The sequence below is a fragment of the Engystomops pustulosus genome, chromosome 7 (assembly GCF_040894005.1).
Source record: "Engystomops pustulosus chromosome 7, aEngPut4.maternal, whole genome shotgun sequence".
Taxonomy (NCBI): domain Eukaryota; kingdom Metazoa; phylum Chordata; class Amphibia; order Anura; family Leptodactylidae; genus Engystomops; species Engystomops pustulosus.
Window position 1 is genome coordinate 90,164,107 of NC_092417.1, and position 288,358 is coordinate 90,452,464.

The 288,358-nt window shown below is 43.4% G+C and overlaps 1 long non-coding RNA gene across 1 annotated transcript; it reads right to left on the reverse strand.

The window, feature by feature from the left end:
- Positions 1 to 100,665: 100,665 nt before the first annotated feature.
- On the reverse strand, positions 100,666 to 220,437 carry LOC140068887 (uncharacterized). The gene is made up of 3 exons (XR_011848614.1): positions 220,354 to 220,437; positions 220,175 to 220,222; positions 100,666 to 101,092 (listed from the first exon to the last, which is right to left on the reverse strand). It is a non-coding gene; the product is annotated as an uncharacterized lncRNA (long non-coding RNA).
- Positions 220,438 to 288,358: the final 67,921 nt, after the last annotated feature.

Below are 288,358 nucleotides of genomic sequence, written 5' to 3' on the forward strand. Positions count from 1 at the left end.
GCGCATCTGTTTACATTCCCCTCACCCGCCATATCCTAAACTTATAAGAACGCTACTACACTTGATCTTATACAAAAGGTTCTTAGAAGTGCTGTTTGGGGAGTAGCCTAGAGACAGGGGCTTGGATTGGCGAAAGCTCGCCTGGCTGCAGAGCGCCAGCTCCATCCCAAGATCCAACTAACATAGTTGCAGCACCTTTAATCTACTACTAGTTCACTGCCTCCATAATAATAATAATAATAATAATCTTTATTTATATAGCGTCATCATATTCTGTAGCGCTTTACAAATCATAGGAAACAAATACAAATGTAATGTAACAGAGCACAACATTTGTATGGAACAACAGGAGTGAGGTCCCTGCTCGCCAGAGCTTACGGTTTATGAAGATGATGGGGTAACACGAGGTAAAAGAATATTTAATGGTCAAGCCATTCTTCTTAGGGAATAGAAAAAAATATAATAAATGGAATTGCTGTCGCTTGAACCACTCAGCCGTCATCTTATATACCAGGTCCAGGGTGAATGGGACTGCAGAGAAGTCTGGTGCCTGTTGGTTGCTGGATAACAGATGGGAGGACGACACAGGACGGGTTAGTAGAAGAGTTAAAACTTCATGCAGTTAATGAGTGTTATAGGCTTGCCTAAAGAAATGTGTTTTAAGAGCACGTTTGAAACTTTGGAGGTTAGGTATTAGTCTGATAGTCCGGGGCAGAGCATTCCATAGAATTGGTGCAGCTCTAGAGAAGTCTTGGAGACGCGAGTGGGAGGTCCGCACTAGGGTAGAGGTTAATCTAAGATCACTGGCGGATCTAAGAGCACGGGTTGGGCGATAGACTGAGATAAGAGAGGAGAGGTAGGGGGGTGCAGCATTATACAGAGCTTTATGGATGAGGGTTATTATTATTTTAAACTGTATTCGAAAGGAGACTGGCAGCCAGTGCAGCGACTGGCATGAACTGTAAGCATACATGGTCCCCTTATCAAACGAGCTGTGTCAGGCAGAATTTTGGGTTGTTTTCATGGCTTCCATGTTAACTTTGTCGCCACCCTGCTGTGTAATCCACAAAATATACTGGCAAACTTTTATCATGTACCGATATTATTTGAGTGCTTCTTGCTCACCTCCTTTGGTTCCTCTCTGACACCCATTGGTTTGAAGCCTGAGTCCAATTAGGGTATGTCGCCATGCCACTCTCTAGCCTGCTGCCGCTGCCTCTGCATGCCGTCCCCTATAGTGTCAGGGTCAATTATTGGATGTTTTAGATGCTATCTAGCTTCATTCTGTCACTCTGTCATGGCCATGCTGTTGCCCATAATTTTGGCATAATGGTGCGATTAGGCAGCCTCAGAGGCATCCATGCATGCTGCCCCTGCTGTTTCCTGTCCATTTCCGTGGTGTTTCCATCCTTTTCTGAGGTTCCCAGGTGTTTGGCCAAGCTTCCCTGTGCAGAGCCTTGGTCCCCTTGAAAAATGCTCGAGTCTCCCATTGACTTCAATGGGGTTCGTTATTCGAGACGAGCACTCGAGCATCGGGAAAAGTTCGTCTCGAATAACGAGTACCCGAGCATTTTAGTGTTCGCTCATCTCTAATCATCAATAAATAAAAACATCGAAAAATCTGTTACTTACTGTAAAATACATGCACTGGAAATTACCTTCTTAAAGTAAAAAAAAATAATGCTATTCCTATATATCTTTTTACAGTAAAACTTTCTCAATATACTTTAATATTTTTTACGTGAGAAGTACAGTAGTGCATGTAAATTCAATTGTACCACTCATATGATGGACAGGCAGGTGTACAAGCCGTTATTATCACACAACTGGATCTGTGATTATAACAGTTCATGCACCTGGGTGACCATTGCATCACTATCGACAGATTTCTATGCAATGGAAGTAAACATAGAAGCTTTCTATAGAAGGACAACAAGCACATATCTAGAAACCCGTGAGGAATTGATACAGAAAGTATATAGGAAAATTGGATAACTTTACCATACACTAACCATATGAATTATTTGATGAAAGTGGACAACCCCTTTAACTAGCTATGATCTGACGGATACCACAATTGCTTCCCTGTCAGTATGGATGTCAGGGAAGCTGTCTAATCACCAGCATATCTTATAAGAGACTTGACTGCCCACTGCCTAGTGCAGTGGTGGCGAACCTATGGCACACGTGCCAGAGAGGGCACGCAGAGCCCTCTCTGTGGGCACGTGCACCGATGCCTGTACCACTGCCGGAGGCTCACTGGAACTGACCCTGCTCAGCCGATCTTCGTGCTGTGAAGGTGTCAGGTCTCTGGGGAGTTTCCTGTGTGCCAGCGCTGCTGTCTGCTCACAGCTAACACATGCCTCAGCATGCAGCAGCATGGAGCCGGCCACAGAGGTCAGAGGTTGCATGTGGGCGGAGTCACAGACACTGGACACTCACACAGAGTCTCCTGCATCAGTCCCTGCTCTCCTACCGGCTGTCATCAGGAAGAACTGAGGATAAGCTACAGATGCAGCACAGGAGTCCAGGCTGTGAGATGGCTGCTGGGTGATAGCTGCTGGGTGAGCTCTCAGTTCTGCTCATTCCACTTGCATTTAGCCTCCTTTGTCACCCAATCCCACAAACAGCCCTGATGCTTATTCACTCACTGTACATAGGACTGCAGGATCCCAATCCCTATCAGACAGCCCTGTGTATGGAACAGCACTATTGTACTTACACAGGACTGTCTCCTTTACATGGAGTGAAAAGCAGCAGTCCTATGTAAGTTTCATACATAGGACTGCTGCCTCATCCTCCCTCAGGCAGTCATGTAAAAGGTTTTACCCTGTACTTTTTGTGTCACATTGAGGGAAATACAGAAGTCCTAAGTAAACTATGGGACAATAGGCTGCAGCTGTCCTGTGTAAAATACAGCACTGCTGTACAAAATCCAATTTGAGTAACAGACTGCTGCATCTTATTGCTCCATAAGTTACATAGGACTTCTGTAGCTAGACAGTTTTCATTCATTTCATAGGACTGCTGCCTCTTCCTTCATGTAAAACAGTGATGTATAAGGTAGCAGTCCTATGCAAGAAAAGAAAGCAGGCAGAGTGCAGCAGTCCTGTGTAACATATGTGGTCTGGTATCCCAGCAGTTCTGTGTAAACTTAACACTGGACTGTTAAACCCAGTAGCTCCCTATGTATGTAGTGATCTATTTTTTTTTATTACTTACTAACCTAGGACTGCTGCAGATTTTCTAGTTATCTTTGTTGGCATTATTGGTCAGTTTGCATTTTAAAACACAATTCAATTTATAAGCACTAGAGAGGAGTTACTACTGATCAGGAACTGGCCCTGAGTGCGAATTGCCTTATTGGCTTTTTGCGATAAGTAGGTACATTTTGCGTTTCAGTTTGGGCACTCAGTCTCTAAAAGGTTCACCATCACTGGCCTAGTGCCTACAGTAAGTCTTCTTTGGAGCTGAGAATCATTTTCTATATTTCAGTATTTTGGATTCTATGACCTTTTGCCTTTTTTTCTAACTATCCATTTTTCTGTACTGCATTGGATATTTTGGTTTTTACCCATATCTGTTCTTTGTTTGTTTTGTCCTGTTTGTGTCTCACTTTGGACCAGCAAGGGAATGTAGAACTAATTTCCCATTCTATTGCAAATCATAGGATGTGAAATTAGGTAGGGACAGCTGGGGAGTCTAGTTTTAGGGCTTACTCTAGATATCTGCTGGTAAGCCTCAGGTAGTTAACCCTTCAACCAATGCTACAGTCTCTTTCAACTTGATAAAGGAGTCACAGTTGACTCTGAAACATGTTGTGTTCCTGTGATACCTAATAAAATGTTTTACTGTAATGGGGATTCCTACAATGAACATCTATATGTCATGTATGGACATGGTGTTAGTGCAGGGTCAGGGTCATAGGGACTTATAGGGATATATAGTATATTGAAGCTGGTTCCCTAAAAAATCTCTGACAGGGTTAATTTCCTTTATCAAGGGATGGATGGAAACCTCCTCCAGAGTGCTCTGGACTTCAGAGTGGTCCGAAGGTTCACCTTTTAATGAGACAATGACCATAAGCACACAGCTACAATAACAAAGCAGTGGCTTCAGAATGATTATGTGACCATTCTTGACTGACACAGACAGAGCCCTGACCTAAACTTATCTCTGGAGAGACTTGGAAATGGCTGTTTACCAACAAACCTGTGGGAACTGGACAGGATCTGCAAGAAAGAATGGCAGATGACCCCCAATTCCAGGTGTGAAAAGCTTGTTGCATCATTCTCAAGAAGACTCATGGCTGTACTATGCTGGCTCAAACACTGCTTCTACTCAATACTGAGCAAAGTGTCTGAATACTTATGGCCATGTGATAATTCAGTTTTTCTTGTTTAATAAATTAGCAAAAATATCAAAATTTTTGTTATTTTTTTCTCTGTCAAGATGAGGTGCAGAGTGTACATTAATGAGTTTAAAAAAAAATTCTGATTTTACCAATTGGCTGCAAGGAAACAAAGAGTTAAAATTTAAAGGGGCATGAATAGTTGCCATAACTACCCTATATCTTTATAATTTAGTTGCCATCTTTCAGGTATGTGGACCTGAGCTAAACATAGCAGAAAATGTCACCTACCAGATTTGCCCATTAAAAAAAAATTATCTGTTTATAAACGGATTAAAACAAACACTTTGAATTGAAGTTGTATAGTCTTATAATTTCATATGACAAGGCTTGTTCAATAATAATACTAAACATACTAATTCTTCTGTAATTGTGGAATTTCTAGCATCCGCTAAAGAGGATTATAACTGTTTACCATTGAAGGCATCTGTTCATCAGAACTGTATAACACTAAGCCAAGTGACCTTCACTATCTATTACTAGGAAATATTTTCTGACATGTGTAAGGATTATATTTTATTCCATTCATATGTATCTTTACGTGACCTTGTACAGTACAAAATTATTGTATTCATCACATAGAAAAACATTGAAACAGTTTAGCATTGTTCCATTGTGCAATGTGATACTGTTACTTATGTTTCTATTTTTGAATTCATTGTTTAATTTGTGTTAATGGATGTTTGTACCTAAATGCAATAGTGTTTAAATTTACATAGTTCCACATATTTGTGCTTATATTTTTATATGCACAATGGGCCACATTTATTATGCAGAATTCTGGAATAGACTGCTCCTAAAGACATGTGCAAAGTAATTGCACATGTATTTATGAAGTGTTTGTGGTAGTAATATTTTACGGCTGCACTATGAATGCAGCAACACTATCTCCCACACAGAAAAGGGTGTTCTGGTGCGTAGTCGCAGTGGCAGCCACATTTATGTTGGAAAGTTTGACAGACATGTGGCGCACAGTTCATACACTACAAGAGCATACAATTATGAAGACTGGGCTCCAGGCTTTATGAATGTCTCACTTACTGCACGTTGCCTTACTTTTAGTTAATGTGGGCCAATGTATATTTTTTGAAAGGTCTCATGCACATGACCATGTACATAACCATATAACCAAACTGTGGCTAACTCATGGCTCCATTGCTTTCTTTTTTTTTTAATTAAAACTTTTTATTGAACATAGCAGCTTTAACAAACATTTCCCCCCATTCCCCACTCCCACCCACAAGAAGACAACCCCCCCCCCCCTCCCGAACAGTCCGGACAAGTTGTATAGTATACAGTCACCTTTCAAGATATGTTAAAGAGCAAAGTACAGCTTATACAGTATTTCCTAAAATATTTGTAATGTTGTAAGGAATGTTGTAAGTGTAAGTGTAATGCATTTTTCCAATCTAATGACATTGTTTATTTTTTAATAAACACCTCTATGTTTTGAGCTTCAGGACAGAGCCAGTACATAGCTATAAGTTACCTGGCTTGGTAGAGCATCCTGCTAACCCCTAACAATGTACCATCTGATATTTTGTCACTTTCTATGTTACCCAAAACACAAACAATGGGAGTGGCCGACAGAGCCATTCCAAACACTCTTGAGATGAGGTGTAACACATCTTTCCAAAATTGCCCTAATTTCTGGCACTCCCACATCATGTGCATTAAGTGTGCCCCATCTCTTACACACCTATGACAGCAATCAACCCTGCGGAGGCCCACCCTGAGTAACCATTGCTGTGCGCAATGTACCCTATGTAATAGGTAAAGTTGTGATAATCGGTGGGCTTCACATAGTGTTAGTGAAGGAACCCTCTCCAGTATTTCTGACCACTGTTCTTCGGAGATTGGGCCTATGTCCTCCTCCCACTTATTGTGGATGGTAAGGGGGTTTTGTTTGTAAATTCCAGCAGTATGTTGTAAATTCCAGAGATGTACCCCTTAGTACAATCTGTGACGGATATATCCGCCATAATCTCATGTTGATTGATACCCTCTATGTTGTACTTCCTCTCCAGTATTTCTGACCACTGTTCTTCGGAGATTGGGCCTATGTCCTCCTTCCACTTATTGTGGATGGTAAGGGGGTTTTGTTTGTAGATTCCAGCAGTATGTTGTAAATTCCAGAGATGTACCCCTTAGTACCATCTGTGACGGATACATCCGCCATAATCTCATGTTGATTGATACCCTCTATGTTGTACTTCAAGGGCATGGCTAAGCTGTAAGTATTGATATAAGAGATCATGTGGAAGATTGAACTCGTTACGGAGTTGTTCAAATGTTTTAACCACCCCTTCTTCGTACAATTGGGTTAAGGTATGGACTCCTTTAGTCTCCCACCTACTGAAGCCCTCTAGTCGCATTATTTCTCTTAGGCTTGGATTCCGCCACAGTGGAGCGAAAGGAGTTTGACCCTCTATGTGCAGAATTCATTTTATCTTCTGTCAGATTTTGCTTATCAATGTCATTGTATGTATATGATCGGATGGCCTACCCTGTGTTCCAAGCTGAAGAATTAACAATGGGCACCTCCCCCTTCCCAGATATCTTAGCAGCTTTTCAGAGGTGCCATGACCTACAGTTTGACCCCAACCTTTGAGATGCTCGAGTTGTGCAGCTAGGAAATATAGCCAGGGGTTGGGAACTGCCAATCCCCCCTGATATTTAGCCATGCTATTTTCTTACACCAAATTAGAGATCTAAATAGTTTCTGCATTTTGGTGAACAACATGTACAGGTAACCACACGGGTGGAATTTTAGTAAATCTTGCGCTTCTATCCAGTCCCTATGAGTTGCTTCCGACCCAATGTTTACATACTCCCTCTCTGTTTCCTGTACCCTCTTCTTTAGGGCTTGCAAATACTCTTTTTGTTTAATTTTATGCATAATGATTTGCCTGTAAAAGCAATCTCTTTTATGCGACTTAAGCACTTCCCACAATACCAAGCGGGAAGTTGTCCCTTGATTGATTCGAAGGAACTCCTCTATTTCCCCTGGCAAAATACCTGAAGGACACAAAATTTGGTTCCAGAAGGGATCGAGTTTCCACCTGTGTTGCCCCCCCCCCCATTCCCGTATCTGCAGCCAATCTAAGCACAACCAACACAGGGCAGTGGCCAGACATACTTCTCGGGGCATACTCAATGTCCTCCGTCATCGCTATCATCTTATCATTTCCTATTATAAGGTCAATCCGTTATAGTGAATTATGTGAACTCGAAAAACAGGAGTACTTCCCGTTAACTGTGTCACCATAGGTCCTCCATGTCTACCTCCCTCAGAATTTTGCCAATATCATGTCAGAGCTGTTTGGGGAAATTCTGCCACAGTGATGTTTGTCGTAGTAGGGTTTTAAGTAATTATTAATATCACCAATGATTAAAGTGGCAAGCTCAGGGGACTCTGCCGCCAGTACCCTGTTTAGGATCGCTGATGAATTGGGCGGTTGGATATAGATTACTATGAGGAGAATCTCTTTATGTTATGATTTGTATGTAAGAGCTACAAACCACCCTTTTGAGTCAACGGTACTACTTATACCCTGAAAGGGTATTGACTTGGGTATGAGAATACTTACTCCCCTTGCTTGTGAGGAGAATGTTGAGTGGTAGTTGGTACCACTGACCAATATTTGTTACAGTAGAATCGGTAAAGTGTGTCTCAGAGAGACACAGCACCGCTAGCTGATATTGCTTAATAGCTGTGAGCACGGTGTATCTTTTGGCAGAGTCCCCCAGCCCCCTTGTATTCCATGCTATTGTTCTCCCTTTAACTGCCATTGTAGTCCCATAATTTCCTAGCCATATAAGTGTACAATTTAACCTTATGCATGTGTCCTGACAAAACAAATACAACCAACTTTACATACAAACATGAAACATTATGCTGTTGGCACAACCTGGGGAAAAAATAGTAACTGCAGCCGTCAAGTCGCATACTATTCTCACCTCTATCAGATTCTATTTTGGAGGAGAATGCGCCCTGTCACGAGGTTGGAGCCCCCCTCTGGACCACTGCAACATGAATATCACTTTGGCGAAGGCGTCCAGGGATTTATCAGTCTCGCCTAGGACTACCCAGCCAGTTGGTAGCTTCCTCAGGTTAACTGAAAAAAATGAGTGTCTTGCAAAGCAATCCCCCACAATCTGGCTGGGTAAAACAGAAAACAGAAAATTGCAATTCCAATTGTCGAAGGCGCCTCTTGACCCATTGGAATGTCACCCTTCGTTTTTGCAACTCTGCAGAAAAGTCGGGGAAGATGGATATACGACTGCCATTAATTTGTAGATTCTCTTTCTCTCTTGCTTTACTTAGGATAATATCCCGATCTTTGTCAAGTGTAATATGCAGATGAAAATTGGGCAAGACGGATTGCCTGGTGGCAGTGATTTTGATGGGACGCACTTGACCCCATCACCATTACAGAGGTCACAGGGATCCAAGGTCATAAGTGTGTCTTATTGTCCATAGATTATTTTAGATGTTAGGTATATTAGCTATAATATACCTAATAGGTATATTAGGTATATTATATTAGATATTTATTTTAGGTATTAGGTAATTTTGAAAAAGGTGTCCTCTTCCAGAAAATGATCTGCATATAAAGTTGATCATATTGTTAAAGGGAACCTTATAAACCACTACCAGTATGTTGTCAAGCAGCTTAACACCTTCCAGATCATGTTTCTTTCATGACCCAGTGTGGTGGCATCATCCAGAAAATCAACTTTGAAGTGAGATGTAAACTGGTTGTAGAAAGTCAAGGAGACGGAGATTCTAACACTGAAGTCAAGCTCTCTCTTCTTCAGAAAGCCCCCTTTACTGTAATTCATGGTCCTGCATCCAGAGTCATCACTAACCAGATCTCCTGAATTCCAATGCATAATGTCAATCATAGAGGAGGAGGCGATCAGAGCTCCCCACCTTGACGTTAATGTTAAACTCTCCTTGACTTTATACAACCAATTTACATCTCACTTCAAAGTTGATTTTCTAGCTAATGCCATCACACTGAACCATGAAATATAAAAACTAGAAGGTATAATGCAGTTTGACAGTATACTGGTAGTGGTTTATTAGGCCAATAACTGATGACAGGTTCCCTTTAAATTATTATTAAATAATTACCCTTTTTTATAAACTAGTTTATTTGCTAGTTTATTTAATCTTATTTCCCTTATTTTATTTTCCCTTTAATTTGCCATTTGGAGTTTGAAGACAATCTTCTACACTATAGATAGGAATGGAAAAATGATATCAAGTCTTAAATTAACAATTTAGAACTTTCCAACTGAAAAACATTAAAACTAAATCTAAAATAATCAATAGTTTTTGAAAGAAGCATTCAGCATAATATAATATTATAAGAAAAATTAATTAGGGAATAAGAAAGACCCACATATTTTATACTTACAAGTGTAGAATCATGAGTTTAATTTTCAAACAAGTGGCATAAAGCTGGACACCGATCTGGCCAGTGCCGGGTAAAATCTAATTACATTTAGAAGAGAGAGTGGGAAAAAATCTTACTTTTGTCACAAAATTACACAAATCAACTGTAAATGAAACATAATTTAAAATGCATGTAGTGTACTCTGGAGAAAAGCATCCAACATAAATTGTAGATGTGAATAGATGAATATGGCATTGACTTTCCATTTATTCACAGAAAAATAAAACATGGGTAATTTTAAGGAGAACCGTTCAAGGGCGAGCAATATGGTGAATTCTCATATTTGATCTTTGAAAACTTTTGGATTTAAAGAGGAAACTGTTAAGTTAGAATAAGATTAAACCATTGGGGCTTATTTAGTAAGGGTCCGCAGATCACATTTCCGTAGGATTGTTCATCTTGGGACAGGTATTTAGAAGGGAATTGTGTCGCATGCGATCGTATTTTCGCGCAGCGTGCTGGCTTTCTTGTGACAGAAATCAGGGCAGAGAGCAAAATTTAAGATTCAAATTTTGCACTTACATACACCCGGGAACAGATGCGGGATATTGGGTGCACAATAATAGTGAATCACAGCACAGTGCATTGTCGTCGAGCAATGCACTTTCGGAATCTCTTCCGGACCGGTAAGTAAATATGCCCCATTGTTTCCCTGAAAAAGCACCATCTTTGTGCATGGTTGTGTTTGGTATTGCATCTTAATCTCATCCAAGTAAATACCAGACAGAGGTCAGACTGAGGCCACATTGACCCTTCCGACTAGTACTAACTACAGAATCCAAAGTGATTAGTTCACGACCATTGGGATGCAATTCACAGGATTACTTCAGGAAATAGTCGAAAAAACATATACCTGTCCATGTCACTTTACAGAAAGTCCTATAAAACAAAGAAAGCCATTTCTTTTTTCTCTATGATGATTTTCTGTATTTGCCCTGCCTCCTTGTTCTTATTATCCAGTCTCACTGCTCTAGGACATGCTGTGTGTGGAACATTGAGAGAGAGCTCTGTTACATCATTGGGCACTTCATGTTATGTGACTAGGGTAATGTCATCTAATGCCCTTTACCCAGTTACATTTGCAGCATTTACCCCATGTATACACTCACCGGCCACTTTATTAGGTACACCTATCCAACTGCTCGTTAACACTTAATTTCTAATCAGCCAATCACATGGCGGCAACTCAGTGCATTTAGGCATGTAGACATGGTCAAGACAATCTCCTGCAGTTCAAACCGAGCATCAGTATGGGGAAGAAAGGTGATTTGAGTGCCTTTGAACGTGGCATGGTTGTTGGTGACAGAAGGGCTGGTCTGAGTATTTCAGAAACTGCTGATCTACTGGGATTTTCACGCACAACCATCTCTAGGGTTTACAGAGAATGGTCCGAAAAAGAAAAAACATCCAGTGAGCGGCAGTTCTGTGGACGGAAATACCTTGTTGATGCCAGAGGTCAGAGGAGAATGGGCAGACTGGTTCGAGCTGATAGAAAGGCAACAGTGACTCAAATCGCCACCCGTTACAACCAAAGTAGGCAGAAGAGCATCTCTGAACGTACAGTACGTCGAACTTTGAAGCAGATGGGCTACAGCAGCAGAAGACCATACCGGGTGACACTCCTTTCAGCTAAGAACAGGAAACTGAGGCTATAATTTGCACAAGCTCATCAAAATTGCACAGTAGAAGACTGGAAAAATGTTGCCTGGTCTGATGAGTCTCGATTTCTGCTGCGACATTCAGATGGTAGGGTCAGAATTTGGCGTCAACAACATGAAAGCATGGATCCATCCTGCATTGTATCAATGGTTCAGGCTGGTGGTGGTGGTGTCATGGTGTGGGGAATATTTTCTTGGCACTCTTTGGGCCCCTTGGTACCAATTGAGCATCGTTGCAACGCCACAGCCTACCTGAGTATTGTTGCTGACCATGTCCATCCCTTTATGACTACAATGTACCCAACATCTGATGGCTACTTTCAGCAGGATAATGCGCCATGTCTAAAGCTGGAATCATCTCAGACTGGTTTCTTGAACATGACAATGAGTTCACTGTACTCAAATGGCCTCCACAGTCACCAGATCTCAATCCAATAGAGCATCTTTAGGATGTGGTGGAACGGGAGATTGGCATCATGGATGTGCAGCCGACAAATCTGCGGCAACTGTGTGATGCCATCATGTCAATATGGACCAAAATCTCTGAGGAATGCTTCCAGCACCTTGTTGAATCTATGCCACGAAGAATTGAGGCAGTTCTGAAGGCAAAAGGGGGTCCAACCCGTTACTAGCATGGTGTACCTAATAAAGTGGCCGGTGAGTGTATATCTGGTCACATGAAAACACAGCATGGCTCCATGGAGGCTTGGAATGGAGTAGAAGTTCATGAAGGCTGCTGTGATTTCATATATACAGTACATGAGGTAGACATTGCAAATGTAAATTAGATGACATTACCTTAGATGATATAACCCTGGTTACATCACATTAAATGCTGAATGCTGAGAAGAGGTATGGGATATGAGGAGGTATAAATGGGAGGCACCAGTCACGCAGGACATGCCCCTCTCATGTTAGGTAGTATAAAATAAAGTAGATTTTTTGGGATGTAAGGGGAAACAATTTTTAGCTAAAAGAAGGGTTTCATTTAGTTAATAGGGCTCTATGGGAGCCTATCAATAGTTGTCTGTGTGAAAATGTGGTGATGGGTTCTCTTTAACTGCACTTTAGTCAACCAGTCAATACAATTTGTTATGCCCCATAAATAGCCATCAGTAACACACCCTACATAGTGTTGAGACAACCAATTCCAATTGCCAGAGGAAGTATAGTGCATGGGGCAGATCCATTGTTCCCATATGCAAATGTAGAATGTCTTCCCTTAGTGAACTGAACATTCAATACCTAGTCCACTTTATCTCTATTATGAAATATTACTATTAACATATCTCATACCAAAAAAGTATGGCTGATACCAGGATATATAGAGGATGGAATGAATAGTTTTTAATGGTAGGACTGTCGCTGCAAGCCAATGGAACTCACTGTTGCGAGGCCCCTTGATGCAGAGCCCTAACAGTCAATATTTATCACTGTAAATACAGTCTGTGTGGGCCTACACTGTTCCTTCGGACACAGCTGATCTAGGCAGGTCTCGCAACACAGTTGTGTGGCACCAAAGAAGTTGGTAGATGTGTAGATCAGTGGGCATGCCAAGATAAGGGCAGGCAGAGCTTGTGGGTATTGGTCAGGGTGCACAAGGTAGTCTATTTAGGAAGAAGGCAAGCACAAGTAAAAAAATTAAAAAATATAATTTCACATTCCCTGTTTACAGTTCAGGTCTGAGACATAGTTAAGGGTAAACATCTATAGTTGTTTGTTTAGCTGTGACTTGGTATCCTATAAAACAACCCTGAGGCTGGATTTTTATGCCAGAGGGTTCATGTCTGTGGTTCATTCACTAATACATTCTAGTCTGGTTTGTCCTTTTGCCTTTTGCCTGCAATAATTTCTTCTGTTTCTGTATTTTTTACCTTGCTTTGGACTAACTTCCTTATGAATCTGTATTACTCCACTTGTCAATGTCATCTCAGTTTATCTCTACCATGTTCTTAATCTTTCTTTCTCTGTGTACCTTTTGATGGACTGGTTGTGACAGATTCTTAACATGTAGGAGAATTGGGAATGTACAAATATCTTAAATAACCCAAGGTGTTTGGTGATTGGTACACTCAAAGTTACATGAATGTGAATATATAATCAATGGCTTTTAAAAAAAAGGGTACTCAGTGTGCATGGCCTATAATCCTAAAAGTGCTAGGACCTGGGTATGGCTTCCAGTGAAGTGGAAAGAGCCATCTGGAAGAGGTATATTCCAAGCAGCTAAAGAGACCCAAAAACAGACAACTTGCTATCAATGACCACAAACCCTTCAGATGCTGAGGTCAAATGAGGCCATGGAATTTGAGAGGATACTTTCAGTTTTGTTGGAACAGAAATTAAATGAGTAACATGAGTAACATCAGGGAACTCTTCCTTTTTCCACACATTTAGGAGCCTTCTGAAGATTTCCAGACATACAGTTTGTTTACTACAACTGTGGCAGGGATCAATGTTAATACTATATTTTCTAATTTTACCAAAATTATTATTCCTAGCTTCTTAGTGCCTTGTACAAAACAGGTCATGAGAAAGTAAAATTTGTCACATAAAAAGAAAGCTACAATGTAACTCAACAAATAAAAACTAATATAGTTTCTAGATTTTTAAAGTAAAAAAAAATCATGAATATTTGGGCAAAAATGGTGATCTACAAAATCTTTGTGGATGTTATTATATATATATATATATATATATATATATATATATATATATATATATATATATATATAATTATCTATTTCATTTAACTCATCATACAAACATTGGGGATAATCCAGGCTCCTTTTGTAAATAATACTTGGGTAATAGGATGTATGTACTTATCTATTGTATTTCTATTCCATTAAGATTTAAAAAGACACAATCTTGTATTGCTACTTGCTTTGCTTTTCTTTGAATAAACATACATTATATAGCATTGTTGCCTTTAGCTCTAAGACCATGGGATTCATTCTGATCAGGTCACCATCTGCTTGAAGTTCATATGTTCTCTTATTTATGTGGGGGATTCCTTCAGGCTGAGAACATACTGACAGGTTAATTGACTTCCTGTGACAGTGATCCTAGTAGTTGTATAAAGAGGTATTGGAGCCTGTTTGTATATTGGTGTAATATCTATCTGTGAAATGCTTACAAGAGGTGGGTGCAACCACAGCCTGTCCAGCAACTGCACAACCACAACTAGGCTTGGTGCTAGCTGTCACACTGGGTAAGTGGTAGAGAACTCACCCTGCAATATCCTGCAGTCTAATGCGCTGCCTACAGCAGATAAAACTGCCCTGACAAGGGTGAACCCACTACCAGGAACTAAACGATCCCTGAGAGACCCTACAAGGTGACGGGGAGGACTTACTTTGTCTAGCTGGTGGAGTGGACAGGTAACAGAAATTCAGATATAGATCAGCTTTCACACTAGTACTCGGAAAGCCAACACAAGTCTGAGACAGGGATCAGCGGGGTCACACTGGGAGATTGTCAGACTCAGTGGTGGTGGACCCACTGAGCCACTGCGAGTGATGACGTAAGCTTTCACCTGGGAGTGGAGTATAAGTGGCATTCAGTACTAACCAGAACAACCGCAAAGCATGTTGGACTTGCTGCAGTGGGATACCACCAGATCGCTCAACAAGTGTGACTTTGCCTGGGGTTGTGGCCAAGGAGAGGTACAGAATTGGCAGGCAGAAGGACAGGGCAGGTGGCGCAGGATCAGAGTCGGGACATAGCAGAAGGTCAAGACAGGCGGCAGAGAATCGGGGTCAGGAACTGACACAGGTATCACAGTATACAGCTTTCTCTTAGGCTATGAGATACAAAGATCCAGCAGGGGGCACAGGAGGAGGCAGGCTATTTCTCAGGGCCTTTAAATTTCACAGAGTTGGTGCGTGCATACCCTAGGAGACGGGAAAGCACATGCTGGACCACAGAAGCCGATGCTGGAGCGAGGAGAGGTGAGAGAGCCTGCGGCCATCCTGGTGAGGAACACAGGGGTACAACGGTATGCCTGTGACCCAAGTGCACCTGCAACAGAGATACAGGAAACTGACAGACAAGAGGCGTCAGATGAAACTTGGTCAAAACCAAGATGGCTTCAAAGGTCAAATAACACAGAGTAGCAAACAAAATAGCAATAGCACTAGATAGTAATGAAGACTGAATAACTAGAAATGTCTAAAAGGAGTAGGCAGGTGTACAAGACAGTTCCTGAACTGCAGAGGGCAGGGTGTGGCTCAAAAATCACCTATTCTGCAAATTACGAATAGAGGGTTGTTTTGACATGGATATTACAGCAACAGTGCACAGATATATTTTTTCCCATATACTATATCATCATTATGTCTTTAACAATTTAGCTTTAAAATTCAAAAGCTCAGGAATTGACAACCAATATAATAGAATATAGGAAAAGGCTTCAGATTTACAGTTGACCCTATTACATACTATACTGTTTCCTGTGCTGTTGTTTAGAATACACTAATTACATGTATTTTAAAATACTAAACTTGTTTTTTATATTATTATGGTGTATATTAACCCCTACGGGACTCATTTTTTCAAATCTGCCCTGTGTCACTATAAGTGGTTATAGCTTTGGAACGCTATGAGATATCCAGGGGATTTTGAGATTGTTTTCTTGTGATACATTATACTTCAAATTAGTTTAAAAATTTGGATGAAATCTTTTGCGTTTAATTATGAAAGAAAACAAAATTTGGCAAAAATTTGGAAACATTCTTTATTTTCAACGTTTCTCTACTTTTGATGCAGATAGTCATGGCACCCAAATAAATTCATAACTTACATTTCCCAAATGTCTGTTTTATGTTGGCATGGTTTTTTAAGATTCCACATATTTTACTAGAATGTTATTAGGCTCAGTATTTGGGGGCCATTTTTCACATTTTTTGTAAAATCGCCAAAACCCGTACTTAGATGGACCTGCTCAACTTCTAATTAACACTGAGAGGCCTAATTAATAGGGAGACTCATAAATTACTCCATTATGGAAACTACACCCCTCAACGGATGAAAAAAACACTTTTAAGAAGTTTGTTAACCCTTTAGGTGTTTTATATGGATTAAAACAAAATGGAGGTGCAGTCTGCAAATTGTAATATTTTTTCACAATACACTCATTTTGGGGGGAAAATTAAATATTTACAATGGATCAAATGAAAAAAGGCTCCACAAAGTTTGATACCCAATTTCTCCCGAGTACATTGATACTCTATATGTGGTGGTAACCTGCTGTATGGGCACACGGCCGGGCATAGAAGGGAAGGAGGCGCCATCCAGAGCAGATTTGCTATGTCACACTGTACAGGCTATAATTTTTTTTCTTTTTTAAATATGGACCTATAGGGGTTTATTTCTTTTGCCACATGAGATGCACTTTTCTGGTACGTAATTTTGGGGCATCTATAGCTAATTGGTGAGATTTTATTAACTCTTTGTTGGTGGAGGAAAAGAAAATCATAAATTTTTAGGAAAATTTGTATGTTTTTTTTTGGTCGTTAACCATACCATAAAAATAGTATATTATTTTTATTCTATGCCTTATTCTATTTTTTTATAAAAATACCTCATTTTTATAGATTTTTTTTCCCATTTTTACTGAATAAAAAGTAATTTGGCAAAAATGTTGTTAATTTTAGCATCAACGTCTTTCATATGCATAACTTTTTAATTTTTTGCCTCACAAATCTGTTTAAGGGCTTATTTTTTGCGAGAAGGATTGTTCTTTTTAGTGGTCTTATTTCAGAGTGCATAACATTTTTTTTATCACTTTTTAGAGCATTTTTTTTATAGGGTATTAATTGAAAATTATCTTTTTTTTGGAGATTTTTTGTTTTTTTTTACGGGGTTCACTTTGCGGTTCTAATAATGATTCTATTTTATTATGTAGATTGTTACGGACGCAGGGATACCAAATATGTGGGGGTTTTGTGTATTTTATTCAATTGTACTGAATAAAAACTAATTTGGAGAAAATCTTGTTCATTTTAGCATCACCATCTTTTCATATGCATAACTTTTTTATTATTCGGCTGACAAATCTGGTTAAGGGCTTATTTTTTGCGAGAAGAGTTGTTCTTTTCAGTGGGCTTATTTTAGAGTGAATAACATTTTTAAATCACTTTTTAGAGCATTTTTTATAGGGTATTAATTCAAAAATGATCTTTTTTCGGAACGTTTTTGCATTTTTTTTTCTCCAGTGTTTACCATGCGGGTCCAGTAAACATTCTGTTTTATTATACAGATTGTTACGGACGGGGGAATACCAAATATGCGGGCTTTTTTTTTGTTTTTTATACTTTATGAAGCGTTTTTATGGGAAAGTGACATTTTAGGGGCTTATATTTTAATGTATTTATTTTTTTACCGTATATACTCGAGTATAAGCCGACCTAGACCCATAACTTTACCATCAAAAACTGGGAAAACCTATTGACTCGAGTATAAGCCGAGTATAAGCCCCCCCCCCAGTATATAGCCAGCCTGCCCACAGTAGTATACAGCCTGCCCCCAGTAGTATACAGCCTGCCCCCAGTAGTTTACAGCTTGCCCCCCGTAGTTTACAGCTTGCCCCCAGTAGTTTACAGCTTGCCCCAGTAGTATACAGCCTGCCCCAGTAGTATACAGCCTGCCCCCAATAGTTTACAGCTTGCCCCCAGTAGTATACAGCTTGCCCCCAGTAGTATACAGCTTGCCCCAGTAGTATACAGCCTGCCCCAGTAGTATACAGCTTGCCCCAGTAGTATACAGCCTGCCCCCAGTAGTTTACAGCCTGCCCCCAGTAGTATACAGCCTGCCCCCAGTAGTATACAGCTTGCCCCAGTAGTATACAGCTTGCCCCAGTAGCATTCAGCTTGCTCCAGTAGTGTACAGTTTCCCCCCAGTTATATACAGCCTGCCCCCAGTAATATACAGCTTGCCCCAGTAGTATACAGCTTGCTCCAGTAGTATACAGCTTTCCCCCAGTTATATACAGCCTGCCCCCAATAATATACAGCGAGCCCAGAATAAAAAAAAAAATAAACGTATATACTCACCCTCCGGTGGCCCCGATGCATAGCGCTGCTCCCCCGATGTCAGCGCGGGTCCTCTTCAGGCTTCCGCGCCCGTCTTCTTTCTTCTGCTGGGCGCCGCCATTGTTTTTCTCCCAGGTGGCGCCTAGTATGACGTCAGCAGCGGCATAAAAAAAGATTTTTTTTTATGAACACTCTAACAAGTGCGGCGGTCCCCTAGCGAGGCTCCTCCACCCAAGGTCAGCTACCACCTACATCCCTAAGGTACAAGATGGGGGGGGGGGGGCAGGTGGCTAACGACCCCTCCACAATCTCTGACGTATTTCGCTCCTACTACCAGGAACTTTAAAACATCCAGGGCCAGTATAAAGATATAACCCCGGAGCAACTGCAGGACAGAATTAACACATACATTACGGACACGGCACTCCCTAGCCTGGGTGATGAGGATAGGGGGGCTCTTGAGGAGGACATCACTGAGCAGGAGCTCTCAGAGGTGATAAAACTGACCCCAGCCGGGAAATCCCCGGGTCCTGACGGGTTGACCCCCGGTTTTATAAAACCCTCAGACAAGAACTGGTCCCCTTTCTTACCAGGGTCTTCAACGGGATCTCCTCGCGCACACCCCCTTTACACGTCAATCCCTTAAGGCTAATAACTCAGTTATTCCCAAACCAGGGAAAGACCATACGGTGTGTGCCAACTATCGCCCCATATCATTGATCAACGTAGATGTAAAGTTGTACTCAAAACTCCTGGCTAATCGCCTAGGGGCCATTCTTCCCTCCATCATACACAAAGACCAGACGGGCTTCCTCAGCGGGAGGGAGGCCCTGGATAAGACCAATAAGACCTTGCTGTTGATCTCCTGTGCTAAGACTGCCAGACAACTGCTATGCCTGTTGTCAGTAAATGCAGAAAAAGCATTCGACCGTGTGCACTGGGGTTTCTTCTGGGCGGCCCTAGGTTTCTGAGTATGATTAAAGCTCTATATTCAGCTCCCAAGTAAGAATAAATGGAAACTTCTCCAAGCCACTCTCGATTAAGAACGGAACCCGCCAGGGCTAACCCCTCTCCCCACTTTTGTATATTATTGTCATGGAACACCTAGCGGTGGCGCTTCGTGGCAACCCCAGTGGGCACGGTCTCCAGGTTGGATCCAAACAATATGTTGTTGTATGTATCACAGCCCCGGGTCTCCCTCCCGTCCATCTTGTTGTAGTTTTCCTGCATCGAAATCAGAAGCCCTGAACATTTCCCTCCCCGAGAGCGAAATATCCCATCTAGCATCCCTATTTCCATTCAAGTGGCAGAGATCCCACATTCGCTACTTAGGAATTGACATCCCAGCAGACCTCTCCCGTCTCTACAACCTCAACTACAAAACCCTCCTGGATCGCATAATACGTGACCTGGCCAGATGCCACAACAGTAGCCTATCATGGTTCGGTCGGATTAATGTCCTGAAAATGGACATAATGCTCCGGTTCTTATACTTATTTCAAACCTTGCCGATACGCCCCCCAGCTCATTCTTTACAAGTCTCAAAGCGGCTTTCTGGAGATTTGTGTGGGGAGGTGGGACAAGCAGGATCAGCTACTCCACATTGGCTAGACCCAAAATTGCGGGTGGAGTGGGTCTTCCTGACTCCAAACTTTACAACTCCGCATCGTTGCTCATGCGCATAGTAGATTGACATTATCATAAAGCAACCAAGCAATGGGTGTCTCTGGAAACAGACCTTACTCACCCCCATTTGCGCACTGGGGGTCCCCTCACCCCCCTAGACTGCAGGGCCCCCTCACCCCCCTATTTAACAACCCAGCATTCCCCCCAGGGATGGGGAGAGGGAGATTCCTGTGTTGGGAAGCGGGAGCAGATATTTGTATGGGCCGGGTAGTGTCCGGAGATACCCTACCCTCCTGGGACTCTTTGAGAGCCTCTATCCCAGACACTCCACTGTCCTGGCTGGAGTACCATCAGCTAGCATCATATGTAAGCTCAGACACCAACTCTTGTTTTGGGGCATCCCTAACCGGGTTTGAGGCACTCCTTAGACCTTCATCACCCCCCACGTCTTGTCTCAGCTATACGCTATATTGCTCGCTGAGTCCTCTCGGGGGAACCCAGGGTTTGCGTCAGCGTGGTAGACGGACTTATCAAGCACACTCACGGAAGCAGAATGGGACAAAGCCTTCTTATTCTCCCATAAACTCCCTCTGCCCTGCAGCGCTCAGGAGAAGAACTATAAGATCTTATCACGATGGTACAGGTGCCCCCTCACGCTCCATAGGATCTACCCTAGAGTCTCGGAGCTCTGCTGGAGGTGCGGTGCGGCGCGACAGAAATCAAGGGGCGTGGCCATCGGAAAACCCGACGGATTCGGAAAAACCTTGAATTAAAAAAAAAAATTGTGTTGCAAAAATAGCACTCACATACACCGTAACGAAGGAGGTGAATTTCAACAAACTCTGCTGGACTTCAGTGCAGCGGCGACACCTAGTGGACATCGGACGCACGGACCTTAGTGAATCCCGGCAGGACCTGAATCAGCATCGGAGAACGCACCGCTGGATCGCGAATGGACCGGGTAAGTAAATCTGCCCCAATGTACCATTAAACCACTGGAGTGATGGTTTTTGGATATAGGCCATATATAGATATTGCATTAGAAAACAGACATTTGCAGTTAAAATAGTCATTTAGCACATTAACAATGTATAGAGTGTATTTATTATTCATTTAATGTTAGCTTCATTTAAAGTGTGCTTCATTGAAAATGTGCTTTTCTTTCAAAAATAAGGAAATATCTAAGTCACTCTAAACTTTTCAGTGGTAGCGTATATTTTGTCCTCCTTCCACTGGATTAGCATCAGATGAATGAGATTGTAGGTGGACTTTATGGACCTGCATCCTTTTTCAAAGTTGAAAAAAAATATACTACAATATGCTGATCATTTATCCCTTATAATGGAAACATATAATAAGTGGTAAGCAGTTAAAACTAAAGGTCAGTATCAAATAGGTGCATACATGTGTGCTGCTTATTAGAGATGAGCGAACATACTCGTCCGAGCTTGATGCTCGTTCGAGCATTAGCGTACTCGAAACTGCTCGTTGCTCGGACGAATACTTCGCCCGCTCGAGAAAATGGCATCTCCCGCCGTTTTGCTTTTTGGCGGCCAGAAACAGAGCCAATCACAAGCCAGGAGACTCTGCACTCCACCCAGCATGACGTGGTACCCTTACACGTCGATAGCAGTGGTTGGCAGGCCAGATCAGGTGACCCTGGAATAGACTAGCCCCTGCCTGCGCTGCTCGGATCATTCTGTGTCTGGATGCCACTAGGGAGAGAGCTGCTGCTGGTCAGGGAAAGCGTTAGGGTGTTCTATTAGAATAGTGTTAGGAAGGAGTGCTTCTTCAAGAACCCAGCACCCCTTCTTAGGGCTACAATAACGTTATACATTTTTTTTTTATTTGCTTGTGGCTGGGCTTGCTGGCACTAGTAGTGCAGCTAGTACCATATTGTGAGGAATTTGCAGGGGGACTTGCTACCGTTGTGTTTAGCTCTTAGTGACACACATATCCACCTCAAACACCAAAGTGGGACAATTTATTAGGGGTTTGATTAGAATTAGGCAGAGTCTGCTGATTTTTTTTTTTTTTTACCTTTATTTCATTTTATAGCTCAAACTCATCTTGCAAAGCAGTGTGCTTTCAGTGTAGGCTAGAAAATAGCCATAGGAGAACCCCAACGGCTTACTTAGGCCTACAATAGCGTTATATTTTCCTTTTTTTTTGTTTGCCTGTGGCTGGGCTTGCTGGCATTAGTAGTGCAGCTAGTACCATATTGTGAGGAATTTGCTGGGAGACCTGCGACCGTTGTGTTTAGCTCTTAGTGACAAGCATATCCACCTCAAACACCGAAGTGGGACAATTTATTAGGGGTTTGATTAGAATTAGGCAGAGTCTGCTGATTTTTTTTTTTTTTACCTTTATTTCATTTTATAGCTCAAACTCATCTTGCAAAGCAATGTGCTTTCATTGTAGGCTACAAAATAGCCATAGGAGAACCCCAACGGCTTACTTAGGCCTACAATAGCGTTATATTTTCCTTTTTTTTGTTTGCTTGTGGCTGGGCTTGCTGGCACTAGTAGTGCAGCTAGTACCATATTGTGAGGAATTTGCTGGGAGACCTGCGACCGTTGTGTTTAGCTCTTAGTGACACGCATATCCACCTCAAACACCGAAGTGGGACAATTTATTAGGGGTTTGATTAGAATTAGGCAGAGTCTGCTGATTTATTTTTTTTTTACCTTTATTTCATTTTATAGCACAAAGTCATCAGGCACAGCACAAAATCCAGTTGTGTGCTGTCAGTGTAGGTTAGAAACTAGCCATAGCAATAGGATAGCATCGTTTTGTTAAAAAAAAAAAATTAAAATAAAAAAAAATAAACACAAAAAAAAAAAAAATTAAAAGTTTACACTTTAATTTGGAAAATGTTTAACCCGAGGGCTAGGGGTAGAGGACGAGGGCGTGGACGTGGGCGTCCAACTACTGCAGGGGTCAGAGGCCGTGGTCCTGGGCGGGGTGAGACACCACCTGCTGATGAGGGAGCAGGGGAACGCCGCAGAGCTACACTCCCTAGGTTCATCATGTCTCAAGTTACTGGGACTCGTGGTAGAGCACTGTTGAGGCCAGAACAGTGCGAAGAGGTGATGTCGTGGATTGCGGACAATGCTTCTAGCCATTTGTCCACCAGTCAGTCTTCCACGCAGTCCACCCATGTCACCGAAATCAGCACTCCTCCAGCTCCTCCACCTCAGCCTCCTTCCCCCCAGTCTGCCCCCTCCCAGGAAAATTTGGCATTTGAACCGGCATACTCTGAGGAACTGTTTTCTGGACCCTTCCCACAGTCACAAACCACTTGTCCGGTTGCTGCTGAGCAATTTTCCGATGCCCAGGTTTTCCACCAGTCGCAGTCTGTGGGTGATGATGACATTATTGACGTAGTGGAAGAAGTGTGTAAAGAGGTGTCGGACGATGAGGAGACACGGTTGTCAGACAGTGGTGAAGTTGTTGTCAGGGCAGGAAGTCCGAGGGGGGAGCAGACTGAGGGATCGGAGGATGATGAGGTGACAGACCCAAGCTTGGTTGATAGGCCGGGTGAACACAGTGCTTCTGAGACGGAGGAGAGTCCTATAGCAGAACAGGTTGGAAGAGGCAGTGGTGGGGCCAGACGGAGAGGCAGGGCCAGAGCTGGTGCATCAGCGCCAAATGTTGCTCCCGTGGCGAAGGCTAGATTTTCAGAAGCCTGGAGGTTCTTTAAAGAAACACCGGATGACCGACGGACTGTGGTGTGCAACCTTTGCCAAACCAGGATCAGCAGGGGTTCCACCACTACTAGCTTAACTACCACCAGTATGCGCAGGCATATGAATGCTAAACACCCCACTCAATGGCACCAAGCCCGTTCACTTCCGGCCGGGCACACCACTGCTCCTTCCCCTGTGTCATCTGCTAGTCAGCCCCCTGCCCAGGACCACGGCCCAAACACCTCCCGTGCGAAAACCCCATCTTCGCCTTCACGATCCTCCACAGCATCCACCAGCGTTCAGCTCTCCATACCCCAGACGCTGGAGCGCAAAAGGAAGTATAGCGCAACCCACCCACACGCCCAAGCCCTCAACGTCCACATCTCCAAGTTGCTTAGCCTGGAGATGCTGCCCTATAGGCTGGTAGAGACCGAGGCCTTTCGAAACCTCATGGTGGCGGCCGCACCTCGGTATTCGGTCCCCAGCCGCCACTACGTTTCCCGATGTGCCGTCCCAGCCCTGCACAAGCACGTGTCAGAGAACATCATCCGTGCCCTGACAAACGCCGTTTCTGACAAGATCCACCTGACCACGGACACGTGGACGAGTGCTGCCGGGCAGGGCCACTATATATCACTGACGGCACATTGGGTTAACTTGGTGGAGGCTGGGACCGAGTCTGACCCTGGGGCTGCTCATATACTGCCGACGCCGAGGATTGCGGGGCCTACCTCGGTCCAGGTCTCAAAGGTCTACTATGCCTCCTCCTCCTCCCACCCCTCCTCCACCTCCTCCTCCTCCGAATTACCATCCGTGGCACCATCAGTCGGTAGCTCTAGGCACAGCAGCAGTGCCATCGCTAAGCGACAGCAGGCGGTGCTCAAAGTGTTGAGCCTAGGCGATAAAAGGCACACCGCCCAAGAGCTATTACAGGGCATCACGGCGCAGACTGATCTGTGGCTGGCACCGCTGAACCTGAAGCCAGGCATGGTTGTGTGTGACAACGGCCGTAACCTGGTGGCGGCTCTGCAACTCGGCAGACTGACACATGTGCCATGCCTGGCCCATGTGTTAAATCTCATAGTTCAGCGTTTCCTCAAGACATACCCCAATCTGTCTGATTTGCTCACGAAGGTGCGCCGCATCTGTGCGCATTTCAGGAAGTCCAGCACAGATGCTGCCACTCTCAGGGCAGCGCAGCGCCGCCTCCAACTGCCCGCTCACCGACTGTTGTGCGACGTTAATTCAACATTAACCATGTTATCCAGAGTTTACCAGCAGCGCAGAGCGATTGTAGACTGCCAGATGTCAACTTCCACCAGAACTGGTAGTCAGGTCAGTCAGCTTCCTCAAGTCTACAATGAGGAGTGGACGTGGATGTCTGATATCTGTCAGGTGCTGAGTAACTTTGAGGAGTCAACACAGATGGTCCGTGGCGATGCCGCCATCATCAGCCTCACCATCCCGCTGCTTGGCCTGTTGAAAAACTCTCTGGTCAGCATGAAGTCGGAAGCTTTGCGCTCGTCACAAGAGACGGGGGAAGAAGATTCCCTTGTTGATAGCCAAAGCACCCTTAGGTCTGTTTCTCAGCGCATATCGGAGGAGGTGGAGGAGGATGAGGAGGAAGAGGAGGAGAATGTTGGCGAGACAGAAGAGGGGACCATTGTTCAGTCCTTCACTGTTCAGCGTGTATGGGCAGAAGAAGAGGAGTTGGAGGAGTTGGAGGAGGAGGAAATGGGCAGTCAGGCCAGTGAGGGGAGTGAATTCTTGCGCGTTGGGACTCTGGCGCATATGGCAGATTTCATGCTAGGCTGCCTATCCCGTGACCCTCGCGTTCAAAGAATTTATTCCAGCACCGATTACTGGGTGTTCACTCTCCTGGACCCACGGTACAAGCAAAATCTTTCCACTCTCATACCTGGAGAGGAAAGGAGTGTGAGAATGCATGAATACCAGCAGGCCTTGGTGCACAAGCTGAAACAGTATTTCCCTTCTGACAGCGCTAGCGGCAGAGGGCGTACTTCTGCGGGACAAGTAGCGAGGGAGAGTAGGCGAGCAGGCAGCTTTTCCAGCACTGGCAGGGGTACGCTTTACAAGGCCTTTGCCAGTTTTATGTCACCCCAGCAAGACACTGTCACCTGTCCCCAGTCTCGGCAGAGTAGGGCTCATCTTTACAGAAAGATGGTGAGGGAGTACGTAGCTGACCATACCATCGTCCTAAATGATCACACAGCTCCCTACAACTACTGGGTTTCAAAGCTGGACATGTGGCACGAACTGGCGCTGTACGCCTTGGAGGTTCTTGCCTGCCCTGCCGCTAGCGTTTTGTCCGAGCGGGTTTTCAGTGCAGCTGGTGGCATCATCACCGATAAGCGTACACGCCTGTCGATTGACAGCGCTGACAGGCTGACGCTTATCAAGATGAATAAAGCCTGGATTTCTCCGGATTTTCATTCTCCACAAGGTGAAAGAAGCTCAACTTGAATAATGTATGCACTCCTCCTCCTCATTGTCCTCCTTCTCCTCCTCTTTGTACACTAAAGCATAGGAAACTTGCTATTTTTTGCCAGGGCAACTGGCTCTAGCTATAGTACTCTATGTATTTAATTTTTCTGGAGGGCCACCTACCCGGTCCTCTGTTTTAAGCAATTTTTGGGAGTGCCACTTACAGGCACTCAATCTATTTAATTTTTCTGGAGGACCACCTACCTGTTTCTCTGGTTTGAAAACTTTTTTGGACTGCCACATACAGGCACTCAATTTATTTAATTTTTCTGGAGGACCACCTACCTGCTCCTCTGGTTTGAAAACTTTTTTGGACTGCCACATACAGGCACTATCTAAATTAAATTGTCTCCATAGCAGCCTCCACATGTCGTCTTTTTAGCTGGCTCCACACGTTGTCTCCATTGCTACCTCCACACGTCATCGCCATAGCTGCCTCCAAAAGTCGTCCATATAGCTGCCTCCATACATTGTCTCCTTATCAAACGAACTGTGTCAAGCAGAATTTTCAGGTGTTTCACCAGATACATAGTGGAACTCGGCCCATCTGTCGCCGCCATGCTGGAGACCTGAAGTTGCAATCATAGCAGCGCAATATGGATGCCCCATACTGTCGCTCTTAATCATGGAACCATTTCCGTACAAACAATTAAAAATAGAACCACTATGCTATTCCATTATTCCTAGGTGAAATATTCAAACGACCCGGCCTGATTTGAAAATTATAATTTTTTCAAAGTAAACGCTTCTGGCCCCCAGGCCCATTTTGGGTGGGGAGGTGCCGAGAGACAGGGGCTTGGACAGGCGAAAGCTCGCCTGGCAGTGGACCGCCAGCTCCATCCCAAGATTAGGCAGCCTCAGAGGCATCCATGCATGCTGCCCCTGCTGTTTCCTGTCCATTTTGCCTCCACGATCCTCCACAGCGTCCACCAATGTCTCATTTCAACTCTCTATACCCCAGACGCTGGAGCACGAGAGGATATGCAGCACATCATCCCCTTATCAAACGAGCTGTGTCAGGCAGAATTTTCAGGTGTTTCACCAGATACATAGTGGAACTCGGCCCATCTGTCGCCGCCATGCTGAAGACCTGAAGTTGCAATCATAGCAGCGCAATATGAATGCACCATACTGTCGCTCTTAATCATGGAAGTCGTCTCCATGGCTGCCTCCACATGTCGTCCCCTTATCAAAAGAGCTGTGTCAGGCTCATTTTTCGGGTGTTTCACCAGATACGTTATGGAACTTGGTCACTATGTCGCCACCATGCTGTGTTATCGACTAAATATACCGTCAACCTTTTGTTCACATAGGAAATCATTTCACCTCCTTTGGTGAAACCTGAGTCCATTTAGGGTATGTCGCCATGAGACTCTCTAGCCTGCCACTGCTGCCGCTGCCTCTGCCGCTGCCTCTGCCATCCCCTATAGTGTCAGGGTCAATTATTGGATGTTTTAGATGCTATCTAGCCTCATTCGGTCACTCTGTTATGACCATGCTGTTGCCCATAATTTTGGCATAATGGTGCGATTAAGCAGCCTCAGAGGCATCCATGCATGCTGCCCCTGCTGTTTCCTGTCCATTTCCGTGGTGTTTCCATCCTTTTCTGAGGTTCCCAGGTGTTTGGCCAAGCTTCTCTGTGCAGAGCCTTGGTCCCCTTGAAAAATGCTCGAGTCTCCCATTGACTTCAATGGGGCTCGTTATTCGAGACGAGCACTCGAGCATCGGGAAAAGTTTGTCTCGAATAACGAGTACCCGAGCATTTTAGTGCTCGCTCATCTCTACTGCTTATCCGTTAGTGAGCAAAGTTAAAAATTAAATCCCCCTTCTCTTTCTCTCTGTAAAGCATAATTAAGCAGACTTCACAAACATGGGAGCTTTGGGGGAGAATAATATCATATTAAATGTCTCCATTGTGTTTAAATTCTACTAAAGTTCTCTTCTGACTAATAATAAACAAGATCATAGATGTGAGCTGCATCTTTTCCTTCTTGTGCAGACCATTAGCACTCACTATAACCTAAATCACTGAATGCAAACATTGGTTTAATATTAACAACATTCATTTGTTGCGGCAAAGCATCCCATGTCCATAATCTATTACCTACCAAGTTTGCAATGACGCATGATTTGGTTTGGCACATTTGGCACTTTTACTATCTTGTACTCTGAGCAAACTACTGTAGATGAAGAATGGAAACGCTGTCTAGTGCTGTGGTGCTGAAATACTGATCAGTATTTGCACAAACAACCTAATACCAGTGAGTGCTGTGCTCACCTAGAGTTTTTACTACATGGTAAAACATTTTACATGGCAAAATTCATGGTACTTCATTAAAAAATTAGTTTGTAAAGAAACAGACTACTAAGTGCCCCTTACTTCTACGTTGCTATGGCAAATCTGTCTACCAGACTGAACATGGGTTCTCTCTCCTGTTTGTTACACAGCTGTGAGTGTTAACCCCTTCTGCCCTCTAAAAATGTATGATTGTTCTCTCTAACTCTATAAATGCTTAAGGAAATGGGAAAGCAGCACAATTGTAGAATAAATGGGTACATGCTAATAAGAGCCAGGCATTCAGGTCCTCCACTGCTTGAGAAAGGTTCAGGGTGAGCCAAAACGCGCAGCACTATGAAATAAAGATATCACCTTTTTTACTCTTTATTGGCCGTGTTGGAGTGCTGCTTTTTTGCTTGTACATAATCCTACAAAATGGTTACAAAAATGTGGGTGCAAGATCTACTACCCCTACCTCATAGGGAACAGAAAATGTAGGATAAAAAATATAGAATAGATCTGCAACATCCCAATGCGTCTAAGTATAAGACTTATTTTTATGTAGCCAAGCCTCATTTCTGTACCCGAATGGAATGGAGTTGAGTGCCAAATGTCTAGCTATCTAAGTGAAAAAATGCCATTGTACTATATACATTATTGTGTTTTCCAATTTAGATGGTTAAAGAGAGATCCTATATCAATTTTAGATGAATAATAGACTTTTGATGCTGATATATGTTGATAACTTATTGATATAATAAACGGCATGTTTAACACCGATCGCGGGTGTTTTCACAGCTGCCGGCAGCCTCAAAAAGATAGCGGCGCATGGGTGCCGCCATCTTACCTGGGATCGCCGCTCCCCGTGACGTAATCGGGGGGCGGCGATCCATCTCCATGGTAGCCTCGGGTCTTCCGAAGACCAGAGGCTATTTCGTTTTAACCCCTTCATTACAATGTGCTTATAGCACATTGTAATGAATGAGGAGGAAAATCCCCATATACTGCCATACTGTATTATGGCAGTATATGATAGGATCGATCAGACAACCTAGGGTTAAAGTACCCTAGGGATTTTGAAAAATAATAAAAATAAAAATAAAAAAAAGTTAAAAAAAAAAATTATAATAAAAAAACCTAAAATTTCAAATCACCACCTTTCCCTAGAACTGACATAAATATAAACAAACAGTAAAAATCATAAACACATTAGTTATTGACGCGTCTGAAAATGCCCGATCTATCAAAATATGATAACGGTTTTTCAATGCGTTTAACCTCATAACAGAAAATAGCGCCCAAAGTGGAAAATGGCACTTTTTTGCCATTTTGGAAAATATAAAAAAATCTATAAAAAGTGATCAAAAGGTCATACAGTCCTAAAAATTATATCATTGAAAATATTATCAAATTTCACAAAAAATTTCACCACCCACAGCTCCGTCCAATAAAGTATAAAAAAGTTATTAGCGCCAGAAGTTGGCAAAATCAAAAAAATAATTTTTGTACAGGAGGTTTTAATTTTTGTAAATGTATGAAAACATTATAAAACCTATACAAATTTGGTATCCCCTTAATCGTACCGACCCAAAGAATAAAGTAGACATGTCATTTGGGGCGCTCAGTGAAAGACGTAATATCCAAGCCCACAAGAAAATGGCGCAAATGCGTTTTTTCACCATTTTCACTGCATTTGGAATTTTTTCCCCGCTTCCGAGTACATGGCATGGAATATTTAATACCATCACTATGAAGTGCAATTTGTTACGCAGAAAACAAGATATTACTCAGATCTTTACGTGTAAAAATAAAAAAGTTATAGATTTTTGAAGGTGGGGAGTGAAAAATGGACATGAAAAAACAGGAAAGGAAAGTATCGCTGATTGTGCATCCCGAAGGCAGCATCAAGTATTGACATTAAGCAAGCAGACAAAACTCACCAGAACCCTCATCTCTTAGTTTTATTAAACAAATCTGTCTAACCAAAGTGTGTAAACTGGGTTAAATGTCTTAGAGTCCATGGTATAGCCATGTCTAACAGTGAACAATCTCATACCAATATTTACACTACCCAGAAGAGCCTTTCTATAGGATGGCAGCGGAAGCAGTCTATGCCTTGTGGCAAAATCACTTCTATATAATGTTATTTTTGAAGGAATCTAACATTCCCATCTTATTTGGTAATGTATTCATTGGTATAGCCCCAGCCGATGTTCTACAGGTAAACCATGTGTCAGCTTCTTGGTTTAAGAAAAAAAAAAATCTATATTTTCATCTATGTTAAACTTACAAAGTAAAACTGCAAAATATATGAGGATCCATAAAGTGTTCACAGCTCCTCTATCAAGCGCTTATGTGACAAACAGCCTTGGGGCTAGAGGAGGATGAAAATAAGTACAGATGTTACATTAGCAGCTCTTGGATCATTAGGGACCCTTCCCATCCACACTGATTTCCATCTTTCTTCATTCATATAAATTATGCAGGGATGATTCCCTTATGTCCTCACGTAACAGAAAACATATTTTTAGATACCAACTCGTACACTAAAATATTCTTATTTATCTTACATATGTCGAAGCAGAAGAAATCCATAAGGGACTTATTTACTGGGAATCTTTGTACAGATGATAATGAGTCTAAAGCAAATATGTGCATAGCTTAAAACAACACACATTTTATGGAAATTGTTATCTATGGAAAACCTTTCCTATATGGAAGAACACTAAGGCTTAGTATTCCACTTTTGAGAGCAGCGGTTTGGGCACTTAGTCTTCTCTTCATTCTGTATTTGGAAGACGCTAAGAACATAGGCAGCCATTTTGAAGAATACAGAGAGTAATCTTTGGTTAATTGATCACCCAACTTCATAGAATTATTCACAGAATCTATTCAGATTTTTCCTCTTCAAATGTTTGTGAACTTGGCATATTGATTAAATTAAGTAACGACAAAGGTCCATGAATCCATCCTATAACCCTGTAGTGTTGATCCTAAAACTGAAGCCAATGAGCCCAATATATGTCAGAATCACTATTTGGCATCCTTTCCATATCTAAGAGACACAAGTAAGAACATCTATTTTGGAAGCTAGGAATGCAAACCACTGGCATCAAAAAGGTTGTTTGGAGGTTGAAAAACATGGATGCTTTCTTCGAAAAAAATGCCCAACACCTGACCATCATTTGTGCCTGTATTCAGCTCTATTCATTTCTATGCAGCTGAGTTGCAGTACCAGCACAAACCAAAGTTAGGTGTCTTTTTCAGAAGAAAGCATCCATATTTTTGAACCTCCGAACAACACATACAATGTCCTTTTGAGTTTTCATTTATTTAAAAAGAAAGGTAAAATTGAAAAAAGATTTAAAGAATCCAAATTCAATTAATAAAAATATTGAAAATGATTATATTGAATATTATAAGACATGTAACTTCATAGAGGGGGTCCTCAACATTTGATCACCATAAATGGAAGAGATTAAAGATGGGCAACTCAATTCTAACAAAGTGGAATTCGGTCCGAATTTCACCGAAAAAATCGAAGCTTATGCTGATTTGTGGGGACAAAGTCCCCCCCCCCCCCCCGCTTTTTTAGCTAAATGGCCATGAGCACAACGTGTTACATGCGGCAGAGAACTCCCCATGAAAGGAACACCCTCAATGACATCTGCAGATCTGTAAGCCAATCAGCGACCGCCAGGCTTATGTGATGTCCCACAGCCCTATAAAAACTGTCAGCCATTTGCAATCTCGGCATTTCACACTGCATGTGCTGTCTGTAGTGTCCAGCTGCTTCTACTGTACTGTGCTATAGCGATTTCTGCTCCAATCCCAGGGTGTGCGTTTAGGGGGATCTGTATACCCCATATAGCAATATTTTTTGTTACTGAAGCCACTAGGAAGAAATCTGTTTAATATTCACACATGTGCTGTAGTGATTTCTTCTCCTCTCCCAGGGTGTCTGTTGTAGGGTATCTGTATAACGCAAATTCCCATACTTTTGTGTTGCTAAAGTTGAGAGCAAGAAATATGTGTCAAATCCAAGTAGTTTATTAACCACTATGTCAGACAGAAAGGTGGCAGGTGGAGCAGGCAGAGGTGGCAGCACAGTAAGGGGATGTCGCAGCAGGGGTGACTCTGTGAGGCCAGAACTGCCGTTGTCATCTAGTAGCAGTGTGTAGATCAACAACCCAAAGGTTGTTTATTGGTTGACTAGGTCACTTAATTCCTCAAATATAATATTGGGGTAGACCTGGAAGCGAGAGGAGATATGCACAGAGTTATATGTGCTCTCCCTCTCGTGATTGAATAGGTTAACAAAAGACAAGAGATACGAGCGCTCTCCTTATGCATTAAACGATATATGTCATGATAAAATTCCTCCTTTGTAAGCGATTGGACTCTTACCTGGTGTGGTGGATCAAAGTGCATATATGATCAATTCCTGAGTATCCTGGCAGCTTTTCCACAAGCAGGTCCCGTCCTCCGTGTTCCAGGGGCACCGGTGGATGGTTTTCAGAGATGTGCAGGTACTGCTGGTATTCCAAGCTTGTATATTGGTAGCGCCTCAAAAGGATATCTCGGACTCCCGTTCTTAAAATCAAAATCGTGCTTTATTTCAATAAAAGCATAAATAAAACATTGCGACGCATTTCTGTTCTGAACTAGAACCCTCTTCAGGCGGATACATAAAACACACATTGTATTGTTGGACATAAATACATACACACTGGAAATCTGACCTCTGGTGTCTCTGGATTGCATCCGGTTCGGACAGTTACCGGGATGCAAGGTCATCAATCAATAAAACTGTGGAAGTAGTACACGTCACTCAATGTTGGTGGTATGGGTGCACAAGTAGGCTGCAACACCTCTCAATAAATCTTGAAAAAAACTTGGCACTCCTGTGATACTTGATTTGCATATTTTATTATAGTGAATCGGCACTGTCCAGAAATTGAAATATATAAACAAAATAAATACATACATCTCAGTAATAAGCAAAATAATAGGTATAATTAACAAAAATAACAATAAAAGGATCATGATGAGTGTAAGCCAAATGTGATGGTGGCCTCGATGGGTATCGTGGATGCTGCAGTGGACATAACCATCCAGGGGTGAAGACACGGCCACTAATGAGGTCTAGATAGATGATGGTGAGAACTATATTAGAAGATAAAAAAGGGGATCCAAGTGTACAGGCACAATGAAACGGAATGTTAAGGAAGCATAGAGAGGAACCAAATGTACAGGCAAGATGCGATAGAGCAATAAGGAAGTATTGAGAGGATATTGTTTGTGTCCAGCAGGTGTATAAAAAGGTATCAGTGGTGTGATATCTGGCAACGTGGTGTCCAGTAATGTAACCCTATACTGTCCCAGGGCGAAACTGTCTTACCGGATTGCTGGGCTTGCGGTGGTGTGAATACGGTTCTATGACCGTTGTGGCGCTTGGGGAGCTGTGGAGCGCGGGAGATCCCGCTGTAGGCTGGCTGCGCTGGTGTTATGTCATGGATGGCGGGTATTTAAGCTGTGGGACCGGAACCGGAAGTGATTTTCCCGGAAGTGACGAACCGGAACCGGAAGTGGCATTCCAGCTATGCATTCCAGCGTGGAACGCGGAAGTGCATAGAAGCCGGTAAAAAAAAATAAAAAATAAAAAATTATTGGGAGGAGCTGTGTATGATATGGAGGTGTAGTGCCACTGAGTGATGATGATTGTGTGTGAAGTCATGGCAATGGTGCCTAGGAGAAGAACAAAAAAAGGGGACAGTACAGGACAGAGATAAATTATACCTTAGTGATGCTGGTGTCAGACTATTGAATCTGTAAATAGAGCAAGACATGTTAATGAGAATAGTGTTCAAACATGGATGTACAATTTACTGTCCCTGTAGCTCATATTCCCTGTTTAGTCCATTGGGGGACATAGCATCAAGACTATGTATCCAGAATGCTTCGCGGAGACGGAGTTGTTTAACTCTGTCCCCTCCGCGTCTTGGAGCTGGTACATGTTCCACTACTTGGAACTTCAGCTGTGAGATCCTGTGATTAGCCTGTTCAAAATGATGGGGTAAAGGTAGCAGCAGTTTCTTGCAGCGAATATCGGACTTGTGCTTCGAGATGCGGTCCCTTATATGTTGGACGGTCTCGCCCACATATATGAGGCCGCAAGGGCATTTTATTACATAGACGACAAAAGAGGAATTACAGGTAAAATAGTCATTAATTGGGTATGCTGTACCCGTGCGTGGGTGGTAGACCTCGTCTCCTTTTTGAACATTATTGCATTGGCGACAGTTGAGACATGGGAAAGTCCCATGTTTGGGTGTGTTCAAAAACCGTTGTCTTGTGTTTGCCTTAGTGGAGCCCTCGTCCGCCTTGACGAGTTTATCCCTCAAGTTAGGTAGTCGCTTAAAGCAAGGGCGAAATGGAGTGGAGAATTCAGGAATTTCAGGGTGACTTTTGGTGAGGATTGACCAGTAATTACGTATGGATTTGTGAATCCTAAAGACTGAGGGATGGTACTGATGTATAAAGTTGATGCGTGGGGATTGGTTTGTGGGTCTTTGTCTCGGCTGTATGTTAGTTTTTAGGGTATGTTCAGGATAGCCCCGGGCTCTGAACCTGTTATGCATCTCCTCTGTGCGTTTCTCTTTGAGGATGGGGTCAGATAAAATTCTGTGTACTCGTTGGATTTGGGAGTTGGGTAGCGAGTTCTTACATGAGCGGGAGTGGCAACTGGAGAAGTGTAACAGACTGTTCCTGTCGGTGGGTTTTGTGAAGAGGTCTATAGTGAGATTACCACAGGGGTCTTTGATGATGGTAGTGTCCAGGAAGTCAATGTTAGTAGAGCTGTAGTTAATAGTGAATTGAAGTTCAGGCCAGATCTCGTTTATGTATGTGTGAAATTCGAGGAGGGAGTCAATTGGTCCCTCCCATATGCATACAATGTCGTCAATATATCTTTTCCACAGTAGGGCATGTTTCTGGTAGGTGACATTGGGGTATATGAAGCGATGTTCGAAATCTGACATGTAGCTGTTAGCATATGGGGGGGCCATATTGGAGCCCATGGCCGTTCCCCGTATCTGTAGATAGAATGTGTCCTGAAACATAAAGTAATTTTCTTGTAGGATAAGTGTGAGGAGGTCAAGGCAAAATTGTTTAATTTTTGGTGGATGATGCAAATTGTCCAGTAGGTGTGCTGTAGCGTAGATACCTTTGTCGTGCTGGATGCTCTTGTAAAGACTTGAGACATCCCATGTGACAAGAATGGTGTCAGGTGGGATCTGTTGTAGGTTATGGATGTGTGTCAGGAAGTCATTGGTATCGAGGAGAAAAGAGGGTGTTGTCTTGGTCAATGGTGTCAGTATTTTTTCCACGAAGATGGCCAGTGGTGAGAGAAGGGAGTCAGTTGATGCGACTATGGGTCTACCGGGGGGTTTGTCCAATCTTTTATGTATTTTAGGTAAAATGTAAATGACTGGAATGATGGGATTTTGTTTGTGTAGAAAATTGTATGTCTTTTGATCTATGGTATGGTCGTGGAGGTATTGGTCTAGGGTGTTTGTTATCTTCTGGGACAGTATAGTAGTGGGATCTCTAGAGAGTTTGCGGTATACGTTAGTATCGGATAATTGGGAGAGTATTTCCTCAGTATAATCCTTCCTGTCCATTACGACAATGGCACCACCTTTATCGGCTGGTTTGACTATCAATTTTTTATCCTGGATGAGAGACTCTAAGGCTTGGCGGTCTGTGCCTGAAAAATTACTTGGGTAATGTAGGAGACCCCTTTCTATGTCACGTTTAAATTTAAGAAAATCTTTGTTAACTAAGGATATAAAATTCTCAACTGCGTGGTCGTTTTTGGGTGGTGAAAAGCTGCTTTTGGTGCTGAGGCCCAGATCACTTAGTCGGATGAGGGCTGATTGGGAATCCTGGGGGGTCCAAGTGTGAGTGGTTTCAGTGGAGAAGAAAGCCTAAGTCTCACGGTTCTGTAGAACCGTTGCAAGTCAAGTTCCAACTGAAATGTATTAAGTTTTTGCGCTGGGCAAAAGGACAATACTTTTTGCAGGAGTTCCATTTGCGCAGGACTCAGGTTGGAGGAGGAGATGTTCACTACCAGGGGGGTGGGGGGACTGGTGGTGAGAATGTGGTTACCTGCGATCGAGCTATTACCTGCGATCGGGTCGTCATCGTGGGTCCTTGTGCGACGGTGGAATTGTCCTCCCCTCCTCGTCTTGGACGTCCTCTTCTCCAGTCGTGCTGCCCTAAAAAACGTCCCCTCTGCTGGAAAGACCCATAATAATCTGATCCCGAGCTTGAGGATTCCGCTGAGCCTCTGTGTCCTCGGTGATAATGACTGCATGTAGTGCTGTAATCCTGCCATCTGTACACTCTATCTAGTAAGTAATCTTGGGTATCCCTGATGAATTTTTCACGTTTCTTTTGTTCGGATTCACTCTTTTTTTTTTTTTTTTGTTCTTCTCCTAGGCACCATTGCCATGACTTCACACACAATCATCATCACTCAGTGGCACTACACCTCCATATCATACACAGCTCCTCCCAATAATTTTTTTTTTTTTTTTTTTACCGGCTTCTATGCACTTCCGCGTTCCACGCTGGAATGCATAGCTGGAATGCCACTTCCGGTTCCGGTACGTCACTTCCGGGAAAATCACTTCCGGTTCCGGTCCCACAGCTTAAATACCCGCCATCCATGACATAACACCAGCGCAGCCAGCCTACAGCGGGATCTCCCGCGCTCCACAGCTCCCCAAGCGCCACAACGGTCATAGAACCGTATTCACACCACCGCAAGCCCAGCAATCCGGTAAGACAGTTTCGCCCTGGGACAGTATAGGGTTACATTACTGGACACCACGTTGCCAGATATCACACCACTGATACCTTTTTATACACCTGCTGGACACAAACAATATCCTCTCAATACTTCCTTATTGCTCTATCGCATCTTGCCTGTACATTTGGTTCCTCTCTATGCTTCCTTAACATTCCGTTTCATTGTGCCTGTACACTTGGATCCCCTTTTTTATCTTCTAGTATAGTTCTCACCATCATCTATCTAGACCTCATTAGTGGCCGTGTCTTCACCCCTGGATGGTTATGTCCACTGCAGCATCCACGATACCCATCGAGGCCACCATCACATTTGGCTTACACTCATCATGATCCTTTTATTGTCATTTTTGTTAATTATACCTATTATTTTGCTTATTACTGAGATGTATGTATTTATTTTGTTTATATATTTCAATTTCTGTACAGTGCCTGAAGAAGGTCTGATGTTATAAGAAACGTTGCATTAATTTTGGTTTGCCGATTCACTATAATAAAATATGCAAATCAAGTATCACAGGAGTGCCAAGTTTTTTTCAAGATCAATCAATAAAACAACAATATCGGTAAAAGACATATCGGGGATTATCATAAGCAAGATGGGACAAGAGAAGAGTCACATGCTTCACAATAAAAATGTAGGGATATATGTTTTATATATCCGCCTGAAGAAGGTTCTAGTTCGGAACCGAAATGTGTTGCGAAGTTTTAGTTATGCTTTTATTGAAATAAAGCATGATATTGATTTTAAGAACGGGAGTCCGAGATATCCTTTTGAGGCGCTACCAATATACAAGCTTGGAATACCAGTAGTACCTGCACATCTCAAATATAATATTGGACAACCACAGCCAAGAGTCTGTGGGTTCGTCAGATACAATAATTAGTTGGCATGGCAAAGGAGCAGGTCCGCGGCCCTCATTTGTCCTCAACCAGCCTCTGTCCTGTTCTTTTCCCACAGCCAGAAAGCTACTAGGTGGTCTTGGCTCATCGCCACTATACAGCGAGGAGGAAGTGTTTGAGGACAGTCAGCAGCTGCTTGGCAGTGAAGAGGTGGGGCAGACATCTGCTGCTTCGTGCAGTAGGCAGGCTGTGCATAAGACACCATTGAGGAGAATAGCAGTGACAGGGAAACACAAATTGATGATGATGTGGCTGATCACACTTGGGAGCCGAGTGTAGCAAAGGATTCATCATAGTCGTGCAAAGAGAGTTTCAGCTTGCGTGTCAGGCAGCGGAGCAGGCAGCAAGTCGCTACTGTGGCTGTGAGTCAGCAGGGTGGAAGTAGTGAGAGGACAGGAACTAAACGGCTGTGGGGTATAAACCCCGCTTCAGCGGTCCAAGTAGGCAGTGGTACAGGGGGTCAGCAAGGCAACGGCGTTAGTAGTCACTCACTGCAGAGTGTTGGCAGTAAAATCACCACCTTGGCGGTGTGGCAGTTTTTTGTAAGACACCAAAGGAGCTGAGCGTGTGTATATGCAGATTACAAAGAGACAAATCTATGCGTCCATCCATCCTAAGGTGCAGAAGTTGACCATGCTCTTGTCCAAGTTGTTGGTACTGCAGTCTCTCCCTTTCCAAGTCGTGGGCTCTGCACCCTTCAGAGACCTTATGGCTTGTGCCGAACTGAGGGGGAGAGTTCCAAGCCACAATTTTTTTTCCAAAAAGGCACTGCCAGCCCTACACAAATATGTAAAACAGAAGGTGGGCCAGTCCTTGAGCTTATCGGTTTCTTCCAAGGTGCAGCATGGACGTGTGGGCTAGTACATGTCCTTTATGGCCCACTGGGTGAATATGCTTCCTGCCCAGCCACACCAACAACTTGAACAAAAGACGCCGCTTTCTCCTCCACGTTGTCAAACTTCTGCTCCTGCGCCAGTGTCTGCCACCTCCTCCTCCTTCTTCACCACCACCTCAGCCTCCACAAGTCTAAGCGCTGCTCCATCATACCACATGTGCAGGGCACAGCGTCAAGCAGTTCTACACCTGGTTTGCCAGGGCGAAGTCACACAGGGGAGGAATTGCTCCAGGTCATGCAACAAGAAATCAATCTGTAGCTTTCTCTGCGACAACTGAAAATCGCAACCATGGTGACAGACGTGGAAGGGAATGGGGGGAAAATGGTGTCCGCGCTGCAACGAGGAGGGATGGCCCATGAGTTCTGCATGGCACACGTGTTCAATCTGGTTGTCAACAGGTTCCTCAAGTCTTCAACCCATCTGCAAGACATTCTAACAATGACCAGGAAACTGTGCACGCACTTCAGCCATTCTTACAAAACCAAGCACACCCTCCTCGAGTTGCAGTGTCAGAATGGCCTCCCCCAACATAGTCTGATATGCAATGTTTCCACCCATTTGAATTCCAGCCTCCATATGTTAGACCGCCTGTATGAACAGAGAAAAGCCACTAATGATTTTGTGATTATGCAAGCAGACCGGTGTACTCCCCTGTGTAACTTTGATGTCAGCCACTGGCAGCTCATGCGTGACACCTGCCGTTTGCCCAGACCCTTTGAAGAGGAAAAGTTATTTGTCAGTTGCAAGGTTGGTGAATTTGTCAAAATTCATTTCGTCCCGATTCGCCAAATTTTTCGGAAACATTTGATTTGACCCGAATCGAATCAAAATGAATCACGTTAAAAAAAACATTTCCTAGCTGCAGAGAGCCTGTAGGGTTTTGTAGAACATTGTGCCATGGTTAAATATGCATAGGGAGCGTGGTTTGGTCTTCAAACAATGCTGTGTTTTAGTATGACACGCACATGACAGCAGGCCAAACAGAGGCCAACTTCCCCAAATAAGCAAAGCGGGAACGCAGCCTGACATGGTAACGTCTGTGCCATGACGAAAGGACCCAGCTTAGGCCCACTATAACATCAAAGAGTGCACTCTTTTTACACTGACATCAGATGATTCCATAGATTACGACAGAACCTGTTCTGCTAAATGCGGATACATGTGGAAAGCCCCCCAAAAGAGTGCAGAGAATGTCGGCAGTAATTTTGCATTGACATCACTGATCGTTTTGCCCTTCTTTGCACGCGTCAGTGTCCTCTTTCAAACGGTCAATAATCCATCAGTACAAACAGGAGTAGAAATGAGCAGAAAATGGGATGCTTGCATGTCCTTTGTGTTCTGTATCCACTCCTGCTTTTGGCTATCAATCCTGAAGCTTTTCAACAGATGAAATGAAGGGGAAAACCAAACATAGTGGCAACGTCATAGAGTGATGGAGGGTGAAAACAGCATTATGGAAATCACAGGGTGTTCCAGGGAAACAGCGGTCAGTTGGCAGCAGCATGAGTAGGCTGCAGAGTGGCACAATGACAAGTTATGGAGGTGGCAGAAACATGGTAAGCCACAAAGTGGCCCAATTATAAGAGTGGCGGCAGCAGAAGCAGCAGCAGGAGCCCACAGGTGGCAGCAACATGGTGTCAGCAACAGGGATAGCCACAGAGTGGCACAATTATTTAGTGTCCAGGTGGCATCAGCAGCAGGATCCCACAGGTGGCAGCAACATGGTGGCAGTAACAGGGAAAGCCACAGAGAGGCACAATTATATAGAGTGGAGGTGGCCTCAGCAGCAGCAGCAACAGGAGGCCACAAAGTGGCACAATGATAAGAGTGTGGAGGTGGCGACAGAAGAAGCAGCAGCAGCAGGAGTCCACAGGTGTCAGCAACATGGTGTCAGCAACAGGGAAAGCCACATAGTGGCACAATGATATAGTGTGAAGGTGGCATCAGAAGCAGCAGGAACCTGCAGAGTAGCACAATTATATAGTTTGAAGGTGGCATCAGTAGCAGCAGCAGCAGGAGTAGCACAATGATATAGTGTGAAGGTGGCATCAGAAGCAGCAGCAGGCGCCCACAGAGTGGCACAATGATATAGTGTGAAGGTGGCATCAGAAGCAGCAGGAGCCTGCAGAGTGGCACAATGATATAGTGTGAAGGTGGCATCAGAAGCAGCAGCAGGAGCCCGCAGAGTGGCACAATCATATAGTGTGACTGTAGCATCAGAAGCAGCAAGAGCAGCAGAGTGGCACAAGATTATAGTGTGAAGGTGGCATCAGAAGCAGCAGCAGGAGCCCGCGGAGTGGCACAATGATATAGTGTGAAGACAGCATCAGAAGCAGCAGCAGCAGAAGCCCGCAGAGTGGCACAATGATATAGTGGAAAGGTGGTATCAGAAGCAACAAGAGCAGCAGAGTGGCACAATGATTTAGTGTGTTGGTGGCAACAGAAGCAGCAGCAGTAGCAGGAGCCCACAGAGTGGCAGAATGATATACAGGCAGTCCTTGGGTTACATACAAGATAGGGTCTGTAGGTTTGTTCTTAAGTTGAGTTTGTATGTAAGTCGGAACTGTATATTTTATCATTGTAATCCCAGCCAGAACTTTTTGGTCTCTGTGACAATTGCATTTTAAAAATGTTGGATTGTCATAAGAATCAATATTAACACTAAAGCTTCATTACAGACACATTTGATAACTGTTACAGCTGATGATTATAGCCTAGGTCTAAAGTACAATAAATTACCAATATCCAGAGGTCCGTTTGTAACTAGGGGTCGTATGTAAGTCGAGTGTTCTTAAGTAGGGGACCGCCTGTAGTGTGAAGGTGGCCTCAGAAGCAGCAGAAGCCAGCAGAGTGGCACAATGATATAGTGTGTTGGTGGCATCAGAAGCAGCAGCAGCAGCAGGAGCCCGCAGAGTGACACAATCATATAGTGTGAAGGTGGCATCAGTAGCAATGTGCGTTATACATATACCCCACAACTGACAGTGTAATTTTAGTGAAAATAACTGTATAAACTACGTGGATTTCACACGTAAATCTGGCTGTAAACTAGAGCCCCCAAAAGGTATTGCAATGTGCTTTATACAGATACCCCACAACTGACAGTGTAATTTCAGCGATAATCACTGTATAAACTACGTGGATTTCACACGTAAATCTGGCTGTAAACTAGAGCCCCCAAAAGGTATTGCAATGTGCTTTATACAGATACCCCACAACTGACAGTGTAATTTCAGCGAAAATCACTGCATAAACTATGTGGATTTCACACGTAAATATGGCTGTAAACTAGAGCCTCAATAAGGTATGGCAATGTGCGTTATACAGGTACCCCACAACTGACAGTGTAATTTCAGCGAAAATCACTGTATAAACTGTGTGGATTTCACACGTAAATATGGCTGTAAACTAGAGCCACAATAAGGTATGGCAATGTGCGTTATACGGGTACCCCACAACTGACAGTGTAATTTAAGCGAAAATCACTGTATAAACTACGTGGATTTCACATGTAAATATGGCTGTAAACTAGAGCCACAATAAGGTATGGCAATGTGCGTTATACAGATACCCCATAACTAACAGTGTAATTTCAGCGAAAATCACTGTATAAACTATGTGGATTTCACACGTAAATATGGCTGTAAACTAGAGCCCCTAAAAGGTATGGCAATGTGCGTTATACAGATAACCCACAACTGACAGCTCACTACTGCAGATGCATGAAAGTAAAACAGATTTCTTCCTATTCGATTTTGTCACTAAATAGAACTGCTATTTGGGGTATATAGAACCCTCTTAGAGAACAGCGAGGGATTGCAGCAAGAATCGCACAGTAAAATAGCAGCATGCAGTATACAGAGGAGATGGAGGCCAGGAGTCCCTCAGAGTCACTTGCGCAGATGGCCTGCAGCATGCTGCCTTGCCTAACTAGTGACACCCGAATAGACAACATCTGGCATAGGGATGAATTTTGGCTCTCCACTCTCTTGGACCCTCGCTACAGGTCAAAAATGGGTGACTTTTTTCCATCTGTCGAGAGAGAGGAACAACTGGCACACTATAGAGAAATACTGAAAGGACAGTTGGCCGCTGCCTTTGTGCACCATTGTCCATCCTCTGTCAGGTATGACCAATGGATTCCTGGCAGTGATTGCTCATGTACTACTGCCACGGCTGCTGTGGGGAGATGGGGGGGAGGGGAGAAGCAGTAGCAGCTCCATCAGCAGCAGCTTAAGTCTGGAGTCCTTAATGAGTAACTTCCTTCACCCACCTAGTGAGGAGGGTAGCTGCCACCAGCAGCAACAGCAGGACATGGAGCAGACCCTGTACCAGCAGGTGGTGGCCTACTTGGAAAGCACTTTACTACCCCAGGTAGAGGAACCCTCTGGACTACTAGGCAGCCAAACTTGATTCGTGGCCGCAACTTGCGGAGTTTGCAGTAGAGAAGCTGTCCTGTGCGGCCAGTAGTGTGGCATCAGAGTGGGTGTTCAGTCCAGTGGGGGCCATCGTTACTCCAAGAAGAACCCGCTTGTCCACCCATAATGTGGAGAGACTGACCTTTGTCAAGATGAACCAAGCTTGGATTGGCCCGGATTTCAACTCCACAATGCCTTATGCATCAGACTAGATCAACCATGACGCCTCCCCCAAATGTATCATTGTGCCACTCTGTGGGCTCCTGCTGCTGATGCCACCTCCACATTGTATCATTGTGCTACTCTGTGGGCTCCTGCTGCTGCCACCACCACCACGCTATGTCATTGTGCCACTCTGAGGGGCTCCTCCTGCTGATGCCACCTCCACACTGTATCTTTATGCAACTCTGTGGGCTCCAGCTGCTGCTGCCACCTTCACACTGTATCATTGTGCCACCATGATGCTGCCACCTGTGGGCTCCTGCTAGTGCTGCTGCTTCCGCCACTTCCACACTGTATCATTGGGACACTCTGTGGGCTCCTGATGCTGCTGCTGCCGCCATATCCATGATGTATCATTGTGCCACTCTGTGGGCTACTGCTGCTGCTGCTGCCACCTCCACGCTGTATCATTGTGCCACTATGTGGGCTCCTGCTGCCGATACCACCTCCACACTGCTCCTGCATCACTGTGGGTTCCTGCTGCTGCTGCTCCCGCCACCTCCACGCTGTATCATTGTGCCACTCAGTGGGATCCTGCTGCTGCTGCTCCAGCCACCTCCACGCTGTATCGTTGTGCCACTCTCTGACCTCATGCTGCTGCTGCCACCTTCACACTTTGTCACTGTGCCACTCTGTAGCCTACCATGTTGCTGCCACCTCCACACTATATCATTGTGCCACTCTGTGGGCTCCTGCTGCTGCCGCCACCTCCACACTGTATCATTGTGCCACTCTGTGGCTTATAGCCAACTCTACACTATATAATTTTGCCACTTTGTGGCTTACCAGGTTGCCGCCACCTCCACACTGTATCATTGTGCCACTCTGTAGCTTATCGCTACCTCCACACTGTATCATTGTGCCGCTTTGTGGCTTATCAGGTTGCCGCCACCTCCACACTGTATCATTGTGCCACTCTATGTCCTCTTCATGCTGCTACTAACTGACCACTGTCTCCCTGGAACACCCTGTTATTTTCATAGTGCTGTTTTCACCCTCCACTGCTCTATGACGGGGTCACTATGTTTAGTTTTCCCCTTTATTTCATCTGAAGTAATAAAAAGCCTCAAGATTTATAGCCAAAAGCAGGAGTGGATACAGAACACAAAGGACATGCAAATATCCCATTTAATGGTCATCTCTGTTTTGGATCCACTCCTCTTTGTTTTTGGTTTTAGCAATACTTACGATGGATAATTGACCGATTGAAAGCGAACACTGATGGATGAAATGAAGGGCAAAATGATCAGTGACCTCAAAGCAGAATTACTACTGACACCCTCTCCACTCTTTTGGGGGTTTTCTACATGTATCCGCGTTTAACAGAACAGCTTCTGTCATTATCTGTGGAATCATCTGATGTCATTGTAAAAAGAGTGCACTCTTTGATGTTATAGTGGGATCTTGGCCCTCAGCTCAGTCCTTTCGAGCTGGCACAGACGTTACCGTGACAGGCTGCATTCCAGCTTTGCTTATTTGGTGAAGTTGGCCTCTGTAAATGCACATGGTATTGAAGAGTGAAGTGATTCTAAGAGCGCCGGCTGTCATGTGCGTGTCATACTAAAACACAGCATTTTTAGAATACCAAACCATTCTTCCTTTACATATTTAAGCATGCCACAACTTTCTACAACACCCTACATGCTTGTCACGATTCGATTCGGGTCGAATTGAAATTTTTCAAAACATTTGGGGAAATTTCAACAAGTTCGCCCATCTCTAGAAGAGATGTTTCTGCTCCTGTATTGGGCTGAAACAAATACAAATGGGAATGACAATGGATATAGTCATAGTAATACTGTATTTCCTTTTGGTTCGCGTATAATGAGTGCTGGCTCCTTCTCTCATTCCTGACCAACATCTTTGTCTCAGTTATATTAAATTAGCACTTTAGAGTGAAATATATAGAGCAACGCAACACACTGTACTTGGAAAAGAATTAACAATAAAGAAAATAACCCTCATTATAAACAACAATTGCTGCATGTGTCCAGAGCAGTGGTGTGATGTGTGTGGAGAAATGGAGACAAGTAGGAGGCCAAAGACTGATTCTGTTGAAGTGTCACGGGTGCTCCTGCATCCTATGCACCCATGCACCCCTCTGTTCCCCTGCACGGACCCGGCAGCCTGACTCACCTGACCGCACTCCAACAATGTCTCATGGGGTCCTACGTGCTTCCCCGCCTCCTAGGGCGTCCGCACCAGCTTGCGGCTGATTGGGGCTGGTCCTCCATATATAGCCGGCCTCTTCCTGCAAACCCCGACGGATCTTTGTGCTCTATGCCTCCGAGAAAGCTGTACCTTGTCACGGGTGTCACCGCGATCCATGCCGCGGATTGCTGGCACACCCTTTCCCATCTCGGTGCTGTGGTCCCATCTGCCGCTGTCCTGCTCCCGGCCCGGACTATGCTCCTTCTAAGCCACGCGCTCCCGCTCCTAGGGCCTTAAAGGGTCAGTGTCCTCCTGATTGGAGCTCATTAATCCGGCCTCACCCTTTTATTCCGGCGCTTCCCTTCCTGCCTTGCCAGATCTTTAGCATTCTAAGAGGAACTTCCAAGGTTTCCACACCTCGCTTCTCACAGCGGTTCCTGTTGAGGAGAAAGCCCTCCCAGCGATTCCAGACGCTCCTGTTCTTCTAGCGTTTCCAGATGCCTCCGTGTTCCTGTGTGTCTCCCAGTGTTTCCAGACGCTCGTGTCCTCCAGCGTTTCCAGACGCCTCTTTGTCTCCTGTCTCCAGTGTTCACAGATGCTCCTGGTGGCTCCCGTGTTCCCAGCGTTCCCAGACGCCTCCAAACCACCAGCTCTCCTCCAAGGACCTCTCCATTCCTGTCCGCCTGGGTTGTGTGCCCGTTGCTGCCTGCCTGCCGTGAGTTCCAGCTCATCCTTCCAAGCCTTACTCCTGCTGTCATCGCAGACTCGGACTGTGTCTTGCTACCTCTGTTTTCCTGGCTGCCACAGCGGGTCTACTCGCACCCCTGGAACGACCTGGTGGCACCCCGCAGCAGCAAGACCATCCCCCTTTGCGGCGGGCTCCGGTGAAGACTAGTTGCCACTGGTCCTGGGTTGCATCTAGCTCCATCACCTCCCGCAGTGGTCCAGAGGGTCCAGAGACTCTCAAACAGTTGGCCCCTCCGAACTGTGACATACCTTACTGCCTCTTTGATTTCCGTTGTGACATCCTGCTACCTCCCTGACTCTGATCCCATGATGCCTGTGCTGACCTCCTGCATGTCCACGACTCTGCAACTTGCCTTAGCCACCACCCCAAGCAAAGTAGCGCCTGTGGAGCGACCTGGTGGTATTCTGCCGCAGCAAGTCCAACCCACTTTGAGGCAGGCTCTGGTTAAAGCTGGGTGTCACTTATACCCACGCTCCCAGGTGTCGGCTAACATCATTGCTTGTGGTGGTTCAGTGGGTCCACTATCCATAAATCCTGACACTAAGCATTAGAGGCGAGTGGTAGGCTGATTTTGTTGCATGCAATAACCAGTAGAGGCCTTAGTGACGGGTTGGACCCCCTTTTGCCTTCAGAACTGCCTCAATTCTTCGTGGCATAGATTCAACAAGGTGCTGGAAGCATTCCTCAGAGATTTTGGTCCATATTGACATGATGGCATCAAACAGTTGCCGCAGATTTGTCGGCTGCACATCCATGATGCGAATCTCCCATTCCACCACATCCCAAAGATGCTCTATTGGATTGAGATCTGGTGACTATGGAGGCCATTTGAGTACAGTGAACTCATTGTCATGTTCAAGAAACCAGTCTGAGATGATTCCAGCTTTATTACATGGCGCACTATCCTGCTGAAAGTAGCCATCAGATGTTGGGTACATTGTGGTCATAAAGGGATGGACATGGTCAGCAACAATACTCAGGTAGGCTGTGGCATTGCAACGATGCTCAATTGGTACCAAGGGGCCCAAAGAGTGCCAAGAAAATATTCCCCACACCATGACACCACCACCACTAGCCTGAACCGTTGATACAAGGCAGGATGGATCCATGCTTTCATGTTGTTGACGCCAAATTCTGACCCTACCATCCGAATGTCGCAGCAGAAATCGAGACTCATCAGACCAGGCAACGTTTTTCCGCACATACTGTGCATTCAGAGATGCTCTTCTGCCTACCTTGGTTGTAACGGGTGGCGATTTGATTCACTGTTGCCTTTCTATCAGCTCGAACCAGTCTGCCCATTCTCCTCTGACCTCTGGCATCAACAAGGCATTTCCGCCCACAGAACTGCCGCTCACTGGATGTTTTTTCTTTCTCGGACCATTCTCTGTAAACCCTAGAGATGGTTGTGCGTGAAAATCCCAGTAGATCAGCAGTTTCTGAAATACTCAGACCAGCCGTTCTGGCACCAACAACCATGCCACATTCAAAGGCACTCAAATCACCTTTCTTCCCCATACTGATGCTCGGCTTGAACTGCAGGAGATTGTCTTGACCATGTCTACATGCCTAAATGCACTGAGTTGCCGCCATGTGATTGTCTGATTAGAAATTAAGTGTTAACGAGCAGTTGGACAGGTGTACCTAATAAAGTGGCGGTGAGTGTGTATATATATATATATATATATATATATATATATATATATATATATATTCCCCTCCCTTTCAAGTCTTCAGTTCAAAACTGCTGACTCAAAAAGGTGCAAGGACTATTTTTTGCATTTTGCTGCTTTTTTCCCTCCTGTAATGAAAGTTTGAGAAAGCTTTAAGAACTTACAGTAGACATTGATCTGACTAGATTGGCTTCCTTACATTTAAGCACTCAAATATCAATTCAGTGAGCAGATGTGGAGGTTTGTCATCTCAGTCGTAAGTGTTGCTTTTTATACATTCTGTTACATTACTTCAGTTTAACAGCCCCCAACATCACTTTCTCTCACATTACATTATGTATACAAAGCTCACTCATTGCTTAATGAAAATAATACAAATTTTGAACGTATGTTGTCTTCCTTTATCAAGATCACTGCTTGCAGTCAGTGTTGCAGTTATTAAATGGAATAATATTAGTGATGAGCAAACTCAAAACACACAATTTGGGTCTGTACTGAATTTGGCGGGTTCAGCACCCTCAAATCCAAGGACTGAACAAGTTGAGCTGTTTGGGTTCTAGGTCCATGTTTGGTAAAAAGTGCAAAGTTGCTTGATTGCTGCTAAAGCAGTCTAGGCATATTACTCTGTAGTTTAAGAGCAGGGTCACACGTTCAGACATCATTATAAACAAGACATGTCCAGAGAGAGATTGCTGCTCATCATAGGGTCAGACAGACAAGCAGTAATTGTCCTGTTCAGGGCACTTAGGTGTATAAAGGAAGCTCCTGTTATAAGGTATAAGTGGAAATCCGAAATATATATAAAAAAGTGGAAATTTGATACAAGACATGTAATACAGTAAATCATGTAGCCAGCACACCATATACAACATATGATCAAAAACAAAGAACAAGTTGGTGTGTAAAGGCTAAGTAGTGTATAAATTTTATTTCATTCCAGTATATAGAAAACACACACAAATGATGCCATGCATCACATTTCATAAAAGCATTTAAAAAGTGTACAAAATACACATAGACAAAAGACAAAAGACACATGTAAGCAGGGGCAGCAATGATACACTTCCTTAAGTTCCCACTGGGTTAATACAATGGAAGCTAGTCCTGAGTCAGTAGGTGCCTTGGCTTGCATTCTGCCCCAGGCCAGGATTGCCAGACATCACTCCTTGCCTTCAGTTGCCTCCTCTTCCAACTCAGCTTCCTCCTCTTCTGTTTCCTAATACAGTCAGCACTCATCCAACAGGACCACTATTAGCAAAGCCATGTGGAAAAGCCACCAGGGAGCTGTGGACTGGTATCAGACTCATCTGACTGGAAGCAGACAGATGAGACCTTGCTGCTGCAGAACAAATTGGTGAATGACAACAGCCAGAACCTAGTAGCAGCTTTCATCTGAGCCAAGTTGACGCACATCACATGTTCAGTATTCCATAAGTGCGTGGTGGTGCAAAGCGTCCTGGCCAAATAAAAAGAGCTGCCGTCTTCGCATTTTAACCGTCTTCGCATTTATACCCTGCTGCCTCTTGTCTATCTGCACTGCAAAAGAACTTTGGCCTGCCCACCCACTGCCTCATATGTGATTTACCAACTAGGTGGAATTTGAATTTACATTAACTGGAAAGGGCATGTCAGTACCTGCAGGTAATTGAGGAATTCCAGCTCCAGAAATGCTGGGTAAGTGGAAGTAGTGATCAGCAGCACTTAACCAGATATTTAGACCACTTTGCAAGGTGTCAAGTCTCTGCATTAATTTATACCCCCGTTCTCTCTTTTCCCCACAGTTTTTTGAAATGTCCCATCAAAACCTTAATTGGCAAATCCTGTGGTTCTCTCTATAGAAATGTATGGCCACTGGGAGATCTTTTCTTATTTTTTGATATCAGTTCATGTGCTGATGAAGTCACTGGCTTATTTCCCCTGCATAAAGTGCTGTGGTAGGACACTGTTCATACATAATAAGGTACACCACATTGGAAGACCTCCATGAAAATCTCCCCTTGATCGTATGTACCTGCTGTGAAAGTGATACAGGCACATGGTCACATTTAGCAGGCAGGGTGAGGTGTCATTTTCTAACAGGGGCTTCAGGGCACTCCAGACAACAAGTTGTTTCAGATTTGGTGGTTGCCGGAAGGAATGCAGAGGAGGGACTGAGAATATTTTTTTTAGTCTTGCATCTACTGTAGTCTTTATAAAGAATCATTTGGGGTACCCTGGCATTTTCAAAGAAGGATCTCCAATTGGGGGCTGTAGGTGGCTACTAGGGACGCTCGGATCTCCTGGTGGATCTCTTTATATGCAAGTAAGCTTTCTCTGTTGGTGGCTGTTGCTTTGCTTATTTGATTGTCAGTCACTTTTGGTTAGTAGCCCTACTGGGGAAATTCAGACCTAAGCTCCAATGATGTGTTTTTCCATGTCTGTCTTGTCTTAGCGGATATGGAAGTAACGTATAGCCTGATTGTATACAATGGATTGCCTTGTGTGTTTGGGGTGGAATCTGTCATTTCTCAGGTAGGTTGTTTTGTATGATGGTTTGTGGTATACAAACGCATCTGATCTCCCAGGATAGTTTTTCAGCGTTCCTGTGAATTCACTCTTGGGGTCATTAGCTTGTCCCTTGGCTGTTTTGTAGATCAGTCCTGTTCTCCCCATATTTGCTCCATCCCATGTGTCTGGTTTTCCTCCTGTCTATGTCTTCTTTTTGTTAGATGTTTCTTTCAAGTTTTACATTTTCCCCTTCTTTCTAAGTACAATTGTAGTGTTTGCTTATTTGAACTATGCATATTACTCTGATTCAATGTAAGGCTTCATTAGGCCCTTAAATTGTGCTATGATGTATGTTTTATGGCCTTCATTCATTTTACTGTTTTTGGAAATTAAAATTTTTTTTATGGTTAATTTTGTACAATAAAGCTGTACATGTAATAAATGATTGATAATTAAATAAAATCTTATTGAACAGAAATATTGTTGCTTATTCTGCAAGTAGTTACTAAAACAAGTAGGCCGTTATGAAATAGTTATTTTTGGAGCTTTTGGAAAAAGATCTCATTTATTGTTTAAACATTTATACACCATTTTAATATAAAAAGTTATGATAAGTGGCAAAGGTTTTTTTCCATAGTAAACAGCAAGCCTACAAGGTGTGATTTTAAAAGTAATACATTTGATATGAAATTAGCAATCACTGCATTTCTTCTCATTTTGTAATTGGTTTTATTGTTTTATTTCATTTTCAGAACCGAAAACGGATATATCACATACAAGTGTTCGCTCTATGCGTTCATTCATTTTAATTAACACAGTTGGCAGCCCTACTTTTATGTGTGTAGATTGCCCGAGTTGAACGAGTACAATGAAAGCAAATCAATCATACAAAAAAAAAAAAAGTTAAATTAAGCGCTAAAATACAGAATGTACTTACTATAGTAATTAGCAGGATTGCTTTCAAGTTGCGGGAATTCAAGATACACAGTTAATTATTAGTTTTTGTTTTATTTCCAGAAATTGCTTTAACAAAACTTCTTCATCAATCCTACTTCATTCTTTAGTTTCTTGTTTACTAGTTTTATTCTCACATCATTTTGCATGGAAGTGGGCAGGTTGCATAAATTCGGCAATTGTTAAGGGGAAAAGGGGAAAGGGGAAAACGAATAAAGAATAAATAAAACATCTGGGTGTTATTTATAATTGATTTTGTGGCTAAAAGAGCCAAAGCAAATTCAAATGGTTTTTTTTTCAAGGGCCTTTTCCCATCACTGCTGCAATTGTTTTACTATTATTTAACAAAAATCCAAGAGAGATTTATTAAAGAGCCAACACCACTTTACCAAGTCTGTAGGGCAACAGAGCTCCAGAGGCAGACAGAACTATCACAAGTAGCCTATTCATGATAAATAATCCCCTATGTTTTTTTATTTTGACCTATGGGCAAAGTTCTTGTGCCCTCTACCATCCCATCTGCAGTAGTTTCATTTCACAGTGATGTTCAACTAAATCAATTGTGCTATATTACTTTGCTATTGTATAGCATTGCTATATTCAAAATGTTTCTGTAATCCCTTATTTGTCACAAAATGTTGGATTAGTATTTAACCCCATAGCGCAATAGGACATACCCTTACGTCTTGTTGCACATGGCGGCTCACGGGCTAAGCCCTCTTCATTCATACAATGAAGCTCGCAGGTGTTTGCCCTTTGATTGCCGCCACTGTCTTGGCACACCATCGTTGCTCCCTGTGATGTCATCGGGGAGCACCGATCCGTTGCCATGACAGTCTCGGGTCACACGAAGATCCGAGGCTATCATGTTTTAGGCAATCTATTACAATGTGCGATTTGCACATTATAATAGATGATGTGCAAAATCCCCATATACTGCCATACTGTAGTATGGCAGTATAGGGTAGGATCAATCAGACAACCTAGTGTTAGTATGCTACCACAAAAAACGGAGTTACAACGTTCTTTTGTAAAAGCAATAAATATCAACCTTTATTTGTTACACAAGACAACACATAGTTGTATTATCATAAAATAATTGATGTATTTACAGAGGAAATTCAAACAAAAGGTCCGATGAGACAGAGAACATATGACTGCATTACAGGGTTAATTATTTCATTCTATGGTTCACACATCAATAATTGCTATTGTTACCACAGTCATGCATATGAAGGGATAGCATAAAGTGTGCCCCAAATTATGAGATTCACAAGTAACAGACAAGTGTTAAATTACCCTAGGGAGTTTGAAAAATAGTAAAAGAAAAATTAAAAAAGTAGAAAAAAAAATTATATTAAAAAAACCTAAAAATTCAAATCACCCCCTTTCCTTAGAAGTCATATAAATAAACAGTAAAAATCATAAACACATTAGGTATCGCCATGTCTGAAAATGCCCGATCCATCAAAATATATTAACGTTTTTTCACTGCGTTTATCCCAGTTAGGGAATATAGCGCCCAAAGTCGCAGATGGCATTTTTTTTGCCATTTTGAAAAATATAAAAGATTCAATAAAAAGTGATCAAAAGGTTAGAATATTAAATACCATCACTATGAAGTGCAATTTGCTACGCAGAAAACCCATACACAGCTCTTTACATGGAAAAATAAAAAAGTTATAGATTTGTGAAGGTGGGGAGTGAAAAATAAAGACACAAAAACGAAAAAACCCTTAAGGGGTTAGACAGGGGTAAATATAGATTAATTAATGATATGGGCAATTCATGTTTTGCATTGAGCCACTAAATTTGTTTGTCTACTGTTTGTATTTTCCAAAAGGCTATATGGAAGATACAACCTGTTCCTTATCAAGCTATACTTCTAATCTCCATGCCCTTAGGATTATAACAATTCTTGGTGTATTATGAAACAACTGTAGAAGAAACCCAGAGGGTAGATAAAGGATGTAGAGGATGGTGGATGCAGTAGCAGTAACAGTAAGGCTGATAGCTCCCTTATGATGTCATTTAAACATTTAAGAGTTAAGACCCATGGATGCTGGCACCAATCCCGGTGTTACTGTTAGAGGTGCGGATTCAGTATCAGAACCCAGTCCTGAACAGATTCTTAAAATCTGGTCTGCTCATCGCTAGTCCCTGTCAATCTCTCCCACAACTTTTGGCTGCTGGTCGCACTTGTGTTGGGTGTACTTTGTCTCTGATGGTGGTTGAAAAGGGCCCTTAAGGTTCTTAAGTGGAGCAATAACACAGGGACATAGAGAAGATAAGGCAGGGAGTCAAATCTAGAACTTGCTCGAACAAAACCAAAACTGTTCAAACCTTTTACACAATATGACGGCACAAAACTTTTAGTTTGGCTGACAGGAGACCTGAAGGGTTATGATGTTCCATTAGATGCCAGTTCCACTTCACAGCCCCCTTCAAGCCCACTTGGTGTCGAACTGGCATAAGAATGGATATAATATTTCAAGGCTTTTATGCCAGACTGGTGTACAAGCTCTTATAATCCCTCCCCCATTGTCTCAATCTCATTCCAGTTAAGAGATAGAATAGAAAGGAGTAACATCTTTGGAAAAACTTAAAGATGAACCAAGCTGTTGCCATGTCTCCAGCAAATTGACTTCAAAAAGTAGCATGGTGATTACCCCAAAATATGTTTTAATTTTACACAATCTGACTTTTCTTTTTGTAAGGTAAATGATAGCAACATTGTCCCATATCTTGAACAAGAATGGCTGGTCACTTCAGACAGGTTTAATCCCACAAGAAAATGCTGTCATTAAAATTCTGTTGCTTCTCCACTATAATCAATGCAAACCTTGACACAGTAATCCCACTATAAAGTACATTGTTGATAATCTTATCCACATGATCTAGTGAAGTTACAAGATAATCAGATATTGTTTCTTTGTAATTACATTAAGAAGATGAATTGCCTCTTAATTCACTTAATCTATTATTACATTGCATTTCCCATTGCCTGATTATTTGCTTTATGCTCTTTGTGAAGTGTGTTTGCCTGGTAAATTTATGTTAAGTGATATTGTACTGTAGGTATTATCTCTCTATAGATAGGAGAATGAATGGGTTCAAAGCTTGCCATTTCTAGGGGAAAATGTACTATTACCCTGTCTTCTATATATAGTGATTCTCGTATGATGCCTAAAATCATGAATAGGTGTAAGAGGAGTGGCAAGGAGACACAGGACAGACAGGACAGTGAACTCTAAGCCAAGTTCCCCAAAGCTGTCACCAACTTCTTGCCTCCCGTGCAATAGAGGTGGCACGGGACAACCACAAGGATGATCCCTCCCTAATGTACAGGCACAGAACAAGATAAAATAAACAAATAACACAGAAGAATCCCTAGAGGTCCGGTTCAGAAGTACAGTACAGAATCAGCGTCCAGAAAGGGATGGTCAAGGGTACAATAGCCGAGATCTATAACTAGAATACACAATAGAATAGTAACAGCACACACAGAGGGATACAAAGCTGAGGTATAATCTATTATAGCAAGGTAAAGTGGAACTAGGCAGGTATATAACGGGATTCCCAGACACACTAGGCAGGACTATGCTAGAAGGAACCAGGTGTGGCTGGATAAACAAAAAGCTAGACCACAGTTCACACACGGGAAATACAAACAGACAATAACAACTTCTCAGCCGTATTCTGCGGACAGAGCATGATGCCAGCACAGATATTACAGATATTATGGATAAGAATCAACACGTGAAAGCCAAGATGGTTCCTGAATGTGGATATTTGGATGAGCTCTGGATGTAAAACTCTTGATGGAGCATCAGTGATAGACGTTTAGATGGGCTCCTCATACCTGACTCAATGTTTGTAAATTAAAGTGTGGATGATTTTAAAATATTGTGGTTAGGATAATTCCTAAATTAAGAAGGTAGGGTGGGACCTAAATGTGGGTGACTTGTGGTTTTAATTTCTTAAGTTACAGGGTTGGATCCAAAATGTGAAGGCCTGGTTGACCATCAATCTGGACGTCTGCATTTATTCCATAGCATAAAGTAATGGAATATGGGGCGTGGTGTGTCCTTAATAATGGCTTAATAATGTGGGGGTCAAACAAACCTCTGAATTCGATGATCCAAAACCTCTTTCTGTCCAATTGTCCATCTAGTCATTAAATTTGACATTTCAGGAAGATCAAAGCAAATAAATCATGATTTCCTAACCAATTACCAATTATACTATTAATGCTTAATGGCCTTTTGTCATGAATAACCCATTATATAACCCATGGTTATGACCAATTGTTCTATGGCCCATTGAAATTCTACTCAATAGACCATTGTACTTTATGGCCCTTTGTATATCATAGACAAGTATACTCTGTGGCCCATTGTACTTTAAGAACTATCATATGGCTTGTTGTAGGTTATAATAATTATAGACCATTGTACTGGAAACAGAGGTATCGATTTATAGCCATAATGGGGATGCCACAGTTGGAAATACACAGCATCACTGCTAAAGTGAGATTTCTGGTAAAGCACATCACAGAAAAGTTCATTAGTAAAACTGCAGTCTGAGTCTAGCCCTCACTTATTTTTTTCCTTTTCCAAATTTACGGATATTCTCTACAGAAAACAGCGCTTTGGGCTACAGCACTGCAATGTTCCCCTTGGTATGGATAGCTCAATAACATGTTAGGATCTTCTCCGTCTCCCTGGCTAACAATGCAGCCACAATTTAATTACTCTCTGAGGCACACTTCATGATGTATTGTTTTAATCGAAATAAGAATCTCATAAATAACCAGACGACATTAACTGCAAGGAAAAGGCTGTGATTTAAATTTCCCCATAATTCTACTTACGGGACTGCACTTTTATTTAATACAATGTAATTATTTTGGGCTTCGATATTGTTAAATAACTGTCAAATGAAAAAGACGCAATGATCATTGAGAGGTTATGTCCCAGTGCTGGAAACATTACTAGGACATATACTTCTGTTGATGTTACTGAAGCATTAGTAGATGCCAACAATGCAGAATAATTTTTGCAATATGGCAAAGAGGAGGATGTAGACATATTAAAAGTACACATGGACAGTCTGATCATTCACAGGGGCTTGGATATAACCTGACAGGGATGTGACCATCAACAGTGCTTATTTTAAATAGAAAAAAAAAAAAATATATATATATATATATATATATATATACATTACCACAGGGGTTTAATATATGTGATGTATCTTTTTCAGAATATTTGCATTTAGTGATTGGAGTAATTGATATATATATATATTATATTGTATTGTCACACTTGGCAAATTAAGTTCAATGTGGATAAATGAAAGGTTATGCACCTGGGGCTAATAATCCAAAGGCAAAATGTGTCCATGGGGGAGTAAATCTGGGAGAGTCCCTTGTTGAGAAGGACCTGGGGGTTCTAGTAGATCATAAATTGAATAACAGCATGCAATGTCAATCAGCTGCCTCTAAAGCCGGTAGGATCTTATCATGTATCAAAAGTGGTATGGACTCTCGGGATAGGGATGTAATATTACCACTATACAAGGCATTGGTTCGGCCTCACCTGGAATATGCTGTCCAGTTTTGGGCACCGGTCCATAAAAAGGATGCCCTGGAGCTGGAGAGGGTTCAACGTAGAGCCACAAAACTGATAAGGGGTATGGAGGGTCTCAGTTATGAGGAAAGATTAAAACAACTAGATTTATTTAGTCCGGAAAAGAGACGACTACGAGGGGACATGATTAATTTATATAAATATATGAATGGTCCATACAAAAAAATATGGTGGTAAGTTGTTCCAGATTAAATCAAATCAAAAGACGAGGGGGCACTGTCTCCGTCTGGAGAAATCAAGGTTTAATCACCAGAGGCGACAGGGTTTTTTTACTATGAGAAATAGCCTGCCTCAGGCTCTGGTCATAGCAGGGACAGCAGAGAGCTTCAAGAAGGGTCTAGATGCCTTTTTACACCTAAATAACATTGATTGTTATGCTATATAGAATTGTTTCCCCTAAATCCCTTCCACATGCAATCCCTTCCCTTCCTTGGTTGAACTTGATGGACAAGTGTTTTTTTCCAACCGTATAAACTATGATACTATGATACCTTGTATGCTGTGTTTTGTCATTTACATGTTACTGTAAAGAGTAGCATCTGCTTGAAATGCTTCAGATATTTATGCACATAGTTTTAAGATGTTCTAATACAGCTATGATCTTTTTCTCGGGGACAGGTTGTGCTGGACATTAATTTACCGGTTTTTTAATAAACTTGCTTTGAACAAACAAATAGCAACAAATGATTAACCTGCTGTATTCTAAACAGTATTTTGCAATTAAATAATAGCACAACACACTACATAGCAAAGAAATAGACTCAAAACATAAGATCTACAGATAAAATGGAAGATCCTAAATATTTGCTTTTCCACTCGATTTTGTGTACACATGAGCTGTTTAATTGAATCTGTGTACTGTGCCTATAAAGTGACAAGTATACAAATGACCATAATCAACAGTGATGCCCAGGAGGGGTCTGTGTAAATGAATCTATGAGTAAAATAAAGAATAAAATGTAGATCAGGTTTTTCTTACTAGACTTATCATTGACTTTCATTGTTGCCCCCTTAAGACTATTTCAAGGTCTTTCTTGGCCAAGTGCCTGTTCTTAATTAAAATAGAAATCCTATAGGAGGCATAGGCCCAAATATATCAAAACTAGTGCAATCTGCCTTGGTACAGTTTGCCTCACCAATGTGCATTTTGCGCCAGATAATCCAATAATGGCGACTGCTCTTTTTTCATATTTTTCAATATTTTTTTACAATTGTGTAAGTCTCTGAAGCTCTTACACTGTTACATTTTAAGGTTTACAAACTACAAAGACGCTGTACAATAAAGTGTTTCTCCCTCCCATCATATAGGTGTTCGTGGGAACTGTGAATTCAGAACTCTAAAAACCTGCTTTTTTTTCTCCAATTAGCAGTCAATTAAAAGTACACTGTATAAACCCTTAAATCACAATATTATCTTAGACAAAATTGAGCTCAATAACGTTACAGTGTAATCACAAACTTCCTAGGCATAGCCATTTATTTCCCACAACGTAACATGGAATAAGAACTATCTGTTTTTGAAGATAATAAATGATCCTAGGTGTGTAACTATTGATATTGTATGAGAGAAGGGGATGTGAAGATAAAATGATTTCCACCTTGGAATCAATATAGAATGAAGAAATGCACTTTAATGTATGTAGTTAATGTTATTCCCCATCGGATTGTGCTCAGGCTGGCGAGCGGCTGATTCATGGCTGACATTTACAGCAGGAATGTCAGAGGCCCTAGTATTTGATCTGAGTGCTTCGGACCACTCAGATTGTTTTTAGACTCTTGTGGTGGTAGATAGAATGATACAGGACTCAGGACAGGACATTACTGGTGGTCCCAGCTAACATAATACAATCCCAGCCTTTATCTATAAATGTTTTGGGAAACGATGGCAGTCATATAATAGTCTGTGTGAATAATTCCTTCAGTATGTCCTTTGATAAATATAACCCTATGGAGGGGACTTGTCAAGGCCTGTACTGGGATACAAGCCTCAAGAAAGTTTCAATTCCTGACACAGACAGGAATTGCAACCCCCCCCCCCCTTTCACCGTCTCTATCCCCATTCCTCATGCAGTTTAAAGTGAAATTGGTCCACCATGTCATGTGCCAGCTATGCTTAAAAACCAAAGCTTCTTATTATATCCAACTTGACCTAAGGGGCAGGAAAGGGGCATGCACCCCCTATGGGTTTATAAATACACCTTTTAAAAAGCACTACGTACAATACAGTACAATGTGTTATTTGTAGCTGGTCAACTTCCTGTACCACATCAAAAGGATTTTTATGTGATGACCTCTATTTATTGGTATTTAAGAAGACGTCACCTATCCTGCAGTGCCATGCATCACACGGGAGTATCAAAAGTTAGTAGAAATTATTAGATTTGTAAACCAAAAAAATTGAGTGGTATCAAATTGCTAAAAAAAACATCTTTATAGAATGAAATTTAAAAACACACCTCAATGATAGTGTTTTTTAACACCAGAGTCTGGAACCATAATAAAAAGGCATTAAACAAACTGTTGATATGACCAACCCGAGCATTTATACCTGGCATCTGTTACAAAAATGAATCTCTTACTATGGGTCAGCAATTAAAGATCATAGGGTCAGTTTGGCTGGGCAGGTACACTGAATTGGTTAGTGGATTTCATCCTGAGTAGACGGGTCTGTACCCAAGTGACCTATATATAGGGCATGCCCTTACAAGGGTAGTATGACTGTCCCTAATGTACACTCACCGGCCACTTTATTAGGTACACCATGCTAGTAACGGGTTGGACCCCCTTTTTCCTTCAGAACTGCCTCAATTCTTCGTGGCAAAGATTCAACAAGGTGCTGGAAGCATTCCTCAGAGATTTTGGTCCATATTGACATGATGGCATCACACAGTTGCCGCAGATTTGTCGGCTGCACATCCATGATGCGAATCTCCCGTTCCACCACATCCCAAAGATGCTCTATTGGATTGAGATCTGGTGACTATGGAGGCCATTTGAGTACAGTGAACTCATTGTCATGTTCAAGAAACCAGTCTGAGATGATTCCAGCTTGATGACATGGCGCATTATCCTGCTGGAAGTAGCCATCAAATGTTGGGTACATTGTGGTCATAAAGGGATGGACATGGTCAGCAACAATACTCAGGTAGGCTGTGGCGTTGCAACGATGCTCAATTGGTACCAAGGGGCCCAAAGAGTGCCAAGAAAATATTCCCCACACCATGACACCACCACCACCAGCCTGAACCGTTGATACAAGGCAGGATGGATCCATGCTTTCATGTTGTTGACGCCAAATTCTGACCCTACCATCCGAATGTCGCAGCAGAAATCGAGACTCATCAGACCAGGCAACGTTTTTCCAATCTTCTACTGTCCAATTTCGATGAGCTTGTGCAAATTGTAGCCTCAGTTTCCTGTTCTTAGCTGAAAGGAGTGGCACCCGGTGTGGTCTTCTGCTGCTGCAGCCCATCTGCCTCAAAGTTCGACGTACTGTGCGTTCAGAGATGCTCTTCTGCCTACCTTGGTTGGAACGGGTGGCGATTAGAGTCACTGTTGCCTTTCTATCAGCTCGAACCAGTCTGCCTATTCTCCTCTGACCTCTGGCATCAACAAGGCATTTCCGCCCACAGAACTGCCGATCACTGAATGTTTTTTCTTTTTCGGACCATTCTCTGTAAACCCTAGAGATGGTTGTGCGTGAAAATCCCAGTAGAAATACTCAGACCAGCCCTTCTGGCACCAACAACCATGCCACGTTCAAAGGCACTCAAATCACCTTTCTTCCCCATACTGATGCTCGGCTTGAACTGCAGGAGATTGTCTTGACCATGTCTACATGCCTAAATGCACTGAGTTGCCGCCATGTGATTGGCTGATTAGAAATTAAGTGTTAACGAGCAGTTGGACAGGTGTACCTAATGAAGTGGCCTGTGAGTGTATGTCCACCCTCTCCCCCCACCCCTGCACCACCCTAGTCTTGATGGCACTGCCCTTGTAAGGGTAGGCGCTACATGTGGGACATTGAGGGAGAGATACAGACCCCTCAGATGAATTGACCTCTCACTCCTTAACCATGATAACAGATTCATTTTTTATCTTATCAGAGGCCAGGCTAAAGTTCTCGGCTATACAGGTTGGTCAGACCTATGGTTTGTTTTATACATTTTGCTTGTGGTTCCTGACATTGGTGTATTAGTCCTGTGTTGAAACGCTCTTATATTGAGGTACATTTTTTTAATTTAAATCAATAAAGTTGTTATTTTAGCAACTTCATAACACTCTTTTCTTTTATGATCACATGGCCAATGATTTTGAAGGATGGCATGTATCATCACATTTTTCAAGCAGTCCATTAGGCTTGTATACTATACAGTATTTCCATGCAGTACAACTGCTGTTCCATTTCAATCAACTGTTTGCCATTTGGCCCACATTTCAGGAGGTTGCCACAGGGTACACAAGAAACATTTCAATGACAAGTCAGCAATAGTATACAACTTACAGTAATCTGAAGTGAAATAAAAAGCTTTTATTAGAAGATCTAGTCATATCACAGACTCGAGGAATGACTCTGTGGCGGTTACAGCGCCGTGTTTTATGGGAAGCTCCTTGCTACCATTTTTAACCATTCATAAATATAGTTTATTGTGATATTTAAAGATTCAATTTATTTTTATCACTGTGTTGCCAAAATGTCTTAAAGAGTGAAAGTTTTGTGTCAGGCATCATAAAATTCCATCTACAAAGCTCATTTGTTTTTTATTTTAATACCAATTAGTTTGAGAAATAAGAAAAAAAAAGATTTGAATTGCATCTCCGGAACTTGTAAACATTAAAAAGAAGACAATTGCAATGGCTGCAGATTGTGGCGTAAGGGCTGACAACGCTTTATAGCCTCTTGCAAACAAGCATAAAAGTTACAACCCCTGACAGAGATACAGACCATGCAGAAGAGGAGGGAAGAGAACAATCCACAGCGTTCATACAGTAAGTACCACAACAGCCTGGCCATGCTGGGTGCTGGTGCCGTAAAGTAGCGCTCCATGTGCTGCTGGACGCTGCTGTGCATTTTTGCATTTGTAGCGCTGTGCGGCAGTAGGCCTGAGGTGAGTACTAATATGAGGAGGGGGCTGTATATAATGAATGGGAGGGAGGGGTTGCATATAACGATTGGGGGATGAGGAGTGGGCTGTATATAATGAAAAGGGGATGAGGAGAGGCCTATATATAATGAATGGGGGTGTGGAGGAGGTTGTATATATTGAATGGGGGATGATGAGGAGGCTGCATATAATGTATGGGGTGAGAAGGGGGCTGAATATAATGTATGGGGGGTGAAAAGGGGGTCTACATATAATGTTTGGGGGGGATAGGGGGCTGCATATAATCTATGTGGGGGAGGGGGCTACATATAATGCATGTTGAGTGATGAGGGGGTCTGCATGTAATGGGTGGTGGGGGATGCATATAATCAAGGGGGAGGGGGCTGCATATAATTAAACTATGGGTGGTGAGGGGTCCCATGCTGAATATAATTAATCTATGGGGGGAAGGTGGTTGCATATTATTAATTCATGGAGGGGGTGCATATTATTAAATTATGGGGTCGGAGAGGCTGTATATAATGAATCCATGCTGCTACACAAGTTTACTTCAAAAGGGCCCAAGGGCCCACTGAAACCTGGAGCTAGTCCTGGTCAGAATTGTCTACTATCCCATTTTAGCCGATGGAATACGAACCCGCTTTTGCTAAAGAAGGCATCTGGAGTAAATGTAACCCAAATGTTATGACATATGACAGATGTATCATGTAAATCCTTGTACAGTAATGAAGAAGGTCAGTAAAGGTTAAGGCATATGGCAAAAGTGTAAGTACTAAAAGTTCACTACTACAGCTGCTATATATCAAAAGGGTAGAGATTTTGTAGAGATCCATTATTTTTCCCAAGAAATTCAATTATGAATAATTAATAATGAAGTGACTGAAAATAAAAAACAATGGCAGTTATATTTTACCATCTATTTAGGTTTCACACTTTCTTTATCTTTGTTTAGAATGGGCAATAATTACTGATCATCGAATCTGAGGAACAAGGACAATTTTTTCCTCCTTTTTTATTCTGTGGCTAGGAATCCCTTAAGTCTTTGGCTAAATGAAAGAAATGAGAGAGACAAGTGTTCATCAAGCCTTGATCACGATTTGACATTTCTAGAAGTACCTGACTAGATGTGAAGGTCCACAGAGGTTTTGCTTCAAACTAAGAAGCTATATAATATGTATTGAACGCAGATGCTGAAATTCACACCTCTCTTTATTCCAATCAATATATCTTTTTCTTCATGCCAAGTGTTCTTGTGTGAAGGCTTCTCATCTCGGACGGCCATTGACGTGTACAGCATCAATAAATGTTAACATTTAATGCTGATTATTTAGCAAAATAAACAAATTCAAGATTCTTGTTTGGCTTAGTACAGTACACTGGGTATGTTTCAGGTCAGTTACCACCATCTTTATCTCATTAACACAAAACTCACTTACAATATTATGTAACATACGAGAAGACATCATTAATGAGACAATACGGGGGCTGATAAACATGTCTAACTCCAGAATTATCACATTTTTGACTTGTCTGATAAATGAGTGGGGCTTATTGGAAAGGTATTATGGATTGCATAAAAAGGCACGGCTTAAAGGAAACCTGTCAGCAGAAATTGACCTAATAAACCAATATCTGTATGTTGTCAAGCAGCTAAACACTTTCCAGATTAACTTTTTTTTAGGGGCCAGCATAATGGCATCATGCAGAAAATCGATTTTGAAGCAAGATGTAAACTGGTTGTTTAAAGTTAATGAGGTGTAGAGTTTAGCACTGAAGTCAAGCTCTCCCTGCCTCAGAATGTTCCCTCTGCTGTTATTAACACACCAGACTTCACAGGAAGTGTGTTGTATCTCAACACAATGAGGCAGATTTACATCTTACTTCAAAGGTGATTTTTCGGATGATGCCGCCATACTGTGCCATGAAAGAAACATGATCAGGAAGTTGTTACTTGACAACAATCTGATAGATTTCTTTAGGTGATCTTTGCCAATAGAAATGGTGTACAAATTTACAAATATACACATCCACTGTAAAGTGAGAAAACAGCTAATTTGTTTCAGCTGTAAACTTTGATTGCTCTCCTCTGCACCTGTTCTAGTTCCTTTTTATACAATGGCGCCCAAAACTGTACAATATTCCATGTGGGGTCTAACCAGTGATTTGTATAAGGGAAAACTATGGGGGACATGGATCAAACCCCATTGCTTGTTGATGTATTTGTTGGGCGGCTATAATTGCAATTATTTCACTGTAGAAGCACTGATAAATGCCCCCTAAGTCGTTATCATTAGAAGTTATTCCTCTCTTTGTATATCCCATTATTTTATTTACCTTATATGCAGTATTAGTATCTGACACATAGAAAGTGAGATGAGACAGATCAGAAATGAGAGATGATGAGATCCATGAGATGGATGTAACACTCAGAGACACTCCCCAATACTGCTAACTCACCTATAACACAGTTCTGTTATATACCTATCTCCCCCCTCCCCTGGATAAAGATCTTATCGGTCTGTAGCTTGTAGCTTTACTCTCCTCACAACGTGACGTGTTATTTTCCAGCAGAAAGTCAGTGGGCGTCATTTACTAAGGGCCCGATTCGTGTTTTCCCGACGTGTTACCCAAATATTTCCGATTTGCGCTGATTTCCCCTGAATTGCCCCGGGATTTTGGCGCACGCAATCGGATTGTGGCGCATCGGCGCCGGCATGCACGCGACGGAAATCGGGGGGCGACACATTTAGGAAACGTGTCTTCTTGTGAATACCCCTTTAAATAAATATTTTGGCTTGTATTACACATACATTTTTCTCCTTTACAATACTTATTTTTCTATATCTCTTTTATTCACTTTTATTTAGCTTCTTTATGTTTTCTTCACTTGCTTCATCTTACAGTGTCTTCATTCTTTATTTGACCTTTTGGGGGTCATTTATCATATTTCTGAGTTTTTTGGCACATTTGATATATTTGTGCCTAAATAGGCGGCTTTTCCACTTACTGAAACAAAGTTAGCTGCACAAGAATTGTTTAGTGTTGCGCCTGATTTATCTTTAAAGGAAACCTACCAGTTATAATGGCAGGGGTAAGCAGTAAGTACCGAGCACCAGCTCAGGGTGAGCTGGTGCCGGTACTTACTTTCGTTAGTGTTATTAACTGCTGCATCGCGGTTTTAACACTTTTTAACCCCTTAAGGACGGAGGGTTTTTCGGCTCATTTCTCGCTCTCCAACTTCAAAAATCCATAACTTTTTAATTTTTCCGTGTACAGACCTGTGTGAGGGCTTATTTTGTGCGTAACAAATTTTACTTTCCCGTAATGTTATTTATTTTAACATGCCGTGTACTGCGAAGCTGAAAAAAAATTCCAAATGTGGAAAAATTAAAAAAAAAACGCACGTGACGTTCTTGTGGGTTCAGTTTTTACGACTTTCACTCTTCGCTCCAAATAACATGCCTACTTTATTCTTTGGTTCGGTGCGATCGCGGTGATACCAAATTTATATAGGTTTTATTGTGTTTTAATACATTTTCAAAAATTAAACGAATGTGTACAAAAAATAAAAAAAAATTTTTGCCATCTTCTGATGCTAATAACTTTTTCATACTTTTGTGCACGGAGATGTGTGAGGGGTCTTTTTTTGGGAAATGAGGCGACGTTTTCATTGCTACCATTTTGAGGTCTGTGCGACATTTTGATCATTTTTTATTTCATTTTTTATGTTATGTAAAAAGGTGTAAAAGTCGCATTTCGGACATTTGGGCGCCATTTCCCGCCTCGGAGGTCACCGCCGTCTGTAACCGTTTTTATATTTTGATAGATCGGGCATTTTGGGACGCGGCGATACCTAATATGTTTGTGATTTTTACTGTTTATTATGTTTTATATCCGTTCTAGGGAAAGGGGGGTGATTTGAACTTTTAATATTTTATTAATTTTTTTCATTTTCTAAACTTTTTTTTTTCTTTTTTTTTTCACTATCTTTTAGACCATCTAGGGTACATTAACCCTAGATGGTCAGATCGCTGCTACCATATACTGCAATACTTCTGTATTGCAATATATGGCATTTTTGCAGCACATTCATTACAATGAGCCACTGGCTCATTGTAACGAATCTGCAGCTGCCAGATAGCCTCGTGTCAAAAGAAGACACGAGGCTACCATGGCAACCGATCGCCGCCCCCCGATGACGTTCGGGGGCGTGGCGATCGAAAAAAAGATGGCGGCGCCCGCGCGCCGCCGTCTTTTAAATGCCGTCGGCGACTTTGCCGGCGGCAATGGGGGGGTTAATAGCCGCGATCGGTGCTAGCACCGACCGCGGTTATTAGCGGTGGGGGTTTTATGCATTTTGCAAAAACCCCCACCTTTGTATGAAGAGGACCTCTTCATGCATCCCTTATACCTCTGCGCCGTAGAGCTACGGCGCAGAGCGTTAAGGGGTTAAACTTTAGAGCAGAAGTGGCTTCGGCGCTGCACAAATTCCACATGTGAATGTATGAAAAAGTTGCAATAATGGTTTAAAAGTTACAAATAAACTCCAGTCTCGGTAAGGCTTAGGAAAAAAAAGAAACAAATGTCCTGACTAAAGATAAATTTCCCTTATTGTATGTCTCCTTCCTCTCCTTCATGTTTTGTTTGTTTTTTTTTACTTTTTAGTTATTTTATACACCTTCTTCTTTTCACTGTCTTTTGTGGCCACATTCTTTAGTTTCTTTCTCCTTCATCTTTTTAAAGTATTTTTAATTTTTTTTGTCCCTTTAAAGTGAACCTGTCACTACATTTTTAAAAATACAGCTAGTGAAAGGTTGCCATAGAGCTCCATTAACTTACTAACACCTTTCCTTTGCGTAAAAGGAACGCATCACATCCCCATAAATCAATTATATCTTATATTACCTGGCATCAGATAGGGCATGTCTATACCTCCCCATGTGGCATGCCTCTTCTCAGCATGTCATGTGACCAGGTTAATTTCATCTAAGGTTCTTATCCAGTTACATTTGCAAAGTCTACCACATGTACGTATCTGATCACATGGCAGTATCATGGCATGACTTCTACGCATCCCCATTCTCCATGGAGGCTGCTGTGATTTCATGCGATCCAATACATACATGGGATAGACTGTGCAAATGCAACAGGACCTTCAAAGACATCACCTTGGTCACATGATATGAGGTGGTCAATGATGTAACAAATCTCTCTCAATGTTCCACAGAGCAGCATGTTCTGTGACAGTGAATGTTCTGAAGCAGCATGTTCTGTCAATCAGGAATGAGAAGGCAGGGAAGTGGAAGTAACTGGATATGCAGGGCCTCACTGGACTCAGGTAGTGTGATGGACTCACATCAGAAGTATGTCATTTCTATTTTTACAGGTATAGTTACACATTACACATTATAAGAATGAAGTACAAACTATGAATGGCTATACAATTGTAGAAGCAGCAGGACACAACACACTGTAGACTGTCACTGGCTATCACAGACATCTGGATTTATTGCAATGAGGACCAGCAGCCAAGTCTACATTGAAACCTGGCACTAAAAAGCTAGGTAATAAACTGTGTCTTCCATCTGTAAAATTAATATAGTATTACACATAAACACAAAGTAATAAGCAAACAATTTAATGGCATTGCACAATGTTGTTATAATACAGCTGAAATATAATTAATGTTTGTTTAAAAATAACCACTATATCACTGTTCCTATATTTGAGTATATTAATACTATAATACTGCCCTCTATGTAAAAGCTATTGTATTAAAACCACAAATGTGATGAAGAGCAAACAGCAAACCACTTTTAATATGAGACGTGTTTCTGATACAGCCATCAAAAAGCAGTTATAACACTGGGAAAACTAGTTCCCGAAGCGGATGCTTATGCATGTACCCCAGGAAGAAAGCATTGTGGAAGGGCACTATTAGGCGGCAAACATAGAACCATGTGCATTCCAGTCAGGGTTGCTGGGGGAGGGGGGGTCCACATAAGAAATCCATTGGGGTAAGGGGACCTGTATCTAATGAATCTATAGTTTGTGAGGGGGGCTTATATAAAATAAGTATCAGGGGGCTTTATATAAAATACCCATGAGGGGGCTGTATATAAAATAAGCATCAGAGGGCTTTATATAAAATAAGCATGAGGGGGCTGTACATAAAATGAGCATCAAGGGGCTTTATATTAAATACCCATGAGGGGGCTGTACATAAAATAAGCATCAGAGGGCTTTATATAAAATAACCATGAGGGGGCTGTTTGGTATGAACTGGAATATTATAGGGAACAGAGACTATAGGGCAAATTTACTTACCTGGTCCAGTCGCGATCCCCAATTTGGACGGTCTGACGAAGATGAATACTGGCTCAATTCTTGAAGATCGTGCGCCCGAGTTCCTGCATCTGTCGCTTCCCCGCTGAGGTCCGCCGGACTTCACCTTCTTCTTCCCGTCTTCCCGGTGCTTGTAAGTGCGTGTCTTGCGACACAATTCTAAATGTCCCCACCGATTTCTGTCGCGTGCAAGTCTTTCTAAGTTAACCATCCTAAAATTCTCACTTCTCTTCCTCCCTTATTGAATGGTAGTTGATGTTATTTTATATTGCATCATAGGGTGGGATGAAAACATTTTTCTAATATTACTCACTGACAAATTCTGCTTTGTTAAAAAAAAGATCTGCAAAGTCCCCTTCCCCATTAGTTACACATTATATCTTCATTTTATATGTTGATAAAATGATCCCATATTAAAGCCTGAATATTTGTGTCTATGCAGGTTTAATGCACATAGAGCTACTATAATGCAGATGGCTCTTTACTTTTTCTGCTTTCTGCCTGGCTATAGTATTATATAAGCAATATCTTCTAACAAAACAGTTTATCTCTTCCTTCACATCTCTAGTAGAGATGAGCGAACACTAAAATGCTCGGGTACTCGTTATTCGAGACGAACTTTTCCCGATGCTCGAGTGCTCGTCTCGAATAACGAACCCCATTGAAGTCAATAGGAGACTCGAGCATTTTTCAAGGGGACCAAGGCTCTGCACAGGGAAGCTTGGCCAAACACCTGGGAACCTCAGAAAAGGATGGAAACACCACGGAAATGGACAGGAAACAGCAGGGGCAGCATGCATGGATGCCTCTGAGGCTGCCTAATCGCACCATTATGCCAAAATTATGGGCAACAGCATGGCCATGACAGAGTGACAGAATGAAGCTAGATAGCATCTAAAACATCCAATAATTGACCCTGACACTATAGGGGACGGCATGCAGAGGCAGCGGCAGCAGGCTAGAGAGTGTCATGGCGACATACCCTAAATGGACTCAGGCTTCAAACCAATGGGTGGCAGAGAGGAACCAAAGGAGGTGAGCAAGAAGCGCTCAAATAATATCGGTACATGATAAAAGTTTGCCAGTATATTTTGTGGATTACACAGCAGGGTGGCGACAAAGTTAACATGGAAGCCATGAAAACAACCCAAAATTCTGCCTGACACAGCTCGTTTGATAAGGGGACCATGTATGGAGGCAGTGAACTAGTAGTAGATTAAAGGTGCTGCAGTTAAAACTATGTTAGTTGGATCTTGGCATGGAGCTGGCGCTCCGCTGCCAGGCGAGCTTTCGCCAATCCAAGCCCCTGTCTATAGGCTACTCCCCAAACAGCACTTCTAAGAACCTTTTGTATAAGATCAAGTGTAGTAGCGTTCTTATAAGTTTAGGATATGGCGGGTGAGGGGAATGTAAACAGATGCGCAAGAAGCGCTGAAATAATATCCCTAAATGGTAAAAGTTTGCAAGTATATTTTGTGGATTACACAGCAGGGTGGCGACAAAGTTAACAACTTTGATGTGGAATGCCCTGTAATAGCTCTTGGGCGGTGTGCCTTTTATCGCCTAGGCTCAGCAGTTTCAGCACCGCCTGCTGTCGCTTAGCGACGGCACTGCTGCTGTGCCTAGAGCTACCGACTGATGGCGCCATGCCCACGGATGGTAATTCGGAGGAGGAGGAGGTGGAGGAGGGGTGGGAGGAGGTATAGTAGGCCTTTGAGACCTGGACCGAGGTAGGCCCCGCAATTCTCTGCGTCGGCAGTATATGACCAGCCCCAGGGTCAGACTCGGTCCCAGCCTGCACCAAGTTAAGTGTAGTAGCGTTCTTATAAGTTTGGGATATGGCGGGTGAGGGGAATGTAAACAGATGCGCAAGAAGCGCATGATGCGCATGGAGCTGGCGTTCCGCTGCCAGGCGAGCTTTCGCCAATCCAAGCCCCTGTCTCTAGGCTACTCCCCAAACAGCACTTCTAAGAACCTTTTGTATAAGATCAAGTGTAGTAGCGTTCTTATAAGTTTAGGATATGCCGGGTGAGGGGAATGTAAACAGATGCGCAAGAAGCGCTGAAATAATATCCCTAAATGGTAAAAGTTTGCCAGTATATTTTGTGGATAACACAGCAGGGTGGCGACAAAGTTAACAACTTTGATGTGGAATCCATGAAAACAACCCAAATTTCTGCCTGACACACCTCGTTTGATAAAGGGACGATGTATGGAGGCAGCTATATGGACGACTTTTGGAGGTAGCAATGGAGACAACGTGTGGAGGCTGCTATGGAGACAATTTAATTTGGATAGTGCCTGTATGTGGCAGTCCCAAACATTTTTCAAACCAGAGGAGCAGGTAGGTGGCCCTCCAGTAAAATGGGATAGATTGAGTACCTGTATGTGGCAGTCCCAAAAATGTTTCAAACCAGAGGAGCAGGTAGGTGGCCCTCCAGTAAAATGGAATAGATTGAGTGCCTGTATGTGGCAGTCCCAAAAATTGTTCAAACCAGAGGAGCAGGTAGGTGGCCCTGCAGTAAAATGGAATAGATTGAGTGCCTGTATGTGGCAGTCCCAAAAATGTTTCAAACCAGAGGAGCAGGTAGGTGGCCCTCCAGTAAAATGGAATAGATTGAGTGCCTGTATGTGGCAGTCCCAAAAATTGTTCAAACCAGAGGAGCAGGTAGGTGGCCCTGCAGTAAAATGGAATAGATTGAGTGCCTGTATGTGGCAGTCCCAAAAATGTTTCAAACCAGAGGAGCAGGTAGGTGGCCCTCCAGTAAAATGGAATAGATTGAGTGCCTGTATGTGGCAGTCCCAAAAATTGTTCAAACCAGAGGAGCAGGTAGGTGGCCCTGCAGTAAAATGGAATAGATTGAGTGCCTGTATGTGGCAGTCCCAAAAATGTTTCAAACCAGAGGAGCAGGTAGGTGGCCCTCCAGTAAAATGGAATAGATTGAGTGCCTGTATGTGGCAGTCCCAAAAATTTTTTAAAACAGAGGACCGGGTAGGTGGCCCTCCAGAAAAATGGAATAGATTGAGTGCCTGTATGTGGCACTCACAAAAATTGTTTCAAACAGAGGACCGGGTAGGTGGCCCTCCAGAAAAATTAAATGCATGAAGTACTATAGCAAGAGCCAGTGGGCCCTGTCAAAAAATAGCCATTTTCCTCTGCTTTACTGTACAAAGAGGAGGAGAAGGAGGAAAATGAGGAGGAGGAGGAGGAGTGGATCAATTATTCAGGTTGAGCTTCCTTCACCTGGTGGAGATTGGAAATTCTGAGAAATCCAGCCTTTATTCATTTTAATAAGCGTCAGCCTGTCAGCGCTGTCAGTCGACAGGCGTGTACGCTTATCGGTGATGATGCCACCAGCTGCACTGAAAACCCGCTCGGACAAGACGCTAGCGGCATGGCAGGCAAGAACCTCCAAGGCGTACAGCGCCAGTTCGTGCCACATGTCCAGCTTTGAAACCCAGTAGTTGTAGGGAGCTGTGTGATCATTTAGGACGATGGTATGGTCAGCTACCTACTCCCTCACCATCTTTCTGTAAAGATCAGCCCTACTCTGCCGAGACTGGGGACAGGTGACAGTGTCTTGCTGGGGTGACATAAAGCTGGCAAAAGCCTTGTAAAGCGTACCCTTGCCAGTGCTGGACAAGCTGCCTGCTCGCCTACTCTCCCTCGCTACTTGTCCCGCAGAACTACGCACTCTGCCGCTAGCGCTGTCAGAAGGGAAATACTGTTTCAGCTTGTGCACCAGGGCCTGCTGGTATTCATGCATTCTCACACTCCTTTCCTCTCCAGGGATGAGAGTGGGAAGATTTTGCTTGTACCGTGGGTCCAGGAGAGTGAACACCCAGTAATCGGTGCTGGAATAAATTCTTTGAACGCGAGGGTCACGGGATAGGCAGCCTAGCATGAAATCTGCCATATGCGCCAGAGTACCAACGCGTAAGAATTCACTCCCCTCACTGGCCTGACTGTCCATTTCCTCCTCCTCCAACTCCTCCAACTCCTCTTCTTCTGCCCATACACGCTGAACAGTGAAGGACTCAACAATGGTCCCCTCTTGTGTCTCGCCAACATTCTCCTCCTCTTCCTCCTCATCCTCCTCCACCTCCACCTCCTCCGATATGCGCTGAGAAACAGACCTCAGGGTGCTTTGGCTATCAACAAGGGAATATTCTTCCCCCGTCTCTTGTGACGAGCGCAAAGCTTCCGACTTCATGCTGACCAGAGAGTTTTTCAACAGGCCAAGCAGCGGGATGGTGAGGCTGATGATGGCGGCATCGCCACTGACCATCTGTGTTGACTCCTCAAAGTTACTCAGCACCTGACAGATATCAGACATCCACGTCCACTCCTCATTGTAGACTTGAGGAAGCTGACTGACCTGACTACCAGTTCTGGTGGAAGTTGACATCTGGCAGTCTACAATCGCTCTGCGCTGCTGGTAAACTCTGGATAACATGGTCAGTGTTGAATTCCACCTCGTGGGCACGTCGCACAACAGTCGGTGAGCGGGCAGTTGGAGGCGGCGCTGCGCTGCCCTGAGAGTGGCAGCATCTGGGCTGGACTTCCTGAAATGCGCACAGATGCGGCGCACCTTCGTGAGCAAATCAGACAGATTGGGGTATGTCTTGAGGAAACGCTGCACTATCAGATTTAACACATGGGCCAGGCATGGCACATGTGTCAGTCTGCCGAGTTGCAGAGCCGCCACCAGGTTACGGCCGTTGTCACACACAACCATTCCCGGCTTGAGGTTCAGCGGTGCCAGCCACAGATCAGTCTGCGCCGTGATGCCCTGTAATAGCTCTTGGGCGGTGTGCCTTTTGTCGCCTAGGCTCAGCAGTTTGAGCACCGCCTGCTGTCGCTTAGCGACGGCACTGCTGCTGTGCCTAGAGCTACCGACTGATGGCGCCGTGCCCACGGATGGTAGTTCGGAGGAGGAGGTGGAGGAGGGGTGGGAGGAGGAGGAGGCATAGTAGGCCTGAAACACCTGGACCGAGGTAGGCCCCGCAATCCTCGGCGTCGGCAGTATATGAGCAGCCCCAGGGTCAGACTCGGTCCCAGCCTCCACCAAGTTAACCCAATGTGCCGTCAGCGATATATAGTGGCCCTGCCCGGCAGCACTCGTCCACGTGTCCGTGGTCAGGTGGACCTTGTCAGAAACGGCGTTGGTCAGGGCACGGATGATGTTGTCTGACACGTGCTGGTGCAGGGCTGGGACGGCACATCGGGAAAAGTAGTGGCGGCTGGGGACCGAATACCGAGGGGCGGCCGCCGCCATGAGGTTGCGAAAGGCCTCGGTCTCTACTAGCCTATAGGGCAGCATCTCCAGGCTAAGCAATCTGGAGATGTGCACATTAAGGGCTTGGGCGTGCGGGTGGGTTGCACTATATTTGCGTTTCCGCTCCAGCGTCTGGGGTATGGAGAGCTGAACTCTGGTGGATGCTGTGGAGGATCGTGGAGGCGACGATGGGGTTTTTGTGCCAGGGTCCTGGGCAGGGGGCTGACTAGCAGCTGACACAGGGGAAGGAGCAGTGGTGTGCACGGCCGGAGGTGAACGGGCTTGTTGCCACTGAGTGGGGTGCTTAGCATTCATATGCCTGCGCATACTGGTGGTAGTTAAGCTAGTAGTGGTGGAACCCCTGCTGAGCCTGGTTTGGCAAATGTTGCACACCACAGTCCGTCGGTCATCCGGTGTTTCCTTAAAGAACCTCCACCCTTCTGAAGATCTAGCCCTCGCCGCAAGAGCCCTCACCACGGGAGCTTCACTAGTTGACAGTGGCGCTGATGCACCAGCTCTGGCCCTGCCTCTCCGTCTGGCCCCACCACTGCCTCTTCCAACCTGTTCAGGTCGAGGACTCTCCTCCGTCTCAGAAGCACTGTGTTCACCCGGCCTCTCAACCCAGCTTGGGTCTGTCACCTCATCATCCTCCGATCCCTCAGTCTGCTCCCCCCTCGGACTTCCTGCCCTGACAACAACTTCCCCACTGTCTGACAACCGTGTCTCCTCATCGTCGGACACCTCTTTACACACTTCCACTACGTCAAGAAGGTCATCATCACCCACAGACTGTGACTGGTGGAAAACCTGGGCATCGGAAAATTGCTCAGCAGCAACCGGACAAGTGGTTTGTGACTGTGGGAAGGGTCCAGAAAACAGTTCCTCAGAGTATGCCGGTTCAAATGCCAAATTTTCCTGGGAGGGGGCAGACTGGGGGGGAGGAGGCTGAGGTGCAGGAGCTGGAGGAGTGGGGATTTCGGTGACATGGGTGGACTGCGTGGAAGACTGACTGGTGGTGGACAAATTGCTCGAAGCATTGTCAGCAATCCACGACATCACCTGTTCGCACTGTTCTGGCCTCAACAGTGCTCTACCACGAGTCCCAGTAACTTCAGACATGAACCTAGGGAGTGTAGCTCTGCGGCGTTCCCCTGCTCCCTCATCAGCAGGTGGTGTCTCACCCCGCCCAGGACCACGGCCTCTGACCCCTGCAGTAGTTGGACGCCCACGTCCCCGCCCTCGTCCTCTACCCCTAGCCCTCGGGTTAAACATTTTTAAAATGAGAGTTATAACTTTTTTTTTTTTTTTACTTCTTGTTTTTTTTTGTGTTTTTTTGTGTTTTTTTTTTTTTTTGTGTTTTTTGTTTTTTTTTGAGTTTTTAAAACCAAACAATCCTATCCTATTGCTATGGCTATTTTCTAGCCAAGTATCAAAGGAAGCACACTACTATGCCAGATGAGATGACACTGAGTTAGTGCCTAATAGAAATCCAACCCCTACTGAATTTTGCCACTTCGGCCTTTGCTATGGATATGTGCGCCACTAAGCGCAGAACACAGCGGTCGCAAGTCTCACTACAAATTGCTCAGAATTGGCAAGTACATGCACTGCAGAAACTACAGCCACCAGCAGATCAACCAGAAATCAAATATATAGAACGCTACTGTAGGCTTCAAGAAGCTGTTTGTATTCTCCTATGGCTATTTTCTAGCCAAGTATCAAAGGAAGCACACTACTATGCCAGATGAGATGACACTGAGTTATTGCCTAATAGAAATCCAACCCCTACTGAATTTTGCCACTTCGGCCTTTGCTATGGATATGTGCGCCACTAAGCGCAGAACACAGCGGTCGCAAGTCTCACTACAAATTGCTCAGAATTGGCAAGTACATGCACTGCAGAAACTACAGCCACCAGCAGATCAACCAGAAATCAAATATATAGAACGCTACTGTAGGCTTCAAGAAGCTGTTTGTATTCTCCTATGGCTATTTTCTAGCCAAGTATCAAAGGAAGCACACTACTATGCCAGATGAGATGACACTGAGTTATTGCCTAATAGAAATCCAACCCCTACTGAATTTTCCCACTTCGGCCTTTGCTATGGATATGTGCGCCACTAAGCGCAGAACACAGCGGTCGCAAGTCTCACTACAAATTGCTCAGAATTGGCAAGTACATGCACTGCAGAAACTACAGCCACCAGCAGATCAACCAGAAATCAAATATATAGAACGCTACTGTAGGCTTCAAGAAGCTGTTTGTATTCTCCTATGGCTATTTTCTAGCCAAGTATCAAAGGAAGCACACTACTATGCCAGATGAGATGACACTGAGTTATTGCCTAATAGAAATCCAACCCCTACTGAATTTTGCCACTTCGGCCTTTGCTATGGATATGTGCGCCACTAAGCGCAGAACACAGCGGTCGCAAGTCTCACTACAAATTGCTCAGAATTGGCAAGTACATGCACTGCAGAAACTACAGCCACCAGCAGATCAACCAGAAATCAAATATATAGAACGCTACTGTAGGCTTCAAGAAGCTGTTTGTATTCTCCTATGGCTATTTTCTAGCCAAGTATCAAAGGAAGCACACTACTATGCCAGATGAGATGACACTGAGTTATTGCCTAATAGAAATCCAACCCCTACTGAATTTTCCCACTTCGGTCTTTGCTATGGATATGTGTGCCACTAAGAGCTAAACACAACGGTAGCAAGTCCCCCTGCTAATTCCTCACAAAATGGTAAAAGATGCAAATTAAAATAAAAAAAGTAGAACGTTATTGTAGCCCTAAGAAGGGCTGTTGGGTTCTTTGAGAATCACTCCTGCCTAACAGTAAGCTAATAGAACACCCTAACGCTTTCCCTGACCAGCAGCAGCTCTCTCCCTAGCGGCATCCAGAGACAGAATGATCCGAGCAGCGCGGCCAGCGGCTAGTCTATCCCAGGGTCACCTGATCTGGCCAGCCAACCACTGCTATCGACGTGTAAGGGTACCACGTCATGCTGGGTGGAGTGCAGAGTCTCCTGGCTTGTGATTGGCTCTGTTTCTGGCCGCCAAAAAGCAAAACGGCGGGAGCTGCCATTTTCTCGAGCGGGCGAAGTATTCGTCCGAGTAACGAGCAGTTTCGAGTACCCTAATGCTCGACCGAGCATCAAGCTCGGACGAGCATGTTCGCTCATCTCTAATCTCTAGCATTCACTTTTGGCTATAAACTGTTCTTATAGAATATTATAATCAGACTGAGAGTATAGAGTCTCTACTGCCTCTCCACAAGAATATGCCTGCTATTATTCAGTATCCCAAGTATCGCAATATAACTAAAATATTACAAAAAGAAATATAAATACTGTGATTGAATTATCCTGTGTTGCTTAGCTTACTTGTTATTGTTATTAGATCAGGTGATCTCATCTCCGGAGATGAAATTGTTTGCATTGCTTGAAATTATACTGAGTGCGTAATCTGCCGACATGACAGAAAACATCAATTAAAGAGTAAGTGTACTTGGAAATAACAATACAATATTTTCCTGATTTCCACTGCTTGACCTTTCATTGATAGAAAGCATAACAAGACAAACAAACATGGCAAGAGCATATTAAATCTGATCTATTATTATATCCCACCAATTACAATCAACTCTGCATTAAATTACCCAAATAATCGTCGTTTCTGAGAGAACAAAGTCAAGTATACATATTCATCTCTTTACATAATAAAAGTAAACCCCAATGTACCAATAGTGATTACAGGATACATGAGTTTAGACATGCAGGACAACAATAATATCAGCTTTGGTCATAAATTGGTTTATTGAATTATCAGAGTTATTGGCCCACATTTATCAAAAAACTGCTCTGTGTAGTTTGTTACACTAATGTGCATAGTGCGCCAGATTATTGAATACTGGTGCATCCTGCACTACACGGGAAGTGAGCACCAACATTTTTTTGATGCACCTTTAACATACAGTATGCAACACAATTCTGTCTTGTCGCAGTAATAAATGTGGCGCACGGTCTGGCACCAGAAAGCCCTTTTAGCTGCACTGTGTTCACCGTGACACAAAACTGGCGAAGACAATTTAAAAATGCATGTCCAAGCAGTTTGCACATTGGGGCAGATTTACTTACCCGGTCCGTTCGCGATCCAGCGGCGCGTTCTCTGCGGTGGATTCGGGTCCGGCCGGGATTCATCAAGGCAGTTCCTTCGACATCCACCAGGTGGCGCTGCTGCGCTGAAGTTCCCTGAAATGCACTGAAGTTCACAATCCTATCCTGGATGAAGGTGAGTGCAAGCTCCGAGACACAATTTCCTTTTTTAAATGCGGCGGTTTTTCAGAATCCGTCGGGTTTTCGTTCAGCCACGCCCCCCGATTTCCATCGCGTGCATGCCGGTGCCGATGCGCCCCAATTCGATCGTGTGCGCCAAAATCCCGGGGCAATTCAGATACAATCGGTGCAAATCGGAAATATTCGGGTAACACGTCGGGAAAACGCGAATTGGGCCCTTAGTAAATGACCCCCATTCTTTTCAGTGCAAAGTCAGACAAAAAACTGGTGCAAACCAACTGCTATTGGTTGTATCTTTATATAGAGCATGCTGGCATGACCTTGCCATTTTTTTGCTCTATAATTATATATGTATATAGCTTGTATATGTATATGTATGATGCTAGTATGAATTGGCCTTTTTCTGGTATATATACAGTACGGACCATAAGTTTGGACACACCTTCTCATTCAAGGAGTTTTCTGTATTTTCATGACTATAAAAATATAAGATTAATACTGAAGGCAACAAAATTATGTCTTGTAAAAAATATGTCTTGTATTCTAGGTTCTTCAAAGTAGCCAACTTTTGCACACTCTTGGCATTCTCTTGATGAGCCTCAAGAGGTAGTCACCAGAAAAGGTTTTCACACCACAGGTGCCCTGTCAGGTTTTGTAAGTGGGATTTCTTGCGTTATAAATGGGGTTGAGACCATCAGTTGTGTTGTGCAGAGGTCAGGTCCTACTAAATAGACTGTTAGAATTTGTATTATGGCTAGAAAAAAGCAGCTAAGTAAAGAAAAACAAGTGCTAGTGACACTGTTGGGGATTTTTTAAAAATTTAAGGTAGTCTGAACCAGCATGGATACCACAGCATCTTGTGGTGGCAAGGACAATGACCCCAACCAGACCTCCAGGCTGTGTAAGGGCTATTTGACCAAGGAGGAGAGTGATGGGGTGCTACGCCTGATGACCTGGCCTCTACAGTCACCAGACCTGAACCCCATCGAGATAGTTTGGGGTGAGCTGGACCGCAGAGTGAAGGCAGAAAGGCCAACAAGTGCTAAGCATCTTTGGAAACTCCTTCAAGACTGTCTGGAAAGAGACAAGAAAGCACACTGATTGATTGAGCTCACTGAGATCCAGAGTGCAGAGGAAGAACCTTATCAGGGTTTCTTGAACCTAGAAGGTAGCTAGGGTGAGGTAGAGCCCTATGTAAGGGCTAAGCTGTTTTTTATTTTTGTTCCTGTAATAGTTGTAAAGCTAATAAAGCTGTTTCATTTTTATTGCTACAAGCTCCCATGTTATTGCTTTGGCCCTCAGCACCACAAACGACCTCTGTTTTCTACCTTTGATGCTAAGTTACCCCCAAACCCCCATTATTTATAGGGGCTTTTGTCAGACTTTCCAATGTTTTGGGGGATTGCACGGCTTGCACAGGTATTTAACAGGTGTCTGCACTGGGATTATGTTGCACTGGATCGGATTTTCATACACCATACTTCATACTGGATCGTGTCTTTCATACACCATAAATTGGGGGGCGGGCCATCGGATGATTCGACTGATTCGGACAGAGCTTTCAAATTGTGTCACAAGATAATGCACTTACATGCACCAGAAAGAAGAAGGTGAACTCCATCAGACCTGAGAGGGGAAGTGACACATGCAGGATATCGGCCGCACTATCTTAGTGAATCGCGGCAGAGTGCACACTCGGGCGCTTCGTCGAACAGGTAAGTAAATGTGCCCCACTGTTTGTATATATAGTGATATAAATGATGCGAGTATGGATTGCCCATCTTCTGGTATATGTATATAGCTTAAATATTGTGATATGTATAATGCTCAAATTGGTTACCCATCTTCTGGTGTATGTATATAGCTTGTATATAGTGATATGTATGATGCTATTATGGAAGTAATGATTTCCCATCTTCTGATATATATATATATACAAAAAAGACGCCAGTGTTTCAATAAACTTCACCCTTTGGAATTTTGGATTTTTGGAGTGCTGCCTACACTTTTTTCAACTATATAATATATAGCTTGTATATAGAGATATGCATGATGCTAGTATGGATTTCCCATCTTTTGGTATATGCATATAAGTTGTATATAGCAATATGTATGATGCTAGTATGGATTTCCCATCTTTTGGTATATGCATATAAGTTGTATATAGCAATATGTATGATGCTAGTATGGATTTCCCATCTTTTGGTATATGCATATAAGTTGTATATAGCAATATGTATGATGCTAGTATGGATTGCCCATTTTTTGGTGTATGTATATAGCTTGTATATAGTAATATGTATTATGCTAGTATGGATTGCCCATTCTCTGCAATATGTATATAGTGTAGGGGATATGCTGGCATAATCCCTATATCTTCTGCTACATAATATTTTCCGTGCATCAAACATCTTAATTAGTTTTATGTTTAACCATTTACTTGTTTTATTTTCTGCCTTGTTTAATAATAACAAGAAAGGACACAATCTAGGCCAGTTAATAGTGTTGAATAGTTGGGGATGGTGTCTCTGGAGTGTGGCTGTTTGCACGTGTAATTATGAATACACAAGACGCTCACATCTGCTCTCTAATATTAGCATTCCCAGCTACGTACAAACATCCGGCTTTGTATTGTGATGATTTATTGACTACCCTTAAGCAAAATGCCATTGCATATTATTTTCTGCAGACTATTACTGTCATTTAAAGTTTGCATAATAGCTCTTTCCCACAAACTTTCAAAGTTAAAAAGGGCAATAACTGCCGAGGATTTATATATATTATTTCCTTGTGTTTTTATACCTTGGTGACTGTATTGGAAACCCGAGGATATTGAAAACCTGTCATTTATGAAGATTTTATGAAAGATTTGTATTTATTTATTTTGCAATTTATTTTGAAAAATCTATGTATGAAAATCAGGATGTAGGGTATTCTGATTCCAAATGATCCTTTATATCTTTTCTTACCGCAGGAAACTTTCAGTGAAGCATTTTTTATAGTTATTACAGTCTTGAAATTGTGAGCAACATTATTAAAGCTTTATACTTGTTAGGGAGCTAATATCATAGTAGTTATATTCCTGTAGATAGAATGTAGTTTTATATTAGTAATATTCTTGTGTAGGGAGGCAATTTTTATTAGTAAGAACAAACAAAACACATAATACATTCTCATCAGAATTTAACAGTAATCATACATCAAAAAATAATACATTTATACTACCTAACTTAATTGTCCATCATCAGTTAACGGGCAGAAAGGAAGAAAGAAACATAATTACGTGATGCATGATCCTCCATAAATTTATATTCTCACCCTTTTTCCCAACCTCTATGATTCAGATCCACCTGCTCTCTGATATAATAAGGGTGACAGGGTTCATATGCTGGAAGGACTCATTCGGGGTCATTTACTAAGGGCCCAAATCGCGTTTTCCCGACGTGTTACCCGAATATTTCCGATTTGCGCCGATTGTACCTGAATTGCCCCGGGATTGTGGCTCACGCGATCGGATTGTGGCGCATCGGCGCCGGCATGCACGCGACGGAAATCGGGGGGCGTGGCCGAACGGAAACCCGACTTATTCGGAAAAACCTCCGCATTTAAAAACCGAAAAAGTGTCGCTTGGGGAGAGCTTACCTTCACCTGGTCCGAGGTGGTGCATTCCGGCGCGTTGAGATGATTTTCAGCGCAGCAGCGCCACCTGGTGGACGGCGGAGGAACTGCCTTCATGAATCCCGGCCGGACCCGAATCCAGAGCAGAGAACGCGCCGCTGGATCGCGAATGGGCCGGGTAAGTAAATCTGCCCCATTGTGGATGAATATTCTGGTCCTGGTGTGCTAGTGATTATATCTTATGATGGTGGTAATAAGGTGCATGGTCCCCCTGTCAATGCCAACTACATGTAATCCCACAGATGATACTATCTGGATATCTAAGAAACTGCATACTTGGTATTTTCAGCCTGCTGGACAACTCCTGCCATATCTGCATCTCTCCCTGACACTAGGTAATAAAGTGCTCCATGGTCTGTTCCTGCCGACATCCTAAGGGCACATACGATCAGAGGAATTTTAAATTTCCCCTGACAAAGAGCTTCCTATGCAAAGATAAACAATGTAAAAATACTTTGTAGGAAGCCTCGATTTATTGAGGAACCTTGGATTTTCGTGCAGGGTGACCATCGTGCTGTCCCTCAGAGCTGGCTGTGACATATAAAAGGTCTTAAAAAACACTGGCATAGAGGTCCTTCTTGGTCTTACTTTCCAGAAAGGTTGTATCTATTATTTACTTTTTTAAACACGATACTTCAGATACTGAGGTAGCCAGAAGTTCATCCACTCTGGAGACTGCCGCCTGGCCCCCAAGAGTCTGCAAAAGGCAATATCCAGTCCCTGACACTACTTACCCACAGGAGATCATTATTTGAACCCAGGCTACCAAAATGAACTTTCAGAAACATGGAATCAAAGAAGACCCTTGGATTTAACATAGGCAGTCCACCCTCTCTACTTTATAGGTGATCCCTCTTTTAACTGGGTTAAACCTGTTACCCCATAAAGGTTGGAAGAACAGACTAAAGACCCTATTGGAGAAAGATTCTGGCAAAGGAAAAACAACAGAGATCTACAGGAAGACAGGTACCAAGTAAGTCTTCAGCAGAGCAACCTTTTCTCTATAGGTCAGCCCTCAGTTATTCCATCGCTGAACCTTTGCATTTCTGGTTTCCAAATTCTTTTCCCAATTTAGTTTTTTAATATGGGCGGAGGCCTAGGTTGAATTGTAGCAAATCAAACAGGATAAGTACTCAAAGCCCAGAGACCTCCAAGTAACTTCTGATGGCTGCAGATAACATCTCCACCTACTGAGGTTCAGATATCACCACAGTCACATCATCTGCATAGAAGACTACCTTCAAAGGCAAGAAATGGGGGGCTGGCACCCCCTAAAAATATGGGGTACTTGCACCCCCTGAAAATTACACCGCAGCTGTGACCACAGAAACAAATCTATAACATACAACACATGTTGCCCTGTTTTATCCCTGTCTCTACTTCAAATATTTTTGCCTTTCTATGCAAAGTTCTCAGCCACTCAATAATTTATCCTGGAATACTGTACTTGGACAAAGTGGCCCATAGATAATCATGGTCAACCTGTTAAAGGCTGTAGCCTGGTCAAGACTCACAACATATCTCTCTTATGGTGATAAATGATAACCTAGGAAACAGAATTTTTGCCAAAAAAGGGCAAAAGGGCAATCAATCTCCAGTATTGAGGCTACATTTCTTTTAGTACTCTGCTGTTATCCCATCAATATATATCCCATCAGACATAACGTATCAATAGCTTCATTAACCTCCTCCTCTGTTATTCCTGCTGTCAAAAAAGAGAAGTCCAAATCCTTAATGTCAGGGCCTGGAGCTTCCAAGAATTGAGCCATTTTGTCTTTATCCAAAACCTTCTGAAATTCCTGCAAAACACCTGGGAATCAGTGAGACCTGTAATTGATTTCTTAGACACAATTCTCATAGGGAGCAGGGGCCCCTGAGGCTGTACTGATACTGCTTTATCTCAGACTTCAGTCTGTCAATTTTATGTTTGTCATCCCCATGCAGTGTCTCAAATTCTTTGTGCAGCTTTAGATACTGGCTATACTTACTCTTACCCTTCTTGACATCCTTGACATCCTCACACCAGTCAGTCAGCCCTGTTGTCATAAAAGTCCTGTCTCTGGAGCTGGTCTAGAAAAAAGGTAGTGGATACAATTCTGGACATAGAGATCATCCTGGATGCTAGAATTGAGCCTCCATAGCCCCAAGGCAAAACAATAAATACATCACGTAGGTTTTTGACCAAAGTAACTTTGAAATCACCTGCCAATATAACAGGGATTGAAGTAAAAAGATATTGTTTTGCCTAATTAAAAATCTGGATTCTCTTATAGATATCGCATAGATATTATTCGACCGGAGCCACCTTCCATGGCTGGTCACTTCCAGCACCAGGTACCTTGCCATAGCTGTTAGCCAGTGCATGTCTCTGATGTTAAACATTATGGTAATCACGTTGTAGACTCTACAGCCAGTGACCAGTAAGAAGGACAAGACTGCCACTCATGCTTAGCCCTAAGGTGGTCACACGAGTCTACTACAGGAAGATGAAATTGATGTCCAGATATCTCAATTGGTCATACACTGAGTGTTTAGTCCTTCTTACTTTAATGCTGTTGACATTGCTAGAATCAAACTTCAGAGAGAATCCAGTCATTACAAGAAAAAAGAGCAGAGCAGCAACCCCCATTATCATGTGTCAGAGTCATAGACCCCCTGCCTAGCACCCCTTTCTTCATGTCTGACTCTAGAGCATCCTCTAGAGGAGGGGACTTCTTTTTAGTTGGAGGTTCCCCTGTGTCCACCTCACACTCTTTATCAATGTGCTGTAACTCTTGCTAACAATTGGCATCTAACTCTGACAGAGCATCATACCCATTGGAAAGGATTATAATTCTAGCATCGCAATGGGCATTCATTTTTGTTTTGGGCCTTAGTTACAATCTGCCTCAGGTTTGTCGGAGGATTAATTATTATTTTTTTATTTTTTGCCTTCACATATTTACCAGGTATTAAAGAGGCGGCTGCCTGAGGCGGGTTCTGGGTGACAACCTCTATACTGCTCTGCGCACTGTCTGTCTGCTGAGTTGCTGGTACTGTACCACCTGCCCCCCTGTTGTACTCCCCGCCTCGTCAAAATTTGCCCTAATACCAAGGCCTCCTCCTCTAAGGTGTCTGTCTGCTGCACCATCTCAACATCTCAACCCACCTTTCCGCACAGTCTCACAGGTGGCACTGAGATGGCCAACCTCTCCATATAGGTTTCATGTTAACACTGTTTTATGTATGCATTTACACTGTTTTGGCCACGTGACCAATCTTACCGTACCTCGAGCACTTTCGTGGTTATCCAATATGAAACCAGATACTTTTCTCCCTGTCTATAAAGATGGGGTTGTGGAGGTGTAGGGTGATGTTGTTATACTGCCACAGCTTCACCAACATGTTCCACCCTTCTTTCCAGATACCGTTGGCATTTCTATTCTTGGTGAGGTCAGAAACAAGGTCACAATGGTGTCTGAGCCACACCAGTATATCCTGAAGAGGAACTGACTCATTCCCGAATATTACATTAACCACCACGGTATCAGTCTTGGAAATGGGGACTAACATAAACTTATTCTAGCCATCAGTGTCACTAAATTGGGGGAACCTATCCCAGAATCTGTCCAGAATAGACATAAATTTCAATCTGACATCATAGCCCTGTCTGTCTGGCAGGTTGAAGGGTGTCATCAGGGTGTCATCAGATGTAAACCCCATCTGGCTGCAATGAAGATCCCACACCAAAAACCTCCTATCCGGGAGATCTTCCTTGGTGCTTCAATTCTTAAAGCGCACAACATTCCTCCTCTTAAACGTCAGCCCAGTGTAGTGTGCACCAGAGGTAAAGCAGGAAATTATGTGGCTCCAGGCATTTCTGGAAGGTTCCTCATGAGGCTCGCTCTGGGTAAAGGGGGTAGTATCTGCTGTAAGGGGACCAGACTCATCTTGGAGGTTAATGGTAGAGGGAGGGAAGTCACATATATCATCCTGTACAAACCCCTGCCCCAAATCCACCTATGTCAGTGGTGGCGAACCAATGGCATGGGTGCCAGAGGCCATCGCGCCAGCACACCAGGCAGGACTCAAAGAATCTTCCTGCAGTTCCAAGCAACTTAAAAGATGTTGCTTTCAGTCATATATTAAAGTGATACTTACTTTGCTACTTGGGACTCTAGGAAAAAGGAGAATAAGTAGACAGGACTGAATTATCTTTGAAGGACCCTCTGCTGGCCCCACAATTCTCTGTGTACAGAGAGACACTGGAAAGAAGCTAAAATGATGCTAATTTTCCATCTTTCTTTCTACTCTGTTTCTGTCCTCAGGAGGCCAGTATGATTGAAAGTTGTTGCAGAACAGGGAGCAATAAGTTACTGTTTTAATTTTTGGTTGGCACCTCACGATAAATAAGGGGGGTTTGGGGTTGCAGTTTGGGCTCTCGGCTGCTAAAAGGTTCGCCATCACTGCCCTATTTTATCCTGCGATGAATGTACATTTCAGACAAACCGTGATTCACCTCTATTTCCTGACTCCTTAGGTACAGCAGGGTGTCCAACAATGTTCCCATTCTCTGTTCCAACATTAGAGCTCTTCTGGGTCAGCCCATCACCCTGACCCATGTTCACAATCCTGTTGCTGTGCAGTCTACACTGGGACGTGTTCTCCTCTGTCTTGCTGCAGGAGCGAGGGCTATACACCTGCTGCTTGTCTTATACTTGCTGCTTTATCTTTGCACCTTGTGAACTGGACATGGAACTTGCTTCTTTCTTTACTACACTGGCTTTCACTTCTTGTTCTTTCTTCATCACAACAACATAGCTTACATTCTGTCCACATTCTTTTTTACTTGTCAATTAGGGATTTGCATCTTTGGTAGAAAATTCACTGCTATTGTAGGCCTGGAAGCCTCGGCCTTGCCAGAGCCAGCTCCAAACATTGCAGAGACATACGAGCACCGCTATTGCCACATCCCAAAGTACATGTACATCTTAGGCTACACTCACATGACTGTTGGGGAACGTATATAGGCTATGGCCCGGCAGACACATGTTCGTGTAAATGCAGCCTTAGCGATCGACCCAGGCTCAGAGACAGAGCTCGGACAATTTCTGCGGGAGCGTGAAGTCATGGTGACCGCGGCATCTATGGGGCAGTACTTACCGGGCCAATCGGCATCCTCTGTGCTATGTATTATGAAGGGACCCAAGGCTGCCTGAGACAAAATAAAACAGTTAAAAATGGTACGGTCAACATTGTTAAAAAAAGGCACATCCTTTCTGATAAACACAGGATAAAGAGTAATCAAAAGATAACATTTACCCTGACATGATACCTGGACAAGCTGTACTTTGTTCCGGTAACATGCAAAAAACAAGCCCTAAAACAGTTCCGTAAACAAAAAAAATCAAAATTTTCTGCCACTCATGGTGATGCAAAACAAGCAAATTTCTCAACAAATGAGTTCTATATTCTACAAAATAAGTCAAACGTAAAAAAAAAAAACGGAATTAATGGGCTATCACCGTAATCGTAGTGACACATAGATTAAAGATAATTTTATGGTATGTTGAACTGCCAACATAAAGAAACTGAAAACCCTCTCTCCCATAGCCTGCATGGGTACGATTTAATGAATTCCCAGGGCTACTACATCTAAAGTTACCTCTGCTATGCTAAAGTAGCTTTGTGGTCTGCTAGTGTATGGGCTGCAGGCCATCCTTTAACTATTGCTGCCATGATTAGGGAGAGGCGAAATGGAGGTGTGACATTCCATAATGGTGCAGATAGCAGGGATTTGCGAGAGATCGGTACTTTCAGTTCTGACTTTAGTTGAGTCCATGGCATGATTGGTGGTTAGGAGCCCCATTCCCTCACTGATGAGAGGATGGTTGCAATATAGTGGTTTCCTAGATTAGGAATACCCAGGCCACCTTTGGTGTTGTGTTTCATTAAAATTTTGGCTGTGATTCAAGGTTTATTACCTGCCCAGATCAATGTGGACATAGTTTTGTGCGCTGCTGTGAAAAAGTCAAGGGTAACGTTATGGGTAATGTGCAATACAGATATAAAAGTCTTGGGAGTAGCAGCATTTTATATGCCGCTATCCTGCCTGCCTAGGATATAGTTATGTTTGTACGTATTTAATAAAATCCTTTCTCCAGTCAAAATGGTATTTGGATTTTAGTTGAGAAATAGTGTAAGAGGTTCTGAACAGGAGGAGCACCTAGGTTTTTTGTGTGTTTAATTTGTAGTGAGATAATTGGCCAAACTTATCTATCAGGGACATTGTTGCTGGGTGGAATATCTCAGGTCTGAACAGGGAAAGAATAATGGCATCCATAATACCAAATATTTAATTTGACTCCGAATTTGCTGAGCAACGGTTTCCATTATTAAAACAAAAATGAGATGGGAAAGTGGGGCATCCCTGGCGTGTGTCATTGAAAATGTCAAAGGGTGTGGATAGTGTGCTATTGGCATACATCATTGCATTAGGAGCGGAGGTGAATGCTATAATGGCTTTATATATGTCACCCGAGAAGCCCATCTCCTTTAGTAGGGAGAAGGCGAATGACCAGTGTGCTTTTTATTATTTAATCTATTGTGAATGTTTCATTTTAGGGCCAAAATTAATGTATTGCTCAAAAAAAATTACAAATTGTAAATTCCATATCTATTGTGTTTGAACCCCTGTAAAAACACCTAATAGGTTAACAAACTTCTAAAAGTTGTTTTTTCAAACATTAAGTGGTATAGTTTCTATAATGGAATAATTTACAGGTTTTACTTTACCTCTCAAAGTCACTTAAAGTTGAACAGATTCTTCTAAATACAGTTTTTGGCAATTTCCATAAAAAAGTAAAAAAATTCACCCAAAATTATAAGCCCCAAAAATGAGAGGAGGCATAAAATCCATGCCAATATAAAGCAGATATTTGGGAAATGTTAGTTATGAAGGTATTTGGGTGCTATGATTATATGCCTAAAAAGCAAATGAATTTGGAACTTTGAAAATTTTGAATTATTTTAAGTACTAAATGCAAAAGATAAAACCCAAATTTGTCAACTTATTTTAAATACAATGTGTCACGAGAAAACAATTTTAAAATCCCCTGGATATGTTGAGAGCGTACAAAGTCATAAAAACTCATACAAGACACATTGACACAAGGACCAAAAGGACCAAAAAAGTCGCTTGATCCTTAAGCTGTTAAAGAAGTCCTACTACTCCTTCATGGGACTTGTCAATTGCCTTCAAAGTCCTAATTAAACCACTCTTTAAGTCCTTGGATCAAGCATCTATCAAACTATTGATAGATGCTTGAGCTAGATGTCAGGAAGATGTCAGGATGTAAGGAAGGTAGTCCTTCTATCTATTCAACATATGTAAACATTTTAGAAATGCATAAAATATGTTTGTGCAACACCAAGATGAAAAACCCAGTACAGCCACTCTGGCTAGATGGATAATGCTGACATTTAAAAAATGTTATTTGCTCAGTGGACTTTAGGCCCCACTTATGTCAAAGGCTGTCCCACCTGTAAGGCAGCTGCATTGTGGGCAGATATGGGTTATAAATCCTTGGAAAAAATATGCAAATTAGCCACATGGTCTCCAGCATCTACCTTCATAAAACACTACAGGCTTCCCACCATAATAGTAGAAGGAGCTGATTTTGGTGAAAGAGTGATCAAGTTGGCTTCATCTATCCCACTATCTTAATTTAATGCTTGCTAAATCCCAATTGTTTGTGCTGCCTGAGGAGGATCAAGAAAGTGTAAAATTCTTTATACCTGAATGTTTGTTTCCTAGAATCTGAATGCAGAACAAGACCCCCACCCCTCTAATAAAATCTTTATTGATGCATTATAATACACTGTGGCTGGTCTCTGTTTCTTCTATGTAGGGTTGCCTTCTGTGTGTTTGACTGAAAGTCAGTTAGTTAATTAAAGTATATTGCTTTAACCTGCAATCAGCATCATTATCTGCTCTCTACTCTATCTATATTCTATAGATCTATAGATCTTCCTATTTCCTTCTTCCCTCCTCTCTCCCCATCCTTCATGTTAGCTGACTCCATGCTCCAAGGAAATCTGTGTTAGCTCATGTCCGCACGAGGGAGTGAGTTAGGAGGAAGATTTTGCAGACTGGAGGGCAGATAATGATGATGATTCAAGCCTTGTACCAAACATGCAAGGCAGTATTATAGTATAAACAATCAGGAAGCATATCGTTTTTTTTTAAATTCTTGCACATAAGGGGTAGTATTAAAATTGTCATGCACTTGCATATGAGGAACATTATTATAGTTATGCTCTTGTACATGCAGTAATATTATATATAGTTAGGGATGAATGAAGTGCTAATAATAATGCTTCTGTGTAGATTAAATGAGTAATAAGGGAAATTTACTATAATAAATTCTGCAGCGGAACAGACAAAAAAAATTAAAATGTACCTGGACAACCCAAAACTGCCAAATCCAAGAACAAATTACACTGCCGGGTTGCAAAGTTCAGATAAAGAAAGTTTCTTCTCTTTTGGAGAATAAGTATGTAAATCCCCGGACTCTCCGGCAAGTAGGTACTTAATTAAAGATGCAAAGCTACTGCAAAGTTATTATTAAAAGAAACTGGCTCACACTGGATTAATCCTATTGCTTCCCACACAAGCACAAAATTACAGAGATATTTATCATCTGATGAAATGGTTTTGGTTTCTTTCATTCTAATCGGTTAGTTTCTGATATTTTTTTCTTCACTAATCTTAACTCAGAAATAGGAATCTGCTGGTGTAACCATAAAGCTATTTATTTTACCTACATTACACGGAAAACCTGACTATTTCCTAAAGAAACAGGTAAATGATTAATTGTTGGTATAGATTCGATGTTCTCACTTGCATATAGTGGAGGCAGATTTACTTACCCGATCCTGTCGCGATCCCCGAGGTGCGTTCTCCGACAAGGATGAAGTCTGGTGCGATTCTTCAAGATCGTGCATCCATTTACCTGCCGCTTCCCCGCTGAGGTCCGCCGGAGTTCACCTTCTTCTTCCTGGTGTATGTGAGTGCATTGTCTTGCGACACAATTGGAATTGTAAATCCAGCGCTTAGTCTGAATTAGTCTGGTTGTCCGTCGGCTTCTCCCCCTGATTTGTGTCGCATGCAAGTCGGCGTGATTGCGCCAAAATCCGATTGCATGCGCCAAAATCCCCATTTAAATGTGCTGCAAATCGGAAATAGACGGGAAACCCGACAAAAATGCGCCTTGTGGACCCCACTGGGTCTGTTCATTTGCAAGTGTAAATGCAGTATTGCTAATCTTATAATATGCAGAAGATTTTAGTTTGTTACCAGTGATAAGTGGATCTGTTGAAGTTTTGGTTCCAGTAGTTCTTTCCACACTACTGATGTATGGTTTAAACTTGTCCAACTTCATTTAATTCCATTAAGAATGACAAGGTATCACATGTTAAGACTGCCATTGTTTCCACAACATGAACATATGGATAGAAGTAGCAGTGTTTAATGTGACATTTAATGTTAGCAACACTATGGCACAGAATGTTAAAGTGAGTCTATCAGCAGTTTTAACCCTATCAAGCTTCTCAAAGTGTTAGATATTTATCTTGGAGAACTGTGTAACCACACTTATGTGAATGTTAAAAATGCAATTACATTTCAGGATTGTAGCTGCACTTGCAGCACTTTGGTGCACACTTGTGTGCTGCACAGCCCCTGCCCAGTGGCAGGTTCCGAATGGCTGTAGAGCATGTTAAATGCAAAGATCTAAAAACATGGCAGTTTTAAAACACTTCTCCATTCTGAAGACCAGCTACAATCCTGGGATATAAAACTATTTTTCACAGTCCTACCACTACTAACAAGACACATACACATATCATTACAGAGATCAACAGAGCCAGTACTAAAAATGTCTGTAGTTTTTCATGGTCAAACCATTGGTACACTCGATTTAGGTCACTTTTTGTTACTATTTTATGCTGAAGCAAGAAATCAATCTGCGGTAACTCAAGTTTATTTTTGCTACATCTGTAATTCATAAAAAATTCCATGCTGCTTTACTCTTCAAGCCTCACTAATGTTTAGCACACTCTTTTTTTCACTAGTATGTATTGGAACATCATGCTCCTTTCACCACCTACTTTCTATGTGTTGTTGTGCTCTTTAAATGTGGAAGACAAAAGGTCTCCGGGGGACACAACCCAGCATCATACCCCTTGCTTCCCAATTATCATTACATCAGCTACTAGGGAGTGTGATTCTTAATTGAAATGTGTTGCAGCCACTGTAACACAATATATGTGTAGCCAGTCTCCATTTAGGTCTATGGGTGCGCTGAAAATGGTTGTGATATTGATTGGTTAGTTTGGACACTGCCATACTCTTGAATGGAGAGTGGCTATGCTATGGAAAGGGAACTGTTTGTACCAATGACTCTCCATAACTGGAAGCGGGTCAGTGGAGATAGGAGCAGGTCCCAGAGGTGGGATCTGCATCTTTGATGTACTTATTACAGTCATGGCCATAAGTTTTGAGAATGACACACATATTATATTTTCACATGATCTGTTGCCCTCTGGTTTTTATATGTGTTTGGCAGATGTTTTTATCACATACAGAAATACAAGTGCAATCATATTATGAGTAACAAAAGCTTTTATTGACAGAATGAGTTAATGCAGTAAGTCAATATTTTCAGTGTTGACCCTTCTTCTTCAGGACATCTGCAATTCTCCCTGGCAGCTCTCAATCAACTTTTGGACCAAATCCTAACTAATAGCCGTCCATTCTTGCACAATCCATGCTTGCATTTTGTCACAATTTGTTGGTTTTTGTTTGTCCACCCGTCTCTTGATTGACCACAAGTTCTCAATAGGATTAAGATCTGGGGAGTTTCCAGCCCATGGACCCTAAATCCTGAGCCATTTAGTTATCACCTTTGCTTTATGGCAAGGTGCTCCATCATGCTGGAAAAGGCATTGTTGATCATCAAACTGCTCTTGGATGTTTGGGAGCAGTTGCTCTTGGAGGACATTCTGGTGACATTCTTTATTCATGGATGTGTTTTTAGGCAAGACTGTGAGGGAGCCAATTCCCTTGGCTGAGAAGCAACTCTATACATGAATGGTTGCAGGATGCTTTACAGTTGGCATGAGACAAGACTGGTGGTATCGCTTACCTTGTCTTCTACGAACAAGCTGTTTTCCAGATGTTCCAAACAATCGGAAAGGGGATTCATCAGAGAAAATGACTTTACCCCAGTCCTCAGCAGTCCACTCCTTATACCTTTTGCAGAATATCAGTCTGTCTGTGATATTTTTTCTGGAGAGAAGTGGCTCCTTTGCTGACCTCCTTGACAGCAGGCCTTGCTCCAAGTGCGTGCAGATGCACTCACACCTGCCTGCTGCCATTCCTGAGTAAGCTCTGCACTGCTGATAGCCCGATCCCAAAGCTGAAACAATTTTAAGAGACGGTCCTGGCTATTGCTGGCCCTTCTTGGGCGCCCTCACAACAATGGAACCTCTCTCCTTGAATTCCTTGATAATGCGATAGATGTGATACTCTTCCCTGTTAGGCCAGTTTTGTGCAGTGCAATGATGCCTGCACGTGTTTAGAGATAACCATGATTAACAGAAGAGAAACAATGACGCCAAGCCCCAGCCTCCTTAGAAAGTGTCCAGTGGTGTGATTCTTACTTAATCATGACAGATTGATCTCCAGCCCTGTCCTCATCAACACCCACACCTGTGTTACTGGAGCAATCACTGAAACAATGTAAGCTGCTCCTTTTAAGGCAGGCCTGCAATGAAGTAGAAATGTGTTTTGGGGGAAAAAGTTCATTTTCTAGGCAAATATTGACTTTGCAATTAATTGCTGTTAAGCTGATCACTCTTTATAACATTCTGGAGTATATGCAAATTGCCATTATAAAACCTGATACAGTAGACTTTGTAAAAATCAACATTTGTATCATTCTCAAAACTTATGGCCATGACTGTACATAACCTGTTGATATGTCCCAAATTATGCATGGGAATGCCTTTTTCACTAATATCATGTCCATAAATATACAGTATGTCATAACTTTAAAAAACCTCTTTATCTTTAATAAAAATGACTTAATATTCCTCAAACAGGTATCTCAGAATGAACACTGCTCCTAGATCCTGAAATATGCAGTTTTCATGCCTTCTCTATAACAGAGCCACATATCAAGAATAGAAAATACAATTTCAGGAGCTGAATTTTTTTTTTTGCTCAGGAGAATTTCTATGAAATCTTGTTGTTTTATTACATTGATTTAAATGCCAAGGACAAGCTCCTTGTCTTAACAGCACGCAAGGCTGGACTGGTGATAACACTGCAACACTTGAAGAGAAATGACTTTTACATCCCTGCAGCTACAATAATATTTATGGGGCTTGGGATCTGCAGTCCCAAATGTAGACAGGAAAATCTGCTGCTACTCAAACTCCTCCAAAATGATACATTCAGAGGTACAGTAAATGACAAATGTTTCACCAGCGTCTAAGTCGCTGCCAGTTACGGCAATGACAGTTGGGTCCACATTGCCCATATACGAATAAAGTCAATATCAATTTAGTTGCACTTGCAGCATTGTCTTCTGATTTCACCATGGACTCATTATGCGGTGTTGTTCTGTCTTCCAGCTATGCTGTGACAAGCCCTTATATGACTTAAGGATGTTCCCTGGTAACGCTTCTATTTACAATTTTGTTTATGATCATTGCTTGCAAGTCACGTCTGGGGAGCTAAATAGGAACAAACACGAAGTCGTCCTTAGTTATCTTCAAATAAGGGATATTTTTGCTGCAGTAAATGGAAGAAAACAACAAGGCTTTAACACAAGGCTGTAAAGTGTTTAACTGTTGAAAAATAAACCTAAAACCTAATAGGTCCAAGGCTTAAAGGTATTCTTAAGTGTTATGTAAATTAGGTAACTTCTTTGGCCACTGATTGTGTGTTGAACATAAGGTTGAAAATTGTGTGTTGAACATAAGGTAACAATGGGTTCCCAGTCTGGAATAATGTCCCCTTTAAGTCCACACTGTATTAATGACCCTTTAGTGTCACAGGAATAATGCACTCTTATAGCTTTTAAACAGCAGCATTGCCTCTGCTGTGTCTTTGAATAGTAAAGGGGCCTCCTAATGAGAATAATACTGTCCTTTTACTGATCCAATATAAAAAAAAGTGTCTTCTTACTGCACCTACACAGTAATACTGTCCTCTTAATTTCTCTACACAGTAATATTACCCCTTAACTGCCCCTTTCAGGAATTTAGTGCTTGTCCACCATTTGTACATATCTGTTTGCTGTTAGTGAAAGAGAATATTAAAAGCAGCTGTCAAGTGCTCTGTATGGATGGAGCTCCGTATCTGAGTCATCTTCTTGAAGTCGTAATGACTCCTTTAATTGGTTAAAGCAGATTAATAGTTCTGTGTAGTGATGAGTGGGTTTGCCGAAATTCTGTTTCAACAAGTTCATCTGAACATCAAAAGAAAATTAGGTTGGGGACCTGGACCTGACTACGAACATGAACCCCATGGAAAACAATGGGGAACCAAATTTAAAAACCCCAAAATGTTTGGTAAATAGGGGTAGTAAGGGGTAGAATGATGAAAAAATTGGGTAAAAACAGGGCAATTGTCCTGACAAAAACGTGCTAAGGAAAGTGCTTGAAATAATAACATAAGATAAAAATTAAATATGCAAAGAAATAAAAAAAAATAATAATAAAAAAGATCCAGATCCAGTTATACTCATATTGTTAGAAGAAGCAATGGGAAAACCACAAACCCTTCCTCTCGCTGCAGTTGAAAGGCACTTTGGTTGCCAGGATCCAGTTATTATCATAGAACTAAGAGAATCAATGGGAAAACCCAAAACTCTTACTTACAGCGAGTTCCAGGAAACGGGGACTTTGACAATTTCAATTCTGAATTAAGTTAATGCACAATTTGACAATTTAAATTTTGAATAAAGTGAATGTGAAACTTAACAATTTCAAGTTTGACTCAGGCAATCAGCCTATTGCAGTATTAGACTTAAATGGACTCTCTAACACTTACTCAGGCACTGGCAAAGTGAAGTCGCATGGTATCAATGCCTGGTTCACCTAATTGAACATGAGGATGTCCACGTTGGCTGTGGATAGGTGGAGCACATGCTCTGACAGAACAGGCAGGGCAGCACCACCAAGACATAGACGGTAATCTGTGTCTATTAGTCCAATTTTCCCTCTCCTCCTTCAGTACCAGGAGACATGTCAACAGACATTCTTCCACCATGTGAACATGGTTTTCCACATTGTAGCCATGCAAACTCTCAAGATGACACTGGTGCTCCTGCTGCATTTGAGGCTTCCTCTTCTTTGAGCTGCCACAAAGCTCTCAATGTTGAAAGGAAACTCTGCCGGTAATGCCTCTAGCAAAGGGTGCTCTTATGCTCATGCTAAAGAATACTACGCTGTCCTTTTGATGTTGCAGTAAGATTACTGCTATGTCTCTAATTGATGAGTATGCAGTCAGATTATCCAACTAACTCATTTGTTCACTCTGGCCTTAAAAGCGCATTTATTTCTATATTTCCTTCACAGACTTCTCTCCATAAGACTTCTGTCCTCAAAGGGGCAACTGTGGAATGATTAAAGCTCTGTGCTTTCCCTTACTGTCCAGCTGCAGCTTGCTCACTCCTGTCTCTAATGGCACCGGGATATGTCTTATATAGCATAGTCACATGTTCTGTCTGGCCAATCACAGCCACATTCACACTGGGAAATGTCCGTGGTTGCTATGGGTGGAAATCTGGTTCATTGGCTGCTCAGCAGTCAATCTGCCAGCCTTCTGTGTTTTTCCTGAAGCCCGAACGATGGGCTGCCATTTGCACTCATGGGTACCAAACCATTCAACACTACTTCTGGATTAATTTGTGTATCTGTTCTAGTTTTCTCATTTTGCCCAACTTGATATTGAGTCATAGAGGAAAGTAATGTTACTAATGGGACGGATGGGATAAAACAATGTACTCAAGAATTTGGCCAAGGTTTGGTGCAAAATTATAGCACAAAGTAAGCCAATGTGATAAAGTTATAATAGAAATTGAAACAGTTAAGAAATATTTATTATCAAGCCATAGTCACCTCAATAAATCTGGAACATGTTTTATGTTTTAAAAGTCTATAAAAATTAGATAGTGGTTTTCTTTAGATATTTTAACCCTGAGGACAAAGTCCTTTATAAAGAAATTACATCACACAGCAGAGTGTTGCTTCAATGTTAACCAGTCTAGACAATCCTCCCAGGGCTAAGTTCATCAGAGGTACAAATCACTATTTGCCCTGATCTTTGTTACAAAAGTATCATCCTGGAGTCTAGACCTTGTGGCTCACAAAGAATTATGTGGAATTGACAACTGTAACCAAGTCTCAGAGACTGCAGGTCTATTCATAGTCAGCAAGCAGAGAATCTTGAGAATGGTGAATGTAAACATTGCAGAATGTCTTTTATTACAATTATTACTTGTTTGTACTAATGAGAAATCTGTTACAAAGTGTTATATTTATATTTGTGTCTAGAGTGTCAGATGTAGTCAGGCTTATGGCACATTTTAGTTAGAGTGTTAGATGACGTTGATGACCTTTATGGCCTTCACGTAATAGTTACTATATATATTACATTTCAAATAATTCACTGTGACTGACTTAAAAGCAACAGGTGATTCACATATTTCTCGTGCTGCTGGTGAGTGAGAGTCACCTACCTCAACACCTACCTGTAAAAATAGCAAACTAACAAATAAAAACACACTGGCGCACATGTATCATAGTTTGGTCTCTCTTAGGTGCATTTTAGAGACAACAAGCCAAGTGAGGGGATTATATACAGTAGAGGACACAAGCCATGTGAGGGGTAATATACAGGAGGGGACACAAGCCATGTGAGGAGTAATATACAGGAGAGAACACAAGCCATGTGAGGGGGTTATATACAGGAGAGGGCACAAGCCATGTGAGGGGTAATATACAGGAGAGGATAAAAGCCATGTGAGGAGTAATATACAGGAGAGGACACAAGCCATGTGAGGGGGTTATATACAGGAGAGGGCACAAGCCATGTGAGGGGGTTATATACAGGAGAGGACACAAGCCATGTGAGGGGTTGTATACAGGAGAGGACACAGTCATGTGAGGGGGTTATATACAGGAGTGGATACAAGCCATGTGAGGGGTTGTACACAGGGGTGGACACAAGCCATGTGAGGGGGTTATATACAGGAGTGGACACAAGCCATGTGAGGGGGTTATATACAGGAGAGGATACAATCCATGTGAGGGGTTTATATACAGGAGTGGACTCAAGCCATGTGAGGGGGTTATATACCGGAAAGGACACAAGCCATGTGAGAATGTTATATACAGGAGAGGACACAAGCTATGTGAGGGCGTTATATAAGGAGAGGGCACAAGCCATGTGAGAGGGTTATATACAGGAGTGGACACATGCCATGTGAGGGGGTTATATGCAGGAGAGGACACCAGACATGTGAGGGGGTTATATACAGGAGAGGATACAATCCATGTGAGGGGTTATATACAGGAGAGGACACAAGCCGTGTGAGAGGGTTATATACAGGAGAGGACACAAGCCATGTGAGAATGTTATATACAGGAGAGGACACAAGCTAAGTGAGAGGGTTATATACAGGAGTGGACACAAGCCACATGAGGGGGTCATACACAGGAGTGGACACAAGCCATGTGAGGGGTTATATACAGGAGTGGACCCAAGCCACGTGAGGGGGTCATACACAGGAGTGGACACAAGCCATGTCAGGGGGTTATATACAGGAGAGGACACAAGCCATTTTGGTCAGGGCAGTTTTATTGGAGTGATTTGTTGTAAGCCAGATTGTAGTTTGTCAAAGAGGGAGTTGAAGGAAATTTAGGAGGATAGTTCCAGATGGACATGTTATTACAGGAGTTTTGAAGAAAATGGCACAGAAGTTTGTGCTGAAACTCATTTATTTCAGTTAAAGATTCGGTGAATTTTATAGAGATTTGGCGGCTCTTTTTTGCACCTTATGTATGATCCTGTCTTTTTACTTGTGGTACATGTTCAGTTTTTCCTATCTTGGCAGGCGCACATTTTGGCTTCTTTTTGAGACTTTTTGTTGCAAATGTTTCAAATCCACATGGACTCAAGCCATTTGAGGGGGTTATATACAGGAGTGGACACAAGCCACATGAGGGGGTCATACACAGGAGTGGACACAAGCCACATGAGGGGGTTATATACAGGAGTGGACACAAGCCATGTGAGGGGTTATATACAGGAGTAGACACAAGCCACGTGAGGGGGTCATACACAGGAGTGGACACAAGCCATGTCAGGGGGTTATATACAGGAGAGGACACAAGCCATGTGAGGGGGTTATATACAGGAGAGGACACAAGCCATGTGAGGGGGTTATATACAGGAGAGGACATAAGCCATGTGAGGGGTTATATACAGGAGAGGACTCAAGCCATGTGAGGGGTTATATACAGGAGTGGACACAAGCCACATGAGGGGGTTATATACAGGAGTGGACACAAGCCATGTGAGGGGGTTATATACAGGAGAGAACACAAGCCATGTGAGGAGGTTATATACAGGACAGGACACAAGCCATGTGAGGAGGTTATATACAGGACAGGACACAAGCCATGTGAGGGGGTTATATACAGGAGTGGACACAAGCCATGTGAGGGGGTTATATACAGGAGAGGACACAAGCCATGTGAGGGGGTTATATGCAGGAGAGGACACAAGCCATGTGGGGGGGTCATACACAGGAGTGGACACAAGCCATGTGAGGGAGTTATATACAGGAGAGGACCCAAGCCACGTGAGGGGGTCATACACAGGAGTGGACACAAGCCATTTTGGTCAGGGCAGTTTTATTGGAGTGATTTGTTGTAAGCCAGATTGTAGTTTGTCAAAGAGGGAGTTGAAGGAAATTTAGGAGGATAGTTCCAGATGGACATGTTATTACAGGAGTTTTGAAGAAAATGGCACAGAAAATTGTGCTGAAACTCATTTATTTCAGTGAAAGATCACACTCCATCCAAAGTAGGGAAAAATTAGCTCAAAATTACTAGAGTGACTGAAACTTTTTGAAAAAGAAAAACGTTAACTTTTTTGAAAAACAGAAAGTTTCAAAAAAAACTTTTTTACAAAAACAAACTACACAACTCATTTTTTCTTTAGTGATGAACAGACCAAAGGTGTGTTTGGATACGTATTGTGTATTTCATGGCAGTGAGAGGAAAGGCCAGGTGTTTTCAGTAGCATCTTTTATGACAGTGAGAGGAATGCCCTGCATTTTCCCATTGCTGGATCCACACTATAAAAAGAGAATGCACAAGTGGTGGAGTTCCCATCCGAGGGCTCAGTGGTAGGTACAGAGGACTATGTTCCCCTCCAGATGATAACAGAAGCCATATAATCATTTATTAAAGTTTCCCTGAAAATGAGGGTTTGTTAAGTCTTCGCCAGTTTTCTTTGATGGATAATATTCAGTGTAGATTGGATAAAATCTCATTGGAGGATGACTATTATTCAAGGTCCAAATCTGTTTTATTAATGATGGAGAAATATGCAAGCGGCGCCATTGATGTACGGAATAGCTCTAGTCTTAAACTCATCGCTGTAGCTCAGGGGCATGTTGCAGGCCTAGGAAAACAAAAAGCAGGATGAGGAACTTTACCATATCTTTGGAGACCCTTGGATACATCAACCAATACAGTCATCCTTGTCCTCGTCTGCATCCTGTTAATCCTTTATGGGACCTTCTTAGTGGACTACCCGCTATACCAGAGAGGAAACACTATATAACGCTTCTTCCTCACTGTATTTTTCATGCAGCTTGATTTTTTGGCTGTGCAGTAATCAAAAATCCATATGATAAATTTATTGCGGATCTTAATGAACATTATCGATCACAGATTAATTTAAGTCCAAAAAAATGGCATGCAAACATTTGATCTAGGCATTACTGCACGCTACAAAAGAACCATTAAGATCCATATATTAGTGGGCGCTATTTACTGACAGCAGCACTTTTATTATCTACATATAAGAGAGCACTATTAACAGGCAACAGAGCTTTTATGATGTCTGGATCAGTGTGCTCTAGTGATGGGCAACAGAACTTTTATGATCTTTGGATCATTGTTTGCTATTAAAGGACAACAGAATTTTTATGATCTTTGGATCAGTGTTTGCTAATAAAGGACAACAGAACTTTTATGATCCTCATATCAGTGTGATATTTTAATGGACAACAGCACTTTTATGATCTACATATAAGTGTGCACTATTGATGGACAATAGAACTTTTAGTAAAGTATACGTAAAACAATATTAATTGACAGGAGCAATTTTACAGAAAAGGTATGATTGATGATTTATGACTTTTCTGGAGCTCCAAACTATATAGAGACAGGACCTTCAATGAGCTTGCTGGATGATGCAGTAAATGCTAATATTTCTATCTATATTGCTGTATAATTCTCTAAAAGCAGTAAGAATATCCCTGTGTTACAGCAGCCTATTGCAGTTCTTCAGAGTACCCCAGTAAGGGCATCTACTTCAGATTTGTACCTGTCCCTTATAATAGCAGCAACAGGGAAATTGCTGTTGTATGAAAAGTCCCTGCCTAGCTTACTGACCCTATGACGAGAAGCAACCTCTCCCTAGTTCTCCCTAGTCTGGTATTTAGAATGGCGTCTGAACATGTGACCCTACTCTTATACTGCAGAGTCACATGACCATCCCAATCACAAGCATGTGGTTTTTCCCCAAACATAGACCCAGATCTCGAATAGTTGAGCATAATAAGGCTCTAGGTTTGTGGATGCTGAACCCGTGGAGTTTACAAAACAATTAAATGTTTCAAGTAATTGAATAACTCATACTGGAAATGTTTGGAGACACCCGAGTGTATGGGATGGAATGAAAATTCTTGAAGATTGCAGTATTGAATTGGGTGAGAATGTTTCCACTGTAAATGTTTATTCCTCATTCAGTTTGTCTGTTGTCAACTCCCTTTTTTTACCCTATTCTTTGAGAGAAGGTCAACAGCACAGATTGCTTAAGTAGTATGTATATTCCTGCTGCAGAAACAATAAGTAACATGTAGCTATTTTTAGTTTCTTTTAAACAGCATGGTGTCATGGGTGTTCCTGCAATCCCTGTCTCAGATCGCGGGCACACCCGTGTCCCTCGGTGTGTCCCCGGAGCCCAGCACAACTTACCTCTCCTGGCTCCAATGGCGGTCTCTCTGGCTCCCGCGGCTCGGAGGGCGTACGCGAGCTGGCTCGCAATGATTTAAAGGGCCAGCACGCTGATAATTGGCGCTGGCCTGCTATATGTGCCTGCCGGATCTTGCCGGATCTTCAAGCCATCCCCTAAAGAGAAAGCCCCCCTGTGTATCCTGCGTTCCTGTGCATCCAGCGTTCCTGTGTATCCTGCTGTCCCATGTGCCAGTCCATTCCTGTGTTCCTGATCCATGTGCCAGTCCGTTCCTGTGTTCCTGATCCGTGGCCCAGTCCGTTGCTGTGTTCTTGATCCATGTGCCAGCTCCTGCGTTTCCTGACATGAGTCCTACTGTGCCTTCTTGTGCCATTGTCACCCGCTTACAGACTGTTCCTGCATTACTACCTTGGCAGCCACCACAGGCTAGTCCCACCTGTGGAACCTTCCGCAGCAAGACCATTCCGCTTTGCGATTTAGTGTGGGTATTATTAGGTGGCTCCTTTCACTGCACCTGATTAGATTCAGAGTTGGGTCACATTGAAGGAACATAAGCAGAGGCCAAAGGTTTTGCATTATTACCTGTTGATCTTTGTTTTGGGGACATTATTAGGTGGGTGGCACAATAAGGGCGTTGTAGTGTATAATGTACACTACAGTATAAGGACAGTATAATGTACATTGCAACAATTTCAAGCATTGCAAATTTTGCCATATTACAGTAATTGAGGGAGAGTGTTTGTGGTAGTTGCAGGATAACACTGTTAGGGAACAAGATGTAAGAACAATGAAAAACATAACATGTCTGTGTGGTAAATTCCACAGGGAGGACACATGGCTGAAGAGGAGACATGGAGCCTAATGGAGAAGATACAGAACAACTACAGTCCGAGGAAACGTCACCTGCAGGCACTGGTAGGGATTTTTACTGTATTTTCATTTGTTTTTTTAAGCTCATTTGGGGGGTTATGTACAGAAATGGTCTCTATAAAATTCAATACATATGCATTAATATGCCTGTGTCGCCAATCTTTTACATGTGTTTTTATTTTGTAGCTGTTCCTTCCTTGACACAATCACAGCCATGATTAAGGGTGCCATGTGTGCCGGAAATGTGTAGGCCTTTTTCCTCATATGGTCTATAGGATATTCCTGTATACTTTTTATGGACATTAAAAAGAAATAGTGCTCTACGAAGAGACCATTTCTTTGCTTGCTTATTGGATATGACACAGCATTTGTATGGATCCCCGGAACATGTGGAGCAGCAGATCGGTGAGCAGTATATGTTTTTTCTTTTCATTGGACATTTCCACCACCTGGCACCTTCTTTCATTCTTCTCCCTTCAGATATATAATTTCTTGGTCCAACAAGATGTGAAGCCTGAGCCATGAATCTATTAAAGCAAAATAAAACCTATGGAGGAACTTACTGTACAAAAGACATGCAAAAATATGGAGAAAAATGCTTTTTTCGTAAATCTTTTCCACATTTGGAATTTTTTTCCAGCTTCACGGTACATGGCATGGAATTTTGAATACTGAAACTAGGAAGTAATACAGAAAACGAACCCTCATAACAACCATTTTTAAAGGAAAAGAAAAAAAGGGCATTGCTAGGTAGAGGTTAAATGCTGTAGGGGGACATCCACCCTATGTCAGCCGAATGAGGTACTCATGCCCTAACTACAGCACTAGAATATCCATCAGATATTACAGATCTTTCTCACATGTCCTGGGTCTCGTAGTGCTCCTGACTGAGCATTAATAAAACATTAGGAAAATTAGGAATTGGAGATGAAGCTGCCTACAGGAATTATTCTGCTGCTAATACACATGTAGTGTTTATGGAAGAAGAGTCATGAAGGTCTCCACGACCCTGAGCCACTGCCGTACATTACTTATCACTGTAGCTGCATCCTCTGATTACCATATAACATCTGACACTTGTGTGCCACGACAGCTATGACTATGAATATACATATCTTAATAGAGATGATGCTGTGCCACACTTCAGGGGATCCTTCATATCTCCTTGGCCAACAGACCTACGACATTATATTCAAATGCAGTCTCTGTAAGCAATTAAACTTTGGGTCTTAATTTATGATCATCTCATTCTTAAAAAACAGTAACTACCATTAAAATGTCATTTACAGTAAATACTCACATTGCTCATAAAGTCAATATGTTAAAGTTTCTTTTTTGATAGCTGATAACTAGTATAATTGTGAAAGAGACATATCCCCAGATGGTATGCCACAGTCAATACTGATTGGTTAATTAGCTGATAGCACCCGGTCCTCATATCTTTCAAGATTTTTTAGGAGGCATAACAGAGGTACAGCTCAAATATAACTCTAATAATGGATGCTACAGAATTGCTACTTCACAAAAATATACTTCATCTTGATAAATAAGCAAAACCTACAAGAATGTAGGTTTTATGTATGAAAAAAAGCTGTCTGCATTTTTTCTACAAACCTAAAATTTGCCTATTGCATATATTTTGTTTAATTTGCTATAAAAAAAAAAAAAACTTCTATTTTAACCCCTTAACGACCTGGCCCTTTTTTGTTTTTTTTCATTTTCATTTTTCACTCCCCACCTTCAAAAGTCCATAATTTTTTATTTATTTTCTTTTATTTATTTTTTTACACTGGAAGAGCTCTGTGAGGGCTTATTTTCTGTGTAACAAACTGCACTTCATAGTGATGGAATTGAATATTCCATGCCAAGTACTCGGAAGCGGGATAAAAATCTAAATGCAGTGAAAATGGTGAAAAAACATATTTGTACTGTTTTCTTGTTGGCTTGGATTTTACAGCTTACACTTTGCCCCCCAAATGACATGTTTTATTTTTTGGGTTGGTACAATCACAGGCATACCAAATTTGTATTTGTTTTATAATGTTTTCATGCATTTACAAAAATTAAAATCTCCTTTCATGGTTAAAATGAGACAGCCTGGGGTCTCCCGGTGACCGATTGCTACCCTCCGATGACGTCACAGGGAGAGATAAAGTGCCATTTTAGACTTTGTGCGCTATTTTCCTATATATATGGCAGTATATGGGGATTTTCCACCTCATTCATTAAAATGTGCAAATCGCACATTGTAACAAGTGGGTTAAAACGAGAGAGCCTCTGGTTATCTTGTCCTAAATAGCATGTCTTGTAGTTCCTATATCTTATTTAAGCATTATCTCTGTGGAGAAAGGCTGATTCTCATGCACAGAAAATGACTTACACTGACATGGGACTTAGCTTATAACTTTCCCGGCATTGACCTCTTCTGGTTTCATCCCTTTCACTGCGACTTATCTTATCTGTCATTTCATTACTAATGCAACTGAAGAAGCAAGTGTTAGCGACTTAACTGGAGCGAAGAGCAGGGTCCCGACGTTCTTCAGACTGGTTCCACTCCAGCAGTTATGACCTTTATAATGTGTTTTACATGCTTAATTTATTTTATGTTATGAATAATCTCATACCAGGTCATTTGAATCCAGAGTCCTTAGTGTGAACTGGACTGAGAGGAGTCAAAGTAGTTATAAAGTCTTCACATGACCATTATAATCATTTGCAGCTGATAATTACTAATAACTGTTGTGATTTGTTCAGTTTTATGATTACACTGTAACTGCAGTGCATTGCTGCGCAGTAATAGCATATGACTATTAATAGTGTGAAGACTATGTCCTTGACATACCCTTGTCTGTAAAGTTAACAAAACACCATAGTTTGTTCTAAGAAATAAGACTGTCCTCATACATATTTTCTTAGTCCTAAATCCCATGCCCATTCACTTTTTTGGTGCACCTTTAACATAAGGCATAATTGTGACACAATTCTGTCGGACTTTGCATGTTAAATCTGGTGCACAGTGCGACTGAACACCGGAGCATCTCCTAGCATCAAGACTAGTTCAGTTGTGCCACAAAAGGGTCATATGGGACACAATTGCTCAATGTTATTAACCTGTTATATACGGCGGAGAGGTGCTGAGGCTGTATAAAGAGGGGTGAGCCCTCTTCATGGATAGATGGGGTTTGCTGTCGATCACGCCTCCCCTCATGTCCCACTGACGTGCAGGTGGCGGAGAGGACAAAATAATTGCAAGTGCTAGCAATAACTGACGTGGCGAAGAGACCCTGATAAATATGCCCCATAATATCTGTTTGATATCTATCTAGCTGTTTCATATCTACAAAGAATGCAAAATTACTTTTAGGTAGCGTGGCCCTGGAAATCTGTGGATCCGTGACCTTAAAAGCCAGATGAAGCGCTTAAGCTGAGAATGGCAGTTGCTTGTTGTCTGTACTATTAAATCTTCTCCCCATCTCTGTACACCAGCACTAAACCAAAATAAAGATGGAACATAAAGATTATGGGGGATATTTACTAAGGGCCCGATTCGCTTTTTCCCGACGTGGTACCCGAATATTTCCGATTTGCGCCGATTTTCCCTGTATTGCTGCAGGTTTTTGGTGCAGGGGATAGGATTGTGGCGCATCGGCGCCGGCGTGCACGCGACAGAAATCGGAGGCGGATTTGGAGATACTGCCGCATTTTAAAAAAAAAAAAAGTGTCGCTCGACACGCACTTACCTCCACTCGGCCCGGCTTGGTCAACTCCAGTGCATTCAGCGCAGCAGCAACACCTGGTGGACGTCGGAGGAACTGCCTTAGTGATTCGCAGTAAGAACCGAATCCACCGCAGAGAACGCGCCGCTGGATCGCAAATGGACCGGGTAGTAAATCTGCCCCTATCTGTTTATGGTGAGTGCCATTCTTTTTAAAATGCATTTAGTTTTTAGGATTGAAGCTTATTGGAGCTGCATTAGTTGGAGAGATCTCTTCAATTAACCGCTGCACAGCCACACAGGGTGTGGTCACACGTAGCAGTTAAAACTGCATCGCAATTAGTTTTGGGTGGTTTTAGGTGGTATTACTTATTTTAACAAGTGAAATACATCAAATCAACAGGTGAATGAAATTTGTGGAAAAGCTTTCTCCTTCAAAATCAAATTCACCCGTTCAGTTCATGTCTTTCACCAGTGAAATTGACAAAACTGCACCTAAAACCACCTCAAAGCTGATTGTGATGCAGTTTTAACTGCAACGTGTGACTGTACTCTTGGGGTTCTGTTTAAATACTATAGGACAGTGATAGCGAACCTTTTAGAGGCCGAGTGCCCAAACTGCAACCCAAAACCCTGCTAATTTATCATGAGGTGCCAACCAAAAATTAAAGCAGTAACTTATTGCTCACTTTCAATCATATTGACCTCCTGAGGACAGCAACACAGTAGAAAGATGGAAAATGATCATAATTTTACCAGTTTACCAAAGTGCTCTTAATCCAGCTGCAATCCTGGAATATAAATAGATATAAATTGATTTTTCACAGCTAGTAACAACACACAAAGGAATGATTACACATACCTTTAGGGTGATACCTGACACTGTCTGCAGCTTTGTATGGTCTAAGCTTAAAGGACACCTGTCATCAGGTCTCTGTCACTATTTCGGCCACTACTACCTGTTGGAGCAGCTCACAAGGATCCATCACAGCCTTTATCTAGTCATTTCATACATTAATCATTATAAAATCATCTATTCTTTATTATGTAAATGAGGCTGGTCACATGGTCAGAGGCAGTGATGTCACCCCTGTTAACACTCCCCTCTCCTCCCCCTGCTCATGTCTGTGTGTAATGTATAGTAAAGCATTGCTAGTGTATCTGCTGACATGCTGCATCCTCCTAAGACACAGACATCAGCTACACTAGTACCTGACATGTTCTGCTATATACATGGCTGCATCCTGGAGCTGTTGTATCTCTCCTATACACATGTACACACAGACTGCAGGAGGCATGGCCACCAGCAAGCACATGGAGCAGCCATTACATGGAGCAGCTGTCAGTCAAGCACTGGGGGTGTGGCTGTACCTCCCACTCATGAATAAGCTGGACAGCTTGAATATGCTAATGACTCATTGGACATTTCACAGGTCATTTGCATACAGCTTTGGGACCTCATTGCTTGGGTTTACAGGCATGTAGAGGGACAATGTCATTTAAAAAAGGAAAGATATACAAGATTTCACTCTCATGGCTTACAATACGAGGTAGTATGAAGTAAGCCAGAAGTGGAGCCATTAATGAAGAAATCCTCTATCTGCAAACTTAATTTTAAAATTGTATAAAAACTTTGAAATAACCCCTGCAGTCATGTTGTTTAATCTTTCATTATTTCTTTTGTCTTTTTTTCTAGTGATCTAATTGTTTCATTGCACAATGGTTTATGTGACAAAAGCAATATGAAGATTGAAATGCCTTAAGTATCATGATTTATAGCAACTTATGTTTCAGCTTGTAATCATCTCCGTGATGGTAATTGGGTATAAATTGCAGACAATTACGATTGTGGTAGGTATTAATGAATGATAAGAATAAGTCAATTAAGAGGCTTTCGTTAAGGGTTTAAAGTTCCATTTATAAGTCAGAAGGCTGAAAATGAAAACACTTCTCTTCACAACCACCCAGGCTGTATGAAATAAATCATATATGACGGCTGCTGTCAGTCTACAAAGCCATCTGTTCCAGACATCACTTCATTAAAATCATAGAAAATATAAATTAAAGGGGCACTCCAGGCAAATTGGCACTGTAACTCTTGGATGATAGGCATGATGCCAATAGTATAGAATGTGACTCCTATGTTAACTGATGCAGTGAAAAGGTGACAATGGGTACCTGGTGTAATTGCCAGTTTAAACATGACTCTTCTTTAATTTAGGCCATATTTTTATGTCAGGTTTTAAAAATTAATTTCTTAAAGGTCAATAACACCATTAATTCCTCGCCATGTGAAATCAACATTCTATCAAACTGTAAATAGACTGGAAAAATACAAACTGATGAAGCATTGTGTGCACTCTTTTTATCCCCAGCCTTCCTAACATCATTCTCTCACTTTCCTCCACTGAAATTATAGTTTTCCCTCACAATCCACACACAATATATACTCTATATGTGTGCACATTACTCAGTGAGGGGCTGTGTGGGCACATTACCTATTGGGAGCTGTGCGGGGGACAGGGCCGCCGATAGGGCAGTACAACTGGTACTGCCCTATGGGGCCCGGACTCTAAGACACTAGGGGGGGGGCCCGGGGGCCCGGCCGGTGGGCCGCAGACTGTGCGGTCTGCAGGGGCGGACTGGCCATTGTACACACCGGGAATTTTCCCGGTGGGCCGGTCGGTCCTGGGCCGGTCCGGAGCTTCTCCGGGGCCGGCCCGCACTCCCTCCCTACAACTTTTGATTTAATCTATAGTACCTGCATCGTACGATCGTACGATGCAGGTACTATTAATTAGTACACAGACGCAGCGCAGCACCGCTGCTTCTGCGTCTGTGTATACATTCAGCTACACAGGTCGCGCAATTGACTTCATTGCGCGACCTGTGTAGTGTGGAGGAGGCTGACTTACCAGCTGTCAGCTGTCCAGTCGCCTGCCTCCGTGTAGCTCCGCGGCTTGGTGTAAGAGGCGCGGAGCAGTGACGTCACTATCCCGCGCCTCTGCACCAAGCCGCCGAAGACCGAGGGAAGACGGGAAGAAACCTGCTCCAAAGAGGTGAGTATTATGTGTTTTTTGTTTTTTTTTTAATTATAGAATGGGGGGCTTTATTGTATATCGGGAAGGGGGGGATTCATTATATGGCAGGGGGCACTATTCTATATCTGGGACTGGCAGGGGGAATTAATTATATGGCAGGGGGGCATTTTTCTATATCTGGGGTTGGCAGGGGGCATTAATTTTATGCCTAGCCATGGGGCATTATTCTATATCTAGGGCTGGCAGGGGGGCATTAATTATATGGTGGGGGACATTATTCTATATCTGGGGCTGGCAGGGGGCATTAATTATATGTCTGGGGCGGGGGGGGGGGGCATTAGTCCATATCTAGGGCTGGCAGGGGGCATTAATTATATGTCTGAGGCGGGCAGGGGGCATTATTATATGTCTGGGGCGGGCAGGGGGCATTAATTATATGGCGGGGGGCATTATTGTATATCTGGGGCTGACAGCGGGCATTAACTATATGTCTGGGGCGGGGGGCATTATTCTATATCTAAGGCTGGCAGGGGGCATTAATTATATGGCGGGGGCATTAATGTTTATCTGGGCCTGGCAGGGGGCATTAATTATACGTCTGGGGTAGGGGTGGGGGGATTATTCTATATCTGGGGCTGGCAGGGGGCGGGCAGGGGGTATAATTTCTATGTCTGGGGTAGGTTGGGGGCATAAATTCTATGTCTGGGGTAGGCTGGGGCCATTAATTATATGTCTGGGGTAGGGGTGTTACATTATGGGGCACTATTTGTGTGGTACTAATATTTCAGGGGGCTCTATTACAGTATTTGTGGCACAGTATAGGTTATAGCAGAAGAAGGGACAATGGGAAAGTGCAGAACATAAGACGTCTGTGTGGTAAACTCTGCAGGAAAGCTGTGTACCTGGAGGAAGAGACAAGGAGATGGTGGAACTAATGGAGAAGATGAGGAACAAGTACAATCCGAGGAAACGTCACCTGATGTCTCTGGATGTAATAGGTGAGGATCTCGTGTGTTTTCTGTAGCTGTATATGATAAATACTGATTTTTTTCATGTTCGCTTCTGTGTATATATGTAGTATTATAGTAGTTATATTCCTGTACATAGGGGGCAGTATTATAGTAGTTATATTCCTGTACATAGGGGGCAGTATTATAGTAGTTATATTCCTGTACATAGGGGCAGTATTATAGTAGTTATATTCCTGTACATAGGGAGCAGTATTATAGTAGTTATATTCTTGTACATAGGGGGCAGTATTATAGTAGTTATATTCCTGTACATAGGGGGCAGTATTATAGTAGTTATATTCCTGTACATAGGGGGCAGTATTATAGTAGTTATATTCTTGTACATAGGGGGCAGTATTATAGTAGTTATATTCCTGTACATAGGGGGCAGTATTATAGTAGTTATATTCCTGTACATAGGGGGCAGTATTATAGTAGTTATATTCCTGTACATAGGGGGCAGTATTATAGTAGTTATATTCTTGTACATAGGGGCAGTATTATAGTAGTTATATTCCTGTACATAGGGGCAGTATTATAGTAGTTATATTCTTGTACATAGGGGGCAGTATTATAGTAGTTATATTCTTGTACATAGGGGGCAGTATTATAGTAGTTATATCCCTGTACATAGGGGGCAGTATTATAGTAGTTATATTCCTGTACATAGTGGGCAGTATTATAGTAGTTCTATTCTTGTACATAGGGTGCAGTATTATAGTAGTTATATTCTTGTACATAGGGGGCAGTATTAGAGTAGTTATGTTCCTGTACACAGGAGGCAGTATTATAGTAGTTATATTCTTGTACATAGGGGGCAGTATTATAGTAGTTATATTCTTGTACATAGGGGGCAGTATTATAGTAGTTATATTCTTGTACATAGGGGGCAGTATTATAGTAGTTATATTCTTGTACATAGGGGGCAGTATTATAGTAGTTATATTCCTGTACATAGGGGCAGTATTATAGTAGTTATATTCTTGTACATAGGGGGCAGTATTATAGTAGTTATATTCTTGTACATAGGGGGCAGTATTATAGTAGTTATATCCCTGTACATAGGGGGCAGTATTATAGTAGTTATATTCCTGTACATAGGGGCAGTATTATAGTAGTTATATAGTAATTGGCTTGTATATGGGAGAAGGTATTGTAGTAGTTTTATTTTGTATATAGAAGGCAGGATTGAATGTGTTATTGTAGCATTATTCTTGTACATAGGAGGCAGTATCAATATATTATTTCTCTGAATTGTACATGTATGGCACAGGGGAAAGCTATTTAAAGCTTATCGGGTTGTGTGTTTGCATCATTTACTAATCGACAGGTCACATTCTTTGCTCATTAGATTCACTTACTAGCAAAAGATGTTATTGTTTTGCATTAAGGCCATCTACCAACAATTTGTCTGTTATAACCCCACCCACTTTATCTGACCACACCCACTTGTTTTGACTCCGCCCGTTAAATGGGGCCACTTTTATATTTTTTTCCAGGGCCATTTTAAATTCCCAGTCCGCCCCTGACCAGAAGAGTGTGCCTTGTCGTAGCAACAGGCCTCAAACCCTGTTTGTGAAAGGTCACTGCGGGGGGCAGGAGGCTTGTTCGGTTTTGGGGTGTGTTGGGGCCCAGACACTTTTGCTGTATGGGGCCCCGAATTTCCTGATGGCTGCCCTGGCGGGGGACATTACTGGGGAGCTTTGAGGGAACATTTCTGTTTTAAGGGGCTGAAAGATGCTTGATTGGCTGTTCAGCAGGAAAGAACCACTTCACTATGACTGACTTAATACCCAGGAACTCTTTCTCTTAATAGACTTCAGTGTAATGCGCCTCAGGAGCTGGAAGTGGTACTTGCTGAGAGAAATGGTTCAAGTTGACTGGCTTCAGAAGGGAGACGTGGAAGGAATTCGGGATGCGCATGGTGGGAAGAAGGCGTAGCTTATAGGCCATGGGATTGATATGCTTCAGCACCTCAAATGGACCCAGATAGCGAGGACCAAGCTTGTAGCTAGGAACCTTCAGCTGGACATATCTAGAAGACACAAAACCTATAAATACCAATGGATCAAAAAAGTATATAAAAGTATGTCAACTTACACAATGAAGTATAAAGGGCACAGAAAGTATAATAGATGCTCAGAGATCAAGCAATACCAATAAAGAAAGAATTGAGCAAAAGTGATAACATTAAAAAAGTCAAAAATTTATTGGAATCAGTTAAATAGAAATAGAACATCACAGTAGGGTAGTAGCATATAGGTGCTGGGCAGCGAGCACACAAGGGCTTACAATACAATGAAGATATTAAAGTGCTTAGTGCACAGCCAAAAATGTGCAAATACATCACAAACAGTCATAATAGCAAAACACATGTATGCATATATAAGGTGCGCACAAAAAGAGATAATGGAGTATACCTGGTAAGTCTGGCGTATGAGAGCACAAGAGAGAGGATGCTGACCAGCACCTACCCGACACGTGTTTCATCCAACAGGACTTTGTCAATATCTAGAAGACAGTCACACCTTATCTCCTGGTGAAATGACTGGAGGAGGCCTGCGTCTCTTGTCGACCTGGGTTTTGGTGCGGTCGGAGGCCCGAAGTAATGACAGCCATGTTTACTCCCAGATGGACTTGAGATCTTGAACCAAATCCTTCATGTCAGGAACATCAGAAGGCTCAGACAGAGGAAGAGGTGGGTGTGGGTGTCACCCAAAGACAACAGTAAATGAAGTGGAGTTGGCAGATTCAGAATCCAGAGAGTTGAGGAGACAAAATGGTGGAGAACACCCCAGGGTCTGATTAACCCTCTCAACTTGTCCATTGGACTGTGGATGGTACACAGATGTCAAGTTTAACCTGCAGCTGACCACACAGAGACCACCAGAAACAAGAAACAAACTGGCCCCACGGTCCGAGACAATGTAAAGGGGAAGTCCATGTAACCAGAAGATGTGCAGGAAGAACAGGCTTGCAAGGCGCAGAGCGAAGGCAGACCTGGCAGAGGAACAAAGTGGGACATCTTAGAAATGCGATCCGTCACCACCCAGATGACTTTATTACCGAAAGAAGATGGGAGATGTGTAATAAAGTTCATGCCTATGTGAGTCCACGGGCAACTAGGTATCGGCAATGGGAGCAGCAGACCTGCTGGCTTGAGGCGTAATGACTTGTTACGGGCAAAGGAAGCACAGAAACCCACAAAATCTTGATCATCCTCGACCAGATCTGGCTACCAGTAATAAGGAGACGTGAGGGCAACAGATTTCTGCACCCTAGGGTGCCCAGCCACATGAGAGCAATGTCCCTAAATTAGTAGTATCCTCTTCCCCAACAACATCAGAGGCACAAGAGAGGGCATCAGCTTTGACATTCTTCTCGGCTGGACGGATGTGAATAAGGAAGTTGAATTGCGAGAAAAAGAGACACCAGCGAGCCTGACGAGGATTGAGACATTGAGCAGTCTGGAGATACAGGAGATTCTTGTGGTCAGTGTAGATATAGACCGAATGATGAGCTCTTCCAGAAGATAGCTCCATTCCTCCAAAGCAAGCCTTATGGCCAGAAGTTCCTGATCACCAATAATTCCTCTCGGCAGCTGAGAAGGTCTATGAGAAGAAGCCGCAGGTGAGGGTTTGACGTTTGGGCTCTCCAACCAGAATAGCTTCTCTGTGTCAGGCCATGTGAGAACTGCTGCAGAGGCAAAGGCAGACTTCAGCTGCTGGAGGCGTTCTTCTTAGTCAGCACCACAATGGGAGATACAAGAGAGGAAATCTCTGTATGGCACGTAGTTCCACTAGGTTAGGCCACTGAAGTACGGCAGACAACTTGGCAGGATCCATCTGTAATCCTTTGTCAGATGATGTATCCCAGGAACAGAAGACTACACTGATGAAATTGGCATTTCTTGTGCTTGGCATATAAGTGATTGCCCCTTAGGCACCTGAGAACTTGCTGGACATGGATCAGATAAGACTGTAGGTCAGGAGAAAACACCAGAATATTGTCTGAGTGGCGCTGGTCACAGTAGGGACAGCAAAGAGCTTCAAGAATTGCCTAAATGCCTTTTTACATAAAAATAACATTGATGGTCTTTTAATAATATAGAATTGTTTCCCCCACATCTCTTCGTTGGTTGAACTTGATGGACATATGCCTTTTTTCAAATGTTAACTTTGTAAAATTTGGGCAATATTTTAAAGGGTTCAACGCCAGGAATAATCATTTTTAGATTTTGATAATTAGAACACTTTGGGATGTGGTGATAACTAATAGGGGTTATTTACTAAGGGTCTGTGGATTGCATTTCCGTCAGTTTCCAACATTTTTGAGATTTGCGCCGCTGGGACAGGTATTTAGTAGGGGATTGTGTCGCACACAATTGGATTTTGGAGCAGGCCGGCTTTCATGTGACAGAAATCGGGGGTTGTGCCTTCGGACGATTCCGACTGATTCGGACTGAGTGCGAGATTTAACACTCAATTTGCGTCGCAAGACAAAGCACTTACATGCACCGGGAAGAAGAAGCTGAACTTCGTTGGACCTAAGCGGGGAAGCGACAGATGCAGGATATCGGACGCACAATGTTAGTGAGCAAAGTGTAACACCCTGTGAAGTCACATGCAGGGGCTCTGGTAACACCCCCAGAGCCCTTCTTTCTCATTAACATAATTTTAATAGTTGATTTGAGAAGGAAGAAGGCCATGAATAACAAATACAGGAGAATTTCTACAATCTCCATGTCTGGATCTATGAGTAAGCGTTCCTAGTTTATCAAGCGTGATTTTGGTGGTAGCTTTCTTTTAATACACTTTAAAGAGAAGGTCTTTATTTTGACTCCTGAATGATTTGTAAGTGGATACATTTTAACCACTTAATTAATTTGCCTCCTACAAGGAGTCGAGGAATTACAATTAATTAGTATTTGGTGAAGTAATTAGGTTATTTTGCTTTTTACTCTTCCAGGAATATATACATTTGGCTTAGTGCATTCATCTTGTTGGCAGATTATCTATATGTGCTGAATAATGCAACCTTTTCAGGGAAGGAGAAGAGTAGATTGTATACATAGTTAAAAAACTATGTATCATTTGTAAGTAGTTTGAGGAATTTTAACACTTCTGAACATAAACATTGATTTATTGAAATAATATACATATTGACTTACCCATGATATATTACTATACTACTATATATTTCTATCCCCTAGTGACGTTAACACAGTAAAGATCATTTTAACCCGTTACCAATTTTACTCATTATTATTGCTGTTTATCTCCTATCACACTTTAGGCTTCTCAGTGTAAAATCCCAGGGTTTGGGCGGGGACTCTCTAAGCAGACACATTACTGTATTATCCATCTAGTTCTGTGGGGTGACAATGTGGTTACATTATCAGGGTGCAAGGTGTATATACACTTTCATCTGGCTTCTGTCATTATACCGACACACTGACACATAGAAAGAGAGATGAGACAGATCAGACATGCATGGGATGATTACACAGAGGCTGATAGACCATTACACTGTTACCCTCTGGGCTCATTAACATCTCACAGATATGTACCTGCATTCCCCTGCCCCCAGATAACTTATCTCCTTGTAGTTTGTAGTTTACAGCCTCTCTCTCTGCCCACCATGTGCTGAAGGGATGTGATTAGTGAGAGTCTCTGAGCTTTGTGCAGGGGACGTGGCTACAGCCACACAGCAGAGACAGACAGCGAATTAGAGAATGTGTTATTTGGTTATCCTGAGTACATATAAGAAACTTGTCTTTGTGGGAATACCCCTTTAATATAATGGACTATGCTGAGACATACTTTAATATGGGTAATAAAATTTTGAGTCTAGCTCACGGCAATTAGAAAATAGAAATAGAAAGAATATAAAAACACTATTTCATCTTGTTAAAACCATCTGGGCACCAAAAATATGCTAAAACTGACGCATCTCGGACGCAACCGTCCATAGTCATAGGGGTAGCTAAAAATTGGACAAATCTGTTTTCACATTGTATGTCTTATCTGCTTATTATAAAATGTAGTACTTTTTATATTGTCTGTTGCTATATGGTTTACGTATTGTAGCAAGTGGACACTCTTAGCTCATCAAAATCAAGCATGGACAAACAAGGGGCACTTACTCACAGGTCCATGCATAGTGACTGTGGTAATCTCATTATATTTGTTATACATGGCCTACTTCCATAAAATAAACTATTAAAATTATGCTAATGAGTCAGGGGATTTTGTGGGTGTATCACAGGCTGTTAAAATAAGTATAACATGACTCACCCTGCTCTCTTCCTTCCCCTCTGCCTGTGTAATCTAGCTGCAGTAGCAGAAAATACAGGGGGAGGGAAGACCTGCTCTGCTTATTGCAACAACCAGTGAAAATATATCACTGAAGGGCTCTGAAGACACCCTACCCAGAGTCTTTCAGGCTCATTAGCACAATTGTAAAAGTTGATTTTCGAAGGAAGGAGGCAAAGAATAACAAATATAATGGTGCCTGGATCTATTAATTAGTTTCCTTGGTTTATCATGCTTGATTTTGTTGGTAGATTTTCTATAAAGCTCAGTTCGTATTTGATAGACTGACATGTGTAGCTTTATACGGTTATAACTTTTGAACACTTTAACTTACCAAAGTGTTTATTAGATAAATTTTCTTTCCATGCTCTTCAGCTTAGTGGTAAATTTTGGTTGACAATGCTTGGCATTTATTTTTTAAAAATTGCTGACATTTTTTAAAAAATCATCATTTTCAAAATTATCTCCTTTTTAGACAGATAGTTTTACCACCCAAATGAGTTACTAACTAATATTTTCCTTTGTCCGCTTTGCTATTAAAATCCCATGCCGTGTACTAGGAAGCTGGAAAAAAAAGTTCAAATGCAGTAAAAAACACGTTTGAACTATTTTATTGATATATAATATGACTGTATGACCTTTTTATTACTTTGTATTAATAGTTTTGTGTTATGTGTTGAAAGATGGAAAAATAGTGGTGATTTGGACATTTGGGTGCTGTTTTCTGCAACGGTGTTCACCATCGTAATTAGAAAGTGGCTGTATGTAGTTATGTACTTATTGCAGCAAATTTTATATTCTGGTATGTAAGCCCCACACTTTTTACACAGCCCACGACCCATGGTACACTTAATACACACATGACTAGTATAGAAGAGGAGTAGTAATGAGCAGACCCAAACTGCAAAGTAAGGATGCATACCCAGGGCCGGATTAAGGTTGGTGGGGGCCCCTGGGCGCAAAATCTGGTGGAGGCCCCCATTGAGTGTAGCATGCATACACATCCTCCTGCTCACTTTCCACTATCCCAGCTGTAACACAGCTACATACAGCCGCCTCATCCCCAGTAACACAGCTACATACAGCCGCCTCGCCCCCAGTAACACAGCTACACACAGCCGCTTCATCCCCAGTAACACAGCTACATACAGCCGCCTCACCCCCAGTAACACAGCTACATACAACCGGCTCGCCCCCAGTAACACAGCTACATACAGCCGCCTCATCCCCAGTAACACAGCTACATACAGCCGTCTCGCCCCCAGTAACACAGCTACATACAGCCGCTTCATCCCCAGTAACACAGCTACATACAGCCGCCTCACCCCCAGTAACACAGCTACATACAACCGCCTCGCCCCCAGTAACACAGCTACATACAGCCGCCTCGCCCCCAGTAACACAGCTACATACAGCCGTCTCGCCCCCAGTAACACAGCTACATACAGCCGCTTCATCCCCAGTAACACAGCTACATACAGCCGCCTCGCCCCCAGTAACGCAGCTACATACAGCCGCCTCGCCCCCAGTAACACAGCTACATACAGCCGCCTCGCCCCCAGTAACACAGCTACATACAGCCGCCTCGCCCCCAGTAACACAGCTACATACAGCCGCCTCGCCCCCAGTAACACAGCTACATAGAGCAGCCTCATCCCCAGAATTACAGCTACATACAGCCGCCTCGCCCCCAGTAACACAGCTACATACAGCTGCCTCGCCCCCAGTAACACAGCTACATAAAGCCGCCTCATCCCCAGTAACACCGCTACATACAGCCGCCTCGCCCCCAGTAACACAGCTACATACAGCCGCCTCGCCCCCAGTAACACAGCTACATACAGCCGCCTCGCCCCCAGTAACACAGCTACATACAGCCGCCTCGCCCCCAGTAACACAGCTACATACAGCCGCCTCGCCCCCAGTAACACAGCTACATACAGCCGCCTCGCCCCCAGTAACACCGTTACATACAGCCGCCTCGCATCCAGTAACACAGCTACATACAGCCGCCTCGTCCCCAGTAACACAGCTACATACAGCCGCCTCACCCCCAGTAACACAGCTACATACAGCCGTCTCACCCCCAGTAACACAGCTACATACAGCCGCCTCGCCCCCAGTAACACAGCTACATACAGCCGCCTCGCCCCCAGTAACACAGCTACATACAGCCGCATCACCCCCAGTAACACAGCTACATACAGCCGCCTCGTCCCCAGTAACACAGCTACATACAGCCGCCTCGTCGCCAGTAACACAGCTACATACAGCAGTCTCGCCCCCAGTAACACAGCTACATACAGCCGCCTCGCCCCCAGTAACACAGCTACATACAGCCGCCTCGCCCCCAGTAACACATCTTTATATCTACCTTCACCCCTACCAGATATGCAGTCCCATGTAACATACACCTCAGCCCGCACAGCCACACACACACACATTCACTGTATAGAGCATATACATACATACCATATACACAGCATATACAAAAACACACATCATATATATACATATATTTTAAGGTGTATATGCTGATATAAATTTATGCGTGTATAAATACAGCATATACATATATACACAGTAGATTATTATATACACATATCCACAGCATATACATATATACACAGTAGATTCATATATACATATATACACAGTATGTATATATATATACACACAACAGATGCATATATACACATATATACACAGCATATACACAGTAGATGCATATATACACATTTATACACAGTATATACATATTTAGGGCTCATTTACACGGCCGTCTGGGGGGACGTACATACGGCCGCAAATTTGCGGCCACATATATGTCCCCATAGAGGGCAATGGCGGGCCGGCAGCTGTAGGGTGCTGATCCGCGCTGTACACCGCAAAAAGATTGTGCGTTCCGGACTTTTGCTTGTACGGGCGCGGGGGGGGGGGGGGGCGCGGGCCGGACTGTTGCTTGTACGGGCGCGGAGGGGGGGGGGGTTGGTTCGCATGTTAGGAGGGGGCGGGGGGACCGTGTTCGGGTGGGTGGAGTGGGTGGAGTGGCTGAGGGTGGGTGCTTTTTCGGACGGGGGGCGGCGGGAGTTGCTTGTTCGGCCGGGGGAGGGGAGCGGTGTTCAGCCAGGTGCTTTTTCCGGCGGGGGGAGTTGCGGAGGGCGGGGGTGGCGCAAGTACTAGTGGGGCTGCTTGGATGGCCGTGCGTGTGGGCGGGTGTGGAGGCAGTCAACTTTTCCGGGGGGGGCGTGTGGCTCAGCGTTGCAGGGGAATAGGCGGAGGGCTGGCGTGGGGCGGTAAGCTTGAACATGCAAGCAGATGGGCGGGTGGGGAGGCTGTCTCCTGTGCCGGGGATGCGGCCGGGCTTCAGGGAGATGTCGGCTCAGGAGGGGAGGCGCAGGGGGTGGCATCTGGTGGGGGCCCCCTGGGGGGGCAAGATGGTGGGGGCCCCGGGGCTAGAGCCCCGGGAGCCCCGCCTATAATCCGGCCCTGTGCATACCGAATTAGGTGGGTTTGGCGCCCACGGACCCAGAGGCGGGAGAAGCACTGTGTTCAGGGAAAAAGTGACAGGCTCCTTGATTGATTGCCGAACCAAATTCGTCAAACCCGAATTTCAACTATTAACTATTAATAATATATAATATTATTTAATTAATATTTTTATATAGCAGAATGATATCATATAAATAATAACAAAAGGTATGCCGAATAACTAGTTAGCAATGCAAAAACCTGTTTTAGTTTAGGGCTTATAAAACTGTTAGTAGCAAACTTTTGTTCACAATCAGGATTTAAACTAGACCTTTTCCAATGAGGTCAAGTGTAAAAGCAGCTATAAAGGCAGAAAAATGGAGGTTAGTAATCGTGAAGTGGCCGGAAATAATGAAACTGACACGGCTTGCATCTTTTAGTTCAGCTTAGGCAAATATCTGTCCTTTCTGGCACTTGCTCTGAAATTTTACTTTTTTGATCACTTTTTGTTATTTTTCTTATGAGGTTGGATGTGAAAATATTGTAAGTTTTGAGTGTCTTTTTAACTCCTTTCGTAATGCCCACTGACTTTAGATGTCTTTAGAGACTGCAGTTTTTTGCTGCTGTCAGAGGCACCCGCAGACCCTAGGGAGAAGGGAGATGCAGTTCGTTATCGCTTCTCCCTTCTCTGCTCCTCCGTTCATCGTGCTGACTGACAGGTCTAAAGGGGTTAAACAGAGCCAGGGGAAAACTTGTAAAAGCCAAAAAAAAAAGTTAAATGTAACAAAAAGAAAAGTGAAAATGTCCCCAAGTAAATGCACACGCACAAATTTTTTTTTAACCTATTCACACTCCGCATCCGATATATCAGACGCTGAGCGCAGTGACATATATCCGATGCGAGCACTACTTGCATTTTGGACGTCACGCTGTCGCGAGACAAGGTGACACCTTGGTGGGAGGTGTTGGCATTGCCAGCTGACACCCATCTGATGACATCACAGGATGAATCTGATTGGTCCTGTGATGTCGATCATTGCCATTGGCCAGTCAATACAGACTGGCCAATGACAGCAAACTGTGACGACTTTTGGGCAGATATTACAAGCCCCACGCTCTCCAACATAGCTATTTTGTGATTGATGATGTTGGTGAGAGTAGTGCTAGTGATCTGTACCTTTCCTGTACCCCAAAACACACAGTTACCCATGCATTGTACGCTTTCCCTATCCCCCCCCCCAACCGCACTTTTTTTTTTTGAACTCGTTTTATTAAAGAATAAAATTCACATATCCATACATGTCATAAGTAGTAAAGACAAGCCAACCTTACATATAGGATTGTATACATGCAGTTACATAAGAGTACACGTATAGGATTCAAGGAGATATGAATTATTGACCACCCTCATCAAGAGATAAGTGGGTGGATATGAGGTATTGTTGCAAACAAATAACATTACAAAAAATAAACTTCTGTTGTTCGGATACGGTAGCACTTCATTGAAGGACATCAAAAATACCCAATTGACTTTTCGCCTAACAGACAAGACCCTGTTTAAAATGAGTATGAGCCTCTCACCTTCAGTGGACTTTATTCGGGTACAGGAGGAGTGGTGAGCGAGGAGGAGGAGGACACTGAGGTACAGTATTGGGTTAAGGGTGATTCACACCATTTCCCCCAGATCTTATCAAACTTATCCGGACGGGAACGATGTTTATACAACACTCGCTCAAAAGGCACTACAGCATTGATTAGGGACTTCCATTGAGCAATTCGTGGAGGGCGGGTGTCCATCCAACGTAGGGCGATAGCCTTACGTGCAAAGAACAATGTTTTTTATAGTGGGGCCATATTTCTTCATCTAGAATCCCGAATAGGCATATCTTGGGGTCTAATGCCAATGGGGTCTCTACGACATCAGTGAGTAGGGAAATAACTTGCCCCCAAAACCCTTGCACTTCAGGACATTCCCAAATCATGTGCCAGAAACTTGCAGGCATATGTTTACATCTGTGACACCCCGGATTTGGGAGACGACCCATCTTGTGTAGCCTAATGGGAGTCAAATAGCTTTGATGGATAATATATAATTGGATAAGCTTATTGTTGATTGCGGGGGACACATATTTATGTGATTCCAGAATTTCGTGTTCCTCCTCGCTCAAGGAGGGAATCAATGTTTTCCACTCATCCAACTCACTGTGGATCAGCTTGAGCTTTAGCACATATTAGGTGAGAATATATGAGTGAGATTAAGCCACTAGGACCCTGTGATCGTATGACACCTATTAACGGGCTGTCAGATAAGGAGATCTCGTTAGGGGGAAATTGAGCTTGCAGTGCATGGCATAGTTGTGCCGGTGTAGTTGGTATCTTTTCTCAAGCTGATCATAGGGAAGGATGGATGATTTGTCCCATATGTCTCTGATCGTATGGACTCCATGCGATGACCAGAATTGGGGGTCCAGGGCCTCTGTCATATGTGAGAGGTCCGGTTTTCCCCAAAGTGGGGTTTCTAGCGGGACCGAAGTGGTTTTGGTAACTAGTTTAGCCTCTCACCAAGCGTTCCTGGCCAGTCTATGAGCTGGGAGAAGTTTGGGCCCCCTCGATACAGGAGTAGTCAGGGTGTGCCATAAGTTATCAACACCCAGGTGCGAGGCAAGATGGGTTTCAGGGTATTGCGGAGCATCTGCCAATAGCAAAGATTGCAGGAACTTCAATTGGCCGGCTAGGTAATAGAGGAAGGAGTCAGGTAAGGCCATGCATGCCAGTGTCTTTGGTCTCTGTAGTTTAGCTATTTGTAATTTAGATCTACCGGAGCCCCATATGAAGGGGATCATTAGTGTCTCAAGGGAGGCGAAAAATGTTTTAGGGATAGGGTAGAAGAGGTGTGTAGTGACATATAGGCACTTGGGTTGAATGACCATTTTCATGAGGTTAATTCTCCCAGCCACTGACAAGGGTAGCTTGGCCCATAGCTCAAATTTAGTTCTAAATAGGGCCAGTAGTGGTGTAACATTCTTTTCCTGCAATGTGGTTGGATCTGGGGACAGGACAATGCCAAGGTATTTTAAGTGGGGGACCACACTCAATCCTCCTTGGGTTTGTGCATCAGGCATCCGAGCATGTGGCATATACATAATGCAGGATTTATCCCAATTTATGCGCAGTCCCGACAGGTCCCCGAAATTATCAATAAGTTGCATGGCCCTGGGCAATGATTTCTCCGGGTTTGACATGTAAAGTAGGAGATCGTCGGCATAAAATGCCAGACGGTCCTCCATCCCGCCATGCCGAAATCCAGTATATACCTCATCTGAACGTATCTGGACCGCCAGGAGTTCCACTGCCAGGGCAAAAAGTAAAGGTGATAGAGGGCATCCCTGGCGGGTGCCTCTCTTGAGCTGAAATCTGTCAGAATGTTGTCCATTTAGTGCTATACTGGCTGTCGGACATTTATAAATAATGGATACCCATTTGATAAACGAGGGTCCAAACCCAAACCTGCGGAGATCTCCCAATAGGAATGACCATTCAATGGAGTCGAAGGCCTTGGCCGCGTCCAGCGAGGCCAAGGCCCACTCCTCCCTATTCTCAACCCCCACCTGCATGAGAATCTGGGTTCTCCTCAAGTTGTCCGCTGTGCTGCGTCCAGGGATAAAACCGGATTGGTCCCTGTGTACAATACATGCAACAACCTTGTTAAGTCTAGATGCCAGGACCCTAGTCAGTAGCTTATAGTCAGCATTTAATAGCGAGATGGGTCTATATGAACCACACTCCTGGGGGTCTTTATCCGGCTTGAGTATGACCACTATGTTAGCATCGTAAAATGATGCAGGTAGTTCTCCTTTTTCAAAAGATGCCTGGAGGACCTTAAGGAGCGCAGGCAGTTTCTCCTCTTGATATTTAATATAAACCTCAAGGGGCAGACCATCTGGTCCAGAAGCCTTTCCCTTGGATAGAACACCCAGGGCTTCCTCAAGCTCTTCCTTGGTTATGGGAGCTTCTAGGGAGTCTCGCTGAGCTGGTGTTAAAGTAGGACATGGTATAGCATCTAGGTAGTTGTCAATCTGGGTATTGGTAGCAGTAGACCGTGTTGTGTACAGGGTTTTATAAAAATCTGTAAAAGTTTGTAGTTTGAGGTCATTTGAAGTGACTAACTGTCTATTTCTATCCCTGACACTAATAATCATGGGGGGAGCAGAGCTTCTATGTATTAAGTGGGCTAAAAGACTACTTGACTGGTTGCCCTGTTCAAAAAATAGTTGCTTGGTGAAAAAACATGCAGCGTTTTCGTTTCTCATGTATGCAGTACATATATTGTCTTCCCATCTGCAGCCATTCCTGTCTATTCTCGGGGGTAGGGTTAGCTACAAAGACTGCCTCCAGAGCAGCACAAGAACCAGCTAGGTGTTCTTTTTCCCTGGCAGATTCCTTCTTAATGTGTGTAATGGATGACTGGAGACATCCGCGAACATGTGATTTGAGGGCATCCCAGAAAAAGGAATGGTTCTCAAAGGGGAGGTTAGATGAGACAAACTCAGCTAGTCGGTGTTCTATCTAGCTTTGTAAGTAAGGTGAGCCAGAATTGGTGGATTTCACGGGGACCCGCTCGGGACGGCGAATCAGTGGTTCTAAAGATCGCCATAATAGGGGAATGATCGGAGGGTTCTCTAGCCAAATTTCCCACTGATTCAAGACTGAGGCAAGCGCGGTCATTTCCGCAGACATAGTCAATGCCGTGTAACATGTGAATTCTTGTGTGCTCGGATGTCTGAGGCGCCATAAGTCATACCATCCCATTTCTCGTAGGAAGCTCGCAAGCGGTGTCACACCATCTGACCTGCTGTCAGAGGGGGGAGGGGGAAACCTATCGTGTATGGGGTCAACTACCGAGTTGAAATCTCCCATACAAATAATCATGGCTCTAGGATAGCGAGTAGCAAATTGAGCCGCTTCATACAGAATGGTGAGATTGCCGGGGGGAGGTACATACAGACATAAGATAACAAATGGTTGACAGTCTACAGTGCCGTACACAAATAAATATCTCACGTCTGGGTCGACCAAGTGCCCAACCGCACTTTTAAGTGGAGGAGCAGGCGTTTTGTGAAGGAGTAGGAGTAGCGTGGAGGAGCAGGCGTTTTGTGAAGGAGTAGGAGTAGCGTGGAGGAGCAGGCGTTTTTTGGAGCAGCAGGCGTTTTGTGGAGGAACAGGCATTTTGTGGAGGAGCAGGGGTTTTGTGGAGCAGTAAGCTTTTTGTGGAGGAGCAGGCATTGTGTGGAGGCGTGATTCTGTGTTGTACCAGTACAGAAGCCCCCAAGCAGGACTGTACTTTGGATTATAATAGGTAAATGGGAGGGGTGGATTTGTCTGACCAGGTACTTTAGCCATATAACGCCATGCGGAAGTCAATGGTGTGGTACAAGAATCTGGCTATGCACATCATGCAGACAGCAGTATATAATGCTTACGTGTTACATTGATGTGCCAGCCAAAGGGGAACTTTCCTGGAATTTCAAGAGGTGGGAGTCAAGCAGTTGATTTTTAACAACCAGGAAGGGGGGAGTGCTAGAAAATCTGGAAGCGAGGCCACATCACGCATTGTGACAGTGCAACACTTTCCAGAATAAGTTCTCCAAACTGGCAGCAAGGGAAGGACACAGAAGAGGTGCAAGGTGTGCTCCAAAAGGATCATAAAAATCAAACCATATACCAGACAGATGCCCCGAGAAACCAGGGTTATGCATGAAAGATTGTGTATATTATTGCCACATATGTATTGCCGTACCCGGAAGAACCTGCATCATGTTTTTTGGGGCCTTTGTCTCCCGTGGCAGTAGCTGGGCACAAGATGATGGATATTTTGTTCTATGCACTATCCATTATGCATCATCATTGGGGTCCACCTGTGTGGTAAAAAATGCTCACTACACACTGCAATTTATTCATGGAGAGGTGTAGTTTTCAAATAGGGTCAGTTCTCAGGGGTTTCTACTGTAGTGATCCCTAAGGGCATCTACAAATGTTTTATGGTCCCAATATTTTTTTTAAATGTCTGTGCCATTCTCTTCCTAGCTCTGCTGTGTCTCTATCTTGTAGATTATTGCCACGTACCCAAGAGACAATGCCATGTACCATGCATGACAATTTTTGGGGTGTTTGTCTCCAGTGGCATGAATTGGGCAAAATACCTACAATGACAAATTTTGAGAAATTGCAAAGCAAATTTCACTTGACACCATTCAATTTGTGTTACATTTGAGCCAGGATCTTATGGGTTAAAAAGCTCATGCAAAAACTAAATAAATACTTTGAGGGTTGCCCTTTCCTAAAATGAGCTCACTACTCAGGGGTTTCTATTGTACTGGTACCTCAGGGGCACCCCAACATCAGTCTAGTGAAAAGGGTGCTCCAAAACCTAAATTTTGCTTGTCCCTTCTCAGGCCTGCCGAGTCCCCAGCCTGTAGACTATTGCTACACATGGGGTATTGCCATAACCATAATAACCCACAGAATGATTTGGGGGGTGTTTATCCAGAGTGGCATTAGTTGGGCTGAATACATTTCTTCCTACTATGACACATTTGAGAAAACAATGCAATTTTTACACTGCCCCCTTCACTTTGTATTACGTTTGGGCCAGCATCTCAGGGGTTAAAATTTTCATACAACCCTAGATAATTTTCTTTGAGGTGTGCCTTTTCCTAAAATGGGGTCACTACTCGGGGGTTTTTATTGCACTGGTACCTCAGGGGCACCCCAACACCAGTCTAGTGACAAGGGTGCTCCAAAAGCAAAATTGCGCTCAATCCCTTCTCAGCCCTGCTGTGGGCCCAGCCTTTCCATTATTGGCACATGTGTTATATTGCCATACTCGAGACAACCCACAGAATGATTTTTGGGGTTTTTGTACAAAGTGGCATGGGTTGGGCACAGTATATTAGGCACTAAAATGACATTTTTTAGATAAAAATGCAATTTTTGCTCTGTACCATTTATTTTGCATTAGATTTTGACCAGCATGCTGGGGGTTAAAATGCTCACCACAATCCCAGATAAATTCTTTCAGGGGTCTAGTTTCCAAAATGGTATAATTTCTCAGAGGTTTCTATTGCACTGTTACCTCACGGGCCCTGTGAACATGACACGGCACTCCAAATCCAAACATGTGAAAACAGAGCTCCAAAAGCAAAATTTTGCTCTTTCCCTTCTCAGCCCTGCTGTGTGTCCAGCCTGTCAATTATTGGCACATGTGTGGTATTGCTGTACTCGGGACAACCCGCAGAATGATTTTTAGGGTGTTTGAATAAAGTGGCATGAGTTGGGCACAATATATTAGGCACTAAAATGACATTTCTGGAATAAAAATGCAATTTGTGCTCTGTACCATATATTTTGCATTAGATTTTGACCAGTATGGTGGGGGTTAAAATGCTCACCGCACTCCCAAATAAATTCTTTGAGGGGTCTAGTTTCCAAAATGGTTTAATTTCTTAGAGGTTTCTATTGCACTGGTACCTCACGGGCCCTGCGAACATGACATGGCACTCCAAATCCAAACATTTGATAACTGAGCTCCAAAGGCAAAATTTTGCTCCTTCTCGTGTCAGCCCTGCTGTGTGCCCAGCCTGTCAATTATCGGCACATGTATGGTATTTCCATACTCAGGACAACCCGCAGAATGATTTTTTTTTTTCTAAAGTGGCATGGGTTGGGCACTAAAATGACATATTTGAGATAAAAACTAAATTTTTGCTATGCACCATTTACTTTGTATAAGATTTTGACCAGCAGGTTGGGGGTTGAAATGCTCACTACAGCCCTAGATAAATTCTTTGAGGGGTCTAGTTTCCTAAATGGTGACATCTTTGAGGGTTTTCTATTGTACTGTTACTTCAGTTGGTCTTCAAGTACACTGCGGCAGCACAAAACATTTGTAGCCAAATTGGCCTTCCAAAAACCTAATAGTACAAACTCAGTTCGGGGCATCGTTGTGCGACAAAACAGCAGTTGATATCCACATGTCTGGTATTTCCATACTCGGAAGAAGCAGGGAAAAATTTCTGGGATGTATATTTACCTCAAATTCCTTCTGAATATGTCCATTTCAGGGCTAAATCAGATTTAGGGCTAAATGAGATTTCAAAATTTTTAATCCATTTTTGTTTCCTTCCAGAGAGAGAATCAAAGGGTTAACAGACTTCTCAAATGTTGGTTTGAATATTTTAAGATGTTAGATTTATAAAATGGTGCTACTTGTGTGGGTATATAGTACATATGTCTTTATATGAATTGGTCACCAAAAATTTAGCAGCAAAATTTTGTAGCAAAATCTGAGAAGTTGCTACTAAAAATTTAAACCTTCTCACATCTTCTCACACCTTCTTGAAAAAAATGGAGAAGTAAAACAAATTATGGAAATTTTAAAAAGACCAATGGCAAAAGGTTGCTACAAAAAAAAATTGTTGTATGACTTTTTTTCTAAAAAGTTGAACATTTGAAACTTTGAAAAATGCCATTTTTAAAAATTTTTCTTAATTATTGAATCCCCCCCTACCCCCCCCAAAAAAAAGAAACTAAAATGATTAAATTATTTTTCTTAGAAATTTTTTTTTTTCTGTACGGGTTTTAGTCAGAATTGTATTTTATTTTACGGGTTATGGGTTATGGTAGTTTTCTCTTTTTTATTGTGAAATTTGATTTTTATAACTGATGGGATCTTTTTTTTATCTGTTTTATTTTGTCCCAGGGTGGGACATGAACAAGTGATTGTAATGTATACTGCAATATTAATATATTGCAGAATATTACATAGTCAGGGTATGCATCCTGCATAGGCTGACAGCAACACTGTTAGATTGTGTTGTAAGCTTTATCTTACAGGTGTTTACTGTCGGCAGTCCTGGGGTCATTCTTTGATATGAGGATACTGACCGGCCGGGTGAGTAACCAGTACTGCTCCATAGACACCAGCCTGGACCGCAAGTATCACGTTTCAAGCTGTTAGTGGCGTAGTCTGGCTTTTATATACAGCCAAGCTCCCTAAGTGTTCTCACGGGCTCTGCTACTAACCCCAAACAATCGTTGAGACCAACATGTACATCAGGATGTGGCAACAGAACACAATTCCTCACGTACATGTTTGCGCCAAGGGGTTAAGGAAATTAATAAAATTAAGCATTGATGTAAACCACTCATAGATAAAGCTCTTGCGAGTGAGGCTCTCATTCCTGTGGTTTCACTTGATGACTATTGTATTACCCTGAAATGTCTTATTTTGCTTGAAATGTACCCTAAGATCTATAAAACACAGAGGAACGGGAAGGTACTGCATAAATGAAGATTATTTTATTTACATTTTTTATTTATACACGGTCCCCGGATTACATACAAGATTAGGTTCTTTAGGTTTGTTCTTAAGTTGACTTTGTATGTAAGTTGGAATTAATATATTTTTATAATTGTAACTCCGGACAATATTTTTAATTTGTCCCTGTGACAATTGGATTTTTAAAATTTTGTGCTGTCATGTGAACAAGGATTATCAATAAAGCTTCAATACAGACATCTTACAGCTGATCCCTGCAGCGTGGGACTAAATTAAAACATCCAGAGAGCTTCACAAAAGGTCATAGTGGGCAGAGAGGTCCGCCTGTAACTAGGGGTAGTCTGTAAGTCGGGGAACTCCTCTATTGCACTTTTTTCTGTTTGTGTTATATATTTGAAATCAACTTCAGAATTCCAACAGTTTCATACATTTTGTTACAAATACTGATCTGGAAATTATTTCCCCTCCTTCTCTTGTCCTATATAACCTTTCGCACAATCTTATCTAATTCCAGCCATTCTTTGGAAAGTACAACACAAATTAACTCTTAGGACAGCAGGACAATATTTTGAATCACTGTCTAGATAGGTAAGATTGACAAGAACTTCTCTTTCTTTCCATTATTTGCTGTTCATGCTTGGAAATTGTTAATTAAAATGACTATAACCAGGAAAGATTAAATCCTGGCCTGTAAATTCTATGTCATATGTAAACCCGTAACATTAAAAGTTATACCTATTAGACAGAGTGCTGTTATGTTTCAAGTAGATCTTTTAACCGTCACTAACTCTCGCCAGGATTTTCAAGCAGAAATACAATGCGTGACTACGCATAGATTCTAGGTATAAAATCCTTGATGTTGTCACTGTTATTTTTTATTCCCTTTTTATAAAAAGCTGGAGGAACAAAAAAAATAGACATATTTTTGATTTATTATCAGATCAAAGATAAAACAACAAGAAAATAAAGTACTTAAACAGTATAATTTAGATCAGTATACTTCCTATGCCCACTTTTTAAATACAGGCAGTCCCCAGGTTACATACAAGATAGGGTCTGTAGGTTTGTTCTTAAGTTCAATTTGTAAGTAAGTCGGAACTGTATATTTTATCATTGTAATCCCAGCCAGAACTTTTTTGGTCTCTGTGACAACTGGATTTTTAAAAATGTTGGGTTGTCATAAGAATCAATATTAACACTAAAGCTTCATTACAGACGCCTGTGATAACTGTTACAGCTGTTTATTGTAGCCTAGGACTAAAGTACAATAAATTACCACGGCCCACGCCCCCCCCCCCATTTCTGCGCAAAATGGAAACATTCAGGAACACCCAACGGAATTTCAGTCCATGGACCCTTAGTAAATGTGCCCCAATATGGTTAGATTATCAGAGTCCAGGTTTGCATTATTTTATAACTGTATTCTTCATTATTTTCATTTTTATATTAATGTTTTTATCTTCATATGTTCCTATTTATTTTTATTATTAAAAATGTTATATTTTTAAGTATTCTTTACAGTTTTTAACTAGATATTTTTTTTTAATTTCCAAAGGGTATTCTTGGCCTTGGTTGTTCATTCAGTGTTGCTTCTTATCAGCCTACGGTAGTTTGCTATGGATAACGTATAGGCTACAACTCTGATTTTGAAAGCCTTTATACTGTAGATTGGTTCAAGAGACAGAAAAATAACTAAAAAATGAGGATAACCTCAGAAATTTCTACTCTTCTTATCTCTCCTAAACAGACATGTTGGAAAATTTTGAAACCCAAGTAGATATCTTAAGTCATTCGGCAATTCACCATATTATATTATAGCTATCTTAAGGGAAAAATTCATGCAGTAAGCCAGCTCCATATTTTTTTTTCTGTGTCTTGTTTTCATAGGATTAAACTTTCATTACCCTAATATCCTCAGTCACTCAGTGTGAAATTTTCATTAGCTATTTGTCATCATTCTATCAAGAGATATTGATTTGAGTGTCTGTGATATTGATACCTTATTCAATAAACCCATTAATATGACCTGCATATTTTGTGAGCCGCATTCAATGATATTCATGTCAAGATAACAGGTCACTTGTAAGACGGACTGCTGCGTGCAGACAGGTTCCCCTACCCCTCCCTGATAAATGAGTGGAGATGTTATGTGCCAAGGAGAATTACATATTGAGCAGTCACTCAGATGTGTTGATCATACTACTGCCTTATCTCCAAGGACTAAGTCTATAGGAACAGTAAGTAATTATTGCTGGCTGCATGAGAGTACTGGAGAGTACTGTGGGATCCAATAATAAAGCCAACGAATGTAAAGAATAACAAGCATGAAAAAGATTTGGTTCCCACAGTTTCGCAATGTAAAAATATCTTGCATTTGTTAGTAGCCTGTTGTGTAAACATGTTGAATAAAACTATTTTTGCTTTTTGGTAGTTTTTTTTCCCGCTGCAAGCAAAATGGGTGATTTTTTAAGATCACTCTGAGGTTCTGACCTAATTTAGCATCTGTGGGAGATTTGGCCCAGTAGAGACCGTGGTAGCGGGGTGCTGTGATGCAGTTCACGACAGTGACACCAAAGTACAGTCCAAAACAGGTCTAGCCTGTGTTTATTTCAGCAGGAAACAAAATAAAACAGCCTTCACATTCAGGCATCAAAACAAAATAATATCCTACCCGTTAGGGTGCTAACTAAACAATGGTTCTCTGACTCACCACTAAAAAAAACCCTTTTTGTTGCTCTAGGCACAGAGGTCAAGGCTGCGTGCTCTCCAGCCTCCTTCCAGAGAGAGACAACATTCTGAGCTCTGCTGAGCGGCTTTATTAGCCTGATTGGCTGTTCCCACCACCTGTGTCCAAGGTGCTGGACAACACAACCTCAGCACTAAGGCCTTGCATAATAGCAAAACCTAGGGGAAACATACCGCCCATCCACAGTTAACCCCTTCAGTGTCTCACATACCCTCCCCCTCTGTTTGACCCTGTGGGGGCGAACACTTTTGGCCATCAGACAGTGGGTATGAGACAGGGCATTGGCATTCCCATGCAGCTTTCCTGCTCGATGTTCCACCGTGAACTTGAAATTCTGCAGCATTAGGAACCACCTTGTGACCCTGGCGTTCCTCTCTTTGGCCTGACTCATCCAGGTGAGGGGTGAGTGATCGGTCACTAGTGTAAACTGTCGCCCTATCAAGTAGTATCTCAGGGATTCCAGAGCCCATTTTATCGCCAAGCACTCCCTCTCAACTATGCTATAGTTCTTCTCAGGGGGTGTGAGCTTGCGGCTCAGGAATGTCACAGGATGTTCCTCACCCTCCACTACTTGGGACAGGACAGCCCCTAAGCGTCAGTCTGCACAATAAAGGTCTTGGTGAAGTTAGGGGTGATCAGTACCGGTCCCTCGCACAAAACCGTCTTAAGTCGCTGAAACGCCCCCTCAGCCTCTTCACTCCACTTTACCATCACCGCCCTGCTACCCTTGGTCAGGTCAGTCAGGGGTGCCGCTATGGTAGCAAAATCAGGGATAAATCGGCGATAATAGCCCACTATGCCTAGGAAAGCCCTCACTTGCTTCTTGCTCATAGGTCGTGGCCACTGCTGGATCGCCTCTACTTTATTTACTTGGGGTTTGATGACACCTCACCCAATACGGTACCCCAGGTAACAGGCCTCTTCCAGACCCAGTGCACATTTTTGGGGGTTCGATGTCAACCCTGCTGCCCTCAGAGAGTCTACCACTGCTTGCACCTTGGCCAGGTGACTCTTCCAATCGTTACTATAAACTATGATGTCATCCAGGTAGGCCGAGGCATATCTCCGGTGAGGTTTTAGCATGAGATCCATTAACCTCTGGAATGTGGCGGGAGCCCCATGTAGCCCAAAGGGGAGTACCACGTACTGAAAAAGCCCGTCAGGGGTAACAAAAGCGGTCTTCTCTTTGGCTCTGTCAGTAAGGGGTACCTGCCAATACCCTTTCGTCAGGTCAAGGGTGGAGAAGAACCTAGCCTGTCCAAGTCGTTCTATCAACTCGTCAACCCTGGGCATGGGAGGATAAGAATAAAATTTGGACACCTCGTTCAACTTCCTAAAATCATTGCAGAACCGTAGGGAACCATCAGGTTTGGGAATCAACACAATAGGACTCGACCAGTCACTTTTAGACTCCTCGATAACCCCCAGGTCTAACATCTGCCTGACTTCTTCGGATATGGCAAGCCGGCACGCTTCAGGGACCCGGTAGGGTTTTTGGTGTACCCGGATGTGGGGTTCGGTTATGATGTCATGCTTGATGACTGAAGTACGTCCCGGTAACTTAGAGAACACATCCACATTTCGGAGCACAAACTCCTTCGCTTCCTGAATCTGGGCCCTGGAGAGGGACTCCGAGATCCGTACTTCAGGCACCTTGGCATCGGGTACACCTACCTCCGGTGTCCCCTTCTTGGGGACAGACGCTTTTTCTACTCCCACGGCTATCAGGGACTCTCTTTCCCTCCATGGCTTTAGGAGGTTCACGTGGTATATCTGTTCGGGTTTCCTCCTCCCCGGCTGAGATACCTTGTAGGTTACCTCCCCCACTTTCTCCATGACCTCATATGGTCCTTGCCATTTTGCCAAGAACTTGCTCTCAACGGTGGGCACCAGAACTAGCACTCTGTCGCCTGGGTTAAAGGTCCTGAGTCTGGCTGACCTATTGTAGACCCTAGACTGGGCCTCTTGTGCCCTTGTCATGTGCTCCTTTACAAGGGGCATTACCGCCGCTATGCGGTCCTGCATAAGGGAGACGTGTTCTATCACACTACGGTGGGGGGTCCTCTCCTGTTCCCAGGTCTCCTTGGCTACATCCAAAAGTCCACGTGGGGAACGGCCATATAACAGCTCAAAGGGTGAGAAACCTGTTGAGGACTGGGGAACTTCACGTATGGCAAACATCAAATAGGGCAACAAACAATCCCAGTCCTTCCCATCTTTGCTGACCACCCTCTTTAGCATCCCCTTCAAGGTCTTGTTAAACCTCTCGACCAGGCCATCTGTCTGAGGATGATACACAGAGGTGCGGAGCTGTTTAACCTGCAGTAACTTACACATCTCCTTCATTACCCTAGACATGAATGGGGTACCCTGGTCAGTCAAGATTTCCTTGGGGAGGCCTGTGCGTGAGAATACCTGGAACAGCTCCCTAGCAATATTTTTGGAGGAGGTGTTCCTTAATGGAATCGCCTCGGGATACCGCGTAGCGTAGTCCAGGATAACCAGGATGTATTGGTGCCCCCTTGAGGATTTGACTATGGGGCCAACCAGATCCATGGCAATCCGTTCAAATGGCACCTCTATGATTGGTAGCGGGACCAAAGGACTCCTGAAGTGGGACACCGGGGCAGTAAGTTGACACTCAGGGCAGGAGCTACAATACCGGTTTACCTCCTCCCACACCCCGGGCCAGAAAAATCTCTGCTGGATCCTCTCTCGGGTCTTCTCAGCACCTAAGTGCCCTCCCAGCACATGTTTGTGTGCCAACTCTAGCACCAGCCTACGATGAGATTGGGGTACTACAAGTTGCTCAACCTCCTCACCCCGTATCTGGTCGACCCTGTACAACAGTTCCCCAACAATCACCATTCGGGGGTATATTTTGTCAGCCCCTGGTATTTGGAGTACCCCATTTATCACCTTAACATTCTCCCGTGCTTTAAACAAGGTAGGGTCCTGTAGCTGTGCAGCCCCAAAATTTTCACGGGAAATCTCAAGGTCCGGCATGTCGGCCACCTCCTCATGGCCCTCGACCTCACCAGCTAGGACCTCTAGGGGAGAGAATTCATCACATGGGGTCACCCCTACTGCTGGTGTGGGTACATTGGCCTCAAAGGGTTCAGGGGCCAAGGCCGGACACACGTGATGTCCATTATCTGCAACAGCACCTGCGGTGGGTCTTCGTCTCCAGAGGTCCCAAAACACCGGTAAGTCTCTGCCGATAATAGCCTCATGAAACAGGGTCCCCACCACCCCCACTTCATGGGTAATAGTACCACAAGGGGTATGTAGGTTGATGACAGCAGTGGCATATTCGCGAGTATCCCCATGTATACACAACACTCCCACTTTCCGCCCACTGTATAGTCCAGGATCAACCAAAGTTCCCCGCACCAGGGTGACCAGACTCCCTGAGTCTAGCAAGGCTTCCACCGTGTGACCCCCGATTGTGACCATACACACTTGGGGTTCTGCATCCGTGATCGACTCGGCTGCCAGAACCGGCCGGGCAAACAGTGACACTCGCCGGGTCTGGTTGCAGTCCATTGGCTCCACTGACAGTGGACAGTTGGCAGCAATATGGCCCATTTCATGGCATCGCCAGCACTGGATACTGCTATGACCTCTGTCACGAGCCTCACTGGGTTTCTGGGAATCCACGCCCCCCAATGAACCCCCTCCCAACCTGACATGTCTCCCCTTTTCCGCAGTAGCAGTCTTACCAGATGGTTTGGTGACCCTGTCACTGGCACTGCTTCGTGTGGGAGAGGTAAGTAGAAGGTCCTCCGTAGCCCGATACCTCTCTACAAGGGACACGAGTTCCTCAGCTTTTGTGGGACCGGCCTGTCCAACCCACCGCTGGAGCCGAGAGGGCAGAGAACGGGTGAACTTGTCAAGAACCACTCTCTCTACCATCTGTGCTGGGGTCCTCTGGTTGTAGCCACTTCCGGACAAGATGGATCAGGTCATGCATTTGGGAGTGTGGGGGTAGTTTTTCTGAGTAAGCCCACTGGTGGACCCGACTGGAACGAACTTGAACGGTGACCCCAAGACGAGCCAGAATCTCGGCCTTTAGCTGGGGGTACTCACGGGCTTCCGTTTCACTCAGGTCGTAGTAAGCCTTCTGCGATTCGCCTGTCAGGAACGGTGCCAGGACATCTGCCCACTGCTCAGCCGGTAACTCCTCTCGCTCAGCTACTCGCTCGAACACCGCGAGATACGCCTCCACGTCGTCGGTCGTCGTCATTTTTTGTAAAGCCTTTTGTACTGCAGCCCGTGCGGAACGCTGGACAACCGGGTACCCTTCAGTAGTCGTCGCTTGTGGTGCTGCCATAACGCCAGAAAATTTTTCCATCATCAGCTGGAACATGGCTCGGGACTCTTCCTGTTGTTGCTGAAGCATGGCTTGCTGCTGGCGGGACCTCTCCTCCTGCTGCTGGAGCATGGCTTGCTGCAGCTGTCAATTAGCCTGGGACTCTTCCTGCTGCTGGCGGGACCTCTCCTCCTGCTGCTGGAGCATGGCTTGCTGCAGCTGTCGATTAGCCCTGGCCTCCTCTTGCAGGTATTTAATAAAGTCCTCCATCTTGGCTTTATCCTGCACTTTGCCTGCTGCTTTCACCCAGGCCATGCAATGTTGCAGGATGTAGCCAGCCTTTCAGGTGTGTGTCTTTTTTGAACTGCCCACATCCTCCACCATATGTGGGAGATTTGGCCCAGTAGAGACCGTGGTAGCGGGGTGCTGTGATGCAGTTCACGACAGTGACACCAAAGTACAGTCCAAAACAGGTCTAGCCTGTGTTTATTTCAGCAGGAAACAAAATAAAACAGCCTTCACATTCAGGCATCAAAACAAAATAATATCCTACCCGTCAGGGTGCTAACTAAACAATGGTTCTCTGACTCACCACTAAAAAAACCCCTTTTTGTTGCTCCAGGCACAGAGGTCAAGGCTGCGTGCTCTCCAGCCTCCTTCCAGAGAGAGACAACATTCTGAGCTCTGCTGAGCGGCTTTATTAGCCTGATTGGCTGTTCCCACCACCTGTGTCCAAGGTGCTGGACAACACAACCTCAGCACTAAGGCCTTGCATAATAGCAAAACCTAGGGGAAACATACCGCCCATCCACAGTTAACCCCTTCAGTGTCTCACACATCCAAATACATAAATGCCTCCAGCATCTAGGGGAAGGGGCTGCACATAGTTAATTAAGAGCCAAAATTCTCCTGCGTTACTACGGCCAGTGCTTATTTTCCACTTTCTATTCTTATAGTGAGTAGTGTGAGTAATATGCTGGTCGAAGTCACTAATTATCGCCTTTACTCCTGAGCAGGCCGTAAAATACTAGAGTTGTTAATACCCATTATTGGTATTGTGTTCACTGTAACTAACCTGTGGGCAACTTAATACACAGCCATTTAGTAGAGGTTTGTCACTCCCTTATAACGTCATCAGAATCAATGGTCCTCCACTAAATTGCTGATGTACCCATGGCGACGGGTTATTTATGTGCCGCTGGTGACTTTGTCAGTGTCATTTAAGCAACCGTGATCAACGTATGAAAGGATCCACACATCACTACTGAAGACTTTAATACTGGAGACCCCCACAGCAGACACATAATACAGGAGACCACCCCATAGATACTGGTAATATAGGTGACCCCTTCCACCAAAAGCTGACCTATAATACTGAAGACTTCACAATAAAGGAGACATGAAGGAGACACACCTTGGGGACAGGGTCCTTTCCTGTGTCTTCCAGTCACTGTCCTGCAGATTTCCATTCCAGACTGCTCTCTCCCCATCCTCCGACTACAGCATTGGTCTTTGACAACATTTCAGAGGAGGGAGGGGGAGGCTCTTACACTGCAGCAGGGCCCAGCACAAAGATATTCATACAGGTAGTGTGGGCAGGACCTCAATGCGCTCCAGAGGAAGCAGCTTTTCTGAGGAGATTATATAACAGGTAATTATTGTAAATAACTGGTTGCCTGCAGGCAGGGGCTCTGATACACTCTAGTACTGTGCCGTGTCTGCAGCAAGTCAGTTATTCATACTTACTATTTGCTGTATGGTCACAGCCTCTTCACCACTTTTTTCAACTCTGGGATCTGCAAGCAGTAGTATGCGGGCCGCATGCAGTGCACATGTTGTGACCCCCTGATTTAATTGGACAAACTTTCAAAGGATTCACTCTTAAAAAAGGGTTAGAATGCAATTATACTTTCCCTAAAAACCTCAAAGTTTTGCAAAATATGGAAAATTATCTATAATGTATCCTTCTTCAAATTATCTATAAATGCTCACAACTAGAGATGAGCGAACATACTCGTCCGAGCTTGATGCTCGTTCGAGCATTAGCGTACTCGAAACTGCTCGTTGCTCGGACGAATACGCTCGAGAAAATGGCATCTCCCGCCGTTTTGCTTTTTGGTGGCCAGAAACAGAGCCAATCACAAGCCAGGAGACTCTGCACTCCACCCAGCATGACGTGGTACCCTTACACGTCGATAGCAGTGCTTGGCTGGCCAGATCAGGTGACCCTGGAATAGACTAGCCTCTGCCCGCGCTGCTCGGATCCTTCTGTGTCTGGATGCCGCTAGGGAGAGAGCTGCTACTGGTCAGGGAAAGCGTTAGGGTGTTCTATTAGAATAGTGTTAGGCAGGAGTGATTCTACAAGAACCCAACAGCCCTTCTTAGGGCTACAATAACGTTATACATTTTTTTTTTTATTTGCTTGTGGCTGGGCACTAGTAGTGCAGCTAGTACCATATTGTGAGGAATTTGCAGGGGGACTTGCTACCGTTGTGTTTAGCTCTTAGTGACACACATATCCACCTCAAACACCAAAGTGGGACAATTTATTAGGGGTTTGATTAGAATTAGGCAGAGTCTGCAGATTTTTTTTTTTTTTTACCTTTATTTCATTTTATAGCTCAAACTCATCTTGCAAAGCAGTGTGCTCTCATTGTAGGCTACAAAATAGCCATAGGAGAACCCCAACGGCTTACTTAGGCCTACAATAGCGTTATATTTTCCTTTTTTTTGTTTGCTTGTGGCTGGGCTTGCTGGCATTAGTAGTGCAGCTAGTACCATATTGTGAGGAATTTGCTGGGAGACCTGCGACCGTTGTGTTTAGCTCTTAGTGACACGCATATCCACCTCAAACACCGAAGTGGGACAATTTATTAGGGGTTTGATTAGAATTAGGCAGAGTCTGCTGATTTATTTTTTTTTTACCTTTATTTCATTTTATAGCTCAAACTCATCTTGCAAAGCAGTGTGCTTTCATTGTAGGCTACAAAATAGCCATAGGAGAACCCCAACGGCTTACTTAGGCCTACAATAGCGTTATATTTTCCTTTTTTTTGTTTGCTTGTGACTGGGCTTGCTGGCATTAGTAGTGCAGCTAGTACCATACTGTGAGGAATTTGCTGGGAGACCTGCAACCGTTGTGTTTAGCTCTTAGTGACACGCATATCCACCTCAAACACCTGGCACGTGTCAGAGAACATCATCCGTGCCATGACCAACGCCGTTTCTGACAAGGTTCACCTGACCACGGACACGTGGACGAGTACTGCCAGGAAGGGCCACTATATATCGCTGACGGCAAATTGGGTTAACTTGGTGGAGGCTGGGACCGAGTCTGACCCTGGGGCTGCTCATATACTGCCAACGCCGAGGATTGCGGGGCCTACCTCGGTCCAGGTCTCAAAGGCCTACTATGCCTCCTCCTCCTCCCACCCCTCCTCCACCTCCTCCTCCTCCGAATTACCATCTGTGGGCATGGCGCCATCAGTCGGTAGCTCTAGGCACAGCAGCAGTGCCATTGCTAAGCGACAGCAGGCGGTGCTCAAACTGCTGAGCCTAGGCGATAAAAGGCACACCGCCCAAGAGCTATTACAGGGCATCACGGCGCAGACTGATCTGTGGCTGGCACCGCTGAACCTGAAGCCAGACATGGTTGTGTGTGACAACGGCCGTAACCTGGTGGCAGCTCTGCAACTCGGCAGACTGACACATGTGCCATGCCTGGCCCATGTGTTAAATCTCATAGTTCAGCGTTTCCTCAAGACATACCCCAATCTGTCTGATTTGCTCACAAAGGTGCGCCGCATCTGTGCGCATTTCAGGAAGTCCAGCACAGATGCTGCCACTCTCAGGGCAGCGCAGGGCCGCCTCCAACTGCCCGCTCACCGACTGTTGTGCGACGTGAACACGAGGTGGAATTCAACATTAACCATGTTATCCAGAGTTTACCAGCAGCGCAGAGCGATTGTAGACTGCCAGATGTCAACTTCCACCAGAACTGGTAGTCAGGTCAGTCAGCTTCCTCAAGTCTACAATGAGGAGTGGACGTGGATGTCTGATATCTGTCAGGTGCTGAGTAACTTTGAGGAGTCAACACAGATGGTCAGTGGCGATGCCGCCATCATCAGCCTCACCATCCCGCTGCTTGGCCTGTTGAAAAACTCTCTGATCAGCATGAAGTCGGAAGCTTTGCGCTCGTCACAAGAGACGGGGGAAGAAGATTCCCTTGTTGATAGCCAAAGCACCCTTAGGTCTGTTTCTCAGCGCATATCGGAGGAGGTGGAGGAGGATGAGGAGGAAGAGGAGGAGAATGTTGGCGAGACAGAAGAGGGGACCGTTGTTCAGTCCTTCACTGTTCTGCGTGTATGGGCAGAAGAAGAGGAGTTGGAGGAGTTGGAGGAGGAGGAAATGGGCAGTCAGGCCAGTGAGGGGAGTGAATTTTTGCGCTTTGGGACTCTGGCGCATATGGCAGATTTCATGCTAGGCTGCCTATCCCGTGACCCTCGCGTTCAAAGAATTTATTCCAGCACCGATTACTGGGTATTCACTATCCTGGACCCACGGTACAAGCAAAATCTTTCCACTCTCATCCCTGGAGAGGAAAGGAGTGTGAGAATGCATGAATACCAGCAGGCCCTGGTGCACAAGCTGAAACAGTATTTCCCTTCTGACAGCGCTAGCGGCAGAGTGCGTAGTTCTGTGGGACAAGTAGCGAGGGAGAGTAGGCGAGCAGGCAGCTTGTCCAGCACTGGCAAGGGTACGCTTTACAAGGCTTTTGCCAGCTTTATGTCACCCCAGCAAGACACTGTCACCTGTCCCCAGTCTCGGCAGAGTAGGGCTGATCTTTACAGAAAGATGGTGAGGGCGTACGTAGCTGACCATACCATCGTCCTAAATGATCACACAGCTCCCTACAACTACTGGGTTTCAAAGCTGGACATGTGGCACGAACTGGCGCTGTACGCCTTGGAGGTTCTTGCCTGCCCTGCCGCTAGCGTGTTGTCCGAGCGGGTTTTCAGTGCAGCTGGTGGCATCATCACCGATAAGCGTACACGCCTGTCGACTGACAGCGCTGACAGGCTGACGCTTATCAAGATGAATAAAGCCTGGATTTCTCCGGATTTTCATTCTCCAACAGGTGAAAGAAGCTCAACCTGAATAATGTATGCACTCATCCTCCTCATTGTCCTTCTTCTCCTCCTCTTTGTACACTAAAGCATAGGAAACTGGCTATATTTTGCCAGGGCCAACTGGCTCTAGCTATAGTACTCTATGTATTTAATTTTTCTGGAGGGCCACCTACCCGGTCCTCTGTTTTAAGCAATTTTTGGGAGTGCCACATACAGGCACTAAATCTATTTAATTTTTCTGGAGGACCACCTACCTGCTCCTCTGGTTTGAAAACTTTTTTGGACTGCCACATACAGGCACTCAATTTATTTAATTTTTCTGGAGGACCACCTACCTGCTCCTCTGGTTTGAAAACTTTTTTGGACTGCCACATACAGGCACTATCCAAATTAAATTGTCTCCATAGCAGCCTCCACATGTCGTCTTTTTAGCTGGCTCCACACGTTGTCTCCATTGCTACCTCCACACGTCATCGCCATAGCTGCCTCCAAAAGTTGTCCATATAGCTGCCTCCATACATGGTCTCCTTATCAAACGAACTGTGTCAGGCAGAATTTTGGGTTGTTTTCATGGATTCCACATCAAACTTGTTAACTTTGTCGCCACCCTGCTGTGTAATCCACAAAATATACTGGCAAACTTTTATCATTTACCAATATTATTTCAGCGCTTCTTGCGCATCTGTTTACATTCCCCTCACCCGCCATATCCTAAACTTATAAGAACGCTACTACACTTGATCTTATACAAAAGGTTCTTAGAAGTGCTGTTTGCGGAGTAGCCTAGAGACAGGGGCTTGGATTGGCGAAAGCTCGCCTGGCTGCGGAGCGCCAGCTCCATTTCAAGATCCAACTAACATAGTTTTAACTGCAGCACCTTTAATCTACTACTAGTTCACTGCCTCCATACATCGTCCCCTTATCAAACGAGCTGTGTCGGGCAGAATTTTGGGTTGCTTTCATGGCTTCCACATCAAACTTGTTAACTTTGTCGCCACCCTGCTGTGTAATCCACAAAATATACTGGCAAACTTTTATCATTTACCAATATTATTTCAGCGCTTCTTGCGCATCTGTTTACATTCCCCTCACCCGCCATATCCTAAACTTATAAGAACGCTACTACACTTGATCTTATACAAAAGGTTCTTAGAAGTGTTGTTTGGGGAGTAGCCTAGAGACAGGGGCTTGGATTGGATAGTTTTAACTGCAGCACCTTTAATCTACTACTAGTTCACTGCCTCCATACATCGTCCCCTTATCAAACGAGCTGTGTCAGGCAGATACATAGGGGCAAATTTACTTACCCGGTCCATTCGCGTTCCAGCGGCGGCTTCTCCGCTCTGGATTCGGGTCCGGCCGGGATTTAATAAGGTAGTTCTTCCGCCGTCCACCAGGTGGCGCTGCTGCGCTGAAAGTAAACTCATCGCGCCGGAATGCACCGAGCTGGACCAGGTGAAGGTAAGCGGTCCTTATGCGACACATTTTCGGTTTTTAAATGCGGCGGTTTTTCCGAATACGTCGGGTTTTCGTTCGGCCACGCCCCCCGATTTCCGTCGCGCGCATGCCAGCGCCGATGCGCCACAATCCGATCGCGTGCGCCAAAATCCCGGGGCAATTTAAGTACAAGCGGCGCAAAACGGAAATATTCGGGTAACACGTCGGGAAAACGCGAATCGGGCCCTTAATAAATGACCCCCATAGTGTTTCATCTGTGTTTCACCAGATACATAGTGGAACGCGGCCCATCTGTCGCCGCCATGCTGGAGACCTGAAGTTGCAATCATAGCAGCGCAATATGGATGCCCCATACTGTCGCTCTTAATCATGGAACCATTTCCGTAAAAACAATTAAAAATAGAACCACTATGCTATTCCATTATTCCTAGGTGAAATATTCAAACGACCCGGCCTGCTTTGAAAATTATAATTTTTTCAAAGTAAACGCTTCTGGCCCCCAGGCCCATTTTGGGTGGGGAGGAGCCGAGAGACAGGGGCTTGGACAGGCGAAAGTTTGCCTGGTAGTGGACCGCCAGTTCCATCCCAAGATTAGGCAGCCTCAGAGGCATCCATGCATGCTGCCCCTGCTGTTTCCTGTCCATTTTGCCTCCACGATCCTCCACAGCGTCCACCAATGTCTCATTTCAACTCTCTATACCCCAGACGCTGGAGCACGAGAGGATATGCAGCACATCATCCCCTTATCAAACGAGCTGTGTCAGGCAGAATTTTCAGGTGTTTCACCAGATACATAGTGGAACTTGGCCCATCTGTCGCCGCCATGCTGGAGACCTGAAGTTGCAATCATAGCAGCGCAATATGAATGCCCCATACTGTCGCTCTTAATTATGGAAGTCGTCTCCATGGCTGCCTCCACATGTCGTCCCCTTATCAAAAGAGCTGTGTCAGGCTCATTTTTCGGGTGTTTCACCAGATACGTTATGGAACTTGGTCACTATGTCGACACCATGCTGTGTTATCAACTAAATATACTGTCAACCTTTTGTTCACATAGGAAATCATTTCACCTCCTTTGGTGAAACCAGAGTCCATTTAGGGTATGTCGCCATGAGACTCTCTAGCCTGCCACTGCTGCCGCTGCCTCTGCATGCCGTCCCCTATAGTGTCAGGGTCAATTATTGGATGTTTTAGATGCTATCTAGCTTCGTTCCCAGGTGTCTGGCCAAGCTTCCCTGTGCAGAGCCTTGGTCCCCTTGAAAAATGCTCGAGTCTCCCATTGACTTCAATGGGGCTCGTTATTCGAGACGAGCACTCGAGCATCGGGAAAAGTTTGTCTCGAATAACGAGTACCCAAGCATTTTAGTGCTCGCTCATCTCTACTCACAACCTGTTTTTCTGAAAATAAGACCCAGCATGTTCATTTTCAGCCTTTTCATAGTAAAGTTGAAATACATGTCCTATCCCACAAATAAGCCCAATTTACTATGAATTTACCTTTTGAACCATGGGATCTAGAAACTCAGTGTCATTTAAAATTTCCCCTTGAATTTTGGATCGAAATGAGGTTTCTGTCAGGGTTCGAGGTTGTGGATCCTCTGTACCACTGCGGACGATGACACAAGCCACCTGGGACCGGAGTCTAAGTGGTACCCGGTTTTCACCAGAGCCCGCCGCAAAGCAGGTTGGTCTTGCTGCGGCGTGGTACCACCAGGTTGTTCCACAGGCGTGACTTGTCCGCAATGGCAGCCAAGGTCGAGGTACAGAAACGGCAAGCAATCTCATAGTCGGGAACAGGCAGGAGGTCAGGACGGGCAGCACAGGATCGGAGTCAGAGACGTAGCAATAGGTCAAGGAGCGAAGTCAAAAGCAGAACCAGGGTCACAACAGGAAATCACATAAACAGCACACTGCATAAAAAAAGCTTTCTCCACGGCACAGGGCACAAAGATCCGGCAGGGATCACAGGAAGAGGCAAGAATAAATAGATTACCTGAAATGGCCAGCACCAATTAGCGGTGCGCTGGCCCTTTAAATCAGCAGAAGTTAGTGCGCGCGCTCCCTAGGAGCCGGGGACGCGCGCGCACGGCCGAGGGCGAAGGAGCAGCGGAAGCCGAAACTGAAGAGGCCAGGACAGTAGCCGGGACCCGTAAGTTGCGCTTGTGGTGCGCAGGCGGGGAGCGAGAGGCACGGGTGACCCCGCGATCCGCGATATGGATTGCGGGACCACCTGTGACAGTACCCCTCCCCTTCCGCCTCCCCCTCTTCCTGGGCTGGAGAAATCTCTGCAAAAGGTCCTGGTCCAAGATATTGTCCTCGGGCTCCCAAGAGCTCCCCCCAGGCCCGAACCCCTTCCAGTCAACCAAGAAGAACCGCTTACCCCTCACTGTCTTCATATCCAGGATTTCCTTAACCTCATAGATGTCAGAGGAGTTGGCCACAGGAGCAGGAGGGGAGAGTTGTCAGGAGAAGCGGTTCAAGAGGCTTAAGCAAGGAGACATGGAAGGAGTTCGGGATGTGCATGGTGGGAGGGAGACGCAGCTTGTAGGAGACTGGATTGATGCGATTCAGCACCTCAAAGGGACCCAGGAAACGAGGAACAAGCTTATAGCCAGGAATCTTAAGTTTTATACTTGGAGGACAACCAGACTTTATCACTAGGATTGAAGACAGGAGAAGGCCTGCGTCTTTTATCGGCCTGGGACTTCATTCGAGCCGAAGCCTGTAGTAAGGAAAGACGAGTCTGTACCCAAATGGTCTTAAAGTCCCTCACCAATTCCTCAACAGCAGGAACTTCCGATGGCACGGGCAGGGGTAGAGGATGGCGGGGATGCAATCCATAATTAACAAAAAATGGGGCGGAACCCGCGGATGTCCAAGGAGTTATAGGAGAACTCTGCCCATGGTAACAGAGTGGACCAATCGTCCTGATGGGCAGAAACAAAATGGCGTGATTAACTCTTTCCACTTGTCCATTAGACTGGGGGTGATAAGCGGAAAAGAAGTCCAATCTCACCTGAAGTTGTTTGCAGAGAGAACGCCAGAATTTCTAGACAAACTGAACCCACGGCCAGAGACGATGTGCTGGGGAAGTCCATGGAGTCTGAAGATGTGATGGAAGAACTGGCTGGCAAGACGTGGAGCAGATGGTAAACCTGGAAGAGGGACAAAACGGGACATCTTCGAAAATCGGTCACCACCCAGATGACGGTATTGCCAGATGAAGGCGGTAGGTCCATCATTAAGTCCATGGCGATATGAGTCCAAGGACAGCTGGGTATCGGCAACGGCAGAAGAAGACCAGCAGCCTTGAGACGTCTTGGCTTATTTCGGGCACAGGAAGCACAGGAACCCACAAAGTCCCGAACGTCCTTGGCCAGATCTGGCCACCAGTAAAACCGGGAAATGAGGGCGATAGAACGCTGCACCTCAGGGTGCCCAGCCACACGTGAGCAATGTCCCCAAGACAGAATCTTCCTACGTAGAGCAGGTTGTACGTACGTCTTGCCAGGGGGTAGATGACGAAGATCCACAGGCGCAGCCAGTACCAGTCGGTCAGGAGGGATGACATGCTGAGGAGCCGGTTCCTCCCCAAGGATCCGAGGCACGAGAAAGGGCGTCAGCCTTGATGTTCTTCTTAGTCCAGCCCTAGTCCAGGGCTGAAAGGCGTCGCACTGCATTTTTAATACGTTCTGTATACGTTCATTTTATAAGAAAAATTTTTTATAGTAACAATAAAAGAGATTCCTTTATCCATTGGATCTCTATGCCTGCTGTTTGCACCAAGCGCCTTCCCAAACTTCTCTTCGGGCTCTTCCTCCATCCCACATCGTTCCGGGATCCTGGTCCTCGGCAAATGTGGTTTCCTAGTAGTGGCAGCTACTGGTAGCTATTTTACTACATGCTAGTACCCTCTTCATCAAGGTGAGAGTCTTGACTTACTCTTCTATATCATTTGACAATTACGATATCACACGAAAGCTGGGCCTTTTTTCCCTTGCACCTACCTTCTGTCACTCTTTTTGGGACTTGGAGCTTTGCCCCATAGTCCCTCGATCCCAGGCTCCTACTGCACTTGATGTTCTTCTTGGCAATGTGGAAATGAATGAGGAAATCGAACCGGGCGAAGAAGAGTGACCAGCGGGCTTGATGTGGATTTAGTCGCTGAGCAGATTGGAGGTAGAGAAGGTTCTTGTGGTCCGTATAAATGCTGACTGGAAACCGAGCTCCCTCCAGCAGGTAACGCCAGTCTTCTAAGGCAAGCTTAATCGCCAACAGTTCATGATCTCCTATGGAATAATTCCTCTCAGCGGAGGAGAAACTCTTGGAGAAAAATCCACAGGTGACAGTTCGACCTTTGGAACACTTCTGCGTGAGCACTGCGCCGGCCCCCACCGAGGATGCATCTACTTCCAGATGGAAAGGCTTCTCTGCGTCGGGACATACCAGTACTGAGGCTGAACCTAAATTGGACTTTAATTTCATGAAGGCCTCCTCAGCAGACAGAGGCCAGAGTCGGGGGTTAGCACCCTTCTTGGTGAGCGCCACAATAGGGGATACCAAGGAGAAGTGTGGGATGAACTGCCAGTAGTAATTCGCAAAGCCTAGAAACCGCTGTATAGCGCATAGTCCTACTGGACGGGGCCACTGAAGAACCGCAGACAACTTTGTAGGATCCATCTGGAGGCCTCTGTCAGAGATGATATAGCCAAGAAATGGGATACTCTGCTGATGGAATAGACACTTTTCTAGTTTGGCGTAGAGGCGATTGGCCCTTAAACGACTGAGGACTTGCCGTACATGAACTTTGTGGGTCTCAAGGTCCAGAGAGAAAACCAGGATATCATCCAAATAGACTACAACACAGACATAAAGCAAGTCTCTACAAATGTCATTAACGAATTCCTGGAAGACGGCCGGTGCGCTACAAAGTCCAAATGGCATTACCAGGTACTCTAAGTGTCCATCACGGGTATTAAAGGCGGTCTTCCACTCATCTCCCTGGCGGATACGAATGAGATTGTAGGCCCCTTGAAGATCCAATTTGGAGAAAATCTTGGCTCCATGAAGACGGTCAAACAATTCCGTGATCAGCAGCAATGGATAGCGGTTCTTAACTGCGATCTTGTTAAGTCCGCGGTAGTCAATGCATGGACGGAGTGACCCATCTTTCTTGGTCACGAAGAAAAAACCTGCACCAGCCGGAGAAGAGGACTTACGAATGTGGCCTTGGGAGCCACAGCTGAAGCCAGTACTGGTACTGGAAGAGACATCTTCACACAGCGAGACAGACAATTAGGTCCCCACTGAAGGATCTCTCCCGACTTCCAGTCAAGAACGGGTGCGTGGAGCTGCAACCATGGTAGGCCCAACAGGATGGAGGAGGTGGAGCGCGGAAGTACATAAAAAGACAAACTCTCCCTGTGCAGCACACCGACTTGCATGGACAGAGGCTTGGTGCAGTACTGGAGCGGGTCGGAGAGGATTTGGCCACTGACAGAGGAGATGACCAAAGGCTTTTCTAGATGAACCACGGGGATGTGATGCCGGGAGACCAGGGCGGCATCCACGAAGTTCCCTGCAGAACCGGAGTCCAAGAAAGCTGAGACTTGGATCTGGGTGCGGGTACCAACACTGAGAAGAACAGGAATCATCAGGCGTGGAGAAGCTTTACTTGCACCTAGGGACGCTTCTCCCAAGAACCCTAGGTGCTGGCGTTTCCTGGACGCTGGGGACGGATGGGACAAGTCCCAAGCAAGTGCTCCGGGCTGGCACAATACAGGCAGAGGTTGCCCTGATGTCTTCTATTGCGTTCCTGAGAAGAGAGTCTGGCCCTGTCCACCTCCATAGGCTCCTCGGCAGATGGTGCTACAGGAGGCTGGAATGGCCTGTGGAAAGTAGGTGCCAGGCGGGGAAGACGTCGTGGGCGGACTTGGGGTTGTTCAAGACGTAACTCCTCAACACGCTCCCTAAATCGCACATCAATACGGGTGGCCAAGGTGATGAGAGCATTCAGGGTAGGCGGCAGATCCTGGGTGGCCAGAGCATCCTTAACGTGAGAGGAGAGTCCCTTCTTAAAAGCTGCGGACAGGGCCTCATCATTCCAGGAGAGTTCCGAAGCCAGAGTACGGAACTGGATGGCATACTGTCCCACGGAAGAGTTCCCCTGGCGTAGATTCAACCGTGCCGTCTCAGCAGAAGAGGCCCGTGCTGGTTCTTCAAAGACGGACCGGAACTCTGCCGTGACCGGGTCGTCTCTGTCCCAAAGTGGGGTAGCCCAGGCCAGGGCTTTTCCGGAGAGGAGGCTGATGAAGAATGCCACCTTGGAACGCTCCGTGATGAATTGGGATGGCATGAATTCTATATGCAGGGAGCACATAAACAAAGCTTTCTCCAAGGCACAGGGCACAAAGATCCGTCAGGGATCACAGGAAGAGGCAGGAATAAATAGATTACCTCAATTAGCGGCACGCTGGCCCTTTAAATCTGCAGAAGTTGGTGCGCGCGCGCCCTAGTAGAAGGGGACACGCGCGCACGGCCGACGACGAAGGAGCAGCGGAAGCCGGAACTGAAGAGGCCTGGACAGGAGCCGGGACCCGTAAGTTGCGCTTGCGGCGTGCATGCGGGGAGCGAGAGGCATGGGTGACCCCGCGATCCGCAATAAGGATTGCGGGACCACCCGTGACAGTTTCTAGATACCACACAAAATATATGTAGGTAAATTTGTGGGAGTGTGATTTTCATATGCAACTCACACACCCAACTGTAACTTTTGCTGTGGACATATCTGTCTCTTTATACTCAAATCATTATATGTTATTAAATAGGATATTCTCCTCTTTAAGATGACAACCAACCTTTTTCTTCTAAGGGACATGTTACAGAAGTCATACCTGTTATAAATGTGCCCCTCTTCAGACCGTCAACTGAATGCTGTATGAGAAGAAGGAGTAGGAAGGAGCTAAAAGATGCATTGGCTACAAGCAGAAACATGGATAAGAAGGGCTTATGTAAGGAAAGTACCATTGCTGAACATAAGAAATTGTGATTCTAAAGAAAATAGTGTCACTTAAAATAACCATAGAAATCAAGGTATCAAGAGTTAGGTATATGTTCCAGAAGATAATAACATTATTATATTTGTGTAAATGTTGTTTTTTGTTTTCAAGAATTAACGTGGACTTTCTGTTCATGGAAAATAAGCTGCAACCCTCTTTTTAAAAAAAAAAAAAATAAGACTGTATCTTATTTTAAGAAAAAAAAATTACTTGAATAAAAGTACACAATATTTGTTACATGTCTTATGCATAGAAAAATTGAATTTGTCATTTTTAAGAATTGCGAGGTTTAGGATTCTCAAACTTCATTAAATCATAAATAAATAAACTGCTTTACACAACAATAAATAAATAAGAAAAAGTATAAGGAATAAAATTCAGCATCATAAAAAATACACTAAGAAAGTGCAAAGGACTTTGAAAAAACAATAAGGGATTCAGGAAAATACTGCAGGGAAACACATTTCACAAGCAGTGAAATTCTCATACAAGAGGTCACGCTCAGAAGCCAGAGGGAGATGGTCTCAGAGGAAATATGAGGAAGCCCCTTACAGAGCTTTTGTGGAAAAGACACCTCTAATATGACAGGCACAGACTTTATCCTCATAATTTATTGATAAAGCTCCGGCGTTCTTTGCAATGCTGCAAACGATGGGATAATGACTGCATACATGAGGTGCATGTTTAAAATGGAGAACAATGAACCACAGGCAGGAGGCACAAGGAATGTGTATTCTATTGGGATGCCTGTGAAGAAACTGAGAAGCTCTTGTACTATCTTAGTAAAGGTAAAACAATGGAAAGGAAGACCATCTGCTTAATTTCATGTATTGTAGGTTCCCCTCATGTCTATAAGGATGGTGCAATAATGAATGTGAAGAAGTTCAAAGAAACAGAACTAGTACCAAGTGGCCTTATATAGCTTGATGGTTAGCAGGTCTCTCATGGGCACAGAGAGAAGCAGTTACAAGTCCCTGAAAAGCACAAGTCAGTCACTTTTAAATTATGTAAAAAAAATACTTATAGAGTTACTCACATATTAAGGGCCATGGTGGTTTAATATAGCAGGAAGGACATGTATTTCCTCTTTACAGACTTAGGCTCCTTTCACACTGCAAGGCTATGGGGCGTGGCGATGGTACAGTCCTACATATGTGTGGCACCATATCATGCAGGGCAAAAGATAGAACATGGTCTATCTTTCCCCATACCTACAGCTGGGTGAAAGGAGCCTTAGCTACATGCTTGCAAAAGTAGTACATTTTTGTATACATGCAACCCCCGTATGTGAGCTGACTGTTGAGGCTATGAATTTCACAGCACATTTTATACCTTACAATGTCTGCGGGTCAGGCAATATTTTCTACTGTCAGTGGCGAATTAACAGATTTCACAGGCTCATTGTTATGGGGCTCAAGAATGCACACATTTATGTAGGTGCAAGTAACTTCACATGCCGAAATCTGTGCACAATCTGTGCAGGTCTATTCTGACTACAAAGCCCTTTCCCTCCCTAACCGTAAGGATGGGACTAGGGTTAGGCGATCACCTAGGTTGCCAACCTCGCCTTCTACCCTGGGGTCACCATTCCGGCCCTCAATAGCAATCAGTGATACATGCTTCTTTAAGATGCACATTTTACTGTTTACTCGAAGCAGGCAGTGTTGTTACCACTGCCTGTATCCTCTGTGTGATCCAGATGGTGCGAGCGTCACTGCTTATGGCATGGCCCCATCATAGAGAGGATGCTGATATCTATCAGCGCCCTGGAAGAGAGGAACACGGGACAAGGAGAAGGAGGCAGTTGTAAGAAGGGCAGGTCATATATTGGGACATGGGCTGGCTATATACTGAGGGCATGGAATGGCATGGGCTGGCTATATACTGAGGGAATGGGCTGGCTATATACTGGGGGCCAACATAAACATAGAAGCCATTCCAAATGCAGACCAGATGTGAAGTGCACTGCTGGTATATATTTATGTCTGGTTATTTACTGCTGATAAACATTTATGTTTCAGTACATTTATTTTTGGTAAATATTTATAGGTGCGACATAGCCATTGGTATCTATGTGTTTGGTATATTCATTGCTGGAATTTATTTATGTGTTTGATACATTCATTGCAGGTATATATTTATATTGGAATTATATACATTTCAGATATTTTCACAGGTGGGACATAATTTTCTGATAGCACTACATTTAGCAAGGACAGCCACCAGCAGATCAACCAGTAATAAAATATATATAACGCTATTGTAGGCGTAAGTAAGCTGTTTGGATTCTCCTTTGGCTATTTTCTAACCAAGTATGAAAGCACACTGATGAGATGACGCTGAGTTATGAAAAAATAAACGTAAAATAAAAAGAAACTGCCAGACTGTGCCTAATTGAAATCCAACCCCTAATAAATTATCCCACTTCGGTCTTTGCGATGGATATGTGCGTCACTAAGCGCTAAACACAGGGGTCGCAAGTCTCACTCCAAATTCCTCACAATTGGCTAGTATATGCACTGCAGCAAGGACAGCCACCAGCAGATCAACCAGAAATTAAATATATATAACGCTATTGTAGGCGTAAGTAAGCCGTTTGGATTCTCCTTTGGCTATTTTCTAGCCAAGTATGAAAGCACACTGAAGAGATGACGCTGAGTTATGAAAAAATAAACGTAAAATAAAAAGGAAATGGCAGACTGTGCCTAATTGAAATCCAACCCCTAATAAATTTTCCCACTTCGGTCTTTGCGATGGATATGTGCGTCACTAAGCGCTAAACACAGCGGTCGCAAGTCTCACTCCAAATTCCTCACAATTGGCTAGTATATGCACTGCAGCCAGGACAGCCACCAGCAGATCAATCAGAAATAAAATATATATAACGCTATTGTAGGCGTAAGTAAGCCGTTTGGATTCTCCTTTGGCTATTTTCTAGCCAAGTATGAAAGCACACTGATGAGATGACGCTGAGTTATGAAAAAATAAACGTAAAATAAAAAGAAACTGCCAGACTGTGCCTAATTGAAATCCAACCCCTAATAAATTATCCCACTTCGGTCTTTGCGATGGATATGTGCGTCACTAAGCGCTAAACACAGCGGTCGCAAGTCTCACTCCAAATTCCTCACAATTGGCTAGTATATGCACTGCAGCAAGGACAGCCATCAGCAGATAACCAGAAATAAAATATATATAACGCTATTGTAGGCGTAAGTAAGCCGTTTGGATTCTCCTTTGGCTATTTTCTAGCCAAGTATGAAAGCACACTGATGAGATGACGCTGAGTAATGAAAAAATAAACGTAAAATAAAAAGGAAATTGCAGACTGTGCCTAATTGAAATCCAACCCCTAATAAATTATCCCACTTCGGTCTTTGCGATGGATATGTGCGTCACTAAGCGCTAAACACAGCGGTCGCAAGTCTCACTCTAAATTCCTCACAATTGGCTAGTATATGCACTGCAGCAAGGACAGCCACCAGCAGATCAACCAGAAATAAAATATATATAACGCTATTGTAGGCGTAAGTAAGCCGTTTGGATTCTCCTTTGGCTATTTTCTAGCCAAGTATGAAAGCACACTGATGAGATGACGCTGAGTTATGAAAAAATAAACGTAAAATAAAAAGGAAATGGCAGACTGTGTCTAATTGAAATCCAACCCCTAATAAATTTTCCCACTTCGGTCTTTGCGATGGATATGTGCGTCACTAAGCGCTAAACACAGCGGTCGCAAGTCTCACTCCAAATTCCTCACAATTGGCTAGTATATGCACTGCAGCAAGGACAGCCACCAGCAGATCAACCAGAAATAAAATATATATAACGCTATTGTAGGCGTAAGTAAGCCGTTTGGATTCTCCTTTGGCTATTTTCTAGCCAAGTATGAAAGCATACTGATGAGATGACGCTGAGTTATGAAAAAATAAACGTAAAATAAAAAGAAACTGGCAGACTGTGCCTAATTGAAATCAAACCCCTAATAAATTTTCCCACTTTGGTGTTTGAGGTGGATATGTGTGTCACTAAGAGCTAAACACAACGGTAGCAAGTCCCCCTGCAAATTCCTCACAATATGGTACTAGCTGCACTACTAGTGCCAGCAAGCCCAGCCACAAGCAAACAAAAAAAAAAAAAAGTATAACGTTATTGTAGCCCTAAGAAGGGCTGTTGGGTTCTTGTTGAATCACTCCTGCCTAACACTATTCTAATAGAACACCCTACCGCTTTCCCTGACCAGCAGCAGCTCTCTCCCTAGCGGCATCCAGACACAGAATGATCCGAGCAGCGCGGGCAGCGGCTAGTCTATCCCAGGGTCACCTGATCTGGCCAGCCAACCACTGCTATCGACGTGTAAGGGTACCACGTCATGCTGGGTGGAGTGCAGAGTCTCCTGGCTTGTGATTGGCTCTGTTTCTGGCCGCCAAAAAGCAAAACGGCGGGAGCTGCCATTTTCTCGAGCTGGCGAAGTATTCGTCCGAGCAACGAGCAGTTTCGAGTACGCTAATGCTCGAACGAGCATCAAGCTCGGACGAGTATGTTCGCTCATCTCTAATTAGAAGGCTTCCTCTACTGCTATTGTTAAATAAAGTTCCCTGATGTAGTTCCTGGGTTACCAACCAAGTTTCAGCATCATATTATCTAAGACTGCAGTAGGATATAAACTACCAGTGCACACAGGTGATGCTCCTTAGCCATGTCTCCTCCTTTTCCCATAGCCACATTTTTTTTTATGATCCTTTCTTCCTCATCATCTCAACAGTCGGCTCTCAGGTGACTCAAATCTCTTGTCTCCTCCAATCCTAGTTTTTTATTAGATCTGAAGTTACCAGTTAAGCCCCAGGTAACAATTATGCTGTGAATAAAGAATAATTTTAATGTGGTTTTCCAGGTGAAACCAAGAAAAAGAAAGTGCACTTACACAGCTTTTGTTCCAGCATTGTGATAGGTTCTGTTTCTGACATCAGGGCCGGCAGTGATTTGGGTCTTTGGACCCACTTTAGCCAATTACTGGCCTGAATTTCACTCAGCACCCAAAGATGTTCCTTCATTTTCATCGCCATTGCGTGCTGAAACCCTTGCTTCCAATGAAATCCCCCACCCCCACCCCCCCCCAGCATATTTGGCACAGCTTTCTTTATTTTGGTTACCCTTGCCCCTGCACAAATTCTAGGAAAACCCCTTTTATTTTAATGAGCTGTGGACTATGGTGCGGCTAAATTACTTACACTGTAACTAATTCCAATGCATTAATGAGATGATTAAAGCAAACAAAAACCTTTGATACCTCTGGTGTGTTGATTTGTGGCTGTTGTTACATTGTATTGATCCTAAATAAAAAAAACACTATATTTATTGGTCAGTTGTATTATCAGTACAGATAATATAGAAGTGAAAGCCAAATTCATTGTAGTGTTTTCTGTTTCCAGTTATGGTAGCATAGAAATTGATTCAATTTTCTATAAGATATATATTAAACAGTAGGTTCATGCTTGATGCTGTACAACTCATAAAATCGAACACATATAGCATTTATTTGGTTATTCTGCAGTTCTTTTTTTAAAGCATTAGCACAGAAACATCAATACATTTTCTACTTAACGGCAAGAAGTGCATACATAGAGCATCTAGCACCATGTAATATATAGCATTATGTAATGTAATGCCTGATGGGTGCAGGAACTGGACCAGTCTTGTACATGAACCCCAGTTCCAAGGTGACAATGGTGGGACTTTGCAGTCATGACAGAGTTAAGGTGGGTGAATATCAATTTGAATTCTCTTTTGTAATCATGGAGAGTCTGAAAAATTGACAGTCACATTACAGCTCTCCAAACACATTCTGTTTTCATTAAATGACTAATCGAAAACCAATCAAGCAAAGGACATAGAATTACTGCTTTGAATTAGAATGTTTCTACCTCACCAAGAACTCAGATTAAACCTATTCAACAATAATTATATAGGTATAAATACCCTGTACATTCACATCATTTGCATTGAAGTCAAGGCATTTCATGCAACGTCCTCCTAACAAATGCATTTGACTTTTTTCCATCTCTTGTCGATTAACTATAAAATTAACTTATTATGTTTTATCTTATTGTTTATTTTTTAAGAGGAAGCTCTTTCTAAATAAACTGTATTCATAAATGTTCCTGTTAATATGTTCTAGGTAAAAAGTGTAATGAATACATTATGCATTTCAAAATTTTGGATCCAAAACTTTAATAATCACATAATAATAAGTCACCTCTACAAGAATTATAGATATTCTTCTTGTGTTTTCCTTAAACAGGTTGACATAGCTCTCGATAACTTTGCTATCAGCGATATATATAGTTTATATTATTACATAATAAGAGCCAAATGGAGAACATGTAGAGTAATTGGTGCATCTTTTTTTGTTGTTTCCATTTTCACCGTCTTTAAAAATCAATAAATGTTTTATTTTTCTGTATACAGAGCGGTATTACTACATGTTTTATACCTAACAAATTATACTTCTTAGTGACAGTATTTAATATTTTATCCCGTGTATTGTGAACATGGAAAAAAATTCCAAATGCAATGAAATTGTTGAAAAAATGCATTTGGACCATTTCCTTGTGGATACTGTTTTTACGGCTTTCATTGTTCACTCCTAATGACACCTCCCATGTATTCTTTTTGTCATCACGATCATGGAGATACCACATTTATATAGGTTTGTATTTGTATAGGTTTCGTTCTGTTTTAAAAGATTTTACAAAAAAAATTACATTATTTTAAAGGGGTTGTCCGAGTTTTGAAAAAAAAACTATATGTGGCTGGGAGCGGGCTGCTTAAAACAATAAAGATGTACTTACCTTCTGGTGCCCTCCGGTATCCAGCGCTGCTGTCGCTCCGGTCCGGGCGCCATGTAAACAAACATGGCCGCCGGAGCAGCGCTGCATTCAGCTTCCGGCCGGCCGTGGCCGGGTACGCCTATCCGTCCCTATACACAGCATTGTGTATGGGGGCCGGAAGGTTGTCGGGTCCGGCCGGAAGCTGAATGCAGCTCTTCTCCGGCGGCCATGTTTGTTTACATGGTGCCTGGACTGGAGCGACAGCAGTGCTGGATACCAGAGGGCACCGGAAGGTAAGTACATCTTTATTGTTTTAGGCAGCCCGCTCCCGGCCACATATAGTTTTTTTTCAAAACTCGGACAACCCCTTTAAGGCTATTCTAACGTCAATATGTTTTTCATACTTCAATTTTTCATACTTCAGGTGTAATTTTTTGTCGAATGAGCTGATGTTGACCTGGTCCAGGCGTCTTTGAAGTCTGCCGTTCGGTTCGCTCAACACTATACACATGTCTTGTGCACGTGGGTCATGGTGATCTCAAGGGCGCTGTTTCATGGTCCCCATGTGTTGAAGAATCTGAAATTGCATTATTCCCAACTCAGCAGTGACATAAAACATAATCAACAGACAACACAATGGAATTAGCAGTTTCACAGTCGTTGAAGTAGAATGAATTACAAAACTACTGCTTTTGTGGTAAAAGTAAAGATGACAAATTTGTAAAACATTCTATTTAACTAATTCACCAAGGAATCTGCAACTTTTTCCCTCTTTTGCGCCACGCAGAACACTTTTTAACACCTTAACGCTGAAGCCACTTTTCACCTTCCTGACACGGCCCATTTTTTCAAATCTGCCCTGTGTCACTATAAGTGGTTTTAACTTTGGAACGCTTTAACATATCCAAGTGATTTTGAAACTGTTTTCTCGTGACACATTGTACTTCATGTTAGTTACAAAATTTTGGTGGTATGTTTTGCATTTATTTATGAGAAAATCAGATATTTGGTGAAAAATTGGAAAAATTCTCAATTTTTGAAATTCAAAATGTTCTACTTTTTCCACACATGAGTCATAACACCAGAAAATGTAATAACTAACATTCACCAAATGTCTACTTTATGCCTCTATGGTTTTTTATACATACTATCATTTTTGTAAGCTGTTATGGGGCTTTGAACATTAGGTGCAATTTTTCACATTTTCATAAAAAAAGCAAAATCCTGCTATTGAGGGACCCTCTCAGGTTTGAAGTCACTTTGAGAGGCCTAAATAAAAGTAAAACCCCATAAATTACCCCATTATAGAAACTACACCCCTCAACGTACGTAAAACAACTTTTATGAAGTTTATTAACCCTTTAATTGGTTTACAGGGGTTAAAACAAAATCGGATGCAATTTTGAATTTTTTTTTTTTTTACTAAATTAATGTGTTTTTCATAAAATGTACAAATTCTCAGTGGATAAAATACCAAAACGCTCCACAAAATTTGATACCCAATCCCTCCCGTGTATAACCATACCCCATATGTGGTGGTAACCTGCTCTATGGGCACACGCCAGGGCATGGAGGGGAGCTGCGCCATTCAGAGCAGATTATGCATTGTCACTTTATAATGGCTATACAATCTTTATTTTTTTGGCAATTTGGACATATAAGGGCTTCGTTTTTGCGACATGAGATGCACTTTACAAATACTTCATTTTAGTGGGCCTGTAGCTTTTTGATGAGATTTTATTAACTCTTTAATGTATGGAGGAAAAGAAAATTGTCAATTTTGGGTACTTTTTTTTGTATATTTTGGGGGTCGTACACCGTACACTAAAAATACTATAATATTTTTATTCTTTAGATCACTACGATTACGGTGATGCCTCATTTGTATAGTTTTTTATATATTTTACAGGAAAAAAACGAATATAAAGAAAATCTCATTTGTTTTTGCATCGCCATCTTTTTGGAGATATAACTTTAATATTTTTTTGTTGACAGTGCTAGTTTAGAGCTTATTTTTTACGTGTTGAGTTGTTCTTTTCAGTGGTACCATTTTGGTGCACATAACTTTTTTTTTATCACTTTTTGTAAAATTTTTGTGAAGGGATTTTATGAAAATTTACATTTTTTGCAAGTTTTTTGCGTTTAGTTTTTACGGAGTTCACCGTACAGTTCCAATAATGTTTCTGACTTACTGTACAGATTGTTACGAGATACCAAATATGTGGGGTATTTTGGTGATTTTCAGTTTTTTTCACTTTATTAGATGTGTATAGGGAATGTTTCTGTTTAGGGGACTTTAACTTTATTTAATTCTTTTTATTCAAAAGTGTGTTGAATTAGTGTTTTTTACTTTTTTTCTTTACTTTTACAGGTTAGCTTGAACAAGTGATCCACCGGCAGTACCGGCAGTCCCGGGGCTGCGGTCGGAGCAGCGGATCCCCCCGCGGACCCCCCCCCCTTCAGATTAACTTTAAATGCCTCTGACACGCCGCGGTCAGCGCGACCGCGGCGTGTTAGGGGTTAACACCCGCGATCGGATAATATATAGCAGACACCTGCAGCTTCTGGTGCCGGCTCCGTTCAGGAGCCTGCGCCAGAAGCTTGACGTACTATTACTGCATTTTGCGGGAACGCACCTCCCGCCATGCAGTAATAGTACATCAAATGTCGGGAAGGGGTTAAAAAAGGATGTTGAAAAAGGCAGGCTAAATTCACTATAGCCTGTGCCAAAACATTGATTCAGGGTATGGCTTAACTTTATGTCAGCGCACTGATCCTGCAGATTGGAACATTATAGCAATTGTGGTGTGGTGTGTGCCGAGTGTGCTGATTAAAACTTTCGCACAAAACTTGCCTATGTGCCTAACCATGTTTGTGCTGATTGAGTCCTGTTTTTTTCTAAAGCCTGAGAGAAAGGCTTGTGGAAATGATAAACTGCTAGTTTACCATCTAGCTGGATAGCAAAAGACATTTCTTTAATGTTCCCTAAAAAGGGTTGGTTGGATATTGGTATGAAGCTACTCAAGCCATCTAGGTCCATGGACAGCTTCTTTGTGGGTCATTTATCTTTAATCAGGAAATTTGTAGGTGTTTTATTTTTTTTTTTCCAGGTTTTGCACTCGTTTGATTTATCTTAGAGGCTGATATATCAGGCAGCTGAGTCTATGCGGTTTTTGCATCTATTTATTAAAAAGTCGCACATAAGTCTCAAACTCTGCAACTTCATCTACAATTTTTCCTATGCCTGATTAGTACTTGAGTTTATATGTGACTTTTTAACCATAATTTGCACCAAAATTTGGGTCTTTTACGTTCACATTCACATCTGGATTTTAAAAATATTATAGGGGCTAACCTAGCTAGGAGAGTGGAAAAGTCATAAATTTAGGCACAAATATATCAAATGTGCCAAAAAATCACAAAAATAGAAGAAAAAAAAGAGAAAATTCTAAGATAAATGACCCATTTGAGTCCACTGTAAGAAAATTGCATTAGAAATGTTTAGTTTTTGCAAGATATTGTTCATTGGTTTACACAAGAATGATGAAAATAACAATTTCCTATTATGTTTTTCATGTAGGATAAATAATGTGCTTGTGTAATATTTCATGTCATTATAGATGCAGTGATGTGTTTAAAAGCACCAAAGACCATTTATGTTTTCATATTTCCCTTTTTACTCCCATTCTCCCAAAAGTCAGAACTTTTTACCTTATTTTCATATATTCTTTATCAGAGATGTATGAGCTTGTTTTTTGTGTAACACATTTGGAGTCATTTAACTTATTTTCCCCTTATCTGAGCTCTTTTTGTGCCTGTTGTGAGTCTATTTTTTCACCTGATTTGTCTTTGTCGTTTTGGCTCTTTGTCAAATGCAGGTTTTTTTTCGCCTTATTAGGCACAAATTCAAAGAAAAAGGCAAATCATACCATTGCCTTCCCTAAGCATGTTCAGGAGTGGCGTGTTATTGCGTAATTTTTTGCGCCCACATAGGCACAATAGTATAATAATAATAATAATAATAATAATAATAATAGTGTATAATAATAATAGTATAATAAATAGTATATAACAAATAGGGTGCAACAACACGTGGCGAATTGAGGTGTAACATTCCAAAAAAGTATTCTACCTATCTCCTATTAAATTCTCATACAGTCCCATATTACAATTTGCCTTACCATACTACTGTTAGTAAACTTCAACGTGTTATTATTGTGCAGGGCTAAAGGAGCCTCTTATTAAATGTCACTGTGCATAAAATAGTCTTACTTTGGGGCAACCCCTTTTAGTTTTGGCCAGGGCCCCACTTTGTCTAAAACTGGCCCTGTGTGTAATGAGTGATGTGTATACAGATTAGTTCCCTCTGTATCTGGCAGAAATATATCAGCAATAAAAAAGAATAATAATTTAATGTTCTAAGGCCACAATAAGTGAAAAAATTGCAAAGTGTGTCATCTGAATGAAAATAAAGTTTAATTACCATAATTTCTAATGTAAAACACTAGTAATGCTAGAACGCTTATGGTTCATGAATTCTGGGTTGCGCTGACTAACTCTGCCTGACTTCAGCCTATCTGTGTTTTCCATGTCTGAACACCTCTGCTTTGCAATGGCATCTCATGACCTGTTTGCGCAAGATGCCACAGGTACAAGACTCTTTGCTGCGCATGATCCTCCCCCTAAGGATGGATCTGAGCTTGTACAATTCTGTTGAATTGTGCTACTGATCAGTGGCACCTGGGAAGAAGCTTGAGTGGGCAATGATGTGTCAGACACTTGACTTAGAAACTTAAGAGAAATATATGTTCTATAATATGTATTTGGCATACATACCATATAAAAAATGTTGCAGTAGTAGTTAGAGGACATGTTCATCTTGGTTTAATAACCCTGCCTAATTAGGATTATTGCCTAACATAGGTTATTCCTACTGGAATCTCAATAATCATTTGGTGGTCATTTTAATTAAGCATTGTGATTTCTTTAAAATTAGTTAGAACAGTGTGACTCCTTTTAATTCTCTTTGGTTATGTATTTCTTATGTAGGATTCGTTTTTGAATAACTATGGAAGTGCACACCTAGCCCATTGTTTTTGATAAATGTGGGTGAATAAACTTTTTTCTGGTGCACCTTTATCATAGAGCGTGCAACACAATTCTGTTGGACACTGCATGATAAATGTAATGCACAGCATGACTGTGCACTGGAACGCCCCTTACAGTGTAGAATTTAGTGTTGAGTTTGGTATAGTCCAGCCACCACACACTAAAAAGTATGTGCAAAGTCAGACAAAAAAAACTGGCACAGGGGCCCGTTGGCCCACATTTATCGAAACTAGTGCACTCTGTACTATGTAGAGATGTGCCTGTGGAGTGTGCAGAGTGCACCAGATTAATCAAAACTGGTGCACGTTTTTCATGAATCTGGTGCACCCTGCACTGCTCTGGAAGTGTGCACCATTTTGTTTTTGGTGCACTTTCCTTATACTCCAGAATTGTGGTGCACGTCAGTAATAAATGCAGTTTGCACGTTCTCTTCAGACTGAAAACTGGCGCAAACCCTTTAATAAATGTGGGCCATTAACGTTTTAATGCTACTTCTGTTTATATAGACAGCACCTTGTAATTTTTGTATTATACCTTTTTTATATTTATCTGTTATCATATATTACTATTACTTTTAATCATCAGTAAAGTGCTGCATCATTGTGTAAAAGGCTGCTGCGCATAGCACTACACTTTTGTGTTGAGTCTGTATTGAACAATTCTTCTCTGTGAGAATAAGGTTTCTGCAGATGTAACGTAGAGTATAGTTGTATATTTCATTTAACTGCAGCAAACACTCATCTCATGGTGCTCTCCTCTGTTTATGTTTTGTATGTTGTCTAGATATTGGTTTTAGTGTATCTTATGTTACTTTGACCCCTTTTCCTAACAAACTAAGTATTTGAAAGAAACTGTTTCATATTTTGACATCACAAAAGAACAATATTAATTTTGATGGAATACTTGATGAAGTTCCATGAATGTTGCTACTACTGATACAATTTTATCTGAATTTCTAAGTCGGAGTAGAGTGTTTTGTTTCCCATTAATGTCTGTCAATCAAGGGGCTGCAGAAAAGCAGAAACCACTACCAGATAGATGAGGATTCACGAGTGATGACTGAGATCCAATAATACACTTAGCTGCTCACTCACCCAAATAGTAGTTAATTTATGTTCTTGTTCATATAGGGATAATGACTTGCTATGTGCTGTTTATTGTCTCCTGGGCTTTGTTTTTCTTACAAGATTTACTCTGGTGAAGGAGATTTTCTGAATTGAGAAAACAATACTTACTGAGTTTCCCGGCAGCAGTTCTATGCCTTGTGATTTTCCATAAAAAAGCAATTAAATCTCATTAGTGGGAGTCTATTTAAACAATGCCGTGATTTCAATACTTTGCATGGCAACCATGAATTAGGAAAACCCCATAAAACACCATTTGAATAGAGAGACTGGTAAATAAACAAAGTCTATTAAGATTAAGGATGTGGAATAGAACTTTATGGTAGATAATGTGTAAAGCTTAAAGAGGTATTCCACTATCATAAATTCATAGCATACAGCATAATATTATGATTACTGACCTTTGAATTTCGCAGTACAGGCGGTCCCCTACTTAAGGACACCTGACTTACAGACAACCCATAGTTACAGACAGACCCCTCTGACCTCTGGTGAAGCTTTCTGGATGCTTTACTATAGTCCCAGACTGCAATAATCAGCTGTAAGGTGTCTGTAATGAAGCTTTATTGATAATCCTTGGTCTCATTACAGCAAAAAATGTTTAAACTCCAATTGTAACTGGGGCCAAAATTTTATTTGTCTGGATCTACAAATATAAAATATACAGTTACGACATGCCTACAAATTCAACTTAAGAACAAACCTCCGGACCCTACTTTGTACGTAACCTGCCTGTACTATGTAAAACGAAAATCACAAACACAAAAAATACTGTCTATCCAACCGTGTTTAACCTTTCTCTTAGGTACACCAGTACAAAGAGAAATTGCCCTTACAATAAAATATAAATATATACTTCTTTTGTACTGAACTACAGATGTATGAAACAGTAGTCCACATCAAGTTAGTCCTGTAGATACAACCAGAGCTTTTGCATGGATTTTTTGTGTTTGTGAGTATAATAAGCTGGATGCTTATTGTAAAACTTTCCATTACACGAACAATATCAAGTATTTTCTGGAAGAGGACACCCACTTGTATTTTAGTAAAATTAATAAAATCCAAAATCATTGCTCCAATTTCTATGAAGAACTTTGTGTCCCTTTAGTTGCATACTAAAACTAAACCCTAAAGGGGTAATGGGGGGAAGCATCCAGTGGCAAAGTGGGCTGTTGGAGGGCATTTCTGCACCTATGCACAAGCTATAGACCAGTGGTGGAAAACCTAAGGCACAGGTGGACACCAAGGCTGTCACCCTAGCACAGAGTTCATCAGACAGACCTGAGGAAGGCCAGGCTGCTCGGACTATTGGAGGAATGGGAAGGTGTGGAAAGAGCTAGCTTACCATTGGGGCTTTTTGGATTTCAGATTTCAGCTTGGGCACTCCACCTCTTGCCATCACTGCTATAGCCCATGTCATAGTTTATGGTGCAATTCTATGGCAGCCTGGAGTGGTGTGCAACTTCCTCGCTGACACAATGCAGCTGCCCACCGGATTTATCAGAAGGCCAGTGTATGATAAATCTCCCCCAATGAGTTACCATGCTTTTAGTCATGTTAATCAGTGCTACATTAGTGCATACAGGGTTTGTTTGTCATCTTAGTCTGTAACGACTGAGATTCATACATTTGCATGGAAGCTGGGCACACAAGGTTGGATATTTTTAATAAATTTTTGCAACTTTTGAGTTGTTTTATTCTTTTTAAATGTGAGCAATGAGCTTTTTGGTTGCAAAACTGTGCACACCCTTAATTGTACATTTTATCTATGGCACATCTGGTGAAATTACTTCAGAGGAAAAGTAAAAAAAAAAAAGGAAAAATGAAATCGCTTTTGCAACTTTGTATTTGTTGTGCTGCTTCTACAATATGCTGAGATAACATTCCTAGCATGATATATTCCTTTTTTATGCCGTGCCACTAGACTTATCATCTTACTTGTTCCCCTACCCTAAACTACATCTGCCATCTGTTTGCTTCTAAATTCAAACTTCGAGAATCTTGTAAGATGTGCGGTTATGTCTTATTATTTACAGGTCCTGTTCAATTTAGTGCCATATGCAAACTTGAGCATTTCACTCTCTGCATCCTGCAAATAGCTGTTAAATAAAAGCGTCAGCCGGGACTTGAATACAGATCAGCGCTTGCTCTATTTAAATTTGAGCTTAACCTTACAAACTCTCACACATGACGACGTCAGATATTTCATTTTTGACCACTTTTAATTTCAAATGAAATCCCCAGATGTATCTGTAAAATTATATATTGAACTACATGAAGTCAAAATGGGTTCCCAGCGCAAGATGTTATTGTTTGGTTGGGAGTTTCCTAGTCTGGCTACATACTGTATATATTTCAGCTAAAATTAACTTGGTTGCTTAACCCAACAGCAACAAGAAAATAAGATACTGTACATTGTATATATATTAATCACAGTTTAACCTTTTTTTCATCCGTAAACTAGAAATGTTATTTCGTCACATGTAATAAGAGATGTGAATCACAAATGCCCCTTTACATCATTTATTACAATTTTTATGATTGGCCTATTATAGTCTATGCCCAACTATGCACCAGAGCAGTACAAACAGATGATAAGAGGGCAACAATCTTTCCCTAATGCTGCTTTATTTTTGGCAATGTTTTTGTAAAGTATTAAGTTTGCTAAGTGTTACCCATGAAACATAGTTGGAAAAGGAGACAGTTGTAGATGGAGAAAAAGGAAAAGTGAATAAAAAACGATTATGCAGGGTAAAAACAAAACAAATAAAGAAATGACAAAAACTAAAGATTCGTTTTACAAGAGAAGCAAGGAATTGAAGATGAAAGAAATCAAGAGATGATGATAAAGAGAAAAATTAGGTTATGAAAGATGAAAGTTATTAAGGAAACAAAGGAAAGGGAGTGGAAAATAGGGTGGTAAAAGAGATGAAGGAGGAGAAGGGAATAAACAGTAAAACATGGAAGATGAGAAGGTTAGAAAGGAGATAAAAGCGGTAAGTGAACACGAAGATTACAAGAAAAAATCCCACATTTTCTTCCTGCCCAGCCCAAGTTGCTTGATGGGACACTCATTACACACAACTAGGAAGAGACCTTTCAATCATTCCTTATAAGCAACTAGGGGAGAATCTGTTCACAGGGACCCTTTAAAGGAAATCTATCATAAAAAAGCATGATAAACCAGATACACTAAATACAGGCACTGTGACCATGGTAATCTTCTTATTTTTGTTATCCAAATACTACTTCCTTTGAAAACCAACAATCATGCTATTATATCATTGGGGGGGGGCGCATTTGCAGATCTCCTCCATGCTGCAGCTTCACAGGCTGTTACACTATGCAGCAGCAAGCACATATCTCACTCTGCCTTTGCTTCCTCGACACTTCCCTCTCCTTCTGCCTGATGTAATCTCGCACAGTAGGAGGGGGAAAGTGCAGTGAGCACTAGAGTACGGAGAGCTTTTTTGGTTCAACTATTATAAAAATAGTTGATTTCAGAAGGAAGGAGGCCATAGATAACAAATATAAGAAGATTACCACAATCACAGTGCTTGAATCTACGAGGATGTGTCCTTATTTATCATGATGGAAAACAACTTGTGGTCTTTGAAAGAAATGTTTGGGGATATTTCTTAATGCAGTAAATATGGACAGTGGTATGTCACCTCCTCAGGAACCAGGTAGCTACCTGGAGCTGAGTACAAGGATTGCCTACATGAGCAGCAGGAGCTGAGTGTAAAGATTCTTTATAAAATGTGCAGGCAGGGCCGGCGTCAGCACCCGGCATAGCTGGGCAAGTGCCGGGGCCCACTGGTGCTGGCAGGGCCCACTGAAGGCGGGGGAGCTGTGTCCTACGGATATAATAATGATGCAGAGAGCAGTCACTCTCTGCATCATCAGTGCCTGTGCAGCGTTTGCCCGGGTTCCTGTAGGGGGCGTGCAAGCCTCCACTGTTCGGGGGTCGGCCGGCTGCTGTATAAGGAATTGCACGGAGGAAGACAGGCTGGACGCAGACAGAGGCAGCATGTGCTGAACTTGTCACCTCTGTCTGCTGCGATGTATGGTGACCCCCGTGACCCTGTGTGAGGAGGCTCCGGAGTACAGCATGGTAGGAGTCAGGCCGCTGTCTGTTCAGTTAACCCTTTGCTGTCTTGCCCATGACAGTGAGGTTCTCATGCCACTGCCTACCTCTTACTTTTGTAGTCCATCCATGCAGAGTAGTCTAAAAGGGCTTGTGTCATTACAGCCTGCTGATGTCTGCCATTCATCTTCTCCCTCCTACAGTGTAAATTATTGCCCACTTTCTGCCCCCTGCTATTTTACCCTTGTGTCACCTGTTCTACCTCTTTTCCAATGTCTCCCTTCCTGTTGACCCCCTCCTATTCCTTAAAAACAATAACCCTGAAGGTGTGTTCACACATGGGCCACATATATTAAAGCGCTTATGCCAGTTTTCTGTCTGAATGTCGAAACTGCTTGTATCCACCACACCACAAAATTCTGCTCATAAAGGGGCGTTCCAGTGCATAGTCGGACCCTCCACCACATTTATTACTGCAACACGACCGAATTGCGTTGCACAGTCTATGTTAGCAGTGCACCAAAAAAGGTTGGTGACACTTCCCGAAAAGTGCAGGGGGCACCAGATTAATGAAGACCGTGCGGCAGTATTCTATAATGTGCTGCATCCTGCACACTCCACAGGCAAACTGCACTTAGTGCACTACTTTTGATAAATGTGGCCCACAGTGTTTTCTGCACATGATTGTACGGATGCATAACAGCGCTTGTGTTTTCATGTGTTTGGCTGCTTAGAAAGAGTTTTCTTTCATTGCTAGAAGTGTAAGCAGGTGTGAAAATGTAAAGCAGCTTCTGCTTCTATCAATGAAGAAAATGGCTTTAAAAGCGGCAAAACACATGGTAACATGAAAAATGTATGGTGGGGTAACAGGAGGGGGAAAAAGTGGGCCGTGGGTCACTTTCCCTGACTTAAATTTGGGAGGCATAGTAAAGGGGCCCACTGAGGCACTGGCGCCAGGGGCCTACTTAAACCTGGAGCCGGCCCTGTGTGCAGGAGTTCACTGCAGAAATCCTTGGTATTTAGATGATCTGAATTGGACCTGCAGCCTATGTCACTCAACTTCTGACACATTCAGTACCCTAAATGTCCCCTCACTTCCTCCTCACACAGGCATGCACCCATGTCCCTTTTTAACCAGTCTGCACCCATATGTTCCACTCTTTTACCAGCCTACATCCCATTAGCTGCTCTTCTCCAGCCTACACTCCCATGTCTCCCTTTTTGACCTCCGTTTCCCAGTGTTTAACCATTTTGCACTCCACAACCTCTTTTTGGTGCTTGTCCCAATTCTTTCTCCTTCATGTAGCCTATTCCTCTCCTTCTTCTTATCTTTATTTAGATACTAGATGTAGCCTCCAGCATTGCCCAGGAAAGTAAATAACTGCTCTTAGCTATAGAATATATAAAAAATATATTTTATATCTATCTCTGTTAAAAAATAAAATAGGAAAAACAGGCAGTAATTCCAGATTTCTGTAAAAATCCAGGTGAAAAATTTATTTTAAGATGGCGATGTTTCAGTGTAGCACGCCCTCCTTAGACCTGCGAAAGGTGTGCTAAATCGAAACATTGCCATTTTGAAATACATTTTTCATCCTACTTTTCACTGAAATCTGGAAATACTGCTTGTTTATCCTATATTTATATGAAGAGGTTTATGCCTAAAAACCCACGGACCTGCACCCAGCCTCATTGGTTACTGTCATGGGTGTCCCTGTGATCCACAGTGATCACAGGCACACCCGTTCCCCTCTCTGTGGTGGCACCCATCCCAGCCCTCACTTACCTCTCCCTGTTCCTGCTTCCTCCTCGTTCAGTCGGCGTACATCCGCACTCCCTAGGGCGCTTGCACTACCCCTTGAAGATTTAAAGGGCAAGTGCACTGCTGATTGGTGCTGGCTACTTCCGGGTGTTCCATATAAGCCATCTGCTCCCACCAACACCCACAAGATTTTTTGAACTACCAGCCTTAGAGAAAAATTACATTGCTGTTCCTGTTCCCATTCCTGTTCTTGCATTTAGATCCCGTTGTGACCCCGGACCTGACCCTGACGTTGCTCCTGTTCTGCCAGCCTTGACTTCCTGCTCCATCCAGACTCTGCATCTCTGCCGCCTACCCTGAATATCTGATTGTTCCTGACTCCTAGACTGCCTGCTGAATTGGTACTTCAACCTTGGCTGCCACCGAAGACAAGTGACACCTGTGGAACAATCTGTTGGCTCCACACCGCAGCAAAACCATCCTGCTTTGCAGTGGTTTCTAGTAAAGACTGGGTGCCACTTAGATTATGGTGCCAGGTATCAGCTTGTGTCATTGTCTGTGGTGGTCCAGGGGGTTCACTGACCCCGAGTCATGACAGTTATACAGTGCTGCCTTGGACTTTCACACTAATATCTGTCTCTCTATATATGTCTATATCTCTCTGTCTCTCCATTTCTTTGTGTCTATTTTTATCTGTGTCTCTATCTGTCTCTCTCTCGCACTGTCTCTACCCATATTACCTCAATCATAACCTGTCTTAAACTCATTGCCTATAGTAACCATTCAAAGCTCATAGCTCATATTAATGACCTGTGGCAAAATAGAAACTGAGCTGAGATTGGTTGCTAACTGGCATAGCAGCAGCAGATAATGGCTCACGTAGATGGTGGTTAATAAATGTATTTTGGAAAGTACAGGGTTAAAATTTAAGCTCACAACTGGGTCTGTGACATTCCCTGAATCAAAGAGAGCGGCTGTGTAAAATATGGTGATTGTAAAAGCATTGGCACAGATTCCTTTAGTGGACATTCATACAGACACACATACACTCAGCTGTATATATTAGAAAATTTACTAGATAGAATGATAGACAGCATCAGTAATTCACACATTTATTCTTGAATATATGGTGCACTTAACCTGTGAATCCTGGCTCCCTGGATCCCCATTATGCATCTACAGTCAGCAGCCAGGTGAATTAACCCCTTAACGCTCTGCGCCGTAGCTCTACGGCGCAGAGGTATAGGGAATGTATGAAGAGGGCTCACGGGCTGAGTCCTCTTCATACAGAGGTGGGGGTTGTTGCATATTGCAGCAAACCCTCACCGCTAATAACCGCGGTCGGTGCTTGCAATGTCACCGGCGGCATTTAAAAGACGGCGGCGCGCAGGCGCTGCCGTCTTTATTCCGATCGCCGTGCCCCCGAACGTCATCGGGGGCGGCGATCAGTTGCCATGGTAGCCTCGGGTCTTTGTTTGACCCGAGGCTTAATGGCTTCTGCAGATTTGTTACAATGAGCCAGTGGCTCATTGTAATGAATGAGCTGCAAAAATGCCATATATTGCAATACAGAAGTATTGCTGTATATGGTAGGAACGATCTGACTATCTAGGGTTAATGTACCCTAGATGGTCTAAGATATAGTGAAAAAAAAGTTTAAAAAATAAAAAAAATTTATAAAATATTAAAAATTCAAATCACCCCCCTTTCAATAGAACTGATATAATAAACAGTAAAAATCACAGACACATTAGGTATCGCCACGTCCCAAAATGCCCGATCTATCAAGATATAAAAACAGTTATGGCCGGCGGTGACCTCCGAGACGGGAAATGGCGCCCAAATGTCCGAAATGCGACTTTTACACCTTTTTACATCACATATAAAATGGAATAAAAAATGATAAAAATGTCACACAGACCTAAAAATGGTAGCAATGAAAACGATGGCTCATTTAGCAAAAAATGACACCTAACAAAGCTCCGTGCGCCAAAGTATGAAAAAGTTATTACCTTCAGAAGATGTCAAAATTTTTTTTTTCTTTTTTGTACACATTTGTTTAATCTTTGAAAATGTATTAAAACATAAAAAACCTATATAAATTTGGTATCTCTGCGATCACACCGAACCAAAGAATAAAGTTGAGGTGTTATTTGGAGCGCACAGTCAAAGTTCTAAAAACTGAGCCCACAAGAACGTGACGCACGTGGCGTTTTTTTTAAATTTTTCCACATTTGGAATTTTTTTGCAGCTTCGCAGTACATGGCATGTTAAAATAAATAACATTATGGGAAAGTAAAATTTGTTACGCACAAAATAAGCTCTCACACAGGTCTGTACACGTAAAAATGAAAAAGTTATGGATTTTTGAAGGTGGAGAGCGAGAAATGAGCGAAAAAACCCTGCGTCCTTAAGGGGTTAAAAAAACACTTTCTCATCAATATTTGGAGTGCTGCTTCCTGTGATATAATTATGCTGTGCTCACATCATGTTATTTGCCATACCATTGTAAGGACACATATGAGTGTACATCAGCAGCAGGCTGTGATTGGCTGCTGCCGATGTACGGGGGTGTTCCCCCAATGATGTCATGGACAGGTCCCTCTCCTGTTGAGCTACGTATGTGCTCAGCAAGCCTAGAGGAGGGATGCAATATGCTGCATATGTTTCCCATAGCTTTCTATTGCCTCTGGTGAGTACATAAGTAACTCCGCAAGAGGGAGCAGTGTATACATTGGGAGCTTTACCGACATATATGTTAAGCGTACAAAAAAAAACCTGATGTGAGCCAAAAATAGATAACATACCTACACTGGTGTACACACCTAAAGAAATTTGGATGACATCAGCAAGCCCTACAGATACACCTAGAAATTGCATTACATATAGATAAACATTATCTTAATTGCATTTTTGCCTGGTAGGATGATAGCATTTTAGTCCTGTGTCTTCCATCACCTACCCCTATTGTGGACCTCTTGCTAAAGAAGGAGGAGAAAGGGATTACAAATGAAAAAGTAGAAAACAAAGAAGTAGTTGTTATACTGCATAAAGTTTTTATGATAAATTAGTTCATTAAGCAAATTGTAAGACATGTTCTTAATTCATGCTTGTACTCATTTAACCTGATTCAGCCAGTATCATCAGAATCACCACAAATCATCTCATCTTCTCTTTATCTTGGAGATAGGTAAACTAATTATCAGTGCTGCCGGCATGGGCCAGACAATTGTTTCCTTAGATGTTTGGTCATATTACGCTATTCCCATGTACTTAGAAATAATCTTCCTGTAGAATTCTGTATTTCCCAGCTAGAGCGCTAATTACTACCATTATAATAATGATAATGTCCTGACACCTGTAGTTTTCCTATTAGAAGACGTGGGACTACATGATTACTCTGTGTATTGTATTTTTAATACTTTATTCTGACAGTTAAATCTATGGCTGGCTTATAAGGATTTCAGATCGATACACAGGAGGGAAGCAGCTTCCTGCCGGTGTATGGGCCATTGTCTCCATATTTGAGGGAATGTTCTATCTCATTAGGAAAAGAGTTTTTGAACATGATCCTTAGAAAGATGTTAAATGATGTTTTAACTTCCATCTTCTCTGTTCCCTTATCGATCCACTGCGATATGAACTACAATTTATGAAAGAAAAACATAGGGGTCATGTATCTTTTGTCTAAAAATGTGTGATTTTTTTTATAGTGGGGGAATGGTTTCAGCTGATTTCATCTATATTAGAGGGTGGTAAATCTGGTATGTAAGTCTGTTGGTTGTTTTTTTTACATAACATTTTGTTTTTGTTTTGTTTTTTTAAGTCCCAAAAGATTCTCAGTTTTTAAGGAACCCCCTTCTAATTTTTTTTCTACACCAGCAGGAGAGAGAAATTCTTTGCACAAAGATTTGCAATATTTTTAAATGTCAACATCTGAATTCAAACGATAAATCAGGAAAATCTGGTACAACACTGGAAAGCTTGGATGTGTGAACCTTGCCGGACAACTGAAAAGGTCACAAGTTTTTGCTCAAATCTACCAACTTGCCTGAAAAGTAATAATAGAAAAAAGGAGAAAAGATGAATGACCCCCATATTGCATTTTTGAAAATCTTCTTTTCCTCAGTTAGTATCATTTTACAATGTACAGATGGTTTTCAACTAGAAAATGGTGGCAGATTAACTTGCACTGTAGTTAGAGTGATGATACATCCTTTCTCATGCGTTACTGAGAATGTCCTATAATCAAGGGAAACATTGTAATTATTGGAAACCTGTAAGGATATATGTATTGAAAGTTCACCTATCATAAGTTAATATAACCTATGGTAAGTTTGCTACCTGATCAAATTGGCTTACCAGTTCTCCTTAGGGCAGTAACTATAAGGTTCATATGGGTTTTTTAATCCTTTAACCCATGTATTTGACACTGGTTATATTTAGTCAGATTGTTACCGTTCTGAATATTACAATGCTAAAATAGAAAGATGGGATCGGCACTACTTAAATGATGTTAGATCAAATGGCGGTCAAAGCTATACCAGAAAACTTCTTGAATGCAAATAAACACATAGACGTATGCTATATGACCAAAATGTATACAATTTTATTAATATTCCAAAACACAACAAGAACAAACAAAGATAAAAACATCTAAAAGTGTGTCCGAAGCACACAAGTCCAAACCAAACAGACCAACCCAGCATGTGATAGTGCTGGTCGCTCTGCAAACCACCAGCTCCCCCTACCTGCAGAGGAACCCCTTCTTCTGCACAAATGTAAAGCAATATATGAAGTAAATAAGTTGAAAAGCCGTGCTTGTCCCCAAGCTGAAATATATTTGTCTAAGTTGTAAGGTGTTGGAAGTTGGGGAACAAAACCCAATGATACTATTGAGTGAAGTGGGAGCAAGCACGGAAAACACGCATGTTTACCTGTGGTGATGGCAAGGTCATGCAGTAAAGTGCGGTAGGGGGGAAAAAGGCTGGGGAGGAGACCCCACGCGTATCGCTAGCAACCTAGCTTCCTCAGGGGACATTTCTGAATATTCTCCAGTATGGTTTTCAGTTGACCTGGATGGTTTATGAGAGATTCAACGGTCAGGACAGGATAATCAGCAATGATAAGTAAATCAGGGGCAAGATATCGAGTTAGAATTGCAGAATAAGCAAAGGTAAAAAACACAGGCATAAGTCAACAAGCAGGAAGGCAGCATCATGGGTACGTTTTATGAGGGAGGGGGTCACTGACCCCTTAAATTGAACTGAGGTGGCAGCATATTCCACAAGGGTTGGGATATGAGGAAAGAGGAGTGTGCATGTACCTGCACACAACGGAACTGCATACCAGGGGAGATGGGTAGTCTGGAGGCCATGACTGCTGGTGGGAGTAGGGTGCTGACAGTCATGGACTGCCAATGTTTAAATCTTATTCAGAACACTTTATTGCAGTTTGCCCATGTGTCCTACTTGCCTGCAGGATATGTGTAGCACAGTTAACACAATTTCTGCCTAGTATAAGAAAAATAAAAAGGATAGGGAAAGAGATGCAACTGTAGCTCCATATCTCTCCCACTGTGTCTGCAAGAATACCTGCTGCGAGAGGGGAGAAAGAGCAGCAGTAGATATACATTTGATTGACCAAGTACACACAGAAATTACAATTTAAAAAAGGAATTTAAGCTCTAGTACACAGCTATAACCACTGACTAAATATTCAAATAGGAAAGCAGGATAGTTTGAGTTACTTTTACCAAAGGCAAGGAATTCTTCTTACTCCTCCTTACCCTGCAGCTCTGCTTCTTAAAATTGACTTCTATGTAAAAGCACAACTCTACCACAACTCAGCAAGAAGCCTGAAAAAAAATGAAAAGGCGGATGTGTTTCTCCATAGAAGTATAGGAAAATCCTAAAATATTTTAATCGCAAAAAATAAAGGACACTTAGATTTAAAATTGTGGCAATTAACATGTGGAAATTGTTGCCATAAGGTTAAGAGATTTTCTGATAAAAAACTAAGCTATAAAACCCATCACAACATTTTGATGCACTCTAGATAACAGAATAATCACTCTCTGCTGCCGAAATGTTTGTACCTTGTGAGAAGAAACAAAATTGTTAGTGATGGTTTAATGGCATGAAAAGGCTTCAAGCAGTGACAAATCTCATAATGGCCATATCCAGCAAACATCAAATAAAAAAACCTAGCATGACATTTCGCACTAGTTCTCAGTTTCAAAGTTTTTTTTTCCCTTTTTTTTTCTCCTGGGCATACTTGTACTGAAAAAAAACTAAGTTGTAAAAATGTAATAAAACTATAGACAAAGTATAGATGAAGACTGAAAATTACAACTTGTTTACTCATCCGTTAAAAGCTGAAAGGAGCAATGACCGCAGTACAATGAAAACGTCATACATGTATAACACGCTCTCTGTACAATAGGATCTACAGTATACCGAGTATTGTAGAAGTTTTAAATTTTTGTCAGGCTGGAGTATATTGGGCCCAAGGAAGGAAATCATTGTTCACCCGTCAAGTAACTAGAAACAGTATCAAAAGAAAGTCCAAGCAGCACAAACCTTTTTTTGAAAAAATGGGTGCAAGCATCCAAGGACTGGGCTTGAAAAAGGCTCTTACAGGGCCGAAACATCGCTGTTACTCACCATGGAATAAAGTCACCTTTGAATTTTTATCTACATTGGAGTGCTTTCTTCATATAGAAACAGTATCAGCTTTTCCTTATTGAAATGAACCCACAATGCGTGATTGTCTTACAGGAGCTATGGAACCAATTTGTCAAGCCGATTCCTGCCACTGGGAACAGATTCATGCCACTGAATATCACTCCAAATCACCCTGGGTGTTAGGTGTGCAATCAGGGACCTGAAGCAACATGTTTTTACAACACCATCTTTCCTTAAAGGAACTGTAAGCGAGAAAGTAAGAAGACACCTCTTTCTGGGTCCAGCAGGCATCCTACCTGGACCCCAAATATACACAAACAGTTCACAGTTAGAAGGAGACGGTAAGTCTGAGTAATCTGATCACTATTGCACCATCCGAACCTACCACACACATGCCTGACAACTGTTCTATTTCTTTGCTACTGAGGCTTAATAAAATACCTTTACAGGAATTCTCCATTTCTCCAAAAGTATTTAACCACTGCCTCTATACTCTGCTCTGTTACCATAGTAATGATGTGTAACTGCCATCACTGCACATTACCTCACTGAGATGATGTCTCGTCACAACACCGGCCATATTGGATGCACAATAACAAACCAACCTCAGCCAAACATAGTGATGATCACATGACCTGCCCAGGCAGGTGCAGGACATGTGATGTGGACATGTGACCAGTGGCCATCTTCTGTACTGTGTCTGCTTAACAGGGGCAAAAATAATGGACTGATTAAAGAGCTAGTAGCATTTTCATTCTTCATCAAAGTGTATGTCCACAACATTTTCTGCTAAGGGAAGCAAATTTTTTTTTAAACTCATTTTTTATTAACGAACGCATGAATCAGGTTACATACAGATAATATCCATAAAATACAGAGCATGACAATATTCCAGTGTACAACTACCCCGATATGTGAAGATGTTTAGCAATATCATTCAATTCGTACAGTCAAAAACAAACTAACACTAACTAAACATAACACGCTTGCTACTTCTAGTTCTTAGTGTTTGGATTGTCAGGCTTTGATGTGTACTTAAGTTAGGTTACGAGAGAGAGAGTTTAAGAGGTAGGCTTCGCACCTCAGGTCAGTGAAAGATATATCTGGGGTCTAAGCTCCTGGTTTTGTAATTGGGACTTTATGCCATATTTGTGATAGTTTCTGAGAGGTCTCGCGAATCTGGGGCCATGCCAGCCGAATCACACCATCTGTCCTATATTTAATGGAATTTTGCAAGACATTTCCTGTGTTTGAAAACTACCTTTTCATATTAATTAAATTTTTCCACATATTACTGATGGGGGGCCTAGGGTCCTTCCATCTTAGTACAATGGACTTCCTGGCTAGGAATAGGGTCTCCCGAAGTAGAATCCTCTCATAATGGGTCCAGAGCTCCTCATCCAGCAACCCAAACAAATATACCTCTGGGGAATGCGGTATACGCCTCTTCAATACCAGGGATAGTGAGGCAGTAACCTCCTCCCAAAATTTCTGAATGGTGGGGCATTCCCACATGGCACTTTGGAGCAGGTATGCGCCTCATTTTGAAGAGCCTCACGGGGGTCAGATAACTTTGATGGATGATGTGTAATTGTATCATTTACAATTATTATTTTTTATTATTTACCGCGGGCGACACATGCCGGTGCGACTGAAAAACTTCTTCTAATTGTTCTGTATCCAAGTTAGGCATTAGAGTATGCCATCTCTCAATAGCCTGCAGTGGTGTGGAGGTTGCCCTTGCATTGATTAGATGTGGGTAAATAAGGAAAATAAGCCCAGCTGGGCCCTGAGACCGAATTACCCCTATCAATGGTTATCTAGAGATATGTAGATCTGCATTGGGAAACTGCGCAGACAGTGCATGTCTGAGTTGTAGGTATCTATTAAACTGCCTGTGGGGCAAATCGCAACGCTCCTGTAGGTAACAAGGTAGGTAACAAGTGTGTCATTTACATATAGATCCTCTATTGTGTGAATCCCCAACCCAGACCAAAAATGACTCTCCTGCAGTTCTACTAGATGCGGGAGGGAGGAATTGCCCCACAATGGAGTTTGAGCTATGGTGCCTTCTACCGGGTCAATGTTCTTGGCCGCTCTCCATACTTTCCGTGCCGTGTGGTGTACTGGCAGGAGCTTCCCATCAAATAAACTAGTACTCTCAAGCACCCCCCATAAGGAACGCAGGTTCAGGTGAGTTGCTAGGTGTTGCTCTGGAAGGTTTAGGTTTTCATGTCCTAGCCATGGGCCTAGGAATTTTAGTTGGCCAGCTAAGGAAGCTAATTTTTAAACAACTTATACTCCAGGAATACCCTTTTTGGAAATCCAACTTAATGAAGGCCCATAGTTACAGACGTATCTATTCACCCACTGTGACCTCTAGTGAAGCTCTCTGGATGCTTTACTTTAGTCTCAGGCTGCAATGATCAACTGTAAGGTGTCTGTAAAGAAACTTTATTCTTAATCCTTGTTTCCATGACAGCAAAAAAATTAGAAAATTCAAATGTACAAATTCAAGTTAAGTACAAACCTAAAGAACCTATCTTTTACGTAACCTGGGGTCTGTCTGTATTTAATCATCTGTGAATAAAGAAAATCTTCATTTTGTAGAAGTATGGGTATTGCTGGGGTGGTAAAAGATCCGGGGCACGGGCTTCAATGCATGTGTATCATACTGTCACTAATACCCACTCCTGTACATAACCCCCTCACATGTGGTTGTGCCAATAACAACTTTAATGACAGTATATAAGGCTACAGAAAACACAGAAGAAATCCCCACTTGTTACATCCAGTGACTGCAGGTGACATGTTCTCTATCTTCTACATTAGGCCCTGCATCACCACGACTCTTGGTTCTCTGATAGGGTTATCCTGCTATTACCCCTAACACTGCGTTCACACGTTTGCCTTGCATTTAAACAATACATGACACCAGTGCTCATTACCGATCGCATGCATTTTACTGGAAACTTGTATGAGATCAAACCAGGGCCCGTTCTACTGCCCCAAGAAATGTCTCCTACACAGCCCTCCAGTAATGTCCCCTACATAAAACCGCACACAGCCACCCAGTAATGTCCCCAACACAGCCACCAGTAATGTCCCCAACAAAGCCCCCCACACAGCTTCCCAGTAATGTCCCCCACACAACTCCCCAGTAATGTCCCCAACACAGCCCCCTATAATGTCCCCACACAACCCCCCAGTAATGTCATTGCACAGCCCCCCAATAATGTCCCCCACACTTCCCCCAGTAATGTGCCCCAAAGTCCCCCTGTAATGTCCCCCCCACATCTCAACAGTAATGCCCTCCCCAGTAATGTGCTCCACAGCCCCCAATAATGTGCCCACACAGCTCCCCAGTAATGTGCACACACAGACGCCAGAAATGTGCCCCACAGGCCCCAGTAATGTCCCCCACACAGCCCCCAGGAATATTCCGAAACAGCTCCCCCGGTTATGTCCTTTACATAGCCCCACAGTAATGTGCCCCACACAGCCCCCCAGTACTGTGCCCTACACAGCACCCTAGTACTGTGTCCCACACAGCCCCCAGTAATGTCCCACACACCCCCACTTATGTGCCCCACACAGCCGCCCAGTAACGGGCCCACAAAGCCTCCAGTAATGCCCTCACACAGCCCCCAGTAATGTGCCCACACAGCCCCCCAGTAATATCTCCTACCCAGCATCCAAGTATTATTCCCCACCCGGCCCCCCCACAGCTCCCCAGTAATGTCCCTCACACAGCTACCCAGTAATGTCCCCACACTACCCCCCAGTAATGTCCCCCACACAGCCACCCAGTCATGTCCCCACACAACCACCCAGTAATGTCCATTGCACAGCCCCCCAGAAATGTCCCCCACAAAACTTCCCAGTAATGTGCCCCTCAGCCCCCCAGTAATGTCCCCAACACATCTCCCCAATAATGCCCTCACACAGACCCAGTAATGGGCCCACAGAGCCCCACAATAATGTGCCCCACACAGTCACCCAGTAATGTCCCCCACACAGCCCCCCAGTGATGTGCACCACACAGCCCACTAGTAATGTACCCACACAGCACCCCGTAATGTGCCCCACACAGTCCCACAGCAATGTCCCCAACACATCCCCCAGTAATATTCCCCACACTTCCCCAAGTAATGTCCCCCCACAGCACCCCCCCCCGTAATGTCTCCACACAGCCCCCCCGAGTAATTCACCCCTGTAGCCCCCCAGTAATGTCCCCAAAACACCTCCTCTGTAATGTCCCCCACACAGACCCCCAGTAATGTCCCCCACGCATCCTTCAGTAATGTCCCCCACACACAGCTCCCCAGTAATATCCTTCGCACACAGCTCTTCAATAATTTCCCCCACACAGGCCCCCAGTAATGTGATTTCCCCTCACTTCACTTGTGCAGCTCTGTGCACGGGCTTCTCCTGCAGGTCATGTGACACATCACAGGTCCTGCAGCCTCAAGGTATGAATATTCTTCCAAGCTTACAGGACCTGCAGGGGAAAGCAGTGTGCCTAGAGTCGGGAGGAAAGCCCAGGCAGCAGGACAAATGTTCTGCTGGCCTGGAAAGATAATATGGTTGGTATGATCTATGCATACTTACCTTTCCTCAACACCAAAAACAATCCAGTTGTTAGTTTATTCTCTCACCACACACACCACAGATACACAATGGACCACATTTATCAAAAATAATGTAAACTGTACTATTTGCATTTTGCCTGTCGAATTTGCAGACTGTGCCAGATGAAAGAAAATTCTCAAATTTCAATCCCCTGCTGATGTTTACACGATAAAGATTATTTTTAACCCTTTACTTTACAATTTTACTCAGTTTTATTGCTGGTTTAGTCCCTATCACTCAGGGATGGTCAGTGTAAAGTTCCAGATTGTGGGCAGGGACTATCTAAGCAGACACTTCATATTTCCTCTAAACCCTAAGGTTTAAGGCTCAACTTGCCCTATGGCAAGAAAAATACAGTAATCAATAGAGTAACAGCATAGCCATTAAAGAAACTAATATAGTAATGATGCTACCACAGTAGCCAATAAAGTAACAGTGACATATATAGTAACTATATAATACAGCAGACACCTGCCCTGTATGGGGTGGGCTCAGCCTGTAGTGATCCTCTCCATAAATCCTTAAACCCCACAATGATGTTCAGGTATGCCATGGTGGGGGAAGGGGTACACGTCTCTCTCAAGCTAGTGTTCATGTCTATATTTATATGGATTGTGTATTATTTATTCCTATGAAACTGCTAACATGCAAGCGGATGGAACAGGAAGTGTTGTAATATGGGCAAAGGAGAAATTAACTAATAATACTTTCATATAGAAAAAGATGTTGGCTAGAATATTACAGCTGTTTGTACTATATCACAAAGTAATTGCAACGTTATCGAAAAGTTATCACAAAGTCTCCTCAAAATGGTACTGGTCCTAGTAATAAAGTTTTAGCTAAGTTTCTTTTCTGTGCATATAAAACTTCCACATGAAGTTACAAAACTTTATAAATAAAACCTTGCAATACTAAACTATACATTACTAGTTAGCACAGTACAGCCTTGGATTTCAGAGACAGCTCATTAAAATTTTGGTGCAGCTCTCACACATTCTGTGATTACATAAAAAATACAGCCTTGCCGTATCAAAGCAGTAATACAGTGTCACGGAGAAACAAAGACGTTACATTGTTACCCTGGGATGAAGGAAAGACAAAGACATTCAGGTCTCTCCTGTAATGAGGCTGGAAGATCCTTATAAACCTGATGAGGCTCTCTCTGTAGAGCGAATGTGCAATGAAGAAAATGGTAGAATTAAAAATGCAGTTAATACTTTAAAAAAACAAATTTGAAAATATGTAAAGTTCTACATGAGTTGTATCTGGGAAAATTAAAACTAGGCAACCTACAATAATTGCCATCATAGCTTCCTCAGGTGGCTCTCTCTGAAGAAGGGACACAGCAGTGTGCATTGTAAGAGGTAAATTATAGGCTGTGGAAGACAAATGGAAGCAAAGTAAAAGTGTGTTAGGAATTTTTTGAGCCCATTTTAGATGCAGTATTAATATAAATGACCTTTAAAGATGTACATAGCTTTTAAGACAATTGACTTCAGATATTAATTTTAACTATAATAAAAATAAGTCAGGGGGGCATGGCTAGTGGCTCATGGAGCCAGGCGTGTGAAGCGCAGGCTTCGCTGTCTAGTGGTTCTAAGCGGCACAAAGCGGCGTGCACACCTCAGAAAAATCACCCTCTGGTGCACTAGAAGTCAGTGGACACTGGGAGAATGGCGAAGGGCAGGAGAAAAAAGGGCCCGCTGAAGCTTACCAAGTTTTTCCCAGCGGCGAAGATGTCCCAAGATGACAGAGGCCACATGGCAACGCTCCCTCACTCATCGGAGGGCACTCTACACCAGACTCTACACCACAGCTGCAAGAGAGTGACCTACTCTTATCAGACCTGCACCTCTCACTGGATTCTTCACCATGCAGCCCTGCCTCTGATGCACCGCATGACTCCCTGCTGGATGAGGAGGTACTGAACACCCCTACCCTCCCGTTATTAGCCACCCCGCAGCAGAATGCCTGCAGCCCTGATGCAGGCTCTTGGACCTCTTCAGTAGAAACCACTAAGCTGGCTCATGGGCCCAGTACCGTAGCAGTGGCACAATCGCCTATCACCATGGCTTCTATGAAAACTTTATTGTCTGAGCTACAAGCAAACATTTCTAAGGAATTTCAGACCTCCTTCCAGAATCTTAAAACTCAGGTTGACGCTTTAGGGGAACGCACTTCCCACACAGAATCTAAAGTAGCTGAGCTTACTGCAGCCCATAATGATGTGGTGGATGTCACAACCACTTTAGAAGAAGAGGTAGAGGCATTAGAGGCGAAGGAGGAATAACCCCGCTTCAGAGGAATTTCAGAAGCCGTAAGGCCTGAGGCCTTGTCTGAGTATCTGTTGGATTTGTCTACTACCTGAGGCCTCACAAACAGATGTGATTATAGATAGGGCACATAGACTGCCCAAACCAAAACACCTTGCCTCGGATGTCCCAAGTGACGTAATTACACGTATACAACTCTACCATATAAAGGAGCCAGATCATCGCCTAACCTTCGACTGCGCTTTTCTAATATATCAGTCTATACCGACTTTGTGGCAGCTACTTTGGCCAAACGCTGAGTGTTCTCCCACTGCACATCCATTTTAATTCCAGCAAACAGCATCCAGTACAGATAGGGCTTCCCTGTAAGAATCATTATAACCAAAAATGGGTTAAAGTTTGTGGCAATGTCACCTGAAGATGGCTTACAACTCTGCAACGAATGGGGCCTGCAGGACTCAGATCCTACTAATTTACCCCAAAAGCGCCACTCCTCATCAAGAATGGAGGAAGAATGGACGACGGTGCACCACAATAAAAGACACACTACCTGAAGAAAACTAGTGCCCTGAGTGAGGGACTTATATCCTTTGACCAACCCGGGTGAGATGACCTGGCTTTGCTATTCTTGATTTTCAACTACATGCCTCTTATCCTAAGTTAAAGTGTGCTAATGCTTGCTTGAATTACCACTGTGGGCGCGCCTAATTAGGTTGCACTGTGACCTGATCCTAATGTGCTCTTGTTTTATCTTTTATATGTTGGTTTATTCTGTTATGTTTTACTCCCTGTTTAACTGGTCATGTGCTTCCTAGATGGAGGATTAATGATGGGAGGAGCTATGTGCATTGGAGGGGGGGGGAGCTCTGTACCTCTTTCTGTTGCTCATTTGCAATCTGTTACCATAGATTCTCCTTTAATAGGGAGTTAACTCACCGTGTAAAAGATCGTCAGTGTGGGAGGAGGCCAGGAGAGCTCATGCGGACATTGTTAGCATGCAGGAGACTCACCTGAACCCCCCGACACCCATAGACTCAAAAACAACAAATTCTGATACATTTTTCACGCTCCCACAACAAGAAAGAGGTGTGGGGTCTCTGTGGCTATTAGGGATACTGTATTTGTACAAAACTCCATATATATTGATGAAGGAGGGAGGTATATTATTTTAGTTTGCACTATCAATGATGAGCAGTATATATCAGTAGCTATGTACAGCCCAAATGTAAAACAGCACTGTTTTCTGAATAAGGTTCTTAACAAAGTAAGGGGAATGAAACAAGGTCACTTAGTACTAATGGGGGATTTTAATCAGGTACTTTGGCCCTCAGTAGATTCCTCAGCTACCCATACACAACCAGAACCCACCCCATTTGCTACCACTATTTCCCGCTATCGCTTATTTGATATTTGGCAAATACGTCACCCTACAGAACGGGATTACACATTCTATTCCAACCCCCACAAAATGTATTCAAGGATAGATTTTATCCTTGTAGACAAATCCCTGTTATACCAAATCTCTGACAAATCCGTAGGTACAATATCATGGTTCAACTATTCCCCAATCACCCTTTCCATTAGGGAGGAATTCAATAACCCACATAATGCAGTTTGAGGTATTAACAATTCATTTATATGCTTCCATATAAATGACCAGGAGAAGTGGACGTGCCCATAAGGCAACACTGAGAGGTCACTTAATTGGTCAAGCATCCCACGCTAAGACTGTCCATACATTTCCTGAAAACCTTCTAATGGAGGAATTAGCCACTTTGCACAGACTCAATGCTATAACCCTACCAGAACAGAGAAAATTGCTGACTTAACTGACCATCGTAAGACTCTTAATGCACATAAACATGATTTTGCCCTTCAACGTTTGAAAATGTCATATTATTGGATGGGAAATAGGCCCAGCTCTTAACTGGCAAAGTGCCTGAGAGCAAAAGAGGCAATAACTCCAAAGTTATGGACCCTTACAGAATCGCGAATACCTTTGCTGATTATTATGGTTGCCTTCATAACTTAGTGGAGAATCAATCTGAATGCCAACCAATGGAGGAGGATAAACGCAAATTTTTGGCCTCCCTTAATCTTCCTCGTTTCTCCCCAGCATTGGTTGCCTCTTTCTCCACTCCTTTTACTGAACAAGAGGTCATTAAAGCTATTTCCTCTCTCAAAATAAACAAAGCCCCAGGGTCAGACAGCTTCTCTAATGAGTACCTCAAGCTTCATAAGCAGTTGTTGGCACCATATCTAGTCAGAATTTTTAACTCTTTTATGTTTACTGGTAATATAATATTACTAGTAATATGATATTTTTACTGGTAATATAACTAATATCCCCCCCAGAAATGCTGCAAGCATTGGTCATTACTCTCCCTAAACCTGGCAAACCCATGGTTTCCCCACCCAATTTTTTACCTTTTTCCTTTCTCAATACTGATCTTAAATTATACGCAAAACTACTTGCAGCTAGATTGGCGGATGCCCTGCCTGGAGTTATAGCACCAGACCAAGTTGGGTTTATCAAGGGTTGTCAAACTGTGGACGTCACTAGGAGATTTATCAACTTGCTATCTCTGATGGAATCTCGACGAGTGCCTTCTCTGCTCCTAACTTTGGATGTGGAGAAGGCGTTCGACTGGGTACATTGGGGTTACCTCCGACAGGTCCTGATTAATTTTGGCTTGACTGGACCTATCCTTAATGCAATAATGGCTCTTTACACTATGCAAGGGTGTACTCCTCGGGGTTGCTGTCCCACCCATTCAGGATTACCAATGGCACGCAGCAGGGGTGCCCTCTCTCCTGATAATTTTTGCACTAGTAATGGAACCTTTTGCACAGGCAATTCACTTGGCTCCAACTATTGAGGGAGTGCATGTCGGGGAGAGGGAGCACCATATTGGTTTATTCGCTGACGATGTTGTGCTTAGTTTATCGAACCCAGATTCCTCCTTGAGGGGTGCATATACAATAATTCAGAAGTTTAGCACACTTAGGTATTATAAACCTAATGCTACTAAATCAGTAGTCTTAAATGTAAATATGCCCCTTGCCCTCCAACGGAAATTGATGAGTGAGTATCCGTTTGAGTGGGCCAAAGATTCGGTGACATATTTAGGTATTTCTCTTACTGTCCCCACTAGCCAGCTGGCTCAAACTAACCTTAATTCATTATCCCAAACTGTTTCTTGAGACCTCCGCTCCTTCTCGAATCTACGCATTTCATGGCTGGGCAGAATTGCTGCAGTTAAAATGATGGTGCTCCCAAAAATGTTATATTGTTTTAGGAATTTACCCATTCCCCTATACAAATCTGCACTTAGACAGCAGACAGCAAGAGTACCTCTGAACACCCTTATATTACCAACATCGGAAAGGGGGTTTGGGTGCCCATTGGTGCTAGACAACCAGGCAGTTCTAGCAGATCAACTTAAGGCATGGTGGGTAGATGACTCAGGTAAACTAAGCCTCTCCGGCATTCCATCCTTGAAATCATTGATATGAGCTATGTGATACACTTACCTAAGACTTTGTGAGGTTTGTGAGAGGGGGAGGAGGGGGCGCAGGTGAAAAGTTCTCTTTAAGGGGTTAATATTTGATTTACCAATTTTTTGGTTCCAGGTTTTCAGTTATTACTGTTTCTGATGGTGACACAAAACCTTTTTCTTACTGAAGCAGTAGACTTAGTCAATAGGGCAGCAGTGTCTTGTTTTGCATGGTCTTCTCTACTAAATCAATTCTCAGCAATGTCTCTGCACCAATTATTTTAACTTGCTAAAACTTTCTTCCATTACCAGATTTCTCACCAATTATCACATTGTTCATGTCTTCTTCACAGACTGTTGAGAGCCCATCCTTCTTGCTGTGCATATTGTATTGTACAACCCCTTCCTTCCCCTCCTGCTTTACCACCTAATAGTAAAAACAATACAATAGCATAAAGTACTAAAATACCAAATGTCTCAATGGCATTAATGCTAAATGATCTGTTGTGGTGGCATATCATTTCTTCTTTAGGAACCTAAAACAAGCTTATGGTCTTACTGCTTTATTGTATAAACTTTTTGAGTACATAAAGTTACAGTTACCTGGTGACCTGATGGTGGATCATACATGAAGTCAAATGGTTGCTAAGAAAGTAAAGTTGGGCCAATTTACACCAACTTGCCATGGAGTTTGCATAAGAGGGGAATAGGTGCAATTGACCCAAAACACCAACTGAAAAAAACACTATGGTGAAACAATGCAAACTCACGTAGACAGTATTAATTTAAAAGGGTTGTCCGAGAGATCAAAAAAATTAAGAGCCAGTCTGGGGTGGGATTTTTAAATAAAATAAAAGTGTTCTCACCTCCCCTGATGTCCCCTGCTGCGATCCATCTGATCAGTCTCCCGGTTTGTTGACAGGGGCACGGAAGTTGTGCCCGCAGAGGACTTGTGGCCAGCTGATGTGGCGGGCCTCTCCTACTCGTCACCATATCCCAGCATCTGATACAGTGCTGAGAGATAGAGATGAATGGAGGTGGCTGGCCACCTCAGCCGGCCGGAAGCTCCCTGAGCCCTAGTAAATAAACAAGAGTATGGACCAGATGGACCGTAGCGCGGGACATCAGGAGCTAAAGAGGAGGTGAGTTTATTTTTCTTAAAAGCTCGCCCCAGCCCAGATTTTATTTTTTTGAACTTTTGCACAACCCTTTAAAGACATCTCTTAGCTAGCTATAGATAACATGAAAAAATTTTGGCACATTGACATAATTTTTTGCATACCTTAGGTCACATGCATTTCCTTGCAGTCACTTTTCACAAGGACAAACTCCCTCTCTTGTACCCATCACAAAAGTTTTGGAAAACATTCCTAAACCTTGGTAAATGTTGTGCAATATATTTTAGAAAGTTTTGCAACACATTTCCTTCATCAAATAGATGGATTAATGTGACACAATGGGGCACATTTACTTACAAGTTCCCTCAGATCTCCCGAAAGTGCATTGTCCGATGACAATGTACTGTGCCGCGATTCACTATGATTGTGTGCCCGATATCCTGCATGTGTCGACGGAGTTCACCATCTTCTTCTGCCTGCGTCCGATTTCTGTCGCATGAAAGTTGGCGCCACTGCGTCAAAATCCGGTCGCATGCAACACAATCCCCTTCTACATACCTGTCGCAGCAGTGCAAATCCCGAAAACGTCGGGAAGTCCGACGGAAATGTGATCCGCGGACCCTTAGTAAATAAGCCCCAGTGTAAGCTTTAAAAGTTACTTATTATCGTATAATATGCAGAACACTGGAATTCCGCTTGAAACAAACTTATCATTTTGTCAGGTATAAGATCTTCCCTGCTTTGCACATCTCTATGGAGCTTTATGGCAAAGAAAGTTCTGACCTCCAGAAAGTCATTTCATGGGGCGCCTGTCTTCATTCTGGTGTCAGCTGCTTTTTTTTGTTACTTTAAGAGGACTGGAACCAAAAAAAAAAAAATGACTTGCCCATTATAGAAGAGACATATATCCAATTTGTCATACATCAAAGGAGTAGAGAAATAGTCGGCACTCACCGTTTTTTTCATAAAATCTTTTTATTTATTTCATATCCTTTAAAAAGTATTTCGTTTCACAGGGAGAGGTATTCGACAGCAGGAAAAAACGGGGGTGAGGGTTAGAGGGACGAGTCGTTTCGCGCTATCCTAGCGCTTCATCTTGCCTACTGCTGCATGGCGTGCCAAGCAATTTTAGAGTTTAGAGAAGGAACCTAAAGGGTGCAGTATCTAATGCCTTCTAGGGAGGGCGTGGCTAGAAGGAAAGGATTTTTTAGCGGAGACTTTAGGGAAGGGGCTACGGGTTTTTCTCTGTACGAATGAGCAATACGGAGAAACTTTGCACATCTTTCTCCGAACCCGATATAGAAATTCTAAGGGTGCGGACGTGGCGGCATGTCAGTACAACATCTTCTCATTACATATATTTTGTTATTAGGCCTTCTATTTTCTATAGAGGCAAATTCGGCCTCATAAAAAGACCCCCATATCGTTTTTGTCATTTAGACCCAAGGCTCCAAGGGCCTCCGTTTTTATTATCCACCATGCCTCCCTTCTCAGAAGTTGCTTCTGCCTATCACCCCCATATGCCGGGGTGGGCACTAATTCCAATCCCGCAAAGGACAATGTCCCGGGGTTGCCGTTGTGTGCGACCCTGACATGTTCTATTAAGCGTGGAGCCCCTTTGCCATTAATGATGGAATTTTTGTGCTCCCTAAAACGGGTAAATAGGGTTCTTATAGTTTTTCCTATGTAAAAGTGTCCACATGGGCAGAAGATAACATAAACAATAAAACAGGATCTGCATGTAATAAAGGAATTAATTTTGTGCTCTATACCGCCTATCTGTATGGTTTTACCCTGGATCATTTGGGAACAATGGTTACAATTACCGCATCTATGGTTGCCTACGGGGGTCATCTTTTTCAGCCAATTTCTTTCATTACTTCTCTCTGGCAATCTACTTCGTACTACGAAGTCCTTGATGGCCCGTTTTCTGCTATTCCCCTCAGTTGTGGGTCTGATTTAATTAAATACCAATTTTTATAGATGGCGTTTCTTATTTTGTCCGCCATTGGACTGTAATCGAAGGCAAAGTTAAACCTAGTTGGATGGTCTCCACCTTTCTTTTTTTGAATTAATGAAAGTTCGGGGGATGATTTCTCAGCTCTTATCCTCGCTTTATTTAGCAAATGGGGAGGGTAACCTCTTTGTAAGAGTCTATCAGTTAACTCATCTGCTTGTCTATGAAACAACTCTGTGTCGCTATTTATCCGTCGTAGACGGAGATACTGACCGTACGGTATAGCGCATTTCACATGATGGGGATGATAACTGGTGTAATGTAGATATGAATTGGTAGCCGTGGACTTTCTAAACATAGTGGTGACCAATTCGTTGTTTTTGACCAATATTTCTACATCTAAGAATTCGATTCTATCTCCCCCAAAATTGTACGTGAAATACATATTCATAACATTTTGGTTGAGATACATAACGAAGTCTTGAAATTCCTTTTTTGTGCCTGACCAAACAATGAAAATGTCGTCTACATAACGATGGTAATATTTAATAAACTTCAAAAAAGCATTTTCTGTTGTATAGATATACTTGTCTTCAAAGAAGGCCAAGAAAATATTTGCATAGGTGCAAGCCATGGGTGTTCCCATGGCCGTCCCGTCTAGTTGCCTAAACCATTTTTCTTGAAATTTAAAAGTGTTATTGGATAGAATAAACTGTATAGCCTCACTAACAAAAGCAACCAGATTAGGGTCTTTCTTTGCAACGCCTAACTCCGCCCACCTAATCAGTGATTGGAGGAGAGTGACGAAGTAGTTTTCATTCTGGTCCGACGCAACATTTAGCTCTTTAAGGGAGTGGCCGAAAACCGACCACTCCCAGATTTGTTTTTAACCAATAGTAATAGGTTAAGGTTGTGGGTGTGTTCTTTGTGACGTCAGTGAGGTATGTTTGGCGGCCAGCATAAATTGCTTGGCACGCCATGCAGCAGTAGGCAAGATGAAGCGCTAGGATAGCGCGAAACGACTCGTCCCTCTAACCCTCACCCCCGTTTTTTCCTGCTGTCGAATACCTCTCCCTGTGAAACGAAATACTTTTTAAAGGATATGAAATAAAGAAAAAGATTTTATGAAAAAAACGGTGAGTGCCGACTATTTCTCTACTCCTTTGATGTATGCCAGATGAAAGACTTTCTCTTTAGTCAACCAAGTCAGAGCACCGTATATGTTTTTTTCCCCAGTTTGGATGACTCCATGTAAAAACACCATCATCAACCCCATAATTTAGAGGGTGTAAAAAAGTGTATGAAATTGAGGATATGAGCAGTGCCCCTACACATTTCCTTTTCTTTTTTTTTAGTGACTATATATCCAATTTGTGTTGTGTTATAAGGCTCATTCCTCAACTACACTCTCTACGCAGTCACAGAAGGATCGCTTTGCTGTCTTTATACAGCCTTGATAAAGACAATTGAATGTGGCTGAAGGAGCTCTCTTTAGATTCCCTTTATAGCTGCCCTCACATTACATTGTGTAGCGCTTATATAACCTCTGCAGTGGCCTTTATTGTATCTCAGTCTTCATCTAGTTTGATATGATTGACTGGAAACACATTGCTTTGTGTCTGTCACCTGCAGGCACACTGTTTTGCCTCTCCAAATTTAATGGTTACCTGCTATAGAAAAAAAGCAGAGTAACTGTCCAGCTGCTGCTGCCCAATCTCAGTGTGACATTTCTTAACCCTACCAGAGCAGCGCAGATTCTATCTTCCTGATCAAAACCAAAGGCTAAAGAAAAAAGGGCATCAGCCACTGCTTGAAAGAATATACTGTATTTACATATTACGAAATATTATGCTTATAGTGAGGTAGACTGCACAATAGTATTACAATTTTGTATATAGGTGATAGAATAGTAGAAATTATTTCCTTATACTCTACTTAGCTGCAGTGTTGGAGTGGTAATATTCTTTAACTTCTTTATGATTGGTCAATGAAAAATTACATTGACTGTTATGATATGGACCCAGCACAACCAAAAAGTTATTTTAAAACGTATGTCGACACATAAATTACAATTAGAGATGAGCGAGCACTAAAATGCTCGGGTACTCGTTATTCGAGACGAACTTTTCCCGATGCTCGAGTGCTCGTCTCGAATAACGAGCCCCATTGAAGTCAATGGGAGACTCGAGCATTTTTCAAGGGGACCAAGGCTCTGCACAGGGAAGCTTGGCCAAACACCTGGGAACCTCAGAAAAGGATGGAAACACCGCGGAAATGGACAGGAAACAGCAGGGGCAGCATGCATGGATGCCTCTGAGGCTGCATAATCGCACCATTATGCCAAAATTATGGGCAACAGCATGGCCATGACAGAGTGACAGAATGAAGCTAGATAGCATCTAAAACATCCAATAATTGACCCTGACACTATAGGGGACGGCATGCAGAGGCAGCGGCAGCAGGCTAGAGAGTGTCATGGCGACATACCCTAAATGGACTCAGGCTTCAAACCAATGGGTGGCAGAGAGGAACCAAAGGAGGTGAGCAAGAAGCGCTCAAATAATATCGGTACATGATAAAAGTTTGCCAGTATATTTTGTGGATTACACAGCAGGGTGGCGACAAAGTTAACATGGAAGCCATGAAAACAACCCAAAATTCTGCCTGACACAGCTCGTTTGATAAGGGGACCATGTATGGAGGCAGTGAACTAGTAGTAGATTAAAGGTGCTGCAGTTAAAACTATGTTAGTTGGATCTTGGCATGGAGCTGGCGCTCCGCTGCCAGGCGAGCTTTCGCCAATCCAAGCCCCTGTCTCTAGGCTACTCCCCAAACAGCACTTCTAAGAACCTTTTGTATAAGATCAAGTGTAGTAGCGTTCTTATAAGTTTAGGATATGGCGGGTGAGGGGAATGTAAACAGATGCGCAAGAAGCGCTGAAATAATATCGGTTAATCATAAAAGTTTGCCAGTATATTTTGTGGATAACACAGCAGGGTGGCGACAAAGTTAACAACTTTGATGTGGAATCCATGAAAACAACCCAAATTTCTGCCTGACACACCTCGTTTGATAAGGGGACGATGTATGGAGGCAGTTATATGGACGGCTTTTGGAGGTAGCAATGGAGACAACGTGTGGAGGCTGCTATGGAGACAATTTAATTTGGATAGTGCCTGTATGTGGCAGTCCAAAAAAGTTTTCAAACCAGAGGAGCAGGTAGGTGGCCCTCCAGAAAAATGGAATAGATTGAGTGCCTGTATGTGGCAGTCCAAAAAAGTTTTCAAACCAGAGGAGCAGGTAGGTGGCCCTCCAGAAAAATGGAATAGATTGAGTGCCTGTATGTGGCAGTCCAAAAAAGTTTTCAAACCAGAGGAGCAGGTAGGTGGCCCTCCAGAAAAATGGAATAGATTGAGTGCCTGTATGTGGCAGTCCAAAAAAGTTTTCAAACCAGAGGAGCAGGTAGGTGGCCCTCCAGAAAAATGGAATAGATTGAGTGCCTGTATGTGGCACTCCCAAAAATTGTTTAAAACAGAGGACCGGGTAGGTGGCCCTCCAGAAAAATTAAATGCATAAAGTACTATAGCTAGAGCCAGTGGGCCCTGTCAAAAAATAGCCAGTTTCCTCTGCTTTAGTGTACAAAGAGGAGGAGAAGGAGGAAAATGAGGAGGAGGAGGAGGAGTGCATAAATTATTCAGGTTGAGCTTCCTTCACCTGGTGGAGATTGGAAATTATGAGAAATCCAGGCTTTATTCATCTTAATAAGCGTCAGCCTGTCAGCGCTGTCAGTCGACAGGCGTGTACGCTTATCGGTGATGATGCCACCAGCTGCACTGAAAACCCGCTCGGACAACACGCTAGCGGCAGGGCAGGCAAGAACCTCCAAGGCGTACAGCGCCAGTTCGTGCCACATGTCCAGCTTTGAAACCCAGTAGTTGTAGGGAGCTGTGTGATCATTTAGGACGATGGTATGGTCAGCTACGTACTCCCTCACCATCTTTCTGTAAAGATCAGCCCTACTCTGCCGAGACTGGGGACAGGTGACAGTGTCTTGCTGGGGTGACATAAAGCTGGCAAAAGCCTTGTAAAGCGTACCCTTGCCAGTGCTGGACAAGCTGCCTGCTCGCCTACTCTCCCTCGCTACTTGTCCCGCAGAACTACGCACTCTGCCGCTAGCGCTGTCAGAAGAGAAATACTGTTTCAGCTTGTTCACCAGGGCCTGCTGGTATTCATGCATTCTCAAACTCCTTTCCTCTCCAGGGATGAGAGTGGAAAGATTTTGCTTGTACCGTGGGTCCAGGAGAGTGAATACCCAGTAATCGGAGCTGGAATAAATTCTTTGAACGCGAGGGTCACGGGATAGGCAGCCTAGCATGAAATCTGCCATATGCGCCAGAGTCCCAACGCGCAAGAATTCACTCCCCTCACTGGCCTGACTGCCCATTTCCTCCTCCTCCAACTCCTCCAACTCCTCTTCTTCTGCCCATACACGCTGAACAGTGAAGGTCTGAGCAATGCTCCCCTCTTGTGTCTCGCCAACATTCTCCTCCTCTTCCTTCTCATCCTCCTCCACCTCCTCCGATATGCGCTGAGAAACAGACCTGAGGGTGCTTTGGCTATCAACAAGGGAATCTTCTTCCCCCGTCTCTTGTGACGAGCGCAAAGCTTCCGACTTCATGCTGATCAGAGAGTTTTTCAACAGGCCAAGCAGCGGGATGGTGAGGCTGATGATGGCGGCATCGCAACTGACCATCTGTGTTGACTCCTCAAAGTTACTCAGCACCTGACAGATATCAGACATCCACGTCCACTCCTCATTGTAGACTTGAGGAAGCTGACTGACCTGACTACCAGTTCTGGTGGAAGTTGACATCTGGCAGTCTACAATCGCTCTGCGCTGCTGGTAAACTCTGGATAACATGGTTAATGTTGAATTCCACCTCGTGGGCACGTCGCACAACAGTCGGTGAGCGGGCAGTTGGAGGCGGCGTTGCGCTGCCCTGAGAGTGGCAGCATCTGTGCTGGACTTCCTGAAATGCGCACAGATGCGGCGCACCTTCGTGAGCAAATCTGACAGATTGGGGTATGTCTTGAGGAAACGCTGAACTATCAGATTTAACACATGGGCCAGGCATGGCACATGTGTCAGTCTGCCGAGTTGCAGAGCCGCCACCAGGTTACGGCCGTTGTCAAACACAACCATGCCTGGCTTCAGGTTCAGCGGTGCCAGCCACAGATCAGTCTGCGCCATGATGCCCTGTAATAGTTCTTGGGCGGTGTGCCTTTTATCGCCTAGGCTCAGCAGTTTGAGCACCGCCTGCTGTCGCTTAGCGACGGCACTGCTGCTGTGCCTAGAGCTACCGACTGATGGCGCCATGCCCACGGATGGTAGTTCGGAGGAGGAGGTGGAGGAGGGGTGGGAGGAGGAGGAGGCATAGTAGGCCTTTGAGACCTGGACCGAGGTAGGCCCCGCAATCCTCGGCGTCGGCAGTATATGACCAGCCCCAGGGTCAGACTCGGTCCCAGCCTCCACCAAGTTAACCCAATGTGCCGTCAGCGATATATAGTGGCCCTGCCTGGCAGCACTCGTCCACGTGTCCGTGGTCAGGTGGACCTTGTCAGAAACGGCGTTGGTCAGGGCACGGATGATGTTGTCTGACACGTGCTGGTGCAGGGCTGGGACGGCACATCGGGAAAAGCAGTGGCGGCTGAGGACCGAATACCGAGGGGCGGCCGCCGCCATGAGGTTGCGAAAGGCCTCGGTCTCTACTAGCCTATAGGGCAGCATCTCCAGGCTAAGCAATCTGGAGATGTGGACATTAAGGGCTTGGGCGTGCGGGTGGGTTGCACTATATTTTCTTTTCCGCTCCAGCGTCTGGGGTATGGAGAGCTGAACGCTGGTGGATGCTGTGGAGGATCGTGGAGGCGACGATGGGGTTTTTGTGCCAGGGTCCTGGGCAGGGGGCTGACTATCAGCTGACACAGGGGAAGGAGCAGTGGTGTGCACGGCCGGAGGTGAACGGGCTTGGTGCCACTGATTCGGGTGTTTAGCATTCATATGCCTGCGCATACTGGTGGTAGTTAAGCTAGTAGTGGTGGAACCCCTGCTGATCCTGGTTTGGCAAAGGTTGCACACCACAGTCCGTCGGTCATCCGGTGTTTCCTTAAAGAACCTCCAGACTTCTGAAAATCTAGCCCTCGCCGCGGGAGCCCTCGCCACGGGAGCTTCACTACGTGACACATTTGGCGCTGATGCACCTGCTCTGGCCCTGCCTCTCCGTCTGGCCCCACCACTGCCTCTTCCAACCTGTTCTGCTATAGGACTCTCCTCCGTCTCAGAAGCACTGTGTTCACCCGGCCTCTCAACCCAGCTTGGGTCTGTCACCTCATCATCCTCCGATCCCTCAGTCTGCTCCCCCTTCGGACTTCCTGCCCTGACAACAACTTCACCACTGTCTGACAACCGTGTCTCCTCATCGTCGGACACCTCTTTACACACTTCTTCCACTACGTCAAGAAGGTCATCATCACCCACAGACTGCGACTGGTGGAAAACCTGGGCATCGGAAAATTGCTCAGCAGCAACCGGACAAGTGGTTTGTGACTGTGGGAAGGGTCCAGAAAACAGTTCCTCAGAGTATGCCGGTTCAAATGCCAAATTTACCTGGGAGGGGGCAGACTGGGGGGGAGGAGGCTGAGGTGCAGGAGCTGGAGGAGTGCCGATTTCGGTGACATGGGTGGACTGCGTGGAAGACTGACTGGTGGACAAATTGCTCGAAGCATTGTCGGCAATCCACGACATCACCTGTTCGCACTGTTCTGGCCTCAACAGTGCTCTACCACGAGTCCCAGTAACTTCAGACATGATGAACCTAGGGAGTGTAGCTCTGCGGCGTTCCCCTGCTCCCTCATCAGCAGGTGGTGTCTCACCCCACCCAGGACCACGGCCTCTGACCCCTGCAGTAGATGGACGCCCACGTCCCCGCCCTCGTCCTCGTCCTCTACCCCTAGCCCTCGGGTTAAACATTTTGAAAATGAAAGTTATATAACTTTAATTTTTTTTTAAACTTTTTTTTTGTGTTTTTTAGTTTTTTTTTTGTGTTTTTTAGTTTTTAAAACCACACAATGCTATCCTATTGCTATGGCTATTTTCTAGCCAAGTATGAAAGCACACTGATGAGATGACGCTGAGTTATGAAAAAATAAAAGGAAAATAAAAAGGAAATGGCAGACTGTGCCTAATTGAAATCCAACCCCAAATAAATTTTCCCACTTCGGTCTTTGCGATGGATATGTGCCTCACTAAGCGCTAAACACAGCGGTCGCAAGTCTCACTCCAAATTCCTCACAATTGGCTAGTATATGCACTGCAGCAAGGACAGCCACCAGCAGATCAACCAGAAATAAAATATATATAACGCTATTGTAGGCGTAAGTAAGCCGTTTGGATTCTCCTTTGGCTATTTTCTAGCCAAGTATGAAAGCACACTGATGAGATGACGCTGAGTTATGAAAAAATAAAAGGAAAATAAAAAGGAAATGGCAGACTGTGCCTAATTGAAATCCAACCCCTAATAAATTTTCCCACTTTGGTCTTTGCGATGGATATGTGCCTCACTAAGCGCTAAACACAGCGGTCGCAAGTCTCACTCCAAATTCCTCACAATTGGCTAGTATATGCACTGCAGCAAGGACAGCCACCAGCAGATCAACCAGAAATAAAATATATATAACGCTATTGTAGGCGTAAGTAAGCCGTTTGGATTCTCCTTTGGCTATTTTCTAGCCAAGTATGAAAGCACACTGATGAGATGACGCTGAGTTATGAAAAAATAAAAGGAAAATAAAAAGGAAATGGCAGACTGTGCCTAATTGAAATCCAACCCCTAATAAATTTATCCACTTCGGTCTTTGCGATGGATATGTGCCTCACTAAGCGCTAAACACAGCGGTCGCAAGTCTCACTCCAAATTCCTCACAATTGGCTAGTATATGCACTGCAGCAAGGACAGCCACCAGCAGATCAACCAGAAATAAAATATATATAACGCGATTGTAGGCGTAAGTAAGCCGTTTGGATTCTCCTTTGGCTATTTTCTAGCCAAGTATGAAAGCACACTGATTAGATGACGCTGAGTTATGAAAAAATAAACGTAAAATAAAAAGGAAATGGCAGACTGTGCCTAATTGAAATCCAACCCCTAATAAATTTTCCCACTTCGGTCTTTGCGATGGATATGTGCCTCACTAAGCGCTAAACACAGCGGTCGCAAGTCTCACTCCAAATTCCTCACAATTGGCTAGTATATGCACTGCAGCAAGGACAGCCACCAGCAGATCAACCAGAAATAAAATATATATAACGCTATTGTAGGCGTAAGTAAGCCGTTTGGATTCTCCTTTGGCTATTTTCTAGCCAAGTATGAAAGCACACTGATGAGATGACGCTGAGTTATGAAAAAATAAAAGGAAAATAAAAAGGAAATGGCAGACTGTGCCTAATTGAAATCCAACCCCTAATAAATTTATCCACTTCGGTCTTTGCGATGGATATGTGCCTCACTAAGCGCTAAACACAGCGGTCGCAAGTCTCACTCCAAATTCCTCACAATTGGCTAGTATATGCACTGCAGCAAGGACAGCCACCAGCAGATCAACCAGAAATAAAATATATATAACGCTATTGTAGGCGTAAGTAAGCCGTTTGGATTCTCCTTTGGCTATTTTCTAGCCAAGTATGAAAGCACACTGATGAGATGACGCTGAGTTATGAAAAAATAAACGTAAAATAAAAAGGAAATGGCAGACTGTGCCTAATTGAAATCCAACCCCTAATAAATTTTCCCACTTCGGTCTTTGCGATGGATATGTGCCTCACTAAGCGCTAAACACAGCGGTCGCAAGTCTCACTCCAAATTCCTCACAATTGGCTAGTATATGCACTGCAGCAAGGACAGCCACCAGCAGATCAACCAGAAATAAAATATATATAACGCTATTGTAGGCGTAAGTAAGCCGTTTGGATTCTCCTTTGGCTATTTTCTAGCCAAGTATGAAAGCACACTGATGAGATGACGCTGAGTTATGAAAAAATAAAAGGAAAATAAAAAGGAAATGGCAGACTGTGCCTAATTGAAATCCAACCCCTAATAAATTTATCCACTTCGGTCTTTGCGATGGATATGTGCCTCACTAAGCGCTAAACACAGCGGTCGCAAGTCTCACTCCAAATTCCTCACAATTGGCTAGTATATGCACTGCAGCAAGGACAGCCACCAGCAGATCAACCAGAAATAAAATATATATAACGCTATTGTAGGCGTAAGTAAGCCGTTTGGATTCTCCTTTGGCTATTTTCTAGCCAAGTATGAAAGCACACTGATGAGATGACGCTGAGTTATGAAAAAATAAACGTAAAATAAAAAGGAAATGGCAGACTGTGCCTAATTGAAATCCAACCCCTAATAAATTTATCCACTTCGGTCTTTGCGATGGATATGTGCCTCACTAAGCGCTAAACACAGCGGTCGCAAGTCTCACTCCAAATTCCTCACAATTGGCTAGTATATGCACTGCAGCAAGGACAGCCACCAGCAGATCAACCAGAAATAAAATATATATAACGCTATTGTAGGCGTAAGTAAGCCGTTTGGATTCTCCTTTGGCTATTTTCTAGCCAAGTATGAAAGCACACTGATGAGATGACGCTGAGTTATGAAAAAATAAACGTAAAATAAAAAGGAAATGGCAGACTGTGCCTAATTGAAATCCAACCCCTAATAAATTTTCCCACTTCGGTCTTTGCGATGGATATGTGCCTCACTAAGCGCTAAACACAGCGGTCGCAAGTCTCACTCCAAATTCCTCACAATTGGCTAGTATATGCACTGCAGCAAGGACAGCCACCAGCAGATCAACCAGAAATAAAATATATATAACGCTATTGTAGGCGTAAGTAAGCCGTTTGGATTCTCCTTTGGCTATTTTCTAGCCAAGTATGAAAGCACACTGATGAGATGACGCTGAGTTATGAAAAAATAAAAGGAAAATAAAAAGGAAATGGCAGACTGTGCCTAATTGAAATCCAACCCCTAATAAATTTATCCACTTCGGTCTTTGCGATGGATATGTGCCTCACTAAGCGCTAAACACAGCGGTCGCAAGTCTCACTCCAAATTCCTCACAATTGGCTAGTATATGCACTGCAGCAAGGACAGCCACCAGCAGATCAACCAGAAATAAAATATATATAACGCTATTGTAGGCGTAAGTAAGCCGTTTGGATTCTCCTTTGGCTATTTTCTAGCCAAGTATGAAAGCACACTGATGAGATGACGCTGAGTTATGAAAAAATAAACGTAAAATAAAAAGGAAATGGCAGACTGTGCCTAATTGAAATCCAACCCCTAATAAATTTATCCACTTCGGTCTTTGCGATGGATATGTGCCTCACTAAGCGCTAAACACAGCGGTCGCAAGTCTCACTCCAAATTCCTCACAATTGGCTAGTATATGCACTGCAGCAAGGACAGCCACCAGCAGATCAACCAGAAATAAAATATATATAACGCTATTGTAGGCGTAAGTAAGCCGTTTGGATTCTCCTTTGGCTATTTTCTAGCCAAGTATGAAAGCACACTGATGAGATGACGCTGAGTTATGAAAAAATAAACGTAAAATAAAAAGGAAATGGCAGACTGTGCCTAATTGAAATCCAACCCCTAATAAATTTTCCCACTTCAGTCTTTGCGATGGATATGTGCGTCACTAAGCGCTAAACACAGCGGTCGCAAGTCTCACTCCAAATTCCTCACAATTGGCTAGTATATGCACTGCAGCAAGGACAGCCACCAGCAGATCAACCAGAAATAAAATATATATAACGCTATTGTAGGCGTAAGTAAGCCGTTTGGATTCTCCTTTGGCTATTTTCTAGCCAAGTATGAAAGCACACTGATGAGATGACGCTGAGTTATGAAAAAATAAACGTAAAATAAAAAGGAAATGGCAGACTGTGCCTAATTGAAATCCAACCCCTAATAAATTTTCCCACTTCGGTCTTTGCGATGGATATGTGCCTCACTAAGCGCTAAACACAGCGGCCGCAAGTCTCACTCCAAATTCCTCACAATTGGCTAGTATATGCACTGCAGCAAGGACAGCCACCAGCAGATCAACCAGAAATAAAATATATATAACGCTATTGTAGGCGTAAGTAAGCCGTTTGGATTCTCCTTTGGGGTGGATATGTGTGTCACTAAGAGCTAAACACAACGGTAGCAAGTCCCCCTGCAAATTCCTCACAATATGGTACTAGCTGCACTACTAGTGCCAGCAAGCCCAGCCACAAGCAAACAAAAAAAAAAAAAGTATAACATTATTGTAGCCCTAAGAAGGGCTGTTGGGTTCTTGTTGAATCACTCCTGCCTAACAGTAATCTACTAGCACCCTAACGCTGTCCCTGACCAGCAGCAGCTCTCTCCCTAGCGGCATCCAGACACAGAATGATCCGAGCAGCGCGGGCAGCGGCTAGTCTATCCCAGGGTCACCTGATCTGGCCAGCCAACCACTGCTATCGACGTGTAAGGGTACCACGTCATGCTGGGTGGAGTGCAGAGTCTCCTGGCTTGTGATTGGCTCTGTTTCTGGCCGCCAAAAAGCAAAACGGCGGGAGCTGCCATTTTCTCGAGCGGGCGAAGTATTCGTCCGAGCAACGAGCAGTTTCGAGTACGCTAATGCTCGAACGAGCATCAAGCTCGGACGAGTATGTTCCTTCATCTCTAATTACAATCTATAAATTCAAAGAGAAGAAAATTGTCATATGACAATTCACAATAACTCTTTATTTAATATACAAACATAAGGATAATGACACAAGGATGATAATATAAAAACAATTAAAATTTGTACCAAGTACATATACTATGCTTAGTTGGTACCACCATGTAAGGTTGTCCAACAGACCACCCCCTTCACCATCAAACACTAATACATGAAACACCCCTGTAGGTATATATATAAAGCAAACCACATAGAAGTATAGGCACAGCACAAGACCTAATACAAGTATCCAAAGTGGTGTGTTTAAACAGTAACCAATCACTAGTAAATCAATAAGTAACCAAAGATTAACACACAGTTGTCAGTTGTATAGCTCAGAGTAATACATGGGTCAGCGTCTCGTGCTAAAGTCGGGGTGATTCAATTAATAAGAAGAGGCTGGAGGGCTCCCCACGCGTTCCGTCCCCTGCTGGGGACTTCCTCAGGGTAAAAATACCCTGTGGAACGCCGTGCTCCCATAAATAACCCCCATCGTACCTGCAAACACATGCATGGCCAATCAGCAAAGTATCACTGGCTGCAGTGTGCTGGAGCCGGAAGTGATGTGCTCCAGAGTAGAGACGTGGTAAATATTGCGATGTTTCTGTTGCTAAGCGCTGCATATACAAAACACCTACTGAATGTTCCACCCTCTGATCGTTGATTAGTTAAGGATCTGAATATGAGTATTTGCAGTATTAATGATAGAATTACAGGAAAACATAATTGTATGTAATACAAGTAACTGGGCTAGAGCGATCGTATAGTGCTAAGAATCGGAGTTCTCTAAATAGTATCACAGGTCATGGTCGGATATACATAAGACGCAAAAAACATATAACTCAACCTCGTATCTAAATAATAGCAAATCTCCCCAATAGGTACATAACAAATTTGTAAAAATATAACAAATAAATGAAGCAAGTGTTTGTATCTAATGTACATAGTGGATCTCCTGTCGCAAGAGGATATATATAGTGGTGTTATAACGCAACCAGAGAAAAAATATAAACAAAAAACCATATCTGATTGCAAATTAATACTCTGCAGTGCTATACCTATCCACTAACAAAGAGATATAGTATAGAATCCCCAGTGAGAGGGTAATTCAATCAAAGTGTACAGCTAGTTTTGCTCAAATCACAAAGAAGAGGAATAGATGCAAACAATGAAAGGGTGTCTCAAGTAAGGCTGTGCCTCAAATCACGAAGGGCATAGCCTATATAAGATATATATATATCAGATCAAAACATAGATGGCGATATAAAAATATATATATTTTTAAAGATTTTTTTATTATCGTTATTACTTGTGTTGTGCATGTGACAAATTATCAATAAGAAAGGATATATACACTAAAGAATCATCATATATTAAGTGAATATTTGTCAATAAAGTAAAAATGCTTTAAAGCCTACTACCTGTCCATAAATATTTACCAACGGACACAAAGTAGGACGTATACATACATCTATACATCTGTAATAAAGTGCATTAAACGTGCGGTGCTACAACGGACAAAAAGTATTCCAAGGAATTGGATTGTATACAATGAGACAAAATATAAGAAAGATACTTATTTATAAGGCCATAGCAAATGATCACTAGAGTAAGTAACAAGACTAATGTAACACATTTACTAGCACTAAGTACTAGCTAAGATGTACTAGCACAAAAGCCCATATATTCAAAATTTCATTTCAGGAGGAAAAAGGAGAGGTTACGGCGTACCATAATTAAAAGGACCAGGCCCAAAACTTCTAATGAAGGGGGAGCCTGAAACCAGCAATGTTTGGTACAAATTAGAACTTTGTGGTTCTGGTCCGCAGCCACAGTAAACTAGCATATAAACCCTGATAAATGTCCTCTTTTATGACTATAGTAAAGCATCCAGAGAGGTTCACCTGAGGTCACAGTGGACAGAGAGGTCTGTCCTTAACTAGGGGTCGTCTGTAAGTCAGGTGTCTTAAGTAGGGGACCACATGTAGATGCACAGAATAACAAGATGGATATAAGATAAGACTTTTACTGTAATACACATATACAGTTTACCAGTAGAATGATAAATGATGAATGTACCGTATACGGCGACTCAGTAATTACATACTGTAATATCTGATTATAATATGATCACACGTAAGGCAGCATCCATCATTGGAATATACCATATGGAAGCTGCTGGGTCACCTTTAGAAATATAGCATTATGCAGCATTATGGCTTATGCCATGTTATTACTACATTGCTTCCGTCTGTAGATTTATATAGAAACCTCTGGAGTTGGCAGCCTATAAGCCTATTTAGTGTATGGCACAGCTCCCACATGTTATTATGACGCCAGATTGTAAATGTTGGGAGTACACATTGAAACAAATGTAAAATCTACAGAGAGGGAGGCAGCAGACCTGCGGATAGACACACACACAAGCTGTTCGTTGTGATATATAACATTGCACATACTTCTTCTCGGCAGGATGGGATGTTGCAATATCTATTTACTCTAGTGCAGATAATGGGAGCTGGCACCCTTATACAAGACATCCACTGGAAAATGCCATCCCTGGAAGCTCAGGGCTGCGATTATATGCTTAGATAGAGTATTATCATATCATAGAGGGGCTCTGCTCGGTATATGCGGAGCTCACAGCCTGTGTCAGATGAGTGCAGCATTTAATTCTTCACTCCATAATGGCTCTTTAGTTTCTTGCTTTCACATATCTTGTCAGATGATTCATTGTCATAGCTTTTTCCCAGGAACATGCTGTCTTGGCGGTATTTTCCATCGCACTACAGTGTTTCTCTAACACATCCGACCGCCTCATTTCTTAAAATCCATACATAAAACAGATATACTTAATACAAACTCTACAAACACTGCAGAGCCTCCTGTCTGTGGAGTATTTCTAGGGTTACATACAGGCCCTTTAACACAAGACTATTACACATGTTTGTATCCCTTCTGGAAAGAAAAATGTTATTTACCTGTTCCTACAATCCCAGCACACACTTTATTTCCTGCATTTTACATGCTGAGAATATACTTTCCATAAGCCCTTGCACAGCAGGCTGTGTGTAGTGATATCATCATCTCTCCTTCTCCTCTCTCTCAGCTCTTGCAGTGCATCTCAGTCATAAAGTAATTAAAAAACACGTCTGCAGAGGTGGAAAATCTGGGAACAGCATTTTTCCTACCACATCACACTCACTCCCTGTTTATTTTCTTCCTCTGTCTGTCAGCACAGTATCATAACAGCCTCCACTGTACTAACAGTAGTTGTTCATCCTCCATTCTTCACCCTTCTTGCAGATCAGACTGCCCTGGAAGTAGATTATTTAAACTCCTTCATTTTTCAAACCTCAACAGCATGTTGTAGTATAGTTCATCATGTGCGGAGGCATAGTGATCATCTGCCATGCCTCTTGCCACAGTCTATCCCTGCCCAGCCTTTAATGCCTGCAACAATATCATGTCAGTGAACGGAGGAACTAACTTATTCTTCTGCTCTTCTCTACTACTTCCAGCTTCTGTACATCACAGGAGATGGCTATGGACATTACATCACAGGACGACACAAAAACACAGATGGTAGAGGTCACATGACCAGTCACCAAGTAATCTGTACAGAAGATTAAGATACAGTAAAGGGTATTTACTGGCTGAGGGAGCCATGAATGCCCCATATTTTAATATGAAATTCCACGAGAGCCATACAATATGCCCATGCCCCCGGTAGATAGGTAGTCACAGCACATGCCCCAAGTAGATAAGTAGCCAGAGCACATGTCCCCAGTAGATAGGTAGCCAGAGCACATGCCCCCTAATAGAAATGTAGCCACAGCATAACCCCTCAGTATATAGGAAGCCACAGAACATGCCCCCAGTAGATAGGAAGCCACAGAACATCCCCCAGTATATAGGTAGCCACAGAACATGCCCCCCAGTAAATAGGTAGCAACAACATATGCCCCCAGTAGACAGGTAGCCACAGCACATGCCCGCCCCCCCCCCCCGGTAGATAAGTAGCCACAGCACATGCCCCCTAGCAGACAGGTAGCAACAACACATGCCCCCCAGTTGATAGGCAGCCACAATATATGCCCCCCCCCCCCCGGTAGACAGGTATCCACAGCAAATGTCTCCAGTAGATAGGTAGTCACAGCAAAACAAAAATAATAATCAAATTGTCTGTAAGCCAGATGGAGCCACATCTGACTTGCGAGCCATAGGTTCTCTACCCTGCTTTAAGGTGACACCACAAGGTAAACATACAAACACAACACAACACAATTACAGTTGGTACAGAAAGTATTCAGACCCTTTTAACTTTTTCACTCTTTGTTTCATTGCAGTTAATTGGTAAGATTAAAGATTAAAGGGAACCTGTTACCAGAAACCACATTTTCACTAAAGAGAGGTTGCAGAAGCTTATTACTTCTGCAGTGCAAATCTGCCTTTCTGCCTTTTCTAAGCATTTGCATTACAATACAATTGTCTGTAATAACTTACTCTTGCACCCTGACAAAACTCCTTCGAGCTTGACCCCCACCTTTGTGCTCCTGTAAAGCTCCACCTCATACTCCTTCTCAGAGGTCACAGCCTGGTCAGGCTGACATCAGTGGGGGGGGGGGCAAGCTGTACAGGAGCACAAAGATGGAGGCAGCCTGCAGCTCAGACAAGTCACATGTGTTTTTTTTTTTTAAATGCATCCAAACCAAAGCCCAGCCACTGTGACTACCCCATGATTTTGTCAGGGTGCAAACTAAGTTATATCACACAATGATATTGTAATGCAAATGCTTAAAAAAGGCAGGGAGGCATTTTTGCACTGAAATTGTCATGGGCTTTTACAATCTGTCTTTAGTGAAAATGATGCGGTCCCTGGTGCCAGGTTCCCTTTGATATGCACTGTGCACCCCATCTTTAGAGAAAAAAAATAAATGTAGATATTTTTACTTATTTATAAGAAAAACTGAAGTAAAAGATGGTCATAAGTATTCAGATGCTTTGCTCAGTTATGAGTAGAAGCAGCTTCTGAGCTAGTAAATCATGAGTCTTCTTAGGAACGTTGCTAAACGTTTTTCACACCTGGATTTGGGTATCCTCTGCCATTCTCCCTTGCAGATCCTCCCCAGTTCCCTCAGGTTGGATGGTGAACGTTGGTGGAAGCCATTTTGATGTCTCTCAAAAGATGCTCAATTGGGTTAAGGTCAAGGTTCTAGATGGGCCAGTTAAGAATGGTCACAGAGTTATTTTGAAGCCACTGCTTTGTTACTTTAATTGGAAGGTAGAGTATCACATTCATCTTTCCTTAAATAACAAGCTGTTGTCCTGTTGCTGCAGCTGAAAAACTCCACCATAATATGATGTTGACACCACCATGTTTCACTGTCGGGATTGTATTTGGCAGGTCATGCAGGTCATGAGTAGTGTCCCGTTTTCTCTACACATTCCGCTTAGAATTAACATCTCAAAGTCTGAACTACTTGGGCAGTTCCTTAGACCTCATGGTTCTCATGTGCTTTGACATGCACAGTGAGCAGGAGGTCTAATATAGACAAGTGTCTGCCCCTCCTAATCAAGTCTAAACAGTATAATTAAACACAGTTAGTCCCCAATGAAGGAGTAGAAGGAAATGGGCAGCATGTGAGTTAAATATAAGTGTCACAGCAATGGGGCTAAATACTTATGAACATGTGATTTTTTTTTTAGTTTTTCTTGTTTAATAAATTAGAAAATATATCTACATTTTAGTTTTCTTCTGTCAAGGTTGGGTTCAGAGTGTACATTAATGAGCAAAAAAAAATAACTTTATTAAGTTACCAGTTGGCTGCAATAAATGTGAAGGGGTCTGAATTAGAGATGGACGAATTTATGTAAATTCAATTCACAGACTGAGCCCTCTCCATAGCTGGTAAGTCTTTATGCATATTGCAGCAAAGGCTTACCCGTAACATCTGAGGTCAGTGCTAGCCCCGATCATAGGTGCTAACCCGCAAGGTTAAATAGATGGCCGAGCATCGTCGTTCCCCATGACATCATCGGGTAGCTGCAATCCGTCGCCATGACAGCCTCAGCCTCAAAGACCCAAGGCTGCCTTGATTTAACCCCTTCATTACAATGTGCGATATGGCTGTAATATGGCAGTATATAATAGGATCGATTAGACAACCTAGGGTTTAAGAATACAGCCATACAGTGAGGAATACAGCCATACAGTGAGGGCCACTACCGCCATACAGTGAAGCATACAGCCATACAGTGAGGGACACTCCCCCCATACAGTGTGGAATACAGCCATACAGTGAGGAACACTACCTCCATACAGTGAAGAATACAGCCATACAGTGAGGAACACTACCACTATACAGTGAGGGACACTACCTCCATACAGTGATGAACACTACCATCATACAGTGTGGAATACAGCCATACAGTGAGGAACACTACCTCCATACAGTGAAGAATACAGCCATACAGTGAGGAAAACTACCGCCACACAGTGAGGAACACTATGGCCATACAGTGAGGTTCACTACCCCCAAACAGTGAGGGACACTACCCCCATACAGTGAGGGACACTACCCCCATAAAGTAAGGAACACTACCGCCATTCACTGAGGAACACTACCGCCATACAGTGATGAACACTACCATCATACAGTGTGGAATACAGCCATACAGTGATGAACACTACCATCATACAGTGTGGAATACAGCCATACTTGAGGAACACTACCCCCATACAGTGAGGAACACTACCTCCATACAGTGAAGAATACAGCCATACAGTGAGGAACACTACCGCCACACAGTGAGGAACACTACGGCCATACAGTGAGGTTCACTACCCCCATACAGTGAGGGACACTACCCCCATACAGTGAGGAACACTACCTCCATACAGTGAAGAATACAGCCATACAGTGAGGAACACTACCGCCAAACAGTGAGGAACACTACGGCCATGCAGTGAGGTTCACTACCCCCATACAGTGAGGGACACTACCCCCATACAGTGAGGAACACTACCTCCATACAGTGAAGAATACAGCCATACAGTGAGGAACACTACCGCCACACAGTGAGGAACACTACGGCCATACAGTGAGGTTCACTACCCCCATACAGTGAGGGACACTACCCCCATACAGTGAGGAATACTACCTCCATACAGTGAGGGACACTACCCCCATATAGTGAGGGACACTACCCCCATACATTGAGGGACACTACCCTCATACAGTGAGGGACACTACCCCCATACAGTGAAGAACACTACCTCCATACAGTGAGGGACACTATATCTATACAGTGAAGAATACAGCCATACAGTGAGGAACACGACCCCCATAAAGTGAGGAACACTACCCCCATACAGTGAGGGGCACAACCTTCATACAGTGAGGAACACTACCTTCATATAGTGAGGGACACTACTCCCATACAGTGAAGGACCCTACCCCCATACAGTGAGGAACACTACCCCCATACAGTGAGGAATACTACCCCCATACAGTGAGGAACACTACCGCCATACAGTGAGGAACACTACCGCCATACAGTGAGGAAAACTACCGCCATACAGTGAGGAACACTACCGCCATACAGTGAGGAACACTACCCCCATACAGTGAGAAACACTACCCCCATACAGTGAGGAACACTACCCCCATACAGTGAGGAACAGTACTGCCATGTTCCTTTCTTCTTCCTGGAGTTCTCTTCCCTATGTAACATGTTGTGTTTGTGGCCATTTTGCTAATAAAGGAGGGGGGGAATTTGAAACTCATTCAGACGAATCACCGTAAACTTCGGATGTGTGCCGAAGTTTTCCTGAAATTCTAAACGAATTTCGAATCGTTAGAATCGATTCGCCCACCTCTAGTCTGAATACTTTCCAGACCCTCTGTAACCTTAGCAGTCTCAAACAGTGACAACCATGTGATTTTAATAATAAACATTGAGAAATGCTCTATTTCTCCTGCATTGTGTGTTGTGGGAAAACGGAACACTTGCTGTAGGGATCATTCACAGAATACTGCTGATCCATGAGTCACTTTAAAGAACATTATATGATTAGCATTTTGTTAAGGGCCATTTTAGTTAACAGGAAGTCATACTGTATGTAACATATTAAGATACTAGAGTGGATTTGATGCAGGTAATATGAGACATTGCATTTCTTGTTTGTTGTTTTCGTAGTATTTTATGCCTCAAAGGACCTTCTCAGACGTCCTCTCATTTTGTCCTGAACTTGTGCTGTAGCCTCAGCGGGGACTTGATCTATAACAGAGAGATAATGGCTGCAGTTTAGCCACTTTTAATACAATCTTTGAATATTCATGAAATATTCTATTAAAGGCGCACGTACTAAGAGCTGAAGGTGGCAGGGTGTGTGTGTGAGCGGGGGGTGTAATAGTGTACTTAATTGGGTAAAGTTATTACACAAACTGCTTACAAATTCCTAAACTGTTTTCACAAACAGCAAATGTAATTTTGCTCCTGTCTGTGCAATGAAATTCTTTAGATTAGAAAAGAATAAAAAAATAGCAGTTACTAGTGGCCTCCTATATCTGCCGTTAATGTGATTTTAAAGGGCAATTAAAGGATATTGCCAGAGCAACCTCAGACGTCCACTCTTAATAGTTAAGCGAGTTCTAAATTCTGGCTTTGGTTGTATTACATGAAGATCACAATGCAGAATTACAATAATGCATTTAATAATTGTCATTGTGGTTGCAGAAGAAGCCTGTGCAAACTATGACCCCATAAAACTGTGCAATGAGCCAGAGAGCATATCTAATTTACTATTTACTGTTAATATATGTTTGTAATTATAATGTTATTTTACCCTTGGATTTAATACTGACCCCTAGGGGCTGTTTATTAATGTTATGCACTGCACTCAGGGTTGGAAGGAAGGGGTACCCTCCAATGAAGTTTGGAAAGGGGAGAATCTGCATAAGATATATAAAGTCAACCAGATTTAAAGGGGTTGTCCCATTTCACCAAATAAATATTATTGTTTGTATAATGAACAGTTATTTGTATATATGAACAGAATTTCCCAACATATTTTGAATTGTGGATAGAATGTTGTAAATACAGCTAGAAGAATAGTTCAGGAGAGTGAGATTCATTCAAGCCAGCTTCAAGAAGAAGACTAAAGCCCCTTCTACACTGGCGTTTTTCACGCGCAAGTTCTGCGCGTGCATTTGACACGCAGAACTCGCATTGCACTCTGTCCCATTGTATTCAATGGGTCTTTCTCCATTAGCGTTGTTTTTAACGCGCGTGCTTGCGTTCGTTTGCACGCGCGTCAAAATCGCAGCATGCTCTATTTTTGCGAGTCACGCGCAATTTTCACGCCCCATTCAAGTCTATGGAGATGCATCAAGAACGCATTGCACTCGCAATCATTGCAAGTGCAATGCGAGTGCAATGCGTTTTAAACGTAAGGGTTGCTAGGTGACCAGAATAACATTATTTCCCCTGCTCGCGATCGAGCATTTAATTAAAAAAACACAATGAAGAACAGTGAAGAATAGAATAAAATCATTGTACACAGTGAACACAGTGAACACCGGATCATTTAAGATAAAAACACAGTGCAGAACACAGTGCAGAATAGATTACAGATGTTCGGCACATCTGCTTACTTGTCGGAAGATACGCGCGGAACGTTGCGCCCAAAATAGCATGTGAAGAACAATATATATGTGTGTGAAGAACACATTGCAGATGTATTTAAACATCTGCAATGTGTTCTTCACACACATATATATTGTTCTTCACATGCTATTTTGTTCGCGCCGTTCCCCGCGTATCTCCCGACAAGTAAGCAGATGTGCCGAACATCTGTAATCTATTCTGCACTGTGTTCTGCACTGTGTTTTTATCTTAAATGATCCTGTGTTCACTGTGTTCACTGTGTACAATGATTTTATTCTATTCTTCACTGTTCTTCACATCTGCTAACTTGTCGGGAGATAATATACGCGCGGAACAGTGAAGAATAGATCGCAGATGTTTGCAATTTATCAGAAGACATTATTTTTCAATTAAATAACACATTTTAATCCCAAACCATGGTCCCTTTGAAAAATGCTCGAGTCTCCCATTGAATCGCGCGTGAAAAATGCGCCGAAAACGCAAAAAAACGCTAACAACACGCGCGTGAAAAACGCAAAAACGCTAATTACTCCAAGTAAAAATGGAACAAAAATGCAGCCAAAAACGTCAGTTTTTCACGCATTGCACCCTGACGTTAAACGCAACGCTAGTGTGGAAGAGGCCTGAGTCAAGGAAAAAGCAACAAAACCACCTCCACCTTACTCCAGGTCAGCCAGCCAGCCATGTAATCTAAGGTAAATGCCTTTTTATTGTATGGACGATTTCTGTCATCACTGCTTCAGTAAAGTAAGTTCTGATTTACCTTACCATCTTCTCATGTCTCTAGAACATGAAGGACCCTCTGAAACACCATCAGGGTGGGGAAACTTAGGCTTCATTCACACGACCGTAGGAAAAGTATATACAGGCGCAAATTTTGCGGTTGTACATATGTCCCCCAGGGCGGCAATGGGTGCAGAGATTGATAAATCTTGACAAATGTGGTGTTGCACATGGACTTGCAACTCTTTGCAATTGATGAGACTTTTCTGAAAAATGCCCTTCTTTTGACATCCATCTACAGTCTGGAACCATAGAAGTGATGAGTCCAAATTCTGTTTGGACCTTGATACTTGGCTTTAAAAATGCAGCTCTGGGATGCAGTCATCCTTTTTCCACTGCTCCAACCACTATTAGTGATACCAGGGGAGCGAGCAGCTCAATATATGTGCTCGTGTGCAGAGCATCCTGTAGGTACATGTGTTACATCTTATGGCACGGCTTTCAACTGGCATTTTTTAGAAGTATAAGTATAAGAACTGTTGCATTTTGGTTGCGTTTTCATTGAGGAGAGGTGATTTGCCTAATTACATTACTGTTACTAACGCATGTGTTAACATTATGTCAACATTGCATTTTGTAAACACAAATGTTAACAGTAATGTAATTAGGCAAATCATCTCTCCTCAGCTGTTGTAATGTGTTTCAAAACGCAATGAAAACAAACCAAAACGCAACATGTGACCTCACCCTCATGTTCATAAACAAACAGCAGTAGTTTCCAGGAAATGTCTCCATCAGATTGCAACACTTCCTTGTTTTCCCCAGTAACCAGATTTATATCCAATCAGGCATTTATGGAGCAGGCTTGGGTGCCAGCTTAGTCACCCTATGATCCATAGACTTGGCTGCAACATATTTGAGTGAATTTCCTTCCAGCTACTGTACATAAACCTTATGCTTCAATGCCAATAACCATATCCCTTCTTTATCCCGTGATCATCCAACATTGTACTAGAGCCTCCTTTTAATTGTACAGTTGTCCCCAACAAACGTATCCTATCGCTTTAGTATGTTATCACTTGTTTTATGTGATTCCAGCAACTCCTCGTAGGTGTATTTGTGTCAATTAATGAATCTAATTTTAAAGTTATTTGTATCACATGTGAAGTTTTTACCAAAGCATCGGTTCTTGAAGGTTGTAGGTTACATAATTAGGGATAAAGTTATCTTCCTTTTTAGGAGCTCAATAACATTTTTTGTCAAAGACATACCCCTAAATGTGGAGGTGTTTCTAATTCCAGACACAGAGCACACAGATGCTGCTTCAGAATATATGTAGTTGTGTTTTTCCAATCTTATAACTAATGGTTCCTAAGTGCCGATGTTACCTTTACTCCAGATAGCAGCCATTGTCATAAACTGATAAAGGGTTGTTAGTTGGGCATTGAAGCATTTAGCGTCCTTACATTTAGCTTGAAATTGCTGCTCAGACAAGTTACTACAATAAAAGGGTCTCTCAGCTGCATTGTAAGGTCACTGCTGGGGCAAATGTGGTAGTTTCAGAGGGAGCCCCTATTCCAAAACACCTTAGATAAAAAATGGAATAACCAAAACAGTGGACTGTTGGGACATCACTTCATACTTCTTTCTGACATGAAAACTATACATGTGACCTCACAGATATACATTTTTTATGTAGATATATATGTAATATAAGGGCAAGATCAACAGTTCAAAAGCAAAAACTGTTTGCATTACTTACAATGACAGGAGTATTGCAACAGTTCTATTGTTTTTAGATGTCTACTCAGCCACTTGTATGGTGTGTGTATGTATGTCCTTGACTACATCTATTCTATTGCTTTATGATTTTCAATGAGTCCTGAACAATGGAGGTCCTGCCCGTTCCCTCTTCTAGCCTCTTGCCAAAACTCCATCTTGCCATTTGCTATCGGGGGGTTGAAATGCCAAATCATGATTTTTCTATTAGTTATTTAATCATGAATAAAGTGCATTGTGTTAAAATGTGTGAAACACATAAACACTCCTTTAGGCCTGAAAAGAGGAATACAATTATGTATTGTAATGAAACCTCTCGGAGATCTCCAGAGCCTGTGTTCTATAGCACTCAGATATGCTTTCGGAGGGGTATAAACAATGCAAAAACCTATAATTGCAATGTCAGTCATGGTGTCTTTACAGCATACCAAGTACAAAATCATACCTCACATGATTTATTTTTGTGGATCTATGGCAATGAAACAGGAGAATGGGAATAAGCAGAGGACGAATGGAAAAAATATAGGTGTAGAGTGCCCTCTACTGAGCAAACAGAGATGCGTCAACCCCACCTGAATGTGAACGAACACCAGACCTGCATGGGCCTGAACGAGGCAAGATCAATCATTATTAGAAAAATATCATTTTTCACAAGACGCGTAGAAATACTAGGAGACAGATCAACATCCACCAGATATTGCTCCAGCGACTCCTTACATGTTAGACTTGATTAATAGCTCGATGGCTGCCACGTATATAATTCGCTGTAAATGATCTTTAATCGTGACAGGTTTTCATGTACAGAATACACTCTGAAAAAGAAAGAAACTGTCCCTTCAATTTTTTCTTATTGACACCCCCTAAAAATAAAACTAACCTGCTTAATAACCACATTATAGCGGTTGGCCACTTAACCTCATGTTTTTAGTCATTTGTGAAGGTGTGAGGGGCAGGATATCAGGTAATTTACCAATACAGGCGGTCCCCTACTTAAGGACACCCGACTTACAGACAACCCATAGTTACAGACGGACCCCTCTGCCCACTGTGACCTCTGGTGAAGCTCCCTGGATGCTTTACTATAGTCCTAGACTGCAACGATCAGCTGTAAGATGTCTGTAATGAAGCTTTATTGATAATTCTTGGTCCAATTACACCAAAAATTTGGAAACTCCAATTGTCACTGGGGCAAAAGAAAAAAAATTGTCTAGAACTTCCATTATAAAATATACAGTTTCGACTTACATACAAATGCAACTTAAGAACAAACCTCCAGACCCTATCTTGTATGTAACTCGGGGACTGCCTGTATACGTCTTTTAATAGTTCTGTACCAGTTTCTTGATATGGAAATCGAAGCCTCTTGTCCTTTACCTCATCAGCAAGAGATTTCTGTACATAAAATGTGTGCAAATGGAGGGTCATGTAATCTGTTTATGAACAACTACCCTGCAATTACCTTGATCTTTTATTCATGAATAATGTCATAAAGTCCTGGCAGGGTGATTGTTCACTTACAGAGATCACATGACCCTCTATCTGCAGCCATTTTATGGGCAGCAATGTTTTATCAATGCTGTTGTTTGTAACTTGTTCTAACCTGCTGAAGGCTTCTGTACACATCTGAAATGCGTTTTTTCTTTCAGAAGTAGCACCTGCTTTCCAAACATTTCGTGCACTTTTGGGCCCTAAATTCTGGACCCTGGCGTCTCTCCTCTCTGGACACCTGGGCTGCCCTTCTTACCGCCCTATATGCCTCAGCTTAAGACCAATATAAGGTGAACCTTATTCTTGGCTTTAATCATCTTATGGTCAAGTGCACTTGAAGCCTGCGCTATGTTTCTTCCTCCCCTATGTTTCTTCCTCCCCTATGCTATGCTAGGGGTAAAGGATCCAATGAGAAGTTATCACTACACTCCAGCTCTTCCTCTCTTCATCCATATGCGCCTTTTATTTGTAGGGTTAAAGCACACATCTGCTTTAGTTCAGCTTTGGGATAAAATACGTCACAGTTGAGGCCAGGGATAGGCCCAGAGATTATGTGTGGGAAAATGATGGCCTGTTGGGAGCAGGAGCATAGAGAGCTCATGGTGACGGTGATAAACAAAATATATATAAAAAAAAATATGCTGAAAATTCAGAGGTCCATTTGTGGTTACCTTTGAACAAGCACCTCCCCTATGGTCTGCTGAGACACTCAGACACAAAGGTGTCATTATATATCCAACTATTCCCAGGATCCTAGAGTCTTAAAGGGATTCATCCTTGGGATGCAACTTTCAAAACAAATAAACAACGTATTATACATCACAATAGAGTCTGTCTACTTTTGAAATAAAGAGGAACTTACAATCTACACAAGTAACCAAATCATAAAGAACACAAACACGTATAGCATGATCACAGCTGGCATTAATAAGGTGCATGCTATATAACACCATCTGCTCAGGTTTTGTACACCCAGGTAAGATACTGTACAGAGACTAAGGTTTGCAGGCCAGCAGGAGGAGAAAGCAGAGAAAGATACAAGCAGACAAACAGACAACTAGCTCTCTATTCACCCCTCAGCATGCTGGTACTAGGGCTTCTGCAGAAGTAGAAAGCCTGTTTATGGCCCAAATTGCCTGCATCTTTAATGAGTAATACCACTATTCAGTGGTGTAACTCTTTGCTACCAGGCCCCCAATTTTAATGTATTGTTTATAGTACTAGCCTTCTCATAAGAAAAGTACACCTTATGGACCCCCTAGGCCTCTCGGGCCCGATTACGACCACACCCTTTGCACCCAATCAAATTACGTCCCTCAACCTATTGTATCCTATGCTTCTAAACACTTCTAAAATTTAAGATGCTGCTCTAGAAAGCTGTGAAGATTTGAAAGCTGCTCTATATGTGTCACGGGTGCCCCCACAATCCATGTCTCGGATCGCAGGCACACCCCTGCCCCTGAAATAAGACTTACCTCTCCCGCTCCTGCTTCCATCCAGTCTGGTCCGCATGCCCGTCCCTGCTCCCTAGGGCGCGCGCACCAGCACTCTAGGATTTAAAGGGCCAGCGCATTGCTGATTGGTGCTGGCACTCGGGGGTTTCCTTAAAGGCCGGGCTGTTCCCAGATTGATCTTTGAGCACTATTGCCTAAGAGAAAGCTTCCCTTGTGTTCCTGTACCTGTTGTCCTGCCTGCTTTGCCTGTTTCCCTTTTGCGACCTTGGACCCAACCTCTGCATCTCTGCCGCCTGCCTTGACTTTGTGCCTGTTTCTGACCTTGAGCCTGGATTCCGATTCTGTACCGCAACCTCGGCTGCAACCGCGGGCTAGTTGCACCTGTGGATCGATCTGATGGCACCCCACTGCAACAAGACCATCCCGCTTTGCGGCAGGCTCTGGTGAAGACCAGGTGCCACTTAGATTCCAGGGGGTCCACTGATCCAGAACCTTGACAATATGTGACTTGGGGATATGATGATAGATCTCATTAAAGGTGCAAGAACTGTAAAGTGTTGGTTTAAAGAAGAGACTATTATTGAATGCCAGGACAGAAGCTATGTAGCACATCTTTCCTCTCACTAACAGAGGATTATTAGGAAGGTTTCCTTTCAATTGTATCTATGGGGCACATTTATTTACCCGTCTGGAGGAGTTCACCGAAAGTGCATTGTCCAACGCTAATTTATGCCGCGATTCACTAAGATTGTGCGCCCAATATCCTGCATGTGTCGCTTCCCCATTCAGGTCCGACAGAGTTCATCTTCTTCTTCCTGGTGCATGTAAGTGCTTGGTCTTGCCACACAATTTGAAAGTTAAATCCTGTGCTCTGTCCGAATCAGTTGGATTGTCCAATGGACTGCCCCCCGATTTCTGTTACATGAAAGCCAGCGCAGCTGTGTCACAATCAAATCGCGTGCGACACAATCCCCTGTTAAATACCTTTCACAGCAGTGCCAAACCCAAAAACCTCGGAAAATCCGACAAAAGTGAGTCCGCGGACCCTTAGTAAATAAGCCCATATGTGTCCTAATAGAAAATATAGACTGGGTAGAAGTGGAACAATAATCCCTTGAAAACTCTGCTAAAGGCAATGCTTTGACTAACCTGTACATGGCACTGCAGGGAGAACCATCTTTTTTGCATATTTATTACTAGTGAGTGTTGACTTTTGTCTTCCTACCATCTTCTTGCACCTTTCCGAGGAAAACAGTATTGATAATTTAAAGGGAACCTACCACCACAAATCTACTTATAAAGGTAGATTGGGTGGTAGGTGGATCAATGGGACGTGAGGATAGCCCTTTTAAGGGCTAATCCTCACGTCCCCGCACTTTTTTGTTAACTTTTATTAGACATATATTCAAATTTACTTATGCGGCTACTGGGGCGTGGAGTAGCCGCATCTGAGGTTACACGAGGCGGCTACTCCACGCCCTGGTAGCCTCTTTTCCCCTCCTACTCACCCATCTTCGGCGCGCAGCTCCTCGTGTAACCTCAGATGCGGCTACTCCACGCCCCAGTAGCCGCATAAGTAAATTTGAATATATGTCTAATAAAAGTTAACAAAAAAGTGTGGGGACGTGAGGATTAGCCCTTAAAAGGGCTATCCTCATGTCCCATTGAACCACCTACCACCCAATCTACCTTTATAGGTAGATTTGTGGTGGTAGGTTCCCTTTAATTTATAATTGGTTTAATTATTTATTATTCTACAAATTAAAAAGAACAACTTTCTCATTTTCACTCTTTATCTCTGTCTGATGCTATTAACTGATGTTATCACAGTGAAGAGACTTTCGTCACCAAGTGAAATTGTGAAATGTCATATCTGCTCTCTAGCGGAGACAGTGAAATGTTGGTGTATAAACGCAGACTGTAACCACAGAGAATAGGGGGATGGGGTAGTGAAACAGCCCTAAATAAAATTGTGCAGTGTCTGTAGCGAAAGCTTTCAGGGAACAAAGACAGCTCCAGTGGCATTCATCAGTAGGAGAACGTCAGCTCCATTACTAGGAATGATTGCAGGGGGAGCCAATAGATTGATTCCGACCTATCTATTTAGAACTTAACATTGAGATACTCAATCTGTTTATCAAATCCATTTCCAGCTCTGAACGTCGGCTATCGAGAAAACCAGTTTTATTTCCCCGCTGTGAAATCTTTTTCCAGCCTGCAAAACTATTTCTGCACTTGTTATACTTGCCGTTCTGCTTTCTGCAGCTAGATATTTTCCAGGATGAGAGAACAGCAAATCCTTCTGGGCAGTACGATATCAGAAGTGGCTCCTAATGGTAGCACTTGGTCAGTTAAAATGTTCTTAGTCTGAAGAACATATTAGGATGCTACAAGCTTATATTAGGATTGTTGAGAGGCTACCGATATCGCTGTGCTGACTTCACCTTTGCTTGGAGCATGTACAGTATGTTATATATTGCCCCTTATTAATACTGCAGTTATTATACTGCTCTTGGTCATTGGTCTTGGTAATGTCTGAAGCAATGAGGGTATATTGTAGACATATTCTTTGTACAAAATCCCACTGCTGAGGAAAAGATTACCCAGTTTGTAGCACATAGCACAAGACTGTATTTGTTATTTGCTGTGGATGGATTTCGATTAAAGGTGACATTTTCTGAAGTATGCTGGATGATATGGGTTTTCTCCCTGGATTTAAATAGGGGTCACTGAAACAGGAAGTGAAGATGTTGCTAGGCAACTGACACTCTTATTGAGAGTAGACATCGTAACTTATGATACGGATATAGTCACAGCAGTGGAGTTCATGAGCATTTTTTATAAGAAAACTTGTAGAAGTTGGGATTGATTCTTCAGGAGATACTTAGTGTAACACAAAGAACAAATCTCTTGAAGTTTATCTAATTGGAGATATGCAAGATGGACTTGAATCCATAAGGCTAATGTACTTATTGATAAATGTGTATTGATCTTCCCAGCATGCTGGCTGATTCTGTTATCTCACTCACCTGTAGAAGCAATCTCAAGTCACGTTGGTTTTCTGTTACTTTACTTTCCTGAGTAAGAAGCAAAGACTTCTATTAGCAGCCACAGATCGGTGGTTGTTTTATAACTGAAGGGAGTGGCCACTTTACACACTTTGTAATGTGTGTGTAAATGCTGGGGGGGAGGATATCAGGTAATTTACCAATATACATGTATTAACAGTTTTGCTCTGCTTTCTTGATATGTAAAGTGAAGCCTACTCTCTTTTATTTCATCAGCCAGATAGTCCTGTCCATAAAACGGTCGCAGATGGAGGGACATGTGATCACTAACTGACGATTTTTTCATGGAGATCACATGACCCTCCATCTGCAGCCATTTTATGGACAGGCATCTCTGGCTGATGAGGTAAAAGATAGAGGCTTCACCTTACATATATCAAGAAAGCAGAGCAGAACTATTATCAATTCATAAAATTAAAAAAATAAGACTATATATATATATATATATATATATATATATATATATATATATAGAAAACAGAAAGTCCAAAAGCAGCACCGGACAATCAGGGTGCAACAGCCGTAGGTCCCTGGGCTGGGGTCCGTCTTGATAATCAAAAAAGTAGGCAGCACTCCAAAGTAAGTAGAGAAGGGTGAGTCTTTATTCCAAGTGCACTTGGAATAAAGACTCACCCTTCTCTACTTACTTTGGAGTGCTGCCTACTTTTTTGATTATATATATATATATATATATATATATATATACCTTATATACTCGAGTATAAGCCTAGTTTTTCAGCACAAAAAATGTGCTGAAAAACCCAAACTCGGCTTATACTCGAGTCAAAAAAATAAATAAATCAAAACTTGCCTTTCTGGCTGCACGCGTAAATCTTCTGTGTGATCCATCCGGTATTGTTGTGCTGCACAAGGGGGAAGAGGGGGGCTATATACACTGGGGCAGGGGTTGGCAGGCTATATACACTGGGGGGCAGGGGCTGGCAGGCTATATACACTGGGGCAGGAGCTGGCAAGCTATATACACTGGGGCAGGGGCTGGCAAGCTATATACACTGGGGCAGGGGCTAGCAAGCTATATACACTGGGGCAGGGGCTGGCTGGCTATATACACTGGGGCAGGAGCTGGCAGGCTATATACACTGGGGCAGGGGCTGGCAGGCTATATACTGGAGAGGCTGTGACCAATGCATTTCCCACCCGCGGCTTATACTCGAGTCAATAGGTTTTCACAGTTTTTTTGTGGTAAAATTAGGGGCCTCGGCTTATACTCGGGTCTGCTTATACTCGAGTATATACGGTATATATATAAATACCACTAATCATTCTTTATCATCTTAATATTAGTGATGAGCTGGTCTGTTCAGGTTTGGGGTTCACAGAGTTCAGCTAAACTTTGAACAAAAGTTTAAAAGTTTATATCTGGTACTTGAACCCTCGGCTCTGTTCGCACATACCATATGCTGCAATACTACAGTATTCTGTAACTGGGTGCACTTTCATGTTTTTAATAACTTTTAAACTTTGATTATTATTTGGTCATTACTGGCTAGTTCTCAGTGACACTTCTTATTCTTTTAGGGGTTGAATGATAACTGCTCTACTGGATAATTTAACCTGAAAGTCTCCATGCTTGTACAACAACAGTGGTCAAAAATCCTTGGACTATTTTTATTTAATCTCAGATGATAAAGCTGTTTATTTTCCTCTCGAATTTTTGAGCAAGAAATGAAATCTTATCAGTCACTATAAATAAAACTAATAGTATGTAACTCCTTATGAAAATTGAAGTTTCATGACATCCTGGAAAGAATTGCCTTGGGCTTTCCCTGCTGAATAAAACTCATATAAATTCTGCTTTTGCTTTGTTTGAATGAAGATCCCTTGGTGCACCTCATGTCCTCTGATATATTATTCTGAATTCTCTATAAAAATATAGTTTATGTATCGTCATCTGATTAGGTGTTACTTTTTCTAGGATCATAGAAGATGTAAATTATCTTGACATAATCATGTGTTAATTTGCTGTTTCCAGTTAATTTTTGAGTTCTTTATTGTGTTTTGATAATTTGTATCATTTATCTGCTATTTTCTGTTTTATCCAGCTTCTAGATTGTTGGAGAACATTTTTCACTTCAAGGCGTATTTTCTTCTCTACTGTTCACGGCTGCATTGAAAATAGCCTTGAAGCTGCCATGCCTAGGTGGTCGGAGTTGGGTGGAAAGTGTAGCTCATTCTGTTATACTATTTGCAATTTGGACACATGGAACAAATTGAAATTTCTAGTTGCAGGACAAAACTGAATTAAAGTAAGAAAAAAGCTGTCAAAGAATCTCAGGTTATTAATCAAGTATCAATGCAGAGAATGGCTGCATGTGCAGTAACTAATACTAAAGCAAAGGTGAAAAGACTTTCTATAGACCACCAGTATTGCATCCAGTGATATCAATACTGAGGCCCTTGGATTCAGAGGAGGTGATACAGTAGGGAGAGTACGTGACAGCGAGCCAGTGAGGTCTCCACCATTCTCCCTGTACAGGTTTCCTCTCTGCATTACCCCTGTCAGAGGGGTTTGGCAGAACAGTATTAGACATCTGGCAGAGACGTTATGTCATATAGTAATGAGCCAAACTGCTGTCTGATATCACTTATACACTTGACTGGACAACCCTTCGAAGGTTCGGCAGGCCTGTCATCAAATACATTTTGACAAATAATCAAGCAAAGCATTTTGTTCACGCATCTTAATTAGGGCAGACACAGGGAAGCATTTTATCAAGTACTCTCTAAAAGATTTTGACAAAAATTGTATTGAGAATAATTGCAATCAAGTAGATGAAAATAATTCTTATGTTCAAAATATGGTAACAGCAGTTCAAAGCCAGGAATGAATTTCTATTAATAATACCATATTATTTCAAAGTCATCTGAGAGCGATCATCTCATTTTACCACATGAAAAGGATGACATGTAAATAACCAGAACTGAAGTTTTCATCACTTTCATTTTTAATGTAACTTTAAAGGCGCACATTTACCATTTAGTATTACTAGTAATTGTGTTGTTATAAAGATGTGTTTGGTGGGTGATTTGGCCATTTGATTATTGTCTACAGAGAGAAATGGCAATGGGTTGGTCAGTAAGGCCAGTGGGGTATTTAGAAATCCTCTAAAGAAGAAGAGATGAGACATTCCTAGTCCTGTTATCCACTTTGCCTCCCTACAATTTCTCATCTGAGCTCAGCTGTGCCCTACGGAAGATTTGTTATACAGGCGGTCCTTTACTTAAGGACACCCGACTTACAGACAACACCTAGTTACAAACGGAACTCTGGATGTTGATAATTTACTGTACTTTTGCCTTAGGCTACAAAAAACAGCTGTAACATTTATCAGATGTGTCTGTAATGAAGCTTTAATGTTAAACCTGGTTCTTGTGACAACCCAACATTTTCAAAATCCAATTGTCACAGAGACCAAAACAATTTTGGCTCGGGTTACAATCATAAAATATACAGTTCCGACTTACATACAAATTCAATTTAAGAACAAACCTACAGAATCTTGTATGTAACCTGGGCACTTCCTGTATACATATAAGGCTGTACAATGTAATGCACATCCTCCAAACTTATGGCTGCTACCACTATTATTATGCTGCTGACCTGCCAGGAGATAGTAACAGAAAATATTACTTATCAATAATAGTAAATTAAAAACAATGCAAGTGTAAATTGTTATGTCAGTTAGTGAGGAGTTTTCCATTACGGACAAATGACAGCCCACATCTATCACTTATACCAAAGTTTGTATTTGAAAAGAAAATGAGCAAAGTTTGTACTTCAGTCAACTGAAACAGGCCCTTTAATTTGTTCACCAAATTTTGCATTTTTATTACCCACAGTACTAGGACAATTACATGCTTAAAATATAGCTTAATTGAAAAAATTGAAGATTTTATTGTACAAACATGCAGTGTATTCTGATGTATGCAGATTAACTTTCTAATAGAGACAATGATGATAATGACTACACAGGCTAAGTGCTTTCCAGAACAATTTATAGTGCAATCTAATCCTGGCAGGCATGCGGTAGCGTGCTAGAGTGTAACTCCAGCTAGGAGCTGGCTGAATGCAAATGGCCAGGCCAAACCTGACAGGCACAATATTTACATTACCCCAGAACATCCCTGCACCCCTGTGACTTCACATAATGACTCTCAAAATATCAACTATTAAAAAGCACAAGCCAAGCTGTAATCTCAGCTGACAATCTTTCTAAAGCACTGCCTCTTACATACAATAATCAAACTCCTGCAATATTATGAAGGCCCCATGCACACGACCAACAAAATGGAGGTCTATGGCACCCGGTCATAGTGTGGTGACCAGGCCAGTCAGCTGCACTGCATAATACAAGACATTTCCTATATGTTGCTGTTTTTAAGACACAGCCAATCGGTTTTCTATGGAGAGGGTAAGGAGCACTCCTCCCTCCTTCACCCGACTGTATGCTTGCCCGGCCTGTAGCATACATTTGTGTGCATGAGGTCTAATATAATACTGCAACAATACATGCAAGAAAACTGCTTTAATATTGCCTACTGTCTCTATGTACAACAATATCACTTATGTAAAATTAGCAGGAAGTACATCACTTTACTCAAATACACACAAAAATACTATTATCCTACCCCTATGTATTCAAATATAGCTGGATATATTTAATAAAAATGTAACTATGCTTACAATCAGAATAGCATGGGCTTTTAAAACCTGTCACCAGCTAAAAGTGACATTCCCGGTGACAGGTTTGCTTTAAATACCAAAATATTACTTATACGGAAATATAACTATACACCATACTCACACAAATATTTTAATAATATAGATAATAGAGATAATGATGACTATGTCCACTGGTCAGAGCGCTGTACATGAGGTCTATTCAGCATGAACACAATCGGAAGAACAGAACATACAATTCTGATTTGCTTTGTAACATTATTAACATTTGCTGATATTGGAATGGTATGATTCATTGCTATCTAAAAGCTCATGAAACCTGTAAATAGTTTACCTTAGTCAATCAGAAACAAAATTTACAGTACAAAATAAATTGGAGCATATAAATATAATTTCTTCTTACACTATATTAGTTCTGGGGAATAGCATCAGTATAAATCAAACTAGCACTATGCAGAATTGTATGAAGCTACTTATTTACAACAAAATAGCAAGGGGCTACATAGAAAACATGGAACCCCATTGCTAATGTCAGTCATTTTCGTGAGTGTTATATGAAAAAAAATTACATTTTGCTCATTTATTTGCATTGTTTGATCAATAAAGTGTAGAGAGCACTGAGAGGACTGCATTTTTGCAGCGCGATACGGCAAGAGGCTTCTTAATGTACCGGGCAAGGTGCTGTACAGCGTTTATCCTAGCCCGGGCCCTGCCTGGCATAGAAATAAACTCAGCTGGCGACTTTTCACATGTGAAAAGTCACCAGCAGCAGCGAGTGCACAGACCCGGGGACAGTAACGTCCTGCACCAGCCCACTCCCGGCTGTGCGCTTGGCCGGCCGTGCCCCCCCCTCGCACCCACTGGTGGCAGAAAGGACAAAATAATCGCAAGTGCTAGCGCAGAGGCCCTGATAAATATGCCCCACTCTCTCTATATACAATATAACTACTTTAATAATGTCTCTATGTACAATGCAATATTACCATTATGTAAAGTAATTTAACTATTCAAATACTCACTGAGAAGCTGGCTACTTACAAAAGTTTTAGAATGGCTTAGGAGCACTGTTACCCATCATCAAAGATTTATCAAAGTAGCTTTGGCCCTATGAAGGAATGATAAACCAGGGATACTTATTCATAGATCCAGTCACTATGACTGTGGTAATCTTCTTATATTTGTTATCCATGGCCTCCCTCCTACCAAATAGTTTAAAATTATTCTAATGAGCCAGAAGTGCTATGGATGGCATTATCAGAGCTCCTCTGTGCTGTATCTTTACATGCGATGCAGGCTGTGTTATAATAACATGGGATAAATTGTTATAGTCCTCTTAGAACAACACACAATGGATTACGGGTTTTCTCTGTGGGATTTCCCCAAAAGTTATATTGATCTCCAATACACCGGATGAGGACACATGGAGACCTGACTGCAGGAACTCCAGAATAATTCTCCTTTATCTGTCCTGTTCTTTGAAACCTGATAAAATCTAAATTTAGTGGCTAAAGGGTCCTCTATTCTATTTGCAAGTCCCTACAATGGGATCCTCCACCAGCCCCCAACCAATGAGGCATCTACAACCTAGCCTGATGTTGTTTGTGGGAAAACCCATTTTAACTGTTTCCTCCTATCGGCCCCTATAGTGTTCCTATTATTTATATCATAGAGTCTCTGAAGTTCGCTGCTTTAAGAAACAATCGATAAGAGAGCATGCTCTCCAAAATGTTCAGCAAAATATCAAAGAAAATAAAGGTTATTGGATGGACGGTACTCTCACCACTTAAACCACGGACAGGAACAGAGGAACACCCACACTGATGCCAAAAAGAATACAAATAGATGAATAGCATAGGTCACCAGGGTATATGATTAAAATGATAAACTACAGATGATCACAAACAGAGTCATTCAAAGTAAGCATCTTATAAAAATTATTTCAATAGGATGCCAAACACTTACACAAGTCAGTAATTTTGCCTACTTCCCCCAGAATTAAGTAAATTGACTTAAACATTATATAACATTATTAAAGCTGATTGCTCAGATACTTTGTGGTCCTCACTGCATAGACAGGGCAGAGATGCTGACTGCTACTCCACTAACAACTTCACACTAGAGAAAAAGTAGCAAAACCCACTCACACCACCATCCCCTGCCAATGTGACATCAGTTTTACCATACTAGAGGCCAAGGATGTAGTAATGAAACAATGGAAAATTTGGAAGTATTAAAGAAATATTGTCAATGTTCATTGTTTGAAGTTCTTCAAAATGTCGAACCAGGGCAAAGACGTCTGCCTGCAATAAACATGCAAGAGCCAACAGAGTCTGTTTACATGCAAATGAAGCTTTTTACACCTGACAGGTAGGTTCATTCTGAACACAGGATGATAGGTTTATATGCTAATCATGTGAGGAGGTTTTCTTGAGTTTTGGAGGGAAAATCAAACAAAGAATATAGTTTATAGTTTAGGAACATAATTCCAAATATCATGGACATAATCTATACATATGACCACTTACTACCAGGGTAGGGTAAGGGGGTCAGCTCTTTCACCCTTGTCATTTTTAGGGCGTGCCCATCATGGACTCCCCAGAATTGCATAGCAGCCTCAATCCTTGGTAAACCACCATCAAGTTTAGTAGTAAATTGGCGCTCGACATAGTAGGGGATAAATTTAGCATAAATACAACATGTGGGAAATATGGGGGGTGGAGTTTATATGGTGAATTGACAGGCTTCCTAGTGTAGGTGCACCCCTGCCATGACCTGAGAGTGGGGTTACGGCACTTTATTATATTTTTGCTATCACTTTTCATAACCTCTGCCTTAGGTACTGGATCATAAATACCTATTTGCAAATGGTTTCCGGAACTGAGGGATTTGTTTGCTATCTGTCCATGACGTTCAAGGGCGAACCCTATGACTTTTCGATCTTTCACAGGGTTTAACATATTTTGCCATTAGAGAGGAAGTTTTCCAGGAATTGACTGATGTGAGTTCTTCTTTAATTCTGCTCGTAGATAATATGAGTCTTTTGGGTGATACAATTTCTGCAGCTCCAAGGACCAATGCTACTGACTGCATAGCAGAATAAATAATTTCATGTAGATAAGGGAGAAATAAATGACATTCTAGTCTTGATGCTTCTTCATTTTAACTTTGTATCTAATTTCACCATAAAATGGCATAAACTATTCAGCATGATTGTGACAAGTGACTCTAGTGCTAAAGAAGCCGAGATCGTGTTGGGATTAGACGTAAAAATCCATATAACTAAAGAGGCCTTTTATTTTTGTGGCTGGCAACGTTAATTAATCTGGCCTAACCTGTATTTGATGAGCATTTATTGTGCTTTATTAATTTATGGCTTGAACTTTTGCTATATCCTCTTAGTGCTGATAATCTTCTTTCCACTCTCTTCCCAGTACCAGAGGGATTGGAGGCTAATATTAAACTTGTACAATGGGGAGCAAATTGACTTTCTGCAGCACTTATAATCCACGATAGCTCTTCCTAAAATTTAGATATAACATAATCTTATAAGCTTAATTATAAAGGAAACCCAAGTAGATTATGCTTGGGGAGGCGGGTGCACATTCCTCTGCCAAACGTATTCTATTCAGACTACATATATCCTCCACTAGGATGTTTGTGCTGCAGTCTTCAAACACTCCTTTAGCATCTCACGGCTTTGAACCATTTTTTGGTGGTCAAAAAGATAACTAGAGAAGCACCCAAGGGACACAGGTTCTAAATTTAAATTGGGTAAACCACAACAGGGGCAATGATGAGCTGTGTTTCCACTCTTTCAAAAGCTGACTTGATTATCTCTAATGAAATTCTTCCATATAACAATTTTTTAAAACCCTTTTCAGCACTATTAAAACACAGAGGGGCAGATTTACTTACTTGGTCCATTCGCGATCGAGTGGCGGGTTCTCCAACGCTGATTCGGGTCTTCCGGCGATTCACTAAGGTAGTGCGCCCAATTTCCACAAGGTGTCGCTGCTGCGCTGAAGTCCGCTGAGGTCCGCCGGAGTTCACCAACCTAGGCTGGGTGCAAGTAAGTGCGTGTCAAGCGACACATTTTTTTTTTTTTAAATACGGCAATTTTTCCAAATCCGTCGGGTTTTCTGATGGCCACGACCCCGATTTCTGTCACGTGCATGCCGGTGCTGATGCGCCACAATCCGATCGTGTGCGCCAAAAACCTGGGGCAATTCAGGGAAAACCGGTAATGTTCGGGAAACACGTCATAAAAACGCGATTCGGGCCCTTAGTAAATGACCCCCCAGATTCTTGAATGTAAGAAGCCAAGATGCACTTGGACCACTCTTGAATGCTGTAGATGTAGCTTTCGACTTATTTCGCTTCATGGACTTCAGGTACCCTATAAAAAAACAAAATGCTTATTGCTTAATATGATATCACTTTGGAGAATAAGAAAGATGGAAAATTACAAAGGTATCATGCACTCGGTTGTATTACATGTACAAACAGTGCAGAGCTGGAAGTGAACTAAAGCCTAACTTTTTGAATATCTATAACAAAGAATGTATCTAGCATAGACCTGGTAAATTCCCCTGCCTCCTCTCCTTCTTGAGCTTTACAGTATTAAGCACAGTGAATGAACACTCTGTATCTATTCAGCCGTTCATTAAAAACAATAGTATGCTGTCCACCTCCAATACAGAACACAATATGAAATTGTCAAGCCTTTTCCCGTATGCTATCATATCATCTCATCCCGAGACTTGTCATAGTGTAATACGCAGTCATTACAGACTGCACAGCTCCAGTAACTGACTGCACCAAACAAACTGCATACCTTCTTTTTCCGGTCGTCTTTTAAGTCAAAATGACCATTAACTGCAATCTATAGTGATACCATTTTCTATCTGATATACTCATTTGTCAGAAGAATCACCCTGGTGCTTGGATACTGATGACAAAACAGTTTTGTAGATTCCACTGGAACAAATTCAAGTTTTATGTCTGCTACTCCGCAAAAGGAGTAATTGTATCCCTGGTCCATCGCCTCTGTCAGTGCCTTATCTTTTCTGATATAAAGTAAAAAATAGCCCATGAGAATAGTAAAATTGTATGATGCAAGTCTGGTGTCACAAAGAATATGACCCCATTATAAATATGAATACATAATATACATGTCAAATCATAAATCCAAGGCAACTTTATTTATTTTAATTCTTTACTGGGTCTGGATTATGGCTATTTTTCATTAGATATTTAGACTGTTTATAATTTTGTGTACATGATGAAATACATATATACAGTTATTAAAGTTTGAATCTAACTTACACATTGCATGCAGTTTAATGGGTTGGTTGTTTTTAATGAGATTGGTGCCGCTTCCCCCCCCCCCATACCAGATACTGGTGGTGCATGAACATAGTATTTATTTTCTCTCTCGATTCTGAATTGCCTTTTTGGTAATTTGATGTGCACCTTTCTTGCACTTTCCTGATTACTGACCTTTTTACACCACTTATATAGCATTTTATCGAGCTGTAGGTTGTATTTTAGACATAGGTATCATGGTTGCATGTTTTGTCACTAAAGGGGAGATTAGATTGTGTTTATTCTCACTTGTCCTTGTAGATCACACACAAGATTTAGTGAGTGATTATGTGTTTTAAATGTTTTTAACATATACTCTATGAATATTTTAGATAACATTGGAGTTAAGAGTATTTGCCCATTCTTTCCACAAGTCCTTGTTTTTTTCTCTTCATATGATTGCAAACATTAACAGTTATGAAGCCAGACATGTGGCTGGGTAGACTGAAGAGAAAAGTACCAATTATTTATATTCCAAAGTACGTATTATATCTGCTCCGGGCGACATATTTTCAAACATATTCATTTCCAAATAATTTTCTACTTTTTTAATCCTCTGTTTTTGTTTATCAGTTGTTTCCACATGGAACCTCTGAGACCTTTTAAAGAGCAGCCATTTTATCCTCTAACAAAGCGACAAAGTTTCAGAATAATTAATTGCTGAAAATAATGTCACTGTACCTGCTTAAAGAAATGTCACAGAAATTTTCCTGCAAGAATTATGTATCTGTATTACAATACCAATTTCTGCATTACTGAAATTCACCTGTCTTCTTTAGCTTATATTTACTTATTTAGCAAAAGTGGTTGATGCAATCAATGTTCTATTGTTGATCATCACTCAGCTGCCCTAACAACAGGCAATGCGCCCTTAATCCATTCACTCCCATCCATGATCCTGGGATAGAAGGGTTTGTTTGGAGTCTTCCAGTGCTACCTGTTGTAATATTGATCTAAAGTTTCTCACAGTGTGTTAACCACCACTGGAATACATTTAGTCATAAGAAAAGGGTGTTTGGGAGTAGAGACAGACATCTTTTTCTAGGCCAGGCAGAGACCCAGAATCTGTGGCATCAATTCTGGCCACCTCTGTCCATCACGGAGACGTGAGATTGTGCTCACACAGAGCAGATCAGTTAATTTCCTCCGTGCAGACACAGGACAGAAGCATTTTCTGGGAGCAGAAAATAAGATGGAAGAGGAGTTACTGAGAACTAAAGTATTAAGGGACTTGTCATTTCCAGTGGTGGCCATCTTGGTTATAACTTTACCTACTTTAGAGAGGCCATAAAATTTTGTGAATCATTAAATTAAACTATTTAAGCTCCATTTTGTAACTAATGAGATTGAGTTTTGTTATATGCATTCATTTATAGCATCATGGGTTTTTGCATCAGACGTTCATATTCCTGGAATACCCCTTTAAAAATTTCCAACACCTGGACAATATAGAGTTTCTGTTGACCCCTCACCAAACACAGGGGAATTTACAGTGTGTGGGAGTCTTAGATTGCATTTTACAGAGGGTGCCTTATGTCTTAACGCTGTTTTGTAGTGGGATACAATAAGGCTCTCTGTATCGGGGGTGTTATCAAGGCTAACATCATTTTTTCTATGTTATTATGAATACAAAACCAGTCAGGGTTTTATTTGTTAAAAATGATGTTAACCCCTTTGTGTCTAAGCCATTTTAGACCTTTAGCACCAGGCCCGATTTTTAAAATTTGCCCTGTGTCATTATACACTCACCGGCCACTTTATTAGGTACACCATGCTAGTAACGGGTTGGACCCCCTTTCGCCTTCAGAACTGCCTCAATTCTTCGTGGCATAGATTCAACAAGGTGCTGGAAGCATTCCTCAGAGATTTTGGTCCATATTGACATGATGGCATCACACAGTTGCTACAGATTTGTCGGCTGCACATCCATGATGCGAATCTCCCGTTCCACCACATCCCAAAAATGCTCTATTGGATTGAGATCTGGTGACATTTGAGTACAGTGAACTCATTGTCATGTTCAAGAAACCAGTCTGAGATGATTCCAGCTTTATGACACGGCGCATTATCCTGCTGAAAGTAGCCATCAGATGTTGGGTACATTGTGGTCATAAAGGGATGGACATGGTCAGCAACAATACTCAGGTAGGCTGTGGCGTTGCAACGATGCTCAATTGGTACCAAGGGGCCCAAAGAGTGCCAAGAAAATATTCCCCACGCCATGACACCACCAGCCTGAACCGTTGATACAAGGCAGGATGGATCCATGCTTTTATGTTGTTGACGCCAAATTCTGACCCTACCATCCAAATGTCGCAGCACAAATCAAGACTCATCAGACCAGGCAACGTTTTTCCAATCTTCTACTGTCCAATTTCGATGAGCTTATGCAAATTGTAGCCTCAGTTTCCTGTTCTTAGCTGAAAGGAGTGGCACCCGGTGTGGTCTTCTGCTGCTGTAGCCCATCTGATTTAAAGTTCGATGTACTGTGCGTTCAGAGATGCTCTTCTGCCTACCTTGGTTGTAACGGGTGGCGATTTGAGTCACTGTTGAGTTTCTATCAGCTCAAACCAGTCTGCCCATTCTCCTCTGACCTCTGGCATCAACAAGGCATTTCCGTCCACAGAACTGCCGCTCACTGGATGCTTTTTCTTTTTCGGACCATTCTCTGTAAACCCTAGAGATGGTTGTGCGTGAAAATCCCAGTAGATAAGCAGTTTCTGAAATACTCAGACCAGCCCTTCTGGCACCAACAACCATGCCACGTTCAAAGGCACTCAAATCACCTTTCTTACCCATACTGATGCTCGGTTTGAACTGCAGGAGATTGTCTTGACCATGTCTACATGCCTAAATGCACTGAGTTGCTGCCATGTGATTGGCTGATTAGAAATTATGTGTTAACGAGCAGTTGGACAGGTGTACCTAATAAAGTGGCCGGTGAGTGTAGGTGGTTATAACTTTGTGACGCTTTAACTTAACCAGGGGATTTTGAGATTGTTTTCCCATCACACATTGTAATTCAAAGTAATAGAAAAATTTTTGATGATATATTTTGTGTTTAGGCAAAAATTTCTTAAAATTATTCATTTTTTAAAGTTCAAAATGTTCTGCTTTTCAGGCAGATAGTCATAGCACCCAAGTAACTTTACAACTAACATTTCCGGAATGTCTGCTTTCTATTGGCATAGCGTTTTATGCATCCTCTCTCTTTTCTAGGTTGTTAGGAGGTTCAGAATTTTGGGGGCATTTTTTCTCATTTTTATGAAAATCGCCAAAACCCTTATTCAGAGGCAGCTGCTCAGCTTTAACTGACTTTGAGAGGCCTAAACAGCAGTAAAACCCCATAAATTATGCCATTTTAGAAACTACACCCCTCAATGTGTAAAAAAATCAACTTTAAGAAGTGTGTTAACCCTTTAGATGCTTCAAATGGGTTAAAACAATATGGAGGTGTAATTTACAAGCTGTTATTTTTTTAGACAATATATTAATTTTGGCCAAAAATTAAACCGTTACAAAGTATTAAATGACAAAAAACACCACAAAGTTTGATACCCAAATTCTCCCGAGTATGAGGATGCCCCATATGTGGTGGTGACTGCTGTATGGGTGGATGGCCGGGCATAGAAGGGAAGCTGCGCCATTCGGAGCAGATCTGCAATGTCACATTTTACAGGCTATAAAATGTTTTGTAATTTGGACATATGGGAGATTATTTTTTTTTGTGGATGAGATCCACTTTTCAGGTACATCATTTATTAACTTGTTTTGCGGAATATAGAACTCATTTTGTGAGAAATTTGCTTGTTTTTGTATCGCCATGTAACAATGGGCAGAACATTTATATTTTTTTGTTTACAGAGCTGGTTTAGAGCTTATTTTTTGCAGGACAAGCTGTACTTTTTCTTGGTATTATGTCCGGGTAAATGTTACTTTTTAATTACTTTTTATGCGCTTTTTATGAGGTCAGATGTGAAAATTTCATAATTTTTGCTAGGTTTTTTTGTGTTTTTTTTACGCCGTTCACCATACGGGTTCAGTGATAATTTTATTTTATTGTACGGGTTGTAACGGACGTTGTGATGCCCAATATGTTGTGGTTTTTTTGGTGATTTTCACTTTTTTATGTTTTGTTGGATTATTGCATGGGATGGGACTTCAAGGGACTTCTATTCTTTTTTAATAATTTTTTTTAAATTGCACTTTTTTAAAACTTTTTTTTACTGTTTTATTTTGTCCCAGGGTGGGACATGAACAAGTGATCATTTAATCACTTGTTCATTGTAATATACTGCAATACTAATGTATTGCAGCATATTACATAGTCAGCCTATGCATTCTAAGCACGATCCTAACAGGCTTTTAGTCAAGGCAACCCTGGGGTCCTTGTCGGGCTTCATGTCAACAATCGGTAATAGCCAGGATCTCCGATAGTTGCGATCCTGGCTGTTACTGCGGGATCCCGGCTACCGCGTACCGCCGGGATCCCGCGGTGATCGCACGGGCTCAGCTTCTGAGCCCAGGTGATCGCCATGACGTGATACTACGTCAAGGTGCAGGAACGACCCACATCCTATGATGTAGTATCACGTCATGGTGCAGAAAGGGGTTAATGTAAGCTACATTTTACCACACTCATATCTACATCCATACACCCTTCCATTCTTTCTCTCATAAATAGATGGGGTGTCAGGTGTTGTTCCCCCCACTGATCTGATATTATGGACCATTCTTTACGGCTAGGTTATTAAAAATTATAGCCCAGAAAACTGTTTCCATAATTGTGTCTATCCTACCCCATCATTCTACATGCCATGTTTTCTGCTCTTGTAAAGCCAGTCAAGAAGGTCAAGAAACATTTGAGCTAGTCCTCTATCTGTCCAATAATACTATCACATTGTATTTTAGATCAAAAAGCTTCAGTCTACAAGCCCATATTTACTTATACATTCCATGTAACTTCTATGGCTTGAGAAAGCCAACCAGAAACTTGTTGAAGCCCATAAAGTCGTAAAAATACTTACAGAACAGATATTGTCTGCTGGTTCTGTAGAAATGCATTTTTATAACATTCCTTGTTTTTGCGTTTTGTATACATTAAAAGGGTGAATCATCTAACATTGTGTACAAGCTCAAGCAAGCATTGTTAGAACAGCTGCTTGTAGCTCCAAGGGCACTGCCAGACCTTGTTAGGCTCTTTTTTTTATCTCAGCCTCTGAACAAGTCTCCTAATGGCATGAACTAAATTGATCATTATGTACTCATACAATCAAGAGAAAGAGGAAAAAATCTGATTAACTGGAGAATCTGCTGATTGAATTGAAACACATTTAATATTAAGGAGAACATGAAAATTGATCTGATTATTTTAACTAGCTCTATTTTCACTTCACTTCACGTAGTTTTGTAAACAAAGAAAACAATAGAAAATGTAATCTTGTTCACGACTAAAAATGTAACCAACAAACAAATTATCGATTTGTTAGAATTGTTCCAAAATATTAAAAAAAGGAAATTTCCTATAATTTCATTGAGCCTTTCTGGCACTTAAATACAGGTAAGTATCTTATGGAGGTACAATAAATATAGAGAGAGTAGGCAATCAAATGTAGCCAGGTAGCTCCAGATATTAAGAATGATAACAAGAACCCAAATTATTAAGAACAATACTCCTTATGCTTTCTGAGATATACAGTACCGTATTTTCCGGACTATAAGGCGCACTTAAAAGCCTTGGATTTCCTTGGAAATCCAAAGTGCGCCTTATAGTCCGGTGCGCCCTATATGAGGGCAGCGGACTCTACTTACATAGGTCCCCGCTACCGGAGACAGCAGATCTCCAGCGGGAACTGCAGACCACGCGGCACGAACAGCTTCTGCCGCGTGGCCTGCAGTTCCCGCTGGAGATCTGCTGTCTCCGGTAGCGGGGACCTATGTAAGTATGCTATTCTCCACCTCCCCCTCACCTTCCTTGCTCACCTTCCCCGCGTTCCGCGTCTCTTCTCGGCGTCGCGTCCCGTCGGGTCTCCGGTCCGCCCCCGGACCTCCGCCATGCCCCCGACCCTGCGCCTTAAAGTCCGATGCGCCTTATATATGGAATTATTACATATATAAGGCGCATCGGACTGTTGCGCCTTATATTCTGGTGCGCCTAATGGCCTGGAAAATACGGTACTCTATATGAAGAACTGCCTTATAAAACAAACCAAAATAGGAAAGAAAAGGAATGTTGCTGGGATTCCATGAAAGAGAAGGATAATATTATCAACTGTAATTTTTCTCCCCCCACTCCAAATTAAGGAATACATTGAAGAGTCAACTGCATTTGACAAACTCAGTACATGAAAACATATTGCAAAATTAAGAACTATTTCTCCGTACTCTTGTCATGGGGCTACACTGTGTAAACCAGTAGCTGTACCTGTAGTAGCTGTCATAGCACTGCATGAGGATAACTAGCTTCCTACAAAGTCACCAGAGGGACATGCATTGCCTGGGTGACTGGTGTAAGTCATAGGCTGAGGCATATTACGGTATAAGGGTGTGTATGATTTCAGAATTTTGGAGGGTAAGGGTTAAAAAGCACAAATATATAGTATGGGGACCGTAGTTATGCTCATCACCCTCCAGTGCTAATGCATGTGGGTTGATTTGACAAGATAGCTGCGTATTGGATTAATGTTCCTCTCCATCTTGTTCTAGATAATACAGACATACAGCGCTGCGGATGCGCTCATAATAGTATTCATAAATTTATGCAGCACCACCGAGACTCTGCAGGAGAAGTCATCATTACGCTGCAAAGAGAATTGAAGAAACACAACACTTGAATTCCCAGCTCTGCTGAAAAGATTTGGAAGTTGCCCTCCTGTAATGGGATATTACACACACCACATTTTTCCAGAATTGAGTTTTAAATATTACTAACTAGACGCTAAGCATGGACAACACTGGCAAGTACGAAATGTATTTTCTAAGTGGCATGCCTGAATAATTCAGAACATTTAGCAGAAATTACAGCCCCATCTAACAACTGTAAAATGTGAATTACTTGGAAGTTGATGCACTTGTAGAGTTAAATTGAACACTGTATAAAGTAGAAGACCGTACAACTTTTATTCTGGCATTAAACTTAATATACTTTCCTTGTGCTGTGGAATTTATGAACTCATTTAGTTACAGAGAGGACTTACCAAATCTTTTGAGGATCTATCTATATGGATGTTTATATAAAATGTAGTGGGGAACAAAATATACTTATTGTATCTGCATTCCTTACTTCTGGGTATTTTTAGCTGCAATGTGGAAGGGGAACTAAAAAGGCAAATATGTAGCAAATATGTTCTCTATTATCCCATTGCAGAAGGAGCAGGTTTCTACTTAAATAGGTATTCCCACAAAGACAAGTTTCTTATATGTACTCAGCATAACAAAATAACACATTCTCTTATTCACTGTTATTAACATAAATACAGCATTTCATTGATATAATTCCAACCTGGTGCACACAATTTTGGTTATCCCTGGATAATACTGTAAATCTTCTGACTAAGGTCAGATTCTTATGAATACCAGCTACAGGAAAGAAATGCATTGGTGACTGTGTGTTTATTGATTAGGTGAGTAAGCAGAGCTGAGAGTCATTGGGGCACATTTACTTACCCGGCCCATTCGCGATCCAGCGGCGCGTTCTCTGCACAGGATTCGGGTCCGGCTGGGATTTAAGATGGTAGTTCCTCCGCCGTCCACCAGATGGCGCTGCAGCGCCGAAAATAATCTTAACGCCCCGGAATGCACCATCCCATAGAAGGTGAAGGTGAGCGCTCCCCAAGCGACACATTTCGGTTTTTAAATGCGGCGGTTTTTCCGAATACGTCGGGTTTTCGTTCGGCCACGCCCCCCCCGATTTCTGTCGCGCGCATGCCGGCCCCGATGCGCCACAATCCGATCGCGTGCGCCAAAAACCCGGGGCAATTCATGTACAAGCAGCGCAAATCGGAAATATTCGGGTAACACGTCGGGAAAACGCGAATCGGGCCCTTAGTAAATGACCCCCATTGTGTTTTATATGTTTCAATAAGTTTGTGTCTGATAGTAGTACAAAGTTCAGAAGCTCAATAAAAGTGTAGATAAACCATATCCCTGATAATCTATAAGCACATTATCAGCCCACAGCATCTCACACAGCACTAGAGGGATCATGATGTGACTGCTTAGAGAGTCCCTGTCCTAACTGTGGAATCTTACACTGACCATCACTAAATGATAGGAGCGAAAACAGCATTAAAACTGAGTCACACTGCCATATGTGGGACATATATATGGCCTACATATATACGCCGTAAATACGTCCCACATAGATGTCAATGGGCGCACAATGCCGTACGGGTGTGTTATGGTGCCCCACATGTGCGGCACCATACCTTTCTGGATTGCAAAACCCCTTTAAAGAAAATCTTCCGTCAAAATTAAGCATGACAAACCAGGGACATAGATCCAGGCACTTTGACAGTGGTAATCTTTTTATATTTGTTATCAATGGACTCCTTTCTTCTAAAATCAACTTTTAAAATTACACTTATAAGCCTGAAGAGCTACCGAGGCAGCAGTCCCTACAGCCCCTCCATGATGCAGATTCACAGGCTGTTGCAATGTACAGAAGCACTTCCCCTTTCTGTGCTGCAGTGAAATTGCATCAGGGAGAAGAAAGGGTAGTGCCGAACAGGAGCAGAGGGGCAGGTTGAAACAGTGTAACAGACAGTGACTCAGCATGGGATTTAAGATTCAAATTGTGTCGCAAGACAATGCACTTACATGCACTAGGAAGAAGAAAGTGAACTCCGTCAGACCTGAACAGGGAAGCGACACATGCAGGATATCAGGCACACAATTTTAGTGAATCGCGGCACAGTGCATTATCGTTGGACAATGCACTTTCGTGAACTCGCAGGACCGGGTAAGTAAATGTGCCCCACTTTATCTGGAGCTATGAGTAAGTGTTTATTATGCTTGATTTTTATGGTAGATTTCCTTTAAGTTCATACATTACTGCTCTACTCATTGCTATAGCTCATTATTGCTGGTGAAATACTGATCTGGTAAAATAGATTTACTAGTGATGCAGTAAGACAATTCTCTAGGGATCATTCATGGCAGATTCTTTGCGCAACGGCAAATGACCTGTCAGGGTCGTAAACGACAAATAACCGGTCCGGTCACCTCAAATTAGACAGAGCAAGTGTGCACATTTTCAAGAAAGAATCTGATACAAGGTTGTTCAGTCTCAAAACAAACTCGTACTGCCCAGCACAACAAGACTAACTTTATTTCTGTGTTATCAAACTTTATACAGAAGGGTAAAAAGGGCGTGGTTATATGTCATGCAGCATCATAGTGGGCAAGGATTAAGCATATGTGTCTAGCATCCGATGTGCCCCGATTGCTCAGTTCCAGTATCTGGGCAGATAATGTCCTGGGCGTTGTAAAAAACCTTAAGTTTTGATATGAGTGATGAAGCCTTCTTGGAATCAGGCATGTTGTTCTATTCCCGGAAATAGGGTGTTGGCTGTGTAGTATCAGTGGATGCCGGTGCCATCTTAAGTAACATATCTGAGCATATTGCTGAGGAGGAAAAACTGTAGTATTTGCCAGCTATATAAAAATATAAAAGTATAAAAATAAAACTATAAGCTCATATACAGATATTCCCCTTCACAATCCCCCCTAAATACAAAATTTTTCCTCTAATGTACCTTTGAGGTTGTCCATGAGTGGGGATAGGTCGGGGTGGGGTTGCTTCACAAACTTCGGGCAAGGCCTGCCCTTTTAGCAAGACCTCACCTCCCACTTGCACTACGCTAACTTAAACTCATGGAGTTCTCCCATCTTTCCCTAAATTAGCTCTCCCATGGATGGGGGTTGAGGCGGTCGTGGTTTGATTAGGGGCATATCAGTTAATTCTTCTTCTTCCGTTCCCATCAGGGCCTCCATTTCCTGGGCCATCATAATATTGGACTTACTTTCTGCAATACGCCTGATCAAAGACTTGTAAACCGGGATGCAACAACAAAGAAGGAAAAGGCAAAGGATAAACATTCCCAGCAGAACTACGCCTATTTGTTGGAAAAACTTTTTCCATCCTCCAGTCCAGTTCAGTAACCAATCGGCCCAGGAGGTATCTACTCCTGAATTCTTCTTCATCTCTAAGGCCAAATCTTTGAGGCTGTTCAGTGCTGCCATGGTTTTGCCATCAGCACCACTATTCTGGGGAATATAAGTGCAACTCTCTTCTCCTATCGTCCCACAGACTCCTCCTTTTTCAGCTAAAATCATATCAAGGGTCATTCTATTTTGGAGGGTCATTCGAGTATTAGGGCCTAATTCTTTGACTATACCTGTGAGGTCCTCAACGCTGTAATTTACAAATCTTTTTTCATTATAATAGATGTAATTGATCCAATCCACATTTTTGTTGATCTGAATTTGGGGAATGATAGAGGCAAATCCTGCAGCAATTTGGTCTTGGGCTTTGTATCTACTAGGGACCCCCCTGGGACTCCTATAGAATCAATACACACTTCAGGGTCTTTCTTATATCCTTTAAGGGACTCAATGGCTCTTTTTGACCTTTCATCTTTTACTTTGGGGTCCCAAGGTAATATTTTGAAGGGGAAAACAAGTTTAACTAGGGTACATTGTCCTCTCCAGGAGGAGGGCAACTTACTTCTCAATCTACCATGACCACATAACCAGTAGCAGTCCATTAGAATACCGGTGTGATTGGTCAATAGGTCACGGTCTACCGTAGAGTTTTCTACACAAAATCCATCTGCATATATCCCCAAAGAGATCCCTGATCGGTCATTATTGTTGAAACAAGTATAATTGTCCGGAAGTACATATATTTCTCCTGGGGGTCTTATTTTGGGTTCTCTGGTGACAAGGGGCTGATATTGGGGACACTTAGCATCTGCCCCCCCTTTTAGTAGAGTCATAAGGCACTCCACTAATTAATCATTCTGTGGTATAGGGAAAGGGGTGGTACTCAAGTGGGGATTGGCAGTAGCACAGGCCACACATCCTACTGTCATGTTACTTACAGAGTACCTGACCCATTCTAGCCATAAATTTTCCTGGGGGCAGTTCCTGTTTCGATGGAAAAGACTTGCTCCCAGCTAAGGCCCGGTATAGGCATAACTTCACCTACTACTTGCTGAAGAGATCCTTCGGCTGCCGTTGTGGGATGTGCATCTGGCTTAGCTACGGGGCGTTCCTTCACATCACGTAGATATGTGTGGCCTATTTTTGGGTTCAAACTGCCTATATGACAGCCTAGGACATATTTTCCCAGGTCCCCCACCTGCGGGTTTTCCAGATTCAAATACAGAGGCAAGCAGATGGCTTTGCGGTTACAGTCAGGGGATTTTAATTGACCAGCACTTAGGGTCAGTCGGGTGAGTAAAGACCTCCCCTGTTTATCCCTCCTATCTCTTCCCTCCCGGGGGGCGTACCCCCAGTCCTTCCCCGTGTTCCACCCCACATCGGACCATTAGCGACAATTCTCATTCCCGGGGCGGGTGACACATAAATAAAACTGACCCTTTACATAAGCGTCAAACCAATAATTAGTGGCAATTCCCCCACTCTTACAATCTACAACATCAGAATAATCAAAGCTGTAAGTTTGAAATGCAGAGGTTGTGTCAACCCTGAAAATAGTTAATTCCTTGGCACTGAGACATAGAGCAAGGACAGTTATGCAACCGAAAAGGATATGCTTCTTCATGGTGAGGCCGAGTCTCTTCTACAGTGGGAGGCGTGTGTCCAAGTAGTTTTCCCCTCGAGTTTAACCGCAGTGGGGGTGACAAGAACCACAGTGTATGGACCGTCAAACCTCGGGTCTAGACAGTTCTTCCGGATATGTTTCTTTACATACACCTTGTCACCTGGTTGGAAGTCGTGGACCGTGTCACCTGTGGATTCAGGCATAGAAGCAGAGACTGCAGAGTGTGTGCTAGTTCTTTAGACAGACAACTTTATCCATCCCCTCAGCTAACTGCTGATCCCTAACTTCTGACAACTTATGAGGTGACCCAAACAGAATCTCATAGGGAGTGAGAACCTGTTTGGCTTGTGGGGTGTGTCTGACATGGTACATGGCAATGGGCAAAAGTTCTGGCCATTCCTTAGGGTTTTCTTGTGTCATCTTGAGCAGTTTGTTCTTCAAAGTCCCATTCATCCTTTCAACTTTCCCGGAACTTTGAGGATGATATGGCGTGTGGAGTCCTATGTTGGCTCCTAGCATCTGCCATAGTTCAGTGTAGATTTTTCCGGTGAAGGCTGGTCCTTGGTCACTTTCTATTACCTGAGGTACTCCAAATCTACAGGCAATTTCAGTAATCATTTTTTTGGCTGTGAGCTTGGCAGTCATGTTGACAACTGGGTAAGCTTCTGGCCATCCTGAGAACATGTCCACAGCAACTAAGGCATATTCATATCTTCCTGACTTAGGAAGCTGAATGTGGTTAACTTGGATCCTTTGGAAAGGGTAGTCTGACTTGGCCAGGTGCTGGTAGGATACTTTGGTCGTGGGAGCTGGGTTGCAAGTAGCACAAATGTAGCAGGCCTTGATATAGGCATTCACTGCTGTAGATAATCCTGGAGCAAAATACATCTTCTTGGCATAGCCTAGTGCTTGGTTCTTTCCTCTGTGTGTTACCCCATGAGCCCAGGCAGCAATGGCGGGGTACAACTTTCTAGGGAGACAGACAAGTCCTTGCATTGTCCAGAGTCCATTCTCATAAGCAGCACCCCATGCTTTCCATGCTTTATGTTCTTCTTCTGGGGCCATCTTTTGTTCATCTTGTAGCAAGGGTAGGAGAAATAGTCTTCTCTTCTTCTTTTTCTTTCTTCTTCTGGGCTCTAGTAGCCACCATGTAGGGGTAGGTCATCTCCTGTTTTTCCTTCGGGATCCTTTCCAGCCACTCGGATGACACATTCCCCATGGCAGCTTCTTTGGCCGCATAATCAGCTAGATAGTTTCCTCTAGCTGCTTTGGAGTTCACTTTTCTGTGAGATTTTACCTTGGTCACTGCCACCTTGGTAGGCAGTTGTAGAGCATCCATCAGGCTCCTGGTGAGGTCTGCATGCATCACTGGGGTACCTGCGGCTGTGATGAAGCCTCTGTTCTTCCAGATTATTCCAAAATCATGGGCAATGCCATGGGCATACCTTGAGTCAGTTCTGATGTTCACAGTCTTCCCTTTGGCCAAAGTACAGGCTTCCTTGAGGGCTATCAGTTTAGCTTCTTGAGCTGACATGGAGGCTTGCATGGCTTCCGTTTTCACCACCTGTGTTTCTGTGGTTACCGCATAAACTGTGTGGTACCTTCCAGACTGATCTGCAAACCTGGATCCGTCTGTCCAAAGTTCAAGGTCAGGATGGGGTAATTCCTGGGTAGTTACCCCTGGAGGCGTTGAGGTGTCATCAAGAACTTGTAAGCAGTTATGAGGATCTTCAACTTCTGGAGCAACTTCTGGGTCACCTTCTTCTCCCCCTGGAATGTGGAAGGAGAGTGGCTGGATTGATGACTGAACAATGTTTGAAGGTGATATGGGAAGGCAGAAGTAAAGAACACTTTAAGTCTGAGGTGTCTCTGGTGGGGCAGATGTCTGGGTTGGGTCTGAGAAAGGACTGCCGCCAAATCATGAGAGGCTTGAATAATAAGGTCATGTCCCAGGATAAGGTCAGCAGTCTTGTCTAGTAGTGCATGGATGGCATGAACTGCTTTCAAACATGTTCTGGCCACAGGGTCCAGATGGCAAGAGTAGTATCCAATAGGATGTTGTCTCCCAGCATGTTGTTGCACCAGGACACCAGTTGCATGTCCTTTACTTTCAGAAACAAACAGGTTGAAAGGCTGGGTATAGTCTGGAAGTCCCAGAGCAGGCGCTCTGGAAATGGCCATTTTCATTTGGTGGTGACAGTCTTGCAGATGTGGGAGGACCAGAGGTGAAGCACCTTGTGGTCCTCCTGACTTTAAACAGTCATACAAGGGTTGCAAAAGCCTTGGTGTATCCGGAATCCATTGTCTGCAGTAGGTGATGAGTCCCAAGAAAGACTGGAGTTGGTTAATGGTGGAAGGAAATGGTAACTTGGCAATGGCCGATTTCCTGTCTTCTGTGAGGGCATTAGCAAGATCGATGACCGTGAAAACCCTCGCAGAGGGCGGGATATTGGCCAGAAAATTGTTGGGGTTGGGTACCACTGGAGTTTCCAATACAGTAGCTGCATTGACTGCTCTGAGGTCCTGGACTAACCTGTACTTGGGTGGAGACCCCTTGGGGGTCTTCTTCTGGACAGGAAATAATAGGGTGTTGCAGGAAGAGGTACAGTAGACCAAAACACCTTGCTTGACAAGGGCCTGAATCTGGGTGGAGAGGCCTTGTTCTTGAGCCATCTTCAAAGGATACTGAGGTATCCTCGGGGGCTGTGCCCCTTTTTTTAGATATACCATCACTGGAGGGACTGGTAAAAGTCCTACGTCATCAGGTCCAGTAGACCAGAGTGAGGAGGGGAGTTGGGCTGAGACCCGGTCCGGGACTCCATAGAGGGGATCAGGTTGATGAATTTGCTGAAGCATCAGAGGGAGAGCTCTAAGTACACATCTGTCATTGGTTCCCTCTTCTGAACTGGGGTCATGTAATTTAAGCTGAAGACCTTGGGGGGTATAATTGATAGAAGCTCTGAGACGTTGGAGAAGGTCTGCCCCTAGGAGGTTGACGGGGCAGGTATCTGACACCAGGAAGCGAGCCATGACATCAGGGAAAGGTCCAACGGGGACAGGAACAGTGAGGGGAGACTCAGCAGTGGTGCAAGTAATGCCAATACAGGACAAGAAGTCATCAGACAGTTCCACAGTACTTGGGAGGTTAGGTGAAGAGATAACCGAGGTGGCCGCCCCTGTGTCCACTAGAAATCTTGTGGGGTGTCCATCCACTGGGAGGACAATGGATCCACAGGCTGTTTTGGGGTAAAGCTTTGAAGCGTTTGTAAAGCAGGGCACAGGTTGGCCTGAACTTCATAATTGGTGGGGAGATCCTGAATCCTGTGGTCTTGGTTCTTGGTACCTTTAGTCCTGGTACCTGTGTTCATCATGTGATCCTCTATAGTCATCAGGTCTGGGTCTATTCTGGGACCCTCTATAGTCATCAGATCTAGGTCCACTTTGGCGCGGTCTGTAGTCATCTCGGGGGTGTTGACTGGGTCTGAACCTGCAGTCTCTTTTGACATGGCCTTGTCTTCCACAATTCCAGCAGGTAGGGTGAGATCTCTTGTTGTTGAATCCAAAGGGTCCTTGTTGTTGTTGTGTCTGCCACAGATGAGGGGCTTGGGGTACTGGTGGCTGAGGGTAGTAGTTGACAGGCATAGGTGGTCCTGTAGGGGCCTGCTGTACCATAATAGGGGCAGGGACCGGTTCTTCATCTGAGTCACTGTTCATTGAGGTGATGGTCATCAGCATCACTTTCTTTTTCTTCTTGTCTCTCTCATTATGTTGAACTTTCTGGAATCCTTTGATTATGGTTACAGCATCCTTGAATCCTGTGGGTAGGATTTCTGGACGAGTGGCAACAACTTTGTCTTTAAGTTCATCTTGGAGGCCCTCCACTAGGGCCTTTACAAGCATGTGGGCTTGGATCTTATTATGGAGGGTGAATCCAAGATCCTCAAATTGTTGGGACAGTCTGGAGGAGTACCTGTCCACCAGTTCATCCTTTTCCTGTTGGACGTCCAGGATGGAACCTGCCTGGTCGGTGAGGCATTCCTGTGCCCAAGTCTTCATCTGGGAACAGAAGTCCAACCCTGACTGGTAACTGTCCTGGTCCGGTACTGCCGAGGCGTTCAGGTACTTCAGGATGACCTGTAGATAAGTGTCAGGAGTTTTAACAGTAGTCATGTTTGGGTCTGGGAGTGTAGGAACACTGGGAGTGACTGTGGTTTTCTTCATCTGGGACTGCAGGGTCTCCTCTATGGATGGAGAATTGGTCACTATAAGCACTTCTGTGAGGGTTATTGATGGTTGTGTAATGATATATTCTTTGATAGTCCTGAGATGCACTTGAATGCACTCCATCAGAGGGTACCCGAATGGTCCTGAAGAGATGAGTGGCAGGGCTATGGTGCGGTGCGGCATATAATGAGGAGATGCTTGGTCAGCAGCAGCCAGGGACCGGAAAATCACAGTTCTGAGAGCGGCAGCACACTCCTCAGGGCTGGCCCCATCCCACCTAGGGTTTACAGCGTGTATTATAATATCACATGGGAGGGCCCCAGCGGCTGTGAGGGCAACACCCCCCACTGGGAGAGGGACGGAGTTACTAATGATCAAATTGGAATCTTGCTGTATGCCTTGGCCTCCTTCTCAGACTATCTGTCTGGCTAGTCCTCCATCATTCTTCAGGTGTTGATTAGCAGGGTTGATTATGGCTCCCACCCTGAGTGTGGTAATGTCACCCATCCCCCAACGTGACTGTAACTTGCGTGTTCTGCAATGTGTTGAGACAGATCGTGTATACAGGGTTCCACTGTTTGGTGGTTTGCTGCACACACTGTTCCTCTTTCCTCCCCTGGGGTGCCTGTGGGGTAAGCAGTGAAGGCTGCGGGGACTTGGTGTGTGAAGGTCCGGTAGAGAGCCGGGCCTCGGACTTGGGAGGGTCAGCCAGGTCAGTTTCCCACTCATCTCCGCTGTCTGCCATAGCTGCACGTCTATCTTGTAAGCGACTATAGAGTGGAGACTCTCGCAAGATTGCAGGGGTTACTTGGACTTGAGGGGCCGGCTGATCTTTTTTGGGAGCACGGGTGTCATGCTTGACTGGAAACAGGCCTAGCACCTGTGAGGGGTGAGATGGACTCTCTTCCGAAGCGTTTGGGCCTTGGTAGTATGCCCCGGAAGAAGTGAGAAGCGGATATGCCCCACTTCCGCCGGATTTGGGGTTGTGACCAGGTGGGCGTGGAGCACCACACTGACGACATTTCTCCGCCCAGTCCGGGTTTTGAACTTCACATACGTCACATGTCCACCCTTCCGGACTTGAACCGGCGCCATTATAGGGCAGTGGCGCCCCAGAGGGAGCGGCGACCATTTTAGATACATCTTTTTCATTACAATTCTTAACAATTTGTGATTCACATTTTACATATCCGTAAATCATTTCTGCTCACTGCCTCCTTCTCCTTTCACCTCCGACCAACCTTCTTCCTTCAACTTCTTCGCTTCCCTAAAGTGGGCTTGCGCTGACTCTAACAGCCCTTTGTCCTCTAAGGACCCTTTACTACCATCTAAGATGGTCTTCCACAGTGTAGGCTGTAATCTACCTGACTTTGGCTGTGCTACAAACTTGTACAAGTCTTTTGCACACTTCACATACTTTTTACCTTCTCTCTGCTCCACTAACTGGGTTGCCGTCTGTGCTCCCGGGGGGAGGCTGTGTTCCTTTTTCATGAGACGTAACATTCTGTCTAACTAAATAGAGTACTATGTTGGCATGGCCACTCGCTCAACACAGTGATCCCCGTTGAATCAAAATCCTTTCCACACATGCGCCACGTTGTTACTCTGTCCTAACCAATATATTTTTACTCACAGGCTCACACGGTGGTCTGGTCCCCAACCAGAATAACGGTATCCACTACGGTACTCTATGCAGGTAACTCTCCTAGTGAGAAGTTCCTACTGGATTATACCCACCCAGTTCACCTTATTTCAGGCCTAGACACCTGTCATGGCGTATTTCTCTACTCTGACGGCCAATGTCACAAGACATTACTTAGTTACGTCTCTAAATATTCTTTTCCTAATCAAAATAAAACTTTAAATAACCAGACGGCAACGCACAAATTTACAAAATTATCAGAGTGACTGACGGAGCGGGGGTGGTGTTTTAAAACGAAACTAAGTCGTCTTTCTTGTTGTGTCACGGTTCTCAGCGTGGCGCTGAGACAAAGAGAAATCCACACCACTCAGACAGTCACCCCGAAGACCCGTAGGGTCTGGAGACTACTACCTCACGCCCTCGGATACACAGATAAGTACTATATATATATATATATATATATATATATATATTATATACATAGACCTACCGTGTTCCTGTGAGATTGATCAGCAGCTCCACCAGGTGTTAGTGCGGGTCCCCGGGGCTCAGAGGCTCAGGCCACGCCCCACAGTTGAGCGCCAAATTGTCGGGGTCGTAATCGACAAATAACCGGTCCAGTCAGTCACCTCAAATTAGACAGAGCAAGTGTGCACATTTTCAAGATAGAATCTGATACAAGGTTGTTCAGTCTCAAAACAAGCTCGTACTGCTCAGCACAACAAGACTAACTTTATTTCCGTGTTATCAAACTTTATACAGAAGGGTAAAAAGGGCATGGTTATATGTCATGCAGCATCATAGTGGGCAAGGATTAAGCATATATGTTTAGCATCCGATGTGCCCCGATTGGTCAGTTCCAGTATCTGGGCAGATAATGTCCTGGGCGTTGTCAAAACCTTAAGTTTCGATATGAGTGGTGAAGCCTTCTTGGAATCAGGCATGTTGTTCTATTCCCGGAAATAGGGTGTTGGCTGTGTAGTATTGCTGAGGAGAAAAAACTTTAGTATTTGCAAGCTATATAAAAGTATAAAAATATAAAACTATAAGCTCATATACAGATATTCCCCTTCACAGGCCCAGTTAATATTTATGCACTGATGTCTATGTCTTCTATATTCATGCAAAGGGATGTATCTCTGCAGGCCTTAAACAATTCTGCGAAAGGAATGTGCAAATACATTTTCCAGAATGGAAGAAGGAAAACTATGGGGCATATTTACTAAGGGTCCCGTGGCTGCATTTCCTACTTTTCGGGGATTGCGCAGGGGGTTGTGTTTCACGCAACCTGATTTTGGCGCATCGGCGCCAACTTTCACGCAACAGAAATTGTTGGGCAGGCCTTTGGACAATCCCACAGATTGGGAAAAACTGCAGGATTTAACATTTGAGGTACGTACCCAATTGGGGAAGTGACAGATGCAGGATATCAGGTGCATGCTGGTAGTGAATCGCGGCAGCTGTGCATTCTCGTCGGGGAACGCACCTCAAGGATTGGGCAGGACTGGGTAAGTAAATCTGCCCCTATGTCTCTATGCTATCTAAACTAAGGAGTCTCCCTATAGATAAATCATAGTTTATATGGTTGAATAAATCTATCTATCAATCTATCAAATTGACACAGCCCTGTCTACAGTATAGTATATGTTACTTATAGAAGAGACTTACTGGTTTGGTACATTATGTCACATGACTTTTTGGTATTCAGAAACTGATCTATTTGGACTCACTTTTATTGAGGTGGCATTAGTGGCATAGTTGCACTTACCTATCCAGGAAATCAATTTGCAATATGCCTTGTATCTACCCAACATAAACTCAAAATCTTAGAAAACTGTAGATGAAGTGTAGAGGAGGGATCAGTCAGAGGGGACTTAATTGATGCTAATTGATCAAGAAGATGTGTTGTGAGCTTGGAACCAGCACTAGAAGACAAATGAGTTATCAATTCATGCTCTGCTAACTCTGTACGCCCAATGGGGGGAATTTATCATGATTGGGTGCATCGAGAGCCAGTCATGATTTTCCCCATTAGTGCACAATTCTCTAAGAGGCTCGCTTAGAGAAATCTGGTGTACATGGCATAATAAATTCCCCCACCATTTTTATTACTATGACAAGGCAACCAAATTGTCTGTCCTCTCCTAATGGTGCTAAAGCAACCAACAGAAGTATAAGATACAACTGTTTATTCAATCCGTCTATTGTTTGCCTTGTGATGTAGCTCATTATTGGATCATTAAATAAGTTTAATCTTTACAGTTTGAACTTCCCATTAAAGTTGCATTTCTATTTAGTCTTGAATGGAGCCGTCAGAGGTATTTATCCAGACTGACACATGATTTGGTTTGGAAGACACTAATACAATAAAGAGATCTGTTGGGCTACCCTTGTGGCTTTGTGACAGTGTCTAACAGGAAAGGCCCTTGAATCCAGAATAAATTAAGGCCCCTGTCACGCTTGCAGCAAACCACATGTTGACAGAAGCTGTCAGCCCTCAGGGAGCAGGCCCAGAGAATCCCTTCTCCTGCAATTTTAATAGCGTGCTTCTCTTATTGCAGCAAACATGTCAGGAGAGATAAGTTTCCTGGCACTTGGTGTTATCGTCTACTATCTGTATTATTACTACTCCTTGATACAACCACTCAGTGATTTGGTAATAGGCTTTTGAAGGACTGCAGTATGCATTAGACATTATTTGCTTTATTGCTGGGGCTTCCTTCATGCTAGTCATATAAACTTCTAACACCTGTATATTACCAGATTGTTCTTCACAATAACTTCTTATATTTTCTGTTGCCTTGAATTGATTATGGAACTCTTCAGTTTGACCTTATGTTTAGATCATACAAAATGTAAATATTTGTAATAATGGGCTCCTTTTGGGCTCTGAAACATATTTCAAGGAATAAAATATTGCACACTGTTACGTTGGGGTACCCTCACTCATCTATTCTAAGACTTGTCAACTGGCAGCACCCATGCACAACCTTGACAAGGGAGTGTGTCTCCATTTAACCCTGATGTATTGTATTGACCAAAATTGTGGACAGGCATTGCAGAGACAGCTGTAGTAGCTGTAACATCTGCGCCCTTTCGGGTTTCAGTACCATGCTCTATCCAAAAGTACGACTGTCCTTTTGGAACACTCCTTTATTCAATTTCTGGCTGACATAATTGAATTCTACCACACCAATCTGTCTCCTGTTAATTTAGCTCTGACTTTCTTAGATTAAGTTAGCTGAGCTAATTTTTTAAATTTTATATATACATCACAGTACAAGGGAGGCATGTCAACCATGCTGTCATTTATCTTGACTTCTGTATTTTATTACAGATTCATTGACCCTTTGCCTGTTTTATGACATCCATTTTGCCTATTGATTTTGTATTGCATTGTCTTCTTGGTCCTAACTAGAGATGAGCGAGCACTAAAATGCTCGGGTACTCGTTATTCGAGACGAACTTTTCCCGATGCTCGAGTGCTCGTCTCGAATAACGAGCCCCATTGAAGTCAATGGGAGACTCGAGCATTTTTCAAGGGGACCAAGGCTCTGCACAGGGAAGCTTGGCCAAACACCTGGGAACCTCAGAAAAGGATGGAAACACCACGGAAATGGACAGGAAACAGCAGGGGCAGCATGCATGGATGCCTCTGAGGCTGCTTAATCGCACCATTATGCCAAAACTATGGGCAACAGCATGGCCATGACAGAGTGACAGAATGAAGCTAGATAGCATGTAAAACATCCAATAATTGACCCTGACACTATAGGGGACGGCATGCAGAGGCAGCGGCAGCAGCGGCAGGCTAGAGAGTGGCATGGCGACATACTCTAAATGGACTCAGGCTTCAAACCAATGGGTGGCAGAGAGGAACCAAAGGAGGTGAGCAAGAAGCGCTCAAATAATATCGGTACATGATAAAAGTATGCCAGTATATTTTGTGGATTACACAGCAGGGTGGCGACAAAGTTAACATGGAAGCCATGAAAACAACCCAAAATTCTGCCTGACACAGCTCGTTTGATAAGGGGACCATGTATGGAGGCAGTGAACTAGTAGTAGATTAAAGGTGCTGCAGTTAAAACTATGTTAGTTGGATCTTGGCATGGAGCTGGCGCTCCGCTGCCAGGCGAGCTTTCGCCAATCCAAGCCCCTGTCTCTAGGCTACTCCCCAAACAGCACTTCTAAGAACCTTTTGTATAAGATCAAGTGTAGTAGCGTTCTTATAAGTTTGGGTTCTGGCGGGTGAGGGGAATGTAAACAGATGCGCAAGAAGCGCATGATGCGCATGGAGCTGGCGCTCTGCTGCCAGGTGAGCTTTCGCCAATCCAAGCCCCTGACTCTAGGCTACTCCCCAAACAGCACTTCTAAGAACCTTTTGTATAAGATCAAGTGTAGTAGCGTTCTTATAAGTTTAGGATATGGCGGGTGAGGGGAATGTAAACAGATGCGCAAGAAGCGCTGAAATAATATCGGTAAATGATAAAAGTTTGCAAGTATATTTTGTGGATTACACAGCAGGGTGGCGACAAAGTTAACAAGTTTGATGTGGAATGCCCTGTAATAGCTCTTGGGCGGTGTGCCTTTTATCGCCTAGGCTCAGCAGTTTGAGCACCGCCTGCTGTCGCTTAGCGACGGCACTGCTGCTGTGCCTAGAGCTACCGACTGATGGCGCCATGGCCACGGATGGTAATTCGGAGGAGGAGGAGGTGGAGGAGGGTTGGGAGGAGGAGGAGGTATACTAGACCTTTGAGACCTGGACCGAGGTAGGCCCCGCAATTCTCTGCGTCGGCAGTATATGACCAGCCCCAGGGTCAGACTCGGTCCCAGCCTGCACCAAGTTAAGTGTAGTAGCGTTCTTATAAGTTTGGGATATGGCGGGTGAGGGGAATGTAAACAGATGCACAAGAAGCGCCTGATGCGCATGGAGCTGGCGCTCCGCTGCCAGGCGAGCTTTCGCCAATCCAAGCCCCTGTCTCTAGGCTACTCCCCAAACAGCACTTCTAAGAACCTTTTGTATAAGATCAAGTGTAGTAGCGTTCTTATAAGTTTAGGATATGCCGGGTGAGGGGAATGTAAACAGATGCGCAAGAAGCGCTGAAATAATATTGGTAAATGATAAAAGTTTGCCAGTATATTTTGTGGATAACACAGCAGGGTGGCGACAAAGTTAACAACTTTGATGTGGAATCCATGAAAACAACCCAAATTTCTGCCTGACACACCTCGTTTGATAAGGGGACGATGTATGGAGGCAGCTATATGGACGACTTTTGGAGGTAGCAATGGAGACAACGTGTGGAGGCTGCTATGGAGACAATTTAATTTGGATAGTGCCTGTATGTGGCAGTCGAAAAAAGTTTTCAAACCAGAGGAGCAGGTAGGTGGCCCTCCAGAAAAATGAAATAGATTGAGTGCCTGTATGTGGCAGTCCAAAAAAGTTTTCAAACCAGAGGAGCAGGTAGGTGGCCCTCCAGAAAAATTGAATAGATTGAGTGCCTGTATGTGGCACTCCCAAAAATTGTTTAAAACAGAGGACCGGGTAGGTGGCCCTCCAGAAAAATTGAATAGATTGAGTGCCTGTATGTGGCACTCCCAAAAATTGTTTAAAACAGAGGACCGGGTAGGTGGCCCTCCAGAAAAATTAAATGCATAAAGTACTATAGCTAGAGCCAGTGGGCCCTGTCAAAAAATAGCCAGTTTCCTCTGCTTTACTGTACAAAGAGGAGGAGAAGGAGGAAAATGAGGAGGAGGAGGAGGAGTGGATCAATTATTCAGGTTGAGCTTCCTTCACCTGGTGGAGATTGGAAATTATGAGAAATCCAGGCTTTATTCATCTTAATAAGCGTCAGCCTGTCAGCGCTGTCAGTCGACAGGCGTGTACGCTTATCGGTGATGATGCCACCAGCTGCACTGAAAACCCGCTCGGACAAGACGCTAGCGGCAGGGCAGGCAAGAACCTCCAAGGCGTACAGCGCCAGTTCGTGCCACATGTCCAGCTTTGAAACCCATTAGTTGTAGGGAGCTGTGTGATCATTTAGGACGATGGTATGGTCAGCTAAGTACTCCCTCACCATCTTTCTGTAAAAATCAGCCCTACTCTGCCGAGACTGGGGACAGGTGACAGTGTCTTGCTGGGGTGACATAAAGCTGGCAAAAGCCTTGTAAAGCGTACCCTTGCCAGTGCTGGACAAGCTGCCTGCTCGCCTACTCTCCCTCGCTACTTGTCCCGCAGAACTACGCACTCTGCCGCTAGCGCTGTCAGAAGGGAAATACTGTTTCAGCTTGTGAACCAGGGCCTGCTGGTATTCATGCATTCTCACACTCCTTTCCTCTCCAGGGATGAGAGTGGAAAGATTTTGCTTGTACCGTGGGTCCAGGAGAGTGAACACCCAGTAATCGGTGCTGGAATAAATTCTTTGAACGCGAGGGTCACGGGATAGGCAGCCTAGCATGAAATCTGCCATATGCGCCAGAGTACCAACGCGTAAGAATTCACTCCCCTCACTGGCCTGACTGTCCATTTCCTCATCCTCCAACTCCTCCAACTCCTCTTCTTCTGCCCATACACGCTGAACAGTGAAGGACTCAACAATGGTCCCCTCTTGTGTCTCGCCAACATTCTCCTCCTCTTCCTCCTCATCCTCCTCCACCTCCTCCGATATGCGCTGAGAAACAGACCTAAGGGTGCTTTGGCTATCAACAAGGGAATCTTCTTCCCCTGTCTCTTGTGACGAGCGCAAAGCTTCCGACTTCATGCTGACCAGAGAGTTTTTCAACAGGCCAAGCAGCGGGATGGTGAGGCTGATGATGGCGGCATCGCCACTGACCATCTGTGTTGACTCCTCAAAGTTACTCAGCACCTGACAGATATCAGACATCCACGTCCACTCCTCATTGTAGACTTGAGGAAGCTGACTGACCTGACTACCAGTTCTGGTGGAAGTTGACATCTGGCAGTCTACAATCGCTCGGCGCTGCTGGTAAACTCTGGATAACATGGTCAGTGTTGAATTCCACCTCGTGGGCACGTCGCACAACAGTCGGTGAGCGGGCAGTTGGAGGCGGCGCTGCGCTGCCCTGAGAGTGGCAGCATCTGTGCTGGACTTCCTGAAATGCGCACAGATGCGGCGCACCTTCGTGAGCAAATCAGACAGATTGGGGTATGTCTTGAGGAAACGCTGAACTATCAGATTTAACACATGGGCCAGGCATGGCACATGTGTCAGTCTGCCGAGTTGCAGAGCCGCCACCAGGTTACGGCCGTTGTCACACACAACCATGCCTGGCTTCAGGTTCAGCGGTGCCAGCCACAGATCAGTCTGCACCATGATGCCCTGTAATAGCTCTTGGGCGGTGTGCCTTTTATCACCTAGGCTCAGCAGTTTGAGCACCGCCTGCTGTCGCTTAGCGACGGCACTGCTGCTCTGCCTAGAGCTACCGACTGATGGCGCCATGCCCACGGATGATAATTCGGAGGAGGAGGAGGTGGAGGAGGGGTGTGAGGAGGAGGAGGCATAGTAGGCCTGAAACACCTGGACCGAGGTAGGCCCCGCAATCCTCAGCGTCGGCAGTATATGACCAGCCGCAGGGTCAGACTCGGTCCCAGCCTCCACCAAGTTAACCCAATGTGCCGTCAGCGATATATAGTGGCCCTGCCCGGCAGCACTCGTCCACGTGTCCGTGGTCAGGTGGACCTTGTCAGAAACGGCGTTGGTCAGGGCACGGGTGATGTTGTCTGACACGTGCTGGTGCAGGGCTGGGACGGCACATCGGGAAAAGTAGTGGCGGCTGGGGACCGAATACCGAGGGGCGGCCGCCGCCATGAGGTTGCGAAAGGCCTCGGTCTCTACTAGCCTATAGGGCAGCATCTCCAGGCTAAGCAATCTGGAGATGTGGACATTAAGGGCTTGGGCGTGCGGGTGGGTTGCACTATATTTGCGTTTCCGCTCCAGCGTCTGGGGTATGGAGAGCTGAACGCTGGTGGATGCTGTGGAGGATCGTGGAGGCGACGATGGGGTTTTTGTGACAGGGTCCTGGGCAGGGGGCTGACTATCAGCTGACACAGGGGAAGGAGCAGTGGTGTGCACGGCCGGAGGTGAACGGGCTTGTTGCCACTGAGTGGGGTGTTTAGCATTCATATGCCTGCGCATACTGGTGGTAGTGGTGGAACCCCTGCTGATCCTGGTTTGGCAAATGTTGCACACCACAGTCCGTCGGTCATCCGGTGTTTCCTTAAAGAACCTCCAGACTTCTGAAAATCTAGCCCTCGCCGCAGGAGCCCTCGCCACGGGAGCTTCACTAGTTGACACATTTGGCGCTGATGCACCAGCTCTTGCCCTGCCTCTCCGTCAGGCCCCACCACTGCCTCCTCCAACCTGTTCTGGTCGAGGACTCTCCTCTGTCTCAGAAGCACTGTGTTCACCCGGCCTATCAACCCAGCTTGGGTCTGTCACCTCATCATCCTCCGATCCCTCAGTCTGCTCCCCCCTCGGACTTCCTGCCCTGACAACAACTTCCCCACTGTCTGACAACCGTGTCTCCTCATCGTCGGACACCTCTTTAGACACTTCTTCCACTACGTCAAGAAGGTCATCATCACCCACAGACTGCGACTGGTGGAAAACCTGGGCATCGGAAAATTGCTCAGCAGCAACCGGACAAGTGGTTTGTGACTGTGGGAAGGGTCCAGAAAACAGTTCCTCAGAGTATGCCGGTTCAAATGCCAAATTTTCCTTGGAGGGGGCAGACTGGGGGGGAGGAGGCTGAGGTGCAGGAGCTGGAGGAGTGCCGATTTCGGTGACATGGGTGGACTGCGTGGAAGACTGACTGGTGGACAAATTGCTCGAAGCATTGTCGGCAATCCACGACATCACCTGTTCGCACTGTTCTGGCCTCAACAGTGCTCTACCACGAGTCCCAGTAACTTCAGACATGAACCTAGGGAGTGTAGCTCTGCGGCGTTCCCCTGCTCCCTCATAAGCAGGTGGTGTCTCACCCCGCCCAGGACCACGGCCTCTGACCCCTGCAGTAGTTGGACGCCCACGTCCCCGCCCTCGTCCTCTACCCCTAGCCCTCGGGTTAAACATTTTTAAAATGAGAGTTATAACTTTAATTTTTTTTAAACTTTTTTTTGAGTTTTTTTGTTTTTTTTTGTGTTTTTTAGTTTTTAAAACCAAACGATGCTATCCTATTGCTATGGCTATTTTCTAGCCAAGTATGAAAGCACACTACTATGCCAGATGAGATGACGCTGAGTTATTAAAAAAATAAACGTAAAATAAAAAAGGAAATGGCAGACTGTGCCTAATTGAAATCCAACCCCTAATAAATTTTCCCACTTCGGTCTTTGCAATGGATATGTGCGTCACTAAGCGCAAAACACAGCGGTCGCAAGTCTCACTACAAATTGCTCACAATTTGCTAGTAGATGCACTGCAGCAAGTACAGCCACCAGCAGATCAACCAGAAATCAAATATATATAACGCTACTGTAGGCGTAAGTAAGCCGTTTGGATTCTCCTATGGCTATTTCCTAGCCAAGTATGAAAGCACACTACTATGCCAGATGAGATGACGCTGAGTTATTAAACAAAATAAACGTAAAATAAAAAAGGAAATGGCAGACTGTGCCTAATTGAAATCCAACCCCTAATAAATTTTCCCACTTCGGTCTTTGCAATGGATATGTGCGTCACTAAGCGCAAAACACAGCGGTCGCAAGTCTCACTACAAATTGCTCACAATTTGCTAGTAGATGCACTGCAGCAAGTACAGCAACCAGCAGATCAACCAGAAATCAAATATATATAACGCTACTGTAGGCGTAAGTAAGCCGTTTGGATTCTCCTATGGCTATTTTCTAGCCAAGTATGAAAGCACACTACTATGCCAGATGAGATGACGCTGAGTTATTAAACAAAATAAACGTAAAATAAAAAAGGAAATGGCAGACTGTGCCTAATTGAAATCCAACCCCTAATAAATTTTCCCACTTCGGTCTTTGCAATGGATATGTGCGTCACTAAGCGCAAAACACAGCGGTCGCAAGTCTAACTACAAATTGCTCACAATTTGCTAGTAGATGCACTGCAGCAAGTACAGCCACCAGCAGATCAACCAGAAATCAAATATATATAACGCTACTGTAGGCGTAAGTAAGCCGTTTGGATTCTCCTATGGCTATTTTCTAGCCAAGTATGAAAGCACACTACTATGCCAGATGAGATGACGCTGAGTTATTAAACAAAATAAACTTAAAATAAAAAAGGAAATGGCAGACTGTGCCTAATTGAAATCCAACCCCTAATAAATTTTCCCACTTCGGTCTTTGCAATGGATATGTGCGTCACTAAGCGCAAAACACAGCGGTCGCAAGTCTCACAACAAATTGCTCACAATTTGCTAGTAGATGCACTGCAGCAAGTACAGCCACCAGCAGATCAACAAGAAATCAAATATATATAATGCTACTGTAGGCGTAAGTAAGCCGTTTGGATTCTCCTATGGCTATTTTCTAGCCAAGTATGAAAGCACACTACTATGCCAGATGAGATGACGCTGAGTTATTAAACAAAATAAACGTAAAATAAAAAAGGAAATGGCAGACTGTGCCTAATTGAAATCCAACCCCTAATAAATTTTCCCACTTCGGTCTTTGCAATGGATATGTGCGTCACTAAGCGCAAAACACAGCGGTCGCAAGTCTCACTACAAATTGCTCACAATTTGCTAGTAGATGCACTGCAGCAAGTACAGCCACCAGCAGATCAACCAGAAATCAAATATATATAACGCTACTGTAGGCGTAAGTAAGCCGTTTGGATTCTCCTATGGCTATTTTCTAGCCAAGTATGAAAGCACACTACTATGCCAGATGAGATGACGCTGAGTTATTAAACAAAATAAACGTAAAATAAAAAAGGAAATGGCAGACTGTGCCTAATTGAAATCCAACCCCTAATAAATTTTCCCACTTCGGTCTTTGCAATGGATATGTGCGTCACTAAGCGCAAAACACAGCGGTCGCAAGTCTCACTACAAATTGCTCACAATTTGCTAGTAGATGCACTGCAGCAAGTACAGCCACCAGCAGATCAACCAGAAATCAAATATATATAACGCTACTGTAGGCGTAAGTAAGCCGTTTGGATTCTCCTATGGCTATTTTCTAGCCAAGTATGAAAGCACACTACTATGCAAGATGAGATGACACTGAGTTATTAAAAAAATAAACGTAAAATAAAAAAGGAAATGGCAGACTGTGCCTAATTGAAATCCAACCCCTAATAAATTTTCCCACTTCGGTCTTTGCAATGGATATGTGCGTCACTAAGTGCAAAACACAGCGGTCGCAAGTCTCACTACAAATTGCTCACAATTTGCTAGTAGATGCACTGCAGCAAGTACAGCCACCAGCAGATCAACCAGAAATCAAATATATATAACGCTACTGTAGGCGTAAGTAAGCCGTTTGGATTCTCCTATGGCTATTTTCTAGCCAAGTATGAAAGCACACTACTATGCCAGATGAGATGACGCTGAGTTATTAAACAAAATAAACGTAAAATAAAAAAGGAAATGGCAGACTGTGCCTAATTGAAATCCAACCCCTAATAAATTTTCCCACTTCGGTCTTTGCAATGGATATGTGCGTCACTAAGCGCAAAACACAGCGGTCGCAAGTCTCACAACAAATTGCTCCCAATTTGCTAGTAGATGCACTGCAGCAAGTACAGCCACCAGCAGATCAACCAGAAATCAAATATATATAATGCTACTGTAGGCGTAAGTAAGCCGTTTGGATTCTCCTATGGCTATTTTCTAGCCAAGTATGAAAGCACACTACTATGCCAGATGAGATGACGCTGAGTTATTAAACAAAATAAACGTAAAATAAAAAAGGAAATGGCAGACTGTGCCTAATTGAAATCCAACCCCTAATAAATTTTCCCACTTCGGTCTTTGCAATGGATATGTGCGTCACTAAGCGCAAAACACAGCGGTCGCAAGTCTCACTACAAATTGCTCACAATTTGCTAGTAGATGCACTGCAGCAAGTACAGCCACCAGCAGATCAACCAGAAATCAAATATATATAACGCTACTGTAGGCGTAAGTAAGCCGTTTGGATTCTCCTATGGCTATTTTCTAGCCAAGTATGAAAGCACACTACTATGCCAGATGAGATGACGCTGAGTTATTAAACAAAATAAACGTAAAATAAAAAAGGAAATGGCAGACTGTGCCTAATTGAAATCCAACCCCTAATAAATTTTCCCACTTCGGTCTTTGCAATGGATATGTGCGTCACTAAGCGCAAAACACAGCGGTCGCAAGTCTCACTACAAATTGCTCACAATTTGCTAGTAGATGCACTGCAGCAAGTACAGCCACCAGCAGATCAACCAGAAATCAAATATATAGAACGCTACTGTAGGCGTAAGTAAGTCGTTTGGATTCTCCTATGGCTATTTTCTAGCCAAGTATGAAAGCACACTACTATGCAAGATGAGATGACACTGAGTTATTAAAAAAATAAACGTAAAATAAAAAAGGAAATGGCAGACTGTGCCTAATTGAAATCCAACCCCTAATAAATTTTCCCACTTCGGTCTTTGCAATGGATATGTGCGTCACTAAGCGCAAAACACAGCGGTCGCAAGTCTCACTACAAATTGCTCACAATTTGCTAGTAGATGCACTGCAGCAAGTACAGCCACCAGCAGATCAACCAGAAATCAAATATATATAACGCTACTGTAGGCGTAAGTAAGCCGTTTGGATTCTCCTATGGCTATTTTCTAGCCAAGTATGAAAGCACACTACTATGCCAGATGAGATGACGCTGAGTTATTAAACAAAATAAACGTAAAATAAAAAAGGAAATGGCAGACTGTGCCTAATTGAAATCCAACCCCTAATAAATTTTCCCACTTCGGTCTTTGCAATGGATATGTGCGTCACTAAGCGCAAAACACAGCGGTCGCAAGTCTCACTACAAATTGCTCACAATTTGCTAGTAGATGCACTGCAGCAAGTACAGCCACCAGCAGATCAACCAGAAATCAAATATATATAACGCTACTGTAGGCGTAAGTAAGCCGTTTGGATTCTCCTATGGCTATTTTCTAGCCAAGTATGAAAGCACACTACTATGCCAGATGAGATGACGCTGAGTTATTAAACAAAATAAACGTAAAATAAAAAAGGAAATGGCAGACTGTGCCTAATTGAAATCCAACCCCTAATAAATTTTCCCACTTCGGTCTTTGCAATGGATATGTGCGTCACTAAGCGCAAAACACAGCGGTCGCAAGTCTCACTACAAATTGCTCACAATTTGCTAGTAGATGCACTGCAGCAAGTACAGCCACCAGCAGATCAACCAGAAATCAAATATATATAACGCTACTGTAGGCGTAAGTAAGCCGTTTGGATTCTCCTATGGCTATTTTCTAGCCAAGTATGAAAGCACACTACTATGCCAAAAGGGATGACGCTGAGTTATTAAACAAAATAAAAACGTAAAATAAAAAAGGAAATGGCAGACTGTGCCTAATTGAAATCCAACCCCTAATAAATTTTCCCACTTCGGTCTTTGCAATGGATATGTGCGTCACTAAGCGCAAAACACAGCGGTCGCAAGTCTCACTACAAATTGCTCACAATTTGCTAGTAGATGCACTGCAGCAAGTACAGCCACCAGCAGATCAACCAGAAATCAAATATATATAACGCTACTGTAGGCGTAAGTAAGCCGTTTGGATTCTCCTATGGCTATTTTCTAGCCAAGTATGAAAGCACACTACTATGCCAGATGAGATGACGCTGAGTTATTAAACAAAATAAAAACGTAAAATAAAAAAGGAAATGGCAGACTGTGCCTAATTGAAATCCAACCCCTAATAAATTTTCCCACTTCGGTCTTTGCAATGGATATGTGCGTCACTAAGCGCAAAACAAAGCGGTCGCAAGTCTCACTACAAATTGCTCACAATTTGCTAGTAGATGCACTGCAGCAAGTACAGCCACCAGCAGATCAACCAGAAATCAAATATATATAACGCTACTGTAGGCGTAAGTAAGCCGTTTGGATTCTCCTATGGCTATTTTCTAGCCAAGTATGAAAGCACACTACTATGCAAGATGAGATGACACTGAGTTATTAAAAAAATAAACGTAAAATAAAAAGTAAATGGCAGACTGTGCCTAATTGAAATCAAACCCCTAATAAATTTTCCCACTTTGGTGTTTGAGGTGGATATGTGTGTCACTAAGAGCTAAACACAACGGTAGCAAGTCCCCCTGCAAATTCCTCACAATATGGTACTAGCTGCAAATAAAAAAAAAAAAGTATAACGTTATTGTAGCCCTAAAAAGGGCTGTTGGGTTCTTGGAGAATCACTCCTGCCTAACAGTAAGCTAATAGAACACCCTAACGCTTTCCCTGACCAGCAGCAGCTCTCTCCCTAGCGGCATCCAGACACAGAATGATCCGAGCAGCGCGGGCAGCGGCTAGTCTATCCCAGGGTCACCTGATCTGGCCAGCCAACCACTGCTATCGACGTGTAAGGGTACCACGTCATGCTGGGTGGAGTGCAGAGTCTCCTGGCTTGTGATTGGCTCTGTTTCTGGCCGCCAAAAAGCAAAACGGCGGGAGCTGCCATTTTCTCGAGCGGGCGAAGTATTCGTCCGAGCAACGAGCAGTTTCGAGTACGCTAATGCTCGACCAAGCATCAAGCTCGGACGAGCATGTTCGCTCATCTCTAGTCCTAACGCATCTAGTCTTCTATGTTTGTATTGCCCATTCTTTCATGTCATCCAGTTGTTACCTATTGCTTAAAATAGGTTAGACAATTAAAAGAGGATTTAGTCTCAGGGTTTACTGGCTTTGGTGACCGTCGCCAACTTATGACGACAATGATAAATAATAAATAAATAATAATCTTTAATATTCTCAACTTAAAATCCAAAAAGGACATAGACAAGAATAAAAACAAATAAAAAATATACAAGCAAGTAAAACATAGATAAACTAAAACAACATATAAAATATATATGCACATTACATATCTAAAATCCTAAAACACAATCCTGACTTGTTCTGCACTTCCTCACAGCATTTGACTGTTCAAGTGCAGCTGGAATGAATGTTTTCTTAAATCTCTCGGACCTACACCGCATAGTTATAAAGCGGGAACTGAAACCACTCATCTGGCCCTGAAATATGCAAAACATGGGGTGATCAATATTATCTCTGATTTTATCCAATTTCTTCAATATTCTACTTTGTACTAATTATAACACTCAATACTCATAATCCATAATTACATGTAAAACAACAGCCCGCTTCCCCTCATTTTAAATTTAATTGAGAACAAGAACCCCAGGACTGTACCCAGTGATAAAATTATTACTTACTGTATCTGCCATGTGCTGGTGAGCCTACGGCTACCATTCCTCCTGGGTTTCTATGGAAGGATGCAGCAAGCGTGATAACTAGAGATGAGCGAACATGTTCGGTCGAGCATTAGCGTACTCGAAACTGCTCGTTGCTCGGACGAATACTTCGCCCGCTCGAGAAAATGGCAGCTCCCGCCGTTTTGCTTTTTGGCGGCCAGAAACAGAGCCAATCACAAGCCAGGAGACTCTGCACTCCACCCAGCATGACGTGGTACCCTTACACGTCGATAGCAGTGGTTGGCTGGCCAGATCAGGTGACCCTGGGATAGACTAGCCGCTGCCCGCGCTGCTCGGATCATTCTGTGTCTGGATGCCGCTAGGGAGAGAGCTGCTGCTGGTCAGGGAAAGCGTTAGGCTGTTCTATTAGAATAGTGTTAGGCAGGAGTGATTCTCCAAGAACCCAACAGCCCTTCTTAGGGCTACAATAACGTTCTACTTTTTTTTTTTTTTTTTTGCATCTAGTACCATTTTGTGAGGAATTAGCAGGGGGACTTGCTACCGTTGTGTTTAGCTCTTAGTGGCACACATATCCACCTCAAACACCAAAGTGGGAAAATTTAGTAGGGGTTGGATTTCAATTAGGCACAGTCTGCCATTTTTCCTTTTTTATTTTACGTTTATTTTGTTTAATAACTCAGTGTCATCTCCTCTGGCATAGTAGTGTGCTTTCATACTTGGCTAGAAAATAGCCATAGGAGAATCCAAACGGCTTACTTACGCCTACAGTAGCGTTATATATTTGATTTCTGGTTGATCTGCTGGTGGCTGTACTTGCTGCAGTGCATCTACTAGCCAATTGTGAGCAATTTGTAGTGAGACTTGCGACCGCTGTGTTTTGCGCTTAGTGACGCACATATCCATTGCAAAGACCGAAGTGGGAAAATTTAGTAGGGGTTGGATTTCAATTAGGCACAGTCTGCCATTTTTCCTTTTTTATTTTACGTTTATTTTGTTTAATAACTCAGTGTCATCTCATCTGGCATAGTAGTGTGCTTTCATACTTGGCTAGAAAATAGCCATAGCAATAGGATAGCATCGTTTGGTTTTAAAAACTCAAAAACACAAAAAAAAAAAAAAAACACAAAAAAAAGTAAAAAAAAAATTAAAGCTATAACTCTCATTTTAAAAATGTTTAACCCGAGGGCTAGGGGTAGAGGACGAGGGCGGGGACGTGGGCGTCCAACTACTGCAGGGGTCAGAGGCCGTGGTCCTGGCCGGGGTGAGACACCACCTGCTTATGAGGGAGCAGGGGAACGCCGCAGAGCTACACTCCCTAGGTTCATGTCTGAAGTTACTGGGACTCGTGGTAGAGCACTGTTGAGGCCAGAACAGTGCGAACAGGTGATGTCGTGGATTGCTGACAATGCTTCGAGCAATTTGTCCACCAGTCAGTCTTCCACGCAGGCCACCCATGTCACCGAAATCGCCACTCCTCCAGCTCCTGCACCTCAGCCTCCTCCCCCCCAGTCTGCCCCCTCCCAGGAAAATTTGGCATTTGAACCGGCATACTCTGAGGAACTGTTTTCTGGACCCTTCCCACAGTCACAAACCACTTGTCCGGTTGCTGCTGAGCAATTTTCCGATGCCCAGGTTTTCCACCAGTCACAGTCTGTGGGTGATGATGACCTTCTTGACGTAGTGGAAGTGTGTAAAGAGGTGTCCGACGATGAGGAGACACGGTTGTCAGACAGTGGGGAAGTTGTTGTCAGGGCAGGAAGTCCGAGGGGGGAGCAGACTGAGGGATCGGAGGATGATGAGGTGACAGACCCAAGCTGGGTTGAGAGGCCGGGTGAACACAGTGCTTCTGAGACGGAGGAGAGTCCTCGACCAGAACAGGTTGGAAGAGGCAGTGGTGGGGCCAGACGGAGAGGCAGGGCCAGAGCTGGTGCATCAGCGCCAAATGTGTCAACTAGTGAAGCTCCCGTGGCGAGGGCTCTTGCGGCGAGTGCTAGATCTTCAGAAGTCTGGAGGTTCTTTAAGGAAACACCGGATGACCGACGGACTGTGGTGTGCAACATTTGCCAAACCAGGCTCAGCAGGGGTTCCACCACTACTAGCTTAACTACCACCAGTATGCGCAGGCATATGAATGCTAAACACCCCACTCAGTGGCAACAAGCCCGTTCACCTCCGGCCGTGCACACCACTGCTCCTTCCCCTGTGTCAGCTGATAGTCAGCCCCCTGCCCAGGACCCTGCCACAAAAACCCCATCGTCGCCTCCACGATCCTCCACAGCATCCACCAGCGTTCAGCTCTCCATACCCCAGACGCTGGAGCGGAAACGCAAATATAGTGCAACCCACCCGCACGCCCAAGCCCTTAATGTGCACATCTCCAGATTGCTTAGCCTGGAGATGCTGCCCTATAGGCTAGTAGAGACCGAGGCCTTTCGCAACCTCATGGCGGCGGCCGCCCCTCGGTATTCGGTCCCCAGCCGCCACTACTTTTCCCGATGTGCCGTCCCAGCCCTGCACCAGCACGTGTCAGACAACATCATCCGTGCCCTGACCAACGCCGTTTCTGACAAGGTCCACCTGACCACGGACACGTGGACGAGTGCTGCCGGGCAGGGCCACTATATATCGCTGACGGCACATTGGGTTAACTTGGTGGAGGCTGGGAGCGAGTCTGACCCTGCGGCTGGTCATATACTGCCGACGCCGAGGATTGCGGGGCCTACCTCGGTCCAGGTGTTTCAGGCCTACTATGCCTCCTCCTCCTCCCACCCCTCCTCCACCTCCTCCTCCGAACTACCATCCGTGGGCACGGCGCCATCAGTCGGTAGCTCTAGGCACAGCAGCAGTGCCGTCGCTAAGCGACAGCAGGCGGTGCTCAAACTGCTGAGCCTAGGCGATAAAAGGCACACCGCCCAAGAGCTATTACAGGGCATCACGGCGCAGACTGATCTGTGGCTGGCACCGCTGAACCTGAAGCCAGGCATGATTGTGTGTGACAACGGCCGTAACCTGGTGGCGGCTCTGCAACTCGGCAGACTGACACATGTGCCATGCCTGGCCCATGTGTTAAATCTGATAGTTCAGCGTTTCCTCAAGACATACCCCAATCTGTCTGATTTGCTCACGAAGGTGCGCCGCATCTGTGCGCATTTCAGGAAGTCCAGCACAGATGCTGCCACTCTCAGGGCAGCGCAGCGCCGCCTCCAACTGCCCGCTCACCGACTGTTGTGCGACGTGCCCACGAGGTGGAATTCAACACTGACCATGTTATCCAGAGTTTACCAGCAGCGCAGAGCGATTGTAGACTGCCAGATGTCAACTTCCACCAGAACTGGTAGTCAGGTCAGTCAGCTTCCTCAAGTCTACAATGAGGAGTGGACGTGGATGTCTGATATCTGTCAGGTGCTGAGTAACTTTGAGGAGTCAACACAGATGGTCAGTGGCGATGCCGCCATCATCAGCCTCACCATCCCGCTGCTTGGCCTGTTGAAAAACTCTCTGATCAGCATGAAGTCGGAAGCTTTGCGCTCTTCACAAGAGACGGGGGAAGAAGATTCCCTTGTTGATAGCCAAAGCACCCTCAGGTCTGTTTCTCAGCGCATATCGGAGGAGGTGGAGGTGGAGGAGGATGAGGAGGAAGAGGAGGAGAATGTTGGCGAGACACAAGAGGGGACCATTGTTGAGTCCTTCACTGTTCAGCGTGTATGGGCAGAAGAAGAGGAGTTGGAGGAGTTGGAGGAGGAGGAAATGGACAGTCAGGCCAGTGAGGGGAGTGAATTCTTACGCGTTGGTACTCTGGCGCATATGGCAGATTTCATGCTAGGCTGCCTATCCCGTGACCCTCGCGTTCAAAGAATTTATTCCAGCACCGATTACTGGGTGTTCACTCTCCTGGACCCACGGTACAAGCAAAATCTTTCCACTCTCATCCCTGCAGAGGAAAGGAGTGTGAGAATGCATGAATACCAGCAGGCCCTGGTGCACAAGCTGAAACAGTATTTCCCTTCTGACAGCGCTAGCGTAGTTCTGCAGGACAAGTAGCGAGGGAGAGTAGGCGAGCAGGCAGCTTGTCCAGCACTGGCAAGGGTACGCTTTACAAGGCTTTTGCCAGCTTTATGTCACCCCAGCAAGACACTGTCACCTGTCCCCAGTCTCGGCAGAGTAGGGCTGATCTTTACAGAAAGATGGTGAGGGAGTACGTAGCTGACCATACCATCGTCCTAAATGATCACACAGCTCCCTACAACTACTGGGTTTCAAAGCTGGACATGTGGCACGAACTGGCGCTGTACGCCTTGGAGGTTCTTGCCTGCCCTGCCGCTAGCGTCTTGTCCGAGCGGGTTTTCAGTGCAGCTGGTGGCATCATCACCGATAAGCGTACACGCCTGTCGACTGACAGCGCTGACAGGCTGACGCTTATTAAGATGAATAAAGCCTGGATTTCTCATAATTTCCAATCTCCACCAGGTGAAGGAAGCTCAACCTGAATAATTGATCCACTCCTCCTCCTCCTCATTTTCCTCCTTCTCCTCCTCTTTGTACAGTAAAGCAGAGGAAACTGGCTATTTTTTGACAGGGCCCACTGGCTCTAGCTATAGTACTTTATGCATTTAATTTTTCTGGAGGGCCACCTACCCGGTCCTCTGTTTTAAACAATTTTTGGGAGTGCCACATACAGGCACTCAATCTATTCAATTTTTCTGGAGGGCCACCTACCCGGTCCTCTGTTTTAAACAATTTTTGGGAGTGCCACATACAGGCACTCAATCTATTCAATTTTTCTGCAGGGCCACCTACCTGCTCCTCTGGTTTGAAAATTTTTTTGGACTGCCACATACAGGCACTCAATCTATTCCATTTTACTGGAGGGCCACCTACCTGCTCCTCTGGTTTGAAAAATTTTTGGGACTGCCACATACAGGCACTATCCAAATTAAATTGTCTCCATAGCAGCCTCCACACGTTGTCTCCATTGCTACCTCCAAAAGTCGTCCATATAGCTGCCTCCATACATCGTCCCTTTATCAAACGAGGTGTGTCAGGCAGAAATTTGGGTTGTTTTCATGGATTCCACATCAAAGTTGTTAACTTTGTCGCCACCCTGCTGTGTTATCCACAAAATATACTGGCAAACTTTTATCATTTACCAATATTATTTCAGCGCTTCTTGCGCATCTGTTTACATTCCCCTCACCTGGCATATCCTAAACTTATAAGAACGCTACTACACTTGATCTTATACAAAAGGTTCTTAGAAGTGCTGTTTGGGGAGTAGCCTAGAGACAGGGGCTTGGATTGGCGAAAGCTCGCCTGGCAGCGGAGCGCCAGCTCCATGCGCATCAGCCGCTTCTTGCGCATCTGTTTACATTCCCCTCACCCGCCATATCCCAAACTTATAAGAACGCTACTACACTTAACTTGGTGCAGGCTGGGACCGAGTCTGACCCTGGGGCTGGTCATATACTGCCGACGCAGAGAATTGCGGGGCCTACCTCGGTCCAGGTCTCAAAGGCCTACTATACCTCCTCCCAACCCTCCTCCTCCTCCGAATTACCATCCGTGGGCATGGCGCCATCAGTCAGTAGCTCTAGGCACAGCAGCAGTGCCGTCGCTAAGCGACAGCAGGCGGTGCTCAAACTGCTGAGCCTAGGCGATAAAAGGCACACCGCCCAAGAGCTATTACAGGGCATTCCACATCAAACTTGTTAACTTTGTCGCCACCCTGCTGTGTAATCCACAAAATATACTTGCAAACTTTTATCATTTACCGATATTATTTCAGCGCTTCTTGCGCATCTGTTTACATTCCCCTCACCCGGCATATCCTAAACTTATAAGAACGCTACTACACTTGATCTTATACAAAAGGTTCTTAGAAGTGCTGTTTGGGGAGTAGCCTAGAGACAGGGGCTTGAATTGGCGAAAGCTCGTCTGGCAGCGGAGCGCCAGCTCCATGCCAAGATCCAACTAACATAGTTTTAACTGCAGCACCTTTAATCTACTACTAGTTCACTGCCTCCATACATGGTCCCCTTATCAAACGAGCTGTGTCAGGCAGAATTTTGGGTTGTTTTCATGGCTTCCATGTTAACTTTGTCGCCACCCTGCTGTGTAATCCACAAAATATACTGGCAAACTTTTATCATGTACCGATATTATTTGAGCGCTTCTTGCTCACCTCCTTTGGTTCCTCTCTGCCACCCATTGGTTTGAAGCCTGAGTCCATTTAGGGTATGTCGCCATGCCACTCTCTAGCCTGCTGCCGCTGCCTCTGCATGCCGTCCCCTATAGTGTCAGGGTCAATTATTGCATGTTTTAGATGCTATCTAGCTTCATTCTGTCACTCTGTCATGGCCATGCTGTTGCCCATAATTTTGGCATAATGGTGCGATTATGCAGCCTCAGAGGCATCCATGCATGCTGCCCCTGCTGTTTCTTGTCCATTTCCGTGGTGTTTCCATCCTTTTCTGAGGTTCCCAGGTGTTTGGCCAAGCTTCCCTGTGCAGAGCCTTGGTCCCCTTGAAAAATGCTCGAGTCTCCCATTGACTTCAATGGGGTTCGTTATTCGAGACGAGCACTCGAGCATCGGGAAAAGTTCGTCTCGAATAACGAGTACCCGAGCATTTTAGTGCTCGCTCATCTCTAGTGATAACATCATTACATCATGGCCAAAGCTTTAAAAGCTTCTAATTAATTATACTTTAACATAGAAAATAATAATAAGACCATTTCCTTCCTAGAAACAGTTGATAAAAATTGATCTATAAAATACACGAACATCAATATGGTACCATTCAACATTACAACACTGATGGGGGAAGAAAATATGGTTCTTGGCATGAAACAAAAGAAAAGCAAAAAAATAAATATCTTCATCTTAAAGGTACAAAAGGCAACATAGGTTGCAGTATGAAGAAGGAAGAAGTCTTGCGGTATAAAATATAGAAATGGGGAATGGGGTTGGGTGCATTAATTGTGTATTGATATACGATGGTTGGAAAGTGATAAGGGGCAGCACCCTACTCCAGCACCCCTTCCCCCAAGGAGTGACGTGTATAACTTTCTATGGAGATATTGGGTGCAATCTGAAGAAAGGATGAGGCATGGAGTACAGACTGTGTGAGAGGGAAAGGGACATTGGTGTGCAGGTTCAGTAAGTATGGAGGAGCCTTCAGTGTAAGAAGGAGGGGGCATGAGGGTACATTAGGGTATAGGCTATATAGAAAAGATTGTAGACATGGGAGAATCCTTGCACTCATCGCCTGATGTACATATAAAGGATTCCTGAACCCAGTTCCTGCTATCCATATAGATGTTACCTGCCCTTAGCCTCTGCTGGCCATAGACAGTATCCTGGAGATAGTTCTGGATTTGTTATTGGGTTACAGATAGCACTAGACACCATGTACTGACCACCAGTTAGGTTCATGATAAAAGGAATCTTTTGTCAGCTGTTTCACCCCTATGAGCCAGATCTATAATTCTAGCTGCACCAGTTTTCTTTTGTACTTTGCACTGAAAAGAATGTATTTGAAACATGTAATTAAGAAGTGTTTGCGCCAGTTTTGTGCCTCGCCTGCACTGTGCAACAAGACAGAAAATTACTATAAGGGGTAGATGTAGAAGTTATGAATTTGTAATAATAACAGGAATCTACCTACTGATATAAAAAATAACATATTTTTAGTTGCCGGACAGAAATAACACTTGCAGCATTTCAGTTCAACATTTGTGGATTTGTGTTGTATGATTTGAGAACGTGGCGTGTTGTTTTTCCCCCAACATCAACTTCTAGAAATGTGTAAACACATGAAAATTAATCAAAGAAGTGTTAAAAAGCAAATAAGTTTGTGAACCTGAACATCTGCTACAGAGAAATCTTAATAAAAATTAATTCACTTTGCACATTTCTCTTCCAGAGTTGTGAAAACAAATCCAAGGAAGAAATATTTCAATATCTACTGTTTAGTGTACCTTCATACAAAATAGCAACATTACAAGAAATCCTGGTAAGCTGGAACAATGATTAACTTTCCTCTGTAGCAAACAACAGTCTCGCTACTTCAGTTTCATACTCGAATATTGAAAAGAAAAATATAACTTTTTTTAAGTATAATAACAACAGAATAAATAAATAATATCTGTCAAAACAAGGGAGGTGGCAGATGCTAGAAACCCTGGAAGAACATTAAAAGTCCATTAAAGGTTAATACTTATTGCCTTTCCTGGAACCTAATAATACACTTCAATAGAATCACGTCCACTTTCATATTTTCTGCTATAGTAAAGCATTAAAAGGGTTATCCATGTTTTGTAAAGTTAATAAAAAATGGTCGAAACACAACAAAACAACTCCCCAATCTAATACTGCACTAGATTTATCATCCACAATGGGGCAGATTTATCAAGTGTCTGAAAGTCAGAATATTTTCAGTTGCCCATGGCAACCAATCACAGCTCAGCTTTCATCTTACCAGTGCTCATGAATATTTTAAAGGGAACCTGTGATTGGTTGCCATGGGCAACTGGAAATATTCTGACTTTCAGACAGCTTGATAAATCTGCCCCAATGGGCCTTATTTACTAAGGGTCTGCGGATGCACTTTCGTCAGACTTTCCAATGTTTTCGGGTTTTGCACGGCTGTGACAGATATTTCACTGGGTTTTGTGTCGCACGCAATCAGATTTTGGCGCAGCTGCACTGGCTTTCATGCAACAGAATTTGGGGGCTATTGGACGGTCCAACTGATTCAGACTCAGTGCAGGATTTAACTTTCAAATTGTGACGCAAGAGAATGCACTTACATGCAGAAAGAAGAAGGTGAACTCCGGCGGACCTGAGCGGAGAAGCGACACATGCAGGATATTAGGCTCATGATTCTTAGTGCACTTTCTGTGAACTACTCTGGATGGGTAAGTGTGCCTCAATGATTAATCTGGTGCATCAGAGGACTGTCTGGTTCTACCCTGCACTGGTTTAATGTAGGACACATTGAAACATTCTCCCCAGTATTATGTTTCTCCAAAAATAAGAGAGAGCTTATTTTCGGGGAATGTGTTTTGTTCCCATGAACAAAAGTCTATTTTTGAACAAAAACAATAAACATTTATTAAAGTATAATCATAGCTTCATGTTTCTTGAGACTTTATTGCCTTTAGAATCTTTGGCCCCAATTTCTTATTTCTTGCAATGGCCCTTTTCAGTGATATCTTCTATGTCATGGCACTTAGAAACCCTTCTGGTATCATTTTAAAGAGGAGGACTTCCACTATAGTATTGGATTATGTGCTACAAACACTCACTAGTCCTTAAAATCCATCCTTTATTAGATATCACTAAAAAACAGCAGACAGTCAACAAGAGAAGGAGGGGTGTTTGGGTAGGTGCCAACCATTTCTCATTTCTCACTAAGAATAGACTTCCTCTGTCGAGGCCCCAACACCCTTGATCCTCTTGTTTATTGACTGCTGTTTTAAGTGATATGCACAAGAGATGAATTTTGCTGACACACAACAAAATTGTACAGAGTGGCAAGAAGGAATTACCCGATTCGCACTGTATTATTACAATTTGTGGCATGACACCAGCTCACAAGCGAAGCCAACACCATACAAAGTGCCTATCAGTTGTATATTACAAGCATGACCATTGTGTGTAAGGGGAATATTGACACCTTCTTGTGGCAGCCATGAGCCTGGAGGGTCCTGACTGCCCAAGGTCGCTGCACATCAAACTCTGCCTCCAGACAGGACCCGACAGTCATTAACTGAGCATGTGTCACATTTGTGTGTGTATGAGCTTGAACAAGCAATGCTCTGATTGCTTGTTTAGGCCAAGCTGTGGAAAAAAATAAAAAATGTGAACAAGTTGTTTTTTTTTAAAATAAATAAAGAGAAAGTCCACCCAACATCACCATTACGTATATAACACATATAACGTAACAAAACCTCAAATGTGGCATTGCCACATCTGGAACAGTTTGTACAAAAAATCTGGAACATTATGGGACTTACTTGGTAAACAGTGTAAAAACCTCAAACACTTGACAAAAAGGTTTATTCTTCATCAAATGCCTTAATTCCCTGCAATACCCTACTGGGTGCCCATACAGCAGTTTATCACTAGATAAGGAGTATACTTATACTTAAGTCACTTGAAACCAGAGTTGGTCCCTCAAAATGTGAGTCTTTACAATTTTTATCAAAAAGTGAAAAATCCCACCTAAAGTTCTAAGCATCTTAACATCCTACAAAAATGAGAGGGCACATAAAAACATGTGTAACATCCCCCACAGGGGCCTAGCCTTTTCTTGGGGCCTGGAGTCAGCCGGGGCCCACAGTACCTGAGTGGATGGCAGTTGCAGCCTAGGCACGCTAGTGTCACGGTGCTTGGTATGGGGAACCGGAGGGCTGTCCTACAGACTGGCAGGTCTCCAGCAGGGTGGTGTTGCCAAGAAATGATGAGAGAGAGGCTGCTATAGCGGTTCTCTCTGGGGCAACCCTTTAGGGTCTGGAGTATGAGTCCCTGTGTAGTGGATAGGGTGCCCGTGATGGTGACAGCCATAGTAGCAGGGACCAGACAGAGGCAGACGTTGAACAAAAACAACTTACAGTTCTTTATTGGAACCGAAAGGAACAGTAGCAACGTGCCTTGACAGAATGGTAGAATGCTGGAGATGCAGTTGGAGGGAGCCACAGGATGGAGATCATCAGCCTGGATGCAATGGGCAGGCTGGGAGATAGCTGTGTCCTGGAAGGATGCTTCAGCTTGTCCTGGGTTGCTTCAGATATCACCCTTTAAGGTAGGATGATACCCCTCTCCTCACTCACTAACTCACTACACTCAGGCAGGGAGCTGGGCTCACCTGCTCTTGTCTGGTGTGCTGGCTGCACTGACTTTTCAGAGTCTCTAATCTGCTCTGTTCTACGGTAAATCTATCTACAATAATAATCGAAAAAGTATTATATCATTCATGTCCAAATACTAGTGCATGCACCGTCCCATTGGTATATGGGATACATATACCTTGTTCTGCCCCTTTAAATAACTGAGGAAGTAATGTGAATTGGACCTAAAATATTATTATGTCCTGCAGGAAAATAAATACAATTTATGTCCACATAGGGTAGGGTTGAGAGCAATTCCTTTTCAGAGCTTCTGTGTTGTAGAATTTACTGCCGCCAACCTCCCATAGACCTCACGTTTTTCTATTGAAGGTCTGACATTTAAGGACCTCTGCTGAGAGAATTATCCCAGAGAACAGATCTTTTTCAGTAGATACAAGAGTGAACTCACCTTTCCCTTTGGATATACAACATTCCTCCTCCACAGATGACAATGTCTTAAATAATCTTCATTCTAATGAAAGTGGAGGTCGCAGCTTCCGGAGAAGAGCTTAGAACATAAGTTAATGCCCGGGAAAGGTGTCCTGTTCTTCCATAACTCTTCCTCATATAAATATCCCTGACTTTTTCATTGTATGAATAAATGACTACAAGGCAAGGGCTTCCAAAAGGTTGCGGATTAAAGTAGCCTTTATTGTTAAAAGCGTAATTAAATATTACTAGAATTTATTCTCACTCTCTTCAGGGGAACTCGTTCTCTTAGAGAGAAATTAGATCTCAACTAACAGCCTGAGAAAGTCATTGCATTAATAGAAACTTTAATTATTATTAGAGATGAGCGAGCACTAAAATGCTCGGGTACTCGTTATTCGAGACGAACTTTTCCCGATGCTCGAGTGCTCGTCTCGAATAACGAACCCCATTGAAGTCAATGGGAGACTCGAGCATTTTTCAAGGGGACCAAGGCTCTGCACAGGGAAGCTTGGCCAAACACCTGGGAACCTCAGAAAAGGATGGAAACACCACGGAAATGGACAGGAAACAGCAGGGGCAGCATGCATGGATGCCTCTGAGGCTGCATAATCGCACCATTATGCCAAAATTATGGGCAACAGCATGGCCATGACAGAGTGACAGAATGAAGCTAGATAGCATCTAAAACATGCAATAATTGACCCTGACACTATAGGGGACGGCATGCAGAGGCAGCGGCAGCAGGCTAGAGAGTGGCATGGCGACATACCCTAAATGGACTCAGGCTTCAAACCAATGGGTGGCAGAGAGGAACCAAAGGAGGTGAGCAAGAAGCGCTCAAATAATATCGGTACATGATAAAAGTTTGCCAGTATATTTTGTGGATTACACAGCAGGGTGGCGACAAAGTTAACATGGAAGCCATGAAAACAACCCAAAATTCTGCCTGACACAGCTCGTTTGATAAGGGGACCATGTATGGAGGCAGTGAACTAGTAGTAGATTAAAGGTGCTGCAGTTAAAACTATGTTAGTTGGATCTTGGCATGGAGCTGGCGCTCCGCTGCCAGGAGAGCTTTCACCAATCCAAGCCCCTGTCTCTAGGCTACTCCCCAAACAGCACTTCTAAGAACCTTTTGTATAAGATCAAGTGTAGTAGCGTTCTTATAAGTTTAGGATATGCCGGGTGAGGGGAATGTAAACAGATGCGCAAGAAGCGCTGAAATAATATCGGTAAATGATAAAAGTTTGCAAGTATATTTTGTGGATTACACAGCAGGGTGGCGACAAAGTTAACAAGTTTGATGTGGAATGCCCTGTAATAGCTCTTGGGCGGTGTGCCTTTTATCGCCTAGGCTCAGCAGTTTGAGCACCGCCTGCTGTCGCTTAGCGACGGCACTGCTGCTGTGCCTAGAGCTACCGACTGATGGCGCCGTGCCCACGGATGGTAGTTCGGAGGAGGAGGTAGAGGAGGGGTGGGAGGAGGAGGAGGCATAGTAGGCCTGAAATACCTGGACCGAGGTAGGCCCCGCAATCCTCGGCGTCGGCAGTATATGACCAGCCGCAGGGTCAGACTCGCTCCCAGCCTCCACCAAGTTAACCCAATGTGCCGTCAGCGATATATAGTGGCCCTGCCCGGCAGCACTCGTCCACGTGTCCGTGGTCAGGTGGACCTTGTCAGAAACGGTGTTGGTCAGGGCACGGATGATGTTGTCTGACACGTGCTGGTGCAGGGCTGGGACGGCACATCGGGAAAAGTAGTGGCGGCTGGGGACCGAATACCGAGGGGCGGCCGCCGCCATGAGGTTGCGAAAGGCCTCGGTCTCTACTAGCCTATAGGGCAGCATCTCCAGGCTAAGCAATCTGGAGATGTGCACATTAAGGGCTTGGGCGTGCGAGTGGGTTGCACTATATTTGCATTTCCGCTCCAGCGTCTGGGGTATGGAGAGCTGAACGCTGGTGGATGCTGTGGAGGATCGTGGAGGCGACGATGGGGTTTTTGTGGCAGGGTCCTGGGCAGGGGGCTGACTATCAGCTGACACAGGGGAAGGAGCAGTGGTGTGCACGGCCGGAGGTGAACGGGCTTGTTGCCACTGAGTGGGGTGTTTAGCATTCATATGCCTGCGCATACTGGTGGTAGTTAAGCTAGTAGTGGTGGAACCCCTGCTGAGCCTGGTTTGGCAAATGTTGCACACCACAGTCCGTCGGTCATCCGGTGTTTCCTTAAAGAACCTCCAGACTTCTGAAGATCTAGCCCTCGCCGCAAGAGCCCTCGCCACGGGAGCTTCACTAGTTGACACATTTGGCGCTGATGCACCTGCTCTGGCCCTGCCTCTCCGTCTGGCCCCACCACTGCCTCTTCCAACCTGTTCTGGTCGAGGAATCTCCTCCGTCTCAGAAGCACTGTGTTCACCCGGCCTCTCAACCCAGCTTGGGTCTGTCACCTCATCATCCTCCGATCCCTCAGTCTGCTCCCCCCTCGGACTTCCTGCCCTGACAACAACTTCCCCACTGTCTGACAACCGTGTCTCCTCATCGTCGGACACCTCTTTACACACTTCCACTACGTCAAGAAGGTCATCATCACCCACAGACTGTGACTGGTGGAAAACCTGGGCATCGGAAAATTGCTCAGCAGCAACCGGACAAGTGGTTTGTGACTGTGGGAAGGGTCCAGAAAACAGTTCCTCAGAGTATGCCGCTTCAAATGCCAAATTTTCCTGGGAGGGGGCAGACTGGGGGGGAGGAGGCTGAGGTGCAGGAGCTGGAGGAGTGGCGATTTCGGTGACATGGGTGGACTGCGTGGAAGACTGACTGGTGGACAAATTGCTCGAAGCATTGTCAGCAATCCATGACATCACCTGTTCGCACTGTTCTGGCCTCAACAGTGCTCTACCACGAGTCCCAGTAACTTCAGACATGAACCTAGGGAGTGTAGCTCTGCGGCGTTCCCCTGCTCCCTCATAAGCAGGTGGTGTCTCACCCCGGCCAGGACCACGGCCTCTGACCCCTGCAGTAGTTGGACGCCCACGTCCCCGCCCTCGTCCTCTACCCCTAGCCCTCGGGTTAAACATTTTTAAAATGAGAGTTATAGCTTTAATTTTTTTTTTACTTTTTTTTTGTGTTTTTTTTTTTTTTGTGTTTTTGAGTTTTTAAAACCAAACGATGCTATCCTATTGCTATGGCTATTTTCTAGCCAAGTATGAAAGCATACTACTATGCCAGATGAGAGGACACTGAGTTATTAAACAAAATAAACGTAAAATAAAAAAGGACAAATGGCAGACTGTGCCTAATTGAAATCCAACCCCTACTAAATTTTCCCACTTCGGTCTTTGCAATGGATATGTGCGTCACTAAGCGCAAAACACAGCGGTCGCAAGTCTGACTACAAATTGCTCACAATTGGCTAGTAGATGCACTGCAGCAAGTACAGCCACCAGCAGATCAACCAGAAATCAAATATATAACGCTACTGTAGGCGTAAGTAAGCCGTTTGGATTCTCCTATGGCTATTTTCTAGCCAAGTATGAAAGCACACTACTATGCCAGATGAGATGACGCTGAGTTATTAAACAAAATAAACGTAAAATAAAAAAGGACAAATGGCAGACTGTGCCTAATTGAAATCCAACCCCTACTAAATTTTCCCACTTCGGTCTTTGCAATGGATATGTGCGTCACTAAGCGCAAAACACAGCGGTCGCAAGTCTCACTACAAATTGCTCACAATTGGCTAGTAGATGCACTGCAGCAAGTACAGCCACCAGCAGATCAACCGGAAATCAAATATATAACGCTACTGTAGGCGTAAGTAAGCCGTTTGGATTCTCCTATGGCTATTTTCTAGCCAAGTATGAAAGCACACTACTATGCCAGATGAGATGACGCTGAGTTATTAAACAAAATAAACGTAAAATAAAAAAGGACAAATGGCAGACTGTGCCTAATTGAAATCCAACCCCTACTAAATTTTCCCACTTCGGTCTTTGCAATGGATATGTGCGTCACTAAGCGCAAAACACAGCGGTCGCAAGTCTCACTACAAATTGCTCACAATTGGCTAGTAGATGCACTGCAGCAAGTACAGCCACCAGCAGATCAACCGGAAATCAAATATATAACGCTACTGTAGGCGTAAGTAAGCCGTTTGGATTCTCCTATGGCTATTTTCTAGCCAAGTATGAAAGCACACTACTATGCCAGATGAGATGACGCTGAGTTATTAAACAAAATAAACGTAAAATAAAAAAGGACAAATGGCAGACTGTGCCTAATTGAAATCCAACCCCTACTAAATTTTCCCACTTCGGTCTTTGCAATGGATATGTGCGTCACTAAGCGCAAAACACAGCGGTCGCAAGTCTCACTACAAATTGCTCACAATTGGCTAGTAGATGCACTGCAGCAAGTACAGCCACCAGCAGATCAACCAGAAATCAAATATATAACGCTACTGTAGGCGTAAGTAAGCCATTTGGATTCTCCTATGGCTATTTTCTAGCCAAGTATGAAAGCACACTACTATGCCAGATGAGATGACACTGAGTTATTAAACAAAATAAACGTAAAATAAAAAAGGAAAAATGGCAGACTGTGCCTAATTGAAATCCAACCCCTACTAAATTTTCCCACTTTGGTGTTTGAGGTGGATATGTGTGCCACTAAGAGCTAAACACAACGGTAGCAAGTCCCCCTGCTAATTCCTCACAAAATGGTACTAGATGCAAATAAAAAAAAAAAAAAGTAGAACGTTATTGTAGCCCTAAGAAGGGCTGTTGGGTTCTTGGATAATCACTCCTGCCTAACACTATTCTAATAGAACAGCCTAACGCTTTCCCTGACCAGCAGCAGCTCTCTCCCTAGCGGCATCCAGACACAGAATGATCCGAGCAGCGCGGGCAGCGGCTAGTCTATCCCAGGGTCACCTGATCTGGCCAGCCAACCACTGCTATCGACGTGTAAGGGTACCACGTCATGCTGGGTGGAGTGCAGAGTCTCCTGGCTTGTGATTGGCTCTGTTTCTGGCCGCCAAAAAGCAAAACGGCGGGAGCTGCCATTTTCTCGAGCGGGCGAAGTATTCGTCCGAGCAACAAGCAGTTTCGAGTACGCTAATGCTCGACCGAGCATCAAGCTCGGACGAGCATGTTCGCTCATCTCTAATTATTATATATGACGTCTACTGTACTGTTCTTTCGCACCAATTCTAATGAAGCAGTGGCAGAGAAGCTCTATTGTTACATTTTACATTTTATTTTTAGTTTGGGCTATATTAAGCTGGTAAGTTCCAGGGCCACACCGGGTCCTCATGCCTGCTTATTGTCAGTGGTCTTATCTATAATATCCATCACCCTTCATATCCATTGATTTTGAGATAGCAATGAGTCATATGGACCGAAGTGAGTAAGTTTTTTGATATTTTCATAGCACAAAAAAATTTCAATCCCAGCTAGACCCTTGAAAAGACCCCTTAATTTCATTAACTAAACCGTGCTTCCAAGCTACCATGTATAGACTATTGTAGTGGCTAGGAAGATGCTTCTAAGGGTCTACAGCAGTGCTCTAGCAGTAAGTGTTTGCAACAGTCAAATGACTATGACATCATTGTTACATGCAGAGACCACAGGGATAACCTTCAGATCAGTAAGATTATCATAATTATATATTAATAAACAGTTGTAAAACCTATCATGTCTCCAATATTTTACCCATAACCTGAGGACAGGTAATCAAAACCAGGGGAAAATAACCCCATTACAAATCACAAAATGAATAATATTTCTTTCCTTTCCACCCATCTATCATATATATATTTTTATTATTTCAATTTAACCTATTGCTTCTTAGAATTGAGTTATAGGCCATCTTCACCAATCCAATTGCTAACTATTGTTGATCTAGGTAAAAATCACAATTTATTCGTCCAATTTTTATAGATGCCATTCATTTTTTAATTCTTCACAAAAACCGCTTTCTATTTTAATAGATGACTATATATATATATATATATATATATATATATTTATATATATTTTTATATATATATATATATATATATACGGTAAATCACATCCCCCCCATGAGAAGAGGAGGAGACAGAAGCCTGTTATTAAGAAAACGTGAACTCATGTGGATTCACCGACTCAACACTTTACAACCACATGGTCTTAATATCGAATATAACCTTACAAGTGTCATTTAAGTAAGATTGGGTTCATATATGGCTACGTATCAATTGTATACTGTATGTTTTAACTCCTCATAAATCATAGGTGTAAACTAAATACTGGGAGATACCCTTAGGTCTAATCTAACATGTTTTTTTTCTCTCTTTTGTACTAGATATTTTCTTATACTATCACTCCCATCCGACCGACGATCTCTTCTCCACGTCTCCAACAGATAATTGGCTTACTCTCTCCATCCACCACCATTTTTGTCCTTGCATCGAGGTGGGATTTCCATATTCTTGCACTCCAGGACCTGGATACCAGTACCGTAATCCCCAAAGGGAACGGGCTGGTCTGAAAACTAGCTCCGCCCCTGACGGGTGGTACAATATAGAGTGAGCATTAACTACTATAGGTACTCACCACAGGTACCGCTACGGTCCGTGCTATTATTTTGCTATATGCACACCTCTATGCATCTTTGGCAATTTGATGTCTCCTGGAATAGGTCTGCCCAGACCCAAAATGGCCGCCGCATCTCTCCATCTCCAGAGCGCATGCGCGCTCCCAACCAATTCTACTTCTGGTCCGCACATGAGGTTGTGCACGTCACTTCCGGTTAACGACTGAAACGGCGCTCAAAAACAGGTGAATGGAGATGAGCCACTGAATGTATGAATGAATAGGAGGAGACGTGGGCGGGGTCGAGATACCGGTGGGAGGACTGTATTTTAGTATTTTTTACTACGCTTGTTTACACTACTGTTTGCACTAATAATGACACTAATTATATATCTACTAATGTATATACCAATATCTAATGTAGCACTTCTAACAATGTATTGTTTTTTACTATGTATCATGTTGATTGTCACTTTGTACTCTGACCAATCAGCGACTTGCTTGGTCCTTAAATGTTTGGACATGCACATTGAACTTTATGCTTGAAAAAGGCGTGTCTCAACGCCGAAACGTTGCACATGGAATAAAGCCTCACCCGCTTCCACATACCCTGGAGTGCTGCCTCTTTCCTACAGTTATCTAAACGGACCCTGGCCAGGGGACCTACAGCTGCTGCACCCTAACTTACCTGTGCTGCTTTGGACTCTCCTTTTTTGTATATATATATATATATGTATATATATATATATATATAAATATATATATATATATATATATATATATACATATATATATATATATATATATATATATATATATACATATATATATATATATATATATATATATATATATATATATTTATGTATATATATATATATATATAGTATATATATATATATATATATATATATATATATATATATATATATATATATATACACTCACAGGCCACTTTATTAGGTACACCTGTCCAACTGCTCGTTAACACTTAATTTCTAATCAGCCAATCACATGGCGGTAACTCAGTGCATTTAGGCATGTAGACATGGTCAAGACAATCTCCTACAGTTCAAACCGAGCATCAGTATGGGGAAGAAAGGTGATTTGAGTGCCTTTGAACGTGGCATGGTTGTTGGTGCCAGAAGGGCTGGTCTGAGTATTTCAGAAACTGCTGATCTACTGGGATTTTCACGCACAACCATCTCTAGGGTTTACAGAGAATGGTCCGAAAAAGAAAAAACATCCAGTGAGCGGCAGTTCTGTGGGTGGAAATGTCTTGTTGATGCCAGAGGTCAGAGGAGAATGGGCAGACTGGTTCGAGCTGATAGAAAGGCAACAGTGACTCAAATCGCCACCCGTTACAACCAAGGTAGGCAGAAGAGCATCCCTGAACACACAGTATGTCGAACTTTGAGGCAGATGGGCTACAGCAGCAGAAGACCACACCGGGTGCCACTCCTTTCAGCTAAGAACAGGAAACTGAGGCTACTATTTGCACAAGCTCATCAAAATTGGACAGTAGAAGATTGGAAAAACGTTGCCTGGTCTGATGAGTCTCGATTTCTGCTGCGACATTTGGATGGTAGGGTCAGAATTTGGCATCAACAACATGAAAGCATGGATACATCCTGCCTTGTAACAACGGTTCAGGCTAGTGGTGGTGGTGTCCTGGTGTGGGGAATATTTTCTTGGCACTCTTTGGGCCCCTTGGTACCAATTGAGCATCGTTGCAACGCCACAGCCTACCTGAGTATTGTTGCTGACCATGTCCATCCCTTTATGACCACAATGTACCCAACATCTGACGGCTACTTTCAGCAGGATAATGTTCCATGTCATAAAGCTGGAATCATCTCAGATTGGTTTCTTGAACATGACAATGAGTTCACTGTACTCAAATGGCCTCCACAGTCACCAGATCTCAATCCAATAGAGCATCTTTGGGATGTGGTGGAACGAGAGATTCGCATCATGGATGTGCAGCTGACAAATCTGCGGCAACAGTGTGATGCCATCATGTCAATATGGACCAAAATCTCTGAGGAATGCTTCCAGCACCTTGTTGAATCTATGCCACGAAGAATTGAGGCAGTTCTGAAGGCAAAAGGGGGTCCAACCCGTTACTAGCATGGGGTACCTAATAAAGTGGCCGGTGAGTGTATATTAGAGATGAGCGAACACTAAAATGCTCGGGTACTCGTTATTCGAGACGAACTTTTCCCAATGCTCGAGTGCTCGTCTCGAATAACGAACCCCATTGAAGTCAATGGGAGACTCGAGCATTTTTCAAGGGGACCAAGGCTCTGCACAGGGAAGCTTGGCCAAACACCTGGGAACCTCAGAAAAGGATGGAAACACCACGGAAATGGACAGGAAACAGCAGGGGCAGCATGCATGGATGCCTAGAGAGTGTCATGGCGACATACCCTAAATGGACTCAGGCTTCAAACCAATGGGTGGCAGAGAGGAACCAAAGGAGGTGAGCAAGAAGCGCTCAAATAATATCGGTACATGATAAAAGTTTGCCAGTATATTTTGTGGATTACACAGCAGGGTGGCGACAAAGTTAACATGGAAGCCATGAAAACAACCCAAAATTCTGCCTGACACAGCTCGTTTGATAAGGGGACCATGTATGGAGGCAGTGAACTAGTAGTAGATTAAAGGTGCTGCAGTTAAAACTATGTTAGTTGGATCTTGGCATGGAGCTGGCGCTCCGCTGCCAGGCGAGCTTTCGCCAATCCAAGCCCCTGTCTCTAGGCTACTCCCCAAACAGCACTTCTAAGAACCTTTTGTATAAGATCAAGTGTAGTAGCGTTCTTATAAGTTTAGGATATGCCGGGTGAGGGGAATGTAAACAGATGCGCAAGAAGCGCTGAAATAATATCGGTAAATGATAAAAGTTTGCAAGTATATTTTGTGGATTACACAGAAGGGTGGCGACAAAGTTAACAAGTTTGATGTGGAATGCCCTGTAATAGCTCTTGGGCGGTGTGCCTTTTATCGCCTAGGCTCAGCAGTTTGAGCACCGCCTGCTGTCGCTTAGCGACGGCACTGCTGCTGTGCCTAGAGCTACCGACTGATGGCGCCATGCCCACGGATGGTAATTCGGAGGAGGAGGAGGTGGAGGAGGGTTGGGAGGAGGTATAGTAGGCCTTTGAGACCTGGACCGAGGTAGGCCCCGCAATTCTCTGCGTCGGCAGTATATGACCAGCCCCAGGGTCAGACTCGGTCCCAGCCTGCACCAAGTTAAGTGTAGTAGCGTTCTTATAAGTTTGGGATATGGCGGGTGAGGGGAATGTAAACAGATGCGCAAGAAGCGCATGATGCGCATGGAGCTGGCGCTCCGCTGCCAGGCGAGCTTTCGCCAATCCAAGCCCCTGTCTCTAGGCTACTCCCCAAACAGCACTTTTGTATAAGATCAAGTGTAGTAGCGTTCTTATAAGTTTAGGATATGCCGGGTGAGGGGAATGTAAACAGATGCGCAAGAAGCGCATGATGCACATGGAGCTGGCGCTCCGCTGCCAGGCGAGCTTTCGCCAATCCAAGCCCCTGTCTCTAGGCTACTCCCCAAACAGCACTTTTGTATAAGATCAAGTGTAGTAGCGTTCTTATAAGTTTAGGATATGCCGGGTGAGGGGAATGTAAACAGATGCGCAAGAAGCGCTGAAATAATATTGGTAAATGATAAAAGTTTGCCAGTATATTTTGTGGATAACACAGCAGGGTGGCGACAAAGTTAACAAGTTTGATGTGGAATCCATGAAAACAACCCAAATTTCTGCCTGACACACCTCGTTTGATAAAGGGACGATGTATGGAGGCAGCTATATGGACGACTTTTGGAGGTAGCAATGGAGACAACGTGTGGAGGCTGCTATGGAGACAATTTAATTTGGATAGTGCCTGTATGTGGCAGTCCCAAAAATTTTTCAAACCAGAGGAGCAGGTAGGTGGCCCTCCAGTAAAATGGAATAGATTGAGTGCCTGTATGTGGCAGTCCAAAAAAAATTTCAAACCAGAGGAGCAGGTAGGTGGCCCTCCAGAAAAATTGAATAGATTGAGTGCCTGTATGTGGCACTCCCAAAAATTGTTTAAAACAGAGGACCGGGTAGGTGGCCCTCCAGAAAAATTGAATAGATTGAGTGCCTGTATGTGGCACTCCCAAAAATTGTTTAAAACAGAGGACCGGGTAGGTGGCCCTCCAGAAAAATTAAATGCATAAAGTACTATAGCTAGAGCCAGTGGGCCCTGTCAAAAAATAGCCAGTTTCCTCTGCTTTACTGTACAAAGAGGAGGAGAAGGAGGAAAATGAGGAGGAGGAGGAGTGGATCAATTATTCAGGTTGAGCTTCCTTCACCTGGTGGAGATTGGAAATTATGAGAAATCCAGGCTTTATTCATCTTAATAAGCGTCAGCCTGTCAGCGCTGTCAGTCGACAGGCGTGTATGCTTATCGGTGATGATGCCACCAGCTGCACTGAAAACCCGCTCGGACAAGACGCTAGCGGCAGGGCAGGCAAGAACCTCCAAGGCGTACAGCGCCAGTTCGTGCCACATGTCCAGCTTTGAAACCCAGTAGTTGCAGGGAGCTGTGTGATCATTTAGGACGATGGTATGGTCAGCTACGTACTCCCTCACCATCTTTCTGTAAAGATCAGCCCTACTCTGCCGAGACTGGGGACAGGTGACAGTGTCTTGCTGGGGTGACATAAAGCTGGCAAAAGCCTTGTAAAGCGTACCCTTGCCAGTGCTGGACAAGCTGCCTGCTCGCCTACTCTCCCTCGCTACTTGTCCCGCAGAACTACGCACTCTGCCGCTAGCGCTGTCAGAAGGGAAATACTGTTTCAGCTTGTGCACCAGGGCCTGCTGGTATTCATGCATTCTCACACTCCTTTCCTCTGCAGGGATGAGAGTGGAAAGATTTTGCTTGTACCGTGGGTCCAGGAGAGTGAACACCCAGTAATCGGTGCTGGAATAAATTCTTTGAACGCGAGGGTCACGGGATAGGCAGCCTAGCATGAAATCTGCCATATGCGCCAGAGTACCAACGCGTAAGAATTCACTCCCCTCACTGGCCTGACTGTCCATTTCCTCCTCCTCCAACTCCTCCAACTCCTCTTCTTCTGCCCATACACGCTGAACAGTGAAGGACTCAACAATGGTCACCTCTTGTGTCTCGCCAACATTCTCCTCCTCTTCCTCCTCATCCTCCTCCACCTCCACCTCCTCCGATATGCGCTGAGAAACAGACCTGAGGGTGTTTTGGCTATCAACAAGGGAATCTTCTTCCCCCGTCTCTTGTGACGAGCGCAAAGCTTCCGACTTCATGCTGATCAGAGAGTTTTTCAACAGGCCAAGCAGCGGGATGGTGAGGCTGATGATGGCGGCATCGCCACTGACCATCTGTGTTGACTCCTCAAAGTTACTCAGCACCTGACAGATATCAGACATCCACGTCCACTCCTCATTGTAGACTTGAGGAAGCTGACTGACCTGACTACCAGTTCTGGTGGAAGTTGACATCTGGCAGTCTACAATCGCTCGGCGCTGCTGGTAAACTCTGGATAACATGGTCAGTGTTGAATTCCACCTCGTGGGCACGTCGCACAACAGTCGGTGAGCGGGCAGTTGGAGGCGGCGCTGCGCTGCCCTGAGAGTGGCAGCATCTGTGCTGGACTTCCTGAAATGCGCACAGATGCGGCGCACCTTCGTGAGCAAATCAGACAGATTGGGGTATGTCTTGAGGAAACGCTGAACTATCAGATTTAACACATGGGCCAGGCATGGCACATGTGTCAGTCTGCCGAGTTGCAGAGCCGCCACCAGGTTACGGCCGTTGTCACACACAACCATGCCTGGCTTCAGGTTCAGCGGTGCCAGCCACAGATCAGTCTGCGCCGTGATGCCCTGTAATAGCTCTTGGGCAGTGTGCCTTTTATCGCCTAGGCTCAGCAGTTTGAGCACCGCCTGCTGTCGCTTAGCGACGGCACTGCTGCTGTGCCTAGAGCTACCGACTGATGGCGCCGTGCCCACGGATGGTAGTTCGGAGGAGGAGGTGGAGGAGGGGTGGGAGGAGGAGGAGGCATAGTAGGCCTGAAACACCTGGACCAAGGTAGGCCCCGCAATCCTCGGCGTCGGCAGTATATGACCAGCCGCAGGGTCAGACTCGCTCCCAGCCTCCACCAAGTTAACCCAATGTGCCGTCAGCGATATATAGTGGCCCTGCCCGGCAGCACTCGTCCACGTGTCCGTGGTCAGGTGGACCTTGTCAGAAACGGCGTTGGTCAGGGCACGGATGATGTTGTCTGACACGTGCTGGTGCAGGGCTGGGACGGCACATCGGGAAAAGTAGTGGCGGCTGGGGACCGAATACCGAGGGGCGGCCGCCGCCATGAGGTTGCGAAAGGCCTCGGTCTCTACTAGCCTATAGGGCAGCATCTCCAGGCTAAGCAATCTGGAGATGTGCACATTAAGGGCTTGGGCGTGCGGGTGGGTTGCACTATATTTGCGTTTCCGCTCCAGCGTCTGGGGTATGGAGAGCTGAACGCTGGTGGATGCTGTGGAGGATCGTGGAGGCGACGATGGGGTTTTTGTGGCAGGGTCCTGGGCAGGGGGCTGACTATCAGCTGACACAGGGGAAGGAGCAGTGGTGTGCACGGCCGGAGGTGAACGGGCTTGTTGCCACTGAGTGGGGTGTTTAGCATTCATATGCCTGCGCATACTGGTGGTAGTTAAGCTAGTAGTGGTGGAACCCCTGCTGAGCCTGGTTTGGCAAATGTTGCACACCACAGTCCGTCGGTCATCCGGTGTTTCCTTAAAGAACCTCCAGACTTCTGAAGATCTAGCCCTCGCCGCAAGAGCCCTCGCCACGGGAGCTTCACTAGTTGACACATTTGGCGCTGATGCACCAGCTCTGGCCCTGCCTCTCCGTCTGGCCCCACCACTGCCTCTTCCAACCTGTTCTGGTCGAGGAATCTCCTCCGTCTCAGAAGCACTGTGTTCACCCGGCCTCTCAACCCAGCTTGGGTCTGTCACCTCATCATCCTCCGATCCCTCAGTCTGCTCCCCCCTCGGACTTCCTGCCCTGACAACAACTTCCCC